At 41.0% G+C, this 238,798-nt stretch overlaps 4 protein-coding genes and 2 long non-coding RNA genes across 9 annotated transcripts; 3 read left to right on the top strand and 3 right to left on the bottom strand.

Annotated features, from left to right (window-relative positions):
• Window positions 1–24,367: 24,367 nt before the first annotated feature.
• On the bottom strand, window positions 24,368–42,413 carry wee1 (WEE1 G2 checkpoint kinase). Of its 2 annotated transcripts, none has more exons than XM_059975876.1 (11): window positions 41,140–41,712; window positions 37,936–38,162; window positions 36,215–36,284; window positions 35,184–35,356; window positions 34,678–34,799; window positions 34,379–34,525; window positions 30,191–30,289; window positions 28,406–28,491; window positions 27,719–27,889; window positions 27,473–27,618; window positions 24,368–25,289 (listed from the first exon to the last, which is right to left on the bottom strand). In XM_059975876.1, exons 1-11 carry the CDS (start codon window positions 41,614–41,616, stop codon window positions 25,136–25,138), a joined length of 1,872 nt encoding a protein of 623 aa, XP_059831859.1. In that variant the 5' UTR covers window positions 41,617–41,712; the 3' UTR covers window positions 24,368–25,135. The 2 variants fall into 2 exon arrangements, with proteins under 2 accessions (XP_059831859.1, XP_059831858.1); XM_059975875.1 differs by having other exon boundaries at window positions 24,370–25,289; window positions 36,215–36,272; window positions 41,140–42,413.
• On the top strand, window positions 30,297–82,275 carry LOC132397292 (uncharacterized). The gene is made up of 3 exons (XR_009513329.1): window positions 30,297–32,325; window positions 70,141–70,216; window positions 81,405–82,275. It is a non-coding gene; the product is annotated as an uncharacterized LOC132397292 (long non-coding RNA).
• Window positions 59,763–109,734, bottom strand: LOC132397289 (zinc finger protein 143-like). 3 transcript variants are annotated; one of them, XM_059975872.1, is made up of 16 exons: window positions 109,616–109,734; window positions 98,446–98,556; window positions 97,676–97,768; window positions 97,012–97,095; window positions 92,201–92,281; window positions 91,917–92,113; window positions 91,499–91,573; window positions 86,380–86,502; window positions 82,300–82,375; window positions 78,468–78,593; window positions 73,644–73,823; window positions 71,925–72,149; window positions 70,260–70,414; window positions 67,193–67,354; window positions 63,747–63,929; window positions 59,763–61,083 (listed from the first exon to the last, which is right to left on the bottom strand). In XM_059975872.1, exons 1-16 carry the CDS (start codon window positions 109,650–109,652, stop codon window positions 60,994–60,996), a joined length of 1,998 nt encoding a protein of 665 aa, XP_059831855.1. In that variant the 5' UTR covers window positions 109,653–109,734; the 3' UTR covers window positions 59,763–60,993. The 3 variants fall into 3 exon arrangements, with proteins under 3 accessions (XP_059831855.1, XP_059831857.1, XP_059831856.1); XM_059975874.1 differs by lacking the exon at window positions 109,616–109,734 and adding an exon at window positions 109,166–109,602; XM_059975873.1 differs by lacking the exon at window positions 109,616–109,734 and adding an exon at window positions 99,483–99,501.
• Window positions 109,735–116,501: 6,767 nt separating this feature from the next.
• Window positions 116,502–169,755, bottom strand: ipo7 (importin 7). The gene is made up of 25 exons (XM_059975869.1): window positions 169,451–169,755; window positions 165,970–166,051; window positions 152,208–152,361; window positions 150,563–150,721; window positions 149,966–150,122; window positions 146,111–146,200; window positions 144,744–144,838; window positions 144,093–144,177; window positions 143,278–143,412; window positions 141,368–141,467; window positions 140,480–140,556; window positions 134,570–134,686; window positions 133,996–134,085; window positions 132,029–132,194; window positions 129,459–129,619; window positions 129,134–129,262; window positions 128,901–128,967; window positions 128,696–128,821; window positions 127,643–127,740; window positions 126,239–126,334; window positions 125,145–125,365; window positions 122,378–122,583; window positions 119,728–119,931; window positions 118,543–118,659; window positions 116,502–118,397 (listed from the first exon to the last, which is right to left on the bottom strand). The coding sequence occupies exons 1-25, from the start codon at window positions 169,532–169,534 to the stop codon at window positions 118,300–118,302; spliced, it is 3,114 nt and encodes a 1,037-aa protein (XP_059831852.1). The 5' UTR covers window positions 169,535–169,755; the 3' UTR covers window positions 116,502–118,299.
• On the top strand, window positions 145,046–174,673 carry LOC132397288 (uncharacterized). Its single transcript, XR_009513328.1, has 5 exons — window positions 145,046–145,590; window positions 156,541–156,654; window positions 159,119–159,212; window positions 160,375–160,466; window positions 174,275–174,673. It is a non-coding gene; the product is annotated as an uncharacterized LOC132397288 (long non-coding RNA).
• A 4,696-nt stretch (window positions 174,674–179,369) lies between these two features.
• tmem41b (transmembrane protein 41B) lies at window positions 179,370–211,835 on the top strand. The gene is made up of 7 exons (XM_059975871.1): window positions 179,370–179,700; window positions 192,932–193,046; window positions 195,611–195,739; window positions 199,516–199,609; window positions 203,267–203,371; window positions 207,114–207,252; window positions 209,837–211,835. The coding sequence occupies exons 1-7, from the start codon at window positions 179,385–179,387 to the stop codon at window positions 210,004–210,006; spliced, it is 1,068 nt and encodes a 355-aa protein (XP_059831854.1). The 5' UTR covers window positions 179,370–179,384; the 3' UTR covers window positions 210,007–211,835.
• Window positions 211,836–238,798: the final 26,963 nt, after the last annotated feature.

Raw genomic sequence — 238,798 nt, 5'->3', positions numbered from 1 at the left:
GTTAATGAATATAATCCATAAATTTTCTAAATCATAAACGTACCACAGCCTTTAGAGCTTTAATGTATTTACATTGTCAGTGTTTCAAGATGCAACTGTTACAAATTGTCAGAAACATAACATAGCTTTCAAAATTGTTCTAGCATAATTTCAATATTATGTTAACATTATGTAAAAGAAAATTAACACTGCACGGCGATGTGCGTAGGAGCATTTCAATCACTCTGTAACCATACACGTGCAGTTTAGCGGGAACAGTAGTTGGTGTCCAATTTGATGCTTTGTGTAGTGAGACCAAGATGATGCACAGGCAGATGATAGGGCAAAATTGCAATCAGTGGATGAGTTGATTTGGAACATGGGGGCATAGTTGAATACCTGGTGATGAATACGGGGGCTGGACATATATTAGAATGCACACAGTATTTGTAGTGCAGTTAGAGATTGGCAGGTATGGCATTGTTGGCATCACTGATTCCTGGCTGAAAGATCATAGTTGGGAGCTTAACATCCAAGGATACGCCTTGTATCAAAAGGACAGGCAGGTAGGCAGAGGGGATGGAGTGGCTCTGTTGCTTATAAAATGAAACCAAGTCCTTAGGAAGAGGTGAGGTTGGGTCAGAACATGTAGAATCCTTGTGCATAGAGCCAAGAAACTGCAAGGGTAAAAAGACCCTGATGCAACTCATATACAGGCCCCCAGACAGTAGCCAGGGAGCAGGATATAAATTTCGAAGGTACATAGATAAGGCATGTAATCAGAGTAATGTTATAATAGTCCTGGGGAATTTCAATATGCAGGTAAATTGGGGAAATCAGGTTGGTGCTGGATGCCAAGAAAGAGAATTTGTAGAATGTCTGCAAGATGGTTTTAGAGCAGTTTGTGGTTGAGCCCACAAGGGGAGAGGCAATTCTGGATTGGGTTTTGTGTAATGAACAATATTTGATTGGGATGCTCAAGGTAAAGGAACCATTAGGAGTCAGTGATCATAGAAACATAGCATTTGCCATGCAGTTTGAGAGGGAGATGATGAAGTAAAATGCATCAGTATTACAGTGGTATAAAGGGAATTACAGAGGCTTGAGAGAGGAGCTGGTCAAAGTCAACTGGAAGAGGACACTAGCAGGGATAATGGCAGAACAACAATAGCTGGAGTTTCTGGGGGCAATTCGGAAGATGCAGGATACAGGCATCCCAAATTTGAAGAAGTATTCTAAAGGGAGGATGAGGCAACCATGGCTGACAAGGGAAATCAAAGACAGCATAAAAGCAAAAGAGAAGACATATAATATAATGAAAATTAGAGGGAAGTTAGAGGATTGGGAAGCTTTTAAAAACCAACAGAAGGCAATTTTTTAAAGAGACCATAAGGAAAGAAAAGATGAAAAGTGAAGGTAAGCTAACCAAAAATATCAAAGAGGATATCAAAAGTTTTTTCAGATTCACTGAGTAAGAGAGAGGCAAGAGTGGGTATTGGACCGCTGGAAAACGATGCTGGAGAGGGAGTAATGGGGAACAAAGGAATGGCAGATGAACTGAATAAGCATTTTCCCCAGACTTCACTCTGGAAGGCACTAGCAACATGCAAAGAAATTTGAGAGTGTTAGGGCAGAAGTGATTATAGTTGCTATTAATAAGGAGAAGGTGCTGGGAAGCTGAAGGCTCTGAAGGTAGATAAGTCAGCTGGACCAGATGGAATACACGCCAAAGTTCTGAAGGAGATAGCTGAAGAGATTGTGGAGGCATTAGAAAAGATCTTTCAAGAATCACTAGATGCTGAAATGATTCTGAGGGACAGGAGAATTACAAATGTCACTCCACTCTTTCAGAAGGGAGGGAAATAGAAGAAAGGAAATTATAGGCCAGTTATAATTTCAGTGGTTGGGAAGATATTGGAGTCTTTAATTAAGGATGAAGTTTCGGGGCACTTGGAGGCACATTATAATGTTAGCCAAAGTCGGCATGATTTCCTTCAGGGGAAATCTTGCCTGACAAACCTGTTGGAATTCTTTAAGGAAATAACAGGCAGGATAGACAAATGAGAGTCAGTGGATGTTGTTTCCTTGGATTTTCAAAGTTCAAAGTATATTTATTATCAAGTTATGTATATAACCCTGAAATTCATTTCTTTACAGCCAGCCACAAAACAGAGAAATCCAATAAAGCCCATTAAAAAACGATTAGCATACACCCAATGTTCAAGGAAAAAAACTAATCGTACAAACAATAAAAGTAAGCAAATAACATTCAGAACTAAAGTTCACAAAAGTGAGTTCACAGCCATGAAGCTAGTCATCCCTGCATCCAGTCTAGGAACTCATTCGACACAGATCCATAATCTCAGTTCTAAACCTCGCAAGTAGCGAGCTAAACACCAGCCTGTCCCTCTTCTCCGGACCTGCTTAAATCAGCCAACCAGTGGTCGTTCTTTGCTCTCAGACCCAGACCCTGCCATGTTGATATGCTCTCAGGCCTGGGACACATTGCCTCGTTTCAGTTCGTACCTGACCTTTCCAGTCTGGTCCAGTGGTTAAATCAGTCAACCATAAACTCCCTTGCTTTTGGGCCCAGGCCCCACCACCTCAATGCCACCTCATCTCAGTTCCTCCACTTTGAAATGCCTCTGTCTGCTCCAGCGATGGTCAAACATTGGCTCATTCCTTGCTCTCAGGTCCAGGTCCCACCACCTTGATACTGCCACAAACATCACACCACAATTGTCCTGCACCTTCCAAACTTCAGTTCACACTGCAAAAATGCCAGGTCGTGCAGGCCGTTCAAGAGCACAACTCTGAAAAGGAAATTGATTGCAGTGATCGTGTTTGAGTAAAAGGGTGATTAATAAAGTAACTAGTAGTTTTGTTTGCTGCCAGCAAGTCGTCACTGTGCTTCACCAGTGCCATCTTAAACTGGCATGGTATTGCAGGAAGGAGCATGGACAGAAGGTTGGCTGACTGGCAGGAGGCAAGGAATCAGAATAAAGAGGGCATTGGTTGCCATTGACTAGTGTAATTGCTGCCAAAGGTGCATCTACTAAATAATAACTTGAGGGGAGTGAATACTAATGCAATCAACTATTTTGTGTTTTATATTTATAATTAATTTAGATCACTTTGTAGAGATCTGTTTTCACTTTGACACAAGAGAGTCTTTTTCTGTCGATCTGTGTCAAGGAAGCCAAATTAAATCCACTGTGATTCAATGTTGTAAAACGATAAAACATGAAAACTTCCAAGGGAGGTGAATACTTTTTATAGGCACTGTAGTGTTAAGGAATCAGGAAGTCCATAGAAGGACTTGGATAGATTCAGAGACTATGCAAAAAGTGGCAGATGGAATGTAGCGGAGGGAAATTTGTGGTCATGCAATTTGGTAGAAGGAATAAAGGCATAGACTATTTTCTAATTAGGGAGAAAATTCAAAACTCAGAGGTGTAAATGTACTATCAGAGCGGTGAGACTGCTGTGAATCAGAGGTTTCAATCATAAGTGTTCTAAAGTGGATTGTGTCCATGTGTAAAAGAGCATAAGACATAGCAGAATAAAACTTTTGGTGTCCTCTTTCTTTTATTGGCTAGCTTACGTTTATATTTCACCTTTTCTCTCCTTATTGCTTTTTTAGTTGCTTTCTGTTGGTTTTTAAAAGCTAATCAATCCTCAAGCTCCCTGCTAATATTTGCTTTATTGTCTGCCCTCTCTTTTGCTTTTATACTGTCTTTGACTTGCCTTGTCAATCATGATTGCCTCATTCTCCTTTAGAATGCTTCATCTTCTTTAGTATGAAATGATCCTGAGCATTCTCAATTGTTCTCAGAAATGCCAGCCATTGCTGTTTTGGCCTCATCGCTTTCAATGATGAGCGAGTGGGCCAGTGAAGGAGTGGAGATTTGAGGCTTTGACTCGAGAGATTCTGGCAGTTTTGCCAGTTGGACTATGCAATCAAGTCAGTCAAGATTTGAATAGCTCAGACTCAGCAGAAAGCAGCTGATTGGGCAATTGAGGTCAGGTGACCAAGCAGTTTGAAAAGCTCAAACAAATAAATAGAGGGTTACCTCAAGCAGAGCGGCCTGTGGAAACTTAAAGCACACGGTATTGGGGTTATGGTATTGATGTGGATAGAGAATTGGTTGGCAGACAGGAAGCAAAGAGTGGGAGTAAATGGGACCTTTTCAGAATGGCAGGCAGTGACTAGTGGGGTACCGCAAGGCTCTGTGCTGGGACCCCAGTTGTTTACAATATAGATTAATGATTTAGACAAGGGAATTAAATGCAGCATCTCCAAGTTTACAGATGACACGAAGCTGGGCGGCGGTGTAAGCTATGAGGAGGATGCTAAGAAGATGCAGGGTGACTTGGATAGGTTAGGTGAGTGGGCAAATTCATGGCAGATGCAATTTAATGTGGATAAATGTGAGGTTATCCACTTTGGTTGCAAGAACAGGAAAACAGATTATTATCTGAACGGTGGCCGATTAGGAAAAGGGGAGATGCAACGAGACCTGAGTGTCATTGTACACCAGTCATTGAAGGTGGGCATGCAGGTACAGCAGGCGGTGAAAAAGTCAAATGGTATGTTGGCATTCATAGCAAAAGGATTTGAGTACAGGAGCAGGGAGGTTCTACTGCAGTTGTACAAGACCTTGGTAAGACCGCACCTAGAATATTGTGTGCAGTTTTGGTCCCCTAATCTGAGGAAAGACATTCTTGCCATAGAGAGAGTACAGAGAAGATTGATTCCTGGGATGGCAAGATTTTCATATGAAGAAAGATTGGATCGACTAGGCTTATACTCACGGGAATTCAGAAGATTGAGGGGGGATCTTATTGAAACATATAAAATTCTAAAGGGATTGGACAGGCTAGATGCAGGAAGGTTGTTTCCGATGTTGGGGAAGTCCAGAACGAGGGGTCACAATTTAAGGATAAAGGGGAAGCCTTTTAGGACCGAGATGAGGAAAAACTTCTTCACACAGAGAGTGGTGAATCTGTGGAATTCTCTGCCACAGGAAACAGTTGAGGCCAGTTCATTGGCTATATTTAAGAGGAAGTTAGATATGGCCCTTGTGGCTAAAGGGATCAGGGGGTTATGGAGAGAAAGCAGGTACAGGGTTCTGAGTTGGATGATCAGCCATGATCACTGAATGGCAGTGCAGGCTCAAAGGGCCGAATGGCCTACTCCTGCACCTATTTTCTATGTTTCATCCAACTTTGCCCAGTTCCTTTCTCATGCCTCTGTAGATCCCTTTGCTCTACTGTAATACTGAGACATCTGACTTGATCTTTTTCTCTCAAAATGCATGGTGAATTCTGTCATATTATGATCACTGTCTCCTAAGAGTTCCTTTATCTCAAGCTCCCTAATCAAATCTGCTTCATACCACAACACTTAATCCAGAATTGCCTTTTCTCCAGTGGGCGCAACCACAAGCTGCTCTTAAAAAGCCATCTTGCAGGCATTCTAGAAATTCCTTTTCTTGGGATCTAGCACCAACCGGAATTTCCCAATAAACCTGCATATTGAAAATCCCCTATGACCATTGTAACATTGTCCTTTTAACATGCCTTTTTCCCCGTTGTAATTTGTAGCCCATATCCTGGCTACTGTTCAGAGGCCTGTATACAACTCCCATCAGAGCCTTTTCACTCTTGCAATTTCTTAAACTCTACCCACAAAGATTCTGCATCTTTTGAATCAATGTCACCTCTTTCTAAGGATTTGATTTCATGTTTTTTTTACCAACAAAGACACCCCTTCCCACCTCAATGTATGACCTGTTGATACGATGTGTATCCTTGGTGGTTAAGTTTGCATGACTTATTGATGCCCATAACGTCACACCCGCCAATTTCTAATTGCTCTACAAGATCATCCACCATACTGCATGCACTCAAATACAGCACCTTCATTCCTATACGCACCACCCCTTTCCGATTCGTATCTATGTTACCAGAATTCAAATTCTTATCCCTTCCTAACCCTTCCTTCATGCTCCCTTTTACTATATTATACACTGTGGACTCCAGTTAATTGGGACACGTCAATACCAGTATGTTTTGGCCCAATTAAGCGGCTGCTCCAATTAGCTGAAGTTTCATGGAAATAGTTAAAAAGGTATAAAAAGTCAAACTAAGAAACAAATGATATATTTACATGAAATACAGAACAAATTAGAACACTACCAATACTATTACAGTACTATAAAACCAGCACAGACACCTTCTGCCGGTAATGGACTGCCTTCATACAAGGCTATCAACGATTTCATCCTCAAAATCTTCATTTTTATTGTAACATTCAGATTGATTGTCAATACTTTCAAATTTTTCATAGTTCCTAAATTGTTGAAGCAGTGAAATCGTTTCATTTTCACTACCGGCAGTTTCTGGCATCTCCAAGCCTGAATATTTGAAACTGCAGTTTAGAATTGTCATTAAGAATTGTCTTACAGCTTATTTCTCACCAACTATCGGTGACAAGAATCATTGCTTTTTGAACACAAACACATGCAACTGACACTATTTTAAAACTGTTTGCTCTAAGCACAGTGTGGTATCTAACAGTGATGTGAGTAATGTGAGTGACTGATGCTAGTTGGAAACTGTTCGGCAACTGTCTCCTGCCCCAATTAAGTGGATTAATGTCCCAATAAATGAAGGACCTCCTGGCAGTTTTCTCAATTATGAAAAAGAGCAGATGCTGGAAATCTGAGTAACGCACACAAAATGCTGGAGGAACTCAGCAAACCAGGCAACATCTATGGGAAAGAGTACAGTCAATTAGTTTGTGTTCTTTTAGAGTTGTCCCAAATAAGCAGCTGCCCCAATTAACAGGTAGCTCAGTTAGCCAGAATCCGCTGCACAAATAAACCATTAATCTGTTTTTACCTACTATTCACCTGGACCTCCTTGCTGAAGCCTCCTGAGCCAATCTTACACTCCTACACTCAGCCACTCATACAGAGGCTAATCCCGTATGGCCTCTTTCTCTTTTCACCGAAGCCTCTTGAGCCAAAGCCGCAGTTCCCCACTCTAACACTGGCCTACTCACACAGTGGCCACTTGCTGCACCAGGCTGTGGCAGTAAAGCACCACTGGACGGTAATTTGAGCTGAGACTGACCAGAGAGGCCTAAGGCAGTGTCAGTCCAAGTGTGGACAAGGCAGTCATTCAGAGTCTAGAGTGGTGGAAAATCTGAGAAAGACAGCAAAGAGAACTGGAGAAGCAGTAAAAATATACCTGTATTGCAGAACACAGTTGCACACATGGCTCAACCGGGCCAAGAACCTATTGACACTTCAGAGAAATTAGACCAAGATACAGCTGTAAATTCAGGGCCAACACCTTGGGGTTCTGGCTCCAGCAGACCTGCAGCAGAGCATGGTGGGGAATCAACTGAGCATTGTTAGATCAGGGATTCTCAACTTTTTTCATGCTATTGACCAATACCATGAAAAAAGGGGTACATTGGACCCCAGGTTGGGAGACCCTGCATTAGATGTGGCTACTTCCCTGTACGTTCTAAAGACATGTTTTAGAACATCAGAGGTTACGGGAAGCAGAGCCGGTGTTGTTCAAAGCCAGGTGTATGCAGAGGATGTGCAGAGTATTACAAAGTAGGAACCTCTCCTAATCCAAAGTTTCCTCAGTGAACTCTGTCCCTTTCTTGACTCTGAGGTGCTGCAGCCATTTGGAGAATGTATCAAGAAGGCACAACTCCCATCAGAGGTTCATCACCCGTCGACATTCTGTATGAGCACCGTGTCGCCAAGTTCGTTAGACATTATCACCAGAGGTTTCCATAGGATTAGAGTAAACGGGTGCTCAATGGTTGTGATTCTGTGCTGGAGGATTCTGAAGTTCTTCACTGAGGATAGTGAGTCACAGAAGGCTTTGGAGACCAAGTCATGGAACATAGTTCAGTCGAAGGTGAAGACACAAGACGGTTAATTTTTTTTTGTAATTTATTTTTTATTGAAGTTCATTATCAAACAAACATTTCCATAAGATGTATTTCAGATATTGTACATATATATCATATAGTCATATTTGCTATGAATCTCCACATAATATTCAATTAAGTCATATAGTATCAAAGAGAGTACGGACTTCAGGGTTTTTCTAGAGACGTGCTGGAGGCAGTAGAGCAGATGAAGTATATCCATTATGTCATTAATAAGACATAGGAGCAGAACTAGGCGATTCAGCCCATCCAGTCGGCTGTACCAAATGGCCGAATTAATGCACCAGGAGACCCTCTAACCTCACATTTATATGGTTATTGGGAGATTGAAACTATAGATCTGAACACAAGGAGTCATGCCCAAAAATACAGATAGAAGAAGTTCAATGACCAAATGGTGAAGGGTAACAAATAAATCTTCAAATGCCATATCCCACCATCTGCACTCAGTAAAACTGAGACAGTGGCAATCCAAAATTGAGTCCCAGTCTAGCATCAGCTCTAGCAGAGCTTGAACACCATAACAAGTTACAAAACAAAGTTGGGCAGCATCACCGACAACAGCATCTCCCTTCCCGTTGACCTTAACACATTCTGTGGAAGTTTTGAACAGGGCGAAATGGGTATGTCACAAGCCTTTTTGACAGCCTCCAGAACACCTGAATCTACAGTCACTGTCGATCTTTCGGAAGGTGAACTCATGGAAAGCATTGGGCCCCAGATGATAGCCTGCCCGTGTCCTTAGATCCCGCGCAGATCAGCTGGCAGGGGTATTTGCAGACATTTTTAACTTTTCTCTGCTTCAGGCTGTGGTTCCCTGCTGCTTTAAGAAGACCACTATCATCCTGGTGCCTAAGGAACATTCCTTTATGACTACCGCCCAGTGGTTCTGACATTTACTGTCGTGAAGTGCTTCAAGAGTCTGCTCGTGGCAGGCATCCCAGACAATCCTGACCCACTGCAATGTTCCGACTGCTGAAACAGGTCTATGGTGAATACCATCTCCCTGGCCCTATACTCATCTCTGGAGAATCTGGGTAGTAAAGACACCCATATCAAACATTGACAATAGTTCTCCCTTCAAGACTATAATTCCCAGCAAACTAATCACCAAACTCCAGACCAAGGGAGTCAATGCTTCCCTCTGGAACTACATCCTTGACTTCCTGACCAACAGACCACAACCAGTAAGGATAATCAACAATACCTTTTCCACGATTATTCTATACACTGGCTCCCCACAAGGTTGCGTCCTCACTACCTACTCTGTTCCTTGTACATTCATAACTGAGAGGCCGGATTCTGCTCTCACTCCATCCATAAGTTTACAGATGTCACCACGCAGTGGGCCAGATCACAAATAACGCTGAGTTAGAGTACAGCAAGGAGGTAGAGAGATTAGTGACATGGTGTCAGCAAAAGAGTTGGTTATTAACTTCAGGGAAGGGGGCCAACTCACACGCTCCTGCCTACACCAATGCGATTGAGGTTGAACAGGCTGAGAGCTTCAAGTTCTTAAGAAAGAACATTACCACCAGCCTGTCCTGGTCCAAACATGCTGATTTCATGATCAAGAAAGCTCACCAGTGTCTCTACTTCCACAAGAGGCTAAAGAGATGTGGCACTTCCCCCATTGACACAAACCAATGTTTAAAGAAACACCATCGAAAGCCTCCTGTCTGGATGCATAATGGCTTGGTAGGCAGCGGCTCTGCCTGTGACTAAAAAGAAACTGTGGAGAGTTGTGGCACGGCTCAGCACATCACAGAAACCAGCCTCTTCTCTGTGGACTCTGTCTATACTTCCTGCTGCCTCAGTAAAGCAGCCATCAGAATCAAAGACACAATTAACCCCAGACATATTGTCTTCTCCACCCTCCTGTCAGGCAGAAAATGCAAAAGCCTGAAAGCACATACCACAAGGCTCAAAGACAGCTATACCACTGTTAATGAGCTCTTAAGTGAACCTCTTGTACAAAAAGAAGCAAAAAGTGGTAAGGTGAAAAGTAAAAGTGGCAGGCAGGCAAATCCAGGGCAAAAAGCAAAAAGAGCCACTTTTCAACATAATTGTATAAGGGCTAAGAGTGTTGTAAAAACAAGCCTGAAGGCTTTGTCTGTCAATGCGAGGAGCATTCGTAACAAGGTGGATGAATTGAATGTGCAGATAGTTATTAATGAATATGTTATAGTTGGGATCACAGAGACATGGCTCCAGGGTGACCAAGGATGGGAGCTCAACATCCAGGGATATTCAATATTCAGGAGGGATAGACAGGAAAGAAAAGGAGGTGGGGTAGCATTGCTGGTTAGAGAGGAGATTAACGCAATAGAAAGGAATGACATTAGCCTGGAGGATGTGGAATCGATATGGGTAGAACTGCATAATACTAAGGGGCAGAAAATGCTGGTGGGAGCTGTGTACAGGCCACCTAACAGTAGTAGTGAGGTTGAGGATGGCATTAAACAGGAAATTAGAAATGCGTGCAATAAAGGAACAGTAGTTATAATGGGTGACTTCAATCTACATATAGATTGGGTGAACCAAATTGGTAAGGGTGCTGAGGAAGAGGATTCCTTGGAATGTATGCGGGATGGTTTTTTGAACCAACATGTCGAAGAACCAACCAGAGAGCAGGCCATTCTAGATTGGGTATCGAGCAATGAGGAAGGGTTAGTTAGCAATCTTGTCTTGCGAGGCCCCTTGGGTAAGAGTGACCATAATATGGTGGAATTCTTCATTAAGATGGAGAGTGACATAGTTAATTCAGAAGCAAAGGGTCTGAACTTAAATTAGGTAACTTTGAAGGTATGAGACGTGAATTAGCTAAGATAGACTGGCAAATGATACTTAAAGGGTTGACGGTGGATAGGTAATGGCAAGCATTTAAAGATCACATGGATAAACTACAACAATTGTTCATCCCAGTTTGGCAAAAGAATAAACCAGGGAAGGTAGTGCACCCGTGGCTGACAAGGGAAATTAGGGATAGTATCAAGTCCAAAGAAGAAACATATAAATTAGCAAAAAAAGTGGCACAACTGAGGACTGGGAGAAATTCAGAGACCTGCAGAGGAGGCCAAAGGGCTTAATTAGGAAAGGGAAAAAAGATTATGAGAGAAAGCTGGCAGGGAAAATAAAAACTGACTGTAAAAGCTTTTATAGATACATGAAAAGAAAAAGATTGGTCAAGACAAATGTAGGTCCTTTACAGTCAGAAACAGGTGAATTGATCATAGGGAACAAAGACATGGCAGACTAATTGAATAACTACTTTGGTTCTGTCTTCACTAAGGAGGACATAAATAATCTTTCGGAAATAGTAAGGGACTGAGGGTCTAGTGAGATGGAGGAACTGAGGGAAATACATGTTGGTAGGGAAGTGGTGTTAGGTAAATTGAAGGGATTAAAGGCAGATAAATCCCCAGGGCCAGATGGTCTGCATCCCAGAGAGCTTAAGGAAGTAGCCCAAGAAATAGTGGATGCATTAGTGATAATTTTTAAAAACTCCTTAGATTCTGGATTAGTTCCTGAGGATTGGAGGGTGGCTAATGTAACCCCACTTTTTAAAAAAGGAGGGAGAGAGAAACCGGGGAATTATAGACCGGTTAGTCTGACATCGGTGATGGGGAAAATGCTGGAGTCGGTTATCAAAGATGTGATAACAGCACATTTGGAAAGAGGTGAAATCATCGGACAAAGTCAGCATGGATTTGTGAAAGGAAAATCATGTCTGACGAATCTGATAGAATTTTTTGAAGATGTAACTAGTAGGGGAGAGCCAGTGGATGTGGTATATTTAGATTTTCAAAAGGCTTTTGACAAGGTCCCACACAGGAGATTAGTGTGCAAACTTAAAGCACACGGTATTGGGGGTATGGTATTGATGTGGATAGAGAATTGGTTGGCAGACAGGAAGCAAAGAGTGGGAGTAAATGGGACCTTTTCAGAATGACAGGCAGTGACTAGTGGGGTACCGCAAGGCTCTGTGCTGGGACCCCAGTTGTTTACAATATATATTAATGATTTAGATGAGGGAATTAAATGCAGCATCTCCGAGTTTGCGGATGACACGAAGCTGGGCGGCGGTGTTGGCTGTGAGGAGGATGCTAAGAGGATGCAGGGTGACTTGGATAGATTAGGTGAGTGGGCAAATTCATTGCAGATGCAATTTAATGTGGATAAATGTGAGGTTATCCACTTTGGTTGCAAGAACAGGAAAACAGATTATTATCTGAACGGTGGCCGATTAGGAAAAGGGGAGATGCAACGAGACCTGGGTGTCATTGTACACCAGTCATTGAAGGTGGGCATGCAGGTACAGCAGGCGGTGAAAAAGGCAAATGGTATGTTGGCATTCATAGCAAAAGGATTTGAGTACAGGAGCAGGGAGGTTCTACTGCAGTTGTACAAGGCCATGGTGAGACCGCACCTAGACTATTGTGTGCAGTTTTGGTCCCCTAATCTGAGGAAAGACATTCTTGCCATAGAGGGAGTACAAAGAAGGTTCACCAGATTGATTCCTGGGATGGCAGGACTTTCATACGAAGAAAGACTGGATCGACTAGGCTTATACTCACTGGAATTTTAGAAGATTGAGGGGGGGATCTTATTGAAACGTATAAAATTCTAAAGGGATTGGACAGGCTAGATGCAGGAAGATTGTTTCCGATATTGGGGAAGTCCAGAACGAGGGGTCACAGTTTAAGGATAAAGGGGAAGCCTTTTAGGACTGAGATGAGGAAAAATTTCTTCATACAGAGACTGGTGAATCTGTGGAATTCTCTGCCACAGGAAGCAGTTGAGGCCGGTTCATTGACTATATTTAAGAGGAAGTTAGATATGGCCCTTGTGGCTAAGGGGATCAGGGGGTATGGAGACAAAGCAGATACAGGGTTCTGAGTTGGATGATCAGCCATGATCATACTGAATGGCGGTGCAGGCTCGAAGGACCGAATGGCCTACTCCTGCACCTACTTTCTATGTTTCTAAGATTTGGTAGGTCAAATATGATGACAGAATATAATATTAATGGTAAGACTCTTGGCAGTGTGGAGGATCAGAGGGATCTTGGGGTCCGAGTCCATAGGACACTCAAAGCTGCTTCGCAGGTTGACTCTGTGGTTAAGAAATTATACAGTGCATTGACCTTCATCAATCATGGGATTGAGTTTAGGAGCCAAGAGGTAATGTTGCAGCTATATAGGACCCTGGTCAGACCCCACTTGGAGTATTGTGCTCAGTTCTGGCCGCCTCACTACAGGAAGGATGTGGAAACCATAGAAAGGGTGCAGAGGAGATTTACAAGGATGTTGCCTGGATTGGGAAGCATGCCTTATGAGGATAGGTTGAGTGAACTTGGCCTTTTTTCCTTGGAGCAACGGAGGATGAGTGGTGACCTGATAGAGGTGTATAAGATGATGGGAGGCATTGATCATGTGGATAGTCAGAGGCTTTTCCCCAGGGCTGAAATGGCTAGCACAAGAGGGCACAGTTTTAAGGTGCATGGAAGTAGGTACAGAGAAGATATCAGGTGAATGCATGGCATGGGCTGCTGGCAACTGTGGTGGAGGCGGAAACGATAGGGTCTTTTAAGAGACTCTTGGATAGGGACATGGAGCTTAGAAAAATAGAGGGCTATGGGTAACCCCAGGTAATTTCTTAGGTAAGGACATGTTCGGCACAGCTTTGTGGGCCGAAGGGCCTGTATTGTGCTGTAGGTTTTCTATGTTCTAAGATGGACTTAGAACATAATCTACCTTGTTATGATCTTGTATCTTATTGTTTAACTGCACTACACTTTCTCTGTAGTTTTTACACTGTTTTCTACATTGTTATTGATTTATTTAGTTCTTCCCCAATGCGTTGTGTAAATGTTTTGATCTGTACCATCAGTGTGCAAGACAAAGTTTTTTTGCTGTATCTTGGTCCATGTGACAATAATAAGCCAATACCCACACTACAATCAATCGTCTTTTTCTATTAATAATCTGTCAATCAGGTTTGGGAGCAGTTCACATCCACAACTCACAATTTGCACTCAAGCACGTTGCATACCAATTCGTTAAAAGATAAACTTACAGGATAAGTTAATAAAGAGCTGCGATCAGAAGCATGAACCCAGCAGGGTTAGGAATGCATCATTATACAAATTATTGCTGTCATTCCAGAGGACACTTTGTTTCAATACAGTTGATCAATCGTTACTGTTCGGCACAACTTTGTGGGCCGAAGGGCCTGTATTGCGCTGTAGGTTTTCTATATTTCTATGTTTTTGTTTCTATGAATCTACAGTCTGTAATAGGGCACAAACCCAAGATAATGCTGGTAAACTTCCTAATATTCTACTTCCTCTTCATCCCAGAATCTCTCCTGATTTACAATCTATAGACGTAGTTACACACAACATGCAATCATTCTTCCTCTTCATCATAACTTCTCCGTTGTTGCTTACTCCTTCCAGATACCCAAGATCAGGAAGTAGCCCTGCAGAACAAGCGATGTGACACCTACAGTTACTAGCTCACATCTTCACATATCCTAGAGTCAGCACCGAAGTAGGAACTGCACAAAGTGACTCACTAGTCATGACTACCTGCATCCTGCAAGGTAGAAAAATGCTGACCACTATTCCCTCTGCACAGGTGCGTGGCCGCATAGTGACGGAAACACTCCTGCGCACATAGCCTTTGGTGCCGTGCGGCTGGAATTTTTTTTCTGTAATGTTAATATAAAGTGCCGTGCAGTACTCTGATCATGTAAAAATCTCCTGCTCGGAGCAATGGTTGATCTGCACAGCTGTGAAACAAAACTTAGAGGGAACATAGATGATAACTGAATTGGTATTTCTTAAGAAAGTCAGGAGTGCATGTGAGGATACAAAGAGGGAATTCATGGGTAAGTAAATGCAACTTTGGCATATTGTTGGCCTTCTGCAAAAGCCATCAAAGGCATGGAGGTGTCCAGCATCGATCTTCAACAAGGCATAGCTCTTTCCAGATTTACAAAAGGTCACTCACTACATCACAACATAAAGACCCCACCATGCAGCGTCCAATGGCCAGTGAATTAGTTTTAATTGTAGTGCATGCAAAAGCCTGTAAACTTCTACAGAGAATGTGACATCTATAGCATGTAGTTTGTCAGACACTGAAGAAATTTGTGTTACAGGGTCCAATTGCTTTTAGTCATGAGGATTTGAAATACAGCATGAGAAATAAATTAACTTAAAGGTTGTTTTTTGGCTTTATCTTAAAATTGTGTTCCCAAAAGATATTCAAACAACATGAAATAACACATGTACTCAATGCAGGTTATGAGAAGTACCCCTTGATTTTAGTACATGAACAATATTTGGCATTTTGTTTCCAAGTGGGCATCTACCAAAAATACTTTAAAACAGGCACTTCAGAAATGGAACAGAATTTTGTTTTAAGTAATAGAAATTTGACCAAGCTTGCAAAGAAACATGGGATTAAAAACTTCCATCCATCATGGATCAGGATCTTTATTCAACTTATTAAGCAGTGTATGTAACTTAAAATAAACCATGCCTACTGAATGTTAAACATTTTCAGAAGGCTGGAGAAACTTTTTTCTTTTGATGCCATCTAGTGGAAATAGCCTCCATCTGCAGGCATAATTTAACAGGAAATCCCACTCAGAGCACATCTCCAGCCTTGCAGACATAAGAGACTGCAGCTGCTGGAATCTGAAGCAACAAAAATTTCCTGCAAGGTTTCAACACAAACTATCAACAAATCCTTCCACAAGGAAATCTGCAGATGCTGGAAATTCAAACAACACACACAAAATGCTGGTGGAACACAGCAGGCCAGGCAGCATCTATAAGGAGAAGCACTGTCGACGTTTCGGGCCAAGACCCTTTGTCAGGACTAACTGAAAGGAAAGATAGTAAGAGATTTGAAAGTAGTTGGGGGAGGGGGAAATGTGAAATGATAGGAGAAGACAGGAGGGGGTGGGATGAAGCTAAGAGCTGGAAAGGTGATTGGCGAAAGTGATGCAGAGCTGGAGAAGGGAAAGGATCATGGGACGGGAGGCCTCAGGAGAAAGAAAGGGGGGGAAGCACCAGAGGGAGATGGAGAACAGGCAAACAACTAAATATGTCAGGGATGGGGTAAGAAGGGGAGGAGGGGCATTAACGGAAGTTAGAGAAGTCAATGTTCATGCCATCAGGTTGGAGGCTACCCAGCCGGTATATAAGGTGTTGTTCCTCCAACCTGAGTTTGGTTTCATTTTGACAATAGAGGAGGCCATGGATAGACATATCAGAATGGGAATGGGACGTGGAATTAAAATGAGTGGCCACTGGGAGATCCTGCTTTTTCTGGCGGACCGAGCGTAGGTGTTCAGCGAAACGGTCTCCCAGTCTGCATCAGGTCTCACAAATATATAAAAGGCCACACCGGGAGCACCAGACACAGTATACCACACCAGCCAACTCACAGATGAAGTGTCACCTCACCTGGAAGGGCTGTCTGGGGCCCTGAATGCTGGTGAGGGAGAAAGTGTAAGGGCAGGTGTAGCACTTGTTCCACTTACAAGGATAAGTGCCAGGAGGGAGATCGGTGGGAAGGGATGGGGGGGACGAGTGGACAAGGGAGTCGCGTTGGGAGCGATCCCTATGGAAAGTGGAAAGGGGGGGAGGGAAAGATATACTTGGTAGTGGGATCCCATTGGAGGTGGCAGAAGTTACAGAGAATTATACGTTGGACCTGGAGGCTGGTGGGGTGGTAGGTGAGGACAAGGGGAACCCTATCCCGAGTGGGATGGCGGGCGGATGGGGTGAGGGCAGATGTGTGGGAAATGGGAGAGATGTGTTTGAGAGCAGAGCTGATGGTAGAAGAAGGGAAGCTGACAGTGCTTCTCCTTATAGATGCTGCCTGGCCTGCTGTGTTCCAGCAGCATTTTGTGTGTGTTGGTTGAACAAATCCTCCCCTCCAGCAAGTGCTGTTCAACATATTGAGTTGTACTCCCAGCATCTGGGCAGAGGCTGAGAACCACAGTATGTCTAGCAGGAAAGCAAAGTATTGGTCAAGGGAGGCAGAGGCACATATACGTGACTGCTTTGACAGGGTTTGCGTGCCGTTACTTCCTATAATGTGAAACCTATGGGCATAAATTGAGTATAGGAGTTGGAATGTATGTTAAAATTGTACAAGGCGTTGGTAAGGCCGAATTTGGAGTATTGTGTACAGTTCTGGTCACCAAATTATAGGAAAGATGTCAACAAAATAGAGAGAGTAGAGAGAAGATTTACTAGAATGTTACCTGTGTTTCAGCACCTAAGTTACAGAGAAAAGTTGAACAAGTTAGGTCTTTATTCTTTGGAGCGTAGAAGGTTGAGGTGGTCTTGATAGAGGTATTTAAAATTATGAGGGGGATAGATCAAGTTGACATGGATAGGCTTTTTCCATTGAGAGTAGGGGAGATTCAAACAAGAGGACATGAGTTGAGGGTTAGGGGGGAAAAGTTTAGGGGTAACATGAGGGGGAACTTCTTTACTCAGAGAGTGGTAGCTGTGTGGAACGAGCTTCCAGTAGAAGTGGTAGAGGCAGGTTCGGTATTGTCATTTAAAGTAAAATTGGATAGGTACATGGACAGGAAAGGAATGGAGGGTTATGGGCTGAGTGTGGGTAGGTGGGACTAGGTGAGAGTAAGCGTTCAGCACAGACTAGAAGGGCCAAGATGGTCTGTTTCCATGCTGTAATTGTTATATGGTTATATAAATGACAGTGATGTTTCACTCCCCAATAAACAGAACTCCTTTTATAGAAAACATAGAAAACCTATAGCACAATACAGGCCCTTAGGCCCACTAAATTGTGCTGAACATGTCCCTACCTTAGAAATTACTAGGCTTACCTATAGCCCTCTATTTACTAAGCTCCATGTACCTATCTAAAAGCCTCTTAAAAGACCCTATCGTATCCACCTCTACCACCATTGCCAGCAGCCCATTCCACGCACTCACCACTCTCTGAGTAAAAAACTTACCCCGGCATCTCCTCTACCTACTCCTCAGCACCTTAAACCTGTGTCCTCTTGTGGCAACCATTTCAGCCCTTGGAAAAAGCCTCTGACTATCCACTCATCATCTTGTACACCTTTATCAGGTCACCTCTCATCCTCCGTCGCTCCAAGGAGAAAAGGCTGAGTTCATTCAACCTATTCTTAAAAGGCATGATCCCCAATCCAGGCAACATCCTTGTAAATCTCCTTTGCACCTTTCTATGGCTTCCAAATCCTTCCTATAGTGAGGCGACCAGAACTGAGCACAGTACTCCAAGTGGGGTCTGACCAGGGTCCTACATAGCCTCAACATTACCTTTCGGCTCCTAAATTCAATTCCACGATTGATGAAGGCCAATACACCATAGGCCTTCTTAACCACTAAGTCAACCTGCGCAGCTGCTTTGAGTGTCCTATGAACTCGGACCCCAAGATCCCTCTGATCCTCCACACTGCCAAGAGTTTATTAATACTATATTCTGCCATCATATTTCACCTACCAAAATGAACCACCTCACACTTATCTGGGTTGAACTCCATCTGCCGCTTCTCAGCCCAGTTTTGCCTCCTATCAATGTCCCGCTGTAACCCCTGACAGCCCTCCACACTATCCACAACATCTCCAACCTTTGTGTCATCAGCAAACTTACTAACCCATCCCTCCACTATGCATATTTTGAAAGGGAGAATAACACTTCACTTATGTGAATCCTGACATAATCCAGCAACCCTGTGATCAGTCTCAGAGGCCAACATCAGAACATCCTTCAAGAGGGTGAACCCAATTAAAGTGTCAGAGCCTGATGGTGTACCCGGCAGAGCACTGAAAACTGTGCTGACCAACTGGCTGGAGTATTCAAAGACATTGTCAAGCTCTCTCTCTCATTGCTGCAGTCAGATGTTCCCACCTGCTTCAAAAGGGCGGCAGTCATACCAGTGCCCAAGAACAGCAGGGTGAGCTGTTTGACGGCTTTGTGGCCAGTTCTGCAGATGATACCGCGGTAGTTGGGGGAGTAGGTAGTGTTGAAGAAGCAGCGAGTCTGCAGAAGCGCTTGGACAAATTAGGAGAATGGCCAAAGAAGTGGTGGATGCAATAATGCATAGGGAAGTGTACGGTCATGCGCTTTGTTAGAAGGAATAAAAGTGTAGACTATTTTCTAATTGGAGAACAAATTCAGAAATCAAGTCCAAGTGCAAGATTCCCTAAAAGTTAACTTCAGGGTAAGTCCATATTAAAGAAGGCAAAGGCAATGTTAGCATTTATTTTGAGAGGGTTAGAACATAAAAACAAAGATATAATGCTGAGGCTTTATAAGTTGTTGGTCAGTCCATAGTTGTATAGTCTACCTTTTTGTCAGCTACCTAGAACAGTCTATGTTTGAAGCCTGCACCACTACCACTCCCCCACGTTTCCTACTCTACATCGACAACTGCTTTGGTGCTGCTTCCTGTACCCATGCTGAGCTTGTCAAATTCATCAACTTTGCCTAAAACTTCCACCCTGCCCTCAAATTTAGCTGGTCCATTTCCAACATCTCCCTCCACTTTCTTGATCTCTCTGTCTCTATCTCTGGAGATGGTCTAATACTGATATCATTTATAAGCCCACTGATACTCACAGTTCCCTTGATTATACCTCTTCCCATCCTGTCACGTATCCCCTTCTCTCAGTTCCTCCACCTCCAGTGCATCTGCTCTCAGGATGAAGCTTTTCATTCCAGAATGAAGGAGATGTCGTCCTTCTTCACCTTCCTCAACCATCAACACTGCCCTCACCCACATCTCTTCCATTTCACGCACCTCTGCCCTCACTCTATCCTCCCACCACCCCACCAGAGATAGGGTTCCTCTTGTCCTCACCTACCATCCCACCAGCCTCCACGTCCAACACAATTCTCCATAATTTTTACCATCTCCAGCGGGATCCCACCACCAAACACATCTTTCCCCTCCCTTCCCCCTCACTTTCTGCTTTCCACAGGGATTGCTCCCTACGTCCATTCATCCCTCTCCACTGATCTCTCTCCTGACACTTATCCTTGCAAGTGGAACAAGTGTTACACCTGCCCTACACCGCCTCCTTCACTATCATTCAGGGCCCCAAACACTCCTTCCAGGTGAGGCGACACTTCACCTGGGAGTCTGTTGGGGTCGTCTACTGTATCCGGAGCTCCCAGTGAGGTCTCCTGTATGTCAGTGAGAACCGATGTAGATTCCAAGACTGCTTTGCTGAACACCTTTGCTCCATCCGCCAGAAAAAGCAGAACCTCCTGGTGCCCACCCATTTCAATTCTACTTCACATTCTCCTTCCAACATAGTGTTCTTTTACTGCTGCAATGAGGCCACGCTCAGGTTGGAGGAACAACACTTTGTGTTCTGTCTGGGGGTAGTCTCCAACCTGATGGCATGAACATTGATTTCTCAAACTTCCAGTAACTGCCAACACATACCCCCACCCCACCCCTTCACCATTCCCGTTTCCCTCTCTCCTTACCTGCCCATCACCTCCCTCTGTGCTCCTCCCCCTTCCCTTTCTTCCTTCAGAGAGGAGAGGGTAGAAGGCCAACTTCCCAGCTTTTTACTTCACCCTGGCTCCCTCTCCCGGTTTCACCGACCACCTTGTACTTCTTCCTCCCCTCCCCCACCTTCCTGCTCTGACTCCTTTTTTTTCAGACCTGATGAAGGGTCTTGGCCTAAAATATTGATTGTTTACTCTTTTCCATAGATGCTGCCTGGCCTGCTGAGTACCTCCAGCATTATGTGTGTGTTGCTTGGATTTCATGCATCTGCAGATTTTCTCATGATTGGAGTATTGTGATCAGTATTCAAAGTCAAAATCAAAGTCCTTATTCTTTGATAATAATAAATTTATTATCAAACTATGTATACGGTATGTCAGCATGTACTACCCTGAGATTCGTTTTCTTGAAGGCATTCACAGTAGAAATACAATTGAGTCAATGAAAATCTACACACAAGGATTGACAAGCAACTAATGGGCAAAGACAAACTGCAAATAAATAGCTATATACTTACAGAGTTGGAGAGTCCTTGAAACGTTGTGGAATCAGGTCAGAGTTGAGGTGAGTAGAGTTATCTATGCTGGTACCTTGATGCTTGCAGAGTAATAACTGTTCCTCAGTCTGGTGGTATGGGACCTGAGGGTTCTGTACCTCCTTCCCGGTGGCAGTAGCAAGTAGGGATCATGTCATGGATTGCTGGATTGTAGGGTCCTTCTTGTGGCATACCTCCCTGTAGATATGCTCAGTGGTTGGGGGTGGGGGCAGGGTTTGCCTTGATGGTCAGGACACATTCCACTATACATCTATAGAAGTTTGTCAATGACTTAGATGACCTGCTGAATTCGCACAATCTTCCAGGGAAGGAGAGGTGCCCTCATGCCTTCTTTGTGATGGCACTTAGAAGCTGATCCCAGGAAAGATCCTCTGATAAGATAATGCTAAGGAATTACTGACCCTCTCCACCTCCAATCCCTAAACGAGGACTGGCTATTAGACATTCGGTTTCTTCCTCCTGAGGCTGCTTAACAAGTTACGAGCCCGTGGTATTACAGAAAGATTCAGTGTGGATAAGAGTGGGAATAAAGGGAGCCTTTTCTGGTTGGCTGTTGCTGGTGAGTGGTGTTCCACAGGGGTCTGTGTTGGGACCGATTCTTTTTATATTATATGTCAATGATTTGTACGATGGAATTGATGGCTTTGTTGCAAAGTTTGCTGATGATACGAAGATGAGTGGAGAGGCAGGTAGTTTTGAGGAAGTATAGAGGTTACTGAAGGACCTGGGCAAATAAGTGGCATAAGGAATAGTGTTGGGAAGGGTATGACCATACACTTTGGTAGAAGAAATGAAAAAGTTGACATTTCTAAATATAGAGAAAATACAAAAAACTGAGGTGCAAAGGGACGTGGGAGCCCTTGTGCACCATTACCTAAAGGTTAATTTGCAGGTTAAGTCTGTGATAAGGAAGGCTAATGTTAGCATTCATTTCAAGTGTACTAGAGTATAAAAGCAAGGATGTAATGATTTTATAAAGCACTGAACAGTTTTGGGCCCCTGATTGTAGAAAGGACATTCTGAAACTGAAGGAGGTTCACGAAAATGATTCCAGGATTAAACAGCTTGTCATATGAAGAGCATTTGATGGTTCTGGGCCAGTATTCACTAGAGTTCAGAAGAATCGGGGTAACCCAGTTGAAACCTATCGAATGGTGAAAGGCTTTGATAGAGTGGATATGGAGAGGATGTTTCCTATGGTGAAAGTCAAGGGTCATTGGACAGCCTCAGAATAGAGGTGCGCCCTTTTATAACACTGATGAGGAAGAAATTCTTTGGCCAGAGTGGTGGATCTGTGGAATTCATTGCCAGAAGCAGCTGCGTTGGCTGAGTCTCTGTACATTTAAGAAAGAGGTTTTTAAGATTCTTGATTGGTCAGGGCATGAAGGAATTCAGGAAACTGGGGCTGAGGAAAAATGTATCAACCATGGTAAAGTGGCAGAACAGACTTGAAGGGCCAAATGGCATAATTCTGCTCTTATCTTATTGTCTTATGGAATTCAGAGCCAGACTCAGTTCCAGAGACCTGACCACTGTGACCTTCCCCTGCTAGGCCATTCTCCACAACCCCCCCCCCCCCCATGAACAGTACCCAAAGTACTCTACACTGGCTGTTTAACCCTTTTCTGTCACCCAGTTTCCTACGGCCTGCACCTTGGGTGTAATTACCTCACTACATGTCCTACCTATTAAACCCTCAGCCCCTCAAATGATCAGGAGTTCATCCAGTTCCAGCTCCAATTCCTTAACGTGGAGTGTTAGAAACTGCAGCTGGATGCACTTCTCACAGGTGAAGTAGTCAGGAACACTGGAGGTGTCTCTGCCTTTCCACATCCAATACAAGGAGCATTCCACTATCCTGCCTGGCATCTCTACTGTTCCTAAATTAACTAAAATAAACAATAGAACTGTGCAGGAGATTTTTAAAAATGACAGCTTTTTTGCCACTTCTTACTGAAGCCTAAAAAAAACACCCCACTCTGACCATTCCTTTTTTTCTTGTCAATCAATCCTGTATGCTGATTGGGTGCTGCTCAAAGCTCTAAACTGCAATGAGTCACTGCCTTTTCTACTCAGTTGGTGAACCTGAATGTACTATATCTTCAGGCTTCTGATCTCTCTAATTGGGGGCTGCTCAAAGCCATTTGTAATAAGTCGCTTGTTTGTAATGAAATGCTTTACTCGCTTGTCCTTACAGTCATACATTTTTGCCTGTAGTTAGGCAGATAGAGTGCTCTTTATCCCATTAATGCATTTACAAACAGCAGTACAGAAGTCGAAGGAGAGTTAAGATCAAGTGCCAACTCAAGTGCTATCTGATTTGGCTACAGAGCATTGTGTTCCACCACTGGGTTCAGTTGTTCAAAGTCCAGTCACCAGAAGCATTTTGCAACCTGTCCCTCGGCTTTATTTCAGTCATGGTTGCCATACTTATGCACAATCTTACCAGTTTGAATGGGGTTGACAACCTGAATTGAACCTGAATTGAACAGTTCAGGAGGCCCTTGGGATCTGCCACAAAATAGTTGCCAAGCAGAGACAACTTCAGAGCAGAATGTGCATAGGTACAGGCTTGTATGACCCACATAATATACACCTATGTATATTTTGCCAAAGAGTTAAAGACTGGTTTACTCTGCAGCCCAAAGCTATACAAATGCGAGCATTTGTCAAGTCCATGACACTGGTAGTTGAATAGCCATCAACTCCAACTTGTTTCTACCTCCAGACCAATTCCCTATTAAAGTTAACAGGCTGCTTCTAATATCAATTTTGCTAATTTATACAGAATTATGCCAAATAACTTCCATAAGTTTGCTGCAATAGTTTCCTTAACAGATCATGATTTGTTAGTCTTTCTATGCTGGTACACTCCACGTAGTTGTTTCCAGTAACAGTTTCAATAAATTTCCTACCAATATTACAAGGCAAAGAAATTCATTGTACTTGTACTTTAAGAATTGGGCATAGCACGTCACTTATGAATGGGGGTTGGAGGAGGAATATTTTCTGCAAACTCACTTTCCCTTTCACTGCTTTAAAGAGGATTAGATGTGTTATCTTACAATCAGTTTCAATTTATTCTCTTTCCAAGTAAAAGCACACAAAATATAGTTAAGTTCTTGGCGGTGAGGAAATTTTTTTCTATGTATCTAAAATCTTTGCATGAGAAATCAAAGTATTAATTTTTTTGCATCTTAGTTGGCAAAAATAAAATTAATGAATTTTCCATCAGTGGTTCCATTAATTAGATGGTTAGGTATTCTCCAAATACCCATTTTCTGGATTTTTAAGATATCAAATCCATACATTCAAATAATTTTATGCTCACATGAACAGACTCCATACCAAAAATTTACATTCATGAATGTACAGTTTATTGGACAAGACGGTGACAGTGAACAATTTACAGTATAGTAAATAGAAACACTTAAAGAAACACAAGGTGCAATGTTTTTCTACAATGCACTAGCTTAATAAAACAAAACTGCTATTAAACACAAGTAGTAAACTGTGAACAACTGTTATTTGCCTTAAATCACATAATTAAAAATATATTCCAAAAAGCCTATTTCTAATACAGCAATGATTGTTTAAAATGCTAATAAATTTTACAGCAAGTGTACAACACTGACTAATATAGCAGCGGTTTTCTCAAGACAAGTTCACCCATGGGCTCTTACCATGGATCTCAAATGTCTACAAAGTGCTCCCAGTACAATGTACAACATGGTTACAGTACATCCTCCCAATGTACAAAACATGGGTTTAAAATCTAAACCCCAGAAAATTTACAGAATTTATGGTGCATGAGCCACTCAATAAAATGTTCCAATATATTCTTTAATCAATCTGTCCTTTTTATTCAAAAGGAACCCCAAAATCCAAAAATAAAAAAACAAATTAAGACTCCATAGGCAGCAGAAATGCTACATTTCAATAAAATCTTGCAGATACGAGTATCCTTAACGGGTCCTACAGTTGTGTGATAACTAAACTGCCAATGTCTTGCCAAAAAAATCCAATTTTTAAAAAATAAGATAAAATTGGTTACAACCACCTACACAATTTCAGTAAATTGTAAGGCTGACAGAACGGTTCATCTTTTTCCCAATGAGCCGAGCATTTCTGTTACTTTGCACTGTAGACCTTGTTGTCATTCGGTCAGTAAACAACACCCGCTCTTCTGCTGCTGCTTTTGCCATTTGTGCCTTCTTTAGTTCTCTGAAATAAAAAAAACAAAGTTTATGGAAAGGATATGTCTTTTTTTCCTTAAATCTTAGAAAATAAGCTGGAAGAATATTTTTTCAGTAAGCACTGAGAAACAGTTTTACAACTTAATAATGATAAATACCCCATTGCAACTGTATGCGCTAGTTAATCACACAATATCTACAAAGCATCATTTCATATTTATGAATCAAAGACCTGGAAAGTCCAAGGACAATCTTCAGATGCCAAAGCAGCTGTGGGCATGAGCAACAAATGCAAAAATTAAAAAAAAGGACGGATCTTACTGGCTAAGTCCCACTCATGGTCTGGTTCATCCACAATTGCATATTCAAAATGTAGCAGTGTAATTTCACTGGCCCTCCACATGGGGGAATGCAGTAGTGTTGGTGTTCCTTTCTATACCTTGTAGCGCATCAGATAACACCCAGCATGGATAGAGAGCGTGCAAGGAAGCAGCCAGATTAGAACTCGGGACTATTTGCCTCATAGTCTGATGCTGATGACACTACACCACTAGCCAGCTATAATGCAGTAACGCTTTTTTCTCCCAAATACACCTCAGGTAGTGCAGAAAAGAACCCAATCCCAAACCAGGTAAAGCTAGGACAGCTATAAATTGGATTTTAAGTTAAATCAGATTTCAAGGCATTCAAGTCTCAAAATTGAAAACAATTTAAAACATTAAAGTTAAATATTATTTTCTTTCTCCTTAGCCCTAGAATACACACCAGAAGCCCCATGCTGGGATGACATACTGTACATTTAGCTTTCCAAATTCATGAGTCCTGGTTTTTTGTATCTGATTGTGCATGCACAGAAATCTCAGACTTAATGTGGTCTCAGTGACTAGCAGCCCCATAATCCTCTGCACGTACATTTTTCTGGACAAAAAAATTAAGCCTAATGAAACAAAAATTAGTGCAAACCTTGACAATTTCTCTACTTCCATCCGCACATATGGAGGCTTTATAAGGCATTGGTATACGATGAACAGTTTTGGGCCCCTTTCTAATATGTGCCCACATTGGAAAGGGCCAGAAAAAGTTCACAAGAATGATCCCAGGAATGAAAGGGTCAACATATAAAGAGCATTCGATGGTTGTGGGTCTGTACTTGCTGAAGTTTACAAGAATGAGGGTGAATCTACTGAATAGTGAAAGGTCTAGATGGGAGTGGTCAGGAAAAGCATATTTTCAATAGTGGGAGAGTTTAGGACCAGAGGGCAAGCCTTAGAAAACAAGGATGCCCCTTTAGATCAAAAATGAGGAGGGATTTCCTTCACCAGATGGTTGTGAATCTGTGAAATTCATTGCCACGCACAAAGTGGAGGCCAAGTCATTGGGTATATTTAAAGTGGTTGATTAATAATAATAATAATCTTAATTAATAAACATGCCAAAGATTACACATAGGGAGAAGGCACATGGATGAGGTGGAGAGAGATAATTAATCAGCCATGATGGAATGGTGGAACAGGCTCGATGGGCCAAATGGCCTAATTCTGGTCCAATGTCTTAAAGACTTATACAGTTTCAATGTAAATAGCAAGAGCAGAAGTGCTGACATTTTCAGGATATCTGCTTGTGCCCACAACAACTCAGATGTGCCTATTCACTACATATACACATTAGGCTTCATACATTTCTTACGTGAATGGCTTAGTTATTTATTATCTAACATCCCTTGTTTCACTGGAGAGCTGAGATAAGCTTTTAAACAAAATAACACTGTTCTGAAAATCAGATTCTACCTTTGCAGAAAAAGCTAAAATAATCATGAAATTTGCAAATTCTATGATCAACATTAATTTACAGGCCACCTGGGATTACAAACTAGTTATGTTTTCACAAACGTCTACAATGAGAAAATGCACAATAAAAAAAAATCACTCAGCATCACACCTCCATAGTATTGTAATGAATAACATAAAAAGTACAAGACTAATAAGAACTACTAGAAGTGGAGAGTGAAAGCCAGTTCTGTCATTCCTAAGAACAAACACATATACACACGTTGGACTTCTGAATTTAACAATATTATGGAAGCTCATTCATATGCAAGAGTCCATAGTCCAGGTGTTTGTATCTTAGGGACATCCTGTATTCATGCATGAAGGGAGTTCAAGTGACAAACAAGTGCATGGGATCCAAAGTATAGTTCGCTAGGGTGCTTACTTTTGCAACAGTGCATTTTTGAACTTTTCTGCATTTAGTTCTAACCGAAGTTGGTCTGCACTTTTTCTTGCAGTCGGGAGCAGCACTGAATGTCTGATTAAAGCTCCTGCTGTGGGTCGTTTCTCGGGATCTGGATGAAGCATTAACTTAAAAAAAAAACAATTGAAACATCAATTATTCACAATACAATGTCTGACATAGTTGAAAATCTTGATAGAGAAAACAAATTTTCTAATCAAATCTTACTTTCAATAAATCCAAAATTTCCTGAGAGTATGCTTGTGGAATTGTAGGAAGCTTTCCTCGTCGTATTTCATGCCATTTTTCCCCATTTCTTGGCAATGGCTCTGCACCAGCAGCAGATATAACAGTGAGAGCTAGAGCAAAAATATCTGCTTTTAGCAAATGTCTGTAATCCTGAAATATAAAATGTTTGAAAGAATGTCACTGGGAGAATAACTGGAACCACGAAAGAAACTCAAATGAAATTAACTCAGTGATTATTTGCTAATCACTTCAACTCGCACAAAGACCAGCTACTATGATGGAACAGACAAAAATGTCAGGTAAAAATTCAGGAAGTATTTCTATGTTTATACAGGTGCAGTCAAACTGAAATGGTCAATTTTACTTTGAAATATTAACACATTACTCAAACAGGCTACCTGATTCAAGCTTCATAGGTCCACTTCCCTGACTAAATATCCTCACTTTTTTCAATCAGCCTAAATATTCCACTTCTATTAGCATTCAAAGATCAATGTAAATGCTACCGATGCTTGCATGAAAATTGCTGACAGTGAAAATTCACATTTTATGTTACAAATCAATTTTTTTTTAACACTGGGGAGGCGTTAGAATTTTAGTATCTTTCTTTAGGTTTACTTATTTACGCAGATTCTATACACCTACTACAACAGAAAGAAACCTTACCTCTTGTAGTACTTCATTGGCCAGGTATCGACTATCTCCTTCTTCCACGTGAGGATTGGATACACGAGTAACATGTCCAAGGTCACCTAATTTTAATAAAATAATTCATTTACCATGTTTCCATCAAATCTTCCAATCTAAAATGAGGCTATTTAGTCCATCATCAAGCTCTTTTTATTGGAAAAGGTTCCCAGTTAGTCCCACTCTCCCATTATTTTAGTAGTCTACCACCTTATTTCCATTTTAAATACATTCAGGCTACGTCCACACTATGCCGGATAAATCTGTAACCGAAGGCTTTTCTCTTAGTTTTTACCCTCCGTCCATACTAAAACGGCGTTTTTGTCCCCCGAACTAGAGCTTTTCAGAAACGCTTTTCAGGGTGGGTACTTTTGAAAACGCTGCTCAGGCAGATCAGTGTGGACGGGGTAACCGGACACTTCTGAAAACACGCCATTTCATTGTTTTCTTGAACGCAACCTAACAATTTCAGAACAGGCGGCAGCGAGACTGACACCAGAAGTTAGAAATGTACTCACCAAATACTTTGACCCAGAACTTACTGAATAAATAAGTATACTGTACTCACTTTGCCCTGTTTTCTGTCCTTGCTCGTATGAAGGTGGTTTACCTATTTATGCAAATACTTCTCTGACAATAGATGTGTAACAGCCTAATGTAACATTGTATGGAAATGCAAGATAATACTGATGCAGACATGTTTTATACATTTAACAAGGTGCTTTATTAATGGAACAGATTTAGTCAGTTTTTCAATGTTTGTCGTCAACCGGGTCATACAGTTGTGAACTCCCCATCGGTTGCTTCCATACACTTCAGCATTTGTTTTTTTTACTTTTAAATCTTCCTGCGCGAGAGCCAACAGCTGCTCGTCGTTTAAGTTTTTCTAGTCTGTAACTGAACAAACATGCACCGTCTTTCACAGCGAGATTCAACACCAAACACGTCGCTTGTTTTCGGTAGATGTGTCCTGCGCATGCCCAATAGGAGGAGATTTGACGAAATCTCCATTTCAATGTGGATAGAGATATTTTTAAAAATGCATAGCGTGGACGCCTATCGTTTTTATGCAAGACCGGCATTTTCAAAATTATCCGGTCTAGTGCAGATGTAGCCTCAGTGGCCACTTTATTAGGTATACTTGTTCATTAATGCAAATATCTAATTGGCCAATCATGTGGCACCAATTCAATGCATACATGCGTGCAGATATGGTAAACAGTTGTTCAGACCAAACACCAGAATGGGGAGGAAATGTGAACTAAGTGACTTTGGAATGGTTGCTGGTGCCAAAAAAAATGATTTACTGCTGACCTTCACACAACAGATCTCTAGAAAGAATGTGTGAAAATTCAGTGAGCGGCAGTTTTGTGGACGAAAACGCCTGGTTATTGAGAGAGGTCAGAGAAAATTGGTACACTAGTTCAAACTGACAGGAAGATGACCACATACTACAACAATGGTATGCAGAAGAGCATTTCTGAACACACAATACAAACCTTAAATGGGCTGGGCTGCAACAGAAAACTACACCAGATTCCACTCCTAATAAAGTGGCCAAGTGTACATGCACGATTCCCTTCTTGAAAATTGTTAAATTTACCTTTACCACCTTTATAATTCACCTTAACGCATCCTTCTACAGAAAAATGAACCCACTACCCCTGAAGCAAATTTTCCAATACTGTTTATTCTGCATTTACTGCCACATTGACAAACAGAAAAGTCCTATATTTCACATTTAACATTTGGAAATTATCCTACCTATTTTGTATACAATATTCGTTGACAATATACAGTCATCATCATCCATCTCTTCTGCCACAGTATTAGTTACTAATTTTTTGGATATAAATATGTTACCTAAAAATAAGAATACAAATGAATTTTAACATTACAGAAATCAAAACATTATTCTGGCAGCTCTGTACATATATTTACAAATGATTTTCCAAGTTAGAATTTTTGAAAATTATTTGTTGAGAAGGGCAGAAACCTCCAAATTTAATATCTGGACAACTGGACTGACCAGTTTAATCACAGGTATAATAATAAGGATGAGCACCCTTCAATATGTTTGACTGACACTGCGTTCCAGTTTAAGATGGTGCTGATGAAGCCCAATGACTGCTTACTGGTGGCAACTGAACACTATTAATAAAACTTCTTGGAAAATCTACAGTAAATGATCACTGCAAACAAATGGCGAGCAGAGGCAAGGATGAGTTGAAGGTTGAAACGTACGTGTGCAAGGCAGTCGAGAGAGTCAAGACAAAGTGAGGCAGATTCGAGGCCCATCCACCAAAACCGAAAGCGAGGTTTGACCAACCTAAGTGCCAGGCCAATTTGAAAAGGTTGTGTACGGGCTGAAATGTGGCAGCTGGATCCAGGCCCAGAGTGTACCAGGAAATGGGTCCCAGTGCATAGAACAACCTGATGTTTGGACAATTTAAATGCTGGGCCAGATGGATTGAAAAGGAAAGGTGTCAAGACCAGAGGCTTGGGTCAGGTCACCTGCTCTGAATTACATGCAAATGGACTCCTTTGTTCCAAATGTCATTTGCTTACTTTTATTGTTGGCATGATTTGTTTTGTTCTCTCTGCACATAGGGTGTTTGCATTTTTTTTAAATAGGTTCTTTTGGGTTTCTTTTTTTGTGGCTGCCTAAAGGAGATTAATCTCAAGGTGTATGATGTATACGTACCTCGATAATAAATGTACTTTGAACTTCGAAAAAAGGGGAAAAAAATCAGAATTATTGCACATGTATCAAATTACTTTATATGGAAGTATATACATTGATTATATTTTGATAAACTTATTAGGATTACATGAAATACCAAATAATCAACAATAAGTCTAAATGAGATTCATAAAATCAAAAACTGTACCATACAATTTGAAGTTAAATTAATTGAAAAACATTTCAACCACACTCAATTTAAAACACTAACCATTTCCTAGTACAATTTAGGACTTAAACCTACGGTTAGCAACTCAGTACAGGTGTCCACTGTTTTTCAAACATTCGCTTTACGACACCTTGCTGTTACGATAGACCTACATTAGTTACCTGTTTTCGCTAATAGGTGTTTTCACTATTACAAAAAAAGGCAGTGCACCCCAAGCAGCCAAGTTCCTCCCCCAGAACTACATTCTAACTGGTATTGCTTAAACACGTGCCTGTGAGTATCAGTGCTTTATGTCGATTTATTTTGTGCATCCGTTAGCAAGATGAGTTCTAAGGTATCGGAAAAGCCTAAAAGAGCGCGTAAGGGTATTACACAGCGTAAAACTAGACATAATAAAGCGTTTTGATCGTGGTGAACAAAGTAAGGATATAGTGAGTTTGGCTGAGGGTTTGTGAAAGTGATGAAGATGATGTTGAAGTAGTTTTGGCATCCCATGACCAAGAACTGACAGATGAAGAGCTGATGAAGAGGAAAGGATAACAATTGAAGCAGATCGCAATAGCAAACAGCCCGAAAGTGAAGTTGTTCAGGAAATGAACGTGAAGCAATTGCATGAGATTTTCACTGTGATTGACAGCACTGCAATGATTGCAGAAAAGTATGACTTTAATTTTGAAAGGGTATGTAGGTTTAGGGCATACTTGCAGGATGGTTTGAATGCTTACCAAGAACTGTATGATAGAAAAATGCGCGAGGCTAAACAGTCAAGCATACTGTCGTTTTTTTAAGCTTTCCACATCAGCCACAGCAGACGACAAACCTCAACCTTCGACATCCAGGCAGACAGACAAAGGTGATCTGCCTGCCCTGATGGAAACAGACAACGATGAGATGACACCCCAGTCTCCTGTATCTCCCACCACCCCAACCTCCGACGACTCAGCCTAACACACCATCGTCAGTGTGCTCACTGTCTTCCCGATTCCGGTAAGTGATAATACACTGGATGTACATTATTTCTACTTTATATTGGCTGTGTATTTTTATGTGTTATTTGGTATGATCTAGCAGCTTCATAGCTTAAAGATTACTGGAAAGAGTGCTTCTGCCGAGAGTGCTTGCGCCGTGTGTTTCTACCAAGAGCACTTGCACTTTTTGGCCTAGGGTGCTGCCAAGAGCGCTTGCGTGAGATTTTCGCTGCAGTGGACAGTGCTGCAATAATTGCAGAAAAGTATTCCTACATTATATAGGCTGTGTGTTTATCAGATCATTCCTGCTTTTACTATATGTTACTGTTATTTTAGGTTTTATGTGTTATTTGGCATGATTTGGTAGGTTATTTTTTGGGTCTGCGAACACTCACAAATTTTTCCCATATAAATAAATGATAATTGCTTCTTCACTTTATGACATTCTGGCTTACGAACTATTTCATAGAAACGCTCTACCTTCAAATAGCAGGGGAAACCTGTATTTTAGTATTGTATTGCACTGTATTGTTTAATGTCATTTCCTGTACAGCAGTTAAACAAAATAACTGTTATTCCAGATCTCGTGCAGCACAAACACAATAAAGAACACAATAATAAATGCACAATAAATATAAACACACAAGATAGTTTATATACATAGATTAAATGTATGTTCATAAAATGATGCTAGGCTGGATACAAGGTGACTAAATATAGTGGTCAAGTCAGTGAGTGGAAGTGTTAATCAGCCTTACTACTTGGGGAAAATTAACTGTTTTTGAAGTCTGGTGGTCCTGGCACAGATGCTATGTAGCCTCCTCCCTAATGGGAGTGGGACAAAGTCCATGAGCAGGGTGAGTGGAATCCTTCATGATGTTACTGGCCCTCTTCCACCACCTTTCTGTATACATCCTTGATGGCAGGTATGCTGGTACCAGTGATGCATGAGCAGTTTTAACTACCTGTGTAGAACCTGCCTGTCTGCCGTGGTGCAGTTTTCGTACCAAGCAGTGATGCAGTTTGTCACAACACTCTCTACTGCGCATTATGTGGAATGCCATGAGCATAGATGTGAATAGTGCAGCTCTCTTCAGCCTCCTCCAAGTAGAGTTGTTGGCAAGCTTTCGACTGTGTAGATTACGTTCATGGGAGGTTGCACGATGTGCATCCCAGAAGTTTGAAACTGTTCACAGTTACCACTGCTGTGCTGCCGATGTAAAGAGGAGTGTGAGTGGTGCAAGTTCTCCTGAAGTTGATAATCATCTCCTTTGTCTTGTTGTAAATAAGAGGTCATTTTTCTGGCACCAGGCCTCTAGCTCTTCCACCTCTCTGTAGGCCTTCTCATTGTTACTAGCACTGTTGTATCATCACATTGAACTTGACGATGTGATTGTTGGGCTGGGCAGTTGCATGTGAGCAGAGTGTACAGCAATAAGCTCAGCACACAGCCCTGGGGATGGCACCCATGTTGAGAATAATGGGCAGGGAAAAGCAGTTGTGCATCCTGATTATCCAATGTCTGTTTGTTAAAAAGTCCAACATCCAGTTGTATAGTGGTGTATTGAGACCAAGCAGTAGGAATTTGTTCACCAAATCTGTGGGACAATATCACTGAATGCTGAGCTGAAATCCAGAACCAGCATTCTAACACAAGAATTACATTACAAGATGTGTCAGGGCCAGGTACATGACAGATTGTAACCAAAATAAATCCTAGGCAGTTAAAAGAACAAATGAAGTCAGAATGACTGAAGAATGAATGAAGTCAGAGGTGCCTCTGAGGTCCAAACTAAAGGAGAAATAGAGAGGCGGAGGTCTCTGAGATAGCTGCCAACAAGATTGATGCACAAAATATTGCTGAAATCAGGGCCAATGTAGTAAGTCTATAAAAAGGGATTGCTGAGGATACAAGGCTTAATGTAATTTAAAAACACAAGGAAAATTGTAGTCTATTCACGTTGAACTGGCATATTGGTAACAAAAAAAATTTAAACATTGTACTTAATTACAAAAAGTTAAATGTGGACAAAAGCAGTAAAAGAACAGCATTAAGGGATCTATCCACTTACTTGGCTTTATATCCATGTGTACTAGGGACATACTGTGAATGTATTTTAGACCTCGTGCAACCTGTAGTAGCAGGTCCCTTAGCTCTGGCTCATTAAAGTATCGCCTATTCCTGTAATTTTCTGCTATGGCATCTGATAGGCTTCCACCTTTCAAATAAAAATATACAAAATGTCACTGCTCAAGATGTCCCAAATTAATAAATTGTAAAATAAGTTTAAAGTTTTAAAAAGTACATTTTCTTCTTCTCATATTGACAGCACATGCCATCCAAGTTAAAAATATTGGATTAAAACCATACCATTGCAGTATTCATTTTGAATGAGCATATGGTCATCTTCCGCCCAGGCTGAATAATAGCGAACTACATGTGTGTGTTGACCTAGGACTGCATGTGCGTAGACTTCCCGTAGAGCATTCTGTCTATATGTAAAAGATGAAATAAGATCAGATTTTCATCATAACCAGTATTGCAGTAACATCAACAGAAGTATTTGCTTCAGTTATGCACATTCTATAAACCAGAAGACTAATGTGATCAAGTGCTGAATTCAAACTTAGAAGATGATCTATTTGTGGGACAGTTATCCTCATAGCATTAAGACATACAATTATTAATTTTAGGTGGTAAATGAAGAAGCTGGATCAAAAAAGTGATACAAACAATTCACGAGCACAGAAAGAGGAAAGGGCTGTATTCTTTCTTTTTCCATAACCATTACTCTATCCCATTAGAAGGGCATTATAAAATCTAACCCTGAATTGTACAGTGCTGCAGACGTGTACGTGTAAATAGAAACTACTTACTCATCAACTGAACCTGCTAATGGTTTTTTTGAGCGTTTTATGGCATAAATACAGCCATCGAGTCGCTTCACACATTTAAAAACAGAACCAAATTCTCCAGATCCAATCTTCTCCAACTCATGAAATTCTGTTGTATATCGCGATTTCATATTGCTTTCAGTAATTGGAATTCTCTATGAAGAATGGAATAAAAATCAGAAGCATTAAGTTAAGCTCAACTTGTTTTATGGTTTACTGTATAAATATGAATAATCAGGTGAAAACTCAATTTTCAGTTGATTATTCAATAGCACCACAATCAACTAAAACACAACCTTGGCTCAAATTTAGATGCAGCATGTTAAAAATAAAACCAGTCTAAATGTAGCACTGTGATGCTCACTTATAAGCTTAAATGAGAAAAAGGAATACAGTGATGGAAACCTGAAGCAGTGTTGGAAACTCAGTTCAGGCAACATGTATAGAGAACCAGGGTTGTTTTTCCAGATTAATGATTCTTAACAAGGGCCACTGACCTGCTGCCGTTCAACGAGAAATTTTGTCATGAGAAAATGGGAACAATCATATTAAAATCTGGTGCTCAAATTGCACTATCCCAACATTCAATCTATTTAAGCCTGACAAGATCTAACTTTTTGGTCCATTCATCAATTCCACCCCAACCCCCTCCAGAAATTGTTTTTTTCTTCAATCTGAAATATTAAGTATTTTTCCACAGACATTGCTGACCTGAGTATTTCTAGCACTATTTCTTACTGTCCTACTTTCCTAACTCCGTGGCAACCCCTGTAGAACAGTCTACAAAGTTACAGAAATTCACCCTTACAGAACTTGTGATAAATTAAATAAACGTTGCTTTCTGACTCTCAATCATTGATGCATGTGCTATTGACATGGCTTCATACTATGGATTGTATGAAGGGATTGGCTGTTACTGAACTTAGAGAAAAAACCCCAACATTTTTGGCATGACACCAATTTTCTCATTCACGTATACACAGCAATATATTTAACAAGCACTTTATTAATACCTTTGCTGGCCGGATACTTTCATCATCAAGCTCCCCATCACTTCCATCCATTAGTTCTCTGCACAGAAACCTAGAACAATTAGATTATAAAACCAAGCAGTATGCAGATAATTACTTAATTATGGTATAAATATGAAATGAGTTGTCAATCATTTGCAAATGGTATATCAAACATGTGATATATCAAAGTAAAGGCACAAGCAATTGCATCCCCGTATCTAATAAAAATGGAAATTATGTCACAGAAAACATTAGCATAAAATGGATTAAGTTTTGCCACCTTCTGGAAGAAGAGGTTCTGTAGCACGTATATTTGAGTAATTGAATCAAAATCAGTTTTGTTATTGCTGATGCATGTGGCGAAATGTTTTGTGGCAGTAAAACAGTGCAATACATAATAAAGACTGAATTATAATAAATGTAATTTCTTATTGCATATACATTACAATTAAATATAAAATTAGATTATTACAATGATTTAATTTCTACAGATCTATCATAGACAGCATGCTAACTAGTTGTATCACCATATGGTATGGAGGGCCACTGCACAGGATCAGAAAAAGCTGGAGGGTTGCAAACTTAGCCAGCTTCATCATGGGCACTGGCCTCCCCAGCATCAAGGACATCTGCAAAACACGATCCCTCAAAGAGGTGGCATCCATCATTAAGTAACCCATCACACAGGACATGCTGTTTTTATTACCACTAGGGTGGAGATAAAGGAGTGGCACCCACACGAAGTTTTAGTAACAGTTCCTTCCTCTTGGTCATTAGATTCCTGAATGGACAATTAACCTATCCATGAATATTACCTCATTATTTCTGCTCCTTTTTTGCACTACTCAATTTATTTTTTTATTTTTCTTACTGTAATTTATAGCTTGTATTGTACTGCTGCAGTAAAATAACAAAAATACACAAGTCAATGATATTAAACCCGATTCTGATCTATCAGGTCCTTTGGTTTTTCTCCATCTTGGTATCTTAATTGTCAACTATATATTAAACCTCACTTTACATGATGAAAATTTCCAAAGTGCAGCTGCTGTGATGAGACCACAAGGGTTAGGGGACTGATGGAATTCCTCAGCTGGTACTGACTGAATGGCATCTTTCTGTATCACAATAATTAAGGATCTACTTTAAAATAATTATGCAGTACTAAATTGCATTTAGGTGTCAAACATAGTGGATAATAGTTTTAAAGAGATGTGTGAAACAATGGGACTCAATGTAACGCCTTCTCCTCATCACAACAAGATTTTGATAAGAAACGATTTTCAATAGGACTCAGATCAGGCAGCATACAGACCCATGAAGCGTTAAGAGTCTTATCCTATGTTGACTGTTAATTTTCCTCCATAGATGCTGACTGGCCTGCCAAGTTCCTTAAGCAGTTTGCATGACTTGGTGAAAAAAAAAGTTACATCAGTGGTTAAGTGTACTTTCTCCTCCATTTAGTAAATGCAAAGTGTAGCTCAAGTAGTCAAAGAGCTGTCAAACAAAGGTGACCAGTCATCGTTAACTGTCCACATTAGTTTGATTTGTTTTATGTGCATGCAACATATCTAAAACAGCTGTTAACCGTTCTTCAAGAGATAACATTAGGCACAAGAACGTCAGAAGGGTATGTCAGAAGGTAAACATTTTCATATCAAAGTGTTTAGTGCAAATTTTAATTTAAAAATTTTCCAGAACTGAAGAGTTTCAATATTTACCCATCCCAATACGTCCTTTTCCTTCTTCGACAGTGCACAGATGAAGAAGAGTGGATGTACATGGAGTCTGGCGTAAAAGGGTTAATGTTGACATGGGGGGGCTTATTCTTGTTGTAATCACATGGCATTTTCTCAGACTGCTCAACGTTCCTGAAAAGTGCCCCTCCTCGACGTCTAACTGAGCTGGAACCCAGGCAACTTGCAACCCTTGCTTTGGATAATAAACTCTGAAAATATATAACAGCAGCCTCATTTTAATAAATATTATTAATAGACCACATTCAAAATTTAAAAGTTCTAATAATGGGTTTTATATCAGTTCCATTTAAAAAACTCCATGTCAGAATCAAACCCCAACAGTTTTCAGAAAAGTTAAATTGAAAAGTTTATGCCATTTACAACACCATTTGGCATACATATTCATAATGATAGCCTTCTGCTATTGACTAATATTTTGCCACTACCAAAACATTATACAATTTAATTAAAGTAACGGTCAGTTTATGTAACAGTCTGTTTCATAAATCAACAAATAAACTAGTAGGTGAAGAGAATTCCGTAGTTTTGGAACATCCTGAAGCCAAGTAAAATAACAAAATAATTGCAATGGTTTGAGCAATTCCACAATCAACAGACAATATGAAGTCCTACCACTTCCAGCACAAATAGCCACAAACCATTTTACATTTAACAAAAGGCTCAGCACAAACCCAAAAAAGGCAGAACCGTATACAGCCAGAATTGTCAAGCCATTATACAAGCCAGTTTTCAGCCAATTCAGCACCTCTATAATAAATCAGTAACAGTAGATACTGGGGGTACAGCAAATCTCATGGGAAATTGATTATCAGTCCATGTAACACCACTATCGGTCTCCCATTTGGAATGAACTCAATAACTGATTACCCACTGTACCCTGGGATAGAGAATCATATGGATTTACTATTCTCAGATTGAAGAAACCTCTCCTCATCCCATCCTAAAGAGCCAACTCCTTTTACAAAAGAAAAGTTTAATTTAATTAACTACTCTTCTGAATATGAAATATTATTCCATACAAAAATTCATATCTACATCTTCATTCACCTACATGTAACTACTATCTTAGTTCCACTTTTCTACCATTTCCCATCATGTACCCTCAAATTGCAACTCAAACCAAAATTCTGTCCAAATTCTCAAGTATTGATTATAATTGAGTCTTCACAGCTTTCTAGAGAATTCCAAAGATTTGTTCCTCCTCCGTTTCATCTTAAACCCTCATTATGATACTGTGTCTTAGTTCGAAAAGGCAAAAGGTTCATCGTTGTCACATGTACAGCGCATTCACGCAGGTTAGATCAGCACAGTCAGATAGTACAAAAGCTTAATTGTCTTACAAAGGGTTAACATCCTGCAGATTGATGCTAAAAGGAACTTGGATCTGAAAGTACATTCAGGAATATTTACTGGTGTTTAAAAACATGCTTAAGGTTCATACATTACTTAATAACAAATAGGAAGCTATACCTTAATGAATTGAAATTCAAAATTCCTTCTCTAAATCCCACAATATACAAATGGTCACTAACTTAATATCTGCTCATGAAGAGCACTTGCCTGTACCTTGGGATGAAACTATATTAATGATTCATTTACAAATTTTTTAAGTTTATTCTTTGTTTTTAAACCACACCACAAACTCTCTCATCACTTCATTCAGTTATGAAACAATTTTTTTCCTGTGCTTTTCATCCAACAAAATAAACCACTGGCAAAAGGACTTACAAAGAAATCCTACATGCAGGAAAAATCTAAATCCATCACGACAGACATGATCGGGATAATCAGTGAATCCAAAGTGTATGCTCTCTATTCTGATGCTAACAACTGAAGTCACCATCATTACTGTAATCAACATTTACAAACATGAAACATTAATTGGCTGAACTCCCTAGCATTGTTAATTCATCATATAATTGAGACAAGAGAATCTAGTCTGATTACCCTTCCTTTGAAGACAAAATGTTTAGAAATAGTTTTTAGAAGAAATTCACAAATAGATCAATAAACTACAAGCAAAACCTACTCAATATCCACCAGCAGTACAGAATGATTTCACAAACTATTCACATATCTCACTAACCTCAAAATCACAATCTTGACAGTCAAAATGCTGTAGCAATCCAATAGTAATCATGAAACGATGACAGGAGACAAATGCTTCCTTCAAATTTATAAACATACCTTGAAAATTAGCAAATTTTCACCGTAGTATAATTATTTACAGCTCGAGTGAAACACTCTCCTTCAAAAACTCACTTAAAACCCAACTTTATCAAATGATCAAAGTTTGTTTTTAAGTATATATGGCAGTGGGGCTCCATTACTTCATAACCCAACAGTAGTGTACGATGTCAGTATTCAGATAAGTCAATGCTATCTACTATCCAGTGTAGCAGTTAAGAGATTAATAGACAGAGGCCCAGCTCACTGATTCACAGACAAGTTTGATGCCCACCATGGGCAGTTCAAAGAAATTTCAATCCACAGGTTACTCAATTTGTTTTAATGCTAGTCTTAGTGGTAGTGACAGTGAAAACACTGGGCTGTCAAAAAAACATTTGGTTCACTGCCATACTGCAGGGAAAGAAATCTGCCAGCCTTACGTGATCCCACACCCACCAATAAAAATCCTTCACTGTCCATGGAAAATTAAGCAGAGGGAACATAGACATCCACTTGTTGTGAATGTTTTCCCTTTAATCTATTGTGTTTTGCCTGGAGATATGCGAATTGATAGAAAAGCTGACTAAACATAAACTTTCGGACAACTTTCAAAAAGCTTTTTGTCCCTACAGACAAAAGTACAGCGATCCCCATTGTCTTTGCTGATTACGCCTAAACATGGAAGGAGTTAAACTCCACTGGTTTGGCAACAGAAACGATCACTGCCACAGTTCATCACGGGAAAACTACACGGCAATTTGTTAAAGTTAACAATTCACGCACAAGTCTCAGAAAAATCTCCGTCCGGAGACAATGCAGACGGGCAATAAAACGAGAAGATATCAAAACTCCAAATTTGGAGTCGAGGAGCAAACTATTCCCTTCTTAATAGACAAAACTCGATTTTAAAACTTAGATCGACAGTTGATTAACAAGCGAGGATCTTTAAATGCTTTGGAATCGGAGAGTGTAACTGCAAGTCACGGAGCCTCTCACCTTAGGGGTGTGCGGCGTGTCGAAGAGCCGGAGCTTCCTCAGGGTTTTATGAGGGGGAGTGTCGGGACAGTCCGGGATGGGGGAGCTGCACTCCTCCTGGTCGCCCCCCTCTCGGATCGGCGAGCTGCACTCTTCGCGCTCGCCGCCCTCTCGCAGTGGCGAACTGGAGGATTCCTCCATGTCTCGGCGGTCCCGGTAGTCGCGGCGGCCCTTCAGGGGGGAGGGGCTGCTCACGAACCCGTCCTCCCAGCTCAGGTTGGCCATCTCCAGCTCTTCGTCCTCCGCACGGTGGCCGTCGGCGCCCTCGCCGAACTTGCGCTCGGGGTCGGGAGACTCCTGGAAGGCAGAATCCTCGGTGCTGTTACCGCCGTCCTCCTCCTCCTCGTCGCTGCCGGAGAAGTTCAGCTTCTGCACCAGGGAGCGGGAGGCCGGGCCGGGGCTGGTGCCGGCCTTCAGACAGCTTCGGCGGAAACTCATATCGACTGGAAACCAGCAGCTCGGGCAGGGGCAGAACGAGAGGCGGCGGCCCCAACCCGGGCGAACAGAAACTGGCCGACCCGGGACCAGCGTGGGTCACACAACCAAGCGGCCGGCCGGTCGGTGTCGGTTACTCGGCTCACGCCTCTCCCACTCACTCGACCCGCGCACACGCCACAACACCGCAGCTTTCCCGCGACCGTTAGTCACGTGGCCATCTTAGGCCAATAGTGGCGCCGCTCCTACTTTTCAAAAAACACTCGGTCACCTGACCTGCGGGTCCCCGGCTGCGCGCGCAATCTGTCTGCTGGCGTCATTTTCGCGCCAAACGCTCTTGACCTGATTCAACCTCCGTTTGGTACCGCCTACCTCCTTTCCTCTTGCTCGGGAGCTTCACTCTTGTCATTTGCAACTAATTCTGCAAAGTTTCAAAAAAAAAACAAATAAACAGTCAATACTGCTCTTTATAAGATCAAACTGGAGCCTAGTATTCCTTTTTAAGTCTCATTGTTAAAGTTGTTTCCCCGAATTATCTTTTTAATCAGGTTAAACATGTTAAATCTAATCAACAGCGACTTGACAAAGTCTGCCATTTCATTGTGCTTCAAAGTTAATCAAATGATTTTGTTTGCTGTTTCTATCCTGTCGCTTCGTTGTCATTAAATTACAGACTTACAAAGAAACCAGTATTGTATTTACAAATGATGGTGAATTATGAAAACAACTGGATACTCTTTTGCTCAACATTGAGTTAAATATACTGTATTGCTAACGCAGCCCCTCCCCCGGGGGCTATTCTATAAACCGTTTGCTGTAATGGATTTATCTTAAAGTCATTTAGATATGCTTAATAAAACTCTGATAAACAGGCTGCACGGTCGCATGGTGTTTAACAACACTTTACAGAATCAGCAAACACACACAAAATGTGCAGGTTACGATGAAGTGTCTCGGCCCGAAACGTCCACTGTACATTTTTCCATAGATGCTGCCTGGCCTGCTGAGTTCCTCCAGCATTTTGAGTGTGTTGCTTAGATTTCCAGCATCTGTGGATTTTCTCGTTTGTGACAATACCAGCGTAACCGGGTTCAATTCCCGGGAACTCCATGACCGCATGGGTTTTCCCCGGGTGTTCGAGTGGCTACCGGTCGTTGCGAATTGTCCTGTGATTAAGGCTAGGAATAAATCTAGGGATCATTGGGTGGCGTGGCTTCAAGGGGCCTATTCCCCGTTGTAACTCAATAGAAAAATAAATAATCCCGGTGCTGTATTGCCATACGATAAACCACATCGTTTAAAGGGAGCGACAGTTTCAGTTCCCGATCCCTTCGCTGGCGTTCAGGAATTCAATTCCAGCCCCGGCGTGCACTGTCCGATTCCTCACTTCACTCTGCGCATTTCGCTCACACTTTGAAGCCTCGTTTTACAATCCGGACTAACTGAGCCAGCTGCCAAATTTCCAAACAACTCGGCGCCAGGTTATCGGAGTTTTAGTACATTGACTCCGTAGCACAGAAGAATGCCAGTGTTTACCTGAGCATCCTCGTTCAAAATTCCTTTATATTTCTATTTCCTTCTCTCTAAACAAGACTCCCCTAGGAATAAGGCAGTGACATTTGGGGGGATGGAGGTGTTGATCTGCCTGACGGCTTGGGAGAAGCTACTTGTTTTTGAGTCTGCTGGTCCTGGCGTGGGTGCTACTAAACTGGTGGGTGTGGGACAAACAGTCCACACGATAAGGGTGGGTGGGATTCTTCACGGGGGTGCTGGGACCTTTCTGTATGTGGTGGTGGCAGGTAGGCTGGTGCCGGCGATGCGCTGACTGGCCGTAGCGGAGCCTCCCTGTCTGTTTCAGTGTAGTTTTCATACCGCACGGTGCTGAGATTCTCTCAACTGTGCACCTGCAGAAGATGTTGAATACTGATGTGCACAGTCCAGCTCTGTTCAGAAAGTAGAGGGTTGGTGAGCTTACTTGACTGGGGAGACAGTTTCTGGGATCATGAGAGTTTGTGTGAGGTGTGAACTGCCGGGTGTTTGAAACTGTTTACACTTTCCTCGATGTAAAGCAGGTGTGAGTGGTACAAGTCCTCCTGAAACGGAGAACCATCTCCTGCTTGTGTCTGCTGTGTATGCCCACAAGGAAACGAATCTCAGGGTTGTATGTGGTGACATACGTGTACTTTGCTAATAGATTTACTTTTAATTTCGTCTTGTTGACATTGAGGAAGAGGTGGTTTGCCTGGCACCAGGCCCCCAGCTCATCCATCTCCTCTCTGTAGGCCGCCTCATCGTTGTTGGTGACGACCCCCGCCACCGTCGTGTCCTCGGCGAAGTCCATTACTCAGGTGTTTGGCCGTGCGTGGAGTGTAGAGCAGTGGGATCAGGACACAGCCCTGGGGGTGGCGGGGGAAACACCGGTGTTGAGGCTGCTGGGGAGGGAGTAGCAGTTGTGCTATTTGAGATCTATTGGTTAGGAAGTCCTACACCCGGTCGCACCGTGGCAGACCGAGGAGGAGGAGTTCAGAAGGACAGTAGTGTCAGGGCCGGGTACATGACGAATGCTGTGGTATCTGTCGTAGACTGGCTCTATTGGAAAGCATTTTAGTGGGCGCGGCAGGAATATACTTTTGGATGTGCTTCATTACGAGCTGTTCTAAGCACTTCATGATGATTAGCGACGGGGCCACTGGGCAGTCAGTACTCATTTAATTCCGAAGGGGTGAAGTTTTTGGTACAGGGAAGATGGTGGCTGATTTCAAACTTCAAAGTACATAGATGTCACCACATACAATCCTGAGATTCGTTTATTGCGAGTATACACAGTAAATCCAAGAACCATAGTAGAATCAATCCAAAGGACAAACAATCAGTCTGCAAAAAAAAAGAGAAAAAAATAATAAGCAATAAACATCGAAGACATGAGATGAGGAATCCTTGAACGAGAGTTGTGGGAACTGTTCAGTGATGGGATGAGTGAAGTTATCCCCTCTAGTTCAAGAGCCTGATGGTTGAAGGGTAATAATTGTTCCTGAACTTGATGATATGGGACCTGAGGCTCCTGTACTTTCTTCCTGCTGGCAACAGCGAAAAGAGAGCATGGCCTGTGTGGTGGGCGGAAGGGGGGTCATTGATGGATGTTGCTTTCCCATGACAGCACTCCATGTAGATGTATTCAATGGCGGGGAGTGCTTTACCTGTGATGGACCAGGCTGTACCCACTACTTTTTGTAAAATTTTCCATTCAAGATGTTTCCATACCAGACATGATGCAACCACTCTCCACTATACATGCATGTAAGTTTGCCGAAGTTGGAGATGTCATACTGAAACATCACAAATTCCTAAGGAAGTAGAGACATTGCTGTGCTTTCTTTAGAATTGTATTTACATGCCGGGCTCAGTACAGGCCCTCTGAAATAATAACACTGAGGAATTTGAAGCTGCTGATCCACTCCACCTCTGATCCCCCGATGAGGACTGGCTCATGGACCTCTGGTTTCCTCCTCCTGAAGTCAATAATCAGCTCCGTGGTCTTGCTGACGCTGAGTGATAGGTTGTTGTTGTAGCACCACTCAGCCAGATTTTCAATCTATCTCTTAGTCATCACCTATGATTCAGCCAATGACAAGTTTGATCAGCAAACTTAACTATGGCATTGGAGCTGTGCTGAGTCACAAGTATAAAACAAGTAAAGCAGGGGGCTAAGCATGCAGCCTTGTGGTGGAACTGCGCTGATGGAGGAAATGTTGCCAATCCGAACTAACTGGGGTCTGCAAGTGAGGAAATTGAGGATTCAAATGCACAGGGAGGAATTGAAGTCAAAGTCTTGAAGCTTATTGATTAGTCTTGAGGGAATGATAGTATTGAATGTCAAGTGGTAGTTGATAAAGAGCATCCTGATGTATGCACTTTTGCTGATAAGATGTTTCAGGGTTGAGTGAAGAGCTAGTGAAATGGTATTTGCTGTGGACCTCTTGTGCTGGTAGACAATTGGAGTGGCTTCAAGTTGCTTCTCAGGCACAAGTTGATATGCTTCATCACCAAACTGTCAAAGCACTACCTCACAGTGGATGTAAGTGGCAGGTTGAGGCAGGTTACCATATTCTTCTTAGGCAGTATCATTGAAGCCTGCTTGAAGAAGGTGGGGACCTCAGGCTGCTGAAGTGAGAGGTTAAAGATATCGGTGAGTATTCACAGGTCTTAAGTACTTGGCCAGGTACCCCACCTGTGTCTTACTGATGCATCTGGAGTGTCCAGAGTGAGCCATGTCTCTGGGAAACATTAAACACAACAATTCCTCATTTCCCTCTGATCTTGTCCTTAGGTCCATAATCTTGTTCTTCATCAACTGTAGATTTGCTAACAAGATGCTGGGTAAAGGAAGTTGTGTTGCTTGTCATTTCAGTCAGTTCATTCCTCCCTCTCTTCCAGTCAAAGCAATGTGCTGTAGCTTTGTTTGCTTAAAGGTGCTGTACCTGTATGCTTGAGAGTTACATCTGCCTGGTTCTTCAGAAGATTGTGAAATTGCAAGTTGAATTATATGGTTCAAAAGCACAGCTTAATGGGAAATTGCAGACTGCAGTGAGAGTAGTTCAGTAGACCTATACTGAAAATTGAGTAATCAGCCTGTCAGAAACACACTGAGTCTCAGCATTTTGCAGAACGGTAAACTTTATTTTTCGAGTCTGCAGAGTCGGACCCAACCAGCTCCTGCTAGATGGAGTGCCGAATTACACTTTGCAGAGTTTTTTTATACCCTACTTGTTTACGACTTTGTGAGTTGCACCCATGTGAGGTGCAGACATTCTTCCTTAATCTCATTACAAAATTACAAATGTGACTACCCTTTGGCCCACTTATCAGCCTCAGCGCATTAACACCGTTATTGTTCAACCGTTAAGCATGTCTTCCCGTTACCTGTATCGCTTCTTTAATCAGCAAGCTATTGTTTCATCCTGATTTTGCAAATTGGTTTATACGTTGCCCTGCAAGTTGCTTTGCACGTTCTTTCTGTGTCAGCACATTCTAAATGGACTCCTTAAGAATCATTTCTCTCAATCCACCCTTTTTCTTTTTAGAATGTGCTATCAGTTGGGCTTTTGCCACGGGTTTACATAGGCTTCTTCCTCTAGCTCTATTTCCCTTTGTAGGAGTACCTGAACAGGATCAGCTGGGGCCCCTGGTTGCATGACTTGTCTTGCCACCCTAGCTACTAGCTCCCGCAAGCAGGGGATCAGACATGGTAGCAGAAGGAGGACCATCAATCCCCCTCCTATAACCCCTAAAGCAGTTCGCCACCAGCCTCCTTTCAACCATCCGTCCAGCCAGTCCCAATACCCCAGCGGCTTCCAGGTCTGTACCGGCACGTGGGCCAGTTTCCTTATTTTATCTGATATTTTTTGAACCACCTTTCCGTTGTCATCTATCTTTAAGCAGCAGTTGGTTAGATTAAACTTTCCACATACTCCTCCTTCAGCCGCAAGCAAATAATCTAATGCCAAGCGGTTCTGATAAATAGCAGTGCGCATCTGATTTTGTTGCTTAGCTAGTAGTTCCAGGGCCAATGCAGTCTGATTTGTAATTACTTCTACCACCGCCTGTAGTCTGATTATTCGGTTTAGCATGTATATGGGCGTCCTATATCCCCAAGACCCATCCTGAGCCCAGGTCGCTGGTCCATAATACTCAATAATCCGGGCGGGTGGCCAGCTATCTCCCCAGTCTCCAACCTGCAACTCTCGCCTACTTCTTCGTAGGGAATCAAATACCTTTACCCCCAATGCTTTGTCATCCTCCTCGGGCAACAGGAAGAATTCAGGCCGGATAATTCCCAGGAAACACACTCCCCCCCAGTTGGGCAACAGGCGTGTGTATGCCCTACCTCCGCAAATCCAAAACAATCCCTCTGGGGCAACACCCTGTCCTTTGTTCCAAACCTCGCTCACCCCAGGAATTCCGTGGTATGGGTCCGTTCCAGTACAATTCCATACTTCGGGGGTATTCCCGAGGGGCGTACAGTTTCCTTTTGGTTCTATGGTAATATACCATTTTGTTCCTCTGGCCACCAGGTAATGTTTCCGCTCTGCTCTTTATACTTAATGCTCTGACAGGGGCTTTTTCCTACTTTTATTTCCCCGTCCCGTGCAACACATATTTGTCCTTCGGGGAGATTTGTTAGTTCCCACCCCTGCTTCCTTCTATCCTTAACCACCGTCCAGTTCCGCTGAATTAATTCCCATGTATTTAGGCTTTCACCCCGCCAAGGCCATTGTTCACTCATGTGTGGCCCTCCACAGACCCAACAGTTGCTAATATTTAGACTGCCTGCTACCCGAGTTGCCAGATCTATAAAGAGGTTTTCTTTTACGTCTGGTAGCGTAATCTCCCTTTCTATTTCTTGGTATATCGATGGGTCTGTGGAGACTGCAGCTTTTTGTCTGTGTTGAGTTTCCTCAGCTATTTTCTTTTTCTCATTCTGGATTATAGTTTCCTTAACTTTATCCACATAATCGTCTACCAATATCGAGGGAATATCCCACTGTCCTCCCTTGTTAATGCATAGCCATTTATCCTTGGGAGGGCAAGTGGTAACACTCCCATATACCCCTAATCCTTGGCCCCCAAACCCCCACTCATATCCCTTATTTCTTACTTGATAATATCGCCTTCCGTTTTCCAGGCATTCCTCCTTTTTGTTGTAGTCATAACATTTCTCGTTTACATGAGAGTGTGATACAAAGGACCCTGGAAAAACCGTCATGCCCACCCTTACCGTCGTCCTACACTTATCACATCCCCCTCTGCTCCCGCAAGGGGCGCAGAAGGCTGGACATAGGGAGGGGGTAAATGATCGAGTGGGTCCCACTTCCGCTCCCCTTTAATGCCCAATTTAAAACTCTTTGTTGTTACTCCTGGCCAGGGAGCCCAACAAAAAGCATAAGCAATTTCTTCCGGTTTTACATTTGGTTTTGAATTAACGTAAATGTTTAAGGCTTGTCGTACCCAATCCTCCTCAGACCCAAGCCGCGGCCACCAGACCGCAGGTTTTTCTATCGGCTGTTTCGACCAAATTAAACAGTACTGTATCATTTTTTTCTTTTGTTTCCCTTTTAGTCTTCCACATCCCCAATTCTCAAACATTCTACCGAGGGGGCTATCAGGAGGAACCCCCGGGTATGGTCCCGGTCTCTCCGTTTCCTCTTTCTTTTTAGAGCCACCCCCTCCCATCTTATTCCGCTCTTACTTAATCCCGCACCCTTCTACTGCAACAGTAGGCACTTTACCCAGTGCGTCCCAAGGACTTTTATCAGGAGGACCCCCGGGTAGCGATCCCGGTCTTCTCCGTCCTTACTTATTCCCGCACCCTTCTACTATAATAGTAGGCACTTACCCAGTGCGTCCTGGGGACTTCCAGTACCAGGTACTGTCCCCTTCTCCCCGTTTACTGCTCTGCGCTGTCCGGATATCACTCGCTCAAGCCGCGTTGGAGCGACGAGCAAGGAGTCAGGGACCGCCAAACTCGGCAGGGTGCACCGTCTCCGATGTCCTTCCTCGTGTCCACCGCGGCCGGAGTGTGGATCCCGGACGAGCCCCCACGTTGTCAGAAACACACTGAGTCTCAGCAATTTGCAGAACGGTAAACTTTATTTTTCGAGTCTGCAGAGTCGGACCCAACCAGCTCCTGCTAGATTGAGTGCCGAATTACACTTTGCAGAGTTTTTTTATACCCTACTTGTTTACGACTTTGTGAGTTGCACCCATGTGAGGTGCAGACATTCTTCCTTAATCTCATTACAAAATTACAAATGTGACTACCCTTTGGCCCACTTATCAGCCTCAGCGCATTAACACCGTTATTGTTCAACCGTTAAGCATGTCTTCCCGTTACCTGTATCGCTTCTTTAATCAGCAAGCTATTGTTTCATCCTGATTTTGCAAATTGGTTTATACGTTGCCCTGCAAGTTGCTTTGCACGTTCTTTCTGTGTCAGCACATTCTAAATGGACTCCTTAAGAATCATTTCTCTCAAGCCTACAAGGTCCACCAGTGCCATCTTGATACTTCAAGTTACTTTGGGAACAAGAACAGTGAACAAATGAAGTGGCAATCAAAGGTATTCAACACTGAAAGGAACTAGAAGATAAACCATGACATTAAACGTTTTATTTCTTTTTCTTTCATTTAAGCACTTAGATTTTTTTTTGAAAATAACGAAGAGAAAAAGTCTGCTTGCCGGCTCGCCCAAGCGGCAAGCGGACCGGCTCCAGCAGTCGCAGGCGAGCCCGCAGCCGGCGGCAACCGAGAGTGCGGGGCAGACCTCGGCCGGGAAGCCGACGTCACTTCCGCTCCGCAAAGAGCGGGGGTTGCTGGGAGCGGGCGCTTGAAGGCGCGCGGGTTAAAACAGTAAACAGTTCAAATAGACCCTGCTCGACTAGTGTGTTGCTTTCTCTCGTTGCGTATCAGCGGGACCGCATTGGTGAACAGCATTTGGAACCAGCATGAACGACTCGGCTCTGCAAATGCAGTTTCCCTTCAACTGCCAACATTGGGCCTCTCCCGCGCGGTTACTGCATACGGACGGCCTGGGCGACCGCGCGCCGTCAGCCCTGATGAGCCACATGCCAGCACTGGCAGACGGCCATAAGCCTTGCCTCCTTTTTGAACAGATCTTCTTGGAGCAGATGCCAGCAGACATCCACCTCCTGCTAGCAGATGAAGACTTCAGTGACCCAGGCAGGGTGGCTGCCCGCACCGACGTGCTTTGGCACGCCAAACAAAATGGCTGAACCACCATTGAAATTAGTGCTGTGGCACAGCCGAAAGCCCAGCCCTCCCACACCCCAGCAGCAGAGCGCATAACACCCACACCAAGGGACGGCACCACTTCTGAGTCTTGGTGTTTTTATCGTCAAAGGTTGGTTTCCAGGGCCTGCCGCTGCCGACCACCATGCTTGTTCCAGGGAAACGCCAGGACCAGCCGTCGCTGATAACTACGGCAGCTGGTCACTGTGATAGCCTCCTCTACGTTTGGGACAAGCACTCCAGGCATAGATTCCTGGTGGACACCGGGGCAGAAATCAGTGTCCTACCCCCTCTTGAGCCACGATGCCCGAACTAGAAGAACAGGACCAGAACTTACAGCAGCACTAACCGCACCTACGGCACAAGAACCATCCCCTTGCAGTTCGGTTCCAGCCGCTTTACATGGACATTTACGTTGGCCGCAGTATCACAGCCATTGCTGGGTGCGGACTATCTCTGTGTGCACTGCCTGCTCGTGGATTTGAAGGGACGACGATTATTCGATGTGAAGACGTTCTAGACTTTCTCCCTCGATGAGGTCAGGTTACCGGCCCCGCACCTGGACTCTGTCATGTATTCCGACAACGAATTCGCCAGAGTGTTATTAGAATTCCCATCTGTTATCCCACCACAGTTTTCCTCAACAGGCCCCAAGCACAGCATGATGCACCACATCCCCACACAGGGACCTCCCCTTCATGCCCGGGCCCACAGGCTACCGCCCAACAAGCTCCGCCTCGCAAAAGAGGAATTCAAGGAGGTGGGGATTGTGCGGCATTCCGACAGCCTGTGGGCCTCCCCACTCCATATGGTGCCCAAGTCCATGAGAGGGTGGAGACAGTGTGGCAACTATAGGAGGCTGAACGACGCCACCATGTCCGATCGCTATCTGGTACCACACATCCAGGACTTTACAGCCAACCTGCACGGGGCTTGCATCTTTTTGAAGATTGACCTGGTCTGAGGGTATCATCAGATTCCGGTCCACCCAGACAATGTACCCAAGACACCCTCATTACCCCCTTTGGCCTGTTTGAGTTGCTCAGGATGCCGTTTGGGCTCAAAAACACGGCACAGACGTTCCAGCACCTGATGGACACAGTAGGGCAAGATCTGGACTTTCTGTTCATCTACCTGGATGACATTACTTATTGCCAGCTGCTCCCACCAGGAACATCTAGCACATTTACAGCTGCTCTGCCGCGGCCTAAGCGACTATGGCCTGGCTATCAACCCCGCCAAGTGCCAGTTCGACCTACCCGCCACGACTTCTTGGGACACCGGATCCGGTACTTCAAGTATTTCCTGGAAGGGAGGGAGTTCACGGTCTTCACAGACCATAAGCCCCTCACTTTTGACCCATGGTCAGGCCGCCAGCAACGCCACCTGTCGTACATCTCGGAGTTTACCAACGCGATCAATCACATCTCCGGGAAGAACAAAGTGGTAGCTGATGCGCTGTCATGCACCTCCATACAATCAGTTCACTCTCTGTCTCCAGGGGTGGATTATGCGGCGTTACCTAAGACGCAACAACTGGACAGCGAGATGCCGGCGAACCGAACAGCAGTCTCTGGACTCTGCCTCGAAGACATACCCATTGGGCCCGAAGGTAATGAGCTTCTTTGCGATGTGTCCACCAGGCAACCTCGGCCCATTGTCCCGACCACTTGGAGGCGCTGCGTTTTCGACGCCTTGCACGGTTTAGCCCACCCTTCCATCCGGGCGACCATCTGGCTGATCGCAGGCAGGTTTGTGTGGCATGGCCTACGCAAGCAGGTCAGGCACTGGACCAGGACATGCACACACTGTCAAACCTCCAAAATCCAGAGGCACATGAGGGCCCTACTGTAACCCTTCCAGTCGACACATATGAGGTTTGAGCATGTACATGTGGACATCGTTGGCCCACTGCCGGTTTCGAGAGGAGCGAGATACCTGTTCACCATGGTGGACAGGTTCATGAGGTGGCCAGAAGCTATCCCACTCGCTGACACGGCCACGGAGACATGCGCCAGAGCCCTGATTACCACCTGGGTGGCACGGTTCGGACTCCCAGCCCACATCACTTCAGACGGGTGTGCAGTTCACATCGGCTTTATGGTCCGGCACAACTCGGAACCCAGCTCCACCGAACGACTGCTTACCACCCACAGTCCAATGGCCTGGTGGAACGTTTCCATCTGCACTTGAAGTCAGCCCTGATGGCACGCCTCTGAGGGCCAGACCAGTTGACAAACTCCCCTGGGTGCTGTTTGGCATCCGCACGGCACCCAAGGAGGACCTTGCTGCATCATCGGCCGAACTTGTTTACGGTGCCCCGCTCAGTCCCCGGTGTGTTTGTGCCAGCACCCCGTGGCCAGGAGGACACGCCTACCACAGTCCTAACTAAACTCCAGGGGCGGCTTGGAACACTTGCCTCAGTCCTGACATCCCATCACGGAACAACACCCTCTTTCATGCCCAAGGACCTGCAACAGAGCAAGTATGTTTTTGTTTGCCGAGGCGCACACAGATCACCCCTGCAGCAACCATGCGAAGGACCCTACAAGGTGGTGCGCCATAATGGGACGACCTGTGTTCTCGACATCAGCAATTGTGAAGAGACTTTTACCATTGACCTCAAACTGGCACATCTGGACCTTGAACGCCCGGTTGCCATGCTACCCCCAAGACGACGAGGCCGGCCACCTAAAAGAACTGACACTGTGCAGGCTGTGGACCCTGCACCTCCTAGCACCGGTTCTTGGTTGGGGGGGGGGGGGGGGGGTCATGTGGCAGCTCGCTCATGCGGCAAGTGAACCGGCTCCAGCTGACATCACTTCCGCCCCGCAAAGCGGGAGCGGGTGCTTAAGCGCACGTGGATTGAAACAGTGAACAGTTCAACCAAACCCTGCTCGAGTCAGTGTGTTGCTTTCTCTTGTTGCGTATCAGCACAACCACATCTGTTTCATTTATTTACTATTAAACCAGTTGTGTTCTGTTTGTAAAATTTTATGTTTTCTGAAGCAATATGCCTGTGAAGCTGTGGCAAGTAAGTTTTTCATTGGATCTGTTCGCACATATATTTATACATATGACAATAAACTCAATTTTGAAACTTTGAAAACCTCCTTAACCTTGAGTTACGGACAGGACAAAAGGTAGTTGCTCTGTCATAATAGATACCATTGTTTTTTCTTGAAAATCCTATATGGTTTAGTTACATTCCCAGCAGCTGAGTAGAGTTTAATGTAATTGGTTCAGACCATTGGATTACTCATCTAGTAATAGTCATTACATTATTATTCAAACCATACATACATACAGCTGAACAAGACCGTGTTCCTTTGGGGCCAAGGTGCAAATCATTCAAAATAGCAAGCGAGCATTTAAAAATAGCAAGTAACATCATTCAGAATAGCTAGAAAAGAAGCATATTTACTCAAAAATCATATATATGAGGCTTGAATTGAATTGACTTTATTTCTTGCATCCTTCACATACACGAGGAGTAAAAATCTTTACGTTACGTCTCCATCTAAATGTGCAATATACAATTATTAGTAATTTATAATAAATAGAAGTCAATGTAACATAGAATACACTCAAATCAGCGTGAGTTAATCAGTCTGATGCCCTGGTGGAAGAAGCTGTCCCGGAGCCTTGGTCCTGGTTTTTATGCTGCAGTACCACTTCCCGGATGGTACCAGCTGGAATAGATTGTGGTTGTGTTGACCCAGGCCCCCAATGCTCCTTTGGGCCCTTTTCTCACACCTGTGTTTATAAATGTCCTGAATCATAGGAAGTTCACAACCACAGATGCGCTGGGCTGTTGGCACCACTCTGCAGAAACCTGCAATTGAGGGAAGTACAGTTCCCATACCAGGCAGTGATGCAGCCAGTCAGGATGCTCTCAATTGTTCCCCTTTAGAAAGTTGTTAGGATTTGGGGGTCCATACCAAACTCCCTCAACCTTGAGGTCAAGTCCTCACTGTAACTGAGGCTACACAGCTCCTGTATCATCTGTCCCTCCACCAGACAAGGGTAATAGGACTGTAGCAACTTACATTATCACGCTCAACAGAGACTTGCGATTGCAAGTGAAGTGTCAGGGACTATCTCCCATAGTTAGAGTGTGCCAATGCTTCTGAGTAGCAGCAGCAACATGGTCTGCAGCCAGGTCAGCTCTTCCATACCCAAACCGGCTCCTCTGCCATTCCAGCAGTGTCTTCCGATATCCCAACCAGCTTCTTTCTCGAAATCCTGACTGGTTCCTCCAAAATCCCATCCAGCTCCTCCGATATCCCAACTGGCCCCTTCTCCACCATCCCGGCCAGCCCCTTTGACACCAGTCCAGCTAGTCTGATTAGACTAGCTCACCGATGAAGTAGCCCTGTACTACCCAATGTTCTCAGTATAATTGTCTTTGGATCATTAGAAAACAAATTTTACAAAAGAAAGCACACACCACCATCTTACCAGAAGAATCTGCAATTTCAGTGAAAAGTGGGGAAAACGTTTTAATACCCCTGCTATTTGAGTATTGTCCCATGGATTTATCTAATCTCACATTCATCTTAATAATATTACACTTGCTAAAAATCCTTTGCATATTACCTACCTAATTGTATTTTAATCTTTTCTATGATCATAAGCTTTTATTGCCTATACACTTACATTTGAATTTAATTTTGACAACCTTTGAATTAAATTTTTTACATCAGGATGTCCTTTATTGGATACAGCGCAATGTTCAATACTACCATCCCTTCAAGACTAATCAATAAGCTTCAAGACCTTGTCTTCAATACCTCCTTGTGCATTTGGATCCTTAATTTCCTCACACGTAGTCCCCAGTAATTGACAACAACATCTCCACAATCTCCGTCAACACTGGTGCACCACAAGGCTGTGTTCTTAGCCCCCTGCTTTACTTACTTTACATCTGTGACTGTGTGGTTAAGCACAGCTCCAAAGCCATATTTAAGTTTGCTGATGGCATCATTGTTGTAGGACAAATCAAAGGTGGTGATGAATCAGCTTATAGGAAGGAAATTTAAAATCTGATCAGTGCCATATCAACAACCTCTCACTTAAAGTCAGCAAGACAAAGGAGCTGATTATTGACTACAGGAGGAACCTGTATGTCTATGAACCAGTGGTCAGTAACTTAAGTTCCTTGGTGTTATAATTTTAGAGGACCTATGCTGGGCCAGAATTTAAGTGCAATAACAAAGAATGCGCAGTAGTGCCTTTATGTCCTTCAGAGTTTGTGAAGGACACCTAAAACTTTGACAGACTTCTATAGATGTGTGGTGGAGAGTATATTGACTGGCTGAATCACAGCCTGGAATTGAAGCACTATTGCCCTTGAGTGGAAAATCCCACAATAAGTAGTTTTTATGGCCAAGTCCATCATGGGCAAAGCCCTCCTAGCCAATGAACACACGTACATGAAGAGCTTGTTGCAGGAAAGCATCATCCATCCATCATCAGAAATCCCCATCACCCTGGCTTTGTTCTCTTCTCACTGCTGCCATCAGGAAGAAGGTACAGCAGCCTCAGGACTCACAGCACCAGATTCAGGAAAGGTCATTAGTCTCAACTATCAGGCTCTTGAAGCAAAGGGGATAATTTCACTCAACATCTCTTGCCCCATCACTGAACCATTCCCACAACCTGAAGATGTCAGGGGCAAGTTGTTTTTTTTTCCTTTTTACACAGAGTGACTGAGTTCCCATGCATTATAATCTTGCGGATAAAGCTCCTTTAAGGAACCTTATCAAACAGTTTCCCATCATCCATGATAACAGCATCCATAGCTCTACGTTCATCAATCATCCTCGTCACCTCATCAAAAAACTCAAGTCAAATTGCTAAGACACAACTTGCCCCACACAAAGCCATCACGGGGAAATCTGCAGATGCTGGAAATTCAAGCAATACACACAAAATGCTGGTGGAACACAGCAGGCCAGGCAGCATCTATAAGGAGAAGCACTGTCGACGTTTCGGGCTGAGACCCATCGTCAGGACTCAAAGCCATGTTGGCTTTCTCTAATTAGACCATGGTTTTCTAAATGCTCATAAATCTTATCCTTAAGAATTCTCTCCAGTAACTTCCCTACCACTGAAGTGAAACTCATTTTCAATAGTTTCCAGGATTATTCCTGGTTCTCTTCATGAATAATGGAACAACATTAGCTACTTGCCAGTCCTCTAGGAACTCGCCTGTGGCTGGAGAGGATATGAAGATATTGGTCAAGGCCCCAGCAATTTCTTCTCTTGCCTTTCTCGATAACCTGGAGTATATCCCATCAGGCTCTGGGGATATCCACATAATGCATTGTCAGAATCCCAACATTGCATCCTCCTCTACCTTAAAATGACCTAGCATATCAACATGCTCAGCACTGATCTCCCCATCTTTCTTCTAAATACTGATACAAAGTACATATTGAGGACCTCACCACATCAAATATTCCTCCCTTTATCCTGGGTGGTCCTATCCTTTTGCTCTTGATGTCTGCATAGAACGCCTTTAATCTTACCTGCCAAGGGCTTTTCATGGACCTTGTTGGCTATTCTAATTCCCTTAATGAGTTTTTTTTTCTGGCTTCTTTATAATCCTCATGGGCTCTGTTTTATTCTTGCTTCCTAAACTTTACACGCTTCTCATTTTTCTTGACTAAATTCATCACTTGCCAACATCCAAGGTTCTTACCTTGCCATCCTTCTGGAACATATTTGTCTTGTCCTCTGTGCAGTTGGTCTTTAAACACCCTCCATATGTTAGATGCAAACTTGTCCAAAAATAGATAACTCTCCTAGTTCCTGATTAATGCTCTTGTAATTTGTCATACTTCAAATTTAATACTCTTCTGCAAGGTTCATACTTAACTTTATCTATAGCTATCTTAAAACTCAAGGAGTGTGGTCACTATTCCCTAACTGTTCACTACTGAAAGGTCAGTCATCCAGCTAGGCTCATTGCCCAACACCAGTCCAATACAGCTCTTCCTCTTTTTGGACTATTTAGACATTAACTTAAGAAACCCTCCTGTATGTACCTAACAAATTCTGTCCCATCCAAACCTCTTGTGCTCAGAAAGTTCCAATTTATATTAGGGAAGTTGAAGACACCTTAACAACAGCCCTATTGTTTTAGACCTTTCCTTAATCTGCCTGCATATCTGTTCCTCACTGTCCCAGTTGCTATTGGGGGATCTGTAGTACAACCCAATCAGAGTGATTGCACCCTTCCTATATTTGAGCTGTACCTATATAGACTCAGCGGACAAGTCCCTCTGAGTGCAGCTGGGACATTAAGCATCTATTCCCATCCCTCTCTTAACCTAGTCTCTGTAATGGCCACAGCATCATAGTTACATGCACTAAGTTCATTACTTTACTCATTATACTCCCAATATTAAAAATTCACACACTATAAACTATCCATCCCATTGTATCTATTACTTTGCTTCGGTTTTTACTGGCCCTGACAATAACCTTCCACTCCACCCCTCCAATTTCTGACCTGGTGCTCCAGTTCCAAACCCTCTGCCCAACTAATTTAAACCCTTTGGAGCATCATCAGCAAACCTCAAAACCAAGATATTTATTCACCTCATTTAGGCACACCCCTGCCGCAGTAAAGGTTCTAATTATCTAATAACCTGAAACCCTACCCTCTGCACCAATTCCTCAGCCACTCATTCATCTGTACTATCATTCTATTCCTGCCCAGAAATTACTACCTTGCAAGTCCCGTCTCTTTCCTAATTCCTTAGACTCTCTGCACAGGACCTCTTCCCTCTTTCTACTTGTCATTGGTGCCAACGTGCACCAGGACCTCTAGCTACTCACCCACCCTCTTGAGGATATTCTGCAGTCACTCAGACATCCTGTACACTAGCAGCTAGGAGGCAAAACACCATCCCGGCATTTCTTTTCGCAGCCACAGAACCTCCTGTCCTTCCCTCTATTGAGTCTCCCACCACTATCACTCTCCCTGCTGAGTCACAGTGCTGTGGGCCTCATTGCTGATGCTGTGCCCTGAAAGTTCAACCCCAAGCGGTATCTGAAAGGGTACATATACTTGTTTGCTGGGGGGATGCCTACACCAATTGCTTATTCCCCTTTACTTCTGGTCCTGCTATTTGAGGCCTGCACTCTGGGTGTGACCCACCTCAATAAAGAGTTATCAATGATGTTTTCAGCTTCTCAGATGAAGCATAACCAGCTCCAGCGCCTTGACCTTGTCAGTCAGGAGCTGAAGTTGGATGCACTTCCTGCAGATGTCATCATTAGGGAGAACGTTGGATATCCTGCAATCTCACATTCCCAGCCTTCACTATCATCCTGCCTATGTGTGTTATTCCTTTGGTTCTAACTTCTCAAGTTCTAGTTTCTGACTGTTCTCACCAAAGCCTGACCACTCTAACACTAACCCTTATACACAATGGCCACTCCATTTACACCTCCCTTCTTTTTATTGGCCCTTGCTAAGTTACTAATGACCAAGCAATCTCCCACTCCACAGACAAGTCCTGACAGGCTCCACTTGCCTCTTAATGCTGGTGCATAAAGTCCACAAGGAACTGTCTCCAACTTACTCCGTGATCTCCTGCTCCACAGACCAAGGTGAAAGTATATCAAAAAACAGTTTTTTAAAAATCAGGATAAATTGAATTATTTGATTTCAAATAGGACCATAAACTTCTGCAAGCTGACCATACTGCTTTTAAAAAATATTGATTAGCCTGTTGGTTAAACAATTGCTCTTACTGTAAAAGCTCATTACGTGTGCTGCTTCTAATCATAGTCCTCGATCACAGTGTTCAAAAGTGTATAAAATTCATTCTGGCAGCAATATGGCTCATGATTTACCAATTCAACTTGTACTATAAGAATATTAAAGAATAGTGGGTATTAAGGGTCCATATTAGAAAGTAGTTCTGGTAAAGATCAGCAATGACCTTACAGTAGAGGATCACTGAAATGTTCCTATCTAGTAAATAAATTCAATTATTCTGAATCAATGGATACCTTAGTACATTAGGAACACCTTAGAAATTATTCAAAATTTAGGTAGCTAGCTTGCCAGCAAAATCCATCAGCCCTTTTATTTTATTTATTCATTTTGAAAATAGACTCAAGAAAATAAACAGCTATTAATATAACAGTGTTTTGATGTAAAAGAAAAATGACCAGTAAAGCAATGCAGCTCCTAAATTTTCTTCAAAGTCAGCCACTTCAACTTCACAAGAACCAATGTTATACTGGATTTTCCAAGTTTGTCACAACAAAACTAGAAAAAAACTTTCACAAGCAAAATAGTTTCAAAAAAGTTTTAATATACAAAAAATAGTCCCTAACAATATTACTGATAAATTAAGCTATTTCAAGACATTTTAATTCCACTCCCCCTAATTTTACCTTTAAAATATAAAACAAGATCTTGTTTGAAACTTCTAACTAAACTGACTTTCATCTTTTAGTATATCAGCTAGATTTTCTATAGATGGGAATTATTGCTCAAGTTTTAGCAAGTTTGAAACCCTATGCACAGGATTCATCACTATATATTCAGCAGGTCATTCAAACATTTATTGTGCTTTTTTCCCCCTTTGTGCTTTAAGAATTTAAAATGCTTTCAGAATAACACCTGACAAAAGGAGAATAATGCAACTTGAATTTAGATTGTATGTCTTTAATATTGCACAACCAAAATCTGTCTTTTAAACTTTTACATGATCATATGTAAAAAGTAAAATGTAGGTTACATCTGAGGCATTAGTATGTATTTACAGGTAATTGGTCACAGGCAAAAGATCAAATATCTTTTTATAGTAAGAAATCAATTGTCATAAGTGTAAAACTGTAGTCCCAAACATGTTAGATTCCTTAATGCTTGTACTAGAATATAATATTCCCACTTGTGGAAGTTCATGCAGATCTAAGTTTTCAAAGCATGCTCAGGCACCCCACATTTTCAGGCCTACAGTTTAAGGTACCTTAATATCAAGAACCTGATTTGTCTAGTCAAGACTGTGCAGAGTCTGCAGGCGGTTATGATTTATATTCTAAAGCTGCAATATACCATTAAGATATGTTTATACAAACGTTTCTGAAAATGATGAGGAAAATTCACTTACGTATCTAGTAAACTTTGGAATAATGTCCACATTTATTAATCAGTAGTATAGCAAACATTTTGCTCAGTCTCACATTCATTTCTACCTTTGTGGTTTGATTTTTTAAAACATTGTGGTGTATCTAAAGCATCTAAGTAAAAACAAAATAAATTAGAATAGTATACATTTCAGAGGGGAAAAATAGAGATAAATTAATTCTGAGATTCCCAGAACCAGTTTGTAATCACATCCTTTGTGTCAGTAAGTTATCCTCAACTACCATTTTAAATGGTTGAAGAAATTCATGAAATTTATGAAATTCACAATATATTGCAACTTTAAATATGTAGTTTAAAAGCCACATATAGCCTGCATGTGATACAATCTGCATACTTTTTACAGTACAGCTATTGTTAGAAATAGGCAGAACTGCAACCCTGACACTTCCAATTAACTTTTATTGATGTTCATCAATCTCTGAGGTTTCACCATGCTGTATTCTAGATGCTATTCTGATTGCTTCTTCCAATGATTGTTGCTCACCAAGCTGTAAAAAAAATGTAATAAATGAGCTGTAAAATTAAATAGGTCTTGTGGAAAAAAAACGCAATTCTTAGTTCTCTTCATTGTGTCATTTATGGCGGTGGCATCCGTTGGTCTCGAGAGACCATGCATCTGCGCCTGGAGTTTCCAGGGTGCAGGCCTGGGCAGGGTTGTATGGGAGTTGCCCAAGCTGCAGGCCTTCCCCTCTCCACGCCACTGATGTCCAAGGGAAGGGCACTAGGACCCATGCAGCTTGGCACCGGTGACGTCGCAGAGCAATGTGTTGTTAAGTGCCTTGCTCAAGGACACAAACATGCTGCCTCAGCTGAGGCTCGAACCAGTGACCTTCGGTTACTAGTCTGATGCCTTATCCACTAGGCCACGCGCCAACATGTGTCATTTATACAGTTTGATGTTCCATCATTCTATACTCAAACTTAAATATAGACAGAAGATACTGGGTATAATCAGCAGACCAGTTACTATTTGCGGAGATAAAAAACAATTAATATGTCATTGATCTTTCATCAAAACAATTCCTGCAACATTAACAGTTTCACTCTCCACCAACACTGCAATAAATGCCAAGCCAAGAAAGCTCACCAGTGCGTCTACTTCCTCAGGAGACTAAAGACATACGGCACATCAACTTTGATTCACACAAATTTTTATAGATGTATCACAGAAAGCATCCTATCGAGATGCATCTTGACTTGGTATGGTAACTGTTCTGTATGTGTCTGCAAGAAACTGCAGAAGGTTGTGGACATGGCTTAGCACTTCACAGAAACTAGCTTCTTCACTATGGATTTTGTTTAAATTTCTTATTGCCTCTGTAAATCAGCCTACATAATCAAAAACTTCACCCATCCCAGACATTCTCTCTTCTCACCCCTCCATTGGGCAAAAGGTATAAAAACCTGAAAGCCTCAATGCACTTAATATTAATACAAACAACTCAATACTCACAGCTTAATTTTTTTAATTTCAAATTAATTTTGATTTAAATTTCTCATCTGCTGTGGTGGCATTCAAACTTGTTTAAGCTATTTGAATAGTAAAATTTATCCTTGAACTTTATTTTTTTATGCCAGTACTGAAAATAATATTGATATCACAATAAATGTACAGCTTTCTTCCGTATCAGCAATGCTTATTATGAAATAAACAGCTAAAATGAATTTATATTTCCTTACTTTAGAAATAACAGTAAAAAACAGGAATAGTAGCTTAACAAAGAGGTAATGGATTAGTCCATGTATAGAACTCATTCTATAAATTTGAATACTACCACAACAATTGAGGAATCCAATTTTAATAGTGACCATTAAATTACAGGATCATTGTAAAGCCCTTCATCGTTACTTATACTCTTCTGGGGAGAAAAACCTCATCTGGACTTAATACAATTAAGCAGTTAGGAGCCTGTTTATGGTATGGTTAATAATGCTGGCTCAAATGGTAATGGCCACACCTCTTGAACAAATGCAGAAAATATAAGGTGGTATTCCTATCTTATGATTACAGCAAGAAGGGTGATTGTACACCAGGTTTCCTCCTGAATTGCTGCTTGTGCTGAATAAAAACCTAACCCTAATGCTAAACCCTAACCCTATATCTACAAAAACAAGTCAAATGTTTATCATTAAGAAAACTTGGGATAAATAGAGATTAGATGTAATTTTCTGTTTGCAAATATTCTTCAATTTTACATGTTTACATCTTCTCAAGGTTAAGTCAGAATAGGTAATAAATACTGGCCAAGGATATTCACTGACCTTAAACAAATAATCTAGGACTTTAATACTTCAGTAAGATTCAACATGTCTGCAAGGCAGGTCAGAAAATTGTATGGGAATTGTGGAAAATTTATTCTTCTATTTTGCATTTGAAGGAGCTATAAAATGACTAAGGCCAGGAATTTAGTCAGAACTTTATTACAGAAGTTAGTTTGATTTAAAAAGCACATTTATTACTAGACAATGTTAAGTTATCAATATTATAACAGGAGAGGCTCTGAGGAAATATACCTTTAAAAATCTATTATGCTTTAGCTTTGACACTATTTTATTAAATATAATGGTTTCAGATTCATTAAGAACTGGATTGCATAAAGGCTTATGATTTGGTCAGTGAACTCAATGACTGATTCCAATCACAATACTGAAAGCATCAATTTACAACAGTATCGATGTTCATAGATGCCCAGACAGGGAACTTAATAATTTTTCCCCAATAATATCTACAAATCATTAAATATTAACTATTAAAGTGGCCACAAACTATTCTGCTGATACAAGTAGGGCTTTGATTTATAGCAATACATACATGGTCTCTCAAACTTTATTGGTGTACAGTATGTATGTGGTACTTTTTTTCCTTCTCTACATTCAAAATACGTGCAATGTAGCAACATCCTAAAAATAGAAGAATATAATTAAAGGGAGGTGGGAGTCAAAATTTCAATACAAATGAGTGTTGGCATTCAGTCATTCTGAGGGCTTAAGTGCCTTGGCATCTGCAGTACAACACAAAATTTATCATGTATTCCTGTTATTCTAATTTTTAAAAATTTTAACTAAGTTCTCTTAAAGTAATTAGAAATAGTGGCTGTAGATAAAACAAACTGTATATTTTTTAAATGAAGAGAGAATGCTCAAAACCCACCTGCACTGCAATTTGAGTGCCATTTGCTGTGGCAAGTAGCGTAACAGGCCTTGCTCCTCCAGCTACTAAATGATGCTCATGGTGTTGTTGGGTAACCATCTTTTCCACTTCAACAGATGTAGCCTGTAGTGCAGCAATAGTTGTCTCACCTCTCATCACACAATCTGGAGTTACAATAGCAACCTTTAGGAAACAGATGCTTTCAGTTAACTAAAGTTTGCAGAACCTGTATGGGTCAAATTTAGTTCATTCCATAAAAGTTACGTAGACAATGATTGTTTTGAATGGAACTGTTGATTAAACAATTAGAAGTGATTATAGTTCAAAAGAAATTTAAAGAGTGTATAATTGGTTTGCCAGTGACATCTGTGACTGTGATAAAAGACAAAAGATTTAAAATGCCAAGATGTTTTTCTTTTCAAAGATTCCATCTGGACTCATAGTATTCCCAGTATTTTTAACTTTATGCCAAAGACAGATGCTGATCAACAGTCAACTACTCTTTATCTGTCTCTAGTCTGATGAGTTGGATACTGTCTGTTGTAATATAATTTCAACATTGTATTGTAAAAAGCTTTTAACAGAGAACATTATCAAAATATTTAGAAGATTGATAACAAGAATGATAAGATGAATAATCAAAACCTTGGTTAAAGAAAAAGCTTTTGAAGAACTTTTTTTAAAGAGTGGTAATGAGGCAAAGGGATTTAGCAAGAAGTAGTTCCAGAATTGGGATTTGTCTCTGAGGGTATGGCTGCCATTAGGAAGAGCAATGAAGAATCTGGATTATCAAAAGATCTCTAGGAGTTAAACCAGATTCTAAAACTGGAGGGACAAGACCACAGGATTTTAAGAAGAAAAGTGAAAATTTCAAAATGGAGGTACATGAGCTAATATTAATTAATGATCACAGAATTGATGAGTGCATGTTACATAATGTGAATGAGAGTATGAGTAAAAATATTTAGCACACTCTCAAGTTTATGAAGGGTAGAACAAAGTGTGTGGACCTGAATGTACTGAAAAATCAAATGTAAAAGTTAACAAACAGAGACAGATTGAGAAGGACAAAGGCCAATCAATCACTTTCATTACATCATATTGAACAGCAAGGCTATCTCAGCAGAGATGAAAACCTGATTGAAGGCATCCAAATAAGCAAATAAGGGCAATGATGTGATAGTTTACATAGACGAAAGGGTTGTTTTTTTTAAAAAAAAGGGGACCTGAGGACAGAGAGAATCAGTAGCACGTTCAATTATCATGTAAATCAAAAGACAAACAAGTTGGTTAGTAGAATTTTGGAACAGGCAGTAGCAAGTGCCTCCAAAAGGACCACAACCTTGTTGTTGGGTGTGCAGGCTTGCATGCCTCAGTGACCAGGAGAACTATGTTGGCTGGAGTCAGGGCTTTAAGTTTTGGCTCTTGGTTAGTCACCTATGCCAAACAGGTCAAAGGCCAGATTAAGAGTGGTCCAGCAGTTGTTCAGGTTTAGCTTGGCTAAAAACTGACTGGTAAAACAAAATGTTGCAGAAAAAGCAATGAAGAATCCTTCTAAATCTGAGTGCGATGGTATTCCTGAGTCTCTATTTGGGACTTGCATGACTGACAGTAGTGGAAACCAAGAGGAAGCTGACATGACGAAAGAAGCTCTGCACACTGCCAGAGATAGGACCTTCATTGCTGCCCTGATTGCCAGTGGCATAATGGGCAGTAAGTAAGTAGAAAGTGGTTCTCATAAACAAGATGAATTTGAAGAGAGCACAAGGGGTGTTAGGAGAAAATACGGAGAGAGGGAAGTTTAAAACCACAGAAGAGGAAGTTTGGTCCACTGTATTAAGAGAAAAGAGTGAAGTTTCAGAGTAAAAGTACACATTATTGGCCCAAGTATTGTTTGTTAAATTACTGAAGTCTATTAAATAGATCCTTTTGAAAAGACAGTGAATTAAAATTTTTGTTTAATATGGAACTAAGCCAGGTAGCATAATAAAGTGTTTTGTTGGAAAATCAATGCAAGTTTGCATATTTTCTGACACCCCATTGTTCAACTCCTAGTGAAATAATTCATGGCTAGGAGATGAACAAAAATTTGCAAATGGGAGAGCACAACAATGATCTTGAAACATTCTCACTAATCTGCTAGTGAGTCTGCCTCTAGTCAACTTTAAAACAATAGTCCATGGCTTGAGAGAATCTGGGAAGGTTTATAAAAGGAGGGTAAAATAATTTGGACCATAAGATATAGGAGAAGTAAGCCTTTTGGCCCATCAAATCTGCTCCACCATTCAACCATGGGCTGATCCAATTTTTCCAGTCATCCCCACTCCTGTCTTCTCCCCAAACCCTTTGATGCTCTGGCTGATCAAGAACCTATCTACCTCTGCCTTAAATGCAGCCAATGACGGACTCCACAGCTGCTCATGGCAACAAATTCTACAGATTTACCACCCACTAAAATAATTTCTCTGCATCTCTGTTCTAACTGAAGGTGTGCCCTCTTATCCTAGACTCCCCTACCATGAGAAATAACTTTGCCATATCTAATCTGTTCAGGCCTTTTAACATTTGGAATATGTCTGTGAGATCCCCCCCTCATTCTCCTGAACTCCAGGGAATACAGCTCAAGAGCTGCCAGACATTCCTCAAATGGTAACCCTTTCTCCTGGAATCATTCTATGAACCCTCTCCAATGTCAGTATATCCTTTCTAAAATAAGAAACTGCACACAATACTCCAAGTGTGGTCTCATGAGTGCCTTATAGAGCCCCAACATCACATCCCTGTTCTTGCATTTGCCTTCTTCACCACTGACTCAGCCTGGAGGTTAACCTTTAGCGTATCCTGCACAAGGATTCCCAAGACCCTTTGCATCTCTGCATTCTGAATTTTTCCCCTATCTAAATAATAGTCTGACCGCTTATTTCTTCCACCAAAGTGCATGACCATACACTTTACAACATTGTATTCCATTTGCCACTTCTTTGTCCATTCTGGCAATTTATTCATTATTTAAATATAGCAACTAATTAAATTAGGTTTGACAGGGAGCATGATAATCGCGACTGGCAGGGAAGGGATAGTGCTGTAAACTGGGAAATGCTTTCATATCCAATAGTTAAGTCAACAATCTTGCTGACTTGCAAGTTAAGTGTGGAAGCCAAAGACTTCTGGATGCATAATATACTTGACCTTGCTATGATCATCATGCTTAAGCATGAAGTCTGAAAAGATCATAATATTTGGGACACAAATGTGCAACTGTGAATACTGTAGATAGGTTTACGGAAGAGATAAAATAGCATTTTCAGAAAAATATTGTAAGGTAGCACTTATAACTTCCAGTTGGTTAATGCACGAGTTTGACCCTTTGACTGGCAACAGTTTACAAAAACATCCTGAATGTCATTGCTTTCAAAGATATCAAACATACAAAGCAATTGCTTTACCTGTTGACCATCTGAACAATCTGTTGTTACCATTGTAACTGAATGGGTATCCTGTGTTGAAATAACTGCATCATGTGCGGGGACTGTGATGGTAGTACCATCTTGTGTTACCATTGTTATAGTATTGCCAATCCCTGGGAGATCTGTCTGAGAAATGCTAACCTGAAAGAAACAAACAATGCAGATAAAAACTTCTTGCATGCAGAGCTGAAGTTTTTTCTACAATCAGCCCACTACTTTGGCTCTAGAACAAGATCGATTAAGTAAAAGTCTACAAGGAATTTTTAAAAATTCTTGCAGACTAACCCAACTGATCTTATACTTAATCAGTTGACAGAATAACTTTTTCTTCAACTTAGTCTTAAGTGTGTGTCCTCTTACTCCGGTTTAAATTCTCGTGAGTAGAAACACCCTGCCAACATTTATTTTCTGCAGCCCCACTAAGAGTCTTGGGTCAATAGGAATGCTTTTCCTTATAAATTCCAAAGAACACAGACCATGCCTAGGATCATTGTATTGAACTTCTCTGAACTGCCTCCAACGAACCAGAATCAGGATTAATATCACCGGCATATGTCATAAAATATGTTGTCTTTGCAGCAGCAGTACAATGCAATATATAATAATAGAAAAAAGAATTGTGAATTACAGTAAATATACATACAGTGGCATGCAAAAGTTAGGGCACCCCGGTCAAAATTTCTGTTACTGTGAATAGCTAAGTGAGTAGAAGATGAACTGATCTCCAAAAGTCATAAAGTTAAAGATGAAACATTCTTTTTAACATTTTAAGCAAGATCAGTGTAATGTTTTTGTTTAGTACAATTTTAGAGTGAAAAAAAGGAAAGGAGCACCATGAAAAAGTTTGGGCACCCCAAGAGATTTCAGCTCTCAGATAACTTTTACCAAGGTCTCAGACCTTAATTAGCTTGTTAGGGCTATGGCTTGTTCACAGTCATTGTTAGGGAAGGCCAGGTAATGCAAATTTCAAAGCTTCACAAATACCCTGACTCCTCAAACCTTGTCCCAATAATCAGCAGTCATGGGCTCCTCTAAGCCTAGCACTGTAAAAATTAAAGTAAGTGATACCACAAAGCAGAAGGGGGAGAGGGAGGGGGAGAGGGGGAGGGAGGAGATATATAGACACACACACACACATACATACAAACCCCATTTCCAGAGAAGTTGGGATATTTTCCAAAATGCAATAAAAACAAAAATCTGTGATCTGTTAATTCACATGAACCTTTATTCAACTGACAAAAGTACAAAGAAAAGATTTTCAATAGTTTTACTGTCCAACTTATTTGTATTTTGTAAATATACACAAATTTAGAATTTGATGGCTGCAACACACTCAACAAAAGTTGGGACAGAGGCATGTTTACCATTGTGTTACATCACCTTTCCTTTTAATAACACTTTTTAATTGCTTTGGAACTGAGGATACTAATTGTAGTAGATTGGCAATTGGAAATTTTGTCCATTCTTGCTTGATATATGACTTCAGCTGCTCAACAGTCCGTGGTCTCCGTTGTCTGATTCTCCTCTTCATGATGCGCCATACATTTTCAATAGGAGATAGATCTGGACTGGCAGCAGGCCAGTCAAGCACACACACTGTGTCTACAAAGCCACGCTGTTGTAGCCCGTGCAGAATGTGGTCTGGCATTGTCCTGCTGAAATAAGTATGGACATCCCGGGAAGAGACGTCGCCTTGATGGCAACATATGTCTCTCTAAAATCCTAATATACGCCTCAGAGTCAACGGTACCTTCACATACATGCAACTCACCCATGCCATGGGCACTGTTGCATCCCCATACTATCACAGATGCTGGCTTTTGCACCTTTCACTGAGAACAATCAGGATGGTCGTTATCATCTTTGGCACGGAGAACTCGACGCTTGTTTTTTCTGAAAACTAGCTGAAATGTGGACTCATCTGACCACAGCACAGTCCATCTGAGATGAGCTTGGGCCCAGAGAACTCGCTGGCGTTTCTGCATAGAGTTGATGTATGGCTTCCTCCTTGCGTAATACAGTTTCAAGTTGCATTTCTAGACGCAGTGACAGACTGTGTTAAGTAACAATGGTTTTCCGAAGTACTCCCAAGCCCAGGTGGCTATAATTATCACAGTAGCATGACGGTTTCTTAGGCAGTGCTGCCTGAGGGCTCGAGGATCACGCGCATTCAACAGTGGTTTCCGACCTTGCCCTTTATGCACTGAGATGTCTCTGAATTCTCTGATTCTTTTCACAATACTATGTACTGTAGATGTTGAAAGACTTAAATTCTCAGCAATCTTGCGTTGGGAAATGTTCCTTTTGAACTGACTAACAATTCTCTCACGAATTTTGGCACAAAGGGGTGAGCCACGACTCATCTTTGCCTACAAAGACTGAGCCTTTGATGGACGCTACTTTTATACCCAGTCATGATACCTCACCTGCTACCAATTAGCCTGCTTAATGTGGTATCTTCCAAACCCGTGTTACTTGAATATTCAGTGCACTTTTCAATCTTATTTTAACTCTGTCCCAACTTTTGTTGAGTGTGTTGCAGCCATCAAATTCTAAATTTGTGTATATTTACAAAATACAATCAAGTTGGTCAGTAAAACTATTGAAAATCTTTTCTTTGTACTTTTGTCAGTTGAATAAAGGTTCACGTGAATTAACATATCACAGATTTTTGTTTTTATTGCATTTTGGAAAATATCCCAACTTTTCTGGAAATGGGGTGTGTGTGTGTGCGTGTGCAAGAAACTAAGTCCTCTCAATGGAGCCTGTTGTATGTATTGTAGAGCCCCAAACCCATGAAATAAAAACTACCATACCATTAACCTTCTGGATAACCCTACAATCAGAGAAGTTGGTTGTGTACTGCTTAATATTTTTGTAATTTTATGACCTATTTGCATGAAAACTGCATTTTTTTCAAAAAGGAAAACAAATGAAAAGAACTTGGATTAGAAAAGAACGGAAAAAAAATCAAGCAAGCAAAGCAAAGGTGGACTCCAGGTAAATTTCCAAGATGGAATCCCACATTTCCTTTTATTCTTACCTGTTGTTGCGTACCATCTTGAGCAATAAGAGCCATGTGTTGACTGACATTTGCCTGGGTAACAGTGGTAACCTGTCCAGATAACGCAGTGTCTTCATCAACTCCTGTTACATAAGTTATTGGTTGGCCCTTCAGGATTTCATCCCCAGAAGAAACTTTTGAAATAAAATTATACAAAAACAGAATGATACTTTATTTTTCTATTTTAGAAGTATTTTAATGGGAAAAAAAGATTAATTTAAGCCAAAAATGTCAAATGTTCTGCATCACACAAAAACTCTACCAACCAGATGGCTTTATAAATAATAGCCATCTTGGTGAAACTATATCTGATGCATTCCTTTGTCTTATCCACTTCCCATCCATTCTCTCTGCAACTTTACATTAGCCACTGCTTCCAGCACATCATTCTGCTTTCTATTTGGTTGCCACCATCAAAAATCCGTTTCCCTTCAGCCTGCAAACCTCACCCCCACCCACTTCTGCTTTCTGCAGGGATCACTCTCTCCATGACTCCTTGATCTCCTCATTCCTTCCCATTCACCCCTCCCCATACCCTGATACTTACCCCTGCAATCTATATATGATGCAATACTGGTCCCTTCGCCCCTCTCTCACCACCATATAAAAGGTCTAACAAACAGCCCTTCAAGGTTTACATGAGAGGCTGAGGCATGCACTTCCAAATACCTTTTTAACTATTTCCATGTAAAGTTGGCAAATTGCAACTGCCCAAAATATACTGGTCTCAATGTATCCCAACTAACAGTGTATCCCACTGTATTTAGCATTTTGATATCTGAACTTTCCCAACTGATGACAGTCCCAGTTCTCACAATAAATTTTAAGCCATTATGGTATACTTAAAGTTTAAATTAAAACTCTCAAATTATCAAAATTATATGTTATTGCTTTAGGCACATTAATTCTTCTCATCTTATGAACTTTCAGAAGAAAAAGAAATGAAGAAAATTTACAGGTTGTATGGCTGTTTCAGAGATCCATGATCCAGGTTCAATCCTGATAGTCATTGCTATTTGTGTGGAGTTTACACATTCACAAATTCTCTCCTTTCCAAAGAATCATCAGGAGGAAAAAAAGGGCATGTGAGAAATTTTTTTGTATTAATTGAAAGGAGAACTTTGCGTAATTCTACATCCACTTATAGTACCTGCATACAAGCTGTGTATGAATCAAGCACTCATAACTCTACAATCTATTATTATTTAGATGTTTCTTTACTCTTTTTGCCAAAATGGAAAATTTCAACAAATATTCACTTGTTATATTCTGTTTATGTTCAATCTACAAGCATGACTTAATGTTTGAAGTCACCTATTGTTTACCTTATTTGACGCCATTCCCAGTCCTGCATTCATGGCCTTATACTGATCTAATACAAATCAACATAAACCTGAGGGTTTGTAAGGCTGTCTTCATTTCTACTGGTGCGTACAAAAACAAGTGATGCATACAAGGCACAGGAGGCTAACATGCATTTTAACTGTGGCCCCAGTGCTAAGGATTCAATGGCACAAGACTAACCCTCATGCATATTGAGCAGGCCAGTGCTTCATATTATCTGCTTGTCACCTGTCAGTATTATTAGCCGGTCCAAGACAATTTACATGGAGGAAAATATTAATCTATCTAAATTAGACTCACCATCCTGAGGTTCAAAGAAAGTCTCTTCTTCTTCAGTTGGCTCGCCATCCCCATGTGCAGTTCGCTTATGCATTGCCAATGTTGAGGTCTGTTTATAAGTTTTGCCACAGTGGTTACAGTTATATGGTTTGGAATGAGTATGAACCACATGGTGTTTATATAAACTGGAGTACTCAGTAAATCGCTTGTCACAGCCAGGTACTGTACATACATAAGGCTTCTCCCCTGAACATTAAAATAAATGAAATTGTCACAATTTCAAATAAGGGCCAGGACAGTGATAATAAAAGGGAAATGTCAATGTAATTTGCTACAATAAAAATTTTTACAATATTTTTGCTAATAGCTTGAAAGGAATTAAGATCTATCAATGCTCTACAATCAGTATTTTACGGTACAGCTTCTCCCCAGCTTACGAATGTCCAACTAATGTAGAGACTAGCACTTGAAAGATCAGAAGGATGATTTACTGGCTACTGACGTATCTTTAATGCCTTTAAGACATTGGTCATTCCATATTTGGAGTACTGTGAGCAACTTTAGGCCCCATATCTAATAGATATACAGGCGTTAGAGAGGGTCCAGAGAAGGTTTATGAAAATGATCCTGAGAATGAAAGGGTTAAATTATGAAGCATGTTTAATACTGGGCCTGTACTAAATGGAGTTGGAAGAAAGAGGAAATTCTCACTGAAACCTACTAAATAGGGAAAGGCCTAGATAAATGGGATGTGGACAGGATGTTTCTAATAGCGGGAGAATCTATGAGCAGAGGACACGATTTCAGAACAGAAGGACATGCCTTCAGAACAGGTGAGGAGGAATTTCTTTAGCCAGAGGGTGATGTATCTGTGGAATGCTTTGCATTGATGGCTGTGGAAGCCAAGTCATTGGGTATAATTAAAGCAGAGGCTGATAGGCTCTCAATTATTAAGGACATCAAAGGTTATGAAAAGAATGCAGGAGAGCAGTTGAAAGTGAAAACAGATGAGCAACAATCGAATGGTGGAGCAGACTTGATGGGGCAAATGGCCCAATTCTGCTCTTATGTCTTAAGGTTTTATTGTAAAAGGAGACAATGTTCACTGCATTGCTGCCATAACTGGACTAACAGTCAACAGGTTTTGTGCCTCACGTGGTGTTCCGGAATCTAGGTTCGAAGTTTTTAAAGTCAAACCTGCAAAGCTACTGCTAGTTAGGTCTAATCAGTGAGTAACCAACTATACTAACAATATAAACACCTTGCTTACTAAACTACAGATTTTCATATATTTTCATATTCTTTTGAACATTAAAAAAGTGAACCTTTTATGATTAGAGAATACAAATCAAAATGCAATCTTGTTCTGTGTGCACCAAATGATAAGAGTGATTATCTTTTTTTAAAAAAAAATCAGTTATTGGATTAAAATTTTTTAAAAATCTGTAGTAGGGTGGGAAATGCAAGACAAATCACATTCTATTCCCAAGCTGTTACATATTGTTTCTTAATAGTTGTTTCTTTTTATGTTGGTTAAAGCCTTACTATTGGCTAAATACCTTCTCACCCACTGACATTTGGGGAAATGGGGAAAAACTATAACTATCTTTACTGAAGGTTATGGTAATTACTCATTCCTAGATGTTTTTGTAAAACTGAATTAACCTAATATCAAACAGCTTAAATAGATAAGTAAAACATAATTTGAAATGACTAGCAATAGTTTACTCTTATCAATACCTGTGTGTATTCTCATGTGATTCTTGTAATTGGTTGCACTAGCAAAGGCTCGCCCACAGCCTGCCTCTGGACAGAAATAAGGCCTTTCACCTGTATGAGTCCGAATATGCACTTTGCGAATATTTGATGTAGTGAATGATCTTCCACAACCTTCAAAAGGGCATTTGAATGGCCTTTCACCTGTTTGTCAGATAAAGTGTGATATGTGTGAAACCAAAATAGACACAACTCAATAAAACGCATGTTATTGCAGTAAAGCATTTGCAATTATTAGTCAACAAGTAAATTTACTACCTTATAGCTACATATGTAATAAAAAGTCATCTGAGAACAAGGGAATACTGTAACATCTCACTAGATGTCCTTACAATAATAATCTGAAGTTACAGCATTAAAACAAAACAAAAGACTATTTATTATTACAGGCTTAGTTATTTTGGGTATTTAGCTGGTTAGTAAAGACAACCAAATAGATAGAAAATTGCTGCCATTCAGTTTCTTGTTTTTATAGTTGTATGGAGATGTTCTGAATATTTACCACTCTGTCAAAGTTCAAGATATTCCATGAAAAACTAAGGTTTTCCCATTAAAACAGAAGATGAAGGGATGATTTTATTATAGGAAGAGTACAAAAGCTATTTCCAGGCATGAAGGGGTCTAGAATAAGAGAATCATGGTAGCTGAAAATTAAATGTAAAAAATTTAACAGCAGAAGGAATTTGATATACATAGGGTTCTGAGATAACAGAAAACAAGAATTAGTGACTGAAATTGATTTAATTCAAACAAATAAGAATGCTGATTACTAAAGTAGAGGTTAATGAAGAGTCAGGGTTAAATGAAGCAGCAGCAAATTGGAATCTCTATGTGAGATGATACATTAACACTGACCACTTCAGCCAAGTAATTCATTATTATGGAACACAATATTGATCATGGTACACCAAAACCTAATTGTTATTGTGCCTCATATGAATTCACTTTACTGGCCATTACACCAACTCAATCTCTCTTGTGTAGGACTGTACAGTTTGGAAAAATGCAAAGAATCAGAAAACAGAATCTGCTTAAATTTATAACTACATGGCCAACAGAACAGAACATCAACATGTCTGGCAGTAAATCATCTTACTATATATTAAAACAACCTAACATTAGCAGATAAACTGATAAATGTCCAGCTGCTCTGCTAATACAACTGAAGCATGCATACTAACTTTAAAAATGTTTCTTTAGTCTTAATTTGGCTTAGGTGGTAGCATACATGCTTTATGTTAAAAACTATTAGTTCAAAGTATTCTTCAGGAATTAACAAGCTAACAATGACAGATGTTCCTGTGCAGCTTTGGAAATTGATGTATTGCCATAAACACTGGTTTGGTGTGCTTTTCACTGAGACTGGAAACAGATATTTCATGGCTCCAATTGCAATAATTCGAAATACAGGTAATCCCCTTGCATTAATCAAAACTCAAGTTAACAAAGTAGACTTAGAAGTTACATGTCAACTTCACTGTCAACCTTTTAGCGTCATACAGTAAAGTACAGAAGTCTTAAAGACATGTATATAGCTAGGGCTACTAAGACTTTTGCACAGTACTGTATCTGTCAATGTAGAGTGGAGTGTGTGTAAATCTAGTGGGAGCAAAGGTTATTGAAAATAGTGAGGGTGGGACACCACAGGAGGGGTGTGGGACAGATGACAGTGAGGTACCGGGGCAGGGGAGGGTGCAGGTGCAGACCCACTTAGCCCTGAGACAACAGGCAAGGTTATTTGAATCCAGATAATTGGTTTATCTATCATAACAGAACATCTCTCTGGTGCCTTCCCTCTCCCTTCCCCTTTTCCCAACCATGATTCCTCTCTTCCTGCACCTTTCCTATTCTCAGTCCACAATAGAAAACCCATATCAGAATTAGGCTTGTCGTTACTTTACAAAGAAAGCACAGCAGTGCCTCTACTCCTTAGGAGCTTGCAAAGATTCGGCAGGACATCTTAAAACTTCTATAGATGTATAGTGGAAAGTTTAGTGAATGGGTGCATCACAGCCTGGTATGGAAACAACAATGCCCTTGAACAGAAAATCCTTCAAAAAGTAGTGTACAAGGCCCAGTCCACCACAGGTAAAGCCCCCCCCCCCCCCAACCATTGAGCACATCTACATGAAACATTGTTGCAAGAAAGCAGTATCCATCACAAGGGACCCCACCACCCAGGACATGCTCTCTTCTTGCTGCTGCCATCAGGAAGGCAATACAGGAGCTTTAGGACTCACCATCAGGTTCAAGAACAGTTATTAACCCTCAAGCGTCAGGCTCTTGAACCAAAAGGGATAGCTTCACTCAACTTCATTTGCCCCATCATTGAACGGTACCCACGAACTATGGACTTACTTTCAAGGACTCTTCATCTCATGTTCTCAACATGTATTACTTATTTATGTATTCATGTTTTCTTTTTGTATTTGCACAGTTTGTTGTCTTTTGCTCACTGGTTGAATGCCCATGTTGGTGTCATCTTTCATTGATTATATTATGGTTAATACTCTATTATTGATTTATTGAATATGCCTGCACGACAATAAATCTCAGGGTTGTACATGGTGACAATACAGGTACTTTGACGTTAAATTAACTTTCAACTCACATCATGAAATTTTTTTTTTGCGGTGGCATTACAGTGTGATGCATACAATTACCATCAAGTCTTAGGCACCCCCTCTATAAATATGTGCCTAAGACTTCTGCATACTGTATTTGACAATGAAGGTACACTGACAATAACTAAGGTTATACTCTACTTTTACCTTATTCCCTTGTAAAAATATATTCTTTGTAATTTATTAATGCCTGACAATATCCTTTCTCTTGCATTTCATTTTTCTTACTTTATTCCATTTTTTCTTCTTTTTCTCAATCTTTTATATTAATTTCCTTTAAATTTTTATTACGAGTTTTCTTATTTGGTTTTGCTTTTGAATGTAACGTCAGTGTATTTAGTAATATTAAAGTAACAAATTTACTTTGTTACTGTGTCCAAATATGCTTTATTTAATGCTGCCTTTTCACATTGTGCTCCATGAAGACAACCCACTCCAACCACAGACACCACCACCAATATTGTTAAAAAACAAAAAGTCAATCATCTCACTTACGGTGCCTAGAGTATTCTTGAAATCAATAATTCTTTGATGAGATAGCAGTAGCTCTGTGATCAGTGTTTTACAGATAGAAAATTGACTACTTATTTAGTGATTCATGCTTGACACGTGGTTTCACACCAAGTCTGCCTCATTATTACTGAAATCCCCAATCAAGAGTTTTTAACTATGTATTAAAATAAATATGCTACTCTGGCTAAATCCAAACACTAATCAAAATTCTGTTCTTTTGTTGTTAAAAACTGGGTAAATGGAATTCTCTTACCACCTGATTGGTTTGATTGCATTAGAAATAATGAAAAATAAGAACAGGAAGAAGACAAAAGAGAACACTTCCAGATAAATAAGAATGACAGAGTGGTAATATTAATATAAACACAGGGCAACAGTTTAAAAAAAACAGTAATGATCTGATAGGTGTACAGCACTTCCTCACTTGAGTTTACACCCATATGAAGGAGAATGCATGGATAGATATAGTTGCAAAATTAAATAGAGCAAATGGAGTTTACTTAAAGAAATATTTGGTTAATATCAATCACATTATCATTAGATTTAGAACCACTGAATCAATTTAATTAAATTAACTTAACTTTTTCATAAAACAATTTAACTAATTTCAATGAGTTGAAAAGAATCTAGAACAGGTGGATTGAAATCAAAAACTGGTAGGCATAAGGGCAAATGGGTTTAGGAGCTTTCAAAGAAGATAACAATCTAGTACAGTGCAGATGTGAGCTTTTGAATGGGCAGTTTGCTGCACTCTGCCCTTTTTATTTTATCCTCTACCAGCCTGTTACTATACGGTATCTCTAACAAATAAAATAAATAAGATTATTGAAAACTCAGGTACCCACTCCCTAACTTATACCAAATACATTGGCTCCTGATTAAGCAATGCAGCATTTTTACAGAGTTATCCTTGTTTTGAAATGCCACTATAACCTCGCTTTCATCATTTCTAATTTCTTCCAACCAAGATATCAGTACACTTCCAATTCTGTCTTTAACAAACACCTACAATTTTCATCACTGGATCCTTTCAAGATTCCAGAAGTTTGATATTCCTTCATTAACTTTTCTTTACCCCTTCTAGGATATTCCTACCTTGCCACATCTACCACATCTCCACATGATTCACTCCATAAAATATTGTTCAATAATGCAGCTGCAAAGCTCCTGGGTGTATTTTAATACAGTATAAATAAAAAGATCAAGCTTGGCAGTGTCACTGCAAATGACTGGTGGAAACTAGTGTTATCAGGTTTTCCATGAATTACATGAACTACATAGCAGTTAACATTGATTTGTAATGTATGCATGGATAATTGTAAAATATAGAGAAAATAGTCAGGATGATCAAGTGTTACGGTTTAAGGTAAGACTCCCCCGACAGCAAGTGACTATATATATATATATATATTTACATGTATCTGTTTATTTATTTATTTATTTATTTAAAGTACTGCTGTCATTACAGAGCACTGAACTAGTCCATAAGTAAAAGACAGGAGGGAACTAACGAGGGAGCTAATCAGGCTACATCATTTTGTATCTTTCATTTAGAATGTAAAAAAAAAGCTAACATGAAATGATGCTATGGGAATTCACAAACAATAAAAAATGCATTTTCATGACAATTTAAATTTATATCCTGTTTTACCTGTGTGTGTTCGGATATGTTTCTGTAGGTCCCCTGAGGTTTTAAATGCTTTGTCACAGCTTTCTTCTGGGCATCTATATGGCTTTTCTCCTGTATGGGTTCTTGTATGGCTTTTTAATCCATAGCCTAAAATACAAACATATAATGGCATGAAAAGGTCTGTCTGCGAAATAGTTTTGAAGTGCCATAGTGTACGTAAGACAGTAGGTGAACATATGCAAGCATCACTGAACTGATATTTGCTAAACATGATTTGGTGATTTTTTCAAATACCACAGCTGTCAGGTATGGTAGCATATTATATTGGTAGTCATTTTTAATGCAATGTGAAGTTTAAAAAAAAAATTCTTACAGATTATTAAATAAATGGAAAATTGGAAATTCATTGCAAAACCTGAGAACATACAAACTACCCAAAAGGTAAAAGCTAATGATTACCATAATAAAAATTGTTATATGCAGGTGTGGGAGGAGAGGAGGGAGTACTTAGTGTTAGAGTAACTGTACTACATCAAATTTATATAATTTCATTTTGAAATGCTGTCATTATGTGGGAGGAAAACTTTAAAGTAGCAAAAACAACATAAAATTTTACTTATTTTTTATAAACATTACAATTAGTTACTTCACTAAAACGATAAATTCAGTAGCAAGCTGGAGTAATAAAATGCTCCCCCCCCCCCACAATTTTGGACACACTAATTAGCCGTAATCAGCTTTGAGTTATTTGATCTCACTTGTCTCAACTAGTAAATCAAAGCAATTACCAAAGTTGGAGATTATTCAATTAACAGTAACTTAAGCCTAAAGCACTGAGTTCTAAATTTGATAGTTAATCAGATGTTTTACTGACTAACTTTTTCCTCAGGAAAAACACTAACTCTGAGTGAAAGCTGGGGTCCTTTGATATTCATTTAATCCAATTATAATCAACCTCCAGATTCACATAAAAAGTTGGCTAAAAGAAGGGAATTTAGTTATGATTTTGGAAGAACAGAGAAAATAAAATCAGAGAAAGGGAGTCTGCAAAAAGAAAGTGAAGTTATTGGTAAGCCTTTCAATTCCTTTAACATGAGGTAGAACATCAGTATCCTAAATTAGTTTGATACGTAAATATATCACAATTCACAGTGCTAAGCTGTACTATCTTAAATCTGTAGGACGGCAGTAGAGACAAGTGGTCTCAGCACCTATGGCTAAGAAGTGAAGAACATTGCTGCTCTGTGGTGTGGATGAATACAGGTCACAGTTTGCTAAATACTCCCACATTCAATTAGCCCACTGACTTTCACACTCCAGGTCTGTACAGCAAATGAGCAGGTGAAGAGTCTCAAGGATGCTAATAGAGCCTAATTTTGTTACCTCAACATTATGTTGTGAAGCAATATTTGTCAAGAAAATTTCATATTATTTGTGAAATCAATTTTGAATGCATCTGCTAAGAGGGAGTTACTTTTGATCCATAATCCAGATTTAGTACCATACTATTACTGTTATAAAATCACAACACCAAGTGAAGGCAATGATGCAGAAACAAGGACTTCTGTCTTGAATATTAAGCTTTATCATTAAAAGAATATATACACAAAAGCTCGAGGTTTATGTGTTTAAATTATACCAGAAATCAACACTATTTATAGTTTAGTGAGAAGTGTCAACATTTATAAATAACACAAAATCAAATATAATCAAATTACTGTAGAAGTTGGAAATGTGAAATAATGACTTTACTGCTGAAAGGTCAGTGAACTGAACCAGTAACTGTTTCTCAAACATCTGGCTTACTGAGTATTTTGCACTTCCCATTTTACATAAAATCAACAGTAGAAGACAAAACCATTGCTTATTAGATCTAACAATTTTGAAGTTCATTAGGTGAAGATGGAAGAATCACAGAACTATTTGGGTCAGTCGCTTATTTGGGATAATTCTTAAAGAACAAAAATGAAACAAGAAAATCAAGCTGGGATTCCTTTCATTTATTTGGGAAATTATGCTGCTCATTTGGGACAGGAGAATGTTGCCAGTTTCTAACTAGCATTAATCATGTGCATTTGTGTGGCCATTAGACAGCACACTGTGCTTAGAACAAACAGTTTTTAAATAATGTTATTTGGGTGTGTTTGTGTTCAAAAAGGAGTGATCTCTGTTACAGATAGTTGGTGAGAAATAAGCGGTAAGAAAATTCAGAATTGTTTTGCTCACTTAAGTCTCAAGTATTTATATGCATGGAGTTGCCAAAAACAGCCAGGAGTGAAAACAAAACCATTTCACTATCAAAAATTTGAAGGTATCCACAATCATTTTGAATGTTACAATGAAAATGAAGATCTGGAGTAGGCAGTCCCATTATCTGCATTAGGTGTCTGCACTGGTTTTGGTAACTTACAGTCAAAAGAACACGGCAGTGTTCATAGGATAAATTCCTCCATAGGTAACTGATACGAACTAATACACAGTTTTATAGCACTGTAGTAGTATTGATAATCTAATTTGCTATGTATTTCATTTGAATACATAATTACAATAGTTTGTCTTTTTAAATACATTTTAAACTACTTCCACGATTCTTTGGTTAATTGGGGCAGCCACTTATTTGGACCAAAATATACTAGTCTCAATGTTTCCAATTAAGCGGAATGCACTGTATTTAATATTTTGATAACTAAACTTTCCTTAGTGATGTCAGCCCCAGTTCCCACCATAAATTTTAAGCTATTATGGTATACTTAAACAGATAAATGAAAACTTTCTCAAATGATCAAAATTAAATGTTAATTCATTTCATCTAATGAACTTTCAGAAGTAAAATAAAGAAAATTAATTGCATGGCACAGTGGTATGGTTGTTTCACAGACCCATGGATCCAGGTACAATCCTGACTTTCACATATGCGAATTTGCACATTCACATATCCTTATATTCTCCTTCCCACAGAATCATCAGGAGGAAGAAAAAGACATGAGATAAATTTCTTTGGACTAATTGAAAGCAGAACACTGTGTAATTCCACTCCACCTATGAAGAAAATTCAACTAACTCTGGGAGATGCAACTCACCTTCTCGATTTAGAGAAAACTGTTAATCTCAGAACTTTTGAAAACTTCTTACAAAAATCAACCAGTGAACCTAAATTCAGTATGATTCCGTCAGCTTGTTGAATGATACATCACTTTCTGTAAAGGCATTTTTTTTAACCAAATAACTGACTTTTACTCTTGCGCAACCTACTGACTCCTGATTCTGCCTAACCTCTAACTCAAATAGCAAATCCAATACGACTAAGACTAATTGTTTTTAATACGTCAATAAAAGAGAAATTCAACTCATTCAGTCCATCATATTTAAAAGCCCATTAAATCTTTATCTATCCATCTAAGATTTTTTCAGGATCTTGCTCTCCATCATCTAAATGTAGCTGTGTGAAGGTCATAAAAAAATTAACTATTATTGATCTATATTCAAATTCTTATTCTCAAAAGAAGAGTGTTACACCAAATACACTTTTAAAATTTTATCTTATCATGAGTCATTGACCTTTGATACCCTGCATTTTATAATGTCCTGGTTCTTCTTCCAATTTTGATCTTACAACTGCTTATAATAGAGAGCCAACAAAAAGAGAGTATTAATACTGAAAGGGTCTCAGCCTGAAATATTGTTTGTTTACACTTTTCTATAGATACTGCCTGGTCTGCTAAGTTCCTCCAGCATTTTGTGTGTGCTGCATTAATACTATTATGTTAGTTTAAATCTCTTTCATGTTACAAATTTTCTCACACTTAATACATAAATTTTACTTTCATGCTATGAAGAATGGAAATAGGTATACCTGTAGCAAAAGCTTTCCCACAACCTGGATGCTCACATCTGTATGGTCGATCACCAGTATGTGCCCTTTCATGTACCTGTGACAATATAATAAAAGCTTAAGTGCATTAAGAAATCTATGTACTGCTACTAAATTAAAAGTTTTATTTCTGCTGCAGGTGGTTATTAGTTGTATAAGTTACACAACAGAAGTTTACAAAACACTGTCTATACCACAGTAGCATGGAACTGCCTAATTTTTGTTCCACATTCTCTGTGTATTAGATGCAAGTACAGAAGGACCACTGTAATACTGAATGATGTTAAATAGCAAGCAATGCAGGTTTTGACATCATTTCTGCAAAAATTGTTCTATAGAAACATGTAGTCTTTAGCTTGCAGATTGATGCCTTCATCTAAATGAATCCATCCCCTGCAGTCCAATAGCAAGTGCTTGTAGAAGAGGGATCAATGTGCATTTAAAAGCCTTTAATTATGCACAGTGTGACTCAATGGTTCAGATGGCCTTGTGCAATTCAATTTCTCTGTTGAGTGGCCTTGGACGAACAGAGATAGAATCATTGCAGGGTGCTGCTTCAATGCACATGTACAGCTGCAGCATAACTGCTTGCCCAAAGTTATTGAATGTTCATTTGAAAGTGGCTGGACCCCTAAAGAGTAAGAGAAAACAAAGTACACCTTTGATTTTTTTTTGTCATTCTAAAGGCACAGGCCTACTCTTTGAAGCAAAGGCAAGCAACTGATAATCCCAGAAAGTAATTTTTTCAACTTTTGGAATTTTATCTTTTCCTTTTAATTAGAAAGAATGCTAGACAGTCTTCTCATAGCCAACCAGTCAGTGTATTGACCCATGCAGCTTTCCTTAAACAACGCTAGCAGTTATTCATCCTGTATTTCTATCTCATTTTTCTATCCCTTGTTTAATGTGCATGTGAGAAGTACATAAATCTGAATCTTGTTCAGTGTTGATCAAATCTAATGTGGAAACAGTAAGAACTTTAATCTTGTCATCTGAGACAAAATTTAGATAACATTGGTCTCCAGGTTTAAGGAAGGACATTCTGGCAATTGAAGAAGTGCAGTGTAGATTCACTAGGTTGATTCCTGGGATGGCAGGGCTGTCTTACGCAGAGAGATTGGAGAGATTGGGCTTGTACACGCTGGAATTGAGGAGATTGAGAGGGGATCTGATTGAAACGTTTAAGATAATTAAAGGATTTGATAGGATTGAGGCAGGAAATATGTTCCAGATGTTGGGAGAGTCCAGTACCAGAGGGCATGGATTGAGAATAAGAGGTCAGTTATTTAAAACAGAGTTGAGGAAGAGCTTCTTCTCCCAGAGAGTTGTGGAGGTGTGGAATTCACTGCCTCGGAAGACGGTGGAGGCCAATTCTCTGGATGCTTTCAAGAAGGAGCTAGATAGATATCTGATGGATAGGGGAATCAAGGGATATGGGGACAAGGCAGGGACTGGGTATTGATAGTGAATGATCAGCCATGATCTCAGAATGGCGGTGCAGACTCGAGGGGCCAAATGGTCTACTTCTGCACCTATTGTCTATTAACTGCAATTAGTACTCCAGGTGTCATCAGCATTATTGATTATGAATTTGTGAAGTGGACAGCGAGGAAGGCTATCAAGGATTGCAGCATGATCTTGACCAGCTGATAAAATGGCAGATGGAATTGAATGCAGGTAAGTGTAAGGTGTTGCACTTCAGGGGGCTAAGATTTACAAAGTGAATGGTATGGCTCCTAGGCGTGGCACAGAACAAATGGATGTGGGAATACAAATCCATAATTCCTTGAAAGTGGCTTCATGGGAAAATAGGGCAGTAAAGAGAAATTTCAGAACATTGGCCTTTATAAATCAGGGCAGTTGAGTTGGGGCATAACGCTAAAGTTGTAGTTGTAAAGTTGTAGGACCGAATTTAGAGGGTGGTTCTGGTCACCTTCTACAGGAACGATATCAATAAGCTTGAAAGAGTATGGAGAAAACTTACAATGACATTGCCGGGTCTTGAGCACCTGAGGTGTAGGGAAAGGCTGAATAGGTTACGATTACGATAGGGTCAGAGCCATCTCTATTTCCTGAGGAGACTGAGGTCCTTTAGCATCTGCCGGACGATGCTGAGGATGTTCTACGAGGCTGTGGTGGCCAGTGTTATTATGTTTGCTGTTGTGTGCTGGGGCAGCAGGCTGAGGGTAGCAGATACCAACAGAATCAACAAACTTATTCGTAAGGCTAGTGATGTTGTGGGGGTGGAACTAGACTCTCTGACGGTAGTGTCTGAAAAGAGGATGCTGTCCAAGTTGCATGCCATCTTGGACAATGACTCCCATCCACTCCATAATGTACTGGTTAGGCAGAGGAGTACATTCAGCCAGATTCATTCCACCAAGATGCAACACTGAGCGTCACAGGAAGTCATTCCTACCTGTGGCAATCAAACTTTACAACTCCTCCCTCGGAGTGTCACACACCTTGTGCCAATAGGCTGGTCCTGGACTTATTTCCACTTGGCATGATTAACTTATTATTTAATTATTTATGGTTTTATATTGCTATATTTCTTCACTATTTTTGGTTGGTGTGGCTGTAACGAAACCCAATTTCCATCGGGATCAATAAAGTATGTCTGTCTGTCTGTCTGTCTTTATTCCCTGGAGGTCAGGAGAGTGAGGGGAAGTCAGCAGAGGTACAGGCAGTCCCTGCGTTACGTACAAGTTCTGTTCCTGAGTCCGTCTTTAAGTCGAATTTGTACGGAAGTCGGAACAAGTACATCCAGTATTATTTAGCGTCAGTCAAACATTTGTCTTAGTATATAGTATATATATTTTACCTTTCTATGCATATAAAACACTTAAGAGATGTATGTATTCCAATAATTAAACCACTGTGTTGCTTAGTAATAATTGTATCTTTCATCGGGGCAGTGCCTTTCACATGCTCCATTATTCTCACTTTATCCACTATCCTTTAAAATTGTTCCCATCGTTGACCGACGGTAGCCTAATGCTTTGCCAATGACCGATGGCATTTCACCTCTTTCCAAACGCTTTATTATTTCCACTTTATTTTCAATCGTGATTGCTTCGCGTCAATGGAACAGAAACACTGCGGGTCCCAAGGTCCGCTGGGTCCAAAGGACCACCGCATTGAGACAGGCTAAATGGGACAAGTGGGGGCTGTGCTGGGTTTGGGTATTTGATCCTCCACAATATTCCGCATGGGAATTTAAACTGGAGGTGGCAGTGTTTTTTTTTGTGAGCTCGACATCAACCCAACACGGATGGTACGGGAGTCACTGGATCGACATCAACCCGGCACGGGAATGGTCTATCACTGGATCGAACTCGAGAAACTCTGTTCTCCAGCCCAGTGCTGATCTCACTGCGCCATCAGCTGACTGGAACGGGGGTGGGGGGTGGGCAGGGTCAGGGTGAATCTTACTCAGAAAAAATTAAGCCAAATACAAAGTTAAACACTCGACACAGTGTCAACGGCAACGACTTAAAATGGCGGATGGCGTCGCGATCCGATTTAAAATGGCAGATGGTGTTCTCCTTCCTCGGTTCGTAAGTACGAGTTGTCCATAAGTCGGACCTTCGTAACTTGGGGACTACCTGTATACCAAATTATGAGAGGTTATAGATAGGGTCAATTCATGGAGGCTTTTTCACCTCAGGTAGGGTGAGACTAGAACTGGAGGTCGTGGATCATAGGTTAAGGGTAAAGGTCAAATATTCAAGGGGAACCTGGGGTTGGGGAGGAGGAGGAGAGAGGGGGGAAGGTAGGTGATTATGACTGGGGTTCAATTCCTGCCACTGTATGTAAGCTTTTACATTCTCCATATGACTATCTGGGTTTCCTCTAGCTGCTCTGATTTCACCCCACACTCCAAAAATGTACAAATTAATAAGGGTCAGAGGGCTGTGGGCATGCCAGTTGGCAACAGTTGCAGGCTGTCCTCAGCACAATCCACAGACCGTGTTGGTCACTGACGCAAATAATACATTTCACAAGCTTTTTACTTAGAAAGTAAGAATCAATATCAGCTGAAGCACATTTGAATTCTACCTTAAGGTGGTGAGCAGTAGTATAGAGTCTTCCACAGCCCTCATATTCACAACGAAATGCCTTTTCTCCTAGTTGTTGAGCCTTGGCACTCACCCGTCCAGTCACATGACCCTGAAGAACAATCTTAGGAAAAAGAACAGTAGCAAATTGTATTAACTTTCCACTATAGTACTGTTAATAATTTATCATTTCTGCCTTTGAAATTGCACAAACCTTGGACGAGTCTTGGGCACATATATACAGCTAGGGTATCTAAGATTTTTGCACTGAATGTCAATGTGGAGCAGCAAGTGAATTTCTGGAGGAGCAAAGGATGTTGGGAATGGCAAGGGTGGAGCGCCACAGGAGTGTGGGACAGGTGACAGAGAAGGAGGAGGGCCAGAGGCTGGGGGTGGTGCAGGTGCAGACACACTCAGCCCTGAGATACCAGACAAGGTCATTTGATTCTAAACAATTAGTTTATTGATCTTTACAGAAAGTCTCTCTGGTGCTTCCTGCTCCCTCCCACTTTCCTTTCCCGTTTCCCAACCCTGATCCCCCCCCCCTCCCTGCTTCCTTCCCATTCTAAGCTCATATTAGAGACCCATATCAGAATAGGTTTGTCATGAAATTTGAATTTTTTTGGGGGCAGCAGTACAGTGCAATACATATAATTTATACTGTTCTGTGCCAAAGTCTTAGACACCCTAGCTAGCTATATATATATATATATAAAATGGGCTTTGGAAATGCTGGATCAAAGATATTAGAGAATACTGTTTGTTATTCTCATTAGTACTCCAAAACAATTTTTTAACCAGGTTATATAATACAACAATAAATGCTTTGGTGAACCTGCTAAGTTTAAAGGGAGTCTAGGCACTAGAGCTCCAGTGAGTCAGAACAGAATTAGGGAACTGGGACCCCAATGATTTGTTAAGGAGCATGAGAAATGGAGCCCCAGAGTCAGAAGGGAGCAAACATCAGATACTGAGCTAGATTTCAAGCAGACTGATCAGCTACAGTACAATGTTGCTAGATTCGTGATATTTCTTGATCTCATAACACCAGCTCTGAATGAATGATAATGCCCATCTTTTCAAATGGCACAGGAGGAGGGGTGGAGAAACTAATTATTGCACTGAGAATATCTCAGCATGTTACTTATCTGAAAGAAGAGGAGTAATTGGTAAAATTAAATTTCAGGGAACTTACTGAGTGGTCTATGTTCCTTTCCTAATTGGAGGAAAACAGCCAATAATAAGAAACCCTTCTATGGAAAGCTTGACTATAAATAAACTCTAGAAGTTGTTTTAAAAAGTGTTTACATTGGTTAGTACAGTGCAAATAAACAACCTAGAAAGTAAATCGGCCAAAGTTGATGACTATTTTTCCATCCAGTGGCATCAGGAATTGCAGAAACCTGGTGCTATGTCAGCATAAAAGCTCCATTCAAGAAGCCGGCAACCCTAGTATGCCATTAAGTTTTATATAATGTATGATATAAGGTAAGCCAGTTACTTTAGAAAGTGAACGAGTATCAATATTAATTACATACATCTACAATCTCTACTTAAACAAATATTTTAACCAGTTCACTTTTGCCTTTCTTCCTTCCTTTGCTCTGACAACATTTAATACAACACACACATTGTAATAAAAATAGCAGCCAGCCTCATCAGGCTCATCTCTCTCTTAATAAATCCGTAATCATTTTGTCAGTTAATGACACTTAATTAAACAGATTACTGTGCTACATGGGCAGGAAGTCTTTTACACAAATGTAATTCCTGTAACAAATCATGTATTCTTATGTTTCTAATTGAACCAGGTTAATCAAGAGTTAAGACAGGAGAAATGACAGAATGCTGATGTTGGAAACTGGAGCAGAAAATAATCTGCAGGGAAAACTCAGTAAGTCAAGAACATCTGTAGTGGCAAATGGGATACTTCAATATATTGGGTCCTGACACAGGGTCACAAAACTGAATGGCGATGCATCCTTTTTTGCCTCCATATGGGGAGCTTGCTGCAGTTCTTACAGCAGCAGTTTATTTTTTGATCAAAGATTTAGGCAGTATTCATTCCCTAGTAAATTATTAGTACAAATTAGCAAGGAGTACCTTCATGTCTCCAACGCCCATATTTTTCCCTTTGAAATATAAGATAGTGAACATCTACTTAGAGGAACATTGCTCCAACATCTCTTGAGCAGTTCCAGGAATTCGCCTTTCATCTTTTTATTTCTAGTGTTGACAAAGCCCAAAGGCAGCCCATCAACTCCTGGTGTTTCATGACTTTTGTGTCTAGATTGCCGTTCTTATTCTTCCTTCCTCCCTCTTCCGAAATGCTGCTGCCCAACCTTCCACAAAAACCTTCACAGTTCATAGTAAGTAGTATATTTCTACTAGATGAACAGGGGAAAAAAACAGTTGGTCTGTCTAGTTTGGTTATTCATCATGTAATGATTAAAATACTTGATCTTCAACACAGTCTACACACTGGCCATATAATCTCCTGGGAGAACACAAAAATGTCTAACTTTCATTTTAAGGAAATAATGAGTTAGTATAGGAAAGTGGCACCAAGGTAAAATATTAGCCATATTCTTAGTGATTGGTGGAGCTAGTGTACTTCTAATTCTGTTTCTTCCAATCACCATTAGAAGCGGGGTGATTTCACACTTTACTGTTGCATATTCAATCTGCCATGACCTCACACTTTTACTTAACTTACCTATAAGCCCCAAAAGTTTTTTTTGCATCTTTCTCTCAATTTTCACTGCCACCCAGCTTTGCATCTTCAGCAAACATGGCCATACTATACATGATCCTGTCATTGATAAAATTTTGAACAGATGGAGTCCCAGCAATAAATTCTTCAATGCTTTCCGTAAGTCACAGCAAATCAACTTCCAAATGACACATTTACTTCAACTATTTTCTGTTTATTAATTATACACCCATGTCAGTATATTACTCCAATTTGCATGTCCTCTGAATTAATAACCTCCAATGTAACATCTAAACAAACATCTCTTGGAAGACAAAATACATCACACCTATATGTGCACACCTGCCTCCCACACCCCACCCCAACTCCGTCCCTCATCTATTCTGGTAGTTACAATCATAAATTCTAACAGACCCATCTAATAGATTTTACCTCCAACAATTCATGAGGACTCTGATTAATCCAATTATTATTTCCACCTTTCATGGATGAGATTGGCATTAATCTCAGATCTGTGGGTATTTGCTTATTCTCTCCATGACCACATATACTTTCTTACCCATAACAATAGGCTGGTTACTTAATTGTGGTGTAGTTTAATGATAATAAGAATTTAAGGAGAATTGCTGGGCATGTGTGAAGGAGAATATAATGTAAAAGTATGGGATAAAGCAGGGCGCTTTAGATTAATGGGATTGCACTCCTGAGACCCAGCATGGATATTATGGATCAAACAGCCATGTTTTATGTGGACCTAAGTACAAGCACCCTGCTACTTGGTAATAGAATGACAGAATTTATCAGCTGCTTGCAGAAATATTGGCATGTAAATCATCTCATCCACATCAGAGCCAATCCCACACAAATCTGTGTCACTGTCCCAATACTCTTCCACTTCATCACTTAATAATTTCATCATCTTGAAAATTTCAATGAGATTTCAAGCAATTTTTCTGGAGAATTTCCTGATGGAATAGATTAGGATCTTCAGAGAAATGGTTAATCTTGTCACCTTCTTCATTCTTTTGCCATGTAGAGGTACCAAACCACGCAGCATTCCAACTGACCACATCTGAATTCTTATATTAAAGGGACTGCAAATGTCATTCTTTGCATAGTTCTTTGTTATTATAACTTTAAATGCCAGTACCCAATTATTTTTCACTGTAGATAGCTGAGCCAGAGACATGCAAGGCATTTTAGTATTCAATTCCTTTTGCCTTTCAACATATTTTAAATCAGATACCACATGATTAACTCAAATATTCAAAGGCAACACACTACAGTCTTCCCTAGTGTTGCTCACCCTCAAAATTATTTCTAATCTTCCACATTTAAGCCTTAAAGAAAAAGGTTCCTATGTTTTGTCCCTTTCTATTTTTCTTTACAAACCAACGTTAGCTCATTTCTTTGCTAAGTTTCACTACAAAATATGTCTTTGTGTAGGTACATATTTAAAAAAGACCCAAACATTTTAACATAAAGCTGTTAATAAACAACCTGAGCCCCATGGTAGTCTAGCAGTTAGTGTGATACTATTACAGCTCTGGGCATAGGAGTTTGGAGTCCAATCCTGTTGTCCTCTATAAGGAGTTTGTACGTCCTCTTCATAGAATGCATGGATTTTCTTTGGGTGCTCCAGTTTCCTCCCACAGCCCAAAGATGTATCAGTTAGTAAGCTGATTGGTCATTGCAAGTTGTGCCATGACCAAGTTAGGGTTAAATCAGGGATTGTTGGGCAGTGCAGCCTGAAGGGTCGAAGGGCCTATTCCTCACTGTATCTCTAAATAAATAAACTCTGCTATTCTTTCCTTCTATTTGGCCTAGCCACAAGCATATTTAATTTTCAAATTTCTTTCTCAAAACTTGCTTCAGAAGAAAAACTCAGAACAAGTAGTCAAAAAATGACCAAGTATTAACCCCCAGTTCACATAAAAGTTCCTCTTCTTCATGTAGACAGCTATGAGTTGATCATTTAAAAACTTAAGTCAAATACTTTATCACCACCAAATGAGTTTAACTGCAAAGTTCAAAACAATTCAAAGGTTTGATGTGCATTATATTCACCAATACTGATGAGTTTACAACTCTTCTGAACATCATCCCAAACAGATTTATACACCTAGTCCAGGGAAGACTGATAAGATTCTAGATTCTCTATTCCACACATCCTTTCCATTGGAATGGCCACTAAAATGCCATTGCTATTCATTTCTGAAGAATGTTTACTCAGCTCTCACCAAGTGTTTATTTCTTACTTAAAAAATACTTGCCTATTGGCTTAGAAAGCCTAGAATAAATTAACCCTATTCTGCAGTTCGAGTATTACACATAGGACCTCTGCACTATAAGATATGGTATCACTGTTAATGCACTAGTGCTTACTGAAAAGCAATGATCTCTTTACCTGCATTTTCTTTTCATGATCATTTTCATTCACCAGTCCTGTACTGCTGACACTATCATTTCCTTCAGCAGTTACCTTTAGAAAAACAAAATTGTATGCTATTAGACAAAATGGACAATTTTCAAAATGGCGATATCATTTATGCTTAATGATTTTACTTTCCATAACTGCTGGCATTGACCCAACTAACTAATATTTCACTCTTTCAAATACTTTCCTCACCCAAATTAAATTTGTCCCTTAAACTCAGATGTTCCAATGGTGTTTATTGGATAATTATTAAAGATTATACCATGCAGCAAGTGAATTTTTGAACATTATACTAAACACCTAAATTAAAAACAAAAATAAAAATAATTCAAAGTCAAGTTGAGGCATCAGGTAATTTTACAGAATTGAGATTTAAATAGACAATTACTTTTGAAGCATAATGCTCAAGCGCACTGATGGTCTCAGGATCTACTGTGGCTTCTCCTGTGTGTAGTCCTGCCAAGGTACTATCTGCTTGAACAGTGAGGATGGTGTCAGATTGTGGAACTTGTATTGTATGGTGGATATAGGCAGTGGTTCCATCTTCCAGTTGGACTGCTTGTACTGCACTTGGATCATAGCCATCTTAATCATGGAGAGAACAAAGTAAATAATGAATTGTTTTAATTTTCTCTAATAATCACTTTATAATATAAATCTTTACAAAGTTACCTTTTGGTGAATGATGAATAAATGCAGTTGATCCATCCTCTAGTTGAACTGCTTGCCCATCCTCAAAACGTAAACAATCTCCTGTATAGGGCAAATTCAGTATAAAAAATTTCTGATTAATTCTTCTGGATTACAGAAAAATGAATGAGACATAACAACATTTGTTAATACCACTGAGTTAGAGATTCACAAAAATGTCAGCTTGAGCCTCTGCTTCAAACTACTATCTAATAATATCTAGGTTAAAGTGTCACATCTTCCAAGAGGACCACAGCCATGTCATGGTTTGAGGGTTGCGTGCCTCAATGACCTGGAGAGCTATACTGGCTGGAGTCAACGCCTTATGCTCTTGGTAGGGTTACCTATGCCAATCAGATCAATGGGTAGAGGCCATAACCCAACGGGTTAGTCAACTGGTTCTCCAGGTTCCGGAGTTCAGCTCATGGCTAATAACTCCGGCTGGTCAAACAAGACTAGTGCAGACACTGTAATGAAGAATGCTTCTACATCCGTGTGCGACAGTATTCTTAAACCGCCACTTACATGGCTGACAGTAGTGAAAACCAAGAGGAAGCTACTGGCATGAGGAAGGAGGCCCTGAAAACCATAAAGACCAGACCAAAATTGGTTTCAGGAATGTATTAACCATGTGCAACACTGGCATGCTAGCTCAAATAACTGCTGAAATGTCCTTATAGCCTACTTTGGCTATAAGGCATTAGTAATGATCTTTCACAAATTACTGGACTCTGGCATGGTGCCAAAGGACTGGAAAACCGCAAATGTCACTCCACTTTAAGAAAGGAGGAAGACAGCAGAAAAGAAATTATAGACCAGTTAACCTGAGCTCAGTGATTGGGAAGATGTTGGAGTCAATTGTTAAGGATGAGGTTGTGGAGTACTTGGGAGACACAGGTCAAGATAGGACAAAGTTAGCATGATTTCCTTACAGGAAAATCTTGCCCGACCAACCTGCTGGAATTATTTGAGGAGATTACAAGTAGGGTAGATAAAGGGGACTTAGTGGAAGCATATTTGGACTTTCAGAAAGCCTTTGACAAGGTGCCACACCTGAGGATGCTTATCAAGTTAAGAGCCCATGGCATTACAGGGAAGTTACTGGCAGAGTTAGAACAGTAGTTGATTGGTAGGAGGCAGTGTGTGGGAATAAAAATATCTTTTTCTGGTTGGCTATTAGTGACTCAGTGTTCTGCAGGAGTCGGCATTGGGACTGCTTCTTTTTATGTTGTTTATCAATGACTTAGGTGAAGGAATAGATGGCTTTGTTCCCAAGTTTGCAGATGACATGAAGATTGGTGGAGGGGCAGGAAGTGTTGAGCAAACAGGTAGGATACTGAAGGACTTAGACAGATTAAGAGAATGGGTAAGAGAGTGACAAATGAAATATAATGTTGGAAAATACATGGTCATGCACTTTGGTAGTAAAAATAAATATGCACACTATTTTCTAAATGGGGAAACAATCCAAAAATCTGAGATGCAAAGGGACTTGGGAACACCCTAAAGGTTAACTTGCAGGTAGAGTCAGTGGTGAAGAAGGCAAACACCATGTTAGCATTCATTTCAAGAGGTCTAGAATACAAAAGCAGGGATATGATGCTGAGGCTTTATAAGGCATTGGTGAGGCCTCAGCTTGAGTATTGCAAACATTTTTGGGCTCCTCATTTGAGGAGAGGTGTGCTGGCATTGGAGAGGGTTCAGAGGAGGTTCACAAGGATGATTCCAGGAATGAATGGGTCATCAGACAAGGAACATTTGATAGCTCAGGGTCTGTACTCACTGGAATTTAGGTTGAGGGGGATCTCATTGAAACCTTTCAAATGTTGCAAGGCCTAGACACAGTAGATGTGGAAAAGATGTTTCCCATCGTGGGGGAGTTGAGGACAAGAGGGCACAGCCTCAAGATAGAGGGATGTCCATTGTAAGCAGTGCTGCAGAGAAATTTCTTCAGCCAGAGGGTGGTAAATTTGTGGAATTTATTATCACAGGCAGCTGTGGAGGCTGTCAATAGGGGTATTTAAGGCAGAGCTTGATAGGTTCTTGATTGGACATGACATCAAAGGTTATGGGGAGAAGGCTAAGGCCAACTCCATCATCAAGACAGCTGACCCCCCGAAGGGCGGAGGAAATGCAGGAGACCAAAGACAACTTGGCACCGTACCATAGAGGCAGAAATGAGGACCCTGAACCATACCTGGGGCATAATAGAGAAGACAGCCAATAACAGACAGAGAAACTTCACTGCTGCCCTAAACGCAGCAGCGTAACAAGCAGTAAGTATCATAGGTAGAACTGAGCGAGGACCAGTATCCATTTGATGTTTTCTATAGTTTCTATCGTCAATTATGCTAATTATCTAATCCCTGTGCAATGGTTGTCCACATCACATTTAAAAACTAATAACTTTGTTTTTGATTCTTACTTGATTATGACACAATGAGAACCCCCATTTCCCTGCAAGTTTAGGTTGTTTTACTATCACTTGAGTCAGCAAACCTCATTTAACTTTGCAACCAAAATGCAACATTTCCAGCATGCAGCATTCTCAGTATTACAGCAGTCAAAATAGATCATATACAGTCGGCCCTCCTTATCCTCGAGTTCCGCACGCACGAATTCAACCAATTGTGACTCCAGAAAACCCAGAAGTGCTCTTCCAGAACTTGTTGTTTGAGCATATACAAACTTTTTTTCTTGTCATTATTCCCTAAACAATGCAGTATAACAACTATTTTACATAGCATTTACATTGTATTAGGTATTATAAGTAATGTAGAGATGATTTAAAGTATACAGGAGAATGTCTGTAGGCTACTGTGGATCGGGATCGAAAAAAATTCGGAAGTTCTTACTATGCAAGTTAGTGTCAGTTAGTCAAACGTTTTTCTTAGTTTATAGTATATATTTTACCTTTCTATGCATACAAAACACTAAAGAACGTATGTTTCAGCGCCGGGCTCGGAAAGTTCCCGTGTTCCATCCAGTGACAGACCACTTCTGATTGCACTCTCCATCTGTGCCTGGTTGATCCGGAGGATCAAAAACTCAAAACCCCAAAAATTAAAACACTGTGTTGCTTAGTAATAATTGTAGCTTTCATCGGGGCAGGGTCTTTCTCACTTTATCCTTTAAAATTGTTCTTATTGTTGACCAACCGTAGCCTACCACTTTTCCAATGACTGATGGCATTTCACCTTTTTTCCCCAATCGCTTTATTATTTCCACTTTATTTTCATTTGTGACCGTGAACAGGAACAGGAACACTGCGGATTCAGAGCTCGACCGCCGGGTCCTAATGTCCACCGCAATGAGACAGGTTAAATAAGGGACTTGAGCATCTGCATTTTTTGGTATCCGCGAGGGGTCCCAGAACCAAACCTTCGCGGATAAGGAGGGCCAACTGTACTCAGATTCTTAGTTGAGTTTGAGCCTAGTAAATTTTGATTCAGAAGCATGAGGTTACCATTAATTATAATAAATTGATACTTGCAGTATTATGTTACATCCAGGTCACAAAGTATGGGCAATTACTCAGAACTGATAACTCTATCTTTTTCTCATTTTAGGTTCTGTAAGTAACTTAGAGAACAAAAGCTAGGTAGTGATTGTCTCCAAAATAATCTGAAGTCACCAACTATTGACAGCTGAAATCCATACCAGAAGAGGTTAACTGAACTTTCCCTAATCCCACTATCATTTGGCTCACTGCTTGATACCATAGAGCCATATTTCATGTCTTTTCTGGTCTAAATCAGAATTATGATCTATACAATGATTTCAAAATGCTGACCTGGATTTTGTGACAGTAAGGACAGCAGAAGTATGCTGATCACTGCTATTACACTATAACTGTGACACTGACAGCAGTGAGATTTCATTATTTTTAGTCTAATTTAAAAATCTTATGAACTCTGATAATGACAGTGTGAATTTCACAGCTTATGCAGTTTGCAATCATTATATTTTTTCTTTTCCAGATTTAACAAAAAGTGCAAGATGAGAGTTTAGATCTTATATGAAGTAGTACTTTTGTTTTTGGACTTTAGATTTTGCTGTAATTGTGTTCTTTTCTTGTACAATTCATGTATAATTTATGTTTAATTGACATTTTCTTCTGAATGTGTGCCTCTAATATCACGTGCCTGTAATGATACTGCGTTTTTCTCTGCACTTGTGCATAAAGGTAACTCTGCATATGTCAATAAATTAAACTTGACTATTTTCATAAAATAATCCAAAACACTTAAAAATGGCTTGGCACGCCAATAAAATCTCATTTAAGTTTCATCTAGCCAAGGATGGAATTTACAATTATGCCACCTTATACTTGATATAAATGATTACACCTGATAGTCACATACATCTTTAATGATTCTTGTACACTTTCAAATTTTTAAAACTCAATTTTTAAAGGAACAGGCGCACAGTTACTGTCAACCCTTGAGTTTTCCACATTAAATTATGCTGGTGAAAATTCTTAAGTTTTTGTCAATGTTGCAGTGTAAAGATATCTAGCTGAATGCAAGGACCCAGTTTGAAACCATGAGGTATTAGAAAACAAGTAATTTCCGCTAATACTGCAGAATATTTGTGGGGGGTTATTTATTTTCCCTTCAATGGGAAACAATGTCAGTGACTGCAAATGCAAGGTCAATGAGAGAACAGCAAATGTTGCTTTTAATATTTTAAAGTATTATTCATGGTTAACAATCAGGCACGTAGCTGCTGCCAAACTTCATATATAGCAAGATATATAGGTTTCTTGAGTAGACCATTATATTATCGCTCACCTGGTTTTGGTACTGAAACATGTTGTACATATGCTGTAGAACCATCCTCCAGTTGAATAACCTGTCCATCAATCAACTTTCCATCTGCAATAGATGATGTACGTAATCACACAATACATAATAGGGTCTTTCAAATGCAGCTGTCTTACTAAGCCATATGGATCAGGAAGGCAACCACTATAAATAATCAATCAGGTCTGAGTCATCTACTTTCAGTTAAGAACAAATGGGGTCCAAGAACTTGCGCCATCTGAACAGTAAAATGATGTAAAGAAAGTCAATTGTATTTTTTTGTTCCTCTAATCAGTAAACACCTACAGGAAAGGGTCAGATGTGTTTTAATGCCCACATCTATTGAATGAGATATGGTTGGTGCCTCTGGGATTGAACCCCAACAGAAGGCTTGAAACAAAAAAAAAACAAACAAAATTGGGAGAGGTGGGGAGGGAGGTGGTGGGGAAAGGTAAGGGGTCATACTTTATTTTTCTATGATGAGTACATATTTCCTCAGAATTCCTGCATGTTAAAATATATTGTTTAATCTCAACTTAAAATACCTATAGAGTTGCAGGCAAAGCCATGCCAATAGGCAAACTACATAAAATCCACATTCATTAAACAATAGAACTGTTGCACAAGAGAATATTGCTAAGAAAATTTACACCTTTAGGATTGTGCTGAATATATGCTGTTGTGCCATCTGCAAGGGTAATGGCTTGTAGACTCACACCATCCATATTTTCCAATCGATCACCATCTAAATAAAAAGATTCATTACTGCTCTGGATACATATCGTACAAATCAATGCATAGAAATCCAACAACTTTCTCACTATCTCTATTAACACATGAAGTAAAGTTCACTGAGAAAAGGCCATTGAAGGAAATGAGAAACAATTCTTTTGTCTTAGCCTGTTAAGTTGATTCATTTAACATACGTTTCCTCAAAAGGGCAAATCAAAAGATTATGTTGGTGCCATTTTTACTGTTGATTATAGGCACTCAACCTTGTATGTCAAATTCCACTCCATTCATGGGAGTTGCATCATTCCGCTTTTCACTTATCTCCCTGAGAAACTGTCAGATACTAAGTTGTCAATGGATATTGTTTTTCCTGTTTCTTCCTTCACCAGTTCAATCAACAATGTTGATGGTATTGCCCAGACAACTGGAGAACAGAGTTATGAAAGACAGTGACATACATAAATTACAGCTAAAAGAACTTTGCACTGAAAGAACATAGTTGATACTAACATTTATTTATTTGGAAGTAAAATTTTAAACAAGTGAATATAACACCTGCTGAGATAAAACACACTGTATATTATTTAGAATAGTATGGTAAAATATGCTTGAAAGTTCTCTCTTATTTTTTTCTGCTCAATGTGAAAATATTCAAAATCATCAGAAGAGGCAAGTGTCATAACAATTTACCTGCTACTGCTACAGTTTCTGTCAGGCACAGTGTGACATGTTGACCATCACCCACTCCCTGGAATTCTGCCATACTCTGGGCTTCTCTGTTTATTTGTGCCAATAACATATCTAATAAAATAACACATGAATTAGGATTTCTTTGATTAACAAGGGCAAGTCACTCAAGTATCCACAACACAAGAATTCAGAAACTAGTTCATCATGCATGTATTCTGGTTCTGAATCAAATCACTCCCCCTGATATTAGGAGATGGACTTCAACAAACTGTTCAGGAATATATTTCAAACCTATGCTTACCTATGTTCAATAAACTGTATCACAACAGTTAATGCTTGGATAAAGATGCTTTGGCAGGGCATAACAGAGGAGGTCCCGTGGCAAGAAGTCTATAACTGGCATCAACCACTAAACACTTTTCATGGACCCAACACCTCAACTTTCTTTTGATGTGCCATGTCAGTTTCCAAGCTGGGTCAGGCCTCCTTCCAATCAGCCAGCAGCCAGCTTGCATTTATTGTGGAAACCAAAGAGTTCCCAACAATTTTTATCCCATGGACTAATACTATTAAGCAAGGGGCGTGTGGACCTCAGGTTGGGAACCCCAGGCATAGATGAATATTCATTAATCAAATTCAAAAGAGGGTCAGGTGAGCTACATCTGGATACCAAAATATTTTTGGTCGTATTGAATAAATAAATTGTGACATATTTATTTAGAGGGATAAAATTAAACCTGAATTCATGAAATCTAAAGTTAATTACATTTATATAAAAATATTTCCTATATGCCTATTTCCAGCATCTATCTCTGCAAGTCTAATCACTTCTGACATTCTATGGCATTACTTTTGTCAAGTTCACAAGTAACAACGTCTTGGGGATCACCATGGACCAGAAACTCAACTGGATTAGACACAAACTAGTGTACTACAACAGGTCAGAGGCTGGGTATCCTGTGATGAATGGGATCTTCTATTCTTTAAGTCAATATTGGCAACATCAATAATACACCCTCACCAACACAGCTACTTACCATAAAATTCAGCGTTAGTCTGAGAGGACTGCTCATTAACAAAGCCATGTTGTTTCTGCTACTGCAGATTAATCTTGTCCCTCAGCAGCAATCTCTTTCTTTGCCTCCCTTAACAGACTAAGATACATCTAATCAGGTCCTAGGGATTTACTGATTTCTAAATTTGCTAAGATATGTAATTCCCCAAATGCAACATTTTCTCTGTATAGAATATAGAAGTGATTTATTTATATATTAATGACATACAGAATGGAATAGACTTTTCCACCCCTCCGAGCCATGCTGCCCAGCAATCCTAGGACAATCACAATGACCAAATAACCTACCAACTGAGGTTGCATCATTGGTCTCAAATAGGCCTTATTCTTTCTCTGTTTACCCTCTTGCTTCTAATATACTTATAAATCACTTCGGAATTTTCCTTATTCTTACCTTCAATGCAATTTCATATCCCCTCTTCATACACATTATACCTTTAAGCACTACCGCCAAAAAGTCTTCATTACTAGATTTCAAGTGAAATCGAGCAGCGGAACTCAGTCTTGATAGACTCTGCACTTATGGTTTGAAAAACAGTTACTAGTGCATGTACAATGTTAAAATGGAGGTGGGATCTGAGATCCCGCTGATTTCAATTGGGATTGTAAAGCTATGGAAATGAAATGGAAATAATTGACTTTTTAAAAAATCATGTTGGTTTTAATGTTTACTGTCTTGAATAGTTTAGCAGATTTTACTTTTTAATTTAAATGTAAAAATACACTTTATTCCATTATTAAAGGTTTTTAATGTTTTTGAAATTACAGACATATAGAAACAGTAAAATATTTACAGATTTGAATATTAATAATACAGGCATATGAATAATGGCAACACAGTGTCTTTCAATACTATTTACATAAAATTTTACAGAGAATACCAAGCCAAAGAACACAGCTTTAATTGGAGTTTGAAGCCTCTGTGTTAAACAACTCCACCCTACATGGTCCACAGACAGAAAAGTTCCTACAAATGTGCTGCTTTAAATTTTCATTAAAAATGATTGTCATCACAACTTTGATGCTGACTATCAGCACAGTCCTTCCTCCTACACGTGCTTTACTAACCAACCATTACTTTCTGGGCACCTCTTCCCCACTCATGTAGCTCCATACAGGTGTGATCATCTCCCTGATTCCAGTGATGATCCTCTACTCAAATCTCCCATAAAATCCTCTCCATACACCACCTCCTCACTGAATTTCACTTCCAAGATGCAGAATAAAGATTTATCCTACTGTGCAATGTGACTTAGTCCTGTTGTACTGCCAAATTTTGGAATTTCCGCTTCACTGCCACCATTGAAGTAATCTTAGCCAGTATTTTTTTAATCTTTCAGAATTCTTTGAAGAAATCAATCTGATCCAATCACTATGTATTCTTTCCAATGAGCAGATTATTTCACACAATTCAATCGTTATGTCAGTTATGTTGTCTATCCATAATCTTGATGCTGAAATTCAAATTAAATATAATTTAAATTATAAATTAATTGAACCAATTAAATAGTTAGAATTAAATGTGTAGTTTCAGATATATTAATGTCCTACAGGGAAGAAAATCCATCATTTTTAACTGGTCTGCTGTACATGTGGTTCCAGAAACACAGCAAAGTAGTTGATTTTAACAACACATACAAAATGCTGGAGGAACTCAGCAGACAAGGCAGCATCTATGGAAAAAGGTAAACAGTTGACATTGAGCCAAGACCCTTCATCAGGTCCCATTTGAACCATCCTCTGAAATGACAATTAATATGCTAAGTTCAAGTCTTTCTGACAGCATTTGTGTTTTGTGGATAAACAACTAATGGGTTACTCTCTTTGTATCAGAGAAAGAATTGCAATGTTGTATTGCTTACAATATTGTGAGCATAATCATACCAATGGTTAATAAAAGGGTAAGATTACCACATTTTTACAGCTCAACACTAACCATTTAATTGCTTTCTAAACCACTGTAAAGCTTGTACTAAAATTCTCAAACAAAATCCTACAGATGAAGGCAACAAGTATTTGTCTGAGTCAACAGGAATGGAAGGAAAAAATTGATGCATTTGAAATAGAAAATGCTAAAATACTAGTATTTTATGTTAACTATGTATTTAACTTGCCTTGTGCTAAAGCCCCAAAATTAAATAGGAGAATCAAGTTACTTTGTGTATGTAAGTTCATGAGATTCATACAAGAGTGCAATAAATGCTAAAATATTACATCAATTATTAAGGACCCCCATCATCCAGGGCATGCCCTCTTCTCAATATTACCATGAGGAAGGAGTGAAGGCGCAAACTCAGCGATTCAGGAACAGCTTCTTCCCCTCTGCCAACTGACTCATAAATGGGCATTGAACTTTTTAAAAACTATTATTTCTGTTATTGTACTATTTTTAACTATTTAATATACCCTAAATGACATTTTAAAAATATATTATCATGTACTGCATTGTACTGCTGCCTCTACGCCGGTGATATTACACCCGATTCTGATTTTGACAACATTATAACTACTTCCACTATAATTTTGGAAGTATTTCAGATTTCAATAAAAAAGGTTGTACATTGCAAGACCACAAATAAGAATAACATTGAATTTATACTACAGATAATTCACAATAACAAACTGGTATAGCTTCTCAGGGTTTATCATACTTAGCATTAATGAAGATACAATTAACCTTGGTACTCTATTTCTATTTTTGAGTTCTTACTAAGATAAAAGGCACAAAATGACTATCAGCATCAGATTTCTTCATATGTTTCAGCCCTTTAAAAGACTTGATAAGCCAGTAGGCATACAAACTAAGTCCAATGCCTTTTATTTCAGCTGTTAAATGTTATTATTACAGTTCCATTCCATCTAATTTAATAAAGCTGGAATTATTTAGACAGCATTTGAGAAGGCAATGATCTAGCCAATCTATTGAAATTCCTGTTTGCAAACATTCAAATACCTAGGTCACAGATTTAATTGGTTTCTGTTCCAAACAGTCAGTTTGATGCATTTTTAAGCTAAAACGATTGAAAAATAAGTATTTATTTTAATTACTCTACAGATATTCTTATTAATTTCATACTCCAATATTTGCCAGAAACAGTATCAAAATGCATTTCAGTTCCTAATAGAAGCTGTAGTTTCAACTGTTGGCAGAATGATCCCTCGTGTACAAGAGCACAACTTCAGGGTGAAGGCGGGGCTGGCTACTAGTTCTCTTCATCAGATAATGGCTATATACCAAACAACACAAGGCTGCACAATTTCTCCTAAATCTTCTATGGTTCCACCACTACTATCATCCCAAAAAATAAGCATTGTAAAAGCTCAAATGCATGAGCAGCCATTCCAGTTTGGAGAACAGTGGATGACAAATAAGCAATAGTGAGTAGGTTATGAATTGACTTTATTTCTTACATCCTTCACATACATTAAGAGTAAAGATCTTTATGTTACATCTCCGTCTAGATGTGCCATCATAGTAATTTATAATAAATAGAACAGTCAATGTAGCATAGTATACACTCAAATCAGCGTGAGCTAATCAGTCTGATGGCCTGGTGGAAGCTGTCCTGGAGCCTGCTGGTCCTGGCTTTTATGCTGTGATACCATTTCCTGGATGGTAGCAGCTGGAACAGTTTGTGGTTGGGGTGACTCGGGTCCCCAATGATCCTTCGGGCCCTTTTTTCACACTGTTCTGGTAAATGTCTGAATAGTGGGAAGTTCACATCTACAGATGTGCCGGGCTGTCTGCAGCACTCTGCAGAGTCCTGCGATTGAGGGAAGTACAGTTCCCATACCAGGCACTGATGCAGACAGTCAGGATGCTCTCAACTGTGCCCCTGCAGAAAGTTCTTAGGATTTGGGGGCCCATACCAAACTTCAACTGTCTGAAGTGAAAGAGGCGCTGCTGTGTCTTTTTCACCAGACAGTTGGTGTGTACAGACCATGTGAGATCCTCGATGACATGGATGCCGAAGAACTTAAAGCTGTTTACCCTCTCAACCCCAGATCCATTGATGTCAAAAGGGGTTAGCCCGTCTCCATTCCTCCTGTAGTCCACAACCAGCTCCTTTGTTGTTGCGACATTGAGGGAGAGGTTGTTTTCTTAGTTTGTGATCTTCCATCTGTAAGGAATATTCAACATGGTTTGACTGATTAGCAACCCTATCCCTGAGCTTAATATCCACATTCTATTGCACTTGGTTGCAGAATGTGAAGAGTGCAACATTCACAATCTCAAGATATCTAGAACACTTTGCAGCTAATTTTAAACTTTTAAGTTTTATCATTACTGTAGGAATTGTAGCAGCTAATTTATTGCTGCATTCAACAATGTGATAACCATGTAAAATGCTTTAATTAAATTGGATTTGTGGGACAACTATTCTATTCTTCAAAGCAGTACTGTGGAAACAGTGCTCTAAAGTTTGTATTATAGCACACTGCCAATGATCATATGTAAACAGAAGAACAGGCACAACTTCTCCAACAACTCATCAGCCACTTCAAGCAGCATTTGGCTGTTTGCAAATTCTGAGGACTTCCTGAACTGGTGTGGATACAAGCCATTCTCAACCCAAGTAACTGCCTAAGAAACATTCCTTCACATTCCATGCCATTTTGGTTACATAGATATTATTGCTCCTTCCATGCTTAACACAAATGTGGGACAGCTATATCACAGTAATTGTGACAGTTCAAGGTGTCCATAAGTTTTTGTTCATCTACTAGGTACTTTTCCCTTCAGTATGTGTTCTGTGGGTAGACTTCAGTGTTCACATGAAAGTTGACCTCATGACATTGTGCAAAATGAAGGTGTACTTGAGGAAGACCAGGGGTCAGAGTTCATCATCTCCCTGGCTTGATACCCTAAAATTAAGAACCCACTTCTACATCCTTTCTCTCTTTGCTCTTAAATATTCCTTGTAGTAGTATATCCACATTTTTATGAATTCTTTGCACTTTACAAATACATTTCTATGACCTCTGGATTTGAAGCTTTCCAAAGGAGGAATAGTTTCCAGCAATTATTTCTTCCCTTATCATTACAACTCTTTTGGTTATTTATCCTCAGTCTTTTGAGCGAGAATGAAACTCTAGCCTGTTTAACTTTCCTGGAAAATATATCATCTTTGTTTTAGTATCTTTGAGAATCATTTATGCATCTTCTTCAGTATTTGCATTTCCCTTTATATGACACCTGACAAACCGGAATACAGCCTCATTTTCAAGGTGACTGGACAGTGTAATATATTGCACCAAATCCAGAATGTGCATTTTTAGAGTAGGATATCAGACTGCCTTGAAAGATATAGAATACTACTCATTTTCACATTATTTTTTCTCTATTTTAACAAAATGTCTCTTTCTTCATGCTTCTTTCCAGAAAGTGCTGACTTAAGTTTAGAGATGGTGACGGACACATTTTCCTTCAGAATAAGCCTTAATCCATTGTTCATACATGTTTATTTCCCAATAGCAATTACCCAATTATCCATTGGGAGTTCACTAACATAGAAGCACTGCTGTCCCAGAGTCAGAGATCAGATAATTGAGCACAAACTAGAAATTTAACCATGAGCCTCTTCATTGACGTTGTTTTGCTTCAGTCTGCTGCATCACTCAGCAAGACAAATTGATCTAAATTGATCCAACCTTTGTTCAAATTTAAAATCATAATCTTCTAATCTACAATTTCTATCCACAGTTACAAGAAAAGGTTTGTGAACCCTTTGCAATTAATTACTCATAAAATGTGGTCTGATCTTCATCTAAGTCACAATGATAGACAAACAAAATCTGCTTACATCAATAACACACTAACAATTGTACTCCTTATCAACACTGACTACACCATTTAAACAATCATAGGTTCAAAAATGCTCGTGAACCTCTGGGATATTGCCTTCTACAAAAGCTATTTGGAGTCAGATGTTCTGATCAATGAATGCTGAAAGAGGTGAAGAAGAACCCAAGGGCAGCAGCAAAAGACCTGCTGAAATCTCTAGAACCTGTTGATGTGTCCACAGTAAGAAAAAAACTGAACAAGAGTGGTGTCATGGAAGGGCATCATGGAGGAAGCCACTGCTACCTCCCAAAAAAATTGCTGCATATCTCAAGCTTGCAAAAGGCCACCTGAATTATTGCTGTTTACACAAGACCATAAGACAAAGGAGCAGAATTAGGCCATTCAGTCCATCAGGTCTGCTCTACCATTCCATCATGGCTGATCCCGTGTTCCAAAATGTTTCTGAGACAATGTTCTGTGGATAGATGAGACACAAGTTGAACCTGGCAGAAATGCACACTGCCATGGAGGGAAAAGGACACTGCACACTAACACCAAAAACCTTTTTCCAACTGTGAAGCATGGTGGAAGGAGCATCATGGTTTGGGGCTGCTTTGCTGCCTCAGGGCCTGGACACCTTGCAATTATTGATGGAACAATGAATTTAAAATTGACAGAATGCCAGAGTAGCAGTCGATCACCTGAAGTTTAATAGAAATCAGATGATGCAACAAGACAATGATCAAAACACAAGAGTAAATCAACAGCAGAATGGTTTAAAAAGAAAATTCATCAGAGTCCAGATCTTAATCCAATTGAGATGCTGTGGCATGACCTGAAGACCTGCAAGGTATCCCAGAAATATTGATGAACCGAAATGCTCTAAAATTCCTCAATGTCGTGCAAGTCTGATCATTAACTACAGGAAATGTTTGATAGAGGTTATCACTGCTAAATGAGGTTCTACCACTTTTTAAATACAGTTGGCCCTCCTCATCCGTAGGGGATTGGTTCCGGGATCCCCCTGCGGATACCAAAATTTGCAGATGCTCAAGTCCCTTATTTAACACGTAGCAACACGGTGGTCTTTAGGACCCAGCGGAATCCCGGACTTTATTTAACATGTCTCAGTGCGGTGGACATTAGGACCTGGCGGTGCAGCTCTGAATCCACAGTGTTTCTGTTCACGAAAATAATCACGATTGCAATTGAAAATAAGGTGGAAGTAATTAAGCGATTGGAAAGAGGTGAAACACCATCGGTCACTGGAAAAGCGTTAGGCCACAATCAGTCAACAATCAGAACAATTTTAATGGAGAATGTGAAAGGCTGTTCCCCGATGAAAGCTACAATTATTACTAAGCAATGCAGTGGTTAAATTATTGAAATACATATGTTTCTTAATTGTTTTATATGCATAGAAAGGTAAAATAAGTACCATATACTAAGAAAAACGTTTGACTGACACTAAATAATACCTGTTCCCACTTCAAATCCGACTTAAAGACGGACTCAGGAATGGAACTCATTCATAACCTGGGGACTGCCTGTACTTTTAAGTCATTTCTAGATTACTTATAATACCTAATACAATGTAAATGCTATGTAAATAGTTGTTATACTGTATTGTTTAGGGAATAACGGCAAGAAAAAAATAGTCTGTACATGCTCAAGCAACGAGTGCTGGAGAGAGAACTTCTGGGTTTTCCCGATCCACAGTTGGTTGAATCCGCGGATAAGGAAGGCCGACTGTACAAGGGTTCACATACTTTTTCCAGCCAGGACTGTGAATGATTAAACGATGCGTTCAATAAAAACATGAAAAGTGCAACTGTTTGTGTTAATAGTTTTAGGCAGATTGTGTTTATTATTGTGACTTAGATGAAGATCAGATGACATTTTATGTAATTAATACTGAAAACCAGTTAATTGCAAAGGGTTCACAAACCTTTTCTTGCAACCGCACAAAGCCAACTGATTTCAGTAATCCTCAGCCCGCTCAAGACTCCCTTTAAGCACTAACAATTTTAATAACGATTTGATAAATAAGAAATGATTAATGTTTCCTTGATCTATGTTACTCAGGGTGTGTTTTTTTCCTTAGAAAGGTGCATCTTTTTAAATTATAAAAATGTAAGTAACAGTTATGTTCAGCCTCTCAGTTCAGGTGTATTCTTTCACTTTCCTCATTCACTTTAGGCATTCACACTATACAGACATCCCCTTTATTCTCTCAAGTCCTCCATGTCTCAGAACTTCAAACTGTTTCTTCTCTTGTACTTGAAATATAGGCTCAATTTCTCTTTCCACACATAACTTTGTTTCATTTTTTTTTTCCCTTGGCTGCTTCCACTTTAGCCTATTTCCAGTTTCTACTGACTCTCTTTTTCTTTGAAATTGATTTGAAATAATATGGTTAATTCTGCTTGAAGGTCACTAATCCGACAGGTTTAGTTTCTCTTTGCAAGATGCTGCACGGTTACTGAGAATTTTCAACTCTCCCCCCCCCCCCCCCCATTTACACTACTGAGAGTTGGTTAGCTCTTCGCACTTAGGGCTAATATTTGGTGAAATGAAGTAACTTTTTTCCTGCTACCCACATGGATTCAACAAAGTCTTGGCATGGTAAAACTAGACAGCACTGAACAATTGCCCAGCATCAGTTTCCCAACAACATAACTCCTTAAGTTCTTCTAATTGTGACCTCACTGCTGTTAGATCAGAAACCTCAGAAGGTACCCAAATCAGCATAACTGTAGGCATGCCTAAGATATGACAAAAAACCTAGATTTTCCTGTACTCACTGTTCTAAACAAATGTGCCTCAAAGTTGCATTACCAGTATTACTTACAAAAGTGATTTGAAAACTCAGGCAGTGATGACAAGGCTTTGGGTCATATACAACCAAAATTAACTTCACCCTCACAATACGCTGGAGGAACTCAGCAGGTAGGGCAGCATCAATGGAAACAAACATTGCATGGATGCTGCCTGACCTGCTGAGTTCCTCCAGCGTGTTGCACGTGTTGCTTTGATCCCAGCATCTGCAGTGTACTTTGTGTTTAACTTCACCCTTGATTCCAACTTTGTCAGCTGTCAATGTCCTAATACTGATAATTTAATATCAACATGAGTCCTTCATTCACATGTTTATGTTAATTGTCCTTAAGGTCAGGTTGAATTGGACCCTGATTAACATCATATCATAAATGAAAAGTTTCTGGTATCCATGTCACATATTCCCCACCCCCAAAAAAATCAATTCTTTAAATTATTCTTAATAATATTGTTTATATCCAAGACAACGAGTTAAACTCCACAAAGAGTCGTTATAATTAGCTGAACTGTATGGACCGCATGACTAACCCTATTGTTACCTTGTATAAAAGGAAGGCAGGCTATCGTGGGAACTGCTTTTAAAATACTTTTTTTCTGGAATTCACTTTATTTACAAACTTCGACCACGAGATAGTTGCACAAAATTCTGTAAGGTTCACTACGATAAAATACCAATATTGAAGGTGATATTAAATAACTATTAACCTACAAGTAGTTCAATACAGATTTTGTCAATTGAACGCAAAACAAATCGATACCAGCAAAATTCCGGCAGCGAAAGAACCAGAAAGTTCTCGTTGTAAAGTTTTGAAGTTTACCATTAATGACAACACCACGTTGGAATATATGATTAAACGATCTTCTGATCAGGAAATACTTCTATCTAGTTTATGGCAAGGACAAAAACGGAGATATCAAACACAAATTTCATACAAAAAACGGAACCCAAAACTGTTGCACAGTAAACACCTGGGAAGTAAAACAAAATGACCGAGCTTCCATCAGTACAGTGGGTGACAGACCTGGCACATTATCATTTTTTATTTCAACATTAGCAGTTCTTAAGGGCTACAAGGCGCGAGCTGATTCATTTCGATCCACGAAGTTACCGATCACAAAAGACATCTCCCGGATTTGCTGGCGGCGTGGTGAGAGGCAATCCTCTGTCGAGAGAGATAGGGAGAGGGAGCAGCCGGGGACGGTGGTGTTCGGTGGCTTGGAGATGAGAAGCAAGGCAGCCCCTGAGCCGGCGGCCGGGAACATAGGGACAGCTCTGAAAATGAGCTGAGCACCAGAGGCAGAGACGAGAAGACCCTTCATCATTTAGCTGCAGGAACCAACTTTCACACCAGCTCGCCAGCACCGGGGAACGGCAGCACGGCTCCCGGACACATCTGCCCCTCTCACAGCTCAAACCTTGGCCGAGCTGGGTAAAAGAAATAGGGCACACTGGGTAAAAAAAAATTACTAACCTCTTTTTTTCCAACAATTCCTCCCTTCGACCACCATGCATCAGGAGCGGAAACACACTGCCGTCCCGCGCCCGCCCTGCACCCTGAATCGCACATCTTCCCGCCGTGCCCGCCTCCCTCGGCCACTCCCATTGGCTGCCACCCTGGGCTCGACCACGCCATCCACATTTCTCATTCGACGGAGGACGCCGGCCGACTATTCAACAGACGCACATTTCATTGGTCGCTACCGTACGTCACTCAGGGTCGCGTCATGCATATTTAATTCGACTGGGACTTGGTGCAGTAAAGGATGGCTGCCCTGATCACAATTACTCAGGTTCCCGGGTGCTACCAGACGCCATTTTAAAAAAATTGGGATGCGACAAGATTAATTCAATTCATAATCGCTGCGTAAAAACTCCCAGAATATGCATTTACAGTGTCTAATAAATTAAAGCGAACGAAAGCAGCATGTCAGGCCCAATTCTTTGCCGATTTGGCGGACCCGATGGCGGTGCGCGAAGGCTCGGCCGCCGTTTGTGACGTCAACGGCAGTGCACGTGACCCGACGGGGCTTGCGTGCCCGCGCTTCACGCGCGGTGCCGTGTGTTGCAGGGACGGGTGAGGCGAGGAATCTCTTTTTTCTCAGTCTTTGAGAATATGAAAATACATCCAGCCACATCGGTATTACACACATTACGTTAGCTCAAGTTTAACACAAGAGATTATGCGGATGCTGGTAAATCTGAGTAACACACACTCAAAATGCTGGAGGACCTCAGCAGGTCAGGCAGCATCGATGGAGAGGAATTGCGTTTCGGCCTGTGTCCCTTCATTAGAAAGGTTACGTTTGGGATGATTTGCGCTGCGGTGATGCTGCAAAAAGGGCATTTTCGTGGCATTTATACTGTAGGTAAACTGGTCTACATTTCTTGCTGCCTCGGCAAAGCGACCAACATAATCATTCCCATTCTGATATGTCTGTCTATGGCCTCCTCTACTGTCAAGATGAATCCAAACTCATGTTGGAGGAACACCTTATATACTGGTTGGATAGCCTCCAACCTGATGGCATGAACATTGACTTCTCCAACTTCCGTTAATGCCCCTCCTCCCCTTCTTACCCCATCACTGACATATTTAGTTGTTTGCCTGTTCTCCATCTCCCTCTGGTGCTTCCCCCCCACCTTTCTTTCTCCTGAGGCCTCCCATCCCATGATCCTTTCCCTTCTCCAGCTCTGCATCCCTTTCGCCAATCACCTTTCCAGCTCTTAGCTTCATCTCACCCCCTCCGGTCTTCTTTCATTTCACATTTCCCCCTCCCCCTACTACTTTCAAATCTCTTGCTATCTTTCCTTTCAGTTAGTCCTGACGAAGGGCATCAGCCCGAAGCGCCGACAGTGCTTCTCCCTATAGATGCTGCCTGGCCTGCTGTGTTCCACCAGCATTTTGTGTGTGTTGTTAACATAATCAAAAACCGCACTTAGTCTGGATATTTCGCTCCTGCTTAAGGGTCTCTGCCCGAAACGTCAACTGTACTCTTTTCCATAGATGTTGCCTGGCCTGTTGAGTTTCAACAGCATTTTGTGTGTTACCTGAGCTGGTTTAGATATAGTCAGCGAAAGTAGGTTATCCAAAATTTTTAAGTCCCAATGACTACAATGTGCCTAGATAGATGTTCTGCAGCATTGTGTTACTGAGACCTTGGTCTCCACAATATCAAGACACCTGATTTTTTCTGAATCTCTCTTACCAGGCATCTTAAAACATGTAAATTTTCATTCTTCACTTCTGGTGAAGGGTTATTGACTTGATATGTTAACATTGTTCCTCCACAAAATGCAAAACCTGCTCAGTATTTCCATTACTATCTAGTTTTTGTCTGTTTCCCACTTTCTGTATTTTTTCTTTGCTCGAATGCTCAGTTTCCTTCCTATGCAGGAAGTTGTACCTTTAATCAGAACTAGAAAAGGTTGGCAGTAAAACAAGTTTCAAGATACAAAAGAAGGAAGTAGAAGTGGCTTTTGCAGTAGAGCAACAAATATAGGAAGTATAACAGAATAATTTCATTTAGATTCTTAGGTTAACAATATCCATAGTGGAAGTGTCTACCGACATAACCACGTGGTAGAAAGTTAAAAAGCTCAGCTTCAAGAGAGAAATTTTACAAAGGTGAGTTGTGCTGCGTGCTAAACAGTGCTTGGTGAGAAATTGACATCACAGGCAGAGTGGAGACATCTTTCTTCCGACTAGTGGGAGTATTCAGTCTTTATTAACAACGAGTTAAGCAGACTCTTAAGCTTGTTTTGATTATAAAAGCGATTCATTGGAATATTAGGGTAACTTATTCTAATCAAGTACCATCGAACTTGACTTTAAATATACCCAGTTATTTGGCCTCCAAAGCCATAAGTGGCAATGAATTCCACTGATTCACCACCCATTGGGTAAAGAAGTTCGTCATCTAATCTAAAAAAGGCTCCCTTATCTGAGGTTCTGGTCCTAGACTCCACCCCCCCACCACCACTCATTCTTCTAAACTCCAGCAAGTACAGGCCCAGAGCATTCCTCATGCATTAACTCTTCCATTCTTGTAGCACTCTCATAAACCTCCAAATGCCAGCACACCCTTTGTTCCATAGAGGGGCCCCAAAAATTTAGAAAACCTTCTATGGTGAATAAACCTCCAGATTTCCAGCTGGGTACATATATCAATTATAATTGATGTTTCAATAACAAACTCTGCCATCTTCATCAGGTCTTTATTCTATCAAACTGCTTGACCAAGACTGTGCTGCTGTCTCAATCTCCCCAACCAAGGAAGTCTAGTTATCCAATTGGTTAAAAGATTTTTAACAAATCACACTGGGTCACGCTTTGAGATATTAAGGCTTGAAGGCTTGTTCAGGGTGTAACATCTGTGGTGAACTACATATACCTGGACACGCCCCCCCCCCCCCCCCGACTCTTCCTGTGGCTCCTCCCACAGACCCTGGTATAAAGGCGATTGGGGCCAGAGCCCTGCCCTCAGTCTCCAGGATGTAGCATGGTGGTCAATTGCTGCTTGTTCTTTCTTCCAGTCAATAAAAGCCTGTATCTCACCTCACATCTCAGAGAGTTATTGATGGTGCATCAATGTCTTAGAAGCACTTTAAATGAGGAAAGGAATGCAGAGCCAATTACATAAGCATGCATGTGATACGCATAGGTATGAAAATCTGGAAGCACTGCAGAGGTTATAATTGGGAGCATGGGGAAGAGCAGGAAACAAGAGTGGGATGTGAATAAATGTTTTAAAGTCAGCATAAATCAGCAAGTGCACTCCAATGGAATCTAGTTTCCATCGATTCATCAGACTCCTTTTGGAAGTGGCTAACAAACCTCAGATTTGCAGGGAATTTCTCCAATGTGGTATGTGTTAATACTTGACCTTATGGATTACTAAGAGAAATACCAGAAGAAATGTACAGCATGCAAGGAAGTTTGGAAAAACCTTACCACTATTTCCACCAATTAGTTTTAGTTATCCATTCCTTTTAAACAATTGTGAACTTGAGAAATTTTACTCATTGTGCTTAGAGATTGTAAATTGATGGAAACTGTGCTAACCCACACAAAATGCTGGAGGAACTCAGCAGGCCAGGCAGCATTTATAGTGGAATATAGACAAAGTAGGAAATAAGTATTATACATTCATGCACCATCTGTGGAAACATTTCAGGTTGAAGATGATCACAAATGGGAAATATTGACATATATACAAAAACGTGCCGGATAAAGGCCAACAATATCATGAAGGATCTCACCCACCATGCTGATGGACAGGTTGTCCCACTCTCATAAGAGGCTACGTAGCATTTACACCAGGACAACTAGATTAAAAAATAATTACTTCTCATTAGTAAGGCTGAGCAACACCTCCACCCACTGTCTCATCCCACCACTATCATTACTTGTCCATCACTTTATATACAGAATCCTGTGCCTCACATCACTTTATGAATATATTATCAATGTATAAGCTCTTACGCATTTATATTTATTGAGTTTTTTTGTGTTCATCTTAGTGTGCTTTTTTATGCTGCATTAGATCCAGAGTAACTATTATTTCACTTTCCTTTCGACTTAAGTACTGGAAATGACATTAAACAATCTTGAATGAGAAAAAAAACATTGGTTTTAAATTGCAGGAGGGAGGGATTTTAAAAGGATAAAAGTAATGTCTCTGATGGGCCAAGGCAAGGATTGACAGTGACAAACCATTGATAGATTAAAGACGAATTGAAACAAAGGGACATAGAAACAGACATGAACTAAATAAATATTGACAAAATGACCATCAGAAATTACCAATATGGAGACATTTAGAGAAAGTGAGTTACCCAAAATTGAACTTATCATTGGTCTCAAAGGAATCTAATATGCTCAGAGAGGCACTATTCATCAAACATAATGAACCTTGCTGGAACAGTGCAGTGAGTCACATAGTTTAAAGGAGTAGTAGTATGGTAAATTAAACTAAAGGGACAGTCCATGGAATATCAGAGTGACTTGTACAATTTGAGAAAGATGCTCTGCAAATACCCAGTTTGATTTCTCCAATTGCAAATACTATCACACCATGAGTACCTAATGCGATGCAATAGTTTCCAAATGATGCAACTGGAATTGCTGCTTTACCTTAAATAACTCTTTAGGTCTTGGGTTAGCAGGAAAGGAACAGATAAAATGACTAGTTATACAGAACGGTGGTTTTTAAAGGACAGCGGTCGGTGAAGATGCAAGAGTAGATCATTAAGTGAATGGTCCATTTAAATGCTGAAAGGACAGGGGAAGATAAGTCAGCTGTTAAAATCTCACTGAAAATGGGAGAAAATGCCTGTTATATAAATCAGTACCTGAAGATGTTACGTTTGCAAAAAAAATGGAAAATTGTATTAGCATACTGTAAATGAATCAATAAAGCAGTACAGGAACAGGCCTTACAGCCCACATCTATGCCAAGCAAATCAAACTAAGTCTTATCTGCACAAGTCCATATCCCTCTATTCTCTGTATATTCATGTGTCCCAAAAAAGCCCTTTAACACCTATCATTTCTGCTTCCACCAATACTCCTAATAGCCATATCCAAGTACCTACAACTGTCACATAAAATGAAATTTATCCTCACCTTACATGCACGTCCTCTTGTATTTGATGCATCTAGCCTGGCAAAAAAAACTGACCATCTACCCTATCCATGTCTCTCATAAATGTATAAACTTGTAAGTCTCCCTGCAGCCTCTTAATGTTCCATAGGAAAATCAACCAACCTCCCCATGTAGCTCAAATTCAGGCCACATGCTGGTAAACCTTACTCTGGACGCTTTTCCAAAGGGTCCACACTGTTCTTGTAATGGGGCAAGGCAATACAACATTGGATCTATCATTACTACTTGAAAATTTTTGATGTTCCCTTTGTCTTCTTTCTTTCTTCCCAACTTTTCTGAAACTTGAAACTATATTGAATTTTTTTCCCCCAGTTCTGACAGAGGGCCATTGACTAGATTCATTTAACATACCCAGGTTAGATCAACTCATTTTCCACCAACGTTCTCATTTATAAAAGGTCCCTACTTGTCCCTTCAACTACCCCTCTCCCATTCAGCAACTCGCTAACTAGCACCATTATGTATTAAAAACTTTCTCTCTTTTGGTGTAGCTTCTGCAATAGATAACTCTTCTGCAACAATTACCATCCAGTATTGTATACCTGGTTAGAAACTAGTAAAGAATTATAAAATAGTCATATTAGCAAAAAAAAATACATAAAAGATTGCATTTAGTTGATTTCAACACATATCAAAAGTGGGCTGTATTAATTAATTATGATTTCTCAAGCCATACACTGCATATCACTATCCACAAGCCCTTCTTGGAAACATTACGAACTCAGCTGAATTGTTTTGAAATTGAAGGAAATTTTGTCAACATGTATTAGCTTGGTTCCCATAGCAAAGGCTTGCCTGGAATCTGATTGAAAAGAATAGTACACCCCTCGAGTAAAAAATGTAGTAAGGAAAGATCCATTTTAACCTTGGAAGTTAAGATTTCAAAGAGCCATAGGCAGAACATACAAAATATATCTATATAATGCAACAATTCAATGTTTTTTCAATTTCCTTCCAACCTTCCTTTCAACAATGGTAGGAATAGAAGGGAAAATCAGGAAGAGCAATAGTAGAATTACATACACATTTGTGACTCATGGAAGTATTAAGCATGCAGACCTGAAATGCATTAATGTTGCAAGGTCACAATCCAATGACAGGAATCACATACATAAACCATGCAGAATTTTACTACTCTGCCGAATTTAGACACTACAATACACATTAAAATCCATTACCAACTTGGATCCAAGCTCCTCCTAAGCAGTTACAAATTAGACTAATTGTAAAAATCCCTTCCATTTTCTTGGGCTAATTTTTATTGTAGTATCACCTCAGTTTAAAACAAATTAACTTTCAGATTCTAAAACTGACCAATTTATGAGAAAACAAGATCCATGAGTTTTTCTTCAAAGCTTGTATAATGAATCTTGTCATAATTGTGACCAGAATTCTTTACATTCTTCATCAGCAGTGAGTGGTCAAATTTTAGGAGGAAAGACAAAATTTAAAAGGCAGAATAGAACAAGTGCCTCTTAATGAAGTAAAATAATCAAATACCCTATACATTCTGTGCTAGTGTAATTAAAATTAAATTTATAAGCTAATATTACAACAAGCAATGTGCTTTACTAGTTTAATACTAAATGGTTTGACAGTCATGTATGAAGAATCATAGTGAACTTCCTGAAATATCTGGTAGCACTGTCAATTCATTTCATTTCATTTGATTGCAGACAAAGGACAATTAACTTTAAGTTTGGTCTTGAATGCTCAATTTTTTTTTATTAAAGTTCTGTAACAGAATATCACCACAGGGTTACAGGAATCTGCAAAAATTATTAATGCTCTGCGATATCACCGCATGGTTTTTCTTTAAAAAAAAACAGTAGATACTCAAAGTTCCAACTTTTTCATCCTTGGTTCTGAATTTCACCAGACTATTTTCAACAATAGTTTTGTCAATTTCAACCAGTTTCATATTTCCATCCAATTCCCCATCAGCCTTCCAGTATGATTTTCTGCATTCCAAACACTATTCCTTCGTTTTTTTTCATTTCTGTAAACAACTGCCACTTTATTGCAATGAAGCACACAATCACCATTGCTCAATTGTGACACATCTTGATCACAACCTGTGTTAAAGTGCAGCATAATGCAACATTAAATAAACGTGTTCAAAAGAAACCCCAAAAGTTATCTTGTTCACCAAGTCAAAGAGCAGCCAGAACTGTTCTGCAAGCCAACCACACAGATAACCATTTGATTTTTAAATATCAGTTTGCACACAAGCCACACCGTGCATTTATTTAACACAAGCACATCTACAATTTGTGATGTTAACAGTGCAAGTTGCAATTAGAATTGTGTGCTGAGAATGAACTCTTTACTCATGAGAGAACAAGTGCCTGGAAAAGGATAACCAATGTACTTTCTCCTAATTGTGAAGATCCTAAGTTTAACACTAAAAGTTAAACAAAGACAAGTTTTTTTAAACAACAAAATTTCAACCCAATTTTGTTTTAATAGCTTGTTGCATATACAGATGGCTCATCCATACACTCAACCAATTACAGTACTTTTTCCTCAGATTAGAGCTTTATGTTCAAGTCCATTTTACATGCTTCTAGATTGTACTGAAATACTCAGTGCTTATGATATCAATGTATTCAAATTTATTTATTATTTAAAAAAAGACTTGTACATAGAGAGCTTAAAAAAGGGCACTGAGGGCACTGCCATTTTCAGCAGCAATGGAAATATCATTGACTCTCACATAGCCAAAAATCCCAATCAAATATGGAAATGGTGGCTACAGGCAAAACACCTTTTTTTTAAAACATAATGTCTCCATTTATATTTAGATCATATATTCTTTGAACTTGTAGAACAACAAATTTGCTGTTCAATTTAGAAGGCTAGAAGGCTTAAGTATTATCAAAGTGCTATTTATGCATTTACAAATACACACCTGCCATTATGTAGTGTTATGTTCAGCGTCCGATAATCTACATCTGAATACAATCATTTTTAATCTTGGCATGAACAGGAAAATTTGGAGACAATTGAGCGTTATCTACCTGTTGTTGTATTTACATTAAAAATTAACTTGAAATGTGGAAAACCAGACTAATACTAACACTATTATGGGATGTAAACACTGAAGGAGCCTGTTAGCCTAAACTACAGATGTGTTGAAATTATTCCAGAAGCCAATGATTTCCCTGCCTGAAATGAAATCAAGGATAAGCTGTCAACGTGACATTTTTCCTTGCTTTTCAGTTTCCTATGGTTGGAGACATTTATTTCTCTTAACATTAGTCTCTCTCAGGCCGATGTTCCTCTGAAACTTGTTTTTCTTCTCCAGAGGGCTCTCATGATCAAATTCCCACTTCTCCGGTCATTTTGTCCATTCCACGTAGTAGGAAGTTGAGTGGATTTTGTGGATGATACAACTGATTTTTTTTTGTTTGTTTGGAACCACTACTGGAAGGAACAACACAAGCTTTTACTACAACCAGTCACACAGTACAATGAATCAAAAGCGAACTCAATTCATTCCTGGAGCAGAACCGCCAAAATTAAATGAAGTTGGCACTACTGGAGCATTGAACTTGTATCCACCATGTTTTTCTATCAGTTTGGACTCTGTAATTGAGGAAACAACAAACATAAGTAAGATTTCTTTAGGAATTAACAGGCTGGAGGAATTAATATTTGACATACAAAGTTCATGCACTAAAATTTATCTGAATTATAATCCTGTTGAAACAGGAGCAAGGAGCATAAATACCTAGTGCAGCTCGCCTCTGATCTGCAAGAGTTCCAATGTCTTGCAACTGCTTCCTATGTTCATCAGTAAGACTGCATGTAAGAGCTTGGTACCAGGTAGGATCACAGTTTTGTATAGCTGTGTAAGGAAAGTCAGACTGTTTACATGGCACACTAAGTCACTCTTCCAATACTATTAGAGATCACTGCAACAGTAATGAGGAATTAAGCAACAGTTTTAAGATCTATGTACAAAACATTTCATGAAATTTTACAATAATATACTGAAGTAATTCTGAATCCAGATATTCAACTTGAACTGTTATTTTTTCTTATTCAACTGATACTGCCTGATCTGCTGTTTCCAGTATTTTGTATGCTACAAATCTGAAACAAAAGGGTTGACCCTCCAACCCCCAAAATGCCAGTTGAGTTGAAAATTATTACTTGTATGCATTTTTAACATAAACTAGTTGTTAAAACAATAATTATAAATCTAACTGGAAACAAAAAGTTAAATGGAACAGTTAAATACTCACTAGAGTGCTCATTACAAAGAAAAGCAAAAGATCAAGACAAAACACAATCTAAATCCATCTTGTTTCTAGTCCCCAGCCATATTGCACACAGTATACTAGCAGAAGCTGAGAAACATTTTCTTTTCACTCCCTGCTATTCATAGAAGTGCCCATCTAACAGCCAAAGTGATTTGTGGAGCACACCATGGGAGTTATTTCGGGTCATGATTTGCTCAAATGAAGATGCCACCAGTCATAATCTGCGTTTATCAAGAAATCTCAAATGCCACAGTTGGGTTAATACTGTGCTCTCTAACCCCCCTCCACCTGTTAATGAAGATCTCTCAAGTCACTGGTAATATTTGGAATTGGTACTGGGAGTATTTATAAAAACAGGGTGCATCAAAATTGGTAAGTTGGCTTGAAGATACCTTAATCATTCCAATCGTTTTTACATTACATTCAAAATCAAAACTATCCATTTAAACTGCACATAGATCCTAAAGCTCCCCCCAACAGGCAGGAAGAGAATCTGTAATTTTCTGGTACTGATGTTTACTGTTTCTATTTACAATTTTATTTGGTATTGAGTTTTTTGTGCACTGCTTAACAGCAGAGCTTCCTTTGGCAAATATAATCTATACATAAAAGATCATTACTCAAACAGTAAACTCAAAAGCCAAACATACTTTGCAGTACGGTTTTGAATATTTGATATTCATCAATATTGCTGTCTTCATTATCAACAATGGTGCTATATCCTTCAAGAGCAGTCTCTTCTGCATCGTCATCTTCCCATTCTTCATCATCACCATCCTCCCCAGCTTGTTTTGCCAACATTTCTAGATACTCCTGTCCATCTTCATCAATATCATCTTCATCACTGCCCAGTTCTGACAAAAGAAATAAAGCTGTTGGCTTTTCTACTACAAATAATGAATTTGTACCGAAAACTGTAAGGTTTAATTTTTGTTTTGAATTGCTTGAAGAAATTACAAAGTCATTGAGGTAGATTAACTCTATCTTAAATTTCTACCTCCTTCAAACCACACATACAAATTAAAGATAATAGTTCAATAGCTTACATTAGACCAAGACCTCAGTTGATCCAAGGGGCAGAGTACATAGATAACATAGTAAGGGAACATTTCATAGCAAATCATTTCCATAACTGTGGTAGGATAGTGCGTCATTATACCTTAGCTGGTTAACTTAAACCTTTTTCCTCCTGGGTACTTGCCAAAGTGAATCTATACAATGGACTCAAATTTACTACTCAACATCTTACTGTTCTTCAGTATGCTCTGTAATATTTGCATATCATCACTTAGATATCAGCCAAGTAATAGATTCCCTTGACAAGATTGTTTCAAAACTTACTGAAGTTAAAAGACTGGATACGGCAACATATGTTTTTCTGTTTGTTCCTAGTAAATAGTTTTGTTTTTATATCCTTGGCATAATGCCACACAGGAAGTGTCTACCCACTCCCAGCAAGCTCTGTAAAGAGTAAAAGTTCCAGTGGGGAGGATTAACAAAGCAGATAATCCGAGATTTATTTTCTGCCCATATTTCAGAAATAATTGAGGTTAAGAGAAGAACAAGAATATGAATGGCAAGGAACTTATAATCACTTATGATCCTGTAACAGGAAAAGTGTGACAAAGGAGAATGATGGGGCCTAACAGCGACTCTTTGCTTGCATCTTTGGAAACAGCTCTATTTCTATCTTTAATATCTCAATTTTTCCCTTTCAGGGTTCTTTTGAAGACCCTGACCTGGAGTTACCACTGATTTCGGTTCTTTGTGGGAATGGGACCTGCTCTCGGGAGTCTCACGACTGGCACTATTTGATATGCCAGGGATGTGGGCAAGAAGACTCATGCCTTCAGGGTTCCAGAATTTTGTGGCCCTATAGGCGGGAGACTCGAGGTTGGTGCCACTGCAGAAAACTGGTGTGTAGTGGGAGATGGAAGATCGAAAGCAGCAAACGTGCTGCTGGCTGTGTGCCAGAGACCTGTGTGCACAGAGCCTGGAAGAAGCGATGCAACAGACTTTTAACATCATAAATCAGCGAGTTGTTTGTTATGTCACCCCTCTCACTGTAAAACGGGGTCACCTTTTTTCCCTTATTAGGGAGAGAGAGTTCCTGTGGTATGAAGAATTACCGGGTAAATGAGTATTCTTTGGGGTACTGCAAGTCTGTGTCTTTATTGATGCTTCGCTGCATGGATGAGTGCTCAGTGGGGGGGGGGTGCAGATACTTTTTTGCCGGGGGGGGGGGAATCGTTGCTTTGCTGCTGATTATGTGTGGGGGGGGGGGGGGCTGCAGGGGCTTTGGGGTTCTAACATTTAACTGTCATTCATTCTTTGGGACACTCCGTTTTCGTGGATGTCTATAAAAAAAAAGAATTTCAGGATGTATACCGTATGCATTTCTCTGATATTACATGTACCTTCAAAACACTTGAGAAAAGTTAATGGGTACAGTGAAGCCACACCATCTAAGACTTTTGTTGGTACTTTTTTGCTTGCAAAAGTTTCTCATAAAATAATGAAAATAATATAAGCATTACACACTCTTAAGAGTAATAAATGATTAATAAAATTTATTCAATGAGTAGCTGTGAGTTGCACAAGCACAGAAGATCAAGTTCAATACTTGACCTGTGTCTTAGCTGCAATGAGACTGGGTACACTCCATTGCAACAGAATGACAACAGCAGTGGGGAAAAAAAGAAATCACAAATAAGACGACCAGCTTCAGCTGCCAGAGAGTTGGCATTGCACTTTTAGCAGTGAATGAATGAATAGGGTTACAGATCACAATCAGTTTCAGTAGGAATGGCCAAATAGCACATGACTATCCACTTCAGATTTTAGCTGGTACTGGATTAAATATTTTTCAAGAACTAGTCACATAACAAAAGCAAATGCATTGACTCAGCAAAACGCAAGAACAGCTTCATAGCGGAATTCATAAGGACACAGAGCACCTTTAAACCTTCCTCAATGGCTATGAGTAACATATTATAGTATTTTTATATTAAATATTCAGAATACAAGTGTATTAACCTATAAAAATTCTGAAGTGACACTTCCTATCAGATTCCAGAGTTGTTAACTACAATTTAAATTGAGAAGCTTGTGTATAAAATCTGAACCAGATAATTCTGTCTCAGTGTAAAATTTCTCAAGGTTAGCATTCTTAGATTACTTTACAGTTACTATGCACCTGAACATGTCAACTCACTGTCACTCAGGTTTGCTATGTAATTTATTACCAGGTATCAATTATTCTAAATGAGAGATGAAAATTCAAATGGAATTTAGCCATACCATTTTCGTCCTCATCATCTCCTTCATCATCATCATCACTATCATTTTCATGCTCTGCGCGACATGCATATGCTCTCTTCAGTCCACCGAAGAGAAGGGTCAGAGCTGGTAAAATCTGTCCGGCAACCTGGTTCACAATTTGTGGTCTTTGTTCAAGTTCAATCAATGCACAAAGACCAAGGACGCACATTTTCCGGTCATGCAAACTGACAAAAGGAAGAGGAAGTCATTGACTAGGTACAAACAAATTTTTGGATATCAAGTTCAGTTCAAAAGCACAATATTCCATTTCAACAGTGAACAGGAAGTAACGAAAGGTAATTGGACGCTAACAATATTAGCAGATGGCACCATTAAACAAAAAATTATAAAAATTACTCAATTAAGTAACATTGTGCTCCAGGTCCCCAACCTCTCCCTCTAACTCAGGCCCTCTAGTCCAGGCAGCATCCTTGTAAATTAAATCTCTTCTATACCCTCTCCAGCTTGTGGAGCTCAAAATGTCTTTCTTACAACAGGGTGACGAAAACTATACACAATACTCTGTGTGGCTGTACCTACCTGTATATCTGCAATATAATGTCCCTACTCCTAAACGTGATGCCCTGCCTGATAAAAACCAGCATGCTAAACACCTGTTTGCACAGTTGCTTTCAGCAAACTATGCACCGTACTAGGTTCTTCTATTCCACAACACTTGTCAATGCCCTGCACTGTATGAACCCTATCTTGGTTTGACTGCATAAAATGCATTACCCAGAATACATATCAATCTTATTTTTTTTTAAAAACAGACTATCTCCTCACCATTTCTATTTCGGCACTCCCACTGCCAACCCTGCTACTTTCCCTCCTCACCTGGACTTCAGAAACAAAGGGAGCATTCATTAAAAGAATTTTGTGCCTCTTGCTGCATTCAGGGCTAACACACAGCTTGATGCAAGATGAAAGATAAAGCAACTTATCGTTTAAACTAATGGCTGTAAATAACAAGTTTAGTGTACTGGTTATACAGAACCTCAAAGTTTGTTGCACTAAATTCAGCACGTTTTGACATACTGTCTGAAGACTTTCAACTGTGTGTTTAGACAGTTATATTTAAATATCTCTAGACTTAGTGATAGCCTGGACTATACCCCTTCCTGTCAGTGTAAAAATCCCACGCCCTTCTATCAGTTCCTCCACCTCCACCACATCTGCTCTCAGGAAGAGGTGTTACATTCCAGAACTAATGAAATGTCCTCCTTCTTCGAAGAACAGGGCTTTCCTTCCTCCACCATCAACAACGCCCTCACCCACATCTCTTCCATTCCATGCACGACTGCCCTGACCCCATCCTCTTGCCACCCCACCAGGGATAGGTTTCCTCTTGTCCTCCACTAGTCTCTGCATTCAGCACATAATTCTCTGCAACTTCAGCCATCTCCAATGGGATCCCACCATCAAGCACACTTTCCGCAGGGATCGCTTCCTTTGCAACACCTTTGTCCAATTGTCTCTCCCCACTGAGCTCCCTCCTGGTAGTTATCCTTGCAAGTAGAACAAGTGGCATACCTATATCTATGCCTCCTCTCTCTGGGCCCCAAACAAAGTCCTTCCAGGTAAAGAGACCCTTGTGACTCTGTTGAGGTCATCTACTGTATCTGGTGATCCTGGTGTGGCCTCCAGTATATTTGTGAGACCCAATGTAGATTGGAATACCGCCTTGCCAAGCACCCATGTTACATACGCAAAAAGCGAAATCTCTCAGTGGCCACCCATTTCAATTCTACACTCCATTCCCGTATGCCAGTCTGCAGCCTCCTTTACTGCTGCGATGAGGCCACATTCAGGTCGGAGGAGCAACACCCTATATTCTGCCTGGTTAGCCTTCAATCTGATGGCACAAGCATCGATTTCTTCAATTTCTGGTAACCCCCACTTCCCCAACCATTCCCTTGTTCCTGTTTCCCTCTCTCACATCTCCTTACCTGCCCATCACTTCCCTATGGTGCTCCTCCCCTTCCAGTCTTCTACCCTCTTACTATCAGATTCCCTCTTCTCCAGCTTTTTATCTTTCATCAATCAACTTCCCAGCTCTTTACTTCACCCCCCCCCCAGTTTTACCTACCACTTGTACTACATCTTCCCCTCCCCCAACCTTCTTGCTCAGACCTCATCATTTCCCCCCCCCCAGTCCTGATGAAGAGTCTCGGCCCGAAACGTGAACTGTTCACTCTTTTCCACACTTGCTGCCTGGCCTGCTGGGTTCCTCCAGCATTTTGTGTGTGTAGGGCTTGGATTTCCAGCATCTGCAGATTTTCTCATGTTAGTGATCAGATGCAAAGGGGTTCACAATTATCCAGGGAATAACACCAAGATACCTTATCATAATGCTCATTCTTCAATATCCACACACATTTGTCTGCCACAGTGAAATCTCAATCCAAGACAACTGCTCCCCATCTCTTAGCATTTCAAAACCTATTCATTAAATGACAAGGAGACATTGTATATTTGCACCCTAATATATTGATTTAACCCTGTTCAGGAACAAGAAATATCTCTGGATGTTACTGTTCCTAGGTTTTCTATATGACCTCTCACTATATGCTGGGGTAACCAAAGAGTTTGCTATTCATATCATAACTCAATGTGCCTTTCACCACTATTAGCACCTGGTTAAGCAACAGCCTACTCTCATTTTCATTTTCAAGCCTCTTCACAGTCCGCACCTTCTTCAAGTTTCAGCAAATCTAACTTAGTCTTGTTTTCTCTAAAGCCTTACCCTAGAAAGCAGTCTACATCATTCAGCCACTGAGTAACAAACTGGGTGGTGATTGGCTCAGTATTGTTGGGAAAGTGGAGGTTTTCCAAGGTACTCAGCAACAGGTGTGGGTTGTAATATAAAGCAGCAATGGCAACTTGCAGACACATAGTCCTTAGTTCACTGGTTTTGACTTCTCTTGTCAGCCTCTCAAGTGCAGCTTCCACAAACAGAGGTATGCACTGGAAAAAAAAAGTCTGTAAGTTTCTAAGATTTAAATGGGAAACAGAAAATATTAAGACAACAAATCAGTATTTCAAAATATCCTATTATTTATGCAACATTAAATCTGTACTGTAAATACGTAGACATGGTCCAAAATGGACAAGCAACTGAATTTATGCTTTGGACATGCTGACAATTTCAGATTTACCCTTAAAATGCTGCCAAGCCACTTCATTCAATTACTGCAGTCCTCCACACAAAGCAATTCCCAGTATCATTCAGAGAGTCTACAGATTTTTATCTGACAACAGTGAAGAAGAATAATATGTCTTAAACAGACTGGTGTGAAACTTGGAGGGAAACTAGGCGGTAGTGGAACACTAATTTGTCACTTTATTCGCAAGAATAATAAGAGTCACAGGCTTGGGAGAAGTTAAAACCAACCTAGACCCATTGCAGTGCAGTTATACATAGCATGTACTGCCATCTTAAGTACAGTGCACTTCTATTATTGGATGATACTTAAATTTGATTAATGCTTTTATCCCAATAGAAAATTAAAGATTCAGGTGAGTTTTTCTTCTGAATTAAAAGAATACTCAAACAACAAAACAAAGATGCATTGGTAAAACTTCTGCACGCGGCTACCACAGCCAGTAAAAATGTCAAATTCAATGATAACAGAGTGCCTCCAAAGTCCATCGTCCAGAAAAGGAAGCTTCCCCCTGCCCCCCTTATAGTTAGAGCAAAATAAGCCAAAATGATTCTCACTCTTAATTTAATGAAAACAACACCAAGTGAAATAATACCACTGCATTTTACGATTGATGCTTTGGTCAAAAAATATTAGAAGATATTCTAGGTTCAAGTGCAGTTTCCACTGAACTAACCTGATCAATACCTCGCCCTTTGCACTGTAGAATAATCACTTCAAGCAATTTAGCTGCATGACATTCTGCATCTTCTCCTGCATCCCCTGTTAACACCTGAATAAAACATAAAACAGCACACAAAAAAACTTGCAAAATTAGTGTTGTGGAAATGACAGGTTCCCTGTTTGCCCCCGATAAAATGACTGACCTTCCACAACTTACTTTGTACCCAGAAAAGATTTCTCAGGCTAAATATTATACCTCAGCAAAGTATGTAGTCCGACAACTTTGCCAGGTCTCTGCTAATCTTTCTTTTTCCCTCAAGCAATATGCTAGCAAGTCAGCAAGAATTTACTGATATACAGTACAGGATTTGTAGAAAGGGAAACAAGTTAATACAGAGAAATGATTAAAAGGTCAATCATTAACATTAACTTTCTCTCTCCACAGATGCTGCTTGATCTGAATTTTTTATAGCAGAACTCAGTAACGTACACTAAAATGCAGTGGATGCAAAATCAAAGGTTAACAAATGGGAAGAAAACATTTAAAATAAATTGAAATGAGTAAACTGATAAATTGTGAGAAAACAATAGCATGTGTTCTTATGTGTTCGGATGTAGGTAGTTCTATTATTGGATTAGTTGTGTATAAAAGCATGCAGACATTGAAATTTGTAGATAATCCCACATTGGAAGGCATGTATTGGAACACCTTAGCACAGCTGTTAAACAAAGGGCTAAACTAATTATTTAAAAACAAATTCATATCCCATCACAGAAGCTGGGAGATTTAGTTCAATCTAGAATGAATAAGCTAGTATCAGAAACAAAATAATAAACTACCAGAATTCTGAATTACCCATGAGATTGAGAATGAAATATTCTGTCCTGGTCTAGGTTACAATATGTTGGCCAGTTAGTCTGAAGTTGGATTCACTAAAATACTGGCTTAACTAGCCACACCCAGATCCCATGTCTAAACATGTCCTATGTAGAAGAGACTTACCAGGATATTGCCATGACAAGAAGACCTAAGTTAAGGGCAGAGGTTAACCAGGCTATGTCTTTATTCCTTGGAATATTGGAAAATGAGGGACAGCCCTATAGAAATGTTTTAAAATTATGAGAGGTAGATAAAATAGATGGTAACAGTCTTTGCTCCAAGGTAGGGGGGAGTCCAAAATAAGGGGGCATAGATTTAAAAGGGACACCAGGGGCTTTTTAAATACAAAATGTGTATGGAATAAGTTGCTAGTAGTAGTAGGCAGATACATGGAAAGGTGTGGCTTACAGAAAAATTAACTAAACAGAGGTGGGCACCATGGATGGCAATGGCCTTGTTGAGCAAAATAAAAGTGAACTATCTACAAAAATTTCACTTCAGAAAAATTATACAATTGTATGTTACAAAATAACTCACCTTTTTACACATACTATAAATCATTTCCAAGTATTTGGTATCAGAAAGTAGTGTATCAGTGTCCACTGTTATATAGTTATGTAATAGAGGCATCATATCTGAAAACACAAAAAAGCTTCAAACTAAATTCACTGAAGTTCATTAATGCCTTTGCCTTCTTTGACATGCAGTTTTAAATAGTAAAAAACATTTTAACAAACTTACAAAGGGAAGGTAAGAAAATCAACAATTCTGTAAATACACAGTGGGCTGAACAGGATCCAGTTACTTACTCTGCTTACAGATAAAATGCAGAACAGGCCCTCCCAGCCCAATGAACCGTGCTGCGCCGCAATTCATCTATTTAACCCCATGACACATAATCACATGACAATTTAAAATGACCAATTAACCTACTAACCGGTATACTTTGGACTGTGAGAGGAAACTGGAGCACGTGGTGGCAATCCATGCGGACACAGAGAGAACATAAAAAACTCCTTACAGTCGGTACCAGAATTGAACTCCGAACTTCAACACTCCAAGCTGTAATAACATTGCACTAATCTACACTGCAGTGGAACTTGAATGTATTTAGTTTTCATTTATTGGTTCCCCGTTTCTATTTTAACTATTTTAAGCTTGAATGAAACTAGATTTCCAAAATATTACTTTCTTCCACTGGGAACATTTGAATTGCACATTTGCAAAAATCCAACTTCAAAATTATCCTGAGAAGTAGTAAACTAGAAACATGGGATTGGTAAATTTACACTGCCAACAAAAGTTGGTTTAATACAAGTATTTTTAAACAAACCTACTAGTACACCTATGAAAAACATGCTCAACATACAACTAACCATCCTCTTCTATAAAGTTCAGTATGACAATTCTGGGATAAATTTACTGAGTTTTCCCTCATAATTCTCCTCAGTTCAGGAAACTCAAACTTATTGGGATTACAAAATACTTGGAACTCATGTCAATCATTGTTATTATTATAAAGACATTCTTGATAAATCTGTTTTGAAGGTTAATTCCTTGTTCAAACACATAAGAACTGTGTTTTCTTACCTGTATAATAGTCAAAACCATCTTGCTGAAAGACCTCAAACACAAGAGGTAAAAGCTGCCACATCTGTTGTGAGACTTGTTGACATGTTAGACTATGTGCCAGAGATAAGATTTCTTCATAAAATTCTGGAATTTAAATAAACTCAGCATTACATAAATGTATGACCCAATGAACTGGTCTAATATGATTGAAGGTATCACATACCTAACACATGCTGTTGCAAGACTGTTCCAATAACCTGCAAACAGATGCCTTCCAGCTGCTGTGTAATCTGAACAAAAATGCAAAACTTTAAAATCCTATTACCTTGCTCAGAGATAGATATGAATAGAATTAAAATTGTACACTGGGGGAAAACATCCCATTCAAGACTTCAATAGCATATGTCAATATTAGAATACTGGCAAAAGTTAAAGATTCCAATAAAACTATCTAACCTCCTTGTGATCTTCCACAACACTTAGGAGAGTATCAATAGTATTAAGGATGCCCATTGCTGTGACTGCCTTATCATCACTGCCCTCTTCATCTGGGCCAGTCTGTATGACTTGATTAAAGGTCATTGCCTGGAACAAAACGATTCTAACGTTAAGATTTTTTAAAAAAATCTGTTTAAAGGAAATGGCCATTGTTAGTTCAGTTTTATTGTCACTGTTCAGCTATATAAAACAGTGAATTGATTAAGGCACTTAAGGGTACCAAGATTACTATTGTCATAGACATAATATTTTATCTGGGAGCATAATGAACTTAACTGCTTACCAAATGCTGGGTCATCTCCACAGCAATGGGGGTTACCTCTTCACTATATTCACAAATCATTTTCTGAATCACATTGGTCAAATCATCATTTTCAGTCTCCCTCACAATATGTAATAAGGCCTGCATCACAGGTCGGATAAATGGCTTGATGTATTCCTTGGCTGTAAAGGAAACTAACATATAGTTTATTCTGCAAAGAATGATTCGACAATCAAAGGTAAAGGTTTAAGCATTTATATTCCATGTCAAATCTCCTTATAGCTGATAAGAAAGATTATGCAAGCTGTTTAAACAAATTAGCATTAAACACATAATACAAGCAGTTTTCTATTGGGATTATTTCAATCACAGATGTTATTAACAGGATACTCTCTTCAGTATTCCAATGTTTTCTAATGAAATGCATGGAGCTGGAAGAGATGGGAAAGATTTTACAAGAATTTTTTGCATCTGTATTTACTTGGGAGACAAATAGAGCCTATAGAAGTGAGGCAAAGCAGCAATGAGGTCATGAACCAGAAACAGATTAGAGAGGAAGAGGTCTTTGGATTCTTGAGGGAAACTAAGGTGGATAAATCTCCACAGTCTGACAAAGTATGCCCTTAATGCAGAAAATGCAGGGGTGCTAGCAGAGATATTTAAAACATCCATAGTGAGGGCTGGAGAATTGAAAGATAGCTAATGCTGTTCTGTTGTTAAGAAAGCCAGGAAATTGAAGGCCGGTGAGCCGACATCACTTGTAGGCAAGTTATTCCAAGGGACCAGATGTACAAGTATTTGGATAATCAGGGACTAATTAGAGAGTCAATATGGCATTATGCACGGTAAGTCTCGTCTAACCAAACTTGAGAGTTTTTCGGGGAAGTTAATGAAAGCAAGGCATTGCATGCTGTTTGCATGGACTTTAGCAAGATCCTGCATGGGAGGTTGGGCAAGAAGGTGCAGTCACTTGACATTCAACAAGACTTAGCAAATTGGATTAGACATTTGCTTGAGAAGCCAGTGAACGGTAGTAGTTGCATCTCTGACTAAAGGCTTGTGATGAGTGGTGTGCTACAGGGATCAGTGCTGGGTCCACTATTGTTTGTTATATCAACAATCTGGGTGATTATGTGGTAAACTGGATCAGCAAATTGCATAAGACATGAAGATTGGGATGTAGTGGACAGCAATGAAGATGATCAAGGCTTGCAGCAGGATCTGGATCAGCTGGTAAAACAGCAGATGGAATTTAATGCAGCCAAGTGTGAGATGTTGCATATTGGGAGGAAAACCAGGATAGGACTTTCACAGAGAGATACTGGGAATACAGATCTACAATTCCTTGAAAGTGATGTCACATGTAGATAGGGTTGTAAAGAAAGCTTTTGGCACATTGACCTTCATAAATCAATGTACTGAGTATAGGAGCTGGGATGTCATGTTGAAATTGTGTAAGACATTGGTGAGTACTGTGTGCAGTTTTGGTCACCTACCTACAGGAAAGATGTCAATAAGACTTTCTGAAAGAGTACAGAGAAAATTGAAAAGAATGTTGCCAAGACTTGAGGGCCTGAGTTCTAGGGAAAGGTTGAATAAGTTAGGACTTTATTTCACACAACACAGAAGAATGAGGGTAGATTTGATAGAGATACACAAAATTCAGGGAAATAGATAGGGTAAATGCATGTAGGCTTTTCCCACAAGGATTGAATGAGAGAGAACTGGAGGTCATAGATTAAAGATGAAAGGTGAAATGTTTAAGGAGAGCATGAAGGGGAATTTAATTCAGAGGGCAGTCAAGAGCGTGGAATGAGCTGATAGCATAAGTGTTAAATGTGGGTTAAATTTCAACACTTAAAAGAAATTTGGATAAATACTTGGATGGGGGGGGGGGGGGGGTTGGAAAGTTATTGTCCAGGTGCAAGTTGATTAGACTAGGCAGATAAATAGTTTGGTATGGACTAGATGATCCAAAGGGTCTGTTTCTGCACTGTAGTGGCCAATGACTGTCTGGTTACCTCTATGCTTTGAAATGTGAAGATCAAGAAAACAATCTGCGCCACAATGAATTGTAATACAGAATACGCCAAACAGTAAGTAATCTTAACCTTTCAAAACAGTTTTACAAAAGAGGCAGATTTGGCATAGACTCCAGTGAATCCTACCTGGATTTACAAGAAGCCAGTTAAGATGACCCTTCTTATCAGTAGAGAGAGAAAAGAAAAAAGCCTTTTGATAGCATCCTAGATATCTTCAAAATCCATAATTGTTTCAGAGCCGTTTAATAATATTTTAAAATGTAATTTATCTAAGCACTTTTCAATTTGTAACAAATTTCAATGAATTGCAAATTCACTTTTATTAAAGTACAAGGTAAAACTGAGAGAAACCTTGCAGCTGCTCAAATTCTTTGACGGCATTAATTCTAATTTCAAACAGTGAACTAATGTTAATTAGAAGGTACTTACTTGTTCGTGGAACATTTACATAGAAAAATAGCCTTTTCAGTAAAGTAGTGAATAATCTCTCCCTCAATATAAATGCACATCAAAGGAAGAAAAACTCATTTCTCACCAGTTTATCATTACCTTTCTCCTGGTTACTGATGAGAACTTGAAGAGCTATAGCTGCTTCTACTTTCACAGGCATTTCTTTATCTTCAATCAGGCATCTTCGTGTCAACTCCAGTGCAGTTTGAAGGTTCTGGTCATTTTTGAATTTAACCTCACAGAAATAATGAAGCACCCAACAAGCCTGAAGTAACACAGATCCACAAGTTTTTACAACCTTTGTTATGGTACCCACCAATTAAATGCATTGAATTAAAAATAGAAAATACTCCTAAATCGTAATCATACTTCCACTAACATAAATAGTAACTTGTGAGCTAAACCCTCTGACCATAATTTCCAAAGTAGGTTATCTGTTATAAATGATTGGCTCTATCCTCTACATCTAAGTTAAAATATGACTAACACTGCAAATTGATGTGAGTAGAACATTATTAGGTTGTATATAACCATAAATTTATCCACTTCAGGTTGAGTACAAGATTTTTGATTAAAAAATACATGGTTTTGGAATTTCCTAATTTTCCTTAAATAAAAGAGCTGTACTTTATACAACATAAATACAAAGAAATTAACTGGAATTTTACTGACAGTTCAACTTCAACTGCAGAATTATGATTAATTTTGCTCACTACACTTTAAAAAGTGTCTTAAATGTAGATTGGATTTAATACAGTATCATCAGAAAAATTAAATTGTGATGAGGTGGGGAGAAGTGCAGATTAGCTAGTACTTATGTCAAGTTTTTAATTGAAGATAAAACAATAGAATATGGCAACTGCCTTCCCAATGAATACAAGAAACTGCAGAGTTGTGAACACAGCTCAGCACAACATAGAAACCTATTAAAAACTTAACTGGTCCCCTAGTACAATAATATGTACTCTTAATCTCAATATGGCCTTGTACCTTATTCTCTGCTTGTAATGCACTTTCTCTGAAAATGTAACACACTGTTCTTGCTCTCCCTTGTACTACCTGAATTTACTGTTGTAATGAAATGATTTTATATGGATGGCAAACCAACTTACCAACAATAACCCAATTTATATGTGATAACCAGAACTCCACATGGTACTCCAAATGGGGCCTAACTGAAGTTTTAAGCAACTGCAATATGACTTCTTGGCTTTAATAGGAAATGACAATGCATTATAATGTTGAGCTGGTTGTAAATAATGAAAGATGTAACTTTCATGTTTGAAATTTATTTGCTTCTGTTCCATACCCAAGGTTGCTGAATGCACCATGCTTAAAAGAATCCAAAATTTAACCTAATAACTTCCTGCACATCAGATAACATAAAATTCCCAAATTGGTTACGCTGTAACTACTAATCCAACTTTCCCCATCAGCCATCCCTCTCACCTCCAAGATCTGTAATTACAACTAAAATTAAGTTAACAGCACTGGCAAGTTAGAGCTCACTCAGAGTAAGAGAGAGAGATACACATCAAGATTGCTGGTCACCTTGTCCTGGTTTCATCATACCTCTAGCTCACCACCTCCCAGTATCACCAAGAATCAAAGAGCACTTTGATCATTGATTCTTATAATAAAGGATCCACTAACTTGATATCAGGATCTCAACTTTTTCCAAGATAAAAAGCAATGGGCTGCCTAATTTCAAAATGTTCTATCTCAGGAACTTCAAGAGCTGTACCCTATAATGTCAAAATCCACACTGAACTATCTTTGCAAGTATAAAGGAAAGGCAAAACAAAACACAAAAAAGTTTCTTGCAAACCTGATCAAACAAGTTCAACCTTAAAATAATGAACAGATTTTGAGAACATCCTGTAATACTTCCAATTATTACAATAATATGATTCTGATCATAGCTGTGTCACATCTTAGTTTTCATTTAAATAATTCAATGAATGCTATATGAATACAATAAAGGGACAGATTGAACTGATCTTAGCTTGCTTAATGTTTGGGACAATTACAAAAGGGATGAAATGAGTTATGCTCGAGTAACTCACCCTTGCTCTCATGTAACCCAGCTCACTGTTGAACAAAGGGAAGACATGATTCTGTAACATGAATTCCATCTGATCTTTGTAAATCTTTTTCTGTTTCAGAAGCAAACAAAGTAGATTCAGCAGATTTGATGGTGAGACCATGGACACAAAATAAAGGAAGAAATGCATGTTATGAAACCCAACTTTATTATTTAAACTGAATGACCCTTCTCCAGCACAAATCTAAACAAAAATATCACCTGCCAAAACAAATCCTTTTTCTGGGAATCGTGCAATAGTCGCCCAATGAGAATAGATTCAGACTCATTTTTGGTTTACACATTTACAACAGCTGTTATCCATTTAACATACCCCCAAACAGGGGAAAAGTGATCATGTGATGTGTGACATACAAAAGAGAAATATGAATGCATTCCTCAGCAAAAGTTATAATTGCAGTATTCTACAAAACCAAGCCTTGAATTTTTTTATAGAACAAAGCAGCAGAATACATTCTTTACACAAGAGACACTGTAGCACAGATAACTAGGCAAATAAGTACTGTTCAACTTTATCATGCTGGCTTATTAATCACCTTTAGTAGTACTTCTGCTAGGGAACCAATCATATGTAAAGCTCCATCTTTCTTCCGGGGATCAACTGTTGGTTCTGTCAGTATTTGGTAGCAGAATCCCATTGTTTTTTGTAACACCTAAATCATAAGAAAAAGATTAATACGTAACAAAGCCTTTAATGAAATTCAATTACAAACAAGAGAAAATCCGCAGATGCTGGAAATCCAAGCAACACAAACAAAATGCTGGAGGAACTTGGCAGAACTGGAGAAAAAAATAAATACAGTTAAAAGGTTTAACTCTACACCTAATTTCTTTTTCCTCCAGTCCTGCAGAAGGGTCTCTGCCCAAAACTTCAACTGTACTCTTTTGCACAGATGCTGCCTGGCCTGCTGACTTTCTCCAGCATTTTGTCTGTGTTGCTTCAATAAAGTTGATAATATTAATGTGCTGTATTATTAATTAGAAATTTGGGAATAAATACATTACGCCAATAGTGATAGGTGGATAATACACTGGTTTCAACTAATCAAGTCAAAGGAGAAACTAATAAGATTTTCTAACCAGATACTCATTTGTAATGTTTCCAAATACCCATCTAAACCATAATCTGTATTGCTCATGCACCAGAGTCAGCACCCTACAGTTGAGTTCTGTGCTTATTAAAAGTTGCAATTCATTTCATCTGATATACAGTGCCTATAAAAAGTATTTACCCCCCCCCCAAAAAAAAACTTTTGTTTTTACATTGAATTATGGTGGATTTGGCTTTTTTTTGACACTGAACACCAGAAAAAGACCTTCATATCAAAGTGATAACAGATCTCTACAAAGTGACTGAAATTAATTAGAAATATAAAATACAAAATAATTGATTGCGTAAGTAATCACCCCTTTAATATGATACACCATATCAACCCTGGTGTAGCCAATTGGTTTAGAAATTACAAAATTAGTTACACGGAGATCACCGTGTGCAGTCAAGATGTTTCAACTGACTGTACTAAAAATATACCTGTGAAGGTAGGTCAAATGAATGCAGCAAAATCCTTGAGGAAAACCTGATATAGTCTGCAAGAGAACTGAGACTTGGGAGAAGACTTCCAGCAAGATAACAATCCCAAGCATAAAGCCAAAGCTGCATAAGAATGGCTTAAAGCAACAAAGTTAATATCCTGGAGCAGCCAAGTCAAAGACCAGACTAGAGAATTTGTGGTGGGACCTGAAATGGGCTGTTCACTCGCAGCCTCCATGAAATTTGACAGTTTTGTAAGGAAGAATAGGGAAAAACTGCAGTGTCCAGATGGGCAAAGCTGAGAAGAGACCTATCCACACAGACTCAAAAGCTGTAATTGCGGCCAGAGGTACATCTACTATAATACGGACTTGAAATTGGGTGAGTAGTTATGCAATCAACTATTCTGTGTTTTAAATTTATAATTTAGATCACGATAGAGATCTGTTTTCACTTTGACATGAAAGTCTTTTTCTGTTGATCAGTGTCAAAAAGAAAAACAAATTTAATCCACTGTGATTCAATGCTGTAAAACAATAATATATGAAAACTTCTGAGGGAGGTGAATACTTTTTATAGGCACCTTATACATGTTCAATTGTTTTAATATCACCATGACAGCCAAATTATAAACTGGAAGTATTTTTCAAAACCCTGGTCTAATCACTTTAGAAAATTTAATAATGTAAAACAGGACTTTACTAATTTATTTTTATTTGTTCCTTTATTGAAACATTCGAGCTATTCTGGCAATTCGCATTCCAAAAATTTATTGACCATTTAAAGTGGTTAATGCTACATAAGTTGGAGAGCATGCTGGAACTCAGATGGTGTTTCAACTTGCCAGACTATATAATACTTCCCTACCATCAACAATGTTGGGAAAAGCATTGTGATTCAATCATACCGCTACAAAAGGACACAAACAGGCCCTTCAGCTCTCCACGTTTATACTAACCACATTGCACATTTATACAAATCTCACTTGTCTACCTTAATACCAAATCCCACCATGCCAAATATTTTTCAAAATGCTTTGTAAATATTGTTACTGTGGCTGCTTATTCCAATTACCAACTTCTCTACGCGAAAAATTTATTTCTCAAATCCCCTTTAAACCTCCCCTCACACCCTTACCATGAACCTATGACCTCTAGTTTTAGACATTGTACCATGGGAAAGGGGCACTGGCTAGCTAACCTATCTATGCATTCATAATTTTATACACAGTTTATCCCTATCACGTCACCTCTCAGCCCAGGGTAAACAGATCCACGCTATCCATTCTCTCATAGCTCAAGGCCTCCAATTGAGACAAATTTCTTGCTGCTCTTTTCTGCACTCTCTCTAACTTAAGACACATATCCTTACTGCAGTGTAGTAACCAGACAGCACCCAATACTCCAAGTGCAGTGTAATTAACATTTTTTAAGCAACCTTACTAAAGTACATGTACACAAAAATTACGACCCTGCCATTGCCTTGGTCACTTCCACAAACAACAAATCTGAAACTATTCCCCGCCCCCATAGAGCCATGCTAACAATCCCTAAACCAGACCTCTTTCAAATATAAACAATGCCCATGAGAATCCTATCCAGAAACTTTTCCCAGCACTGATGACAGGTACCATAGCTTATGATTGTTTTCTTTATTTGGGAAGGGCACATCATCTATCTTCCAGTACTTCATAAGTGACTAACAAAAGATACAAAAGTCTCTGCCAAGACCCCAGCAATCTTCTCCTTTGCTTCTCCTAATATTGTACAATACACTTGTCACAGGGTCTTAGAGACTTGTGCTTCAAGATGCCCAACACCACCTCTACATAATATTCATATTTTTCAGGATATTGCTGCTCCCTCCCCTGAACTCACTGGCTTACAAGATAATTACTTATGAAAAATATCCATTTGAGACTACCTAGAAGTAGTCATGGTCAACCACAACCAAGGAAGACCCCAGTTGTGACAATCTGGACAAGGACTTGAGGTCAAGAGAGTGGAACTGACCCAGTGCAACTGTTCTTTTTACTTTAAAAGTTCTCCTGCACAGGTTTTCTGACATCATCACATATGACGAACAAACACCAAACCAACTATTGGGAACTAATAGTTTTATAGCATTGTAGCAGTATTTATAATATTCTGATTTGTTCTGCATTTCATTTAAACGCTGTGCCTTGAAAAATTATTCAGCACCCAAAACTACAGGCAGTCCACGGGTCACATAGGAATTCCGTTCCTGAGTCCATCTTTAAGTTGGATTTGTACGTAAGTCGGAACAAGTACATCCTGTATTATTTAGTGGCAGTTAGTCAAACATTTGTTTTAGTATATAGTATGTACTTTTCCTTTCTATGCATATAAAATACTTAAGAAACGTATGTATTCCAATAATTAAACCACTGTGTTGCTTAGTAATAATTGTAGCTTTCATTGGGGCAGGGCGTTTCACATGCTCCAATATTCTCACTTCATCCGTTATCATTTAAAATTGTTCCAATCGTTGACCGACTGTAGCCTAATGCTTTTCCAATGACCGATGGCGTTTCACCTCTTTCCAAACGCTTTATTATTTCCACTTCATTTTCAATCCCGATCGCTTCCTGCCAATGGAACAGAAACATTGCGGGCGGCAGGTCCCAGCCTTCGCTGCCTCCTGAGGTCCGCTGGGTCCAAAGGACCACCGCACTGAATTCCCCGGGTCCGCACTGAGACAGGTTAAATGTGACGAGCGGGGGCTGTGCTGGGTTTGGGTATTTGATCCTCCACAATATTCCGTGTGGGAATTTAAATTGGAGGTGGCAGTGTTTTTTTTAAACGAGGTTGAGTTGCAAGCTCAACATCAACCCGACACGGATGGTACTGGATCAACATTAACCCGGCACGGGAGCTGTCTGTCACTAAATCAAACTCAGCAACCTCCATTCTCCAGCGCGGTGCTGATCTCACTGCGTCACCAGCTGACCAGAACCGGGGGGGGTCAGGGTGTATCTTACTAAGAAAAATTATAAGCCAAATACAAAGTTAAGCACTCAACACAGTGTCAATGGCAACGACTTAATGATGGAAGGCATCGTGATCCGACTTAAAATGGCAGACTGCATTCTCCTACCTCTGTTCATAAGTACGAGTTGTCCGTAAGTCGGACGTTCGTAGCTCGGGGACTACCTGTATTTTCTCAGTTTTTAAAATTGAAAATATATTGAAGTCAGAAGTTTTAAATTAATCTACAAAAATTGTAGATCATGTCAAAAGAAAACTTACAAAACCTGTCAATTTACTAAAAATAAAAAAACAAAATTGTGAGGTTGAAAAAGTATTCAAATCCTTCATAATTACCTCACTACTTTCCTCAGGTGCAATATATTACCTTACCAACTCACCCAATTTGTTGATGCAGAAAATTGGAGGATCACCTGTTTTCAATGAATTCCTGAGAAATACTGAGAATAAATCTCTCTACAAGGTTCAACAATATGGTAAATTTTCAACAGATCAAGCCAAAATAAAGACTGACGAGCATTCAGGACAAGTCAGGGAAATTATAGAGAAGCACGTTTTTGGGGAAGGGTACACCACCACTTCAAAGGTACTGAATATACCTCAGAGCTCCATGGTGTCCATTGTGAAAAAGCGGAAAAAATTATGAAACCACAGCCACACTGCATCTTTCAAGCCACCCCACTAAAGTTAGTTACCAGAGAAGATGGGCACTTGTAAGAGAGGATACTGTGGCAGCAAAAGTCACTGAGTGAGCTGCAGAAGTTAGTGGCAGCAACTAAAGATGGAAGTTCATGGCTCTGCAATCTCTTAAGGCCTTGCACAAAAAAGATAAATTTATGGAAGAGTGGCAAAGCAGCAGCCCAGGCTAAAAAAGCATACCCTTGCCAGTAAAGACTTTGCAAAGCATCACTTAGAAGGTACTGTAGATATGGAAGAAGGTCTTGTGGACAAATGAGACTAAGGTAGAACTAAGCAGCAGAAAGGGTGTAAATCTAATATTGCACATCAGCAGCAGGGATGGGAAATCTGGTCAGGATTGATGGGAAGATGAACGCTACTAAATACAGAAAGATCCTAGATAAAAACCTGCTAGCCTCTGCCATAAAGTTTAAACTGGGGAGGAAGTTTGCCTTTCAGCAGGACAACGACCCAAAGCATACGACCAGAGCAACTATGGAGTGGCTTCAAATGAAGAAAATTAATGTCCTTGAGTGTCCTAGTCAGTCCTGACCTTAATCCAACCAAATATCTCCATCAAGACCTCAAGATTCTTGTCCACTGCCGCTCCCCAAATAACTTGGCACAGCTTGTGCAATTTTGTGAGGACTGGGCAAATCCTGCGCCATTGTGTTGTGCAAAGCTAATAAGCTTACCACAAAGACTACTGAGTGTAATAGCTGCGAGAGGTGGTTCAACTAAGTACTGAGCAAAGGGGGGTGAAGACTTTTCAACTGCTGACATTGCAGTTTTTGATTTTTTTTTTAGTTTTTCATGCCTTACAATTTTTCCTGGTTTTTGAGCTCTACTGTGTAAAAAGGCTGCATGTGATTCAAAAATAAAAATGCTCAGTTAGATTGATTAAAATCCCTGTTTGTGGTAACATTTATGTGAACAAAGAGTTGAAGGCTGAATACTTTTACAAGGCACTGTACATAATTTGTTACTCAATTAAACAACAGTTTATTTTTTATATCTCTTTAAATATGTCCATGAGGAACTTTGGCTAACTTAGGACAGCCGCTTAACTGGGTCAAAGTGTACTGGTCCCGATGTGTCCCAATTAAGCAGAATCCACTGTATCTTCAGTACAATTTTAAATTACTTTATAAAATATTATGGTATATAGCAGGGACTGGTGTAAACATTGGTGTAATAGCAACTTCAGAACACTAATTCAAAATACTAACTTCTTTCCTCTTACTGCAGGCTGTGTACAATAAAGTTTGAGCAGCTGTTGTTGGAGAGATGAAGTCTTCAAAGACATCTATATCAAAAGTAATTTAAATTCTGGTTAAATACCAATTTACATATTAAACATGTTTAAGTACATAATATTTAATGTTAAAGTAACACCAATCTCATTACCAATTTTAACTTTTTAAGTACGACATGAAATGAGCCGAACTCAAACTAAATTACTTCTACAATTTATACATATTAACTGCATTATACAATACTGGTCTGTTAAACAGCTTTAAATTTAACAACTGAAGAGTTGTAAGGCTATTCCATACATAAACAGTAAATACTAAACTATTTGTGGCAACTAATGTGAAAAACTATCTTTTCTTGGGGTTAATTAAAAAATTAGCAAATACTTGTTTTAACAGAACTGAGTTATCAATTCTAAAATGTCACATGGGTCTTAAGCCCCCACCCCCAGGATTGAGTGGATAGGAGCAGATGGTGAAACAGAGACAGGGAGATCATGCTTGTCTTGGAGATCAGACAAATTTAGCTTCCTTAGAGCTGAAGATATATTGGAGCTCAATATTATTCTAAGTAAAGAACTCTTATAAATGAGAATGAGACCTTACTGCTACACATTGTTTATACTCAACATGAACTAAGCCTACATGGATTTTAAAAAATTCCATTAGCAACACATAGCAAGTGAAACCATATTACAGTCAATAATGAAGAAGATGGGAACAACCAAACCAATACTGAAGAAATCATAATTTCAGTAGCAAATTGGTAAAGCTAAAACTTTTAAGATATTTGATGCAAAAGCCATTATTTCAAAAATCCACTTAATTTTCATTCCCACAAGTTGAGTAAACAGCATCACTTACCAAACTTCATTCGAATATACTCGTATGGATCCTCCTGCCAGAGCTCTTCATCAGCATCTGTGTAGCACATCAAGGGGAAGACAACATCCTGGATAATGCCCTATGAAATCAAATAGATTAAATTAATCTAACAAAATAAAAATCAGCAGTTAGTAAAACTAATGAACAATTTCAGTATTGCTTGTAATTTCCTAAAGACGATTCTTGCTGAGGTACAGCACAACCAATATCAGAGCCTTTTTATAACTTACACAAATTCCTCATGAGCAAATCACGACTGCCCACAGTTTTCCGAAAATAGATACTAACATTACCACAGCTCAATATATTCACCAGAATTATCTGATTAATAATAGAAACCTCATCTCAGAAAGCAGTTACTGTTCCTCAGAGCCATGATTATGAACCATGCCTTTTTAATTTTATAAAAAGTTTCTACAATTTGACAAAACAAAGTAAAAAGGTTTATACAGTGCAAAACAAACGTTATCAAATGTACAGTTCAGAACAATTAAGAGAAAGCACCCAGAGTAGAATCATATAAAGTTAGTTACCACCCCACCTTCCTGCTACCCAACTCCAAGTCAACCTTATGATATATAAAAAAGCTGATCAGAACTTTTATCACCACAGAGCTATATTTATAAAAAGGTACATTGCTTACTACCTGAACTATAATGTTTACACATCAAAAAAACCCGTAAATCTTAACCGAAAGAAACTGGAAGTAAGAGATTTAAATGCAAAAGAAAAAATGGGAGGGATGCACCCTTAATCTAAACAGGAATTATGAAAATATTAAAGAAAAGGTCCCCACACCTTTTGGAACTTTATGTCCGAATTAAGAAGTGAATAATGAATCTTTTCAAGGTCTAAGCAAGTCATAATGTCTCTGAGCCATTGAGCATGAGTGTACGGGGCAGCATCTCGCCACCTAAGAAGGACTGCACGTCTGGCCAAAAGAGAGGTGAAAGACAACGTATGACGTTTAGTCGGAATCAGATATGTGTCATCTTCTACCGAAGTGCCGAAAAGAGCAATCAGAGGGTTAGGTTCCAAGTAGCAATTAAGTACATGAGATAAAGTTAAAGACCTCTCTCCAGAATTTCTCCAAGCTAGGACAAGCCCAATACATATGAATAAGGGAAGCCTCGCTCCCTTTACACTTGTTGCAACAGGGACAAATATTAGGATAGCCCGTGATAATTTAGTCATCTTTTGTTTAATTTAGTTTACTTTTTAACAACTGTCTGTGAAGTTTGGCCTACCCAACACTCATGTCTTTAGGTATCTCCAAATTAGACATTTTAATCAACCCTTTAATACCAAACTTTCCTGAGGTACCCGATAAAAATGTTGCGGACTTGTTTCTTCGTATGAACCCACTGGGTAAAAGTTTAATATCTACTATTTGAGATATGTTAGCGATGTTGAGGTGTGCCCCCTTTGACAAAATTAAAACTGCCTGGGAGCATGATTTAAATTTTCCTCTGTCCGACGAGGTTTGGGATTCAATTCTCAAGTCAGTTAATTCAAGTTCTCTATGTGCTCACCACTTCCTTTTACAGTTCAAGGTTGTACTGTACACTGGGCTCATATGTTTAACACTAGATTATGAACCATGTTAATTTACATTTATAAAATTTATGTTTTTCATGGTTCTAATGTACTGTGTTGCAGCTGCAAAACACTAATTTTCAATGAATTTATATGCTGGGTATAATGCCCACGTCAATAAACCTGAACTTGGAGCTGAGAATTTCAATGTTGAGTAGTCGTGTGTACTTAGTTTGAACGTAAAAATAAAACATAAAAACTAAATATTTTAAAATAATACTTAGTGTATTCTATAAAGCTACTGTTCAGAACCAATTAGAAAACATATTAAACTACAAAAGTAGTACAAGCACCTGAATATGGGGTTTTAAATTCTTCCAAGTAACAGCATGAGCAATCCCCTGGTTAATGTAGTTCAGTGTTTGCTGCAATACACGAGGAGCTACATATTGTTTCTCTTTGTACTGATACAAAACTTTCAACAGTACCTGTAACAGGAGAAATGATTAATATCATTATTACACATAATTTAATAATATTTAGTACAGAAGTCTGAAATCACATGGTCAAAACAGATTAATCCAGAGTAAGAATTTGGTAGAGCATTGGGACAGTCTAATAATACAGACATAAGACATATAACAGCGTACCTGATGAGTGCATCAAATGAAAATATTTTAAATTAAAACTGGAGTTACCTGGAGTTATGATCAAATTTTATTCTTACAACAACTTTCCTGTGTATTAACACAAGGCTTAGTGGGAACTGGCTGTGTAAGAATAAGACTACTCTTGCACATTATCTATGACTGCAACTAAAATTATCACCTGCAAAGCATTCTGGGACATTCTGAAACAGAAACAAAAGCCACCACACAAACATCACTCTTTCCTTCGTTCACTGTCTCCATGAATGGCATGACAGCTGTTACAGCTTGTGTAAGTTTTAAGTAGACGTTTGTTAATTTAACCACAAACAGCTTTGGATGAAAATAAACACCAAGCTCTGAAAGCAGATTCTCCACCAAATGATTCTGCATATTTTTTACTCTGAAAAATACTAAGGTATTTACTAACTGGGAGGGATAAGCTGAAGGCAAAACAGGACAAAGCATCAATTCTCAGAAAAATGAAAAATAAGAAATAGAAGGTTGAAATGACACCATACCTGCTGGATACTGACAGCATAACCTTTGAGGAATACTTCAGCAAATTCATTGTACTCTTTGGAAACATTACCCGGACTTCCATATCTGGTGAATGTAAACATATTTTAGAAGTGATTCTTTTAAATACCCTTTTGAGTTTTTCATGCAGGTCATTTGAAAGGAGTTCACCAACAAGTGACGGTATAATACCGATTTTTCTTGTTGATCACTCAGGGACTCTTGTGGCTCCAATGTGGACACTGAAGTTTGACATGATGGACTGTCCTGAAGTTGGAGGCCTTTCTGTAGTTGTGAGTGGGAAGGATGGGAAAGGGGCTTGTTTTGCTGTTCTTAACTTGTTTTGCGATTGCTGCTACTTGTGTTGTTCTGAATATTGTGTGTGTGCTTGGTCGATGCCACAATATGTGGTGACACTTGCGAGCTGCCCCCAGCACATCTTTGGGTGTGTTGGTAGTTAAAAGAAATAATGAATTTCACTGTATGTTTTGATGTACACATGATAAATAAATGTGAACCTGAATCTGACACAAGCATGAATAAATTGATTCAAGTGCTTGTTTTATTATTTTGAGTAAAAGTGATGTAATTGGGAGAAAGAAACAAATTTGTATAACTTCATATTCACAAAACAGTGCACTGAGAACTCTCACCGTTCAAACAATCTGGCTAAGATGTGCAATGCCCATTTTTTACATTTCCACCAAGGAAGCTCTGGTCGATCATCTTCATCAACTTGGAGTGTTTCCTTAAAATAAACAAATTATAAATGCCTATAAAAAACACACCCATACCAGCAAAATGTCTGAATAGTATGCAATGCTTGGTTTCATTAACTGACTACTAAATAAATCTTTAGAGCAAGTAAGTCAATTAAGAACAAGTTTATTTTATATATTACTGCTTATTTTTAGAAAATGAGAAAAGAAAAACCAAGGAATACTTACTTCTAAATAAAAAATGGCATTTCAAAGTTATTTAAGAAACATTATAGGAAAAGAGGGAAAAATTAAAATGCTGCATTTTACTTGTACTAGACTGGTCAACAGGGTCACTCAAAAATAAGCTCACTTCACTTGTATTAATAACTAATTGTTAGTACAAGTTTGTTACTTGGGAATGAAAAACATGTACAAAGTCCTGTGTATGTTACTCAAAAGGCTCCTTTGGTTTGTTAAGAGTAGGAATGCTTCCTTGTCTGATAAGTGTTTCTCTCGCAGTTGTTTAGCTTTAGACTTGCTGATATGGGGATTGTATTCATTTGTTAACCAATGGGGAATGTTATTTTGTCTTGTGAGGCTGGGAGCTTGGGGGGTTTTCGCGGTTTTTTCAGAGGAGTCAAGAAGACGCCGCCAAGGAAGGTGGACGTGCGCTGCACTGCTTGGTTGACCACCGGGGTGGTCCCAGGTGCAAGGACGTGGAGGTCGGAGGAAAGTGACGAGGTGTCGAATGGTTCAATGGTTGAGCTCCAACGATGTGCACTAAACTGACTGAACTTTGGTAAGTTGGCGCCTTTTACTTTTTCTTTTCTTTCATATATACTGTATTGCATAGTACTCTTTTATTTTTAGTAAAATCTTTAAAGTGTATTTCATAACAGTATCTGGTGTGAGTTCGATACTGTGTGTATGCGCGTGGCATAAACTTGATTCCCACAGCACCTGCGTGTACGGGAGGTGGGGTTGGTGAGTGGCTGGATCTCATTTTTCCCTAGAAATATACCAGCCTGTTGGGTGTGTTACAAACACCATAGTTAAAATCTCACTTAATGAGGTTTAACAACATTTTAATGAATATTATCACCTTCCCACAAACTTAGAACTTAACCTCATTATGATGGCTTCAAAACTTTAAAATCTAAATTCTGTTCCCCCCCCCCCCCAAAATAAGTTGTTTTAAAAATTTCACTTCACCCTTATTCAGTAACCATACACCTTAGTTAAGAGGGTATTAATATACAATTTGTACAGTATATTTCAGCAAACTAAGGAAGAGAAATAAAAATGAAAGAGTAACTTACAGGAGGAACATCCCTATCAACAACTGTTTTCAGAATTTCCATCCATTCTGTAAGGTTTTGTTGGTTTATTAGCTCCAATGGTAGAGTGTACTGTAATCAGAAAATAAAACTCATTAGAAGTTTCAAGTTCAGTCCGTACTCTTCACCTCATTCAAAATGAGTAATTGATGGGATAATTAAATATCCCATTACACTTTTGATCCATGGCACAAACACAACAGAACAAGTCAAAATGGGCCTGCTACATGGTGCATTTGTTGTTATTTAACTTTATGTTTATACACGTTATATACATGTATATAATGTATATCCAAACAAGTCAATGTTTCTCCAAACCAGGGTGTAAAGCACAGGATGATAAGTGCAAGGTAACATTTGTGCCATATAAATTTTAGGTACTGGCTATCTCCAATAAGGAGGTATCAAACCACCTGCTCCTGACATTAATCAAAAACTTGATTCACCACATAAATATTGTGCCAAGAAGAGCGGAGGCAGGATTCAAAGGGCCATTGCCCTGAAATGTTAATTCTTGTTCTCTACAAAGAATACCTGACCTATTGAGTATTTTCAGCATTTTGCTTCAGAAGCAGGGCATCATGTGGTAAATATCTCATCTACTGACGAGTCTTATTCTCAAGCACTTCCACTGAAATAGCCAATCTATTCCTTGGCTGCAACCTCTACCAAAAATGATGAATGCTGCAGATGCACTGTGTGGCACTTACAAGTTCCTTATGTGACTTCAAGATTAATCACTGCTTTTTCAGTTACCACGCCAAATTGCTGAAACTACAGTGGATTCTGGTTAATCAGGGCAGTTGCTTATTTGGGACAGACCTTAAAGAACAAAAACCAATCTAGAAAATAGCCAGGATTCCTTTCATTTATTTGGGACAGAAGACTGTTGTCAAACATTTTCTAACTAGCCTCAGTTGCGTGCATGTATGTGGCCATTAAACATTACACCATGCTTAGAACAAACAGCTTTTAATAGCATCAGTTGCATGTGTGTGTGTTCAAAGAGCAGTTATTTTTGTCACTGATAGTTAACGAGAAATAAGCAGCATGACAATTTGCTCACTGCAGCTTCAAGCATTCTAGGCTTAGAGATGCCAGAAATGGCTGGGAGTAAAATGATTCAATTTCACTACTTTAACAAGTTAGGAACTACGTAGAATTTGAAGGTATTAACAATCATCTTGAATGTTACAATGAAAATGAAGACTTGGAGGGTGCAATCATTGACAGCATTGTTTGAAGCCAGTCCATTATCTGCAATAGGTGCCTGTGCTAATTTTGTTCATTTACAGCAAGTCAGAAGAACATGGCAGCATACACTGAATGGATTACTCCAACTATTAGGAACGCATGCAGTTTTATAGTACTCTAGTAGTATTGGTAGCGCTCCAATTTGTTCTGTATTTTTAAATACATAATTTGTTTTGTCTTTTTTTAATACCATTAACTATTTCCATGAAATTTCAGCTAATTAGGCCAAAATGTACTGATCCTAATGTGCCCCAATTAACTGGAATCCACTGTATATACGATACAACATAATAAACATATTGCCAGAAAGACTACACCAATCCAAGGGAACAATTCACCACCACCCTCAGCCTAAGATGGGAAGTAGATACTGATTTTGCCAGTATTACCCAGATTCTATAAAGAACAGCAGGAGGCAGCATAGAAGAATAATGTCGACACACCAAAGCAAACTCCCTAGTTTAATGGCACCAAGCAACTACAATCACAATACAAATAAGTGATCTGATCATCACCTTGCTGCACTCTGTCCCATGATCCTTTACTCCCACACAGTTCAAAAATCCAACAGATTGTTGAGCACTTTCTTCTTCTTTTGCCCACTACGCCACTAGTGTTTAGAGCCAGCAATGAGCCTCCATCTCTGCTAGTGTTCATGGCTTCCTTCATCCAGTCAGCAGCTTCCTCTCAGTTTATTGCCATTCATGCAAGTCCCGAGTTGAGACTCAGGAACATCATTGCACGCAGATGTAGAAGTTGTTCATCCTGAGCTGAACTCCCAAACCTGGAGGATTGTTGGACCATTCTTAGTCTGGCCTCTAGCCTTTGACTTGAGTGACCCTAGCAAGAGCAAAGCACAAAGTCCCGACTCCAGCCACTGGTCATTAAGGCACACAGGCCTCCAAACCGCAAGGTTGTGGTCCTCTTGCAGTATTGTTAAGCATTCTTGTTATCAATCCATACATTGTTTGCTAGTTCAGCTGCAGTTACCAAAGTTAACTGAATTCTCTAATCATACATTGGTGATTTAACAATCAAGCCCAGGATTTGAATTATTACTCACCATTCTAGCAAGTAATCTAAAAACAGAATCAAGTATATAAACACATGTAATTTTACAGCCAGACTAAGATTGGTGACATAAGATCTATACCTGTGCTTATGCCCAGACAAGTCTCCCCTGACTACACATTTCATTCCATCAACATATTCCATTCCTTTCTCCATAATTATTACAACTTTCATGTTATTTTGGTCTTACAATTTTACGAAAATACATGCAATTTGGATTAAGTAAATATGCATACACGATACATATTTCAATTTCTTTTAAATTGACCTTTTTCAGTTTCAAACTCCATTTCATCTCCCAAAGTTTAGTAATTTCACATGTAAAGTGAAATTAAAGTGCTATTTGGACTGAAGAGACCTTCCGCTTTCTCACTGCTCGAAACAGACACTAAGAATAATCAACAAAAATGTAGGAAATCTTGCGTGTCATCCTAAAAGTGAGCTTCATCACATAACAGAACATCCAGAGCAGGTGTCCCTTACTGAGTCAAAGTAAATTTATTAGCAAAGTACATATATGTTGCCATATACTATCTTGAGATTCATTTTCTTGCAAGTTTTTGCAGAAAAATATAGACATGCTGTAGAATTTATGACAAACAACCAATGTGGAATATAATAAAATATATAAAAAACTAAATAATACTACGAATGAGCAGTGGTGTCCTTGAAAGTGAGCCCGTAGGTTGTGTAATCAGTTTGGAGTTGTGGTGAGTGAAGTTTCCATGCCAGTTCCAAAGTTTGATGGTTGTAGGGTAATAACCATTCCTGAATTTGTTGGTGTGGAGAACAGGCCTGGATGGTAAAGGTCCATAATGATGGTTGCTGCTCTCTTGTTGCAACACTCCATGTAAATGTGCCCAATGCTGGGGTGTATTTATCTGTGATGGACTGGGCTGTATCCTCTGCTTTCTAAAGCTTTTTCTGTTCCTGGACTTGGGCGTCTCCATAGCAGGCTGTGTTCAACCAATCAGAACACTCTCCACTGTGTATGTATAGAAGTGTGTCAAAGTTTTAGGTGACATGCCGCATTTATGCAAACCTCTAAGAAAGATGGAGCAAAGAGTCAGCAGATGATCCCCTGGACCACTAGACATTGTATTACACCATTATGTCATACAAAATTAGTATCTGTTCATTATTATACAAATGACATAACCTCAAATAACTTTTTTGTTGTAGGACACAATTTTTCAGCTGTCCTGCTAAAAAATATTGCAAGTCAATGTGTTGACAGAGATGTGACTACAGGACAAGGAACATTACCAGATATGCCCCATGGCTCAAGGACCTTTACTCCAAATGGAAGTTGCCTTTCATAAACAGATGGGAGGAACTTACACATAACAATGAACTAGGAATGGTCTGTGCGTACTCAAGACTGACAGTTTCCTTTAAGTAAACATTTTGTTAATTGGGTATGGAGAGAGTAACCATATTCAAAGTTGCTGGATTAGTTAACTGAGGAAATATATAGTGTTAATAAAGCCATTTCATTTTCTATTCTAATACCTGAACAAGTGCATAGAAAATTTTGAAGATTTGTTTTTGAATGAGGACAGAGTGGTCTGAAGGATCTGGGAGAAGTTGGACAAATCGATCTTTCATCATTGGCAAGAAGTGCTGCATAGCTGCCACCAATGGACTGCGCTCATCTGATTTCTTGTACCTGTTAACACACATAATATAATTCAGCATTAAAGGAAAAGCAACACCATAAAAATATCATTATTCACATATGTGCAATGTGCATTCTCTCATTTAGGGTCAATTTGCCATTTTGAACAGTTTCCCCACATAGACTGTGTCCTGGCTGAGCCTGAGGTTGCAGCAATCTTTACAGCTGCATCCTTTAAATGTCAATGGCATGAATAATAACCACCTACCAAAATGTCATTAGACTATAACACATTGGAGCAGACTAATGCTAGGCCATTTAGCCCATTCTGCTTGGAAATGTTACTTTGGGAAATGAGGGTTGGAGGAAGTTGAGTACATGGTTGGGAAATATGTTAAGTAGATCTTTTACACACAGATCTAAACTAAATACTATCAGCTGTAATAACCATAGCAAGACCATTCCAAACAAATATATATACTAGAGCTTACTCATAGTTCTTCACTAACTGATGAAGACAGAGAAGGATCCCAAGCCAATAGGCACTGTTGTCAGATTGAAGGTAGAAGCCAATTTTATCAACAACAGCTGGCCACCTGCCAGGATAGTCATGCTTGATTATTTGGTGAATGCACGTTGTAAGTTGTACCCTAAAACAAAAATAGACCAGCATTAATTCAAAATATTTGAGAAAACACAAGCTATTTTCAAGAATAAATTGCATCTAAATTCTATGGCTAAACAAAATATGGAATTCAAAATTAGCTTTTAATATTGATAAATCACATTTAAATTCTAAATCCCAATACATTCAAAATAACAAATGTCACAAAAATAGTTACGGCATTTGCCCACTACCCCAAGTACAAATTACACTCAGCTTGGATGCAGTTTTTAAAATCCTTTTTCGTCATTTTATTTTTTCATACTTTTCTCATATCTCTTACAAAAAGTTTATGCCAGTTTCTTGTGCCCATCTCAAGTAGCCATTCTGCTAAATACTTTCGAGGGGGGGTGGGGGGGAATAGGGCCTTGGCTGGCTGAAAGAGCAATGGACTATGGGTATTAAGCTACTTCTATCAACTTGTCATTCCAACCAACATGCAATGGAATGAAAATTTCTTGCAATGTAATATGCTTATGGATTTGGATACGGGCAGTAATAGAATAACAAGCCAGTGAAGATAAACAGAAATCAGGACTTCTGGCCATGACTTCTACAGTAATGCGGGTATGACAATATCAGGAAAAAATGTGGTCAAATCAGGCCCTGACCTCCTTGGAAAGGTAAAAAAGGACTCAAGGAGAGGTGGCTTTGAAGTAATATTTAAGATTGCCACTAGTAAATTCAACTCCATCAGCTTAAAAGTTGCCCACTGTTTCTCTTGTACTTTGATAGAAGACATTTTGGTCCAAGCTGAAAAGTATTTCAAACAGTAAGAGCCTAAATCTATCAAGCACTTAGACAGCATCATAGCAACAATTTACTCTTCCTATTTTTTTTTAGCCACACATATATGAGGGGTAATTGATAAGTTTGTGGCCTAAGGTAGGAGTCAATTTTAGAAAACCTAGCATTTTATTTTTCAACATAGTCTCCTCCTACATTTACACACTTAGTCCAGTGGTCGTGGAACATACAGGTCTTGGACCTCCAGAAAGTGTCGTCAGCAAGGGTGATTGATACGTTCGTGGCCTAAGGTAAAAGGAGATGAGTTATACAGCTCTCGTTACATTCACATGCAGTACAACTCTTTCTAACTTAGGCCACGAACTTATACAACTCCTTCTACCTTAGGCCACAAACTTATCAATCACCCCAATGAGTTATTAACTTCAAACTTTCTGCATAATCACTCAAAGAGTTGAACTGCATTTGCATGTAATGACAGCTGTATAACTCATCTCCTTCTACCTTAGGCCATGAACTCCTCAATCACCCCTGCTGGGGACACTTTCTGAAGGAACAAGATCCGTATGCACCACGCCTGACTAAGTGTGTAAATGTAGGAGGGGACTGTTGAAAAATAAATGTGCTAGGTTTTCTAAAATTGACTTCTACCTTAGGCCACAAACTTATGAATCACCCCACGTAGTATGGTTACTACAAATAAAGTTTTTTTTTAAATTACCAACCTTATCAACTCCGGTGACTGAATTATAGCTTCTATAATATTGTCACGGATGAACTGTTGATCTTCCTCTGGTATTGTAAATGATGGTACATCACTTGAACCAGCTTCACGCTCAGCCCAGAATTGTGTAATTGTATTTTTCAAGTAAATTACACCTGAGAGATTTAATAGATTTGAAATTATATCACATCACCAAACAATGGTTAATGATTTCTAGTTCTAGAAGTAGAAAAAATGATGTAGAAAAGACTACCTATGGTACTAAATATTTGCATTTGCATGTGAATTGATCAAAACCCCACAAACGAACAATGAATATAAAAATTATGTAAAAAAGATGACAGAAAGTAAAACTGAATTAAATAATACATTGGTTGGGCTTCACAACCAGTTTCTTCATGCAAACTCATGCAGAATTGAAACACCAGAAAATGTTTATGTCTCTGGAGTGGGCCTTGAACCCAAATTCAAGATGTAAAACTACAGTTGTAATCTGGTAATTTCAGAAGCTAATCAACATACAGACCCAAAAATCATAATGATTTAAACTATTTGAGTGAATCAGAAATTTCCACATCTTTTATATGTTGCATTTAGTTCTCAGTAACAAATTAAATATCGCTCATTGTTAATCTGCTTATCCAGACCTTTTATCGCAATGGCATATTTTTTTTAAGAACTGGGAAGGCCATATCATCAATCCAAAATACAAATGTGCATTTAACGCAAAGACTGAAGACTAAATCTTCTCACTGTCCTCTATACTTCTGGTGTATTAGAAGTTACACCAAGAAATCTGCTCACCAATTTAACCCAGAATAGTTTCAAAGCTTTATTTCAAAAGAAACAGCTCTATGATGATAGGCAGTTTCAAATAATTTAAATTTCTTAAACTAATTTTAATAAAGTAATAATTAAATATACAAATTTCAATTGGATGTATTTAAAAAGTAGCAAAACTGATGAATTAACAGTTTTTGGTTATTTTGAATGTTTATGACTATCCAGACATTTGAAGTCTTTTAACAACTGGCAAGTCTTAGGACACAATTTAACCAGCTGTCAAAGCTTTGCTCAATAGGAACTACCATTTTCAGTAGGAAGGTCCTGTTGTGTGCATCATGGGTCTAAAAGAATTTGCAATGCAATTTACTGTATTTAAATACCATTTCAGAAAGGAGCCCTCTATTGGAAATCTGAAACCAGTGCAAACAGGTTCAGCAACTGTATTCTAACTTTAGGAGGCTGATAGAAGAATCATTAATGAGCATCGTAGGGTATGAACGAGGAAATACCAGTCAGAACAATTAATTCAATGTCAAATCACATACAGAAAAAGGAAAGACGGTGGTAAAAAAAACAGATGAGAAAGCCAGGATTTTATTCTAATGCTGCAACAGTCATAAAATACTGAAGGAAGGTGACAGCATTTTTGTTATTTTCAAAAGAGTGAATATCACATTAAAAGGTGACTTAACCTGAATTGATATGTCCCAGCTTTCTTGAAAGCTCATCTAGAAATCACACAAGTTCAGCCGTGTACTGTGCTCTATGTGTTTCTACCCTAATTCTCTTCACAAAGACACACTGCAAAGGAAACTCTGGGTAGAAAGGCAGCAGCTTGTGTAGTTTCTGTCAGCTGCTGCTCAATTTTTAAATCACAATTTTCATCTCCCCCTGGCTTAAATAAAATTTAGCTACTTGTACTAAAGGTCGGTACTCTGAAAAGCAAACATTAAAACCCACATTGTATTTATAAGGCAAAACAATATGATTTAAACAGGAAAATACCCCTTGTCTTTGCTAACATCAATAAAATCAGACTTTGGTAGGATACTTGGTAGTGTGGAGGAGCAGATGGATCTGGGGGTACACGTCCACAGATCCCTGAAAGTTGCCTCACAGGTAGATAGGGCAGTTAAGAAAGCTTATGGGGTGTTAGCTTTCATAAGTCGAGGGAGAGAATTTAAGAGTCATGAGGTAATGATGCAGCTCTATAAAACTCTGGTTAGGCCACACTTGGGAGTACTATGTCCAGTTCTGGATGCCTCAGTATAGGAAGGACATAGAAGCATTGGAAAGGGTACAGAGGAGTTTTACCAGGATGCTGCCTGGTTTAAGACAGTATGCATTATGATCAGAGATTAAGGGAGCTAGGGCTTTACTCTTTGGAGAGGAGGATGAGGAGACATGATAGAGGTACACAAGATATCAAGAGGAATAGACAGCGTGGACAGCCAGCGCCTCTGCCTCAGGGCACCACTGCTCAGTACAAGAGGACATGGCTTTAAGGCAAGGGGTGGGAAGTTCAAGGGGGATATTAGAGGAAGCTTTTTTACTCAAGAGAGTAGTTGGTGCATGGAATGCACTGCCCCAGTCAGTGGCGGAGGCAGATATACTAGTGAAATTAAGAGATTACTAGACAGGTATATGGAGGAATTTAAGGTGGTGGGTTATATGGGAGGCAGGGTTTAAGGGTCGGCACAACATTGTGGGCCGAAGGGCCTGTACTGTGCTGTACTATGCTATGTTCTATAAAAATGAAAAGGCACTGTACCAATGTTGTCGAGTACAGAAGTGTTTTTTAAATAGCCCACAACGTCGATACTGATCTTTATGCAGAGCTGTACTAATCTCAAAATTGAGATTGCTTATGTAAAAGCTAATTTTGAAATACATGCTCCAAGTACTATGAAACAGCCAGATGCCTCTGCAAGCAAAAAAAAACTTTAAATCGAAGAGCAAAGAATTTTAATAATTTTCAGTAGTTAACTCATCATTTCTTCTTTAGGGTGTGAAGACTGCTGGCAAGGCCAGCAGATACTGTCCTTGAAGGTGATGGTAAGCCACCATTTTGAAGCACTAGCCTTCCTACTGCAAATACACCAATGAATGCTGTTGGGAAGGGAGTTCCAAAAGTTGGATCCATTAAAAAAAACCAACACTCTTCAAGTCAAAATGTGTGACTGGAAAGGAAACGCTCAGGTGGTGGTGTTCTTATATACTGCCAACTTTGTCCTTCTTAGTGTTTTCAAAGTCCCTGGTTAAGTCCAAGAAAATGAATCTCAGGGTTATATATGGCGACATATATGTACTTTGATAATAAGTTTACTTTGAACTTTGAAGTACTGTTGCAGAAGCACAAATAAGTCTGTAAATGGTACATACTGTCATTCAACTCTGAATGACGACAATCATGATTACTTGGCCTTCAAGACCTTAAAACTGATTATGCTGAATGAATCAGAGGTAAATCACATAAGACATAGGGGCAGAATTTAGCCATTTGGTCATTCAAATCTGCTCCGTCATTCAATCATGACATAATTTTTTAGTCCTCTTCAGCCCCACTGCTCGGCTTTCTCTCTCTAACCTTTGATACTGTGTCCAATCGAGAACCTATCAAGCCTTAAATACACCCAATGACCAGGCCTCCACAGCTGCCTGTGTTAACAAATTCACCACCTTCTAGCTGAAGAAATTTCTCCGCAGCTGTTTACAATGGATGCCCCGCTATCCTGAGGTTGTGCCCGCTTGTCCTAGACTCCACCCAGGGATCCATTCTTTCCATATCTACTGTGTCTAGGCACTTCAACGTTTGAAAGGTTTCAATAAGATCCCCCCACACCCATCCTTCTAAATTCCAGCAAGTACAAACCTTGAGCCAACAAATATTCCTCGCAGGATAATCCTTTCATTCCCGGAATCATCCTTGTGAACCTCCTCTGAACTCTCTCCAAAGCCAGCACATCTTTTCTTAAATGAGCCCAAAACTGTTCATAATACTCAAGGTGAGGTCTCACCAGTGCCTTATAAAGCCTCAGCATCATAGTACTGCTCTTGTATTCTAGACCTCTTGTAATGAATGCTAACATTGCAGTTGCCTTCCTCACCACTGACTCAACCTGCAAGTGAACCACATATGCTATGAATTGTTTTTGATTTGTAGCAGCAATACAGCATAAGACTTAAAAATTAACATAGGTTCAAGTGTTAAAATCAAGAATTTCAGTTGTAAAAGAACAAGAGAATGAAAACAAAAGCAAAGACAAACTATGACATCAACTTTTATACTTGACAAATTCTGATAAGGATATTGACCCAAAATGTTTAACACTTTATTCATAAAGATCTTGTCTGACCCAATCTTTCCAAATATGCTGCCTGACTTGCTGAGTTCCAGCATTTTGTTTCTTTTAGTTTTGTTTTTGAAGATTTCCTACACCTACAATATTTCTTCTCACCTCCCCCATATGTTGCTACTCAAGTTCACTTCTATTAACATATTATTTATTAACACATAATATAACTAAACGAGGATCTGGTTTTCTCAGGTATCACAGGACTGCATCCTCATTCAACGTTCACAATGTAACCCTGGCAGGGTTAAATCCTTTGCAACTGAGAACACTGAGAAAGCTCACCGACTACCATCTATTTGTACACAGGTTAGTGAATGTTTCACAGCTTGACTTACACATATGCAAACAACCAGTGTTTATTTGCACATTAGCATGCTATGGTACTGACAGAAAAGAAGTGGCCAAACCAATAATGGAGGAGTTGGAAAGAGCTTTTATTATAGGCGCAGATAACAAGAGCAACAAACACAAGCAGGCGCATGAACATTGGATACAAGATTACAAACGCAGGAAAACCCACAGACATTCTCAATTTGAAAAAAGCTTCTAAAGTAAGAAAAGCATGGGAACATTGATACTTCGTCAAATTGGTTTGTTTTTAAAGTGTGAGTCAAACACAAGTTGCTCTATGAATGAAGTTGCTTTCTGCAGTAAAATTTAACCTATATCAAGATACATCTCATCAGTACTTATTGGTGCTACTTCCTGCACATATGCTGAGCTCGTTCCCTGCATTGGCACTACTTCCTGCAAGCATGCTGAGCTTGTTGACTCCATTAACTTTGTCTCCAACTTTTACCTGCCCTCAAATTTACCTGGTCCATTTCCAAATCCTCCCTCCCATTTCTTGATCTTTTTGTCTCTATCTCTGGACATGGCTTATCTACTGATATCTACTATAAGCCTACAGACTCTCACAGCTACCTGGATTATTCCTCTTCCCACCCTGTCCCTTGCAAAAATGCCACTCCCTTCTTGCAATTCCTCCATCTCCGTCACACCTGCTCTCAGGATGAGGCTTTTCATTCCAGGACAAAGGCGATGTCTTCGTTTTTTAAAGAAAGGGGCTTCCTTTCCTCCACCATCAACTCTGCTCTCAAACCCATCTCTCCCATTCATGCACATCTGCTCTCACCCCATCCTCCCGCCACCCCACTAGGGCGAGTGTTCCCCTTGTCCTCACCTACTACCCCACTAGCCTCAGGGTCCAACATATAATTCTCTGTAACTTCCACCACCTCCAACGGATCCCACCACCAAACGCATCCCCCCCCCCCACTTCTGCTTTCAGCTACGCGACTCCCTTGTCCATTCAACACCCCCCCCCCATCCTTTCCCACCCGGCACTTATCCTTGTAAGCAGAACAAGTGCTACACCTGCCCCTACACTTCTTCCCTCACCACCATTCAGGGCCCCAGACAGTCCTTCCAGGTGAGGCGACACTCCACCTGAGTGTCAGCTGGTCTGATATACTGCGTCCGGCGCTCCCGGTGCGGCCTTCTATATATTGGTGAAATCCGACACAGACTGGGAGACTGTTTCACTGAGCACCTACGCTCTGTCTGCCAGAGAAAGCAGGATCTCCCAGTGGCCACACATTTTAATTCCACATTCCATTCCGATATGTCTATCCATGGCCTCCTCTACTGTCAAGATGAATCCAAACTCAGGTTGGAGGAACAACACCTTATATTCCATCTGGGTAGCCTCCAACCTGATGGCATGAACATTGATTTCTCTAACTTCCGTTAATGCCCCTCCTCCCCTTCTTACCCCATCCCCTATTATCTATCCTCTCTTCCCCCCCCCTTTCTTTTCTCTCTTTCTCTCTCTGCCCCTCTCACAATCACTCCTTGCCTGCTCTCCATCTCCCTCTGGTGCTCCCCTCCCCCTTTCTTTCTCCCTAGGGCTCCAGCTCTGTATCCCTTTTGCCAATCACCTTTCCAGCTCTTAGCTTCATCCCTCCCCCTCTTGTCTTCTCCTATCATTTCTGATCTCCCCCTCCCACTTTCAAATCTCTTCCTATCTCTTCTTTCAGTTAGTCCTGACGAAAGGTCTCGGCCCGAAACATTGACTATACTTCTTCCTATAGATGCTGCCTGGCCCGCTGCGATCCACCAGCGTTTTGTATGTGTTGCCCGAATTTCCCGCATCTGCAGATTTCCTCGTATTTGAGTATTCAGTCTGTCTTTCACATATGCAGTATATTAATACCATTTTATCTTGTGCACAAGAGGTATAACAAACCCACGTGCATGTGCCATTCCATCAGCTGAAACTGAATTTTTTTTTCTCTTTAAAAACTCAGAAAACATTTTGGGAACTTTCTCCATTTTAGCTCATCTCCAAGAATGCTCTGGTCAATTTTATCAAAGGTCTTTTGCAGTGTGCCACAGTTTAGATAATCACAATTTCATTCTTGTCTCTTGTACTTTTAGACCTAATTTTGAAACAGAGGATATTGGAGTTACAAAGCACACTTGCATTATGTATAGGCACATCTGTTTGTAGTTTCAAGACTATTATTCTGAATGGAAAGTTCAGTTTGGGTAATGATCATAAGAATCACCTTGTGATCCCTTTGAAAAGTGGATAGTTAACAAGCATCATACCAGGGAGGTTTGATAGTTTAACTACTGTCCTAAAAATGAAAATGCCCACCGACAAAATTTACACGTAAAAATTGGCCATTCAAACAAAGTTCTTTGGATGCCACAATAGTTGACAATTAAGAGAAAGTAAAATGTTTATAACCCTTTTATTTTAAAGCAGATAAACATTCAGATATGGAAGTGAAGCTCCAAAGTAAAACTGCAAATGCTGAAAGTAGAAAAAGTGACACCAGCAAAATTCTCCTTCCACAGTAAGTTTATCAATTCTTGCACGAGATCAAAAAAGCACTAGATATATTGGATGCAATAAGCTTTTTTTACTTCTATAATGAAACACCTTCATAACAAATGCTAACATACCATTTTCTTTCCCAATTACTTATTGCATCTACAAATTGGCCAACAGTAACTTATTTAAAATACTTAGATGTGCTTATACACACCAACATGTCAATATTTAACAAGAACTGTTTTTGTGCCAAAATTATAAACTTATTTTCCACCTGTCACACTGTAAACCACTTATTAATATAGATTATGAATTGCTGTTGTTCTTTTCACGCTTTGTGGCTCACCGGGCAGCATTTTTACTGTTTTCGTAGCATTTGACTTTTTTTTTAGTGATACAGAGTTGCTAGCTCAATGCTCAGCCCAGTACAGATGGAAACGGTATAAGGGACCAGCCGGATTCGAATTCGGGACCGTTCTCCTCAAAGTCCAGTACTGATACCACTATACCAGCCAGCTATAGTTTATGACTAGCTGGGGCTTAAACACCGATTTTTGTTGTCCCACCTGATCACAACCTGCCAACTTAAGAACAAATGGTTTATTTCCCATCTTCAGTATCAGCCCAATAACCAATTCTCAATCTATGTTAGTGCCTTTAAATTGGGGAACAGGACAGCCACAGGCATGACCACTTGGACTCTTACAAAACTGTTTCCTGAACCCACCCATTCCACATGCTAGCAATTGCACCTCGGGTCACAGCTGATCTCATGCAACTTCTTAGTACACATCTGCTAAGATCACAACCTCCATTTCAGGAACACATCCTGTTCCTACAGTACTATCTACAGCATCTACAGTACTGTGCACAGTACAGTACACAGTATCTACAGTACTGTGCAGAAGTCACAATATGTGAAAAAAATCCATAAAGCAAAAATAACAATGTGAAGTTTCTAATACTAGAGAGAGCAGTAAACAGTTAAAAAAAACTGTATCAAATTAATATTTAGAGTGAAACCCCCTCCTTTGCCTTTAAAACTGCATCAATTCTCTTAGGTACACTACCATGCCATGCAGTTGTATAAGAAAATTGTCTGGTAGGTTGTTCCAAGCATTTTGGAGAACCCACTAAAGTTCTTCTGCAAACTTTAGCTGTCTCACTTGCTTCTGTCTCTCCAGGTAATCTCAGACAGCCTCAATGATGCCGAGATCAGGGCTCTGTGGAGGCCACACCAACTGATGCAGAACACCTTGTTCTTCTTTCACCAAAGGTAGTTCTTCATGACCTTGGCCATGTGTTAGGGGTCTTTGTCCAGCTGAACAATGAAATTGGGACCAATGAAATGCCTCCCTGATGGTATTATGTAACAGTGAAGGACCTGCTTGTACTTCTCAGGGTTGAGAATTCCATTAATTCTAGCCAGATCACCAAGTCCATTTGCAGAAATGCAACCCCAAACTTGTAGGGAACGTCTGCCATGCTTCACTGTTGGCTACAGACACTCATTCATGCAGTGCTCTCCAGCTCTTCCACAAATGGTCTACTGTTGAGCCAAAAATTTCAAATTTTGACTCATCAGACCAAAGCACTTGCTGTCATTGTTCAACATCCCAGTCCTACTGTGCTTGTGTATAGGCGAGTCTCTTGGCTTTGTTTTAATTTTGGAGGAATGGCATTTTGGCAGCAGCTCTTTCACAAAGACTACTTCTGACATGAGCTCTCAGGACTGGGGGGGGGGGGGGGGTACTTGGTTTTTAATAGTTTGTGAGTACAGAGCTGACAGCAGTGCAGGATGACTTCTGATTTTGATGTGTCTCTCTGCTGCACTCAAGTTTCTGTAGCCAACCACTGCATTTCTGATCCCCAAAGTTGCCCGTTTCTTTGTGCTTCTTCAGAAGAGCTTAGACAGCACATCTTGAAATTCCTGTCTGCCGCAAAATTTCTGCTTCAGATACAACTTGCTGATGCAGGGTGAGCACCTTGTGTCTTGTTGCTAAGCTCACACTTACCACTGTGTAAGAAAAGACACACACCAGTCTTCATCAAGGGATCGGCAATGGAAAGAGTGAGCAATTTCAAGGTCCTGGGTGTCAACATCTGAGAATCTATCCTGGGCCCAGCATATCAATGCAGTTACAAAGTCATCAACAGCAGCTATATTTCATTAGGAGTTGGAGGAGATTTGGTATGTCACTTGCAAATTTCTACAGATGTACCATGGAGAACATTCTAACCAGCTGCATTACCCTCTGGAATTTGGGTGGGGCACTGCACAGGATCAAAATAAGCTGCAAAAAGTTGTGAACTCAGTTCCATTACAAGCTACTAGCCTCCCAATCATTCAGAGCATTTTCAAGGAGCGATGCCTCAAAAAAGGGCCCACATCACCCAAGACATGCTCTCTTCTCATTGCTACCATCAGAGAGGAGGTACAAGAGCACACACGCAACAATTCATGAATAGCTTCTTCCCCTCTGCCTTCATATTTCTGAATGGGTCTTGAAACCATGAACACTACCTCACTATTCCTCCCCTGCCCATTTTAGACTATTGAACTTTTTAATATATATTTATTGTAATTTACAGTTTTAATTATTAAATATTGCAATGTACTGCTTCCACATAACAAATTTCCAACATATGCTGGTGATATTAAACCTGATTTTTATCTTCACTATTAAGTTCAGTTGTCCTTCGCACAGATTAATTCCTTCTAGTCCAATTTCTGATCCCATTAGCCAGTTTAATTCATTCAACTCATTATGCCATTTATCATTGGCATCCTGTCTGTTATCTTTGTTTAATCATGCACTGGGCTATATACAGTACTTACAAAGTAGTCATGTTTTTCATTTGGAAAATGGTCACTACTTCCTGATGTGGAGTAGCATTTAGGATACAACCAACAACTCTGAGGTTATCCAGTAGCTATACAGAATGGTCCCTTCTCCGCCTGCAGCAACCCCACCCCCCAAATGAACTATCCAATTTATGAAAGCTTCTGCAGCTGCCATAGAGACTTCATTGGCCACCTCAGAGCCCACAAACCCCTCACACTCTGAGACTGTCAAAGACTACAATATGAAAATCTAATGACTGATGATGTATTTCCCCATTTTTGAAAATTCCATTTAAAATGTCATCTGTTAGGAGATTTCTAAACTGCTCCATTAAACCTAGTTCTTAGTGAGAATCAGTGGTCATTTTACAATGGGGAAAAACCAATAAAGTTAGGTTACATGAGCCTGTTCTGATTTGCTGCCTGTGTGCAGTTTCTGTATACACAATATTACATTAATTGCAAAAACGCAGGGGACACAGCACAGTCTAAGGAGCAGGTGCATTGCTGGCATCACAGTTCAAGCACCAGCTCTAATATGGGAGTTTAATGATGCCTCTGCACCACTATATGAAACTGGAATGACTGTCAAAATGCAGTTCCTAAACAAGGTTTACAGTAACTTTAGTTCTTCACCGATGATTCTAAAATCTCCCCCCCAAAAAAAGTAAATTACCCAAATGACACATTTCACTGTATGTTTTAACATACAGGTGATAAATAAAGTTGAATCTTGAATAAAATCAGTAATCCACAAAATACTTCTCACAAATTCTGTCCAAGCTGTACTCTTTTGTCACCAACAGGCAAATGCACTGAAAGACAAAGATCTGGTCATTTTCAACACCCAAACACAGATACATTAAAAACATTTTACTTGGCAGTTTTCAACATGGTTCAGTTCAATAGCAAATAGGAAGAATTTAGTACTGAACACTATAGTTAGTTAGAGATACAACACGGAGTAGGCCCTTCCAGCACAATGAGCCACACAATAACCGGTATGTCTGGATTGTGGGAGGAAACTGGAGCAGCTGGAGAAATCCCACATGTTCAAGGCGAAATTGGTCACTATGTATACAAAGTATTTGGGCTTGGTAATCAGGTGTACAAATTAAAGCGTGCAACTATTTTTTTTGCCGTCGATGTAGATAATACAGGTAACAAAAGTAGATATGTCTTAATGAGCTTGAAAAATACATTTCCACACTGACAAAAGTAAACTTTAATAAGAAGAATAGCAGCAAGCAACACAATGGCATTTATTTCTACTGTGATGGAATTGGATGAAGCATGGCAGTAAGTGATCAGTTTCAAAGATCAACATGGTCATTTGCACAGCTGCTGAATTCAAATCCTAGTTTAAGCAGTCAACTCAAGACTGGAAACTAAACTTGGCTGATTATCAACACTACAATAGACCATGCCTGTAATTAAAAATGGGCATCAAATTAAGTATTCTCCCCAACTCATTTTAACCTTTAAAGTTCCATAACATTAGGAGAGATTTTCATATTTTTACTTCTGCTTCAGTTTTTTCTTAAGGGGGTATTAAAATGGATTACTGTTGACTGTTCAAAAACTTCAATCAATAAGGAGTACTATCTTTTGGCCTCTCCAAGCCTAACAAAATTTAAAATTAAACAAAAATTTAATTAATTGCTCGTACCTCAACAGATTTCCTTATATTAAAAATTTCAGTGCCACCAATTTTTAAAGCATCACATTTAATTTTTTTAATCCAGTCTCAGATTTGAGAGAACAACAATCTTACAGAAATTAAAATGAAATCAAAGCACAAGAGGAAGGTTTATTTTGTGAACTTAATGAGTCAACAGTGGATCAGGAACGAGGGTGAATAAAGCAGACGTGCCTCTGAGTGATTTTGCAGAACTGCCCATGTAGCAACTTTACGACAAACAACTGTCAGTCATCCGAAAATGATTTAAACAGCAAACAACAATGGAGAGTATTATAAACCATTTGATAAAACTCTTGATATGCATGGTGATCTGGCTTTGGGAGTCCCAGTGACAAGAACAAAAATGGGAATACAATAATGGCTAACACAAAAATTTTAAACAATACAATTCCCTCTTTCTGGTAATATTGTTTTTGTGAAGTTTAACAAATTCATAAAGTCATTTGCTGAAGTGGCAAGTTTTGAAATATGCTTATCATGATTTCAGAATACCTATGGAGGTCACTTGCAACATTAGCTACCACAATAAAAAGTAGATTTAAATCTTCTTTCTTTGAGGCAGCAATGGATTACATTACTCACGCTGGTGCTCTATTGAAATATGTACAGGAGTTAAGTGAGCCTATTCTCCAATTAGCTCCAAAATAGGTTTAGTACGAAAAGTGATCCCATCAGACATGATGTCTGACTGGTTTTCTTTTACCAAGCTATTGAGTGCCCAGTTGGATAAGACAGACGATTATAAAATTTCTACTAGGCAACACGGCCTCCAGAATAAATTCATTAAGCTAAACAATTCCAGCAAAATTTTTGTCTTTTATGTAATCAGTCATAACATTACACGTTTGCCCCAGTTTTGCCCATGCTTTTATCCTCCCCTCCCCCCCCACCCACTGGAACACACCACTAACACAAGGAACATAGTTTTTGAAGGACTTGTACAGCAATGTGAAAGCCAAACACATTACTAATTGCCAGCAATTTGATAGTTGAGAAAAATTCTTCCAAATCTTTAGTTTATCTTTAAGATAAATTAATTCCAAACTTTTCCCAACTTAATAATTCTTATTTTGGAAAGTATTCACCTCTTCTAAGAATATATTTACAAAAAAATCCCTTAAAATTAACAATTGAGTAGCAAAGATTTGAGAATCAAATTATACATATGAAATAAAAATGAGAATACAAACAGGGAAAAGTGGAGACAAATAGATACTTAAAGTTTCTAAACAATCTATTTGTAAAATGTGGTCGTTTAAAAAGTAAAATCTACACTTGGCACACGTACTTGTTTATCCCAACCTACACTTACATTTGGTCCAGTAGGGCTGTGTTAACTACCAGGGTGCAATTTAGACACATTCCCCTTTTATTTCTCTGGAAAACTGCAACTTACCTTTTTTGATTCTTTTAGCCATTAATTTACAGTAACCAATTAACCTACCAATATATATTTGGGATATGGGAGAAAACCAGAACATCTGGTCAGAGTGAGAACATGCAACCAGCTTTTTAACAGTATCCAAAACTGAACCCAAGTCCCTGCAGCTATGTGGTTGTAGCATTTACTGTTGCATCTCTAACTTTTAATTGGACTATTGGGCAAAGCAGTTGCCCTACCCAAGAACGGAAAGAACTGAAGAGAGTTGTGCACACAACTAAGCACATCATGAAAACTAGCCATGGATTTGCCTCAGTAAAACAGCCAACATAATCAAAGACCCAATCCAGCCTAGGCATTCTCTCTTCTGCCCCCCCCCCCAAATCAAAAGGATACAAAGGCCTGAAAGTGCATACCACCAGCTTCAATCCCACACTGATCTAAGACAATTGAGCAGTCCCAACAATAAGATGGACTCTTAGCCTCACAACCTACTTCACTACAGCCTTGCATCTTACTGTTTAACTGCACTTCCTCTAAAATTTTAACACTTTATTCAGTTATTGTCTTCCCTTGTACTACCTCAATGCACTGATGTGGTATTTGTATAGATGGCACGCTAAACAAAGTTTTCACTGTACCCAAGTAAATACAACAATTGAACTATTTAATTTAAACATTTCACTCTTACATGTGGAAAATTTCAAATATACAAACTATTTTATGATTCCTAATTATTTTGCTTTTGACCATCACCTGATGCAACATGAAGAACAAATAGAAAATACATAATGAGTAAAATGGAATATCCAATTTAGACTTTGACTCCTGAACTAGTCTTGACCACATACCTGCTTGTCTCACAGGCAAATCCAGTTGATCAGACATTGTGATTTGAAGCAACGTCGATACAAATGTAATGGCTTTGTTTGCCTATAATAACAAAAAAAACAATGTATTAATAATATACCAACTTAGAGAAGTGCAGACCAAAGGTTTAAAAAACAGTACAGGACTCAATGGTGAGAAACACTAGATATAAACCAAGTTCCAACCATTCCTCCAGGAAACCTGATCGTGCTGCAAACCTTCTGTTTTAACCCATCCTGCCAATATGTTGCAATCTTAAAGAACATTAACCTTAATTTTATTAAATAAGCAGCCTCTACAATACCAATGTAATACTTTTCTCTACTTCCTAATCTGTAATCATTTTGCCTCAAGATAGGCAACTTTGTCAGCTTTTTATTATACTAGTTTCTTCTCCAGATCAAGATCAATAATCCTTAACTCACTTCAGAATCAACTGTCACTGACACAAGAGCAAAAGACATAGGAGCATAATTAGGTCATTTGGCCCATCAAGTCTATTTCACCATTCAATCATAGCTGATCCTCCCACTGCCCCTCAACCCCATTCCCTTGCTTTCTTCCTGTAACTTTTGATACTGCGTCCAATCAAGAATCCATTAAGCTCTGCCTTAAATACACCCAACGACCTGACCTCCACAGCACTGTTTTGAATGGACGCCCTCTATCCTGAGGCTGAGCACTCTTGTCCTGAACTCACCCACTGTAGGAAACATCCTCTCCACATCTACAATGTCTAGGCCTTTCAACATTCAAAAGGTTTCAATGAGATCCCTCCTCATCCTTCTAAATTTCAGCGAGTACAAACCCAGAGCTACCAAATGTTCCTCGTATGATAACCCTTTCATTCCCAGAATCATCTTTGTGAAGCTCCTCTAAGCCCTCTCCAATGCCAGCACATGTTTTCTTAGACGAGGAGCCCAGACAGTTCACAATACTCAAGCTGAGCCCTCATCAGTGCCTTATTAAGCATCAGCATCACATCCCTGCTCTCGTATTCTAGACCTCTTGAAGTAAATGTTAACACTGACTCAAACTGCAAGTTAACCACATATGCCATGAATTGTTTTTGATTTGTAACAGCAGTACAGCACAATACATAAAAAAATACAAATTACAAAATACAGTGCAAAAGACTGTCACCCCAACATTAACTAAAACAAATCTTAAAGTGGACTATGAAAGTACTGAAAAAATGTAACAATTCACCTGCCACTCAAGTTTTGATTCTTCTTACTGGATTGATCTGCTCTTGCATAAAAATATTAAAAACCAAATTATTCTGCCTTATGAAATTACTGATTAAGGTTACAACTACTAGATGTGTTAAACAGTAGCAATTAATTAAGAGGTTGACAGTGGAGGATTAAGAAATTATCTGAATTATTATTCAAATTATTAATTTTCAAACCCATCAGATGGGCACAATTTCTAACAGGAATGGAAGGAATAAGGTTTACATTGCAATCATAATCTTGTTTGAGGGATGCTAACTTAGTACAAACTCACTCTAAGCAGTCAGTTTGAAAGGAAAAACAGAATATAGAAACAGATCATTACTTAGCATTTCAAATGCACATGGAACATAAGTGTAAACAGGAACAGACACTTTGGCCCCCAATATTGCGTTGAACTAATTACATTAGGAACCAAACTAATCCCTTCTGCCTACATAATGCCCATATCCTTCCATTTACTGCATGTGTAGATTCTTTTTCCCCCCAAAAAATAGTAAACAGACATACATTAAAACAATGATTAAGGCATTGTAAAGACAAGTAACCAAAATTAGCCACCTGTGGTTCACAAAATAAACAATAGATAAAGCAGAAAACCCAAAAGGCAATTCCAAACATCCATCCAATGCAGTTAGACAATTTAAAGATGAGCACACAACTAAAATCTAATGCAACCAAAAGCTAAGTTGCACTAATCTCATTTAAACATTTATTGTAAAAACGTACTTCTCATAATCAGCTTGATCCAACACACCTAATTCTGTTAAATAAAAAGAGGGAAACCTGGGAAAATGTTACTGAAATAGCCAGCTCCTTTGATCTAACAAGGCTGCAGCAATCACTTACCCAAAATATTTAATGTTAATTTTAGTGTTAATATAATGATTAAAAATCAGAATATAACCTTCTTTTAAGTATGATATGAACTGGTGGTTTGAAATCAGTAGGTTACTTAGCACCTTCTTTAACAGAATGCATGTAGAATAAATGGAATTCTCCAAAACACAAGCAATTTGTTGAGGCAAAACACTGATCAAAGATTAACATGAATTTGAGAACTAGGAATTAGTAACAAAATGCAAGTACTAGAACCGAATGTGCAATAATTTCTTATCAGGTCATCAAATATTAATTACTTCTCCACAGGTGTGCTGCCAACCCAAGTCAGTCCAATATATCCTGTTTTTATCCCTCACTTGTATGTTTATATACAGATCAAGGTTATGCTTCCCATCCTTAATGGCCAATTCAAATTCGACCACCAGGGATATCATTATGGTCAAAGATCACCAGCATTCATTCGTGCAGTAGTTAATTTGATGAGCTTTCTTTTTTAAAAAAAATGGTGTCAACCTGTTCCAAATTTTAAAAATTGCAGTTGGAAGAAAAATTAGTATTGTCCTCAAGGACAACTTAGACCCCATAACATTGCAACAAATTTTAATAAACATTGTTTATTGGAAGCCAGTGGAATAACAAAAGATAACGAATCAGAGGCTCTGAAATACCTTATTGACATCAAGATGCACTTAGCAAAAAAAAACTTAGCCTGCTCTAACGGACTATCAAAACTGACAAGAGAAGGTGCAGCGACAATTTTACTAATTCAGATCTGCTTAGAACCGGACACTTCCTTCTTTTACCCCAACTACTAACACCATCAACCAACATTACCGTTGAACAATGAAAGCTTTATGGGCAGGAGGAGTTGAGGTGTATTCTTTACTCATTAATGCGTTGATAGAACTAGAAAAAAGTTACACGAGCGATAAACAAGAGATGCAAGAAACGTACACGTGGTTAAAACATTTTAAAATCCATGAGTTTGCCTCATATAGACGAGCGAGAAAGTGATTATGTATGTGTGCCAGAGCTCAGGGACAAATGCTGTGCTTGCTCTAAAACTCATGATTCACTGGATACGTTAATAAGAAATGCGAAACTGTTGGCCTGGAGTGAGAACAAACCCCAAAGGACAAATTTTACTTTCATTCCATTTATTACAACGACCATATATCTGCAGATTAAAGGCCAGTAAATTGACTACTAGAACATTTAAAGCGACACTGGTGGGATAGGTCTGCCGCAACTGCCGGGCCCAGGCCGAACACGGCGCTGGCGCTGTCGCCGAGGCCTGGTCGGCTGCTCCCAAGCCTTGATTTCATCCTTAGCGCATACCGTCACCTGCCAGGAACCGGGGCCCGGGCAGCAATTCTTTCGTTACCTCGTTAAGTTGGCGCTCGGCCGCCTCCCTGAGCGCAGGGTCCATGGTCCCCCTCAGGGCCTCGATAATGTTGTTCGGATCCATGGGAAGTTTCTCCGCCGCGCTCTCGAGGAAAACTGAGGTTCAATTAAAATATATTAAAAACGTCGCGTGCCTCTCCTTTTTGAAAAGAAATTTACAGGAGCTGGAACCTTGCTGACTGCTGTTAAATTGGCCTCTCGGCTAGCGGCCCACCGATGCGCACATGGAAGCTGCGCTTCAACAGCCGCCGGCGCCAAAGGGAAGAGCGTCGCGCGCCCAGGCCGGATACATGGGCGCGAGGCGGCCCGACACCAGCCAGCCAGCCAGCCCACCCCCTCACTCACTCACCGCCTTCCGCTTCCGCCAGCGACAACGCGGCGCAGGGACGCTAGGGAAATGTAGTTTTTATCCCTCGCCGCGCCCCTGCTGGCTGAAGGAAAGCGCCGGCAGAAAATTTTCATGCAGGGCGTGCTTTGGGCAGAGGCGGCGTTTGGTTCCTCTGTTGGAGTCCTGCTGCAGATACTGGGTCACGACGATGGAGGCAGAGCCCTACCTTTCCGTGTCAGGGGTTTTCGAGGGAGACCTGGACCCGGCGCTTCCAATGAGCCCTCGTGTTTGTTGGTGACGGAGGTTGCAGCTTTAGGGTGGGCAGTTGTGGTATTCACTGCATATTATGTTTGGTAGTAATGGTGGTGGAAGAACGAGTGCGACGTTTAAGGTATTGAATGGGGTAATAAAGAAGTTGTCTGCTTGTACACAATGGTGTTGAGATTCCTTAATGTTTTGGAGCTTCACAGGTTTGGGCAACTGGAGAATGTTGTACAGTATTGTGCTTCAGGTTTGAAGGTGTCCAAAAGACTTCGGGAAGTCAGGAATCATTTGCTCCTGGATAACTAGTCTGTGACTTGCATTTTAGGCCCAATATTTTATCGTAGTGACCCTGAGATGTTTATGGTGTGATTCTAAGTAATGGTAAAGCTGTTGATTGTCAGTGGTGGAAATAGTCATTAGGGTTGTGATGTGCATGTTATGTGTAATTTGCCAGCCTAGGTTTTATTTTTCTGAGGGGTTTGCTCTCCTTTAGGTGTGACTTCCAGCTCTGAATCCTGCAATCAAACAAAAGGCAGCTCAACTTCTAGCCTGAAAGTTTACTTAAGAATATGAAATATTTTATGAAATCTTTATTTGTCTCTTTGGTCGCATGTACATTTACTGGATACCTAGGGTTCTGAAAGAGATTATGGAGGCGTTGTTTATTTAATTTAATTTAGAAATACAGTACAGAACAGGCCCTTCTGGCAGGCTGAGCTGTACCGCCCAGCCTAATCACAAGACAATTTACAATAATCAATTAACCTTTTAATTACTAACATAGATCTTTGGTCTATGGGAGGGAACCGGAGCACACAGAGGAAATCCACTTAATAGTGATCTTTCAATAATCACTGAATTCTGGAATAATTCTGGATGACTGGAAAATCACAAATATCAATCAGAATCTGATTTATTTTCACTGGCATGTGTCATGAAATTTGTTAACTTAGCAGCAGCAGTTTAATGCAATAAGTAATATTGAAGAAAGTAAATAGATGGATAAATTACAGTATATGTATACTGAATAGATTAAAAATCATGCAAAAACAGAAATAATGTATAGTTTTAAAAAAATAAGTGTTCATGGGTTCAATGTACACTCTGTAAGAAGGGAGGGAAGCAAAAGGCTGGAAATTATAAGTTAGTTATACTGACTTTAGTGGTTGACAAGATGTTGGAGTTGATTCAGGAATGGTTTCTTCCCCTCTGCCATCCAATTTCTGAGTGGACATTGAGCCCATGAACACTGCCTCATTACTTATTGTTATTTATATTTTCGCACCACTGAAACTGATCTAACTATATATATTCACTGTCAATTATGGTTTCTTTTTCTATTATGTATTGCACTGTACTGCTGCCACAAAGACAACAAATTTCACGATATATGCCAGCAGTATTAAACCTGACTCTGATTCTGATTATTAAAGATAAAGTTTGAGGGTACTTGGAGGCACTTGATAAAATAGATCGAAGCCACCATGGTTTCCTTCAGGGGAAATCTTGCCTTGTAAATCTGTTGGAATTGTTTGAAGAAATAACATGCACGATAGACAAGAGAGTCAGTGGATTTTGCTTACTTGGATTTTCAGAAGGCCTTTGACAAGGTGCTGCACATGAGGTTCCTAAATAAGATGAGCAGCAGGAAAGATACTGACTGGCAGACGGCAAAGAGTGAGAATAAAGGGGGTCTTTTTCTGTTTGGCTGCTACAGACTAGTAGCACTCTTCAGGGTTGATGTTGGGTCCACTACTTTTCAATCTTATATGTTAATGATCTGAACAACAGAATTTATTTTTTTTGTGACCAAATTTGTGAGTGATACAAAGTGGTGAAGGAGCAAGTAGTTTTGAGGAAGCAAGGAGTAAGCAGAGGGACTTGGACAGATCTGAAAAATGGGCAAAGAATTGGCAGATGGAACACAGTGTAGGGAAGTGTATGGCCATGCACTTCGGAAGGAATGCAGGTGTAGGCTATTTTCTCAATGGGGAGTGAATTCAGAAATTGGCAATGCAAAGGGGCTTGGGTTCCGAGTGCAGGATTCCCTAAAAGTTAACTTGCAGATTGAGTTGGTAGTAAGGAAGGCAAGTGCAATGTTAGTGTTAACTTTGAGAAAATTAGAATGTAAAAGCAAGGCTGAGACTTTGTAAGGCACTGATCTGATCACAAGCTGGTCCCACTCACCCAGTCTCTCCTCAGGGACTGCAATTGTTTTCCCTTCCAGTTCCTTTTTTTACATCATTATATCTTTGCTAATGTATTAATCAACATAATAAACCCTTAACTTTTGCAGTACCGATTGTGCGCCTTCTATTAATCCAAATACACAACAACCTCAAAGGGCAATACATTTATTTACCATATTTCCCTTTCACCATGTTGACTAATTTGGTTTTCTAAATCTCTGTAATCTAACTATCTCCTTAATAATGAATGTCAGTATTCAATTCTTGTATTGTGATGTTACATTTTCTGATTAGTAATCCACTAGCATCTTGTTTTTAGAGTCTAGGGAACTTGAGAAGATTAATTTCAATGAAATCTCTGTAGACATTCCTTTAGGAGCCCGAGGATTCAGGTCATCATTCAGAGAAAAGTAATGAGGTTTAAGAAAGTTGTATAAAGTTATTAAATGAAACAGTAGAAGTAAAGAGGAAAGAAAGTTTAAATTATTTGGCTGGTTGGACAATAAACATGTCAAACATGTTAAGGAGCTGTTGACCCTGTTTTAAAACAAATGTGGATATTCCAGTATTGGAACATAATTAAATCATTCTTAATTGGATATTTTGCTTATTTATTTCCCAATGAAAACAAAGATACTGTGCCAGGGATACACATTAAACCAAGGAAACAAATATGATATAGACTAGAAATTGCACTTGCTTCTGATGAGAGTTCATTGTCTGAAAGTGTTCCTTTCTCAACAGCTGCTGTCTGACAAGCTAAATATTTGTAGGATTTTCTGTTTTAAATTTCTAATTTTCACCAGCTGGAATTTTACATTCATGTCAGAGAATGTGAAATGCATTGTTTCACAAAATCAGAGATACAAATTAAGCTGTTTGAAATGGTGATGTTTGTTATATTAAGAAGAAGGTTATTACCCAATATAATGAATGGGCAGGGAATTCAAATTTTTTTAAAAAACAATGGGCAAGCAGTCTCAATGTACTCAATTCTTATGTTAAAATGTGTCATCAATCTGAAAACATACTCCAGACACAAATATTTTCAATAGAATGAAAGATCTTATATTTTAAAATTGAAATTAAAATCATTAGTAAGAATTGTAATTCATCATGCATATTTGAGTCAGGTCACAAGAGCACAGAGAATTAACTAGTCAGAGCTTGAACCATTAAGGAGAATAAATGTTAGAATTTTATCTCACTTCATCATGATAGCAACTGCTGAAGTATTGTTTCACAGGATTTTTAAAGTATAATTTCAGAAGATTTCACCTTACTGACTGAGAATTCACCCTTACCACTGACACAGCAAAGATCAGCCAACTCTACACAATGAAAGTTGACCTTGGGAACGTTCATTCTTGATGACTCATTTTCTACTCTGGAATATGATGTATTGCTGCACTCTGCTGTGACAAAAAAAGATATCTCTCTTTTGTCAGCCACTGTTTCATTCCCCCACTTTGCACTCCAAACTCCTTTAATGACATTTCTCACAGGTCTTCCGGTTCTGTTTTATCTGGCATCTTACAGTGAACATCATTGAACTATTGAGTGGATAATGGCCTAACATATGAAGTCACGTAAAGTTTAAACACAAGAGACTCTGCTGTTTCTGAAAATCCAGAGCTACATACAAAACGCTGGAGGAATTCAGCAGATCAGGCAGCAGCAATGGAGGGGAATAGACAGTCAGTGTTTCAGGCCGAGACCCCTCATCTTGACTGGAAACAAAGGGAGAAGAAGCCAGAATAAGGTGGGGTGGGGAGAGGGGAAGATGCACGAGCAGGCAGGTGTTGGGGGAAAGGTGGGGGGGGGAGATGAAGAGAGAAGCTGGGAGGCGATGGGTGGAAAAGAGCTGAAGAAGTGGAAATCTGATAGGAGAGGATAGTAGACCACATGAGAAAGGGGAGGAGGAGGGGCATATGGGCGATGGAAGTAGAGAGAAGGGGGAGGGGGAGTAATTACTGTAAGTTAAAGAAATCATTGTTAATGCTGTCAACTTGGAATTGTCCAGATGGAACATAAGTTGTTGCTCCTCCAACTTGAGAGCGGCCTCATCGTGGCAGTAGAGGAGATGCTGAGTCAACACGACTGGGAATGAGAAGTAGAATTGAAACGGGTGGCCATCAGAAATTCTCTCCTTTTGCTGCGGACAGATGAAGGTGTTTGACAGAGCGGTCCCCCAAACTATGTTGTTTTTTACCAATGTAGTTGAGGGCACACCAGGAGCATGGATACTGTAGAAGACCCTGGCAGACTTGCAGATGAATGTTGCCTCACCTGGAAGGACTGTGTTTGAATGTTTCGGCTCGCAAGAACGTTTAGGTATTCGTGATTCCTGTCTTTCATGATATGGAAGAGGTGAATAAATAAAATTGTTCTTTTAATATACGTTTTAAAAATTTGTTGTTGAAAAATGAAGGTGAATTTCAAAGTGAAAACAGAAGAATGGGAAGCGCTGAAGAGATTAGGCGGTATCTGTGTCAACATTTGTGACAACAATCTACCATCAGAACTCTGAGAAAGTCTTGGAGCAGTACATCACAGAAACAGACCCTTTGCTCCATCTAGTCTGTGCTGAAGTGTTACTCCCAACTAGTCCCACTGACCCGCACCTGGACCCTACCCATCCCATCCATGTACCTATTCAAATTTTTCTTAAATGTTTAAATCAAACCCATATTCACCACTTCTGCTGGCAGCTCATTCTATACTCACACCACCATCTGAGTGAAGAAGTTACGTTTTAGCTTCCCCTTAAATATTTCAGCTTTCACCCCAAATCTGTCACCTCTAATTCCAGTCTGTATTGACCTCAGTGGAAAATACCTGCTTCCATTTAGCCTATCTATGCACCCTCCTTATTTTTGTATACTTCTATCAAATCTTCCCTCATCCTCCTACAATCCAGGGAATAAAATCCTCAGCTATTCAACCTCAAGTCCAACAACATCTCTATAAATCTTCTCTGTGTGATTTCTGTCTTGGTGATCTCTTTCCTGTAGGTAGGTGACCAGAACTGCACAAAATACTCCAAATTCTGTGCTGCAACGTTTTGTACACCTTCAACGTAACATCACAATCCCTGGACTCACTACTTTGATTTACAAAGGCCAATGTGCCTGAAGCACTCTGTTTGACCCGACCAACCTGTGACGACAAGTTCAAGTGCAACGCACTGTAAGGTTTCACTGCTAATGTAATGGTTTCTCTGTAGCAGCAGTGTTTGGGTTATGTCTGGAGATAATGTGGACTTTGGAATGTGCTCTGCCCAATGAGGGGAGATGTTTATCTTTCTTGCGTGCCTGAGCGAAGGTTTAGCGGGCTTTTGTTCGGCGGATGATGGAGAGAGAAGATGCCTGAATGGGGAGGTCATAGTCTGCAAGACAGTGTAGACTTGGAATGGCTTTGGGAGTCGATGCCCGGTGGGAAGATCAATGGAGAACGAACAGACAGGAAAACTGTGAGCTCCAACGTTGTGCATTAGACTGTTTCATGAGAATGGGCCCTTTCCTTTTTGTCTCTTTACTAACCCTACAGCCAAATTAAGAATTATAAAGCTCAATTGTTTAGTTGCATATTGTGTACTGTTTGTTATTTTGTGGTACTGATTTGTAATGGGAACACATCACACAGCATCCACTCAAACAAGATTTCTCAACTTTGCTGGAATGGAGGCTGTCTTCCCCTCGTTTAAGCCGCTCACCGAACCTGAGGGTTACAATTGCCAAACCTACCAGTTTTTTGGGTGAAACCAGAGGATGTGAATGAGCCTGTCATGATTCTCCATCGAAAACACCTGCTGCCCCGGGACAAGAGGTGCAGGCAGACCCAAAGCCTGAGTTGGAGACTACACCTAATAAGAGAACTCTGTGGAAATTCAGGACCCACGGTGGGAGAGGTTAGGCCATCCCCCACTCTTGAGAGGGATGCTGATTCGGAGGATGAGGACCTGGATGTGTAGAATATGCTGCCATTTGCTAACTCCCCATCAATTGAGGAAGAGACTCCCAGCCCTTCTCCAGTTGAGTCAGGTGAAATTGGGGGTCTATCTGTGGACAGCCTGGGTTGCAGCAGGACCCTGTAAGGGATGAAGTGAGGCTTGACTATGGGACAGAGGGGTCCGAGTTGCCAGTGGGCACGAGTGATAGGTCGGGGGAGGCCTCGCCAGGTAGACCAGAAGTATCCCTAGTAGCGTCGGAACCTGAAGACTTAGGTGAGGGGGAATAGAGGTCTCAGAGAATTAGGAGACCACCAGATAGGCTGGCCTATGTTGCACCAGGGGAACAGAGTGTGGCCCCTACCATTTTAGGGAGCCATGTCTCTGCCTTTTACACCTGAATTGGACTTTGTGCTTTGCAGGAAGGGTTAGAGAATTATCTCAATGTCATGAGGACATGACAAAATTTGGTGGGGGGCAGAGTAGGGAGAGCTCGTACCAGACAAGCCCCCACAGTTGTAACCCTCAGATTCAGCCAGCGGCTTAATCGAGGAGAAGATAGCCCGGCCAAGCTTGAGAAATCTTGTTTGGGTGGATTCTGCATGATGTGTTCCCCTGTTACAAATCAGTATCATGAAATAAATAGTACACAGTATGCAATTAAATGATTGAGCTTTCTAATTCTTAATTTGGCTGTAGGGTTAGTAAAGAGACAATAAAGAAAAAGGGCACATTCTCATGAAACAGTCTAATGCGCAATGTTGGAGCTCACAGTTTTCCCGTCTGTTTGTTCTCCATCGTTTTTTTTTAACCACAGCCATGGACTCCCAACCCCTTTCCAAGTCTACTCCATCCTGCAGACTAGGACTTCCCCGTTCTGGCATCTTTTCTCCATCTTCCGCCGAACAAAAGCCCGCAAAATCTTCACTCGGACACACAAGAAAGAAAAACATCTCCCTTCATTGGCCAGCACACATTCCAAAGCCCCTGTTATCTCCAGCCATAACCCAAACTGCTGCAGTGAAACCATTACATTAGCATGAAACGTTACAGAGAGGCCATTAGTTTAGCAGTGAAACCTTACACAAAGAATTATGGATCCAAATTCCCAGCTCCCTCTATTCTACCATCCCCCTCAGTCTGTACCTTTCACTGTGTAAATCCTCCCAAAGTGCAACACATCAGGTGTTGGTGGAACATTAAATTTGCTCCGCTTTCTGGAATTGCAGAAAGGTGATGGAAAGGTCCATTGAATGTCTGCTAGCTCTCTGCCAGAGTAAGCCAGATGCTCCCTCTGCACTCTCACACCACTGCCTTGTAAACGCAGTCACAGACTGAGAATATATTATAATAATAAGTTTCTTTAGGTAGAGGATGGTATTCCCAAGCTGGAGCACTGTGAAGATCTCAAAGATGTTTGCTTAGCCCACTGCTCTACACTCTCTACACCCATGACTTGCGTGGCTAGGCACAGCTCAAACACCATCTATAAATTTGCCGAGCAATGGCACAACTATTGTGGCAGAATTTCAGATGGTGACGTGGAGGCATACAGTACAGGAATGAGATAGAGCAGCTGATCGAGCGGTGTCACAATGCCAATCTTGCAATCAACGTCAGTAACACAAAGGGATTGATTGTGGACTTCAAGTCGGCAAAGTTAAGGGAACACACAGCAGTCCTTATGGAGGGATTAGCCTTGGAAAAGGTGAGCAGTTTCAAGTTACCGAGTGTAAACATCTCTGAAGATCCTTCCTGGACCTGACCTATCGGTACAATTACAAAGAAGGCATGGCAGGAGCTATATGTAATTAGGAGTTTGAGAAGACTCTCAAACTTTCTACAAATGTACCGTGTAGACTATTCTAACTGATTGCGTCACCATCTGATATAGAGGGGCCACCACTGGATTGGAAAAGGCTGCAGAAATTTGCAAACTCAAACAGCTCCATAATGGGCACAAGCCTCCCCATCATTGATGACATCTTCAAAAGGTGATGCCTCTAAAAGGAGGCATCAAAAGCAACAAATTCAAAGAAAGTATGACAGTGATATTAAACCCTGATTCTGATCCACCATTAAGGACCCCCAGCAACCAGGACATGCCCTCTTCTCATTGCTACTATCAAAGAGAAGGTGCAGGAGCCTGAAGATGCACGTTCAATATTTCAGGAACAGCTTTCTGTAGAAATATATTCAAAGCTTTGAGATTGTTATGTATTTTGAGATTGAAATGTGACTAAATGGAACCTGTATAATCCCCAAGTGCTTTGCCATAAGTTAAGTGTTTACGTGTCAAGAGGCATGTAATGTCCTGATCATTGTTCACTTTGTAACTAAGGGGAGGTTCATACACCACTGGCCTAAAGTATTGCAGCAGAGGAGCTGACTTCCAGAACTTGTAACAGCCAAAGTATTGCCTGAAAACTTGTATAAAAATGAAATTTGAAATTGTAAATTGGATGCAGCTTCCCATCCTAGAAGTGTTTCTCCTTACTAGCAATGTCTTTCTCTTTGAACAAATCTTAGTTAGTCCTGATGAAGGGTCTTGACCCAGAACGTCAACTGTACTTCTTCCTATAGATGATCCCCGGCCTGCTGCATTCCACCAGCATACTGTGGGTGTTGCACTCTTTTTCTGGTTCTTTTTTATAAGACCTAGTGAAATTTGCTCTCTTTGTGCTGTACTTATTTACTTAATTTATATATATATATATCTTTTTGTTATGTTTATTTTTAAAATTATATATTGCAATGTACTGCTTCTGCAAAACAACCAATTTCATGAATATGCCTGTGATAGTAAACCTGATTTTCATGCTGTCAATGAATTCATGCAAAAGAGAGAACAAATTTCCGAATCTGAGGGGACCAAGGAATGTAGGAATATGCAAGGAATATTTTTTGGGGGGTGTGAATCATTCACCTCACTTCACTAGTTGCCTCATTTTCTGTTTATAGGTATTCAGATTTATGAATACTTTTTCACGTTAACTACTTGTTCACTTCGCTTATTTAATATTTACCTCTTTAAACACTTTACGAGTAACCTTTGCAAAAAAAAAGCAGCGTTGCCTGTCTGAAGACATTCTAGTTCCTAATTGCGCCTGCGATATTGTGATACTGAGAATTAAAATGTTGTGGTCCTGTGTGGTGAGAGCTGCATTTGCAAAGCAGAAAGAGCATGCACACTGACAGTGGTACATCCAGGCCACAGGGGGCGCCACAGCTCCCGACACGGCCACTTACAACCTGCTTCTCTTGCCTCCGCCTGCATTCTCGGTCGGAGGGTGAAAGGGCACAAGTGCCGGGTTGTGACCAGATTGTTGCCGTCCGTTCACCAGTCCGTCTATTCGGTCTGGACCGCACTACGAAAATGGCCAGAAAGAGAAGTGATGATGCCAAGGGTCAGTCCAGCGCGGTCGTGAACACCGTGAACCGGCAGAAAACGGAGCCGGCGAGCGAGCCGAGCGCCCTAATCAGTCAAGAGGCTGTGAGAGGTGAGCGGAGTGCGGGCGCAGGGCGGGCTTTCCGTTAACGGGAATGTGCGGCGGATCTTGTTGAACCCAACAGAGAAATGAAAGCCCCCTGCTCATCGTGCCACCCCCGTCTCCCCCCCCGCCCGCTGTGACCCCCTCCTCCCCCCGCCCGCTGTGACCCCCTCCTCCCCCCGCCCGCTGTGACCCCCTCCTCCCCCCGCCCGCTGTGACCCCTCCTCCCCCCGCCCGCTGTGACCCCCTCCTCCCCCTGCCCGTGTGACCCCCTCCTCCCCCCGCCCGCTGTGACCCCTCCTCCCCCCGCCGCTGTGACCCCCTCCTCCCCCGCCCGCTGTGACCCCTCCTCCCCCGCCCGCTGTGACCCCCTCCTCCCCCGCCCGCTGTGACCCCCTCCTCCCCGCCGCCTGTGACCCCCTCCTCCCCCCCGCCCGCTGTGACCCCCTCCTCCCCCGCCGCTGTGACCCCCTCCTCCCCCGCCCGCTGTGACCCCCTCCTCCCCCCGCCCGCTGTGACCCCCTCCTCCCCCCGCCCGCTGTGACCCCTCCTCCCCCCGCCCGCTGTGACCCCCTCCTCCCCCCGCCCGCTGTGACCCCCTCCTCCCCCGCCCGCTGACCCCTCCTCCCCGCCGCTGTGACCCCCTCCTCCCCCGCCCGCTGTGACCCCCTCCTCCCCCCGCCCGCTGTGACCCCCTCCTCCCCCCGCCCGCTGTGACCCCCTCCTCCCCCCGCCCGCTGTGACCCCCTCCTCCCCCCGCCCGCTGTGACCCCTCCTCCCCCGCCCGCTGTGACCCCCTCCTCCCCCCGCCCGCTGTGACCCCCTCCTCCCCCCGCCCGCTGTGACCCCCTCCTCCCCCCGCCCGCTGTGACCCCCTCCTCCCCCCGCCCGCTGTGACCCCCTCCTCCCCCGCCCGCTGTGACCCCCTCCTCCCCCGCCCGCTGTGACCCCTCCTCCCCCGCCCGCTGTGACCCCCTCCTCCCCCCGCCCGCTGTGACCCCTCCTCCCCCGCCCGCTGTGACCCCCTCCTCCCCCCGCCCGCTGTGACCCCCTCCTCCCCCCGCCCGCTGTGACCCCTCCTCCCCCGCCCGCTGTGACCCCTCCTCCCCCCGGCCCGCTGTGACCCCCTCCTCCCCCCGCCCGCTGTGACCCCTCCTCCCCCCGCCCGCTGTGACCCCCTCCTCCCCCCGCCCGCTGTGACCCCTCCTCCCCCGCCCGCTGTGACCCCCTCCTCCCCCCGCCCGCTGTGACCCCTCCTCCCCCGCCCGCTGTGACCCCCTCCTCCCCCCGCCCGCTGTGACCCCCTCCTCCCCCGCCCGCTGTGACCCCTCCTCCCCCCGCCCGCTGTGACCCCTCCTCCCCCCGCCCGCTGTGACCCCCTCCTCCCCCCGCCCGCTGTGACCCCTCCTCCCCCGCCCGCTGTGACCCCCTCCTCCCCCGCCCGCTGTGACCCCCTCCTCCCCCGCCCGCTGTGACCCCCTCCTCCCCCCGCCCGCTGTGACCCCCTCCTCCCCCCGCCCGCTGTGACCCCCTCCTCCCCCGCCCGCTGTGACCCCCTCCTCCCCCGCCCGCTGTGACCCCCTCCTCCCCCCGCCCGCTGTGACCCCCTCCTCCCCCGCCCGCTGTGACCCCTCCTCCCCCCGCCCGCTGTGACCCCCTCCTCCCCCCGCCCGCTGTGACCCCCTCCTCCCCCGCCCGCTGTGACCCCCTCCTCCCCCCGCCCGCTGTGACCCCCTCCTCCCCCCGCCCGCTGTGACCCCTCCTCCCCCGCCCGCTGTGACCCTCCTCCCGCCCGCTGTGACCCCCTCCTCCCCCGCCCGCTGTGACCCCCTCCTCCCCCCGCCCGCTGTGACCCCTCCTCCCCCGCCCGCTGTGACCCCCTCCTCCCCCCGCCCGCTGTGACCCCCTCCTCCCCCCGCCCGCTGTGACCCCCTCCTCCCCCCGCCCGCTGTGACCCCCTCCTCCCCCCGCCCGCTGTGACCCCCTCCTCCCCCGCCCGCTGTGACCCCCTCCTCCCCCGCCCGCTGTGACCCCCTCCTCCCCCGCCGCTGTGACCCCCTCCTCCCCCCGCCCGCTGTGACCCCTCCTCCCCCGCCCGCTGTGACCCCCTCCTCCCCCGCCCGCTGTGACCCCCTCCTCCCCCGCCCGCTGTGACCCCCTCCTCCCCCCGCCCGCTGTGACCCCCTCCTCCCCCCGCCCGCTGTGACCCCCTCCTCCCCCCGCCCGCTGTGACCCCCTCCTCCCCCCGCCCGCTGTGACCCCCTCCTCCCCCCGCCCGCTGTGACCCCCTCCTCCCCCGCCCGCTGTGACCCCCTCCTCCCCCGCCCGCTGTGACCCCCTCCTCCCCCCGCCCGCTGTGACCCCCTCCTCCCCCCGCCCGCTGTGACCCCTCCTCCCCCCGCCCGCTGTGACCCCCTCCTCCCCCCGCCCGCTGTGACCCCCTCCTCCCCCCGCCCGCTGTGACCCCCTCCTCCCCCCGCCCGCTGTGACCCCCTCCTCCCCCCGCCCGCTGTGACCCCCTCCTCCCCCGCCCGCTGTGACCCCCTCCTCCCCCGCCCGCTGTGACCCCCTCCTCCCCCCGCCCGCTGTGACCCCCTCCTCCCCCGCCCGCTGTGACCCCCTCCTCCCCCCGCCCGCTGTGACCCCCTCCTCCCCCCGCCCGCTGTGACCCCCTCCTCCCCCCGCCCGCTGTGACCCCCTCCTCCCCCGCCCGCTGTGACCCCCTCCTCCCCCCGCCCGCTGTGACCCCCTCCTCCCCCCGCCCGCTGTGACCCCCTCCTCCCCCCGCCCGCTGTGACCCCCTCCTCCCCCCGCCCGCTGTGACCCCCTCCTCCCCCCGCCCGCTGTGACCCCCTCCTCCCCCCGCCCGCTGTGACCCCCTCCTCCCCCCGCCCGCTGTGACCCCCTCCTCCCCCCGCCCGCTGTGACCCCCTCCTCCCCCCGCCCGCTGTGACCCCTCCTCCCCCCGCCCGCTGTGACCCCCTCCTCCCCCCGCCCGCTGTGACCCCCTCCTCCCCCCGCCCGCTGTGACCCCCTCCTCCCCCCGCCCGCTGTGACCCCCTCCTCCCCCCGCCCGCTGTGACCCCCTCCTCCCCCGCCCGCTGTGACCCCCTCCTCCCCCGCCCGCTGTGACCCCCTCCTCCCCCGCCCGCTGTGACCCCCTCCTCCCCCCGCCCGCTGTGACCCCCTCCTCCCCCGCCCGCTGTGACCCCTCCTCCCCCCGCCCGCTGTGACCCCCTCCTCCCCCGCCCGCTGTGACCCCCTCCTCCCCCCGCCCGCTGTGACCCCCTCCTCCCCCCGCCCGCTGTGACCCCCTCCTCCCCCCGCCCGCTGTGACCCCCTCCTCCCCCCGCCCGCTGTGACCCCCTCCTCCCCCCGCCCGCTGTGACCCCCTCCTCCCCCCGCCCGCTGTGACCCCCTCCTCCCCCCGCCCGCTGTGACCCCCTCCTCCCCCCGCCCGCTGTGACCCCCTCCTCCCCCCGCCGCTGTGACCCCCTCCTCCCCCCGCCCGCTGTGACCCCCTCCTCCCCCCGCCCGCTGTGACCCCCTCCTCCCCCCGCCCGCTGTGACCCCCTCCTCCCCCCGCCGCTGTGACCCCCTCCTCCCCCCGCCCGCTGTGACCCCTCCTCCCCCCGCCCGCTGTGACCCCCTCCTCCCCCCGCCCGCTGTGACCCCCTCCTCCCCCGCCCGCTGTGACCCCCTCCTCCCCCCGCCCGCTGTGACCCCCTCCTCCCCCCGCCCGCTGTGACCCCCTCCTCCCCCCGCCCGCTGTGACCCCTCCTCCCCCCGCCCGCTGTGACCCCCTCCTCCCCCCGCCCGCTGTGACCCCCTCCTCCCCCCGCCCGCTGTGACCCCCTCCTCCCCCGCCCGCTGTGACCCCCTCCTCCCCCCGCCCGCTGTGACCCCCTCCTCCCCCCGCCCGCTGTGACCCCCTCCTCCCCCCGCCCGCTGTGACCCCCTCCTCCCCCCGCCCGCTGTGACCCCCTCCTCCCCCCGCCCGCTGTGACCCCTCCTCCCCCCGCCCGCTGTGACCCCCTCCTCCCCCCGCCCGCTGTGACCCCCTCCTCCCCCCGCCCGCTGTGACCCCCTCCTCCCCCCGCCCGCTGTGACCCCCTCCTCCCCCCGCCCGCTGTGACCCCCTCCTCCCCCCGCCCGCTGTGACCCCCTCCTCCCCCCGCCCGCTGTGACCCCCTCCTCCCCCCGCCCGCTGTGACCCCCTCCTCCCCCGCCCGCTGTGACCCCCTCCTCCCCCCGCCCGCTGTGACCCCTCCTCCCCCGCCCGCTGTGACCCCCTCCTCCCCCCGCCCGCTGTGACCCCCTCCTCCCCCGCCCGCTGTGACCCCCTCCTCCCCCCGCCGCTGTGACCCCCTCCTCCCCCCGCCCGCTGTGACCCCCTCCTCCCCCCGCCCGCTGTGACCCCCCTCCTCCCCCCGCCCGCTGTGACCCCCTCCTCCCCCCGCCCGCTGTGACCCCCTCCTCCCCCCGCCCGCTGTGACCCCCTCCTCCCCCCGCCCGCTGTGACCCCCTCCTCCCCCGCCCGCTGTGACCCCCTCCTCCCCCGCCCGCTGTGACCCCCTCCTCCCCCCGCCCGCTGTGACCCCCTCCTCCCCCCGCCCGCTGTGACCCCCTCCTCCCCCCGCCCGCTGTGACCCCCTCCTCCCCCCGCCCGCTGTGACCCCCTCCTCCCCCGCCCGCTGTGACCCCCTCCTCCCCCCGCCCGCTGTGACCCCCTCCTCCCCCCGCCCGCTGTGACCCCCTCCTCCCCCCGCCCGCTGTGACCCCCTCCTCCCCCCGCCCGCTGTGACCCCCTCCTCCCCCCGCCCGCTGTGACCCCCTCCTCCCCCCGCCCGCTGTGACCCCCTCCTCCCCCCGCCCGCTGTGACCCCCTCCTCCCCCCGCCCGCTGTGACCCCCTCCTCCCCCCGCCCGCTGTGACCCCCTCCTCCCCCCGCCCGCTGTGACCCCCTCCTCCCCCCGCCCGCTGTGACCCCCTCCTCCCCCGCCCGCTGTGACCCCTCCTCCCCCCGCCCGCTGTGACCCCCTCCTCCCCCGCCCGCTGTGACCCCCTCCTCCCCCCGCCCGCTGTGACCCCCTCCTCCCCCGCCCGCTGTGACCCCCCTCCTCCCCCCGCCCGCTGTGACCCCCTCCTCCCCCCGCCCGCTGTGACCCCCTCCTCCCCCCGCCCGCTGTGACCCCCTCCTCCCCCCGCCCGCTGTGACCCCCTCCTCCCCCCGCCCGCTGTGACCCCCTCCTCCCCCCGCCCGCTGTGACCCCCTCCTCCCCCGCCCGCTGTGACCCCCTCCTCCCCCCGCCCGCTGTGACCCCCTCCTCCCCCCGCCCGCTGTGACCCCCTCCTCCCCCCGCCCGCTGTGACCCCCTCCTCCCCCGCCCGCTGTGACCCCCTCCTCCCCCCGCCCGCTGTGACCCCCTCCTCCCCCCGCCCGCTGTGACCCCCTCCTCCCCCGCCCGCTGTGACCCCCTCCTCCCCCCGCCCGCTGTGACCCCCTCCTCCCCCCGCCCGCTGTGACCCCCTCCTCCCCCCGCCCGCTGTGACCCCCTCCTCCCCCCGCCCGCTGTGACCCCCTCCTCCCCCCGCCCGCTGTGACCCCCTCCTCCCCCCGCCCGCTGTGACCCCCTCCTCCCCCCGCCCGCTGTGACCCCCTCCTCCCCCCGCCCGCTGTGACCCCCTCCTCCCCCCGCCCGCTGTGACCCCCTCCTCCCCCCGCCCGCTGTGACCCCCTCCTCCCCCCGCCCGCTGTGACCCCCTCCTCCCCCCGCCCGCTGTGACCCCTCCTCCCCCCGCCCGCTGTGACCCCCTCCTCCCCCCGCCCGCTGTGACCCCCTCCTCCCCCCGCCCGCTGTGACCCCCTCCTCCCCCCGCCCGCTGTGACCCCCTCCTCCCCCCGCCCGCTGTGACCCCCTCCTCCCCCCGCCCGCTGTGACCCCCTCCTCCCCCCGCCCGCTGTGACCCCCTCCTCCCCCCGCCCGCTGTGACCCCCTCCTCCCCCCGCCCGCTGTGACCCCCTCCTCCCCCCGCCCGCTGTGACCCCCTCCTCCCCCCGCCCGCTGTGACCCCCTCCTCCCCCCGCCCGCTGTGACCCCCTCCTCCCCCGCCCGCTGTGACCCCCTCCTCCCCCCGCCCGCTGTGACCCCCTCCTCCCCCCGCCCGCTGTGACCCCCTCCTCCCCCCGCCCGCTGTGACCCCCTCCTCCCCCCGCCCGCTGTGACCCCCTCCTCCCCCCGCCCGCTGTGACCCCCTCCTCCCCCCGCCCGCTGTGACCCCCTCCTCCCCCCGCCCGCTGTGACCCCCTCCTCCCCCCGCCCGCTGTGACCCCCTCCTCCCCCGCCCGCTGTGACCCCCTCCTCCCCCCGCCCGCTGTGACCCCCTCCTCCCCCCGCCCGCTGTGACCCCCTCCTCCCCCGCCCGCTGTGACCCCCTCCTCCCCCCGCCCGCTGTGACCCCCTCCTCCCCCCGCCCGCTGTGACCCCCTCCTCCCCCGCCCGCTGTGACCCCCTCCTCCCCCCGCCCGCTGTGACCCCCTCCTCCCCCGCCCGCTGTGACCCCCTCCTCCCCCGCCCGCTGTGACCCCCTCCTCCCCCGCCCGCTGTGACCCCCTCCTCCCCCCGCCCGCTGTGACCCCTCCTCCCCCCGCCCGCTGTGACCCCCCTCCTCCCCCCGCCCGCTGTGACCCCCTCCTCCCCCCGCCCGCTGTGACCCCCTCCTCCCCCCGCCCGCTGTGACCCCTCCTCCCCCCGCCCGCTGTGACCCCCTCCTCCCCCGCGCCGCTGTGACCCCCTCCTCCCCCCGCCCGCTGTGACCCCCTCCTCCCCCGCCCGCTGTGACCCCCTCGCCCGCTGTGACCCCCTCCTCCCCCCGCCCGCTGTGACCCCCTCCTCCCCCCGCCCGCTGTGACCCCCTCCTCCCCCCGCCCGCTGTGACCCCCTCCTCCCCCCGCCCGCTGTGACCCCCTCCTCCCCCCGCCCGCTGTGACCCCCTCCTCCCCCGCCCGCTGTGACCCCCTCCTCCCCCGCCCGCTGTGACCCCCTCCTCCCCCCGCCCGCTGTGACCCCCTCCTCCCCCGCCCGCTGTGACCCCCTCCTCCCCCCGCCCGCTGTGACCCCCTCCTCCCCCTGCCCGCTGTGACCCCCCTCCTCCCCCTGCCCGCTGTGACCCCCTCCTCCCCCCTGCCCGCTGTGACCCCCTCCTCCCCCTGCCCGCTGTGACCCCCTCCTTCCCCCTGCCCGCTGTGACCCCCCTCCTCCCCCCTGCCCGCTGTGACCCCCTCCTCCCCCGCCCGCTGTGACCCCCTCCTCCTCCCTGCCCGCTGTGACCCCCTCCTCCCCCGCCCGCTGTGATCCCCTCCTCCCCCCCGCCCACTGACCCCCTCCTCCCCCTGCCCCTCAATGACACCCTCCTCCTGCCGGCCATGCCCCCCATCCTCCCCTTCTTGCCGCCCCTGCCTGCTGAGCCCTCTCTCCTCTCCCCTCTGCCTGCCAAGCCTCTTTCTCAGGCCAGTCATCAAGTTAGAATGCCTGAAAGGCATAAAGACTTTGAGCCAGTTATGAGATTGGGGCTCATTACCAAAATAATGAACCCCAATCCCCAGACGACCTTGCCCGCATGACTGGTTAAACTCACCAATTATTTTGCTCAGTTACTATTGGAACCTTGTCTTCCTCATTCTTCACAATATCATTGATTAGGTGGTGACATTAAGACAAGTGAGTTTCCTGTACTTAATAATCTTGTCAAAAATGTCAGTTCTAGCAAACTCGAAGCTCATGCTATCTCTTGAAGTAGTAAAATCTTCATATTTTCTAGTAATAGCCAATGGGATTTGAACTTCAAGTTTAGGGATTGACAATCCACTGTCTCTACTTCTCATTTATAAAATACTGTAATTACAACAAAATAGGAGGTGTAACTCCTTTACAAAGGCCTGGATTATCCATCCAACTCAGATAGAACATTCTGGGATGCCTCATGAAGGATTAAAGAATAATAAAGATGAGGTATGGGGTATGTTTTCAGAATCTCCACCTTTTGGGTTGGTTTCAGCCTGGCCTTCAAGATGTTCATACCCTATAACTCGAGTTTATTAATCCAGTCGTGACTGGAACACCCAATCCATGAATCAGTCCTGGTGCCAAGGTATTTCTCTACACTACACCATTAAAAGACCAATTGTTGGCAGAATTAAAAAGGAATATTTTGTTCTTGTATTTCATATAGAACCCAGCAGTCGTCTTGAGACTAACCTCAAGTCCTGTCTTCCTGCAAAAATGATTATAAGACCTTGAGATTTTTGACAGTGCTCTTGTCGCTCATAATGAACATAAGAGAATGTCTATTACAATGTTAACTAAAATGAGGGGAAGTGGGTCTCCCTGCTTAACCCCTCTTCAGATGGGAATAGATCTTATCCTGGTATTAGTATGTAGGTCCACAATGAGGTTCACAAAATGGGCACCTGCCACCTTCTGGCCTAAAGCTTTAACAATAAGGTTATGGCCTGTATCCAGAGACACCGGCCACATGACAGATGCACTGCCACCTGGCTGGTCAGAGGACATACCACATGCCAATCAACATCTGGTCCCTCCCAACTAATAAATGCACACCTAAATTATTGGTCACCTTAATTGGATTATCCCGCCCAGCCCCATGCTATAAAAGGTGAGACTTGTCCCTGGCTGGGTCTCTCTTACAGACCACCTCATTGAAGGTAAGTGCATTGATTTATGTTCGGGAAGGTCTATCGTTTGTCCTGGTGAGGGAGCCGCAGCTATCCAAGGTCAAGGGGGATAGCTGTCGTAGTGCTTTTCCCTTGTTCTTTGTCTGTGTAACCGTACCCTGTCCCCACACCGCTTCCTGTGTATTGTAGTTGCTTGTGTTGACCCGACTTCTCCTTTAATAATAAATTCCTTATTATTAAAACTGTGTGTGTCCAGGCCTCTACTGTTGAGACTCAAAGAACCAGTTATTTCCATCACAACATGGCCGATGGAGTCAAAGATTAACAACTATAGCTAGACTCTAACGGTTCCTCTTGACCCTATTCATGAAATTGTTTAAAATAGCAATGTTTTCATTGCATCTGAGGATGCTGGGACAAATCCCTTCTGATGACAGTGAAGGACAACTGTAGTCATCAAATGCTTCACCAGAATCTTCAAGAATAACAGAAGAATTGGGCCAGTCATTATGTATCACATCATCCATAATCCAAATACTAATTTTCCCCATTTATGCTGATAGAAGCCAGTGGAACCTTACCGCTAATTTATTTTTTCCTCTGTTATCTCTAATAGTTTTTTTTCACTTTTATCTCTAGTGGATCAGCAGAAATTTTCTTCAGCTTTATATTGGAAAGATAAATGCTGTTCTCTCCAGCACCCAGGACATGCCTTTTTCTCACTATTACCATCAGATAGCAAGTGCAGAAGCCTGAAGGCACACACTCAGCGATTCAGGAATAGCTTCTTCCCCCTTCCATCCGATTCCTAAATGGACATTGAACCCTTGAACACTAACTCACTTTTTAAAAATTATATAGTATTTCTGATTTTTGCACGATTTTAATCTATTCAATACATGTATACCATATAAAGTATACGGAATAAGATTTACTTATTTAGTTATTTTTTTTCTCTTCTATGTATTGCATTGAACTGCTGCTGTTAACAACTTTCATGTCACATGCCAGTGATAACAAACCTGATTCTGATTCAGTCACCATCACAAACTGTTTCACCTTCAGTTAGTAACCTTTTCCTAAGTAATTGATTATGAACTGTTCATTTCACCCCAAGATGATCTTCGGACACAAAGTTAGGATCACATACTTCTGCCTCTGTAGCATTGCTTGACTCCATCCCTGATTAGGTGTGCGTATTGAAACCTTCATCAACATTCTTGTTATCTCGAGAAGTGACTTTTCCAAAACACCATGGGCAACCTCCTTTTTCTGCCCTTTGAAGATTCAAAATTTATCCTAACTCTCAATAAAGGAATTCACAACTCACTTTCTGCTGGATAACTATCTTGTTTTTATTATAGTTAGATGTTTACACCTGAGATTCTTGGTCACAAGACTTCTTAGAAACAGACAAGGGAATAACTGCAAGTGTGACACAGCTTGCAAAACAACTTTTATGCAACTAGTGATATTACTGATTTAGAACTGGCAAATGGATGTAAACTTTACAAGTATATTAACCATATTGTTGTGCTTGGCAAAGAAGATTGTAGGTTCAGAACTTAAACACTTATTCTAAACTCACAGTGCAGAGCAAAGGGAGTGGTGTATTCTAGATGCCACACTTCAAAAGTATGGTTGAATTAAGGCTGATGGTTCATAAACTATTATGTGGCATTGTTTGAAGAAATACAGACCAGGGAACATGTATCTCTCAGTCTGGTTATAGATATATCTCTCGTCGCTGTTTTTATCTGGATAATTGATAGTTCAAAAATGAATTATTGGATGCAAACATTTGGAAGGCTTTCTTCTATCATCTTTCTTCTTCCAGAGAAAACTGGGGAGCTAGGACTGGAGTCCCTTGTCTAAGAAAGGATGTGCTGACGATGGAGAGGGTTTGAAGGAGTTCACAAAAATGATTCCGGGATTGAAAGACATTATATGAAGAGCGTTTGATGGGCTCTGGGCCTGTACTCACTGGAATTCAGAAGAATGTTGTGGGGTGAATCTCATTGAAACCTATCGAGTGTTGAAAACCCTCAATAGAGTGGATGTGAAGAGGTTGTTTCCTATGATGGGGGAGTCCAAGACCAGAGGACATAGCCTCAGAATAGAGGGATGAACATTTAGAATGAAGACAAGGAATTTCTTTAGCTAGAGATTGTTGAATCTGTGGAATTCATTGCCACAAGTGGTTGTGGGGGCCAAGACATTGGGTATACTTCAGGCAGAAATTGATAGATTCTTGATTCATCAGGGCTTGAGGGGATATGGGGAGAAAGCAGGAGATTGGAGCTGAGAGGGGAAAGGATCAGCCATGATAAAATGGTGGACCAGACGATGGGCCAAATGGCCTAACTTTGCTCCTATATCATATGGTCTTACAAGAAGTCACAAAACTGAAAACAATGAGAACTTTAAATGTAAGACATTGTTAGGCCTGGAGCTGGTGGAGATCAAAACTTGAAGTAATGAATGAATGAGCCTTAGCTACTAGTATTCTAACTCATGGCAAGTTTTTGTGTAGGGGGACACAGTTGGAAGCCAGACAGGGCAGCACTGTGTAGGTACGTCTGGTTGCAATAGGTGAGAGTTTCAGCAACTTCTTGGGTAAGTTTGGCAGAAGGGAGTGAATATGGGCTTGAAAGCTTAACTCAAATCAAACGTCAGGCTTAAAATCAAGAGGAATATCAAATCTGATGCATCTTTTTCGTGGAGCTATTATGTGTGATGAAACCATTGTCAGGAAACTAATACTTACAGTCTTTAACTGCTTCTGAAAGAGATATTTCGATAAAAATCTGGCAAGTACTTGTGTTATGAGATGCAGTGAATGGCTGTGGTCTTGAATGGATTATGAAGCTATCAGGTAAGTATTGGGCTGTAGTAATACTGTGCCTTGGTAACCCTGTAGGACTTGGTCCTGAGATTTCAGAAATATGAATGGGAGAAGCAAAAGATTGACAGCTTTGGGGGAAGGATATTGATATCAAGACAGTAACCATTCATCGGATCTCATAACAAATATTTTTACAAGATAAAGTTAGGTTTCCGCCCTGTTTCAGACACTTAAAAACTAAGTATTGGCTGTCTTTCTTACTGCCTTATGTTTGTATTTACTTCATATATCATGGTTCCATTAAAAAGCTGCATGTGATTTGCATTTCTCTTAATTTCAAATATCTTAAGATAAAGATATTAAAAGATCATCCTGTTTTGGTATAGCTAAGAGTGTTTTGACAGAATTTTAAATTATTTTGAGTTTTTTTGTGTTTTTAGTTTTTTTTAGCTTTTACAAGAATTGTTCATTTATAATTTTATGAATATCTTTCTAAAGCATGTTAAAAGCTTTGACAGATGGCAAAACCAGGGTGTGGTTTTGTCATCTGTCAAAGTTATAGAAACATAGAGACATAGAAAATAGGTGCAGGAGTAGGCCATTCGTCCCTTTGAGCCTGCACCGCCATTCAGTATGATCATGGCTGATCATCCAACTCAAAACCCTGTACCTGCTTTCTCTCCATACCCCCGATCCCTTTGGCCACAAGGGCCATATCTAACTTCCTCTTAAATATAGCCAATGAACTGGCCTCAACTGTTTCCTGTGGCAGAGAATTCCACAGATTCACCACTCTCTGTATGAAGAAGTTTTTCCTCATCTCGGTCCTAAAAGGCTTCCCCTTTATCCTTAAACTGTGACTCCTCATTCTGGACTTCCCCAACATCAGAAACCATCTTCCTGCATCTAGCTTGTCCAATCCCTTTAGAATTTTATACGTTTCAATAAGATCCCCCCCTCAATCTTTTAAATTCCAGTGAGTATAAGCCTAGACGATCCAGTCTTTCTTCATATGAAAAGTCCTGCCATCCCAGGAATCAATCTGCTGAACTTTCTCTGTACTTCCTCTATGGCAAGAATGTCTTTCTTCAGATTAGGGGACCAAAACTGCACGCAATATTCTAGGTGTGGTGTCACCAAGGCTTTGTACAACTGCAGTAGAACCTCCCTGCTCCTGTACTCAAATCCTTTTCTATGAATGCCAACATACCATTTGCCTTTTTCACCGCCTGCTGTACCTGCATGCCCACCTTCAATGACTGGTGTACAATGACACCCAGGTCTCGTTGCACCTCCCCTTTTCCTAATCGGCCACCATTCAGATAATAATCTGTTTTCCTGTTCTTGCAACCAAAGTGGATAACCTCACATTTATCCACATTAAATTATCCAGGATGTTGTTTGGTTAGCGCACATTTGGTTTGCCCATATCACCCATTACATCTTTCAAGGCCTTGGGGCTGCTAAAAGGCTTGCTGCCTGGCTTCCTGATCACTATAGCCAGAGCAATGAATGTTGCTGATCTGGAAAAGTGTTGAGGAAAATGGGAATGCACCAATGGGCTCTGCTTTAGAAACTGAGCATATTTATCATTGGATGTTTAAGTCTTTTAACTCAACCTGTAGATATAATGCCATGTGATTTTTAATGTGTCATGTTATTTCCTCCTAACGATAGTCTTTTTTCTGCTTTTGTTTAAGAGAAAACATCAGAAGGGGGTTCGACTCGAATGTCTCTCTTCATTCTTTTATCTACCTTCCTTTCAGCTGCTTTTGTTATGTACATAGTGTACAGGAATTTTCCAGAACTTGATGAGTAAGTATAAAATTACAAAGAAAAGTCTGATCACCAAGTTAACAGAATTTGAATTTATCAATTTAAAACACTATGCACTTCCTGTGAAGAATTGTTTAATTTTACTCTTCAGAGGGAAGAACAATGATCATTCTGTACAATCGAATTACTGATGGACCTTTTTTTTTAATGTTATTCTATCGATTAATGTAGAACTGATCAGTGGCCAGCCAAAGTAATAACTTGCTCTTTAGGTAATACCAAATTACCTTTAACATTCACTTATTGGTTTATTGTTTCCCACCAATGATAATACTTCAGGCAATGTGACATTTTGCATTGGATTTGATACAAATTATTTTTCTAAATGCTGATAGGATGGTCAGAAACATGCTTATGATCCAGAGATGAGCATGCTTCCAACTTAGTTAAGTTTGGGGTGTATTTTCTCAAAATTGCTTCACTTCTGCATTCTTCCTCTGAATCTTTGCACTACAATTCAAATAATAATTGCAAAATACAAACAGATTATTTCTTCAAGATTATTCTTAATCTGTGAATGATGGATTGCTAAACAAAAGAAGTACCCTTTCTACAAAAGATTTACGGGGAACTTGATTAAACGTTTCTATTCTGTTACGATGCCTAGCCAAAAGAAATGTAGTAAGTAATAATAGTATCCATAAGCAATTGTAGAATGTATAATTCTACAATTAGTTGGCCCAATATTTTTGAGCATGTCTCGTGTCATTCACGTGCAGGCCATCTTTGTGTTAAGAACAATTTAAAATGTGATTTTTGTTCTTCAAATCTATTCCAGTGCTGTATAATCTAATTCTACAAGCTCCTTAAAACTTGGATCTCAGTCTTTAAGGATGTTATTAAAAGTACCGTGTAAATTAAAGACTATGCCACCATCTGCAAGAATTGTTTCTCAGTGAAGTTACTTTCATGGGGTCATTACTTCAGTATAAGCCAGAAATGTCTTATCGGAAATAAGAGATGATCTTAGCCAGAAGTTATTTACTCTTGATCAGGTTAGTGATCTGTGATGGCTCTGAACCTGGTAACTCAGGAAAGATACAGATCCAACTGGCATATAATTTCTGATTCCATCCAATAACTTAAGCTAGCAAGGTTATATTCTTGAAGATTAAATCAGAACCACACTGTTGTGATGTTCCTGCTGTTACGTAGCTTTGTTTTGCTATGATTTGCTAACTAGTGCTATTTAAGCTTATTTAACTAATCATTTTGTTCCTGAAGTGTAAATTTCTGTTCCTCGTTCTCATTTTCAAGCTTTACTGTGCCATTCCAGCACCCTTCCTTGGAAACTCCCCCAGGCTTCCATATCTGTCTTTGACTGTTGGGCTACTAAATCCATCTTTTTGTACATTCTATACCTATCCTTTCTTTATGCCTTTAGTGACAAGCGTTTATCTCTATCAATATCAAATAACTTCTCACTCTCCTATTTTAATGCTTTTTTTAAGCTTTTACAGAATTTGTCTTTTTATCTTTACTACCTTATTTTCTGTTGATTTTTGTTCAATATTAATTTTTGTTAGTCTTCTCCTTCTCACTTTGTTAATTTCCTTTGATTTGAATGTCTTTGTTACAAGTGATTATATGAATGATTAATTGCTTGGTGCAGTCATGAGAGGTTATTCAGCACATTATTTTTGTGCTAATTTTTTGAAAAAAAGCTATTCAATTCCATCCTCTGCTATAGCACAGGCTTTTTGTTTGATTGACTCACGTAAATTATTAAATTTTGCTATATTGAGTATTGCATAATTTTCCCCCTTCTTTCCCCTCACCCTTCCAGCCTTAAATTACATTGTATTCCAGATAATTATTAATCAGAATAAATAATCAGCAATCAATTAATCTTAACATTTCATTATATCTGCAAATTAATCTCATGTTCAAGGAATCATTACATCTCATATTCTAAATATTTTATTTGCACAGTTTGTCCTTTTTTGCACATTGACTGACAAGCTGGAAAACTTTTTAGAAAAATATTTGCATTTAAGAATTGCAAGTAGATTTGCATTTAAGAATATTTGCCTTTAAACTATTTATTAATCATATTAAAAAGGATATTAATCCCAACCATTGAATACATTTACACGGAGCACTGCCACAAGAAAGCAGATCCGTCATTAAAGACCTTCACCATCCAGGACACATTCTCTTCTCACAGGTACCATCAGGCAGGTGGTACAGAAGCACTAGGTTTCACACCACGAGATACAGGAACAGTTGTGACCCTGCAACTATCAGGCTTCTGAACCAGCATGGATAGTTTCAATCACTATTAGTCTAAATGGATCCTATGTCCTACAGTTCAATGAGTCTTTACAACTCATATTCTCAATCTTATTTGTACACTTTGTCCTCTTTTGCACATTATTTGTTAGTTTGTGTATGTCTATGTATAGCTTTGTCAATTCTACTGTATTTTTTTCTGTAAATGTCTGCAAGAAAATGAATGTCAAGGTAGTATATGGTAATATATACATAGTTTGATAATACATTTACTTTGAACTTTAATCATATTTGTGTTTGGATCTTAATAGAGAGGAACGAAAAACTATTGTAATTCCTAAGGACATGGATGATGCCAAGGCATTGGGGAAAGTTCTTTCCAAATACAAGGACACTTACTATGTACAAGTGTTAGTGGCATACTTTACCACATATATTTTGTATCCTTTCATGTGCAGTTAGGACAATGTCTATGTAGCAGAAGAGTGGAGCATTAGAAACTCTATCTGTTAAATAATTAGTCATTTTTGATGTGTGTAATGTGCTTATGTTTAATGTATCATTTTAGAATGTAAGGATTTGTACTACAGAAAAGTTCCAGATTTTGTTGATGCAATTGGGGGATGCCTGGAGCAGATGTGAGGCGTATCTCTGTGGGTTGCAGAAAAGGCAGCTGAACAATCTATCTTACATTTTCAATTCTGAGCAGTAGGATGAGGTAGTAACGGTAAAACCCTTGAAGCTAGATGGTGTTTTGGAGAAAGTTAAAAGAATATGTTAAATAGTTTTTTTTGTGGGTGAGGTTGAAGTGAGGTGGGGAGTATCCACTACATCTCCTGTTCACATCAGCCCTGCAGAGTAGCCAAGGAAAGGAATGGCATCAGAGGAGCTTAAGCTTGATAGATAATGAAACAATCTAAAATTGAATTGGCAGAGACTTCTGCTGATTCGGTGCTGAATATGTAATAGTGTGACATGCCAGATGCGCTTGGTGGATAAAAACTTGGTGCACTCGGGGGTCAATGTAACTTACAGGTGTCCCGCCCCCCTTTACAAAGGTAGAGCGTTTCTATGAAACCTTTCTTAAGCCGAAATGGCGTAAAGCGAAGAGCCATTAATTTATATGGGGAAAACTTTAATAAAATCAAAAATCCTCTTTGTAATGCGAAAATAGGTTACTAGTGTAGGTCTTTTGTAAAAGCAAAGTGGCGCAAAGCGAACATTTGTAAAACGGGAGGACACCTGTACAGGCAGTCCCTGAGTTACGTACGAGTTCCATTCCTGAGTCTGGCTTTAAGTTGGATTTGTACGTAAGTCGGAACAAGTACATCCGGTATTATTTAGCGTCAGTTCGTCAAAGTTAGATATGGCCCTTGTGGCTAAAGGGATCAGGGGGTATGAAGAGAAAGCAGGTACAGGGTTCTGAGTTGGATGATCAGCCATGATCATACTGAATGGTGGTGCAGGCTCGAAGGGCTGAATGGCCTACTCCTGCACCTATTTTCTATGTTTCTATGTCAAACATTTGTCTTAGTATATAGTATATATTTGACCTTTCTATGCATATAAAAAACTTAAGAGACGTATGTATTCCAATAATTAAACCGCTGCGTTGCTTAGTAATAATTGTAGCTTTCATCGGGGCAGTGCCTTTCACATGCTCCATTATTCTCACTTTATCCGTTATCCTTTAAAATTGTTCCGATTGTTGACCGACTGCAGCCTAATGCTTTTCCAATGACTTATGGCGTTTCATCTCTTTCCAAACACTTTATTATTTCTACTTTATTTTCAATCCCGATTGCTTCCTGTCAATAGAACAGAAACAAAGCATCCAGAGAATTGGCCTGCACTACCTTCCGAGGCAGTGCATTCCAGACCCCCACAACTCTCTGGGAGAAGAAGTTTTTCCTTAACTCTGTCCTAACCCCTTATTCTCAAACCATGCCCTCTGGCACTGGACTCTCCCAGCATCTGGAACATATTTCCTGCCTCTATCTTGTCCAATCCCTTAATAATCTTATATGTTTCAATCAGATCCCCTCTCAATCTCCTTAATTCCAGCGTGTACAAGCCCAGTCTCTCTAACCTCTCTGCGTAAGACAGTCCAGACATCCCAGGAATTAACCTCGTGAATCTGCGCTGCACTTCCTCTACAGCCAGGATGTCCTTCCTTAACCCTGGGGACCAAAACTGTACACAATACTCCAGGTGTGGTCTCACCAGGGTTCTGTACAAATGCAAGAGGATTTCCTTGCTCTTGTACTCAATTCCCTTTGTCATAAAGGCCAACATTCCATTAGCCTTCTTCACTGCCTGCTGCACTTGCTCATTTACCTTCAGTGACTGATGAACAAGGACTCCGAGATCTCTTTGTATTTCTCCCTTACCCAACTCTACACCGTTCAGATAATAATCTGTCTTCCTGTTCTTACTCCCAAAGTGGATAACCTGTACTAGTATTTTGAGTTTTGATCTTTATTGCTGTAACACAGATTTCTTTCTTCATTTTTGTTTAGTTTCAGACTGGGTTTACTGTTTAGGTAGTTCTTTTATTGATTTTTCATATGTTTGTATGAAAGCAGGAATAAAGGTGGTTATTAGTTTCAAATATATTTTTAATGTGTCAGGTAGTTAAGTGGTTTTATTTTTAACAGTCATGGTACAAGATCTCTCACCTAAATCTGGAAGACAAGAGGAAAGGGAAAACCTAGGAGGGTAATTTTATTTTATTTTATTGAGACACAGTGTGGAACAAGCCCTTCCAACCCTTTGAGCCGCGTCACCCAGCAGCCCTCGGTTTAACCCGAGCCTAATCACGGGACAATTTACGATGACCATTTAACCTACCAATTAGTATGTTTTTGGACTGTGGGAGAAGACTGGGGCACCTGGAGGAAACCCTCACAGTCACAGGGAGAACATACAAATTCCTTATAGTAATGGAGTGTTACGTACCTGTGGGTATCTTGTACCTGTCACATGACCATGATGTAATTGAGGCTATGCTGGGCATGAGGTAATGGTCTTGTGATGGTGGAGTGGCGTCATTTTCCCACCAGTGAGAGGTCATGTGATAGTTTTTTTTCAACAGGGTATGAAAGGAGAACCCCTCCCTGTAAGGTGGGGCAGTTCATGGCTGAATTCGCGACTGACTCCATGTTGCTGCGTATTCCGATGTTATGATGCAGTTTCATTTAAAAGTGGAGTTTTACTTTCCGTCTTAAGTCAGAAGTTATTGCCAGCAGTTTTGCTTCAATACTGCCAGTTAAAAAGTAGTCAGAGAGTGAAGATTTGTCGAAGTTTGGGAAGCTGAAAGCTCGAGGAAAGTTGATGTCGGCTGTGAAGCAGGTTCGACCTTTATTTAATCTTCGCACAAGGAATTAGTAACCTGTGTCCATGTTAACTCCTGCTTTGCCAAAAAAGACCAGAAAGAGTAGGATGCAGAGTTTCGCCAAGGAAAGGTTAGTGCCTTTAAGCCGTTTTATTTCCTTCAATCATAAATCCCTGGGCAAAGCATGCTTCAGCTGGGATCAGCAGTAATGCCATGAAAGAGAAATTATTATTCCAAGGAAAGTCTAAGTGACTGTAAGCTTTGGACTTCCGCATTACTACTTCTAAGAACTGTTTTCGCATTATCGCTTCAAGAACTGTTCAAGCTGCCGCATAGCAGCCGACTTCTGGTTAAGTTAGTCGTTTGTTTACTTTTGGGGGGGGGTTTTGCAGTGTTTAATAAATGTTTTATTTGTTATAAAAAAAACCTGTCTCAATTATATATTCATTGTTGCTGGATTGTAACAGGAGGAATTGAACCAGTGTTGCTGGTACTGTAAAGCGTTGTGCTAATAATTACTATGTTACCATGCTGCCCACGAGACTCATTTGATTAAACACTTTAATTTCATTATCTGCACTTTGACATTATGTAAAAAGTTGTTTAACTTTGATTCAACAATGATCAGGTAACTTCTAATTGTATTGCAAACATAAATACATTTGGGTTGAGAGAATAAGGAAACTTTCTGTGATTTCCAGTTCTTATGCATATGGCAATATTTAAGAATTGAAACATGCTATAATGTACAGCAGGATGGTGTACACCTTGGTACTTGTGACAATAATAGTAAAACAGATTTAGAAGTTATCTTGTGATCAGAATGTGGCACAGCAGTTTCATTTTTTTAAAGGAAACAATCCTTGACTTCATTCTCTCCAGTTTACAAACATTTGCCATACCAGGGTCCATATTTCTCAGCATCCTTTCGGGGTTTCTGTACCCTTTCCCACTGGCACTTTTCTTTGTCTGCCTGGTAAGTTGAAGCTTCAAAAATATATCTTCTGTCATTCTGGAATAGTGAATCAGGTGCTGTTTTATCTGTTCAGTAGATTGATCTTATTTTACCTAAATATTTGGAGCATTTAAGAAATACCTATTGCTTGCACCTTGCAGTAAAACAGCTGTTGAATAAGGATATTGTTCGTTGAGACAAGTGTGTCAGAAAATGGCCAGCATGTTTCATTAATAATTAAAGTAGCACAATCAACAATGAAATTCGCTATGTGACCAATTTGTAAGATCATTCATGAATACAGATAAACATTCTGGAGTCAGAGTAATACACCACAGAAATGGGCCCTTTGACCATGGCAACCTTCTTGCCCATTGACATGAATCCCATTTATCCTTTTCTATCTTGTCTATCTAAATGCCTCTTAAACATAATTTTGTCTGATTCCACCATTTCTTCTAGCAGTGCATTCCAGATGTCAATCACTCTTTGTGTAGAAATCTTATCTACACAATGATTTTTGACTCTCAATCTGTACCTCTGCGAACCAGATATATTTCTTTATCAGGTCACCTCTCAGCCACCTTCACTGTAAAAATAAAAAAAATCTCAACCCATCCAATCGCTCCATAAAATTAAAGTCCACCCATCCAGGTAACATCCTGGTGAATCTCCTTTGCACTCTCCCTTGAGTGTATTGTCCTTCCTGCAGTGTAGCAACCAGAACTGCACACGTTACTCCAAGTGCAGCCTTACTAGTGTTTTGTAAAGTTGCAGCATAATATCCTAACTCTAATGTTCCTTGTCTTGACCTGTGAACGCAAGCCTGCCATATACCTTCTTAACTAACCTATCGACCTATTACGCAACTTTCAAGGAAAGCACTTGGACCCTAAGGTCTGCTCCTCAACATTTCTTAGGGCTTTTCCATTTACTGTATATGCCCTGCTATTTGAAACACATTATTCAACACTTGTCAGGATTAATTCCCACCTGTCAGTGCTCTGCCTAACCTTCCTTCTGATCTATATCCTGTGAAGCTGTAAACAATTTTCTATGTATCCACATTACTGCTAATTTTCGTCATTTGCAAACTTACTAATAATACCTACTGCATTCACATACAGTCATTATTATATTTCATAAACAGCAAAGGTCCCAACATTGATCACTGTGGTACACCATCAGTCACTGACTTCCAATCACATAAACATCCTTCAGTTATTATGCTCTGTCTCCTATCATCAGCCCAGTTTTGGATTCCATTAGCCATCTTGCCTTAGATCCCATTTTCCTTAACATTCTGGACCAGTCAACTATGTGCGACTTTTACAAATGCCTTCCTAAAATCCATTTAGACAACATTTATGCCTGCCTTCATCATTCCTGCTTGTTAGTACCTCAAAAAAACTCAATTAGTTAAATAGGAATCACCTGCACAAAGCTATTTTGACTATCCCTAATTCATCTTCAACTTTTCAAATATACATTAATTCTATCCCTACGACATTTTAAAAGATATGTATTGGATTAAGCAAAGTTTAATTTCTTTTGAGAAATGTCGTTTATCTACAGCATAGAAGTAGTCTGTTCTACCCAGCACCTTCATGCCGGTATTTATGCTCCATTGTTTTTAATGACAGCATTTAAAAAAATATCATGGCATTGTTGGCATTTTTTGTTATTTCTTCTATAATGGCCCTTGAACTGTGTATATAGTTACTGGTCAATTGCATAGGTGTGTCTGAAATGCATATAAACAAGGTATCAATGACAGATTTCCTTCCTTGCAGGGCATTAACAAACCATGAGTTTTATATGACAATCCAGTAGCGAAGGACAACACACACAAAATGCTGGAGGAACTCAGAAGATCAGGCAGCATCAATGGAAAGAAATAAACTGTTGATAATTCGGTCCAAGACTCTTCATCAGACCCTTCATTACGAGTCCTGATGAAGGGCCTCGGCCTGAAACGTCAACTGAATTCATCCATCGTTTTGTGTGTGTTACTGTGGATTTCTAGCATCTACAGAATCTCTTGTGCTTGTACAGAAATGAACCATTCAACCCAATCAGTCCATGCTGGCATTCATATGACTTTGATATCTTCCATCTTCATTTTCACCACCTTGTTGGGTCTTGAACTAAATACTAATTCAGATACTTGGCTTTTTCTGGTGCATTATTGCATAGCAGTTGTCCAATAATGTAATTCAGAATGAAATGTGCTTTCTTTCCCTACTCTAACTGCGTTGTGAATGCAGTGTCTCAAATAGCCTCTGACCACTAATTCTAGCCCTTGGCCTTCACATGTGACTTGGCTATTAAGATCAGTGGCACTACTTCTACTGACAGGAGATGGGGCAAAGGTGAGTTACTGGTGCCTTAAAACCAGTCAGTTTGGGCAGATGGGACTCGTCAGCCATGGTTGGCAGCTTAGCTAGGAGATGGAAAACTCTTAATTTCAAATACCCACTCACGGGGAAGGCTTTGGAAATAAACCTTGAGGAAAAAATCCAGACCTGGATTCCCTAAGGGTTCCTACATTAAGTTCAACGCTGACTGGCAATTCCTGCAATGCCACTGGTGCCAAACTGTATCAGTCTTTGTAGTTCCTGTGGATTCATCAGCTACATGGAGCGAAGGAGCTTGCTTCATGTGCAACAGCTTGCTCTCAATAATGTTCTGTGCTGGCTTACATATCTCATAGACCGCTGGGGCTCCACATCCTTGGTTAACCCTGACTAACAGAGAGCCTCAAATCAAGCTGGGGTACAATTCCAATGACAGTCTTAAACAAATATTATCTTCACAACTTTGAAACAGCTATAAGTGTTAAGGAACTGTTTAAATTCACCATTTGTAAAATCCTTGTTGAATTCAATTGTTTTACTTGTGCAAAGTTCAACTGTGCACATTCTAACAGTGGGCAGACATTAAAGAGCAAATTTCTGATTATTTTGTCACTTTTTCAGTTCATATCTGAGTGATCACACAAAAATAACACGAGAGTTTTTTGGTCAGTCTGATCTGCAAGTAGGGTTTTCAACAGCTGTTTTGTTATCAGATTTAGCAAGCGGGTTTACCCAGACATTTGTCAGAAACTGACAGGGCCAGTGCAAGTATCATGTGGTGTAAAAGTAGAATGTAAACCAGAAACTGGTTTAAATTTCTAATTTCCTATATCTCAATCCTTTGTTTAATTTTCTTAGTTCAACAGTTATAATTCTAATGTGCTGTCTTGTATTATGTGCTATATTGAGAATTAGTTAGAATTTTTAAAATTCTATGCCTGTTGATAAAAATTGCAATATGAATATTGGAAGTCTAGAATTAGAGCTTTGTTATTCATCATTGAAAATAGTTTTCTTGTATTTCTCTCCTTTGACTCATGGATTGTGATTGAGGGTGGCACTTCATTCTTGAAATTTGGCTTTTTAAATGAAAGTCTTAAATTACTGCCAACTTATGTATGTTCACATGTAACGTAAGTTTTTAGTAAAAGGGAAAATAGAGATTTAATAACTGCTTTGCATGTGGAAAGGTAAGTGAATAACTTAAACGGAAGAATAATTCCTGCAGAACAACCAAGTTGATATCCTTGCTAACCATCGTTTGTAAATTAACTTCTTTGTTTTAAAACCATGTGAGTCATGCTATCTCCAATAATTCCAGTGTTCCGGTCTTGGAGCTTCCTTCTGCTACCTGCTGTCATATTTAGTTGGTCGGCCAATTGTTTATAAATATTTAAAAGAGAAAGCAACAAAGTGGTCACAACAGGTAACCCTTTTAAATCTATTTTTTAACTTGGACTTTATACTGAGTGAAGTTGGTAAATGTGCAGTTTTTAAAAATGCTCAAAAATTGAAGAGCTTAAGTACATTTTTGGAGATAATGGAAAGATGTGGTTGCTGATGCTTTAGAAATTGCTTTTGTGAGACTGCTTATTGAGGATCTGTTTAATCTTCTTAAAGAACTGTACTTGTGCATCTGTATGAAATTATTTATACTGCCTTATCTATCTGCCATTTTTCAACTAGTAGCTATAAGACTGCAAGCTAAAGAAACATTTTTCACCCTGGCACAAAAGCAAAATTCTACTGACTCAGCAAAGCTGAAATGTGAGCAGAAAAATAGAAAATCAGTCAGTAACTCTGGAGTAAACATGTGAGTTTACATTTCCATTGTAAACCTGTCAAACTGTAAAACAGAGACATACTGATAAAATTTGAGAAAGAGCTGGAATAACATCATTCCATTACAACCAAATACTGAAAAATTTCAAAATAGTATAATAGAGTTATATAGCATGGAAATGGGCCCTGTGACCCAACTCCTCTGTGCCAAATAATGACTCTACCTGAGCTAGTCCCACTTACCTGAGTTTGGCCTCTACAGTAATGCTGTCAAATGTTTTTTATATGTAATTGTACAATCTTTGCCACTTAATCTGGCAGCTCCTTCCATATACACACACCACCCAATGTGGGGGGAACCTGCTCCTTGGGTCCCCTTTATATCCTCCCCTCCATCATGGAAACAAGATTACGGCCATCAACCTTTTTAATGACCCTCATGATTTTATAAACATGAATAGGTTACTCCTCAACTTCCTTCATGCCAGGGTTAAACAAGTCCCAGCCTATCCAGCCTTATGTTGTAGCTCAAGCCCTTCAGTCCTGGTAACATCCTTGTGAATCTTTTCTGTGTCTCCAGTACTTAATCACATCCTTCCTATAGTAAGGCAACCAGAAGTCCATATAATACTCCAGGCACGGTCTCACCAGTGCCTTGTACAGCTGTCCCAACTCTTGTACTGAATACTATGACTGATAATAGCAAGCATACCATACACCTTCACCACAATGTCTACCTGTGTCGTTAGTTTCAGGAAGCTATGTACTTTAACCTTAGGTTTTAGGTTTCTCTTTTCTATAGCACTCCCTAGGGCCGTTCCATTCACTGTGTATGTCTACATTAGTTTAACACTTCACACATGTTTTTAAGTTAAATTCCATCTGCCATTCCACTTTCTTAGTTTATTTAGATCCTTAGACAGTATTCTTCACTGTCCACTGTCCCACAGGTTTTAGTGTCATCTGCAAAATTATTAACTGTGCCAATTACATCCTTATCCAGATCAATATATATAACAAATAACAGAGGACCCAACATCAATGTCTACACTCCCCTGATCACAAGCCTCCAATTGGAGAAACAACCTTCTCCTATCACCCTCTGATTCCTTCCGCCAAAGCAATTTTATATCATTGGCGAGCTTATCTTGGACCCATGTAATCTAACCTTTCAACCAGCCAACATGCAGAACCTTGTCAAAGGCCTTGCCACTGTCCATGCAGGCAATGTCTATTGTCCTGCCTTTGTCATTCCTTTTGTCTCCTCTTTGGGGGAAAAAACTTGATTTATGAGGGACAATTTCTTATTATTAAGTGACAGACCTATCCAACTCAGTACTGTATCCCAGTGTTTTACAGTGAGAAGCACATTCCCGCCAGTACTGTATCCCAGTGTTTTACAGTGACAAGCACATTCCCGCCAGTACTGTACCCCAGTGTTTTACAGTGACAAGCACATTCCCGCCAGTACTGTATCCCACAGTGTTTTACAGTGACAAGCACATTCCCGCCAGTACTGTATCCCACAGTGTTTTACAGTGACAAGCACATTCCCGCCAGTACTGTATCCCACAGTGTTTTACAGTGACAAGCACATTCCCGCCAATACTGTATCCCACAGTGTTTTACAGTGACAAGCACATTCCCGCCAGTACTGTATCCCAGTGTTTTACAGTGAGAAGCACATTCCCGCCAGTACTGTATCCCAGTGTTTTACAGTGACAAGCACATTCCCGCCAGTACTGTACCCCAGTGTTTTACAGTGACAAGCACATTCCCGCCAGTACTGTATCCCACAGTGTTTTACAGTGACAAGCACATTCCCGCCAGTACTGTATCCCACAGTGTTTCACAGTGACAAGCACATTCCCGCCAGTACTGTATCCCACAGTGTTTCACAGTGACAAGCACATTCCCGCCAGTATTGTATCCCGCAGTGTTTCACAGTGACAAGCACATTCCCGCCAGTACTGTATCCCACAGTGTTTCACAGTGACAAGCACATTCCCGCCAGTACTGTATCCCACAGTGTTTCACAGTGACAAGCACATTCCCGCCAGTATTGTATCCCGCAGTGTTTCACAGTGACAAGCACATTCCCGCCAGTATTGTATCCCGCAGTGTTTCACAGTGACAAGCACATTCCCGCCAGTACTGTATCCCACAGTGTTTTACAGTGACAAGCACATTCCCGCCAGTACTGTATCCCACAGTGTTTTACAGTGACAAGCATATTCCCGCCAGTACTGTATCCCACAGTGTTTTACAGTGACAAGCACATTCCCGCCAGTACTGTATCCCACAGTGTTTTACAGTGACAAGCACATTCCCGCCAGTACTGTATCCCACAGTGTTTTACAGTGACAAGCACATTCCCGCCAGTACTGTATCCCACAGTGTTTCACAGTGACAAGCACATTCCTGCCAGTATTGTATCCCACAGTGTTTTACAGTGACAAGCACATTCCCGCCAGTACTGTATCCCACAGTGTTTTACAGTGACAAGCACATTCCACCAGTACTCATTTACAGTTGTGAAGGATTACATCCACAAATGCAATTCTCTGGCCTCTTTACAGATGACCTATGTTTTGAGTACTTTCTCTGTTTTATGGATGCCTCATGAGAGCGTTATTCATGTTGACTTCTGCTATTTGCTTTGTCCTGTTTACTTTGTTGACAATCTTAGAGCTCAGGGTGAAGTTACTGTTAGCTAACAAATCTACCAACCCCTAAAACTAATCATGAACTACTGATTATTTGTTGTTTGAGGAAGTGTTCTCCAAACTTCTCACTGCATGTTTCCTAACTTCGCATCTAAAAGGTCTGCATCTTGTGCTTGGGCTTCCCAGCATTAGTTCCCAAATAGCTGCATTTAATTATTCTATTGTTGCAGACTTGTCTGTCCTATCCACAACTCAGCTACAAAACTTTGCAATTCAATTTGCAATTTGTGTAGAGCTTGCACATGCATTCATTAGGCTTCAGTCCTGATGACCTGCGTGGTATGTGTTGCTGACTTTCACAATATTGTAGGTTGAAGCAAATGAACAAATTTCCAGAATCCTGGGTGCTTCCTCATAGTAACATTATAACTGTGTGAAATCATTGCTCTGTTTCGAGGTGTTTTCTAATGATCAAAGTGGCATCAGAAGAGGTTGGGCCTTGGGTTACCTGGCTTATCTGTTGTCAGGCATTGTGAGGCATGGGTGTTATGTTGAGCATGGAGGCATCAGTTGCTGTCTGTACAATGTGACAATACTATTGATATTTTGTAATCTATTACATAAGTTACTGATTACTAAAGCGAATGCGGTAGAAATATTCATGGCTGAAAGCAGTGAACAGATAATTTAAAATTGCCTTTTTTAATGTATTTTTTGCAGGTTGACAAGCACAGGGATCACCTTATTAATTATATAATCTTTTTAAGAATAACTCCATTCCTGCCAAACTGGTTCATTAATATAACAAGTCCTGTAATAAATGTACCTCTGGGTGTATTTTTCATTGGAACATTTTTAGGTAAGTGCATATAATCTATGGCAAGATTTTTTTAATCATGGCTTTGATGGTGCTCCTTTTTAGAAAAGAATGGAACTTTTGATCAAAGTTAGGAAGCGATTTGATCCATCAAACCCAGCCAGCTGAGTTAGTGAACAACGACAGCTATATTTCATTAGGAGTTTGCAGAGACTTGATATGTCACTGAAGACTAGCAAATTTCTACAAATGTACCATGCAGAGCATTTTAACTGATTACATCACTGTCTAATATGGAGGGGTCACTGCACAAAATCAGAAAAGTTTGCAAAAAGTTGCAAAGTCAGCCGGCTTCACCATGAGTGCTAACCTCACCAGCGTTGAGGACATCTTCAAACGGCGAGGCCTCAGAAAGGCTGCATCCATCATTAAGGACCCCCATTACCCAGGACGTGCTCTCTTATTGCTACCATCAAAGAGGAAGTGTGGGACCCTGAATTCACACGATCAACGTTTTAGGAGCAGCTTCTTCCCCTCCGCTATTAGATTCTGAATGTACAATAAGCCCATGTACGCTACCTTTTTTTGCTCTCTTTTTGTTCTAGTTATTTATTTTAATTTTTATATACTGTGGATCCTGTTTAATTAGGGCCAGTACATTTTGGCCCACTTAAGCAGCTGCTCTAATTATCTAAATTTTCATGGTAATAGTTAAAAAGGTATAAAAAAAAGACCACCTACCATTTAAATAAGTAACAATTATGTATTTAAATTAAATACAGAACAAATTAGAGCACTACTAATACTACTACAGTATTATAAGACCATGTATTAGTTTCTAAAAGTTATCGATGGAGGAATTCATTCGCCGTGTTCTTCTGATTGACTGTAAATGAACAAAATCAGTGCAGATAATGGACTGCCTTCATACAGTGCTGTCAACGATTGCATCCTCCAAATCTTCATTTTCATTGTAACGTTCAAGATGGTGTTGATGCCTTCAAATTCTTCATAGATCCTAACTTGTTGAAATACTGAAGTTGTTTTATTTTCACTCCTGGCCTTTTCTGGCGTCTCCAAGCCTGAATGCTTTAAACTGCAGTGAGCAAAACAGTTCTGAATTTATTTATTTATTTTTTGCCAACTTTCATTGACAATAATCATTGCTTTTTGAAAATAAGCACACGCAACTGATGCTATTTAAAACTTTGCTCTAAGCATGGTGTAGTTTCTAATGGCCACACTAGTTGGAAAATGTTTGGCAACAGTCTGCTGCCCCAATTAGTGTCCCAAATAAAGAGAATCCTGACTATTAATTAGGTTTTGTTCTTTAATAGCCATTTATGAAGAACATTTCATTTTGTTCATCCATCCAATTAGTTATTTTATTTATTTGCTGCACAGTTCCTAGCCTTTGACCTTCTGTGGCTGCCACGGTAGTGTAGCAGTTAGTGCAACATCATTATAGCTCAGTGCTGTCTGGAGCTCGGAGTTCAATTCCAGTGACATTCTGTTCGGAGTCTGTTCGTCCTCCCTGTGGAATGTGTGGATTTTTTCCAGGTCCTCCATTTTCCTCCCATAGCCGAAAGATGTATAGGGTATGTTAACTGGTCATTGTAAATTGTCCCATTTAAGTAAGGGCTAATTGGGTTTGAAGGGGGTTATGGGGCGGTGTGGCTTGAATGGCTAGAAAGGCCTGGTCTGCATTGTACTGCTAATTAAATAAAATAAGTTAATGTGTCTGTTCCAGTTCAGTTTCTGATCAATTACAAACCTGAGGATATTGACAGTGGGGGAATTCACTGTTGGTAATGTGGTTGAATATTGGGGTGATGGCTGGATTTTCTCTTTCTGAATATCATTGCTAGTGCACGTGGCATGAATATTATTTGCACCTTGTCCACAAAGGCTTGGATGACGTCGACATCTTGTTGCATTTGGGAGTAGATGACTTCATTATCAGAGTAGTCAAGAATGTGCTGAATATTGAGCAATCATCGGAGATCAGTCTAACTTCTGACATTACTGAAGGAAGGTCATAGAGGAAGCTGCCAAAGATGGTTAGCCAAGGAAAGTGTCCTAAGAAACTGAATAGAGATTAGGCCTAATTGCAGTAATACCAGTTGTTATAGTTCACTCTTCAGTAATTAGTGAATCAGATTTATTGTTACATTTATCATGAAATCTGTTATTTTGTAACAGTAGTACAATGCAAGACATAAAAATTACTCTAAATTTCAAAACTAAATAGTGCAAATAAAGAATAATGAGGTAGTGTTTATGGATTGTTCAGAGATCTGATGGCAGAGAGGAGGAAATCATCGCTAAAAAGATGAATGTGAGTCTTCAGACTTCTGTACCTCCTCTGCAATGGTAGTGATCAAGCATTCTATTTTTTTTGCTCTGCGGGTCCAAGATACCAAATTTAATTGCAGTGTTCTTCTCATTCCCGTGTCTGAGATTAGCTGATCCAGCACAAACATGGAAGCTTGGAAAGTTGTGGACAACTTTTAATCCAAAAAATCTTAACCATTTAACTTGTTTATCAAAGTTCACATTATAGAGATATTGTAGACTATTGCCATGGAAGAAAATCTTAAAAATGCTGTTTTCTGTTTCTCTTTAGGTGTAGCACCTCCATCATTTGTGGCTATCAAAGCTGGCACAACCCTTTATCAACTTACAACAGCAGGAGAAGCTGTTTCTTGGAATTCAGTCTTTGTTCTCATGTTCTTGGCAGTTGTCTCCCTACTTCCAGTATTTTTCCAGAAAAAACTGAAGCAAAAGTTTTCATAACCTCAACACAGTCTTACTATTCATAACTTGCCTCAGAATTTATCTTTAAGTTAACGTCCACTAAGTGGGTTGTAGTAAAGAATATATTTGGATTTAATAGGTTAATCATTTTTTCATAATCAATGTGCACATACAAAAATGTGACTTAAGTTTTATAAAACTATGCCCTTTCCCTGTTTTTCTTTCTCAGCATTAAGTCACATAATATACTGCAAATGACTTGCTTTTATTATTGGATATAGAAATTATTATATAAAGTAGCTAAACAGAGTGAAGCACATGATTGCAGCAAGTCTCTTCCAATTCTAGATGCACCAAAATCAGTTCACTTCAAAGAAATAAATTTTTCCTTGGCCACATACTAAAAGCACAATATAGTGTCAGTTGAAGTCAATCTAATAGAACTTTGGAGGAGTGGAGTGAAATGTGCACTGCTACTGCTTTCCATTTGAACACTATGTTGAAGGATGAATTCTTTAACATTTTTTTCCCCCCGGTTTTTGTGGTTCAATGTTGTGGAAACATTTATGCAAGGTTCTTCGATGTAAGAAGTTGCTATCTGCAAACATATGCCTTTAACAGTATTAAGAATGGCAATAAATTCACATTCATGGTGTATAATTATTTGTAATCATACATGATTTTGAACTTCAATTATTTACATGTTATCACAACTTATAACATTCTGATGCAAGTATTTATTGGAAAGAAGGATGGCTGAATTGGTTACTGTTGTTTCATCATTCAGTCCCCATGTACTGTATGTGACTTGTTCTCTACCCCAGATATCGCTATGGAATGTAAATTTTCATGTCTATTGACTTGTACAGAATAAGTAAAAGTGCACAAAATATTTCTTAAAAATCCATCGTCTTCTGTACTGAAAATTTTAAATGCCCACTAGGTGGCATGTGATTCCAGAAACTTGATGTAATAAAAGTCATGAAGTGAATTTTTCATCCAATCTTAGTTAATTGGGAGGAGGTATGACACAATAGCTGATGTTTCTCCTTCAAACATGGCAGTTAGGTGTGGTGGGGGGGGGGGGTTGAGAAAGAAATCAAATTCAGTCAATTTCCTATAATATCAATTTGCAGTTTGAAAGGGTCTGAGGAGGACCATTTTCCTGGAGAATTGGTGTATGAATGAACAAAGACAATGAAATAAAATAAAAATAGTATCACAACTGATACTTGAGAGTTTACAATACAAGCTTTGTAGCCGTATATCTGTAGGGAAAACAAATAACCTCTATGATTTAATTGTCAAACTGCTACCAAATATTCCACAGAAATGATTCACAGATTCTTAATGATTCTTGCAGAATGAGACCACTTTTTAATCCAGGAAGAAACTATAAATGCTGAAAACAAATATCAAACTGCTTTGAATTTCCAGCAAGGCAATTGACTTCTTAAAAGGGAAAAGATAATGGCTTAAAAAAAAGCTCAAGTTTGTTAATGCTGATAAGTTTCCTGCTTTGCTCGAACATTTCTGTTTTGATTGGAAATCTTAACAATTGTGGTCAAATCAACTGAAGAAAACCAAGTACTGCATTGTCCTGATGAAGGGTCTCAACTTGAAACGTCGACAATTTATTTTTTTCCCATAGGATCTGTCTGGCCTGCTGAGTTCCTTCAGCATTCAGTGTGTGTTGCCCTGCATTGTACATTTTGAAAAGTATTCAGAAACCAGCCTGTTGTCATTAACTCTAGCTGATGTAAAAGTGTGTGAACTAGGCTCCTGTCTTCAATGTGATTTTAATGATAATCTGATACAATCTGATGGACTTTTAGAATAAACATTGTATTGTGATATTATAATTGCCACTGCTGAGTTGATTGGAATTTTGTAGGACCACTGTGGTTTCTACGTATCCCTTCATCATTAATTGGACATAGAGATAGAAAGGGAAAGCTGTATGGATGTTTTTAAGTTGGTTTATTTTAGCTGCACTTCAGTTGTTAGCAGTCCTTCAGAAAGTTGAAGTATTCTGAGCTCCAATCTCATTTAAGTGACCTGCAGTGTAGTATGAGACGCAGGGGATGCTGCACTGCTGGAGGTGTCTCCTTTCAAATGAGGTGTTATCCATATGCAGTATCTCATTTAGTGCAACTTGGTCTCAACAGGCTGAAGGCACCATTTTGAGGAACCAGGAAAGTTATACACAGTGCCTTGATCAATATTTATGTTTCAGTCAATTACTGAATTGAGTTATCTGGTCATTAACACTGTGGCAATTTAAATTCCCACAATTAGTAGTGTACTTCAATTACTGCATCATGGGCTGTAAAATGTTTTGGAATATTGCAAAACTGATTCAGAAAGTGTCATATAAATGCAAATTTTGCTGGGAAAGTAGCAGATTTTTTTGGGGATCCCTGGCTTGAATGCCCTTGTATGTGTTTTAAAAAATGCCATGTGGTAGAGAAATTTTGCTTGAACATTTTCTAGGTTCAAAGTAAGTTTATTATCAAAGTACATATATGTCACCATACACAACCCTGAGATTAATTTTCTTGTGAAGATACTCAATAAATCCATAATAGAATAATAGTCATAATCCAGTCAATGAAAGACTGCACCAACTTAGGCATTCAACCAATACAAAAACAAACTGTGAAAGTACAAAAAGAAAGAAATAATAAATACTGAGAACATGAGATGTAGAGTCCTTGAAAGTGAGTCCATAGGTTGTGGGAACATTTTAATGATGGGACAAGTGAAGTTTTCCCCTTTGTTCAAGAGCCTGATGGTTTAGGGGTAATAACTTACGGAACCTGTTGCTGTAAGTCCTGAGGTTCCTGTACCACCTTCCTGATGGCAGCAGTGAGAAGAGAGCACTTCCTAGGTAGTGGGATTCTTGATGATGAACGTTGCTTTCCTGTGACAATGTTTCATGTAGATGTGCGCAGTGGTGGGGAGGGCTTTACCTGTGATGAACTGGACCATATTCACAACTGTAGGATTTTCTGTTTAAGGGCCTTGATTTTCTTTTCAAGGTCATTGGTGTTTCCATACCAGGCTGTGATGCAGCCAGTCAATATACTCTCCACCACACATCTATAGAAGTTTGTCAAAGTTTTAGATGTCATGTGAAATTTTTGCAAACTCCTAAGGAAGTAGAGGTGCTACTATGCTTTCTTCATAATTGCACTTGTGTGCTCGACCCAGGACAGGTCTGCTGAGGAATTTAAAGTTGCTGACCCTCACCACCTCATCCATTGATGAGGACTTGCACATAGACCTCTGGTTTTCTCCTCCTGAAGTCAATAATTGAGTGTGCCATTGGAGTTCTGCTCAGCCACATGGTCATAAATGTAAAGTGAGCAGAGCAGGGGATTAAGTACACAGCCTTGTGTTTCACCTGTGCCGATGGAGATTGTGGAGAAGGTGCTGTTGCCAATCTGAACTGACTGGGGTCTGCAAGTGGGAAATCAGAAACATAGAAAACCTACAGCACAATACAGGCCCTTCGGTTCACAAAGCTGTGCTGAACATGTCTGTACCTTAGAAATTACCTAGGGTCACCCATAGCCCTCTATTCTTCTAAGCTCCATGTACCTATCCAGGAGTCTCTTAAAAGACACTATTGTATCCACCTCCACCACTGTCACCAGCAGCACATTCCACGCACTCGCCACTCTCTGTGTAAAAGACTTACCCCTGACATCTCCTCTGTACCTACTTCCAAGCACCTTAAATCTGTGCCCTCTTGTGTTAGCATCATGGATCCAATTACACAAGGAGGTATTGAGGACAAAGTTTTGAATCTGAATGATTAGTTTTGAGGAGGTGATAGTATTGAATGTCAAGCTCTAGTTGATAAAGAACACCCTGATGTATGCATCTGTGCTGTCCGGATGTTACCGTGTTGAGTGAAGTGTCAATGAGATGGCATCTGCTGCGGACCTGTTGCACTGGTTGGCTAATTGGAGCAGATCTAAGTCACTTCTCAGGCAGCAGTTGATGTCTTTCATCACCATCCTCTCAAAGCACTTCATCACTGTGGATTTAAGTGCTGTTGGATGGTAATCATTGAGGCAGATTACCACAATCTTCTTAGGCACATGTATAAGTTGTTATGATCCCAGCCCCCTCCTTTGAAAATAGTGACCTCAGACTTCAACGGACCTCTCTGCCTTTGCTGATAAGTTATCCAGTTACGGGATACGTAACAAAATGAAGACTGCTGAAGCGAGAGATTAAGTACCTCAATGGACACTCCAGCCAATTGATCAGCACAGGTCTTTAGTACTTGGCCAGGTACCCCAACTGGGCTGGGTGCTTTATGTGGGTTCACCCTCCTGAAGGCTGCTCACACGACGACCTCAGAGACTGAAATCATCAGGGGCTGTGGGAGTTTGTCATAATTCCTCCATGTTTTGACAGTCAAAGCGAGCATGGAAAGCATTGAGCTCATCTAGAAGCAAAGCTTTGCTGTCACCTATGTCGCTTGATTTTTACTTTTTAAGAGGTGATAGCATTCAAGCTTCGTTGATTCAAGTTTAGTTCAGAATTGCCACTTTGCCTGTCAGATGGCTTTCTGGAGATCGTACCTAGACCTTCCCTTCACGTTATCAGCAAGCTCATTTTTGGGATTATATGCAAAATTGAATATTTTGCTGCATGAACACGTTTTTCTTCATGTCATCCCTCTCTAGCCCTTTAATTATTTGCCTTCCAGCCTTGTGATAATGGAAAATTCTCCTTATTCAGTTTTGTTTATTCTTTTGAAGATTTTGAACATCTCTATTAAATGACTTCTCAATTCTATTTTTCCTTCTACAGATGGTGCTCTACCTGCTGAGTGCTTCCAGCACTTTTTGTTTTTATTCCATTCCAATAAATGTGTTTTGACTCTCTCTGAGGCCTTCACATCTTTGGAATGCTGACCAGAATTAATGACCTTCAGGGAAGAAATCTGCCATCGTGCTAAACACCTTGTGTCATTTTGAACTCAAAACAATGTTGATGACTGTCAGCTGCCATCTTGGTTGTTTCATAGCTGCTGCAGGGTTAGGCATAAGCATAAAATCAGACAATCCAGCACTGGATTGGGCACCAAATTCAGACATTTCTCATCCCAAACATGTGGGGACTAGTCACAATCTGTGTCAAGCTCAGCTGGAAGGACAGATGCTTCTTGGGGGCCAAACGTATGAGAACGAGTATGAGCTGGAGGTCCTGTGTGAACACTGATTTCATACACCTGGGAAATGGAACCCCGATGATCTCTTTACTGGTACAGTGCCGAACAGGGCCTTCCAACCCAGCGAGTCATGCCGCCCAGCAACTAGCCTAATCACAGAACAAGTTATGATAACCAATTAACCTACTAAATGGTACATCTTTGGACTGTGGGATGAAACCAGAGCACCCGGAGGAAACCAACATTGTCATGGGTAGAATGTACATGCTTCCTACAGCAGGAACTGAACTCTGAACTCAGATGTCCTGAGCTGTAATAGTGTCGCGCCAACTGCTATGTTGCCATAGTAGGTGGTGATGAGTCAGTCCAAAAATAACTGAGGGAAGACTTTAAAGTAGCCTCAAGAGTTGTTTGGCACCACTATCGCTGTCCCAGCTGCATAAATCCTAACAGGCCAGAGAATGCAGGGGGTGGCCTGGTCCAGTCATGAGGGTTTAGTTGGAGAGTCAGAAGGTTGATGGATATGCAAGAGAGAATAAGTTACAGGGAAATTTGTGTGGGTATGGATCTGATGGGAATGTTCTGAGAACCAGCAGAATATGGATGGTCAATTGGCCTGGAAATATAACATGAGAATATAGGGTGTTCACTTGTGATTTACAGCCATCAATTCTATTCACAGCTCCTCATCAATTCATTCTTACATGCAGTGAGACCTCAATGTGCAAGTACTGGCTGACAAGTAGCAGGTCCAAAGTGTCAGTCAATAACTGTTAAACCTGAGGGAATCTAACAACCAGTGTTGTTAGATTCACATTCAGTGTTATAACCATCACTGTGCCTGCCACCATCAACAACCTCAAGTTCACCACTGTCCAAAAAATTCAGTTTGACCCAACATATATACCATGTATGTATGTATCTATCTACTATGTATAGAATGGTTTCAAGCCAGGTCAGGGACTGTGTATCACATGTCAAGTCACTCAGCCTGACATCCCAAAGTCTTTGCACTAGCTACAAGGTACAATTTAGTAGGATGATAGAATCTGTCCATTTGCTGAATGAGAGCAACTCCAATGATGCTCACAAAGCCTGACATTGTCCAGGAAAATAAAGGCCATTCCATTCCAAACATACACCATCTGCAAAATACACCTTTTGCTGTTCTTTGGTCAAACCTGTGGCCTCTATTATCAAGGAAATAGCAGTAGATGCATAGAAAAAACACAATTTCCAGGTTCTTTGAAACATTTCCAAGTTGGCACCAGAAAAAATTGAAAGTTTTCCTGTAATTCCAAGTCCAAATACACTAATCCTTTGGGTACTACTTCAAGCATTTCTGCAGCCTGAAAGCCCACTCACAATGACTCCCATCCATTAGCTGACATAATTTCTGTCCGGTGTTGCTGATAAGTATAGTATAAGGTACAAGAATTGCAATCTTTTGTCCTGCAACACCATTCTTCCGAGAAGGATTGGAAAAAGAGCTAGCACTACTCCAATTTCAACTCATCTTGCTCAGCAACCTAGATGCTTTTCATCCTGAATTAATAGCAACCAGCCTTGCTAATACTTCCTCTTTAATAATTTCTAGCATATTTGGTATCTGAACTGCCTCTTTTATTATGGTTTTGGCAGGATTTTCTTCAATAAACACATGAAAAATTATTAATTTAGTTCCTTCATGCTTAATTCCTTCTGTTTTCTATTCATTACTGCCTCTCAGAAGACTACTACATACTCACTAAATAAGTTGAGAAAAATTATATTAAATTCAAATACATGAATAAATTCATATATCCCTACATAGATAAGGCTTACTGTTGTAATTAGATGAAACCCCATATTAAGCATGCTTAATATTAAGAGTGCTTGAAACATGCTTAAACATATCTAATCACAGTCCACTACAATTGTAATAATGTGATTTTTAAATACATTTCAAACTCCTGTTTAGTGATCACATTTTTAAAAAATGGCAAACTAAACCAAATTCTTATTTACATTTATTTTTGATTCAGTGCATTCTTATTGCCCTCCCTTTTCTCAATATATTCCCTAGCTAAGCTTGTGTTCAGATTGTATGTTTTCATGTTTTAGCAACTCTACAATCTTCATTGAAGTACAATTAAACATTTAACATGACAGTATTAGTTGAGTTACGGAAAAGTAAAACCAGTTTGCAGCTTTGCTGGATTACATTTTCGCAGGACAAAAGCAACAGTAGGCTAGATGGACCTTCAAGCCTACCCTGAGTATCAATTAATTCAGAACTCTTCTGGCTCTCTCCCCATGTCCTCTTTCTTGTACTTTAAATCCCTATCAGTTTTTGTCTTCAAACACACTCAGTGACTCCACCTCCGCAACTTTAGAATTCCAGAAATTCTACTTGCACTCCATCTGCAATGAAATTTGGAAACTGTGCCCTCTAGTTCCAGGTACCTCACCATGGGAAATTAATGATGTAATTCTGAGGCTTTGAAGGCATTGAACAGACCACAACTGGAGTATTATGAGTAGTTTTGAGCCCCATAGCTAAGAAAGGATGTGCTGGCATTAGAGAGAGCCTGGGGGAGGTTCACGAGAATGATCCAAGGAGTGAAAAGGTTAATGTATGAGGAGTGTTTGATAGCTCTGGACCTGGACTCACTTGAGTTTATGAGAATGAGGGGGATCTCATTGAAACCGATCAAATATTAAAAGGCCTCCATTGTGTGGATGTGGAGAGGATGTTTCCTATAGTGGGAGAGTCTAGGGTCAGAGGGCACAGCCTCAGAATAGAAGGATGTCCCTTTAGAACACAGATGTGGAGGAATTTCTTTAGCCAGTGGATGGTGAAAGTGTGGAATTTGTTGCCACAAGCAGCTGTGGAGGCCAAGTCATTGAATAAACTAAAAGAGAAGTTAGACACGTTTTTGATTAGTAAGGGTATCAAAGGCCATGCATCACCAAGTCTGCTTCCTTGCCGTCTTGCAATACTTATGTGGTATACTATCAAGTACCTCTGAAAATCCAAACTCACCACATCTATTGGTTCACTTTCATCCAAGTGTTCACGACATGGTTAAAGAACTTAAAGCAAATATGTCAACTACAATTTCTTTTTCATAAAACTATGTTGACTTGACTTAATTGTTCCATGATTTTCTAAAATCTGGCTATTACCTTTTTAATAAAAAAAACAGCATTTTCCCAATGACAGTACTTGGGTTAACTGGCCTATAGTTCCTGTTTACTTTCTCACTCCTTTCTGGAATAGTACCATTACATTTGTAGTTTTCCAATCCACTGGCATCCTTCCACAACAAAGGAATTTATCAGAGTTATATTAAAACATCTACCTCCTATGCAGGCACTTCCAATAATGCCCTTAGATGCAAGCCGTCTGAAGGCCCCTGTCAGTTGTCAGCCCTATTAGTTTACTTGATGGTTTTATTATGATCCTAGGGATTGTTTTATGTTCCTCCCTCCCTTTGGTCCCTTGATTATCCACCTTGAAGACTGATTCAAACTGATTACTTACATTTTTTGTAATTGTAAATGGCCCAAAGTATGTCACAATGCCCCATTTTAAAGTACTAGATCTGTCATAAGTCTATCCTATTTAGCACAATTGTGCTGTGGCTGTGTCTCCAGATGGAATGTAGAGCGATCACACTGAAAACACTTTCATGGACAATAGGTTAAGCTCAAACAGGGACCAACTTAGCAACTATGTCCTGGAGGAAGAATTCTGCTGCCCCAATCACTAAATATGCTGCTAAACCTCTCCTGTTGATGGATATCAAATTCCTCTACCAGCATATAATCCGTGCCATTGCTAAGTACTGTATCTATTCAGCACAGAATTCATCATCAGCTAACATTAGTGTTAATTCATCAGCTAAGGGAGAATGGTAAAGGAGGGTTTAAACCAAGTTGGCAGGGGATGGGATCTGGAGTGATAGTGCTGAGGATGGGCAGCTGGTATACAAATAGATGCAGTGTGTAGTATGACTGTGAGGATGGTGATGCACCATCAATAACTCACACTGAGACGTAAGGCGAGATATCGGCTTTTATTGACTGGAAGAAGGAACCAGGAGTGAGTGTCTATCATACAATGTCCTGGAGACTGAGGCCGAGCGTCAGGCCTCAGATTGCCTTTATACAGGGGCCTGTGGGAGGAGCCACAGGAGCAGTCAGCAGGGGGCGTGTCCAGACAGGCACATAGTTCACCACAGATGGACAGGCAGATGATAGGGTAAAATTACAGTCAGTGGGATAAGGTGAAGTGTAACATGGGCAAAATCCAAAAAAAAAAGTGACTACAGGACCAAAAGTGTTATATTTGAATGCAAACAACTTACAGAATAATCTTGTAGTGCAGTTAGAGATTGGCAGCTATGATGCTGTGAGCATCACTAAGACATGGCATGGCTGAAGGAAAATCATAGTTTAACATCTAAGGGAGCTTAACATCTAAGGATACATCTTGTAATGAAAGGACAGACAGGTAGGCAGAGGGGTGGGTGGCTCCTGATAAAAAATAAAATCAAATCCTTAGTAAGAGGTGACATAGGATCAGAAGATGTAGAATCCTTCTGGTTAGAGCTAAGAAACTGCAAACTGATGGGATTTATATACAGACCTTCCCCAGACAGTAGCCAGGTTGTGGGATATACATTTCATAGGAAATAGAAAAGGCATTTAAACAAGGCAATGTAATGATAGTGATACAGATTTCGATATGTAGGTAGATTGGGAGAATCAGGTTGGTGCTGGATTGCAAGAGAGGGTATTTGTAGAATGCCTATGAAATGGCTTTTTAGAGCAGTTTGTGGTTGAACTCACTGGGGAAAGGAACTTGAGCTGCAGCTCAAAGACTCATACAGGAGACTGAGGAAGTGATAGATAGGAACTACAGGGAGGTAGTCAACACCAGGATGCAAGAGCCAGGTAAATGGGTTACTGTCAGGCAAAGGAAGGGAAATAGGCATCCAGTGCAAAGTACCCCCCGTGGCCACTCCACTCAATAATAAGTATACTATCTTGGAAACTGGTGGGAGAGCCACGGTGACTGGGTCTCTGGCTCTGAGTCTGGCACTGCGACTCAGGAGAACAGAGAGGTGAAGAGGACTGCAGTGGTGATAGGAGATTCCACAGTCAGACGGATAGAGACGAGATTCTGTGGGTGTGATAGAGACACCCGGATGCTATGTTGTCTTTCAGGTGCCAGGGTCAGGGATGTTTCAGATCAGATCCATAATATTCTAAAAGGAGAGGATAAGTAGCTAGAAGTCTTGATACACATTGGCTCTGATGATATAGGCAGGAAAGGTGAGGATATCCTGAAAAGATACTTTAGAGAGCTATGTGGAAAGCTGAAAAACAAGACCTCCAGGGCAGCACTAGTGAGGCCAAGAACAGGATGATTTGGCAGATGAATGCTTGACTGAGTAACAGGTGCAGGGGCAGGATTTCAGATTTATGGATCATTGTGATCTCTTCTGGGGGGAGGTACAACCTGTTCAAAAGGGATGGATTACACTTGAATCTGAGGAAAACCAATATTCCTGCGAGCAGGTTTGCTCGAGCTGTTCGGGAACATTTAAACTTATTTGTCAGGGGGAAGGGAACGGGAGTGATAGGGCTGAGGATGAGCAGGTTGGTTTACAATGAGAGGCAATGTGTAGTGAGACTCCTAGCAAGGAGAGGCTTATGACAGGGCAAAATTGTACTGAACGGGATGAGTTGCAATGTAAAAGTGAGACAAAATTGAAAAAAGTGTATACAGTATTGAAGGTGCTATGTTTCAACGCACACAGTATTTGGAGTAAGGTAGATGAACTTGTACATTTACAGATTGGCAGGTATGACGTTGTCGGCATCACTGAATCATGGCTGAAAGAAGATTATAGCTGGGAGCTTAATGTCCAAGGATACACATTGTATCAAAAGGACAGGCAGGTAAGCAGAGGGAGTGGCACTGCTCTGTTAGTAAAAAATGAAATCAAATCATTAGAAAGAGGTGACATAGGATTGAAAGGTGTATGATCGTGGGTAGAGCTAAGGAACTGCAAGGATTAAAAGACCCTGAGAGGAATTATATACAGACCCCCAAACAGTGGTAAAGATGTGGTCTATAAATCACAATGGGAGATAGAAAATGCATGTCAAAAGAGCAATGCTATGATAGTCATGGGGGATTTCAATATGCAGGTAGATTGAGAAAATTAAGTTGGTGCTGAATCCCAAGAGAGGGAATTTCTAGAATGCCTACAAGACGGCTTTTTAGAGCAGCTTGTGGTTGAACCTATTAGGAGATCAGATATTCTGCATTATATGTTGTGCAATGAACTGGAATTGATTAGGGGGCTTAAGGTAAAGGAACCTTAGGGACCAGTGATCATGATATGATAGAATTCACCCTGCAATCTGAGAAAAAGTTAAAGTCAGATGTATCAGTATTACACTGGAGTAAAGGGAATTAGAGGCATGAGAGAGGAGCTGGACAAAATTAATTGGGAAGGAACACTAGCAGGGATGATGGGAGGGCAGCAATGGCTGGAATTTCAGGAAACAATTCGGAAAGTGCAGGATATACACATCCCATCGAGGAAGTAGTATTCTAAAGGCAGATGGCATAACCCTGGCTAACAAGAGAAGTCAAAACCAACATAAAAGCCAAAGAGAGGGCATAAAGGAAGTGTAGATGGAATACGATAGCCAATAATATTAAAGCGGATACTAAAAGTTTACTCAGATATATAAAGCATAAAAGAGAGGTGAGAGTAGAAATCGCACCATTGGAAAATGAGGTAGTAATGGGGGACAAGGAAATGGTGGATGAACTGAATAAGGATTTTGCTTCAGTATTCACTGTGGAATTTACTAGAAGTATGGTGAAAGTTCAAGATTACTGGGGGCACAAGTGTGTGAAGCTGCCATTACAGGGAAGAAGGTTTTTGGGAAACTGAAAGATCTGAAGGCAGGTGAGTCACCAGGACCAGATGGTTTACACACAGAGTTCTGAAAAAAGTGGCTGAAGAGAATGTGGAAGCATTAACAATGATCTTTCAAAAATCAATGGATTCTGGTATGGTTCTGGAGGACTGGAAAATTGCAAATATCATTCCACTCTTCAAGAAGGGACAGAGACAGAAGAAAGGAGATTATAGTCCAGTTAGTCTGACCTCAGTGGTTGGGAAGAAGTTGGAATCAATTGTTAAGGATGTGGTTTTGGGGTACGGAGGTGTGGTGAACTACATATACCTGTCTGGACATGCCCCCCCCCCCATCCCCGCAGACTGCTCCTGTGGCTCCTCCCACTGACCGTGGCTCCTCCCATGGACCCCGGTATAAAGGTGATTGGAGACACAGCCCTGGCCTCAGTCTCCAGGATGTAGTGTGGTGGTCAATTGCTGCTTGTTCTTTCTTCCAGCCAATAGAAGCCAATATCTTGCCTCACGTCTCCGAGAGTTATTGATGGTGCATCAGGAGGCACATGATAAAATAGGCCAAATAGGTTTCCTCAAGAGAAAATCTTGTCTGACAAATCTGTTGGAATTCTTTGAAGAATTAACAAGCAGGATAGACAAAGGTGAATCATCAGATGTTGCTTACTTTGGATTTTTTGAGGGCTTTTGACAAAATGTCACACATGAAGTTGCCTAACAAGTTAAGAGCCCATTGTATTACACAAAAGTTATTAGCATGGATAGAGCATTGGTTGATCGGCAGGAGGCAGAGTGTGAATAAAAGGAAACTTTTCTGGTTGGTTGTTGGTGACTAGCCATGTTCCATTGGAGTCTGTGTTGTGACTGCTTCTTTTTACAGTATATGTCAATCATTTGGATGACAGAATTAATGGCTTTGTGGCCGATACGATGATAGGCGGAGGGGCCGGTAGTTTTGAGGAAGCAGAGAGGCTATAGAAGGACTTAGACAGATTAGGATAATGGTCAAGGTGGTGGTAGATGAAATACAGTGTTAGGAATTGAATGGTCATGCACTTTGGTAGAAGAAATAAAAGTGTAGACTATTTTCTAAGTGCAGAGAAAAATCTAAAATCTGAGGAGCAAAAGAACTTGTGCACAATTGCCTAAATGTTAATTTGCAGGAGTTGAGTCAGTGGTGAGGAAGGAAAATGCAATGTTAGCATTCATTTCAAAAGAATGAGAATATAAAAGCAAGGATGTGATGTTGAGGCTTTATAAAGCACTCAGGAGGCCTCATTTAGAGTATTGTGAGCAGTTTTGGGCCCTTATTTAAGAAAGGATGTGCTGACATTCGAGAGGGCTCAATGAAGGATCAGAAAAATGATTCTGGGATTGAAATGCTTCTCATATGAAGAGCATTTGATGGCTCCATGCCTCTACTCATTGGAATTCAGAAGAATGAGGGGTTTCAATACCTCATTGAAAGCTTTTGAATGTTGAAAGGCCTTGATGGAGTGGATGTGGAGAGAAGGTTTCCTATGGTGGTGGTGTCTAAAACCAGAGGACACAGCCTCAGAACAGAGGTACGTACATTTGGAATGGAGACGAGGAGGAATTTATTTTGCCCAAGAGTGATGACTCTGAAATTTATTGACACAGGAAGCAGTGGAGGCCAAGTCATTGGGAATCTTTAAGGCAGAGGCTGAAAGATTCTTTTTTTTATGAGTTAAATTTTATTGAACTCTTTTACAAATTTTCCCCAAACCCTTGAGTCAGTGTTGCAATTATGTAAATCATAGCTTACAAAACATAAAATTATCCATAAAATAAAAACATGGCAGAAATAATTATCAATATAATAACCATGTGTGCCTATTTAGATGTCTAATAACATAAAAGACTGCCATTCAGCAATATGCTTCACCACTATTTCCCCCCCCCCAGGAAACCTAAATATTTGCCCCATTTTTGTGTATCAATGTCCAATCAATCAAATTGTTTATAAGACATGCATTCAAAAGCTGCCACTTTGCCTATTTCTGTGGCCCCCTCCTGAAATGATGGTCCCCCCTAATTTCCTCCAACTTCTAAGCATAATTTGCCTTCCTACCATTATACTTGTCTGGATCCAATTTTGAGAGTGTTTATCCCCAAGTAACCCAAGTGTGTCTCCCAAGACAAACAGTCTGGGGCAGAAAGGGAGTTGAATACCCGAAACTTCACCAATATACTTATGTATCTTAATCCAAAATTCTTGAATGCTGGGACAGGACCAGAGAGCATGTGCTAAGTCCCCTTTATCCGCCTCACAGCGCCAGCATTCGGGGTGTTTTTCAACCCTAATCTATGTAACCTTGCTGGAGTCCAATATAAACGGTGTAGAATCTTAAATTGAATAAGGTCTCTTGACATTGTTTTGACATTTTTGCAAATTTTATTCCACTCCTTTGTCTCAAAAGTCACACGCAGGCCTTTTTCCCATGCTCTTTTAAGACCCAACAGAAATTTGTCCCTGGAGATTTGTGTTAAAGCTGAATAATAAGTTGAGGATTCATGACCTTTTCCATATGCAGCCAGTACAGTAGACAGTGTCATAGCAACTTGTGGGGGTTGCTGTGTAGAACCAAAAGTTGTATGTAGCAAATGAAGTAATTGAAGCTATCTCCAAAATTGTGACCTAGAGATATCATACTGTTGGGTTAATTGATTAAAAGATTTTAAACTATCACCATTATAAAGGTCTCCCAATTTAATTATACCTTTCCCTTGCCATTCTCTCCAGAAGAAAGGGGACTTATAAATACACAACTTTGGGTTCATCCAGATACTCGAGGCTTCATTCAAATATGGATTAAATTTAAATAATCTGGCTAATTTATTCCAGAACAAATGCAAATGCAATATAATTGGGTGATACCTTGCCTCAGGAGGTAACTTGATTGACAAACACTGTAATGGAGGCATGGGAGGAAGAGCAGAACACTCAATACGATATCAAGGAGGCACTCTCTCCGGAGGGAGTGACCAATGTGCTAAATGCTTAAGAGTAAAGGCATAGTAATAGTATATTAATTTTGGCAAACCTAAGCCCTCCCTTTCAGCTGGCAATTGTAATTTGTTAAAGTTTAAGTGTGGGTGTTTACCATTCCAAATAAAAGCCTTAATTATTTTATCAAATTGCTTAAAATATGTTAATGGATTTGAACTGGCAACGATTGAAACAGATAATTAACCTTTGAAATGCTATTCATCTTCAAGGCATTTACTTTTCCCATCATTGACAAATGCAATGATGACCATCTGTCTACATCACATGAAATTCTCTGCAATAATGGATCAAAACTTTACTAAATCCTTCAGTTGAGGGGGAAAACTAATACTTAAATATCGTATACCCTTCTTTGGCCAGTGAAATTGCCCTGGGTAAAAAGCAGATGCAGGGCAATATGCAGTCAATGGTAGTGCTTCTGATTTTGTCCAATTAACCTTATAACCTGAGAATCTAGAGTAAGATTTTATAATGTTAAAAAGACATGGCACCGACCAACTAAGGTCCGACACAAATAATAAAATATCATCCGCATAAAGTATCAGTTTATGAACCTGTCCTCCCATAGATATCCCTATAAAGTTCTCATTCTCTCTGATATCTGCTGCCAGGCACTCCAAAGCTAGACAGAACAACATTGGGGAAAGTGGGGAACCCTGTCAGGTACCCCTTTTAAGAGAGAAGTAAGGTGAAATGTAACCACTAGTTTGAACCGCTGCTTCAAGGTTATTATATAACAGTCTAATCCATTTTAAAAAGATGGGTCTAAATCCAAAAAATTGAAGAATCTTAAACAAATAGCCTCATTACATCTGATCAAATGCTTTTTCAGCATCGAGTGAGATAGCTGCTTTAGGTGACTGATTATGGGCCACCAACCACATAATATTCAAGCTAATAGATTCTTGATTGGTCAGAGCATAAAGGGATTTGGGGAGAAGCCAGGAGATTAGGGCTGAGAGGGAAAATGGATCAGCCATGATGAAATGGTGGGGCAGAATTGATGGGCAAAATGGTCTAAATTTGCTCCAATATCTTATAATATTATGGGAAAGGCAAATCTGGATGGGGTTCATGTAATGAACCAGATTTGATTAGGGAACTTAAGGTAAAGGAACCCTTTGGAGGCAGTGATCATAAAATAATAGAATTCACCATGCATTTTGAGAGGGAAAAGATAAAGTCAGATCTATCAGTATTACAGTGGAGTACAAGGAATTACTGAGGCATGAGAGAGGAGCTGGTCAAGGTTGATTGGAAGGGAACACTAGTAGGGATGACAGCAGAACAGCAATGGCTGGAGTTTCTTGGGGGAACTCAGAAGGCACAAGATAAATACATACCAAAGATGAAGAAGAATTGTATAGGGAGGATGAAGCAAAAGAGGCTGACAAGGGAAGTCAAAAACAGCATAAAAGGAAAAGAGAGGGCATAAAATATAGCACAAAATAGTGTGAACTTAGAGGATTGGGAAGCATTTAAAAACCACCATAAGGCAAATAAAAAAACCCATAAGGAAACAAGATGAAATATGAAGGTAACCTAGCCAAAATATCAAAAAGGATACCAAAGTGATGAACTTAAGAAGTATTTTGAGTCAGTCTTCACTGTTGAACACATGAGCCGTTTGCCATAAATTCAAGAGTGCCTAGGGACAAAATTGAGAGTAGTTGCTGTTACTAAGGAGAAGTTGCTTGGAAAACTGAAAGGTCTGAAGGTAGATCAGTCATCTAGATCATATAAGGGTTGACAGGGGTAGCTGAAAAGGTTGTGGAGGCATTGGTAATGATCTTTCAAAAATCAATGGAATCTGGCATGGTACCAGAGGACTAAAAATTTGCAAATATCATTCTACTCTTTTGGAAGGAAGGGGGGCAGAGGAAAGAAGATTATAAGCCTGTTAGCCTGACTTCAGAGGTTTGAAAATGTTGGAGTCTATCATTAAGGTTGAGATTTCAGAGCACCTGGGAGCACATGATTAAATGGGCCAAAGTCAGCATGGTTTCCTCAAGGGAAAATCTTGCCTGATGAGTCTTTTGGAATTCTTCGAGGAAATGACAGGTAGGATAGACAAAGAAGAGTCAGTGAATGTTATTTATTTGGATTTTCATAAGTCCCTTGACAATGTGTCGCACATGAGATTGCTTAACAAAATAAGAGCCCCTGGTGCTGCAGGAAAGATACCAGCTTGGATAGAGGATTGGCTGACTGGCAGGAGGTAAAGGGTAGGAATAAAGGGATCTTGTTCTGGTTGGCAGCCGCTAACTAGCGGTATTCCACAGGGGTTGGAATTGACTATTTCTTTTCATGCTATATGACAAAGATTTGGATGATAGAATTGATGGCTTTGTGGCAAATTTTGCAGATGATACAAAGATAGGTGAAGGAGCAGGTGGTGTTGAGGAAGCAGTGGGTCTGTGGACAGACTTGGACAGATTGGGAGGATGGGCAAAGCAGTGGCAGATGGAGTATAGCATAGGGAAGTGTATGTTCATGCAGCTTGAAAGAAGGAATAAAGGCACAAACTATTTTCTAAACAGGGAGAAATTTCAGAAATCAGAAGACAAAGGGACCTAGTAGTCTTTGTGAAGAATTCCCTAAAAGTTAACTTGCAGGTTGAGTCAGTGGTAAGGAAGGCAAATGCAATGCGAGCATTCATTTTGAGAGGACTAGAACATCAGAGCAAGGGTGTAATGCTGAGGCATAATAAGACATTGGTCAGACTGCACTTGGAGTACTGTGACCAGTTTTAGACCCCTTATCTAAGAAAAGATATGCTGGCATTGGAGAGGGCCAAGAGGAGATTCACAGGAATGATTCCAGGAATGAAAGGGTTAATGTATGAGTAGTGTTTGATGGCTCTGGGCCTGTACTTGCTGGAGTTTAGAAGAATAAAGGGTATCTCATTGAAACCTAGCAAATATTGAAAGGCCTAGACGGCATGGATGTGGAGAAGGTGTTTCCTACAGTGTGTGAGCCTAGGACCAGAGCGCACAGCCTCAGAATAGATGGACATCCATTTAGAACAAAGAAGGGAAGGAATTTCTTTAGCCAGAGTGTGGTGAATCTGAAGACTTCATTGCCACAGACTGTTGTGCAGGCTAAATAATTTTATATATTTAAAGCAGAAGTTGCTAGGTTCTTGATTAGTCAGGATGGCAGAGATTACAGGGAGAAGGCAGGAGAATGGGGTTGAGGGATAATAAATCAGCTATGATGGAATGGAGAGCAGACTCCAAGGGCTGAGAGTAATCAGTACGTCATTTGGTCTTCCAAGGTTTGCCCTAATGCCTTAAGACATCATGGGATTCAGTCACACTTGAAGGCTTCTGGTATTGGCAAGAGTGCAGAAATTCCCAAAATTAATATTAATTCTCATTGCTTTCTTTATTTTGAACTTTTGTACTATTATGTGTAGCAGCCTATTATTAAAAATACATACCAGACAACTTTAATGGTGTGTAATTTGCTGAGTAATGTCAATCGTAGATGCAGTATTTCAAGGAGTTTATATTAATGGTGTTTACAGTTCTGATTTGTGATATTTTTGTAAAGTCAGTCTATTTTTGGCTGGAAAATCAAGTGCTGTTTACTAAATCTGGCCTAAAAATCATGTCACTCTGCTGATTTGCTGAGAGAATATGGTCAGTTATATTGAATCTGCATTCTAAAATCTGCAGACGCTGTCACTAAATCTTACAGTTGGTATTGATCCAGACATTGTCAAGTCTGCCTCCTTGCTATCTCATCACATGCTAAACATTTCTGTCCCTGATTCTACTCATGACTGCTTCCACCCTGACTTTTCAGTCCCTTGCATCAATTCCCCATTTAAACCATAGTCTGTACCAGAATCACCTCAAGGTTAAATTTTACAATCTTATATTGTTAAAGAGAAAAAAAATAACTTAGATTTATTTAGTCTCCTTTAGTATGTCAAGAGATTTAAAAGCTTATGTTTTTAAAATAATTTTAAATAGCAGAAATTGTTATTATCTAACATCCACAAACTTCAACTTCTGTGACTATGCCAGGCTTTGCTTGAGTAGTCTGTGGGTTAATGTTCCCAGTTTTGAACATACAACAGCACAGCACAGGAACAAAACCTTCGGGCCACTATATCTGTACCAAACTATGATACCAATCTAAAATAATCTGATCAGCATGCACCCGATCCTTCTCTCTCTTTTCCCTGGTTTTTTACAGCTGTCTAAATGCCCCTTAAACATTCTTCTCTACTCTACTACAGACTGTTGTAATACTAGGGTTGGTTAAGACAGTGCATCTAAACATGGAGGTTCAGCACAACAATCTACCATGAGCAACGAATTACATCAATCAAATTCTGTCCTGAATAGATAAGCACACATTTTTATCATGACCATATAGCAGAAATTAAGGTACTATAAAGAAACATGTATTTTAGAAAATGTAGAAAACACTGTTACTAAAAATTTAATGGAAAACATCAGAATAAAATTCCACTGTTGTGTTACCATGCAGCTTCTTGAAAGAGTGGATATAAAGGGACTTTTTTTTCTATTTTTGTCCTTCACTTGAGATTTTTTGATGAGATTCATAGACGTTGATCAATCCTAACACCTCATTCAAGAAGCCACTTATCATTTGGAAATACTGAGCTGCAATAGACCAATTTGGTTTTTTAATTATTTTCTGCCACAGAAGTGAGACTGCAAGATTTGGTTTAGAGGTTAAGGACAAGAGGCACCAGGTATCAAATAAGGCAAAAAGGAATTAAGTGTTAGAATCTAGAGTCATAGAGCAATATAGTGGATACTCTGGCCCAATGAGCCCATGCTGACCATGTTGTCCACCTAGCTGGTCCCAATTTCCTGTGTTCAGTCCATATCACTCCAAGACCCTCCCAAGTGTTTCTTAAATAATACCATTGTACCTGCCTCAACCTGCTCCCCTTGCAGCTCATTCCATATACTCACTGTCCTCTGTGTGGATGAAATTTTGCCTGAGGTTCCCTTTTACATTTTTTCCCTCTCAAGCTAAATCAAGGCCCCTTAGCTTTGGACTCCCCTACCCTGGAGAAAAGATTTACCAGCCACCTTGTCTATGCCTCTCATAATGGAAACACTTCTATAAAGTCACACCACGTTTTTCCACATTCCACAGAATACAGAACCATCCTGGCCAACCTCTCCCTGTAACTGGAACCAGAATGTCCTGGCAATTGTTGGTAAAAAAATATTCTACGCTCTTTTCAGCTTAACCATGTCTTTCCTTTAAAAGTGTGGCCAGAACCGTACACAGTACTTTTAAGTGTTGACTCACCAATGAGTTATACAGCTACAACATCATATTTCAGCTGCTAGATTGAGTGCCGTGACTTATGAAGGCCAGCATGCTGAATGCCTTTTCCACCACCTTGCCTACTTGTGACATTGCTTTGACCTTGTATCCGAAGGTCTCTCTGTTCCACTATATTTCTTAGTGCCCTACCATTCATTGTATAAGTCCTATGCTGGTTTGACTTTCCAAAATGCATCACCTCACACATATCTGTGTTGAAATCCGTTTGCCACTCTTTGGCCCACTTCCTTAACTGATTAAGATCCCTCTGAAATCTATAATAATCTTCTTCACTCTCAACAAAACCTTCTAATTTCATATGACCTGCAAACTTACTGACCACCTCTTGCAGCTCAAGACGTAGGTAGCCCTGCTGATACCTAAGGGAGTCTACACTATCCCTAGCCACTTTTTTTTACCCTTAAGATACTATTGAATGTCTTACCTGTCAGAACCATCCCATATCCTGTCTTTGCCCTTCTGATTTCCCTCTTAAAGAGAGTATCCTTTTTTGTCATCAAGGGATTTGCTGAACTCCTAAACTTAAGTATGATTCCTCAGTGAATTCTGCGCCTGCCACAACACAGAGCTTTTCTTCTGCTGCCTCTGTCTCTGAGCCTACTTATTTGGCAAGGACTCTCCACCCCACACCTCTTCCTGGACATCCTGCCCTGGTCTTCTGCCTGCTCTGGACCTTTTCATTGCAAACTGCTGACGCGACATTAACAGTCTAAACTTCAACACTCCTCTTTCCTATTCCAACCTCACTCCTTCTGAACACACTGCTCTCCACTCTCTCTGAACTAATCCTAACCTTACCATCAAACTCACAGATAAGGGGAGCGCTAGAGTAGTCTGCCATACTGACCTCTACCTTGCTGAGGCCCAGAGACAACTCTCAGACACCTCCTCTTACATACCCCTGGAACAGAGCCCCAATAAGGAGCACCAGACCACTGTCTCCCTCACCATCACCAACCTTATTAGCTCTGGGGATTTTCCATCCACTGCCACCAGCCTCATAGCTCCCTCACCCTGTACCTCCCGTCTCTAAACTTCTACCCAAGATCCACAAACCCACTTGTCCAGGTAGACCCATTGTTTCAGCTTATTCCTGCCCCACTTAACTCATATCTGCATACCTCAACTCTGTTTTATCCCCCCCCCCCAGTTCAGTCCCTTTCTACCTATATCTATGACACTTCACACTGTTTTTTTCTCAATTATTTCAAGTTCCCTGCCCCCATCATCTTATTTTCACTATGAATGTCCAGTGCCTATACACATCCATCCCCCACCAGGAAGGCTTCAAAGTTCTGTTTCTTTCTGGACCCAACCAATTCCCCTCCACCACCACTCCCCTCTGTCTAGGGGAATAGTTTGTCTTTTGGCTCCTCCCACTTCCTTCAAACAAAAGATATAGCCATGGGCACTTGCATGGGTCCCGGCTATGCCTGCCTTTTTGTCAGCTATGTGGAACAGTCTATGTTCCAAGCCTACATTGCTGTTCATCCCTCATTTTTCCTACACTACACTGATGACTGCATTTGCATTGCTTTGGGCACCCATGCGGAATTCATCGACTTCATCAACTTGGCCTCCACCTTGCCTTCAAATTTGCCTGGTCCATTTCCGACATCTTGCTCCCCTCTCTCAATCTCTGTCTCTGGAGACAGCTTATCTACTGATGTCTCTTATAAGCCCATGGACTCTCAAAGCTACCTGGACTATGCCCACACTGTTACTTGTAAAAATGCCATCCCCTTCTTGCAATTCCTCCGTCTCTGCTGCATCTGCTCTCAGGATGAGGCTTTTCATTCCAGAATGGAGATGTCCTCCTTTTTCAAAGAAAGGGGCTTCCCTTCCTCCATCATCAATGCTGCTCTCAACCACATATCTTCCATTTCACACGTCTGCTTTCACCCCATCCTCCAGCCACCCTAACAGGGATAGGGCTCCTCTTGTCCTCACCTACCACCCCACGAGCCTCTGCATCCAGCACATAATTGTCAGTAACTTCCAACATCTCCGATGGGAGCCCACCACCAAGCACATCTTTCCCTCCCCCCACCCTCTTCCCTCAAGGATCGTTCCTTATGCGACTCCCTTGTCCATTCATCCATCCCGACTGACCTCCCTCCAGGCACTTATCCTTGCAAGTGCTACACCTTCCCCTACACCTCCTCCCTCACTACCATTCAGGGCCCCAAACAGTCCTTCCAGGTGAGGTGACACTTCACCTGCGAGCCTGATTGGGTCATCTACTGTGTCCGGTGCTCCCGGTGTGGCCTTCTGTATATTGGTGAGACCTGACGTAGATTGGCAAACAACTTTGCTGAGCCCCTATGCTCCGTCTACCAGAAAAAGCAGGATCACACAGTGGCCACCCATTTTAATTCCACTTACCATTCCCATTCTGATATGTCAATCCATGGCCTCCTTTACTGTCACAATGAGACCACGTTCAGGTTGAAGGAACACCACCGAATATTACGTCTGGGTAGCCTCTAACCTGATGGCATGAACATTCTCGAACTTCCGGTAATGTCCCCCCTTACCATTCCCCTTCCCATTTCCCTCTCTCAACTTTTCTCCTTGCCTGCCCATCACCTCCTTCTGGTGCTCCTCTCCCTTTTCTTTCTTCCATGACCTTCTGTCCTCTCCTATTAAATTCCCCCTTCTCTAGCCCTGTATCTCTTTCACCAATCAACTTCCCAGTTCTTTACTTCACCCCTCTCCCCCACCTCCCTGTTTCATCATCACCCTGTGTTTCTTCCTCCCCCCCACCACCTTTTAAGTCTGCTCCTCGTCTTTTTTTCCTCCAGTCCTACTGAAAGGTCTCAGCCCAAAACGTTGACTGTACTCTTTTCCATAGATGCTGCCTGGCCTTCTGAGTCCTCTAGCATTTTGTGTGTGTTGCTCAGATTTCCAGCATCTGCAAATTTTCTCTTGTTTATGTTTCCTACTTTTATTTACCTCAATCTCTCTCATCAACCAAGGTTCCCATAACTCACCAGGTTTACCCTTCACCCTGGCAGGAACTTGCAGTTCCCGGACACTTGATGTCACACTCTTAATAACTTCCCTCTTGCTACTTGTTCCTTTCTCCTCAAGCATGCCCACCCAATTGACCTTTGCTAGATTCTGCCAAATTCCCTCCAAGTTAGCAGTGTTCCAGTTTGCAACCCTAACCTGTGGACCTGTCCTATCCTTTTCCTTCACTAAATAATAATAACTAATAGAATTATGGCTGCCAGAGTCAAAGTGCTTGACAACTGTTAATTCAGTTACTTGTCCTGCGTCATTAGGACTTACGTTACTTGGACTTGTCCCAGGTCCGTGTGTGAGGTACGATACACTGTTTGAACAATTAAACATCAGTCCAGATATATTGAAAAGACAGGGTATCAGGATCGGAAGTGAGAGCCGATTTTGCTTGCTCTCCCATGATGTTCACTCCTTCCTCTGTGGCATTGAGGCTATGAAGACTGCCCCTGGCTGCTGTGCTCCGTGCCTGCCAGTATGATGGACTGAAACCAAGGCTACTGTTTGCATGTTTTCTTTCCCCCTTTCTCTGCACATTGGGTGTTGGTCTTTTTTTTAGTTGTGTTCTTTTGGGTTTCTTGCTTTGTGGCTGCCTTTAAGCAAACAAAATCTGAAGATTGTATAATTTATACATTCTTTGATTAATAAATGTACTTTGAAACTTTGATTCTCTAAAGGAACATACAGTGTTGCGTTACATGGACCCAGAATGCATGGCCTGCAGCTTCCACTGTGGCCTTCAAGAGATAGTTTATATGTTGTAAAAAGAAAGTTCAGGGCTACAGACAAAAGCCCATGAGCAGATCTACGGAATTGCTGTGGTGGGAAGCCAGCAAAACTTGTTGGCCCTAGTGTCTTCCTGCTGTGTTCTGGCCATTCTATGATCCTTTGACTAAATCTAACCCACTCACCATTCATGCTCCTCATCCCTCAATCCTTTGGTCTCATTTCTGAAAATAGATTTGTAATAAATTACAATACACATTAGTTCCAAAATATATTTTACAAGACTGAATAGATATCAGTTAGGGCTGGGATTGCTCACTGATTTTCCTCTGCCTAACCAGGGAATAATAAAGGCAATTATAGTGTCTGCATTGCCTCTGGCTGAGATGAGCTGATTTGAGGTGGAGCGGGGATTAAAGTTGTGAATTTTCTGTTCTGTAGTTCTCAATTCCATTTTGAACAGTTAAATTACAATTCAATTATTGAGTGATAAAGGCCAATACTCTCAATAGAAAGTTCTTTGGTCTGAATTTTTCAGTTCAGTTCTGTTCTAAATGGCATACAAAAGGCTCTCTGCCCAAGGATTTCTCATGGTTACTAACTCATTTAATTTCAATAAAAGTGTGGTTGACATTTTTAAATAAGTAGATAGTTATAGAATGGCAGCATATGTTGTTTCTTCTGGGTTTTTTCAGTCATTCATAAACTCTTTCATTTTAATAAAATCTAAAATTAAAAGACTGCAGGTGGTGGAAGTCTGAAATAAAAAAAATAGAAAAAGCAGGAGGGACTTCAGGGTCAGGTGGCATCTGTGGAGAGAGTAACAGAATTAATTATATTTCACCTGAATATTTTCATTTGCATTCCCTCCCTACTTCAAAACAATCATATAACCATATAACCATATAACAATCACAGCACGGAAACAGGCCATCTCGGCCCTTCTAGTCCGTGCCGAACCCTTAATCTCACCTAGTCCCACCTACCCGCACTCAGCCCATAACCCTCCACTCCTTTCCTGTCCATATACCTATCCAATTTTACCTTAAATGACACAACTGAACTGGCCTCTACTACTTCTACAGGAAGCTCAGGAAGCTCAGGAAGCAATCAAATTGCTTTTGGGAACAGAAAATAAATGTTAAAGATTCACAGAGCAAAAGGCAATTTGGCTCAATTCTCTGCTATTCATGCTTACAATTTTGTTTTCTTTCAGAAAATAAATGTTGTTATCTCTGTTGCTTCTATCCATTATGAATAAGCATTGTGTATATTAATATGCTCATTTGTGAATGACAAAGGTTCTCACAAAATTGACAACTCCCTTCATTTCCACAGATGCCGCTCTATCCACAGGTTCATCCAGCAGATTTGCATCTGTAGTCTGTTGTCTCTCACAAGGCAAATTTGCAAACATATTATCCTATTCAATAGCCTTTCTTCATATCTGTTACGAAGGAATATTCATTTTAAATGCTGAATACCTATCACTTACCTGCAGAGTGTTGCTATTTCCATAAGCATTTTTTAAATACTCAACCTGAAAGCAATACAAATTATAAGTTTATATATAACTTTTTTCAACAGGTATTTATTTCAAAAATCATGCTGACACTCTCCTAGTTACTCTGTAGGTAAAAACATGTGAACCACAGAACCAGGTGTTTTCCTAAACAATAGGAGCTAAAAAAAAACCAAGGTTCAATTCTTCAATGAGTTGCACTTGGCAAGCGATGCTACTGCTCTAAAGATGCTCCTGCAATTTGTCTCGTAGTTTCAAACGGTTGGGTAAATTACAAGAATTTGTGTTTTTGATTGCTATCTGATAATAATCTTTAACTTCCCTGAACTGTTTAAATTCCTAAATTTATATTACTTGGCTGAAGTATGGGCTTTGATCGTTTCAACACCCATGCTATTGGCAGAAGTGCGAGATAAAGAAGTGGATTACAACAGAGCCTTTTGCATCCTGGTAGCAACCTCCACCGCCAGATGAGGGTTGGAATCTTTCTGAGAACAACAATGTAATTTTTTACTGGTTAAATTGCATTGTTGATTCTTCCCCAGCCACCAGGGAAGATAGTAGTAAGCTGCAACATAAAAAGCAACTAATTATGTGCAGGTTTGCACTTGCTGAGTTGTTCCCCTGTTCTTTAACGCTACAGAAACACATCATAAACTGATCACATTCCTCAGCACCTGAAGTATGGGGAAATGAGATTAAATCACTTAGAGAAATATAAGTGATGCAGAAAATGTTCTTCTCCTGAATGTCATTGAGACTCAGGGAACAGAACATTATTGGACAAGAATATTTAAGGAAATGGAAGATTCAGATACCCCATGATCCAGCTGAATAATAGAATTTTTTTACCAAAAACACACAATTCATATCACCAAATGTTCAATAGACTACATTTGTAAGTCACTATCCAGAGTAAAAGCATAGTATTCCACTTACAAGATTTACATCAGCACACTTGGGAGCAATAATCCTGAAGGGTTTTTGCATGGGATCCTACCCCATAATGTGCACTGTCAGGGGGATTTAAACTCCATGGAAAAACTGCAGCAACTGCACTTGCTCCAATGAGTTGCTCAGCATGTAGTCAGAGCATAACAGTTAGTTATGACCAGCTCCTTCTACTGGAATATTGGCTGGGTTTTGGCAATTGTACATGCACCTTTCACAAGGTTGATAAATCTTTCGGCAGCAGTTGATGTTTGTCTCAGTGTGTGCTCTTTGGGATTAGCAATAGAGCACAACTTCCCGCATCATGCAGCTGTGTTGTAGAAACATCAACAAATACCACTGGGACTATTTCTAGGCCTTCTTGGAAGGAAATAGATGATGATGATGATGATGATGATTTCCCCACCTTAGATACCTCGAGGGCAGAATGCAATGGTGTTAAGACTCCAGTTGACATAAATAATCCAAAGGAATGGTTCATTTTCACCATCAACTTTGTATGGTCTCAGTGCTTGCTTATAAGTGATGAAGCATTCTGCCAAATGGTTTTAATAGTATATCGGGTGAGCAAAGCAACGGCATCCACCATCTTCTTTTCCCACAGAACATCCAGGATACCTGATTGATGTGTGATCAAGGTATTCTTCTACACAAGATTATCTACAAGATAAGTGAATAAAGGATCAATTCTCTAAGTTGACAAGAATGTTGGCTCCTGAGGCCAATTCCAAATAGTTTCAGAGGCTCAACAATCTGTGGATTGCCACTAGATCTAGGCAATGTTGTACCATATACAAAGATTCATTGACCTGAGTACCTAGTATCAGTGTATCTCTTATACTTGTAACTCCTTCTGATGGATTCAGCAAAAGAGTCAATATGACACCCAAATAAGGTACAAGAGAAAAGGAAGCCTTGGTTTACTCTAGAATTATTTAAGAAGCTTTCCATTTCCCACCTTTTAATTAGGTTCCACTGACAATGTCTTGTAGAACAGCCTTTACAATCATTGGAGGCTTTCAGAGAATTTTGTGCCAAATAGCTTACTCGCTTTGCACCCAGCTGAGAGTTGCATTGTCAGCAAACATCCGTATAGCGAGAATGAAGACTTGCTTTCTTTAAATGTTTTTGATAGGTGATTCTTGCTGCAAAACATGAGAAAAAGATTTTGACAAACAAATATGAAAGTGTGAAAACAGATGTGAAAAATACAAAAGGATCCCCAAAAACGTTTCTCCTTAAATTCTATTGGAATATGTGAACACAATGGTCTAGGATATTCCATCTGATGATTGTCAGTGCTGCTAATTTACTTTCCATTTTCCACACTGTATTAAAAAAACAGGAAAAAGAAAGAAAAGTCCATTGTGGTTCAGTGCAAACAGTGAAGTGGTTCATATTCCTGCTTCACAACTCCAGGGGCCAGGGTTCAACCCTGCCCTTGGTGTTAACTATGCAGAGTTTATATTTTTGTTGGCTTCCTCCAGGTGGCCCAGTTTCTTTCCACATCTTAATGATGTGTTATTTAGATTAATTGGCCATTGGAAATAACTCCTAAATGTAGATTAATAGTAAAAAAAATTAAATATATGAGGGACTGATTTGTCAGGTCCAGCGAAATAAGGTGAAGGGAATGGGACTGATGTAGTAGATCTGCAGAGGGACAGGACATGACCCAGCTATCCTCTTTATATGTCATCATAAGCAAGTTACAATAAAACCTGTTCAAAACTAATCAAACTTTGTATTTGAATTGTATTTCATTATTTTAAAGTCATCATTAGAAACAGATGCTGGCAGTTATATAAGTGTCCAGAATATTCAGTGACTATTCAATCTAAGTGAAGGGTATGCATTGATGCCTTGATAGGGAAAAGGTAAAAATGTTAAACAAATGCTAAACACTATGCAGGTTAGGCCATTAAAAGTTCATTTCCTGTTAAGTTTTGGATTAGCCAACATCATCCAGCAGGCAAAGTCAAGACATTAAAAGCTAAAGCATATTCAAAAAGTCCAGGTTAGAGAGGGGGAAATCCATCGTATCAGTTTTTACTGTCATGCTCTGTGGCAGGATAGTTTTTTACCTCTCCCTGATAAGGTTC

This window comes from Hypanus sabinus, chromosome 7, assembly GCF_030144855.1.
Source record: "Hypanus sabinus isolate sHypSab1 chromosome 7, sHypSab1.hap1, whole genome shotgun sequence".
Classification (NCBI taxonomy): domain Eukaryota; kingdom Metazoa; phylum Chordata; class Chondrichthyes; order Myliobatiformes; family Dasyatidae; genus Hypanus; species Hypanus sabinus.
The sequence above is the reverse complement of the archived record's forward strand: the minus strand, read 5'-3'. Positions and strand labels throughout refer to the sequence as shown.

Excerpts from the sequence above, each read along its gene's own strand:
- wee1 (XM_059975876.1), bottom strand. The coding sequence starts at position 41,616 with ATGAGTTTCCGCCGAAGCTGTCTGAAGGCCGGCACCAGCCCCGGCCCG. Across the intron at positions 36,285-37,935 it reads AAAAGGACGTATTGGGATGG|GTTTCTGTGCAGAGAACTAA; the intron begins GTAAATATTGAA and ends TAATTGTTCTAG. Across the intron at positions 28,492-30,190 it reads GAATATTGTATACAAAATAG|GTGACCTTGGACATGTTACT; the intron begins GTAGGATAATTT and ends TATTAAAATTAG.
- LOC132397289 (XM_059975872.1), bottom strand. The coding sequence starts at position 109,652 with ATGGTGGTCGAAGGGAGGAATTGTTGGAAAAAAAGAG. Across the intron at positions 86,503-91,498 it reads ATCATGAAAAGAAAATGCAG|ATTGTTCTTCAGGGTCATGT; the intron begins GTAAAGAGATCA and ends CTTTTTCCTAAG. Across the intron at positions 82,376-86,379 it reads CTACTGCTCACCACCTTAAG|GTACATGAAAGGGCACATAC; the intron begins GTAGAATTCAAA and ends ATATTGTCACAG.
- ipo7 (XM_059975869.1), bottom strand. The coding sequence starts at position 169,534 with ATGGATCCGAACAACATTATCGAGGCCCTGAGGGGGACCATGGACCCT. Across the intron at positions 146,201-149,965 it reads TTTTCTATGCACTTGTTCAG|TACACTCTACCATTGGAGCT; the intron begins GTATTAGAATAG and ends TTCTGATTACAG. Across the intron at positions 129,620-132,028 it reads CATCAGTAACCAGGAGAAAG|CCAAGGAATACATCAAGCCA; the intron begins GTAATGATAAAC and ends TTTCCTTTACAG.
- tmem41b (XM_059975871.1), top strand. The coding sequence starts at position 179,385 with ATGCACACTGACAGTGGTACATCCAGGCCACAGGGGGCGCCACAGCTC. Across the intron at positions 179,701-192,931 it reads CAGTCAAGAGGCTGTGAGAG|AGAAAACATCAGAAGGGGGT; the intron begins GTGAGCGGAGTG and ends CTTTTGTTTAAG. Across the intron at positions 199,610-203,266 it reads CACTTTTCTTTGTCTGCCTG|TGTTCCGGTCTTGGAGCTTC; the intron begins GTAAGTTGAAGC and ends CAATAATTCCAG.